Source organism: Choloepus didactylus, chromosome 20 (genome assembly GCF_015220235.1).
Source record: "Choloepus didactylus isolate mChoDid1 chromosome 20, mChoDid1.pri, whole genome shotgun sequence".
NCBI lineage: Eukaryota > Metazoa > Chordata > Mammalia > Pilosa > Megalonychidae > Choloepus > Choloepus didactylus.
This window is the reverse complement of record NC_051326.1, coordinates 31003482-31260586: the sequence shown is the minus strand read 5'-3', so window position 1 is coordinate 31260586 and position 257105 is coordinate 31003482. Positions and strand designations below refer to the sequence as shown.

At 38.1% G+C, this 257105-nt stretch overlaps 2 protein-coding genes, 1 long non-coding RNA gene and 1 pseudogene across 5 annotated transcripts; 2 read left to right on the top strand and 2 right to left on the bottom strand.

The window, feature by feature from the left end:
* Positions 1-494: 494 nt before the first annotated feature.
* Positions 495-29236, bottom strand: BNIP3L (BCL2 interacting protein 3 like). 2 transcript variants are annotated; one of them, XM_037812968.1, is made up of 6 exons: positions 29057-29236; positions 22237-22420; positions 9723-9795; positions 5116-5219; positions 4873-5022; positions 495-3272 (listed from the first exon to the last, which is right to left on the bottom strand). In XM_037812968.1, exons 1-6 carry the CDS (start codon positions 29154-29156, stop codon positions 3224-3226), a joined length of 660 nt encoding a protein of 219 aa, XP_037668896.1. In that variant the 5' UTR covers positions 29157-29236; the 3' UTR covers positions 495-3223. The 2 variants fall into 2 exon arrangements, with proteins under 2 accessions (XP_037668896.1, XP_037668897.1); XM_037812969.1 differs by lacking the exon at positions 29057-29236 and adding an exon at positions 23107-23500.
* A 5991-nt stretch (positions 29237-35227) lies between these two features.
* On the bottom strand, positions 35228-149121 carry PPP2R2A (protein phosphatase 2 regulatory subunit Balpha). 2 transcript variants are annotated; one of them, XM_037812600.1, is made up of 10 exons: positions 148817-149121; positions 146877-146951; positions 72809-72906; positions 51713-51878; positions 45089-45201; positions 44250-44427; positions 43019-43183; positions 41908-42077; positions 39734-39825; positions 35228-37812 (listed from the first exon to the last, which is right to left on the bottom strand). In XM_037812600.1, exons 1-10 carry the CDS (start codon positions 148821-148823, stop codon positions 37533-37535), a joined length of 1344 nt encoding a protein of 447 aa, XP_037668528.1. In that variant the 5' UTR covers positions 148824-149121; the 3' UTR covers positions 35228-37532. The 2 variants fall into 2 exon arrangements, with proteins under 2 accessions (XP_037668528.1, XP_037668529.1); XM_037812601.1 differs by having other exon boundaries at positions 72809-72903.
* Positions 149122-155676: 6555 nt separating this feature from the next.
* On the top strand, positions 155677-158266 carry LOC119516448 (annotated as a pseudogene).
* A 10977-nt stretch (positions 158267-169243) lies between these two features.
* Positions 169244-181458, top strand: LOC119516262. Its single transcript, XR_005213260.1, has 3 exons — positions 169244-169369; positions 179354-179468; positions 180941-181458. It is a non-coding gene; the product is annotated as an uncharacterized LOC119516262 (long non-coding RNA).
* The last annotated feature ends 75647 nt before the right edge of the window (positions 181459-257105 follow it).

Sequence of the window (257105 nt, the reverse complement as noted above, 5' to 3'; positions counted from 1 at the left end):
CAACCCCTAAAAGGGTACATATATTTCAATTTGGTTCAACACTAACTTACACACTTTCAGTTTCCCTTCTATCCATACTGTTACTGTTTTCCAGCCACAATGAACTGCACGTCACTTTTGGACATCTTTACATATGTCAGTTTATGCCCTTCCATTTACCAGGCATGACCTTGATTCCCTTTGCACTTGCTGAACATTAACGCATCTCCTGATGTTATCTGGCAGAACAAATCCTCTGAATCTTATGACCCCATAATACTTTATACACATCTCTACTGTAGCATTTATGAATTATATTCCTGCAGTGGTTGTCTCCTTTGAGAGTAGGACACTCATGAGGACAGGGATATCACTTACTCTTATAGAGCTTGGTGCATTTTTAGGCACAAGTGTTTGTGGAACTTACTGATGAACAATTTTGGCATACACAGGAGAGGCTTCATCTCCTCTAAACTCCCAGACAGCACACGTGACATAAAATGACATACTGACAGAAAAGGTTTTGTGAGAGCTTTAATGGCACAAAATGTTTATAGCTACAAGTTATACATGTATTGTAAACTGTGTATAATGATACAAAGTGCCAACTAAATAGATGAAGAATGCATAATCGCTTTGGCTCAGTTAATTCCAATAATTTCAACAACTGGTTCATCTAAAACATCACCTGACTGGCTGAGTCAATTTTCATTTTTTAGAATAGTAAGTATTTTTACTGCAATCAAGGTAACTTGTTGCATTTTCAGTGTGCAAGTCTGTGTATGTTTGCTCTTGATCTTGACACTTTTTACAAATATTTTAAGCCAGTTTTCTTCAAACATAAAAACAATGCCTGCCTTTTGTCTCCAAACTGTAAACAGGTGTAAAGCTTTTAAAACATTAATCTTAAAAAAACAAAACAAAACAAAAAAACCCCAAACAACTCATCTATTAATTGTTGAATTCTCCTTTCCAATCATACAATCTGTTTCTGTTCAACACAAATCTGGGTAGGAACTATAAACATTCAGCCCATTTGTTAGGGCTATCAATAAATACTGCATTTCACCTTTAAGTTTTACTGTGATCATGTGTTCATGTTTTAATTAATATTCCATAAGTTCCCAGATACTTTAGGAAAAAGGACAAAACTAAGTTTATTTTTAATATTGAAAATAAATCATAAATACACTCAAGTTCTGATCATACTATTGATAGAATCACTACTGAGTTTGGAAAGAAGGCAATGGGATGCCTGTAAAAAGCTGCTATTCCTCTAGGTATAATTTTACTTTTCCCTCCCATGACATGCCAATTGTAATACAAAGTAAGGTGTGCTATGTCGTTCTCTCAACTTTATCAGTTTTTTCAATTTTATTCAAGCTTTCAAAATCAGAGAGCATAGCTTTAATTTCTTTCCAAAGAAATTCAAATATGAGCACTTGAAATAAACAGGTTATAGAAGGCAAATCAAGTGTTATCAGGTTTAAGATTAAGATAGAAACAAGGTATAATAAGATATCTAAAATTATTTAGACATCAAATGCTAAAAAGAAAAAAAGAAAAGAAAACCAATTCAGAAAACAATTTTGGATATGCCATCTTTCTTAAAAGATACCCAGCTATATTCTTGAAAAAAGTCAAATTAATTTTTGTTTAATCGGTATGTTATTTTCTGCTATAGCACATCAATTCTATAAAATATGATGTGAGAGAGAAAAGAGTTTCTGCACTTGGCAAACCTGGCTGTCATAGTGTTTTTAATTCAAGTCAACTTGATACACTTTAATGAATACACCGCTAGTTTTAAAATTAATAATGGTTCCCTAAATATTCAATAGTAATGTCTATAATCAAACAGTAATTATATATATATAAAACATATAGTAGTATCCTTCAGAGTTAGCTATGCTATGTATTCTGAAATCCAACAAAATCTACTTGAAATAACTGGCAATCCTGATACTTTCTAACAATTTGGTCCTAATGCTTCACATTTTAGAAGGAAAAAAGCGTGTCAATGAAGGAAGAAGTTGTTGAGTGCTCTGGAACTTCAAGAGCATAACATAACTGAAAAGACGGTTACATGAGAAAATCAACAGCGCCTGTAGAAACATAGGAATTACCTCAGTAAGACAGTAGAGTAAACATTAATAAGCGAGAGACCAAAAGAAAACAAATGGCATCTTTTCAGAACTTTGTCAACTGTTCCCACAACCCAAATCTGTTTTTCTAAGTTGCACAAGTGCTTGGTGTAACTCTGAAACAATTATCTGCAGTTTAAAAAGCTTCAGATTATAAACGATGCTTCCTAAAACAAGAAGCCTGTATTTACACCACAAATTTGAACTCAGTCCAAAGCCTCCTCTTAGAGAAAATAAAATGAAGAAATAAATTTAAAGAAAATCATGACAAATTCACATGCAGCTAAAAAACATAAAAATCCCAAACACAAAAATTCCAAAAGCAATTTCATGTATTTCTAGGCCTGAGACATTCCTTACCAGAAATAAAGATTCTACACCATAGAAAAGACAGCATTACAACATACTAGTATTAAAATCTGCTGATGATTTTAGTTCTTATTCTATTTCATATCTATCATTTGTACAGCCTGCCTCCTACAAATGAAAAGGCGCTACTAGGAGGCACAGACAGAACGTGGCTCCACAGCTGGTTTAAAATAATATTTTATTGCCCAGGATATTTTTTTTCCTTGTATCTTGTTTTTTGTTTGTTTTTTTGTGTTCTTTTTAAATAACTTTTAAATCAAGCTTAGGGAAGCTTGCTTTTGACTTGACCAAAAACAAAAACAAAGCTTTTGTATCATCCACTAACCTCATCTCATTTTAACAGAGTGATAGTAGTTACCTTGCAAGAGTAAAATTTATACTACGAATGCTGCAGGTCTAGTCTGGTGGTACTAATTGGAGACAATAGCATTGTTGCCAAAATTATAATCTGCTGGTGGCATTTGCAGAAAAGAAGCCCTTGCAAATTTCTAAACAACATTAAACTCTGTTAGGAAATTCTAAAGTGTCTTACAGGCCAAAAAGGGAATGAATGAAGTTAGTAAAATGCCTCAACAGAGTCTGAATAAAATACTGAATTTCAAGAGTTACTGGAACTTGGATATGTAAAAATAGGGCAGTAGATGGGTCATGCTTACAATGGTCTCAAGTTCAAATAAACTAATTTGACAATAACACCACTTCATAGGTCACACGTTTCCAGGGGCTTTCTCTCAGTAGGTGCTGGCAGAAGATGTGCTCAGTCGTTTTCCAATATAGATGCTGAAAGGAAACAGAGTGTATCATTTCATCTGTTTCAACAGTTATATACCAGCTTGTTCACATGTTGAATTCTACTTGAAAATGAACTTTTTCAGTCCTTGTAGGAGGCTCTAAAGGTGTATATGCAAGTTCCCTATCACCCTAAAATTATTGCTGACTTACTTAAACCTATCACCAGCTAGCTAAAGCGGTTTTATGTGATTATGTTTACTCATTGGGGTGCCTGGAGAGCACAGGGGCAGTGATTAGATGAAGTGAAGACAGAGAACAGAGCACTCTCCAAAGATAAAGCCAAGCCGTCCTCCATTGAGATGATTCAGTTTTGGGGGACAAGATGTCCTACTGATATCTCAGGTGTGAAATATAGTAATATGTCAAATTATTTTGGTCTCTGTTTAGAAAAAAAATTTTAAAGCTGCTAGAGCTTTAAAGAGGGATCTTACTAAGAGGACTCTTAAGGATTAGGGACCTAAAATCACTTTTCCATGCTAAAAGACAAGTATTTTATCTCTTCAACAACATAAGCAAAAGGGAAGTTAAGGAAAACAGTGAACTATCCATATTCCCCTGTCCATTAAAAGCAACCAAGGTTTATTAACCTTCTTTTCTGTATTCGTTTATAGCAACAGTTACTTCAGCAAGAGAAAGTCTGAAGGTTCACCAAAGGAAGACGAACTGCAAGGTACAAAAACCAACAACTGTGCAGTCATCACTGTCAGGGAATTTAAACTCCTACCCCTATCCCCACATCAACCCCCAAACAACATTCACACATCCCCCTTCCTCCACAAACACCTTCCACTTCATTTTTTGGCATTATTATCCTTGCCCTCACAAAAGCAGATCAAGCACCTAAGAAAACAAAAGGGGTGTGTAGAAAAATTGCATGTATTTTTTTCACATTCATGACTGTAAGGTTCTCTGATATACTGAGTTCTGTAAAGGGAAGGCAAGGAATGATGCATCTTTTTCACATTATATACGGAAAACGATCCATTGGGCATGTTTAGAGTGTAACAGAGATGTCTCAAAAAAAAGTTCAAAAATGTATAATCAAATTAAAAAAAGAATGAATTTAAAAGACATGCCTGAAAAATTAATGAATTACAGGTAAATATGGGGTCAATTTTAGAAGCATAAATGAAAACACTACAAAGTTAAGAGAGTACAAAACACCCACAATCAACCTACCAATTTCACTCAAGGACTATTAGAAACAATGATATATTTTCCCATATAGGGAAAAAAAAAGTTCATATCAACCTTTAACTTTACACACTAATGACTAGTTTACTTTAAAATTTAGCTAATCTTGAGTAATTTACAAATTTCAAGAAGAGTCAACTGAAAAATCAACACGTAAGGGACTAAGATGAACATCTTATTTTCAAATAAGGAAAAAAAGCCCTATGATTATTAAAATGCTTATTGGTGGACCAATAGTGGATCAACTTTAATAATTCTTTTAAATTCTCCCTATCTGTATAAAACATTAAAAGCAAAGCAATATAAACTATTTTCATACATATCCTTTACATCTGGAAATAAAATATGAGGATCAGATGAATGGAATAAACTTTAGGAATGTACCAGTACTTACCCTAGCCCCAAAGCCAAAACATGAGAAATGAACAGAGATGGAATGAACACCTTAAGAAACTCTGCAGAGAAAATACCCCCTTTCTTCATGGCTCCACTTTTTCTCATGCTTAAAGAAGCAGAACGCTTAGGGTGCCTGAAGTGGAACTCCCTGGAGAAAGAAATCCAGAGGTAACTGTCAGAAATGCATTTGCTGAAAATATGGGAATTACCAGGCACTGAAGAGAAGTATGTGAGAACTTACTTAGGTGGAATGTTTTCAGGTCTACTGGACCAGTCAGAAACCCAGTCTACACTTTTCTTCAAACCCTCGGCTTCTTTCTCTCCTTCTCCAACTTCTTCTTCTGACTGTCAAGAAGAATTCAAACTTTAAAAAAGGATACAAGGAAAACCAATTCCTCCTAAAACAAAGACAAATCTGGATGGAAAATATACTAAAATCGTGAAGCTTGCATCAGTAAATTTTATGTAAGAAACAATACCATTTTTCAAAAGAAAGATTCAAACAAATCCAAGATAACAGTATTTAATATCTTTAATTCAAATGAGCCTCACTGTCATTACATCTAAACAGAGTAAATGAAAATTTTGTGTTTCACGAAGAAAAGGCTTAACGTGTAGCACACTCTTGGTAACTGTTGAATCTGGGTGATGCTTATATGGAGGTCCACTCTACTCTTCTCTTTACTTCCGTATGTATTTGAAATATTCATAATTAAAAAATAAAGGGAATATAACAAAAATAAAGTGGTAAGAAATAAAATAAAAATGGAAATGTGATGAGGAATTAAATATAAACAGCATTTAGTGAGCATTTATTAAGAGACAAGCATCATTTTAAGCATCATTTACCCATTTTAAACATATTAACTTCACCTTGCATCAATATTATAAAAACAGGAACTATTAATATCCTATTTTACAAATGAGGAAACTTATGCATAGGTTAAGTAACTTGCCTAAGGTTATATATAATCAGTAAGTAGCAGGACCAGTATTCAAACTCAAGTTGTCTTCAGCGCACCTACTCTTAAGCACTAGGCTTTACTCCGTGGAAGGAGAAAATCTGTTAGGATAAATTACTGTCCAAGCATTTCCCAAGGCTTATTCAAATGACTTAAACCAAAAAATTTGGGGAATAATTTATTTTAAAATGATTCAGAATTTGACAACTATTGTATTAAATAAATGAACAGGAAATCTCATTGCTTGCTAATGATAATTTAAAGTCAAAGATTCAGGCCAAGAGCAATCAAAATTTCCAGTAGCTTCTCAATCAACAGAACCCACAGGAATGAGAAATTCCTAAAAGTGACAGTAAAATTATTTATTCATTTTTAAGGAATGTGATGTTATGACCCCAAACCAAAGGGTCTCAAAGCCAAGAACTATTTTGATTTTTATTTTGTTTGAATAAAGATTCAATCTTTGACCAAAGTTTTATTTATTTCAGTAGGTGTAAAGAAATACAGAGCTTTATATTTCCAAATGTCTTTTCTGGATAGGTTTAGTTTTCTGTGAAGTAGCTGTTCCAGGAAGGAAGCTTCACAGTCCATAATAAAAATAGAAAGTTTTACTATCAAAAACAAAATAAAATCCCTGTGTATTTTTGCTACTCCAGTGATATCATTCTTATCTAGTTCTGCCGACCACAGCAAATTCTGTCCAATGACACAATGTAGTATTTAGGATTAAGCTTTTTCCATTGAGCATTGAGATTACTCAGAATCATGAGTTGGCTCTTTGGAGTAACACTGAAAATATCCTAAATCAAAGGTACCAATTTACGTACACAATTAAAATCTGACTACATCCAACACATTGCAAGTCACTGCTGCTTATAGCTTCTATCTTTGGTCTTACATGTCTCTCTTTAAAACTGCTCATAGATTTAGGTTTAAATTTTTGAACAAGTTAATATTTAACACTTTCCAACAGAATAAAAATGTAATAATTAAGATTTTATGCTCTATTTTTTCCCCAAGATGATATAATTTTCTCTCAGCTGAGTGAAGCAGTTATCTTTGGCATAATATTATATATAAAAAAAATTCCCCAGGTAAGTTTAGGATGTGTACCTTAAAGCATAAGGATAGTAAACTCTTCTGTTACTGCCCTGTAGTTCCTTCCATATTAATCCTAAATTTGCCACTTTCAGGTTTGAGGTTGCCTTCCAATTCTTGGAATTCCAGACTCTGGTAAAAGTGCACTTATTCTAAGCATATAAGATTCATGCTTTCAAATGAATCAATAACCCTCCATCTCTAAGTCTACATGGAAAAGGAAGGACATTTTCAGTTTGGATTTCAAAACTCCTTCTAATGATTCAACATCCCACTGGCCTCTTTGGTCCCAGAAAGATACTGCAAAAATGTCTTCAGAGACAAGCTAAAGACCTACAGTCTGTTTTCTGCTACAAAACTGAGATTCTAGAGGACTATCATCCTAAAAGTACAGTTTAATGATCTTTTTCCTAAATGCATAACCTTAGGCTTTCCCAAACCACACTCACCAGACACATTTTAATTCATTCTCATGACCTTGTGAGCTCTCCTAAAAATCAACCCCATTCACTTATTTTAATAGAAGCAAGGGTCATATACTCAGACTTCTTTTCAATCCTGGCTCTCTCACTTGCTTTGTTAATTTGTTTAACTTAATGAGGATAAACCCTTACTTTCTCCATTTGTAGGGATATTATCACCTCTTTCACTGGACTGAGATCATTAAGACTGTAAAATAAATAAATAAATACATACATACATACATAAATTTAGTACCTAAAACATATCTAATAAATTTAATGTCTTTCCCTTCCTCCTAGAAAAGCTTGAAAATGACATAGTCTTCTTATAGAGCACATACAAAATACTCAATAAGAGCAAGTACAGTAACAGTCCTTTGTTAAGTTCTGTTAACTGTTTCCTATAAGCTTTTTCTCATTCATGAAGAAAATCCATCCTCCTAAATCCCAGAGTGAATAATTTTTAAATTGTTTCTTCAATTTAAAAAACTAATGTAAAAGCTCTCTGAAACTCCAAATAAATTATATCTACTGATTTCTCCCTTATTAAAAGTCTTACTCTAACAGATGTAATGTTTTTCTTACAGGAGTTAGACTGCTTTTCCAAAAACTTAAACCTTGTTTAAATTGACTGATCTCACTGGTATTGGAGCTTAACCCATTTGATGATATTTAGGTACCATTCTATGAACAGGGATCACACTGGCAATCCTACCGTAGTCTGACACATAGATCAGAAGGCTTACATTTTCTCTCCTGAGTTTCTTTGGAATTCTAAGATGGTTAAGATTTCCATTTAAATTCAATTATAAATTAAGTCTAATTTTACACCTGCCATTCCATGAGCCAGGACAGCACTTAAAAAGTTTTCCATTAGGTTACTAGGTAGGTTATTAAGGGGAAAAAAGTGAGGGAATTCTAAAGTCAAACAAGCTTGGGAAATGCTTGGTTTAATTCCACAGATTCCTTTACTGCAAGAATTCTCAGAGCCTTTGATCTGCTACTATGTACTGTGAACACTGGGGTGGAAGGGTGAGGAAGGCCAGGGGCTGCATTATTTTTCACTCATTTGACTTCAGAACTCACTTATGGAGCTTCTCATTAAGCAACTGCTCCTGAGAACACATTTTAGAAAATGTTAATCTAGGCTTTCAACCTGTCTATACAATAGGCAATATGGATTAAGGACATCTTCCTCAGGAGAGACTATATATAGCAAAGAATTAACTTCACTTCTCTAAGATTCCTTAGTACATTTTTTGCCACGAAGACTTTACATACCTTCTTTTTCAGTAGTTATATCTTACTGCATGTGGCAAAAATGATATACATTAGCCATCAGTTCAACAAGTCTAGCCAGAACATCTTACTACTAGGAGCCCTGCTACTGTAAGCTTCTCTATAGCATAAAACTCCTAACACAATGAATTTGTATTCAATCCACAGATATTCTAGTTTTGGAAAACAGCACAGAGAATCGAGAAATTGTGCAGACTTTAGAAGTATAGAGAATACTGGGTGAATCCAAGATAACATGCAAAATATTTCTAATGCAATGGGATCCAGGACCGTACAAAGCAGGAACCCCATAAAACAAATTTTGTGTTATAATTCATTTAACAAATATTTTTCAAGCACCATAACACAGGTGATAAAGACATTGGTTCTTGTCTTCAAAAATTTGCACTCTAATGACACTTTTAGGGCTGGTTATGAATATTCTGAATGTTCACAATTATTTTCTTGTAAGTTTTTATAATATATATCTTTGTTGGATTTTATTACTATACTCATACATTCCCAACAATGTAAATGCCTAGTGAACTATAAGGAACCCTATATAATTTAGATGAATTTTATCTACAGCAGTTAAAAATTCATCTCAAAAATCACTGCTTTGCTTTCAGAAAAAGTTTTCACACTTGGGTCTAGAAATCACCAACAGATCCTAGTACTAACACAACCTGCACTGCTATTTATTTTGTGTCCTAGATAAGATGATGTCTCAGTTTTCTCATCTGTAAACTCAACAAAAACAACCTGGAATACTGGACTACATTATGTTCAAAAATTTTTCGATTCTTTTAGGGTGATAGGACCCAAAGTTTTTGTGGAGAACGAGTGCAAACAAGGACTATATCAACCTAAACAAATTCTAAAATCAGAAACTGAATAACCTAAAACAACTTCAAACTATTAAAAAATTTTATTTTTAAATATATTTAGGAAAAAAAACTTATGTTCGTTAATAGATTTTTCATTTTTCCTGCTTATTTACTGTAAATCAGAAAAATAAGCACACATGTACATACATATTACACACACACCTGAGAGCTATGGTCCCTGCTGGTGTGCATTTCCACATCAAACATAATCTGTCCATCTTCTTGTGGGGAAGGGCTAGAAAATAAAGACTTTAGCCATTAGTTTTAATTCTTATTTTGTTAAATAATTAGCTTCCTACTGGAAATTAGAAAATTAACATCTTCAAAAAGAAAGCAAATCAGAAAGAGCTATATACCATAACCCCATGTAAGAGAATTTTATGTGGTATTAAGTGGCTAAATGAAAATTACTTCCCAAAATGTTTTGAAATTACTCAGTGGTGATGAATTCCTTTGTAATGATAAATCTGCAAAGGGAATATTTAGCTAAAGGCAAAAGACTGTCATATTTTCTTAATTTTACTTTTTTCAATAAAGTTTTGTAAAAGGATCCTCAAATTCTGAAACTTAAGTTTTGGGTTCCTTTTCACAAAGTTCTTTCTCATTTACTCAACACTAGCAGTTCTCAAAGTGTGAAAAGCCATTCTCAAAGGAGTTCTAAAAGACTCTTTACTAGTGTCTTCAAGGTCAAAATTGTTTTCACAATAATACTATTAAGATGTTACTTGCCTTTCTCATTCTCATTCTCTCACGAGTGTATTTTTCCAGAGACTACATGATGTGTAATATCATAAGACAATGAACGCAAAAGCAGATGAAAATCCAGCTGTTTTCTATTAAGCCAGACATTAAAGAGATTTGAAAAAAAGCATCAACAATGTTTACAGCTTTTTTGCTGTTGTTTTGGGAAATAGTTTTCACTGAAAAAAAATCTATTAAAATGTAATGGGTTATTAATTTCAAATGAATAATGCATATTTAAAAATTTATCACTTTTAAATTTCTAACATAGTAAATATCAATATATATATATAACCTACATAAACAACAGCTCTTTGGCATGCTGAGACCAAAAAAGTTTTGAGAGCCACTATTCTACTTCATTCAGAAACATCTGTTTTGAGATATTTCAAAGTAAATTATGTAAGCTTATATATGAGCACACAATATTTAATGAAAAACACGATATGTATTTCTGAAACTATATTTGTTTACAGATAAATTTTTAGACAAAAACACAAGATCATGAACCTTATTTGGCACAATAAATGACTACAATGTGTCAACTTCTATTCTGAGCTTTATCAAAGATTTCTTATACAACCACAAGCAAGTCACTACAAACATTACCCCCTTCACCATTCCCAACCCCACCATCAAACAGGGATGAAAATTCATGGGGCTCAACTTGCTCAAAGGAACAGCACATTAACTATTAAAATTACTAAGAGCATGTGTACAATGTTAATGTGTAGCGATGTTGCTCAAAGACAACTGGCCCCAAAATAAGTTAAGATCATCAGAAATTTACCATGTTAATTAAGCCTTGGGCTCTTAGACTATTATAATCAATAAAAGAGATTCTTAAGTGCGGATAGGAAAGTAGAAACACTGGTTCTATATCAGACATATACGTATTTAGAAAATTTTTGTTTTAACTAGAAAGATCAGACTAAACCACAGAATCAACCAGACTGAGGCACTCTTGCCGTCCTCAGTTTACTGTCTTTATTGCTCAGAATACTAATGGATTCATAGCCAGGTATCAAATTAAAGTCCAGCCTTATATATCCATGACCAGGTCAAGGTAGTCTGAATGACAAAGTCCAAGAATCCTGCTGAAACACTGCTGTAGTTCAGCAGGATCCTTGGACTTTTTTTTTACTACTGGCACCAATCTCACAAAAATACTAAGTTTTTCTCTGATAAACTGTTAACTGTTCTTAGCTATTTAGAATATATACATTAGAGTCAACCCTGGCACATATTAGGATCACTTGGGGTGCTTTTTAAAACATTCTGATGTATATACCCCAAGCCTGACAAGTGAATGTAAACTCTAGGGAGGGATCTTGTACATCAGTATTTTAAAAGCTCCCTGGGTGAATCTAGTGTACAGCCAAGGATGAACATCCCTACAACAGGACGTACCACAGAAAAAAGCACACAGAGGTTATCTTCTAAAAGCTAGTGCACAGGCGGGGCAAGATGGCAGACTGGTGAGCTGTATGTTTTAGTTACTCCTCCAGGAAAGTAGGTAAAAAGCCAGGAACTGTGTGGACTGGACACCACAGAGCAATCTGTCTTTGGGCATACTTCATACAACACTCATGAAAACGTGGAACTGCTGAGATCAGCGAAATCTGTAAGTTTTTGCGGCCAGGGGACCCGCGCCCCTCCCTGCCAGGCTCAGTCCCGGGGGAGGAGGGGCTGTCAGCTCCAGGAAGGAGAAGGGAGAATTGCAGTGGCTGCTCTTATCGGAAACTCATTCTACTGATTCAAACTCCAACCATAGATAGACTGAGACCAGACACCAGAGACTCTGAGAGCAGCCAGCCCAGCAGAGAGGAGACAGGCATAGAAAAAAAACAACACGAAAAACTCCAAAATAAAAGCAGAGGATTTTTGGAGTTCTGGTGAACACAGAAAGGGGAAGGGCGGAGATCAGGCCTTGAGGCGCATATGCAAATCCCGAAGCAAGGCTGATCTCTCTGCCCTGTGCACCTTTCCTTAATGGCCCTGGTTGCTTTGTCTATTAGCATTTCAATAACCCATTAGATCTCTGAGGAGGGCGTTTTTTTTTTTTTTTTTTTTAAATCCTTTTTGCTTTTTCTAAAACAATTACTCTAAGAAGCTCAATACAGAAAGCTTCAAAGAATTGAAATTTGGGCACGTCAAGTCAAGAGCAGAACTAAGAGAGCTCTGAGACAAAAGGCAATAATCCAGTGGCTGAGAAAATTCACTAAACAACACAACTTCCCAAGAAAAGGGGGGTGTCCGCTCACAGCCACCATCCTGGTGGACAGGAAACACTCCTGCCCATCGCCAGCCCCATAGCCCAGAGCTGCCCCAGACAACCCAGTGTGACGGAAGTGCTTCAAATAACAGGCACACACCACAAAACTGGGCGTGGACATTAGCCTCCCCTGCAAACTCAGCTGAATGTCCCAGAGCTGGGAAGGGGGAGCAGTGTGAATTAACAGAGCCCCATTCAGCCATCATTTGAGCAGACTGGGAGCCTCCCAACACAGCCCAGCAGCCCAGAACTGCCCTGGGGGGAAGGCACTCACCTGTGACATAGCACAGTCATCCCTCAACAGAGGACCCGGGGTGCACAGCCTGGAAGAGGGGCCCACTTGCAAGTCTCAGGAGCCATACGCCAATACCAAAGACTTGTGGGTCAGTGGCAGAGACAAACTGTGGCAGGACTGAACTGAAGGATTAGACTATTGCAGTAGCTTTAAAACTCTAGGATCATCAGGGAGATTTGATTGTTAGGGCCACCCCCCCCTCCCCGACTGCCCAGAAACACGCCCCACGTACAGGGCAGGCAACACCAACTACACACGCAAGCTTGGTACACCAATTGGGCCCCACAAGACTCACTCCCCCACTCACCAAAAAGGCTAAGCAGGGGAGATCTGGCTTGTGGAGAACAGGTGGCTCGTGGACGCCACCTGCTGGTTAGTTAGAGAAAGTGTACTCCACGAAGCTGTAGATCTGATAAATTAGAGATAAGGACTTCAACTGGTCTACAAACCCTAAAAGAACCCTATCAAGTTCAGCAAATGCCACGAGGCCAAAAACAACAGAAAATTATAAAGCATATGAAAAAACCAGACAATATGGATAACCCAAGCCCAAGCACCCAAATCAAAAGACCAGAAGAGACACACCTAGAGCAGCTACTCAAAGAACTAAAGATGAACAATGAGACCATAGTACGGGATATGAAGGAAATCAAGAAGACCCTAGAAGAGCATAAAGAAGACATTGCAAGACTAAATAAAAAAATGGATGATCTTATGGAAATTAAAGAAACTGTTGACCAAATTAAAAAGATTCTGGACACTCATAGTACAAGACTAGAGGAAGTTGAACAACGAATCAGTGACCTGGAAGATGACAGAATGGAAAATGAAAGCATAAAAGAAAGAATGGGGAAAAAAATTGAAAAACTCGAAATGGACCTCAGGGATATGATAGATAATATGAAACGTCTGAATATAAGACTCATTGGTGTCCCAGAAGGGGAAGAAAAGGGTAAAGGTCTAGGAAGAGTATTCAAAGAAATTGTTGGGGAAAACTTCCCAAATCTTCTAAACAACATAAATACACAAATCATAAATGCTCAGCGAACTCCAAATAGAATAAATCCAAAAAAACCCACTCCGAGACATATACTGATCACACTGTCAAACATAGAAGAGAAGGAGCAAGTTCTGAAAGCAGCAAGAGAAAAGCAATTCACCACATACAAAGGAAACAGCATAAGACTAAGTAGTGACTACTCAGCAGCCACCATGGAGGCCAGAAGGCAGTGGCACGATACATTTAAAATTCTGAGTGAGAGGAATTTCCAGCCAAGAATACTTTATCCAGCAAAGCTCTCCTTCAAATTTGAGGGAGAGCTTAAATTTTTCACAGACAAAGAAATGCTGAGAGAATTTGCTAACAAGAGACCTGCCCTACTGGAGATACTAAAGGGAGCCCTACAGACAGAGAAACAAAGACAGGACAGAGAGACTTGGAGAAAGGTTCAGTACTAAAGAGATTCGGTATGGGTACAATAAAGGATATTAATAGAGAGAGGGAAAAATATGGCAAACATAATCCAAAGGATAAGATGGCCGATTCAAGAAATGCCTTCACGGTTTTAACGTTGAATGTAAATGGATTAAACTCCCCAATTAAAAGATATAGATTCGCAGAATGGATAAAAAAAAATGAACCATCAATATGTTGCATACAAGAGACTCATCTTAGACACAGGGACACAAAGAAACTGAAAGTGAAAGGATGGAAAAAAATATTTCATGCAAGCTACAGCCAAAAGAAAGCAGGTGTAGCAATATTAATCTCAGATAAAATAGACTTCAAATGCAGGGATGTTATGAGAGACAAAGAAGGCCACTACATACTAATAAAAGGGGCAATTCAGCAAGAAGAAATAACAATCGTAAATGTCTATGCACCCAATCAAGGTGCCACAAAATACATGAGAGAAACATTGGCAAAACTAAAGGAAGCAATTGATGTTTCCACAATAATTGTGGGAGACTTCAACACATCACTCTCTCCTATAGATAGATCAACCAGACAGAAGACCAATAAGGAAATTGAAAACCTAAACAATCTGATAAATGAATTAGATTTAACAGACATCTACAGGACATTACATCCCAAATCACCAGGATACACATACTTTTCTAGTGCTCACGGAACTTTCTCCAGAATAGATCATATGCTGGGACATAAAACAAGCCTCAATAAATTTAAAAAGATTGAAATTATTCAAAGCACATTCTCTGACCACAATGGAATACAATTAGAAGTCAATAACCATCAGAGACTTAGAAAATTCACAAATACCTGGAGTTTAAACAACACACTCCTAAACAATCAGTGGGTTAAAGAAGAAATAGCAAGAGAAATTGCTAAATATATAGAGACGAATGAAAATGAGAACACAACATACCAAAACCTATGGGATGCAGCAAAAGCAGTGCTAAGGGGGAAATTTATAGCACTAAACGCATATATTAAAAAGGAAGAAAGAGCCAAAATCAAAGAACTAATGGATCAACTGAAGAAGCTAGAAAATGAACAGCAAACCAATCCTAAACCAAGTACAAGAAAAGAAATAACAAGGATTAAAGCAGAAATAAATGACATAGAGAACAAAAAAACAATAGAAAGGATAAATATCACCAAAAGTTGGTTCTTTGAGAAGATCAACAAGATTGACAAGCCCCTAGCTAGACTGACAAAATCAAAAAGAGAGAAGACCCATATAAACAAAATAATGAATGAAAAAGGTGACATAACTGCAGATCCTGAAGAAATTAAAAAAATTATAAGAGGATATTATGAACAACTGTATGGCAACAAACTGGATAATGTAGAAGAAATGGACAATTTCCTGGAAACATATGAACAACCTAGACTGACCAGAGAAGAAATAGAAGACCTCAACCAACCCATCACAAGCAAAGAGATCCAATCAGTCATCAAAAATCTTCCCACAAATAAATGCCCAGGGCCAGATGGCTTCACAGGGGAATTCTACCAAACCTTCCAGAAAGAACTGACACCAATCTTACTCAAACTCTTTCAAAACATTGAAGAAAATGGAACACTACCTAACTCATTTTATGAAGCTAACATCAATCTAATACCAAAACCAGGCAAAGATGCTACAAAAAAGGAAAACTACCGGCCAATCTCCCTAATGAATATAGATGCAAAAATCCTCAACAAAATACTTGCAAATCGAATCCAAAGACACATTAAAAAAATCATACACCATGACCAAGTGGGGTTCATTCCAGGCATGCAAGGATGGTTCAACATAAGAAAAACAATCAATGTATTACAACACATTAAAAACTCGAAAGGGAAAAATCAATTGATCATCTCAATAGATGCTGAAAAAGCATTTGACAAAATCCAACATCCGTTTTTGATAAAAACACTTCAAAAGGTAGGAATTGAAGGAAACTTCCTCAACATGATAAAGAGCATATATGAAAAACCCACAGCCAGCATAGTACTCAACGGTGAGAGACTGAAAGCCTTCCCTCTAAGATCAGGAACAAGACAAGGATGCCCGCTGTCACCACTGTTATTCAACATTGTGCTGGAAGTGCTAGCCAGGGCAATCCGGCAAGACAAAGAAATAAAAGGCATCCAAATTGGAAAAGAAGAAGTAAAACTGTCATTGTTTGCAGATGATATGATCTTATATCTAGAAAACCCTGAGAAATCAACGATACACCTACTAGAGCTAATAAACAAATTTAGCAAAATAGCGGGATACAAGATTAATGCACATAAGTCAGTAATGTTTCTATATGCTAGAAATGAACAAACTGAAGAGACACTCAAGAAAAAGATACCATTTTCAATAGCAACTACAAAAATCAAGTACCTAGGAATCAACTTAACCAAAGATGTAAAAGACCTATACAAAGAAAACTACATAACTCTACTAAAAGAAATAGAAGGGGACCTTAAAAGATGGAAAAATATTCCATGTTCATGGATAGGAAGGCTAAATGTCATTAAGATGTCAATTCTACCCAAACTCATCTACAGATTCAATGCAATCCCAATCAAAATTCCAACAACCTACTTTGCAGACTTGGAAAAGCTAGTTATCAAATTTATTTGGAAAGGGAAGATGCCTCGAATTGCTAAAGACACTCTAAAAAAGAAAAACGAAGTGGGAGGACTTACACTCCCTGACTTTGAAGCTTATTATAAAGCCACAGTTGCCAAAACAGCATGGTACTGGCACAAAGATAGACATATAGATCAATGGAATCGAATTGAGAATTCAGAGATAGACCCTCAGATCTATGGCCGACTGATCTTTGATAAGGCCCCCAAAGTCACTGAACTGAGCCATAATGGTCTTTTCAACAAATGGGGCTGGGAGAGTTGGATATCCATATCCAAAAGAATGAAAGAGGACCCCTACCTCACCCCCTACACAAAAATTAACTCAAAATGGACCAAAGATCTCAATATAAAAGAAAGTACCATAAAACTCCTAGAAGATAATGTAGGAAAACATCTTCAAGACCTTGTATTAGGCGGCCACTTCCTAGACTTCACACCCAAAGCACAAGCAACAAAAGAGAAAATAGATAAATGGGAACTCCTCAAGCTTAGAAGTTTCTGCACCTCAAAGGAATTTCTCAAAAAGGTAAAGAGGCAGCCAACTCAATGGGAAAAAATTTTTGGAAACCATGTATCTGACAAAAGACTGATATCTTGCATATACAAAGAAATCCTACAACTCAATGACAATAGTACAGACAGCCCAATTATAAAATGGGCAAAAGATATGAAAAGACAGTTCTCTGAAGAGGAAATACAAATGGCCAAGAAACACATGAAAAAATGTTCAGCTTCACTAGCTATTAGAGAGATGCAAATTAAGACCACAATGAGATACCATCTAACACCGGTTAGAATGGCTGCCATTAAACAAACAGGAAACTACAAATGCTGGAGGGGATGTGGAGAAATTGGAACTCTTATTCATTGTTGGTGGGACTGTATAATGGTTCAGCCACTCTGGAAGTCAGTCTGGCAGTTCCTTAGAAAACTAGATATAGAGCTACCATTCGATCCAGCGATTGCACTTCTCGGTATATACCCGGAAGATCGGAAAGCAGTGACACGAACAGATATCTGCACGCCAATGTTCATAGCAGCACTATTCACAATTGCCAAGAGATGGAAACAACCCAAATGTCCTTCAACAGATGAGTGGATAAATAAAATGTGGTATATACACACGATGGAATACTACGCGGCAGTAAGAAGGAACGATCTGGTGAAACATATGACAACATGGATGAACCTTGAAGACATAATGCTGAGCGAAATAAGCCAGGCACAAAAAGAGAAATATTATATGCTACCACTAATGTGAACTTTGAAAAATGTAAAACAAATGGTTTATAATGTAGAATGTAGGGGAACTAGCAGTAGAGAGCAATTAAGGAAGGGGGAACAATAATCCAAGAAGAACAGATAAGCTATTTAACGTTCTGGGGATGCCCAGAAATGACTATGGTCTGTTAATTTCTGATGGATGTAGTAGGAACAAGTTCACTGAAATGTTGCTATATTATGTAACTTTCTTGGGGTAAAGTAGGAACATGTTGGAAGTTAAGCAGTTATCTTAGGTTAGTTGTCTTTTTCTTACTCCCTTGCTATGGTCTCTTTGAAATGTTCTTTTATTGTATGTTTGTTTTCTTTTTAACTTTTTTTTTCATACAGTTGATTTGAAAAAAGAAGGGAAAGTTAAAAAAAAAAAAAAGAAAGAAAAAAGACAAACAAGGAAAAAAAAAAAAAAAGATGTAGTGCCCCCTTGAGGAGCCTGTGGAGAATGCAGGGGTATTCGCCTACCCCACCTCCATGGTTGCTAACATGACCACAGACATAGGGAACTGGTGGTTTGATGGGTTGAGCCCTCTACCATAAGTTTTACCCTTGGGAAGACGGTTGCTGCAAAGGAGAGGCTAGGCCTCCCTGTATTTGTGCCTAAGAGTCTCCTCCTGAATGCCTCTTTGTTGCTCAGATGTGGCCCTCTCTCTCTGGCTAAGCCAACTTGAAAGGTGAAATCACTGCCCTCCCCCCTACGTGGGATCAGACACCCAGGGAAGTGAATCTCCCTGGCAACGTGGAATATGACTCCCGGGGAGGAATGTAGACCCGGCATCGTGGGATGGAGAACATCTTCTTGACCAAAAGGGGGATGTGAAAGGAAATGAAATAAGCTTCAGTGGCAGAGAGATTCCAAAACGAGCCGAGAGATCACTCTGGTGGGCACTCTTACGCACACTTTAGACAACCTTTTTTAGGTTCTAAAGAATTGGGGTAGCTGGTGGTGGATACCTGAAACTATTAAACTACAACCCAGAACCCATGAATCTCGAAGACAGTTGTATAAAAATGTAGCTTATGAGGGGTGACAGTGGGATTGGGAATGCCATAAGGACCAAACTCCACTTTGTCTAGTTTATGGATGGATGTGTAGAAAAGTAGGGGAAGCAAACAAACAGACAAAGGTACCTAGTGTTCTTTTTTACTTCAATTGCTCTTTTTCACTCTAATTATTATTCTTGTTATTTTTGTGTGTGTGCTAATGAAGGTGTCAGGGATTGATTTAGGTGATGAATGTACAACTATGTAATGGTACTGTAAACAATCGAAAGTACAATTTGTTTTGTATGCCTGCGTGGTATGTGAATATATCTCAATAAAATGATGATTAAAAAAAAAATAAATAAAAAAAAATAAAAGCTAGTGCAGTGTCAAAAATATATCTCTGGAATAATTTTTAAACTGAAAAACATATATAAATGAACACTGGGACTAACATCCAACAATTCTAAAACTACTCTTCCTATGAAAAACACTTACCAACTTCAAATATAGAGATGCATGGCAATTCAAGTAACATGAATTTTGAGGACACTTTTAAATGCTAATGTATATTAATCATATATCCCAGGACAGAATTGTTAAGCTAAAGTTCTATGGCTCTTTTTTATGGCGCCTAAGGTGGTTGGCTGCCTCGGCATAAAGCTGAATGTCTCCTTCCCGGCCAGAAGCTCACTGAAGTGGACGATGAACGCAAACTTCGTACATTTTATGAGAAGCGAATGGCCACAGAAGTTGCTGCTGACGCTCTGGGTGAAGAGTGGAAGGGTTACACTGTACAAATCAGTGGCGGAAATGACAAACAAGGTTTCCCCATGAAACAGGGTTATCTTGACCCATGGTCATGTCCGCCTCCTACTGAGTAAGGGGCATTCCTGTTATAGACCAAGGAGAACTGGAGAAAGAAAGAGAAAATCTGTTCGGGGTTGCATTGTGGATGCCAACCTGAGTGTTCTCAACCTGGTTATTGTAAAAAAAAAGGAGAGAAGGATATTCCTGGACTGACTGATACTACTGTGCCTCATCACCTGGGGCCCAAAAGAGCTAGCAGAATCCACAAACTTTTCAATCTCTCTAAAGATGATGTTTGCCAGTATGTTGTGAGAAAGCCCCTGAACAAAGAAGGTAAGAAACCTAGGACTACAGCGCCCAAGATTCAGCATCTTCTTACTCCACGTGTTCTGCAGCATAAGCATTGGCAATGAAGAAACAGCGTACTAAGAAAAATAAGGACGAGGCCGCAGAATATGCTAAACTCTTGGCCAAGAGAATGAAGGAGGCCAAAGAAAAATGCCAGGAACAGACTGCCAAGAGATGGAGGCTGTCCTCACTGAGAGGTTCTACCTCTAAGTCTGAGTCCAGTCAAAAATAAGATTTCTAAGAGTAATAAATAAATAAGATCAGACATTAAAAAAAAAAAAAAAAATAGTTCTATGCCTCTTCTGAAAGGTTACCAGTAATCCAGAACCTGAAGATGGGCAAGCTGGAGGATAAGTAAGTGTTTGAAAATATTTGTCATATCTCTCTTCACATGTTTAGAAACCTAAACATAAAGCATTATCATGGGAATGCAAACTCATATTTGATCACAAGTACAGCAGCAAGTCCCATAATATAAATATAATATAAATTTTCATTCTGAGAAACAGGAAAATACTGTAGCTACTGGAATCAATGGCAAGCTGCTTAGAAAAGACCCAGCTGCTTTGGTTCTGCTTATAATAATAGCTATCCCAGGCACTAAGAAGCACAGGGAAAAGTCAGAGATGAGACTGGGTGGAGGAGGAGTGCCGTCTACCACAGAGCCAACAAACCAGTCCCGTGGCTGCCTTGGTAACATTAGTGGATCATAAGCCAAGCAGGAACTTAGAGCATGACTTAACTCTTGTTTCTCCTTTATACTTTTTCTGAATTATAACTAATAATGCTATATACAAAATTTGTACAAAGTACAAAAATATTCAAAGCAGAAAAATATCCATAATTTCATCCATCAGAGATAATCACTGTTAACATTTAAAAATGTTTCCTTAATCTTCTTCCTGTGCATTCGTGTTTTCTAAGTGGTTAATATCAGTTAACTTTTAATTAACCAAAGGATCATTCAGTATCCCATATGCTATGAGTCTGCCAAACAGTATGTCTATTTACTGTATTAAGGCTATTTAAAACTATCACAATGCCATTTAAGACCCGTTCCCTCTGAAAAAAAGAAAAGCTTATACTGAAAAATAAATTAAAAACCTGAATTCTACTCATATTCACATATCTTAATATTCTTAGTCTTTGAACATAAGCAGTAGCTAATCATTGAAAATAGTTTACCGCAGTCAAATATAGGAAAATAGGGCCTGAAATAAAACTTCCTCTAAGGAAACTGAATGGCTTTCAAAATTAACCATCTTTACAGAGCCTGCTTGGCACTTCCACTGTGAAGTATTACGATAACTTGAATTAACTTGCAGTTTACATGATTCACACAATTTGCTGAGTATCTACTATAAGCAAGAACCATTCTTGGGCAGGATATAAAGAAGATGAAAACATGAACGCTGCCTTCTGAAGTCTCACAAGCCAGAAAGGAAGACAGGTATAGAGAAGAAATTACATTTCAGGGCAGAAACGGTGATCTGTGTAATAAATGGGGCAAGAACAAAGGAAAACTGGGGAAAGTTAGATTCACTCTGTAAGTAAACATTTATATTATGGAATTTTAAACTGACAAACATCTAAAAATAATTCAATCTGAATAAGGAAACTGATTTAATCTGTGGAAAAACTATGGATACTCAAAATACTTATCAATTAGCTGCCTGATTTAAATAAGCATGGTGCAATAAATCAGGACTTATTTTTGTTAAATTAAGATTAAAACAAATGAATTTTAGACAAATTAAAATTCATTTTGCTAACAGGAATTTACCTTGTAAATATCAAAATGCATTTGGCCACCCATCTGTTTCCCTAGTTACACTAAAACATGGATCTCACTTACCTGTCACAATGAGAACTGCCCCTTGAACTACTCTGTCCCGATTCATGCTGTGCATCCAAAAGAATCTTCTCCATGTCTCCATTGTGGATAGAGGATGAGGAAGGTACATGCTCAAGCCCCCCATTTTTCCCATTGCCATTGTCGTTGCCATTGCTGCTGTTCATTGGGAGCTCCACCCAGGAACCTGTTGGACAAGTCAGATAGCTAAGTTAACCCCTGAAACCTGTCATGTGCACAGATGCAAATATGGTGAATAAAGATAAGAATTCTAACTGGTCTCAAACCAAAGGCAAAAGCATTCTAAAAAAAATAAACAAGGAGCAGTTTTAGAAATCTAAAATCTATACATTTCTGTTACTGAAGTAGCTCAGGTAATCATTCAATTTAGAAGAAGCTGGAATTCTAAGAGTAAGCTTAGAAAATGCATATTTCAGCCATTTGGCTCTCTGGTTAGAGTTTAGTTTATATACAATCAACACTCTGCTGAAAACTCTGAGGCTGTCTTTAAAAAAAAAACAAAGGATTTTACTTGTTTTTATACAAGTAAAATCCATAGTCTACCTCAACTATTTAATTGTATCTTCCACAAATGAAATAAACATATGGCTTAGAAACTTCTCATAAAGTTCATCTAAAATTAACAACTATATCCTAATTAGCAAAACAACTGAGAAACAACAAGACAGGGAACTTAAATCCAATCACAAAAATTTCAATTTCTGTACAAATCTGAAGCATAAAAGAAATACTTCTGGCTCTTAACTAAATCAAGTGGTAATGCTAAAAATTCTGAAAAAAGCTTTAGTTCTATCCCACCAATTAAGTTTCATCATTTCCTTTACAACTCACTTTTCCATGCACCAAACATACCTTGTGAACTTGTCTTTTCTCTCTTCTCTCCCACGAGCTCCTACTTTCTGGGGTTTTCATTAAGCCTTGTTTGTTTGCGGGGAGAAACTAGTGTGCATCTGCTACTGCAGACACTAATGTTTTCTTAAGCAAATAGATGAAGGGGGTGGAGCCACAGGAAAAAGAGAAGTGGCACTGGTGATTTGGATGGGTCTTGAAAATATTTATTTGTCCAATGAGTTTGTTGAACACATTAAGGTGTTTAAATTTTAATAAGAATTGATAACAGCTAATAAACCAACTTCACAACAGGAGATAGTGGTGTATTTTTTTTCCATGATTTTCATTCCCTACAAAATTTTGTTTCAGAAAACACGTCACAACCAAGCTGGCTGGCTGAGCCATTTCTCTAAAGTCCTAGCAGAAGCACTGAGAGAGGATTCCCTGGCTGGACAGTCTTCCATCAGAAATTCGGAATAATCACCAAACAGGCTCAAATTCTAAAATGCACTGTAAATGAGGTAATGACTAGACCAGACCCAGAACTCAACCTAATGTCATCCTTATATGATGGAAAGCTTAAAGGCAGACTTGGTTGGAAATTGGACTCTACTGCTCACTATTTGTACGATCTTCCAAGCTTCAGTTTCCTGATTTATAAAACAAAGATAATAAAATACAGTACAGTACCTACCTCACAGGGCCTAGGTAAGGATTTAATATAGTAACATAGATATAATCTTTGGTAAATAGGAGATACTTAGTTATACACTAGTTAAAAGAGTTTATATTTGTAAAGTACTTAAAACAATGTTTGCTAAATGAAAAAGTTTATTTCTTCCTTTCCATCTAAGGCAGCCCCATCATCATCAATTTCTTCAGGCTGTACTATCAAACAACAGAACTGTATGACTTCTCCATGGTCTTGTTCTAGACATAAAAATGAACACTGACCAGACATCAAAAATGGATCAGCAAAATCAAATGGCAAATCTAAGATCCAACAATGAAGATAATGTAATCAAATATCTGGAATGCCTGAGTATATAAGAAACATGCCAAAAGCATCCCTAAATTTCGAGTTCTGCCAAATATTTTAACTGGAGAGATGGAGAGAAGGAAAAGAGAGGAGAAGGCAGAGAGGGGGAGAGGGGGAGAGGGGGAGAGGGGGAAAGGGAGTGAGAAAGAGAGAATGGGAGGGAGGAGAGAGGGAAAGAATGGTATATGATAAACTTTTTTTCTACTCCCACTGCTTTGAGGATTTCAAACTTATTTTTAAACCAATGGAACCAGTTCTTCTTATACAGAAGTACAATATATAAAAAACATAAAAACAAACAAAAACCAGAGCTGCTCTGACAGAAGCATAGCTAAGGAACCAGGTGTTCCAGATGGGTCATCGTGGAAATTAGTCTTCCCCAAAATACAATTAATGTTCAGTTGAAGTATCTGGTCAAAGAGAAAAAAGGCTGTAGCAACACCAGGTTTTCTGGACCTTCATTTTTTAAAACTTCCAAAGCAACATCTGAACTCTATTTTCTATATTAAAAATATGTAAATAATCACAATCTAATACATTTTAGGAACTTGACATAATCTAACACATATTTTAGGAACTTGAAGAGACATATCTAGAAAAGCTTAATATAAGTGATCTCCGTCATCAACTTAACACCCTGTAGCATCACTAAGATTTCTACTTGTGACAGACAATATTTATTCGGCATGTATTAGTATTATGGTTAAGAGCACCGATTCACTCTGAATCCCACTCTACCACATTTAACCAGCTGTTATATCACAGACAAGTTAGTTAACCCCTTTGTGTATCAATTTCCTCAACTTAAAATAGGAATAATAATTGTATCTACATCATAGGATTGTTACAAGGAGTAAATGAATAAAGCACATAGTAAAATAAGAAAGGTATACAGTATACGAGTGCTATGTGTTACCTACTATTATAATTATACTCTCCATCTTTTTTAAAAAATACGCTGTACTTTTAGAGCAGTTTTAGGTTTTTAGAAAAATTGCACAGGAAGTTCCCACACACTCCCCACCACACATAGTTCCCCTATTATTAACATCTTGTGTTAGTGTGGTTCAATCAATTGATGAACCAATATGGATAACTTATCAGTAACTAAAGTCCATAGTTTACATTAAGATTTACTCTTTGTGTATACAGTCCTATGGGTTTTCACAAATGCATAATGGCATGTTATCTACCATTACAATATCATACAGAATAGTTCACTGCCCTAAAAATGTCCTATGCTCCACCTAGTCATAGACATTCTGGAGGGTAATTTGACAATACATATTAAGAGCTTTAAAAAGGTACATTTCCTTTAGCTTAGTTAATTCTGTTTCAGAAATACTGTCTCTGTAAACAAACAATGCTACAGAGAAAGTTTTGTACACAGATTCTTTTTAAGAAGTTACATATTAGATTTATCTTTTTGAGTAAAATGAGAAGTCAAACTTGTCTTTCTCAATAGAACTACACATGCCTTTTTCCCATCACCTTATTCATTTCTGATTTATAGCCTCAGAATTTCTTCATGTTCTAACTAATTCTACCAATCTTCACAAGCATGGAAACCAGGCAAGATATGAGGACTGTGCTGTCTAATAAAAAGTAGGAAAAAACTCAGTGAATTCTTTTCCTAATAATAAAGCTTTATAATTAAAATCTGGAAGCTTGCTCTATTATAGTTAAGCCTACTTGCAAACTGTTCATGCTAGTTTGTACATATGCATAATGACATGAGAAATTTTCTAGTTTAAGCATTTCAGAAGAGTAAACAGATTCAAAGAAGCATGTATCTGCATTCTCTAATACAGTAGATCTCAAAGGTTGTGCAAATAATTGACTACATTCATGACTATATGCTACATATCCTTTATGGTTTTATAATCACCAGTTCAATACTTCTCTTAAGGAGGGAACCAATGTGGGGTATGTGGGCTGCTGCAGAGGGGAAAAGAAGGAAGAATAGTTCTCATTTTTTCCCAAACCTTTCAAAGTCTCATGTGCAACTCTTATTCTAACCAAGGGTGACATATTTCATTATATTTCATCCTCTTTTCTCAAAACCTTTACTTTGTTTCAAGTAGCTGATGGTGGAATCCAGACCAAGAACAATCACTGGCATTCTTCTAAAAAAAAAGAAGGGCTTTTTCACAGAAGTGACTTAATACACAGGTTAGTTATGTATTCAAAGTTGTATTACAATGCAGTGAAGTTTTATGTGGAGACTTAAAAGCTTTCATGCCATAGTGGGGGATACAAGTATATCTTGGTTGAATATGTTTAAAAAAAAAAGAAATTGGACTTGTTAATTCCCACATTAAACAATAAAAATAATTATACTGCAATCTCGATTTTCCTTATACTACCTACTAAATCTTATGACATGAAAATCCTATTCAAATATTCTTAACTGACTGGATATTTTTCTTAATAATAAAACTGAGTGGAAAATGCCCCTTGAACTTTGGAAACAGTTCATATATTTGCCCACTAATTTGTCATTAAAGTGACTGGTCCCCCCTACAGCAGTAAACTAAAATAAAAATTAGGGAACGGTTCATTATTTCAAATAGCTCAGTAATTTGCTATTAATACTCTGCTTTCTGAATCAAAGATAAAATCCTACACCAGAGTTAATGTGCAGAGATAATCAGCACAGTAACTTTCATCTCCTGTTCTTCATAGTGGTACAATTTACCCAACAAAAGTATTTCAACTTATCTGCAATTTGTATCATATGCCTGAATAAGCTGTTTTGCTCAGTGCCCAAAAATCACTTGAAGGATCAATAAGGCTTGTTTTGTTCGGTCTAGTGTTGTGTAACGAGCCAAAAAAGCAGAGTAAGAGGTAAGAGGGATAGTAATTAAACATGGCATTACCTAGAAAGCTTTTCAGTAACAAAGCTCACCCCCACCCCAAGCAAAATACTTCCTATCTAGCAGATTTCCCAAAGCAACATTCTGATATCACATACAGGTTGAGTATTCTTCCGCTTCAATAACAGCTAATATAAACATAGCAGCAATTGATAGGCTAAAGACATCAAACACCTCCTAGGTCTCAAAGACACAGTGATAATCACGTATATCTCAATCACATTTTTTGTTAAATGGTCAAAGGAAAATTAAAACCCCTTTGCTTCTGGTAAAATCATGTAACCACACTAACCAGCTAACTCATAAGTATTGGAGGAAAATACTGAATGCAATTAAGAAACAGAATACTAAAAAGAGAAAGATGGGCAGACCACCTCTGTACATGAGGTTGGAAAGCATATGGAGAGAATAAATTCACATAAAAGAGGATTCTGGGCCACTGAAACAGAAATGTACTGAAAGGAGCACCCAACTGGATGAAAGTCAGCACCTCAGCTCTAGATGCCAGTTTCCTGTGAACCTCAAAGTTATCTCTTCCCATTCTAAAATGCCATGCTTCTGAGAGAGTATGCTAAAAATGGGTAAATCACTTAAAATGTGTATTAATATATGATAAAAGTAACATTTAAAGATATGTAAACTATTCTAATATAAAAACCTTACACTCTAGGACATAAAATAAGACATTTTAAAGTTTTTTTAAAGTCAACATTTAAAGAATTGACCCATCAAAAGATGGAGAAGCAGCAATAAACAATGAATACATCTTAAAATATTCAAATCCTATTTCACACTTGTGAGGGCAAGAACTCTCCCGAAAAAAAATTTTAGGCCACGTTGGAAGCACCTCCCTCTTATGATGAAAGATCACTGCAACGTCTTTAAATGACCTTTAAGCATCCAAAGGATTTTTAAACGATTTCATTTGCCCATATGCTAACTGCACTATCTCTTGTATCTGAGATGAATTACAGAAAGGTTAAGCAAGAATCTTTCCATGGAGACTGACCTCTAAAACAACTGGAAATAACCTTAGGACAAGATGTCTGAGCATCAGAATGTTATGAGTCAACTGTATAGTTGGTCATAACTCAATATTATCCATTAACTTACAACTGTTCATGTGTTTGAAAGTGTTTTTAATTCCATTTATGAAAATTTATTTCCTCTTGCTTCGTGATCTGGGCAATCTTGGTTGGTTTTAGAAGCTCTATTATAAACAGGTTTACTGGCACACAATCCCATCGTTTAAAAAAAATCACTTCAGCAACTTTTAGAGAACTCAAACAAACAAAAAACAAAAAAAGAAAGAAAGAAATGAAAAAAAGTAACTTAGCCTCCTCACCCCCACACGTGATTCAAGTAACCACTAAATTACCAAATGGATTTTCCTGACCAGGCTGTGGTTAACAAAAGAACGCAACAAGCGATCTCACGTTCCAAACCCTGGGGGTAGCCCAATTCAGCGACGTTAGTGTAGCTGGTGCAAAGGCTTAAGCCCCACTGCACACTTGAGCTTCGACAGCCCCTCAGCTTTCCTCCCCCTCGGTCGCCCTCCCATCCCGCCTGCCCGCCCGTCCATCCCCCGGCGTCCCCGTCGCACGTCCCCAGCCCTCCCCACGTCCCCTCGGCGGCCCGCTCCGCCCACCGTCCCCGCCCTTCCCTTCCGCCCCGCGCCCTGAAGGCCCGCCCTCTCCAGGGCGCCACTGGCTCCGCTTCAGCGGCCACCTCAGCTGGAATCTGCCCGTCCAGCCGCCCGCTCGGCGCTCGACCCCCTTCTCTTCCCACCTACCGGCACTCCCCCACACCGAACACAAACACCCCCAACCCAAGATCCCAGAAGGTAGGGGAGAAAAGCAAAGAAGACAAGAACAAGTTTTCCTGACAGGAGACGGGAGCTGTCAGTCACCCCAACATCCACGGCCTTGACCAATAGGCTGCCTTCTCCTCCCGCACGCCTCCGCCTCCCCGCGCTAAGGCTGTGGTAGCGGCCGCACCAGCTCTTGCTCCCCCCCCACCCCATACCTTTTACCAATCCCGCCCGCCCAGCACTCACTGTTGAGGCCGGCTGGCGGTGGCAAAGGCTGTTCTCCTTCCTCGCAGTTGTTGTTGTTGTTGTGCAAGGGCGGCGGCTGCTCAACTAAATGAGACGACATTGTCGGGTGCCGGTAAGAGCTGCGGTCGCAGGAGGACTGTCTCTGGCTCTCCAGCAGCAACACAACAAGCTGAGTCCCCCGCCCCCTTTTCTGCGCGTGCGCAGACCCTCCCCTTCCCTGACGTTAGGGTCCGTCCAGGCCACGTGATAAAAACACAACAAGCGACGGGGTGGGACATGGGCGTTCCCATGCGAGCCACAGACGTGGAGACGCGAGAGTCACGATGATGCGTGCGCCAGGAGTGAATTCTTGCACGTAATTAGTATTGACGGGATGTAATGAGTTATGCAGATGGCACTAGGATAGAGGATAGGGAGAGGTGTGTAATGAGGCAGCATAAGGTGCTAATGTGTTAGCACCCAAATCTCCCGCACCTCCAAGATCAACATTGTTTTATTCAGTCCGTGAGCATTTATTTTTTAATACCTGTTACGGACTTTCAGTTCTGTAATAGGTTTCGTGGTGACACAAAGGAAGCAAAAAAACTCAGTGACTCCCATCATATCCTAAAATAAAGTTGGCGGAACAGTAACGCCGCAAACAGGAGACAATATAAGGCAGCCCAGACTTTTTTAGTTGTCGTTTTAATAACTTTTAAAACGATCACTGTAAGCAATGGGAAAAATTCAGGAAAACATGGAGAAGAAAATAATCACCCTATATCATCATCTAATTGATCTCTGCGATTTTATTTCATGGGAAGCTGTGTTACACTAAACTACTTATGTTCCTAAATATTCCACCTTCTTTATATTTCCATGTCTACATTCAGTTTCCTTGGTCTGATTTATGTGTAGCGTACGTCTTTCTCTCAGTCTGTCTCTTGTTTTTTAACTTTCACTCTGCAGAAATTTAAGATTTTCATATCAAATCCATCAGTCATTATTGTTTAGGAAGACTTTCACTCTGGGATGATGGATCTATTCCCCATAACGTTTTATAATTTTTGCATTTAGGTTGAATTTTTACATTTAGGCCCTTAATCCATTTGAAATTTAATTTTGATATTTTGAAAATTAACTTCATTCTTTCCCAATCGAGTATCAATACTGACCCAACAATATTGGTACATTTTTAAGTCATCCTTTCCACACTGATTTAAAATTGCACCTTTACCATGTTCTAAATTCCCACAATAACATGAGTCTTTCTCAGGACCCTTTACAATAACTCTATCAGATAACTATTAGAGAAAGTTTCTTCTCATTTGTCTTTTTAAAGAATTTCATAACTATTTTTACTTAATTACTCCTCAGATGAACTGAAACATTGATTTGTCCAAGAGTAGATGGTAGTTATTGAAGGTAGTTATTGAAGATAGATGATGGGTACATTAAACTATTCTTCCAACTTTTCAATATATTTGAAATATTTTTATGCTGAAATTTTTTTTAATCAATTTAAGTCCCATTGCAAATTCTCTTATGATTTTGATCAGAAATGTATTCAGTTAACGTAATAATTAGGGGGAATGTTTGATTGACACAATTATAATATTGTCTTCCCATTCGGGACCACCATAGCCCTCTTTATTCTGGTTTCTTTTAGGTATTTGACATTTCTTAATCTTTTTTGAGTTTTGGTATATTCTTATGCCCACTTTATAAAAAAAGTAATCTGATCTTTCCTCTTCTATGGTCTTGAGTAGCTTAAACAGAAAATTACTTTTCTTTAAATATAAGGTACAATTCTTCAATGAATACAGGTAGGGGGATGTTATTTCTCTTTTTCCAGGATCTTCTATTTATTTGTTATTTTGGGTTGTCCTTTATTTTGTCCTGATTATATTAGCAAATGGTTTATTTTATTAACTTAAAGAAATCTCCTGTAAATTTTGGTTCTGCCCCTCCTTTTTTCGTTGTTGTTTGATTTTGGAGTTTTTTAAAAAAATTTTTTGGTTGGTCTTTGCTTCCTGGTTGTATTCTTCTTTTTTTAAACAGCTTTATTGATAAATAATTCACATGCTGTACATTAATCCTTTTTAAGTTCACAGCTTAATGGTTTTTATTTTATTCAGAGCTGTGCAACAATTGGGAGATCTTATTTTGGGACATCTCATCACCCCAAAAAGAAACCCAGTACTGATTAGCAGTCATTCCTCATTTTTTCATAACTTCTTATATTTGATGCTTATATCATTCTTTTTGTTGTTGTTAATTTAGGTTTTTAAATCTAAGAACATTTGCCTGATCAGAATGTTTTTATATCATTTCTAGCTTGGTGAATTTTTTTAGGTTTTCTTGGAGGCAACGTATGTTTTCTTTTGGGGAATGTTCCTTGAGTACTTGAAAAGAATATGTAGTTTCTGGGTTCAGGGCATCAGGTTTGATGTGTCTATTGGAACTACCTTAATAGTAATGCCATTTAAGTTTTTCATAGTTGATTTATTTCCGTATGTATCGTAGATTTCAAGAGGTCAAATAATCCCTTGCTCTGTGAATTTATTCTTTTATCTTCTTTAGTGATACTTGATGCTTCATTATTTGATGCACAGATAATCATAACTATCTTTATAACTTATGAAGTGGTATTTTGTCCACAGTCTGATACTGTGATCATGATCCTAGTTTTTAAAATTATTATTGTTCTTTAGTTGCATTGACCTGATGTACCCATACTTTTAATTTTCAACCTTTCTGATTCATTGGATTACAGCAAAATGTAGCTGTTGCTTTAGGATCCAATATTAATTTTTTACTTTTAATAGGGTAGTTTAGCAAATTTAATTATGGATGATGTAAATATGTTTGGATTAGTACTGTTATTTTATATCAGGCTCTCCATTTTAATGTCCTTAAAATACTTTTCACTATGGGGTCTTTTTTTTTTTTTTAATGTTTCATCTTATGTTCACTTGGGTGAAAAGCAAAACTGTTTTCGAGCCATGCAAGAGGCAGTATCTTCTGATTTCATTTTAAAAAGCTGGTATATAAATAATAATAATAAAGCTGGTATAAGCCTGACAAAAAATAGCTACACACGAATATTAAAAACCAATCTGAATTAGTATACAGAAGTAAAAGTCCAATATTATTCATGACTTTAATAGTTGGAAGGGTAAAAATGAACTAAATAGCCAAAAGCATTTGATTAAGAAGAAATAAATTTAGTAAAATAGGGCTAGGTAGATATTTTCCAAACACCATAGAGAGTATCTTGCTGAAGGTATTCCTACTGCTAAAAACTACAAAACACTGATGACAGAAGTCAAAGAACTATATAAATGGACCAATATGTTGTATTCATGAATTGGAAGGGAAATATTGTTAAGATGTTGATTCTCCCTGAACTGGTCAATGGATACAAGTGATTTTATTTCGAAACCAACAAGCTTATTATAAAATGTATATGGAAAAGCAAAGAAACGAAAATAGCAAAACAGTTTTGAAGAAGAACAAAGTTGGATTACTCACAGTATCTGACTCTCAAGACTTTATATACAGACAGGACAGTCTTTTCAACAAATGATGCTAGAACAATTGGATGTCCATTTGCAAAAAACCCCACCCACATCAAAGGCAAAAACGGAAACTACTGAAGTCTAAAACAGAAAATCTTTGTGACCTTGGACTAGGCAAAGATTTCTTATGTATGATACCAAAAGCATAAATGTGTTTAAAAAAATGGACAAATTTTTTATGAAAATTAAGAACATTTACTCTTCAAAAGACAGTTAAAATAATGAAAAGACAAGCCTTAGAATGAGAGAAAACATTTAAAAAGCATGTCTAATAAAGTTCTTGTATCCAGATTACAGAGATTAATCACTATTTCACTAGAAATACAGAAATGCAAATTGGGTTACCATTTTTTACTTTTTCAAATCAACAGAGAAAACATGGGATTTCTGTCCAGTTTAGTGAGTGTGAAGATATGGGAAACTGCATATACTTCTGATGGAAACTTTCATTTTGGAAGGAGAAATTTGGCAGTATCAAATCATAAATATATCCATATCCTTTCATATAGTAATTATATTTCTAGGAATGTATTCTAATAATCTTCACAATATGACTGGCATGTCTGTATGTTCATTATTCCAATGCTTATTATTAGCAAAATTGAAAACAAAAATCAGCCTTGACAACAGGTACTGGCTAAATATAGTTCATCCATAAAATGTTAAACTATATATGTAGTCATGAAAATCTTGCTTAGCAAATATTTGATAAAGTGGGAAAATGCTCAGGTATGAATGGTAGTGAAGAAATAGGACATTAAACTGTATACAAGATCCCACTTTCTAAAAAAAAAAAAAAAATACACATCAAGAGAAAATATGTAAGTTTGCAAGTAATTTTCTCTGCCCAGTGAGACTGGTGTTTCTTTTCCTGTACTTTCTAAGGAATATGTTATCACTCTTATATGCAAGCTATTTATGAATGTATTTAGACATTCCAGTTAACTCAGCATCACTGTGCAACATGAAATTCCTGGTTTCCTTATGAAGGAGGGTGTAGAAGTGCTAATTTAAAAAGATGGATCTGCCTTTGCAAAGGGGTGGGCAGATTGAGTAGCCTATGACTGAAAGAAATGGCAGCTCAGAACCCTCTGTCAATTTCATTTTTTGTTGCTTTCCCAATTAGGTATGAAGGACCATGAAAGATATCACCGTTGATATCTGGGTTGCACTTCTGTCACTGAGCCCCTCAAGCACAAGGGTCACAATGAATAGTGGTTTTATCTGGACTTCCCTTAATTTGGTCCCTGATTTGATTTTTAATAATGAAGCTCTTCCAGTACAGAAAAACACAAACAAAAAAACGTCTGTTCATGCATTCTCAAAAATATCTGGTAAATGCTGTTAATCGAGACATTAACTGTTGCCCCCTAGTGGGAAAGTCCTGAAATAACTTGGTGCTATTCACATATTACTAAAGAGTATAACCGTAGAACGTTAAAAAGATGAATATTAAGCTTTTCCCCTACAGCGATTTAATTACCTGTTCGCCAAACTAGGCTTTTGGAGGAAACCAAACTTCGTAGTGCCTTCTGTTTGATAGGCACTGTGCTAGGGGAGGGCCTTTTTTTATGTTGTATTAAAACTATATGGTGGGTAGGCTATTACAATTTTTACATAGAAGAACTTACTCTTCCAGTTTTATTAGCATGTCAGAGACAAAACTATAAACTTACAAAAGGATACTCAGCATCTGAGAACATGCCAGGACTAATGGAATTTACTAAGCATTTGATTAAATAAAGTAAAAAGGAGTTGCAATTTGCTTTTGCCTCATTAAGAATTACTGCAAAATGAAGAATCAGTTTCCTATGGTTTTGGGGGGAGTGGAGAGTACGTAAAACAAAAACAAAAACAAAAAACTGTTTTTGACCATGGACAAACACACACAGCTTAAAATTGTCAACAATTACATAAGACACCTGTAACAGTGGTGCTATCAAATACAGAAGTAAACTGACTTGATTCTTGATTACCTATCATCCATCTATCTTTTCCATATATTTGGGGGGGAGGGGCTTGGTTTTGCTCTTCCAGGAGTGCACACACCATCTCCAATTCAACTTATGTGGGGTAGAGAAAAGATGCTAAAGCAAATTATTCTCTAAGAAGGTAATGGCTTGAATTTCAGTAAAAATGTTTTTACTTCTACTGCCTATCTTTCACACATGGACAGAATGTCTAAGAATAAACCCACACTTACCAGGGGAAAATACTGTTTGATGCTAAAAGTACCAGTTTTCATATTTCTAGTTTTCTTTAGTCTAGGAGTATCTGTAACCAGAACAACTCTCACATTTAAGGTTAGGAAAAATCCTCACTTTATTTGGAAAAAAGCACATGGATGCATTTTTATTCCAAGAGACTAAGGGCTTCACAGAAGAAAGCTTAATATCCAGTAGTTAGTAGATAAACATGTGTTTCTATAGACACAGATATTTATAAAATAACTATCCTTTTTGCCCAGCCACTAGGGAAAGATCAAAAGAGATGAACAGAATGAAAGTTCTTTTTTCCTGCCATAATCTTTTAAGACAAGACAGAGAGATAGAATATGCATATATATACTAGTGGTAAAAGAACAGGAAATATAAGCAACTTGACAAGACTGTTTATTCTAAGTATAATTTTTATTAATAAAAAGATTAACCATGACCACATAAAATGAGTGGCTGGGCTTAATAATTTGCTACACCAAAGAAAGTAAAAATTAATACTTGAGAATACTGTTACAATGATTTATAATAGCATTCCTTGATAGAGGCATTTGATTTTAGAAATGTTTCTCTTAAGTATAAAAATCCAACCCTTAGTGTCATGGATGAGAATCATCATACCTACTGATGAATCAAAAAAGAATTTCCACAAAATGTTAGGTGGTTTTATCTCAAGACATGCATCCAAAGGTTAGGGAAACAACCTCCCCAAAGTATCTTCTGGAAAGTGGCCCAATCAGAAAACAATGTCACCATTTGGTACGTATGGCAGGGGAACATCCCACTTCCCAGTCAAGTCTGTATAAATAACAATTGCAAATGCTACCCAAGACTCTCAAATAAATAAGTAAAAGTGCCATTATCTTAAGAATGATCAGACATATATTCAGTGTTTAAATACAAATTCAGACTTAAGTCCAAGATTTTATTACATAAAATTTCTCCTGTATGCTAAAAATGTTAATTTACAAGACAATGTTTGTATAAGTGTAGAGGGAATTATGGTTTAATTGTTTAACCATTTTTCATTATTGAAGATAAGAACAGAACAATAAGTAGTGGACATATAAGAAGCACTCAGTCCTCTAAAATTCAAGGTGGTTATACTACCACACAACCAAAATATACTAACATTCTTTAATAATATAAATGCCCACTCAATTTATCTTTTAAAAATAAACTCCATTTTTTCTCAAGTAAAGCTTCTGGAAGACTGACAAAGGTACATTTTACCTTTTAAAAATAGGGATACTCTTCATCTTTGGATAAAGTATCACTTATGGACAATGTAGTCATACACAGATTACTAAATTTTTATTTGAGGCAACTGTTGGAGTACATTAAGCACTTTTTGAACACTGTGCCTTTAATTGTCTTTAATAATAATAGCTTTGGAAAACCAAAAATAGAAGAAAAACATCTATGGTAAGTACATTTCATTCAGATTTTATAGCAGTAAAATACAAAAAAAAAAAAAAAATTTGTATCTATTGCAGTGTCAAATTTTATCTAGGCAAATCACCTGATACTAGTTTATTTTGTTATATGATTGAATAACAAAAAAGCTTTAACTTGTTAAAAATTATTTAATGTTGGACTTGGTATTTAGCAAGGCAAAAATGAAATTAATCACTGTAAAATGTTTTAAAAAATGAGGTTCTACAAATTTGGTTCCCATTTACAACAATTTCATTAACAGATAAAGTGTAAATACAATGTGCCCCATACCCTCCTAACTTCAGTAAAAAAGTCTTTAGTAGCATTTTATAAATTGTGCACTCCTTAATAATACCAATATATATTCAAAACATTTCACAGAACCAATACCTCTCCTTCTCCATGTAAAAAAAAAAAACTTCTTAAAATAACAAAAATACCAATAAAACAATGAAAACTTATTTCATTTCACTGCACCCAAGGGTTAAGACAAAATATTGGCTTGAAGAGGTAGATTAAAAGAAAAAGAAAACCAGATTCTCCATTCTTTGTCACTTTTATTCAGTAGTTTTTTTTTTCCTTATTTTCAAGTGCCAGACATGGCAAGGAGTGATTACAGCCAACTGTTATTAAAAACATTTGTTCGCAACATATACCCCCTTTACCACTGACCCCAAAATGACTACTAATTTTGTGTGCTTGCTTGCTTTCTTTTTTTTAATACACCACCACCAAGACTGGGTGGAGAGGCAAGGGGAAGAGAGATGAATGGAAGGAGTCCAGGAGGCCAGAGAGGAGGAATGCTACAAGCCACAGTAAGAATGAGCTGTATTTAATTTAAAAAGGGGGGAGGGGGGAGGGTGTACCCCACAAATGATACAGTAATGAGGATACACAATTAAATCCCATAGCATGACTGAAGGCTTTCACTGTGTTTGACGTCATCACAATGGAAGGCATAAAAAGTGGAGTAAATCAATGTTGATACAGTCCAATCTAGTCCATTAGGCAAGATGGTGCAAGAAGTCATTTAAATTAAAAGTGCCCTACCCTTACCTAAATGGCTAGCAGACATGGAGAACAGCAGAGTGATGAATCCACAGAGCTTTCTCCATGTAGCTATAAAAATGTGTTGTCAGATGGCACATTGTTAAACACTGGAAAGGGGTGCCACAATGGACCTCTCTCTTTTATAGGTACGAATACTAGATTCAACTATCTCAACTAAGCAGGAAGTGGGATCTTCTGCTGGGAACGCCAACCCTAATTCACTTTGTCTTGAAATATATACAGATTGTTTGTGGTTGCTACAGCAATGATATTTTCCTTAGGGTGCCAGGCTGTATGAAGTATTTTCTTGTTGAAGTCTAGGCTGTCAACACTTATTTCATCTTTCTTTCGCTTGCCACTTGCACAGACCTTGCGTGGCTTCAAAACCGTGCGAGGTTTATTATTTTCCCGTGATGCTTCTAGGGTTATGTCTCGCTTCGTGTTCCTGTCAAACATTCTGAAGAAATTATTATAAGATCCAGTCATAACAACACTGTAAAAGGAGACAGAACACTCAGTCAATCAAGTGAACAAGAGATTGTTTTTAGTAAAATTATTCCATGATCAAATCTAACCCAATACTCCATAGGAAAGAGCTCCTTCAAGCAGATTTGAATTAAGGGACAGGGCTGCTGTTACTAGGTAACTTGGTTTTCTACCAATGACTTCTTTTCATGACTACCAAAACAGTTACCAAAGTTGACAGCAAATTCCAGTAAAACTTATCAGTAGTACTGAATTATCTTTGTTGAATAGTTTTGCAACTACAAGCTGTGCTATCAGCCATCAAGAGACCAGTCAACTTCTTAAAGTAGCAACTATCATGGGAGCCACAGCTTCTAAAACCAAGAAAGAAAAAAAAATGCACGATACAGCTGTTCGTAAGAAACCAATGCTTAATATCTTTTAATTTAAATCATGAGCTATTTAATTTGTTTCCTGGAAGTTTTCCAGTTTGGATAATCACACATATTATGAATGCATATAACTAAATCTGTGCTTGAGGATATTAAGAAAGTAGCACATACCATTTGTATTGCACATACCATTTTTTATTGACAGAAAATCATCTTAACTATACCACTAAAAACATTTTAAGCATTTGAAGAGATGCCAAATTTTTAGCCTCCAGAAATAACTTCTTGTCTGTCCTGTTTGGTACATATGCCAAAAACGTGTATGTAACCAGAATCTAATCACAAAGAAACATTAGAAAACATTCAAATTAAGGAAAATTTTATAAAATAACTAGGCTGTATTCTTCTATTGCATCAACATTAATTTTCCTGCTTTAAATGCTGGTACTGTGATTAAGTAGGAGAGGGTCTTTGTCTTTTAGGGAATACTCATTAGAGAATTTAAGGGTAATGGGCATCGTCTGCAGTTTACTCCCAACTGGTGCAGAAAAAAAACATGTGCATGTAGGTGTTCGTGTGTGTGTGTGTGTGTGTGTGTGTGTGTGTGTGTGTGTGTGTGTGTGTGTGTGTGTGTGTGTGTTTACATAAACTGAAAGAGAGAGAGGAGAGAGAGAGGAAAGAGAATGATTAACAACTGGAGAACCTTGAAGTCTAAGTTTAAGTGTTCTCTGTGTTACTCTGGCAAATTTTCTTTAAGTTTGAAATTATTTAAATTTTTTTAAAGTGTTAAGTGAAAAAAATAACTTCCTTAGTATCTCTAATTAATTTGCAAGCATAAATAATTTCAAAATTACATTTTCTTTTACTTATTTTTGTTCTACTGGAACACAGTAAGTGCTCAATAAGTATCGACAGTTAAGACACTGAACGATTAAGGCTTATTTTTAATTGGAAATAATGGTATGCATTTCAGTGGTTTAGTAAAAAGAAATCACACAACACAAAACTGAGAATTATAAAAAAGCAGAGTTACTCATGGTTAGATGGTTAAAACAATCTATACTAATCATGGCTTCTATAAGGTATTAATGTATGAACTGGAAAAACTGTACACATAACAATCCAAACGAATATATCTACTGCAATACTTCTAAAACAATATAGGAGCAGAATAACAATCAAATTGAAATTTCAACATTTTAATTATTGGTACATTAGAAATATGATTTATCAGTTCAGAAAGAAGGAAAAATTTAAAGACCTCTAAATCATAATTTAGATATCTAGGATTTTTTGTGTATTTTCACATTTACTAGTAAAAACACAATGTTGAATGCTTTATCTGCCAGTATTGCAATGCTATATCTAAGATTACTAAATGTATTTTAAGGAACTCTGAAGGAAAATGAAATTAAGGGCTTCTAAGTTATGCCAATCTAAGAAAAGTTGGCAAGATTTTTAGTACATGTAGCAACCATATCAGGAAGAGTAAAAAGTAAGTTCTTCCCTCTAATAAAATTCCCATTTGAATGAGAAGTTCAAATTAAAATCAATTACCTGTCAGATCCATTCCAACAACATTCAAATTTGTCAAATATGCAGTCATTTTCATACAGTGAACAAAGTTTACTTCTGAGGTATTCATGAACCTGAGGAAAAACATAAATATATTATATACATATTTAGTTTACCTCAAGATTTACCTACTGGAATTAGGAAAATGCTTTAATAAGTCTATATCTTAAAAAAAAAAAAAAAAAAGCACACATATACAAATATACCCATATATGCACACTTTAAATCTTTCTCTTTAAAATCTCCTTAGTAACAACAAAGGCATTTTATTCTTTTAGAGAAATACCAGCCCTCTTTCAGGAATACATTTTCTGATTGCAGAACAGAGAACTTCCCTTCTGGGTATGGCACATAGGTACTCTTATAAACTTCACTAAAATATTTAGGACAGAAAACAGTAGACTCTGGCAGATAAAAGACTAAATAAAGTACATGACAGCAATATTTGAATTTACTACTTGTCTTTCACAGTCCGTTAACTGCTGATAAAAAACACGGAATACTATGTTTTCTTTCTTTAAAAATACTATTCTCTGGGCATAAATAACTGAAGACTATTGTTTTCAGTAAATGCATATACATGTATAGCATGAACATGTCCCAGTTTGGTGATAAATTAATTACCCTAAGTAGGCATTATTTCCAAATCTCATAGCATCAATTGATATTACTTATACAACATCAAAAACAAATAGAAGTGTACCTCTTCTGTGTTCTGAAGTAAATACTACACTTACTACTATTTCAAAGGGATAAACTAAAAAGTAAATAAATCTGGTATTTAAAGTGTTCTGAAAAGTATGATATATTTCAACATTAGTATTAAATTCCAAAGGAAAATTCAAAATATTAGTTGCAATCAAAGGAAAAAAAAGATTCTCTATCTCACTATCCACTATCCTTTTTTACTTAAAGGGAACCTTAAAAAGAAATACTAGAAAAGTGTAGGTACTTTCTAAATTCTCTATTCTTTCTGAAACAACATAAACTTATTTCAAGTATCTATTTTTAACTAAGTACAGGGAAATGATTCAGGACATGTCTAGGTCTATGTGACATTAATTGAAAATGTGTCAATGAATTACAGTTCATATGGGGTTAGGATTGAAAGTCAGTGTTCAAGGCAAAACATTAATAAGATAAAAAAAATCTTTAAATTCACACACAGATCAAGATGCTTGTTAAATTCAACAAAAACAATTTAAGAGAATGCAGCTAAAGTTCAAATCCATTCTTCTCAATGGGAATGGGATAGGAGATGTATCAGAATCTTGAGTTACACAAGTGTAATTTGAAAACAAACCAGAACACTTCATTCCTGTGCTTGTTTCAAGTATGGTAGTGTGACATTTCTAATAGCACTGAAGAGACTGCTGAGTGTTTTACATGTTAGTCAAGTTAAAAAGTATGAGAAACATTGCTCTAATTTTACTGAGAACATACAACATAAAAAGTGTTATCATTCATATATTTTGTATTCCTAAACCACTGTGAAATGTTTTCAATACTGTAATCGAGAACCCAACACATATTTATGATGGCCCCTTTCCCTTTTCTGGGCTGCACACTTCTTCATTCTGTTTCCTACTTCTGGTGTAGAACATATGGATCAATGGTAGTGGCTGAGTGATAAGAAAATCAAGAACTGACATCCTGTAACAGATTGGCAACTCCTAAAGCAGTCTGCTGGGCTTTCAAGCCCTTCTTCTTTGGCTTAAGATAAGCTACCAGCCAAAGGCAGAATGTCAGCCCAGTCAGCATGAAATGCCAAATTTAAGCTCTACTTCAACTACAATTGCACATATACCAACCAGTATACCTGTACACCAGTACACCAACCCCCTGCCCCTTCACACCTAAATGGAGAGTGCTCTTCTTACTTTAAATTCACATAGTTGCAGGAAAAAAAAATTTCAACATTCAAACTGGCAGCAAAGTCATACTTTAGCTGCCAAACTGAACAGACAACACAACCTATGTAAGTATATGTAAATTTAACAAGAAAAAAAGCAACAAACTCATGGAACTCTGAAGAGAGGAAAGCCTGAGTAAACAAACACTGCACTGGTATTAACACATAGTACAAAATCCTTCTTTATTAATAATCTTACAAGTAAATAGAATATATTCTCATTGAAAGAAAAAACTGCAAATACCTGATAGGTTTCCACAGGCCTGTTTTCCATATTTAAGTCCCAAATTTTGACTGACAAATAGTCTCTAGTCATCATATATCGACCACTATGGCTGAATTTTACATCAGAAATAGAGGAGATGATTTCAGAAAAAAATGACCTGTTACTGGGATCTTCAGGTTCTTCAAACACTTTAACAAAAAAGAAAAAAGACAAAAAAAGGGCAAGGTGAACAATATTCTGGGTTTGGACAAAGCATTTCCTGAAACAGTTATTAACAAACTTCCTAAGAGTGATACAAAATGACCGGCTAACAAAGGACTGAAAAATCTTTCTTTAGCTCTAAGAACCTAATTTCCCTGAAAGTTTCGTTAAGACAATGACTTAATATTGACGTTGAAGAGTCAAAAGTATACAGTACACACAATTCCAGAGTCATGCAGCCAAACAATAAATCCAGACTCACTTAGGAGACTTTTAATTTCAATGCACCAGGTTTGTGTATTCTGCATATATCTGACTTTGCCTATAATGTCACAGTGGAAAACATTCCATTCTAACCATGCAAATCCGTACCTTTAGTGGACAGGTAAATTATTTTGATAAGAGGCATGCACTAATTTTCATGAGTTTTAAAAATATTCAACCACATAAAGAGAAGATTACTGCTATCCCTTAATTTTTTAATCCAATTTCAAACTTTTTTTAAAAAAATTAAGCCATAGAAACCTCTTCTCAGAAGAAATCATCCCAGGAAGCTCAAGAGAAGGGATGGGAAAGAGAAAGAAGAGGGAGGGAAGAAAAGGAAAAAGAAGAGAAAAGAGAGAGGAACTGTTCTACTTGAATACAAGGTTGGGGAGTCCCAAAAGCCCTACCACAAGATCCTAAGGAACAGCAGTCCACTAAAAGCATATCCATGCCAACTGACATGCTGCCAGGAGAGCACCTTGCTAAGTTCTCCCTGTGCAATGACCTATAATGCCTCATATGGAGTTAGGCAGTTTACCAAATTGTACAACAGGTCTTGGGTAGACAGGTTTAAGACTTGGAAACCTATGTAAATGTAGTTAACATGTCGGAGGCTAGTTTCAGGCAAACAGAAAATAGTATCATTTTAAAGGAATCAACTTACATTTAGAATGTCTGTCACAGAGAGCAGATGCCCTCATGTCACATAACCGAATAGTTCCTTTACTGCTGCTGTATACAAATGTGTTACAGCTGTTTGGATGGAATTCTGCTGCTGTAATCACCTCTGTTAGTTCTTCCATATTGGCAGGCTTGATATCCACAATATCTGAACAGCATCTTATTAAGGAATTTAGGAAAGCAGGCAAATATAATTGTATATCTAAAACCTAAACATCATTCATAGACTGCACAAGTATTAATCCTGAATTGCATTTTAGTTTGTCAAAAAACTTGTCTTTTCCATTTTATCAAAAAATGTTTTAATTCTTGACAGATAGCCATCACTGAGCAATCAGTTCATAACTGATTTAGCAGATTTTTTTAATGAAAGGAATTTAGCCCTACCTGATATTAAAATGTATCCTAAATATCTATTAAGTAGAACAGAGTATAGGCAAATTAATCGATCAAAATACAGTACAAAAACACTCCCCCACACACTAAATATTAACATTATGATAAAAAAGGTGAGGTGGGAAATAATCTTTAAACAGCTGATTAAGGGACAACTGAACCTTTGGGCAAAAAATAAGCTGGATACCTACTTTACCCCTTACATAAGAATAAATCCCAAAGAGCTTAAAATATTTAGTGCTTAAAAAAAAAAGCGTAGGCATTTTAAAAAATATACTTATATATATATTTATATACAATTATATATTTATATGTATATTATACATACATACACATATCAAATGCTTATACAGGCACAAAAAACTTCAGAAAGATAATATAAACAATGAAATGGGGTTTGGAGAATTATCTCTATTGACTTTATACCATTATGACTTATCTGAATTTCTTTCAATCTTAAAGAGAACTTTTTTTACAATTAATAAAAAAAATTGATAAAGTACACAATACTCCCCAAATATGTTCCTTTACGAAAAACTTATTAAAAACCAAACTCCTATTTTCACAGATTCAACAGAAAAAATTCTTAAAGAATTTAAAGAATCCAATTTTTAAATCAATACATGATTTCCTTCTCTGTGTCAAATAACTTTTCTAGTGTGTAATCATTCTATACAAAGAAAAAACAGTATAAGTCACATACATTAAAAGGCACTATTATAAAAAGAAGGAAATAGAATACATTAGATGAGATGGAAATAAATCCAAAATGAGCACATGACTTTACAAAACAGCAATAAAAGAAAGCAAATGGATACTAAAACTTCTGTCTGTAATTTCCAGATGCCAAAGATTAATCCGCAAATCATCTGCAGATAAATATGTTTCATAATCACTATTTATAGAAATAGAATTGATGTGATATGTATGAGCATTGGCAAATATTCTTCTTGGACTGGCTTCAACCATTAGATCCATGGGCCTAAAGACTGGTACCTGTCAATAAGAAACATGAAAGGTCAGAACACTTGAGGGAACATAAAACTGCCGACTGTATCACACACATTTAGTTTTTAAAACGATTGATGTTATCCTTTAAAGTGTTAAGATGGAGAGAAGAAAAATGAACAATCTGAACAATTTACCTTATCACTAAAAGCTATTAGTATTTGCCATTCTTCCTAGCTCCAATCTTTTGCTTGAAAGTTTTAAGTTTTATAATGTTTATCAATGTCTATGGTTTAAAATGAAGAGGCTAAAAAAGAAATTAGCCCATAACATCTAACTCTTCATATTTGTTAGCTACAACAAGATTTGGTCCATTTCCATCTCTACGATCTCTAAAGAAAATTAATCCTGATACATAATCTTGTAATGGTTGACATTCAAACCATGACAGCAAAGACAGTATGGTACAGTATACAACACAGTCTTCTTTAAGACTGGGTTCTGCCCTTGCCACAATGAGACCCCTATGTAGCTCAGTTTCGATGTTTAAAATGGGAGTTATAAAATGTCCTACACTCAGTTACAGGATTGTTGGGAGGAGAGCAGACTGTAATTATTCCCATTCAAGTTCTGCTAAGGACCTAGAATACATAAGAGTAAACAGAATACCATTCATCAGAATTAGAATCATTTCTTCTTATGTACTTACCCGTAGTGTAGTAACTGTAGTAGGATCTCTATACCTTCCATCTTCCTCTTTCAAGTTATACCCTTCTGGTCTTTTGTCCCTTTCACTGATTTTCCATAATTTTATTGTTTTATCTGGAAAGAAAATGAAGGAAGTACTCAAAAAAGAAGCTAGTACTGATAGGAAAAGAGGAACATTTTAAGGCCTATTTAGATATGCCATTTCATATTTCACCTAAAAGGATTCCAAGAATAAAAATCCTTGTCTGACTTAATAAAAAATGCATTTCCTATTAACAGGTGGCTAAAAACACATATACATATAAATAATATAAATACAGAACAGAAAACCAAATTTATATATCACAGGCAATCATAAAATTCTATTTGTTTGTTTGTTTGTTTTTTAAGTCACAGCCAGGTCCTCTATGTTTTAAAAATAACTTAAAGCCAGATGGAAAAAAATCATACACACGTTTAATTTTAAAAATACTAAAGAAAAAAACGAAGTATGTTAAGATAGCCTATTATTTGGAAACAAAATGGTAAGGAATCTGGATCTCCCTTGGTCTCATTTCCCACCAGATAACAGTTTAAATTACATAAAGACTCCACAGATTCCTTCACTGGCTTGGATGCCTCAGTTTAAATCCATCTGCCCCCCCATCAATCTCCCCCCTTTCCAAGCATCAGGGAAAAGCAGGAAACAGGGCCTGAAAAATATTAAGCATACATCCCCCTAAAACTTTTCAAGAAGAGAAAATTTCTAGGTAGCGAGGATATGCAACATTTAATTTTAGTTTATTATTTTTTGGAATTAAGTTTAGATTTACAGAAAAGCAGCAGAGAAAGGTAGTACAGACCATTCCTATATACCCTTCACGCAGTTTTGCTCTAATGTTAATATCTTATGCTACCCCACAGTACATTTATTAAAATTAAGAAATTAGCATGGGTACATTATTATCAACTGAATTATAGACCTTATTCAAATTTCACCAGGCTTTCCATTAATGTCTTTTTTGTGTCCCAGGATCCAAACCACCCTGCATTTAGTTGTCATGTCCCCTTAGTTTCTTCTGGTTTTAACCGTTTTTCAGATTTTCCTTGTTTTTCACCATGTTTTTAAGGAATACTGGTAAAATATTTTGTATAATGTTCTTCAGTTGGGTTTGTCTGACATTTTCTGATGATCAGACCAGGGTTAAACAGATTTCTAGGAAATATACCTACAGGTGAACTACTTTGTCATTGCATCATATCAGGGGGGTACATGGTATCAAAATGACTTGTGGCTGGTGATGTTAACTTTGAACTTGTTTAGGTAGTGTCTGCTAGGTTTCTTCCCTGTACAGGTGCTATTTTTCCCTTGCTATACTCTATTCTCAGGAAGCAAGTCACTAGAGGAGAATTAAGTTCCAATTCTTAATTCTGGGGGAGGAGTATCTATCCATACATTATTTCAAATTCTTTTGCAAGGACGATGCACCCCTCCTTCCCCGTTTATTTATTTACTCATTTATACCAGTATGGTTTCATGTATGTTTATTTAATACTTTGCATTATAATCCTATCATAGCATTCTTATATACAAGTATATTGTTAATGATCTTTCATAAGCAAGTGAGTGCAATGAAATAAAACCATGTATACAGCTCCTATATAAAAGCAGTTCAAAAGAAGAAAAAAGAATCTGTCATATAGGAGAGAATGATAGTTGCCCTTGTGGATGCCCTTTACAAAAAAGAAATGTAGACAGAGAAAAACTCCTATTCAGTCATTTGTAATATATTATTTCATATAAACTATATATAATCTTGTTTATAGCTATTTTGTAGTTAAGTTTTATGTGTTTCTTATGTGTTTTCTATGTGATACTCAATAACATATACATTTTTGTATAATTTAGGTAAAGAATTATAAATTTTAGAATGAATATGCCTCTTGTCCCCAAATCTATAAATATATGAACATACACTAAATGATATATTTTGGGACAAGTAAATATTTGTTCCAAATCATCATCTAAAGATAATGAGGATGGCAATTCTCCCCCATACCCACAGTTGTCTTGTGGCCTGTTCAATTCCTTATCTTTATTAAAGATCCAGATAAAGAAATTACAATATGCTTCTCAAATTTCAGATGAGATGGAGTTAGTTTGTGTTTTCCAATGATGTTATAAAAAGAAAACTCTTAAAAACCATGAAAAATTGGGGAAATATATTTTAAATCAAATAAACATCAAAAGAAAAAATTTAAGCAGTAAAATGTGCGACTTAAGGGTTTGAAAAAATATTTAATAGTATAAACACACACAAGGATACAGAAATACTAGGTTATACAATTTATGTGCCTTGCTTGGGGACAAGACAGGTAGGAATTAAAATAGTATTTTAATAACTATGGCATAAAAACAAACAAAACCAAAACCCATATGCTCATAGAAAGAGGTATATGAGAAGAATTAAACTCCATAAAACTACATCAAGATTACATGGATATATACAATTTTCTGTGGAGAGGAGGATCAGATTCTTAGAGATCTGTTCCTACCAAAATGCTAAGAACTGCCACTCTGGTGTTTACCTATAAATTGTCAACACTTAGGTGTTCCAGAAGTCCTAAAGTCTCTGTGTTCCCTGCTTGCCACAAAATCAGAGAATTAGAGCAGGAAAACCAAGTTCTCTTTTTGGGAATGCAGCTTTATACTGTAAGATCCAAAAAACTTCTTATTTAACAAGTTGGTAATTAATTAGTGAACTTCACATTTTACTGATATATTTAAGACCCATGGTCAGTAGGTTAATTAGCATGAGTTTTTTGCAACATGGAGGAATCAAGGGGAATTCAGAGAAAGGTAAAATAAGATTAAAAGGAAAAATCACTGAACAGATATCTATTTGGTACAGGATCTAAATTTTCTAAACAGTACAACTCTACAGTCGATTTGTTCAGACACCACAATTGCATGGAACTTTGAATAGGAAGTGAGATATGGTAGGTTAGTATAGGCTGGAGTGAAATAGTGACACATCCTAGAGTAATTTGGGCAGATAATAAAAAATCTATTTACAGCCTCCCCCTCCCCAGCCCCGAGGATCTGGGGGAAGGTGCGGATGTGTTGGACATCCTCACCTGGACTGGTGTTGATGTTGTCACGAGCATCGGGACTGGCGGTTTGATGTGCTGAACCCTTGAGCATGGGACTTGCCCTTATGAGGCTCATTACCACAAAGGAGAGTCTAAAGTTGTATGTAATGGTGCCTAAGAGTCTCCCCCTGAGTACCTCTTTGTTGCTCAGATGTGGCCCTCTCTCTCTCTAACTGAGCCATCTCGACAGGTGAACTCACTGCCCTCCCCCCTACGTGGGACCCGACCCCCAGGGGTGTAAATCTCCCTGGCAACACAGAGTATGGCTCCCGGGGATGAATGTGGATCCGGCATCGTGGGACTGAGAGTATCTTCTTGACCAAAAGGGGGATGCAAAATGAGACGAAATAGTTTCAGTGGCTGAGAGATTCCAAATGGAGTCGAGAGGTCACTCTGGTGGACATTCTTATGCACTATATAGATAACACATCTTAGGCTTTAATGTATTGGAATAGCTAGAAGTAAATACCTGAAGCTACCAAACTCCAACCCAGCAGTCTGGACTCCTGAAGACAATTATATAATAATGTAGATTACAAGGGGTGACAGTGTGATTGTGAAGACCTTGTGGATCACACCCCCTTTAGCTAGTGTATGGATGAGTGGAGGAATGGGGATAAAAACTAAAGGACAAATGGGGTGGGATGGGGGGGTGATTTGGGTGTTCTTTTTTCACTTTTATTTTTTATTCTTGTTCTGGTTCTTTCTGATGTAAGGAAAATGTTCAGAGATAGATTGTGGTGATGAACACATAACTGTTATCATACTGTGGACAGTGGATTGTATATCATGGATGATTGTATGGTGTGTGAATGTATTTCAATAAAACTGAATTTAATAAAAAAAAATCACTTGAAGCAACATTTAATGAACTAAAGTTATTTAAGAAGGCAACTATGAAGTCATTTAAGTAAGAATGATCTGGGAAACATGAAACAATTTATGATGATCACAGAAAAGTTAATGTAAAAATTAAAGTAGGATTAATTTTAGTTAGGTAAAGCTAAAAAGTTTGGTCCTATTTTAATACTACTATCCCCTCCCACAGTAGTTACTTATCTTTTTATGTGTATAAAGACCCATTACATGGGGATGGGAGAGTGTTACTTTGCTAAATCTCACAGAGAAAACTATACAAAGTAACATAAAGACATTATTTAGATTTAACAGATGCTGATGTTTTACCATAATTACTTTCTCTGTTTTTTAAAGGGTAAAACTTTTCAGATTTAGCTCAAGTTCTACTCCTCCCATTCTTTTTCCTATCCCACCAGTCCCAGGCACAACCACTAACCTGAAGGTGTTAAGACTCCCATACTTGGTTTGAGCCTCTTATATTGTACTCTGGAGTTAATATGATCACTGTTTTTAACACAAAAAAACATTGTAGCTCCCCAAATAGTTGTATCTTACTTAGTGTTCATTAACAGCAGCAAAAAAATAAGATGAAAAACTACAATGCACTGTAGTGCCTCTAACCAATGATTTTTCAAATTTATTTAGTGAACATATTTAGGAGACACTGTTGATTCTGATTATAGGTTAAAAAACATAGATTAACATACCTCTTACCCAACCACTGGAATTACAGTGGGCTTTCCCTTCACTGAGCTTTTTTAATGTTCAGTGTCTAGAAAGGCTCATTCGGTGCTTATACACTGCCTTGTTTATTTCAAACTACAATGGAGCACATGGAAGTCTACATGGAAGACACATATGGATACACACTGAGAATTTAATGATATTTAAGATTTAATCTGCAAATAAACTGAAATGGGATTTGCTTCCAAATAATCCTGGGGAGGAGGAGAAGGAGAAGTAGTATAGGACAAACAGGACTCATCATGAATTAGTAATTGCTGAAGCCAGGTGATGGATATGCGGGGCTTCATTATACTAGTTTCCCTACTCCAGTGTAGGTTTTAGAAGTTTCCCCTCATAAAAAGTAAAAAGATTTAGCCTATAAGAAATAAACTCCCATAGCAATTAGGAATAAATATTCCAATACATAAAATATTTAACAAAACATACTTCCATGGGACAATTTACTCTCCAGAAGTGCAACTTGAAATAACTTAGTTTACCACATAAATTAAAATTGAACCAAGATTGAAAGCCTACAAATTGCTTGAGGAAACACTGTTCTACCTATGATACTGTGAGCTATAGGCACTGCATAGTTACTTCTATTCATTTTTCTTTTAAAAAGGAGAATAGAAGGGAATACAGTTTATTGAGAAAGACGGGGGGGGAGGATACAGATTTCAATGGGTTGGCTGGGGGGAACTCTGATGATCAGAGAAAACGGGCAAACATTTTTGGTATCAGTTTCATTTGTGGGGCATTATTTTGTGAACTGCATTTTCAAGAACTCAATACAATCAGTGATAAGGAATAAATTGTATGAAAGGGGTATTCAATATTTTCCACCATGTCCCCACAGAAGTCATCTGACAAAATAAAAAAAATGCGAAGGTCTAGGCACTAGAATTAGATTTATTAATAGTGAGAGGATGAGAAAATTTTAGTGGTTTATCCCATCCCTTGTGCCAGCCTCCAAAAAGCTTTAATCTCAATTTTTATGGACGTTGGTTTTATAGATTACAGACTATGGTTACCCAGAAACAGGAAGCTTCCCTGAATCATGCTAATGGCTTTCTTGAAACCCAAGTTCCCAAGGGTAAACCAAGTTAGCCGGAACTCACAAGAAAAAAAAATTTTTTTAGAAGAACTGAAAGAAATCACCCAACTCTTAACTCGCCCCAAAGGACTTTAAATTTTGGTAGACTCATTATACAATTCTATTCCTCACTGAATAACTTTTCCTGGACTAGAAAAACAGTCTAAGAAGAATCTTCTTCCAGCATGGGGCTTGTTGGGAAGAAGGTAATGTGCCAATTCCAGTTTGTGCCTTTATTTGATAGGGGTTAAAAAAGAGTCCTCTCCAAGAAAATATATTTGAATGGAAACCGTACTTTCAAAGAGTATTTTATATTTAGTTTCAAACACTTTTTGTAGAGTCTAGGTACACTTAAAAAGAAAGGAAATTAACATTTATTGAGCACTCATTATGCATGCTAGGCATTATAATATTTAATACAACAGTATTATAATATAGATATTACCTACCATCTCCAGTTTATAGATAAGGAAAATTCAACTCAGTGTTAGTTAAGTGCCCTAAGTTACGAAGTTAACAAGTGACAGAAACAGGATCTGACCTAAATGCAGTGGTAAAGTCCACATTCTTTTCATTGCATGATGTGTGTGCAGAAAGTAAGCATCTGAAAATCTCTTTAAGATAATTTAAAAACTGAAAGAGAATTTTAAAAAGGATGGTAAAACAGTTTACAATATATATAAAGAACTACTGTCAAACATCTATTCAGAGATCTAGTAACTAATCTGCTTTGAGAGGGGAGAATTTCTTTTACACATAATAAGCACTTATTTCTTATTTTGTTATAAATAAGAAAACATAACAAAAACTCACCATTGGTAGACAATAAAAACTGAGCAGCATTTTTCTGGGGCAACCACCTAATTTTGTTGATCTTCTCTTCTATTTCTAAACTTTTCAAGTAGTCAAACTCTGGTTCATGGCTCTGAAAGGTGCTGTAAACATTATATTCTCCTCTGCTATGAGCCTGGATTTTGTTCTAAAGTGGAAACAAAAATATTTGGACCACTGTTGAGAAATATTTTGAAATCTTTCAAACATGTAAATAATTGTAACAGATGTTGCAAATTGTGATAAATCCATTAGCTGTATCTTATATACAATCATACTATGTTTTAAAAAAAATATTTAAAAGCCTTCAAAGGAATAAATAAAAAAGCTTAAAAATAAGATGGGAAAAAAGGAAAGTTAAATAAACCCTAATAATTTAAGCCAATTCAATAGGAAAATACTGACATTTAACCATGGAACAATGATGACCTGGATCTTACTAATTTACCATTAATTATATATTAAACAGTACAGAAACATACTGGTAAAAATCTGAGCATCCAAAGGGAGCTTCTTTAAAAAGTAAAGATTAGATAACTAAAGCTTGTTCAGAAAAGGCTGGCTGAGGCACACCTTCCTTCTCAGTCTACTTTATGGGTCATTTCTCAATCTGTTATTTAACATGACGCATTTTCCTCCCACTTTTCCTTCCTAATGTCAGCTTTTTGATCTTATCACTGCTTAAAAACCTTGAGGAGGGCTCTGATAACTGCAACGATCCCATTTAATGCCTGAGTCCCACCCCAAGACCATAGCTTTGGAATAAGATTTTTAAAACATCCTACCCCATAAACCATTATTACAAAGCTCTTTTACTGGTTAAATCCATGTTCAGCATTATCCAGCACTTCCCCCATGTCACCACTACCTTATCCTTCTTAAATTAGCCTTTTTATACTATGGAGCCTAGCATGCACTGATGGTTTATTTCATTTAATATAAATGTGAGAGAATATTGTTTAACCACTAAAGAAACTACTTGTGAACTTCTTCAGTATCATTAATACTTCAGGAAAAGTGAATTATAACCATGTTCCTAATTTCAAAACCTTTCTATCAAAAACATTATTATATTAAAATAGTTAAAATGAAAGATATTATTGGACAGTATTGATAGGTCAACTATTTAAGTAAAAGTAAATTATCAAATGAAAATTTTGTTTAGGATTGCTTAATAACAAGAGTAACCATTAGCTATTATTATTCTCCATATAAAAGACCTTATTGAATCATCATCTTGAAAGTGTATGTTTTGGTTTGTGTAGCTCAGTATCTTGGTTATCCGTGTTGATCAATTCACTGATACAGTCAAATTTAGGACCTCTGATAGCAGTGTCAATTATTAATGAGTAGGTTTGCCATTGTTAAGAATACAGGGCATCTCACAGAATTTAATACACAATGGGGATATGGAGGTGATAAAACACAAACCCAGATAAAAATCAAACCCAGAACATTGGTCTCATCACCATACTTCTATCTCAAATGAGATAATCTAATTAATTAAATATACACAACTGATATCACTTTCGATGAAATTCCACACATATTCCAACTCACCCAGGCTCACAAAGTTTATCATTATGCTCTCCAAGATAAGAAAATATGCACTAAACAGCAATGAAATTTTGAATATGAATGCTCTGCTTTAAACTTTGTTTTTCATTTAATACTTTAACAAGACACCATGTACACCAGGTCCTAGAAGAACAGAAAGATTTAATTACACAGAACCTCCACCTTCAAGTAACTTGGGTATGTAAAATTTTAGTCAAAGGAGAAACTGATTAAGGTCTGCACAATTTGGGCATGCAATATAAAGAACCAAGAGCACATCACACATCTGCTACATGCAACAAGTAGGTCTGTATGAATCATATTGTATTTAATGATTAAAGAAAAACACAAACACAAATCTATGAAAATAGTCTGAAAAACAAAAGGAACATTATCTTGAAGATCTTGAAGACCCAAGAACAACATGGGTCTAAACATGATCTATTCACATGATCTGAAATGCTACTAAAATTACAGTAAAAGAATTTTTAAAGACAAAATGACAAGAACAAAGAATAATGGAGATTGACAGGAACAGTAACAAAAGAGAAGACGCTAGAAGACAGAGGCATGAGTGGTTACTGATAGCATACTGGAGAGAGATGACCCTAAACCAGCAATGGAGATTTTTTCAAAAACTGGGGGTGGGGTAGGTGTGTAAAAGGGGCAGCAGCAGTGTTTACAGAATTATTATCATGACAGTATTGTTCTCCAAAAAGGAACCATAATTCCATGTCCACAAAATGGTGCCGCTCAAACATGAATCACCCAAGTTTAATAATATGTTTTGGTTCTGTTTTAAAAACTCACCTAGAATCAGAAGACTTGTGACACTTTGTAGAATGCTTCATTCATATTTGTTTCCCTGCACAACCTTTTGCAACTTCCTCTCTTTTTTTCCTTAGCTCACCTTTATGATCACTAAGAGAATCTATTTCCCCACAAAATCTATTGGTGTGAAATCTTAAAATAGAAAATAAATTTAGTAGTATTTTATCCCCAATAGCTATAATAGTGCACAGCATACAACAGGCATTCAATAAATATTTTCTAAATGAGCAATAACAACAAAAAGAATGAATAAAAGATGGTGCTGGTGTGGTAAAGGGAGGTTGAAGTTAACGTAGTGGATGGAGTAGCTTGTGAAGAAATTAGAAAGAATGGGTTAAATGTGCAAGTGGCAACACAGAAGGATCTTGAAAATATAGCTCTTAGTGAAAAAAATAAGAGACAGAATGAGATGAGACACAGTACTGTTCACATACATTAATAACAGTACATAAAAACAAAATTAAACATTTTAAACATAGATGCAAACAGAATCCATAAATAAAGGATACTACATCACGAGCAAAAAGTAAAGTAATTAAGATAGTGTGTATACCTGAAATTATCAAATTACAACCCAGAACCCTTGAATCTTGAAAATGATTGCATAACAATGTAGCTTATGAGGGGTGACAATGTGATTGGGAAAGCCATGTGGATCGCACTCCCCTTTGTCCAGTGTATGGATGGATGAGTAGAAAAACGGGGGCAAAGGGGAAAAAAAAAAAAAAAAAGGGCACCCAGTGTTCTTTTTTACTTTAATTGTTCTTTTTCACTTTAATTTTTATTCTTATTACTTTTGTGTGTGTGGTAATGAAAATGTTCAAAAATTAATTTTGGTGATGAATGCACAACTATATGGTGGTACTGTGAACTGACTGTATGCTTTGTATGACTGTATGGTATGTGAATATATCTCAATAAAATTGAATTGTTAAAAAAAAAAAAAGACAATGTGTTAATGGCACAAATGTAGGCAAATATACCAGTGGAACCAAAGAGATGACCCAGAAATAGGCCTGAATTAGGACAAAGGTGGCCTTGATTAGCAATGGGGAAAGGATGATCTTTTTATCAAATGGTGTTAGGTCAAACTGGCTATTCATATGAAATAAAATGAACAATGAACCCTATACCTCAAACCATACAGGTAAATTGAGTGCAGGTGAATCAGAAATAAATTCTTTAATTCTATATAACTTTCTGATTTTCTCCCATGTCCACACATAAGAGAAGATCTAAAGGGCTCAGCATACCAAACCACCAGTCCTCAATGTCTGTGAGAACATCATCAACAACCCAGGTGAGGAAGTCCAACACTATCCTGGGGCTTGCCCTTATGAAGCTCATTACTGCAAAGGAGAGCCTAAACTTGCTTATAATTGCCCCTAAGAGTCTCCCCCTGAGTGCCTCTGTTGCTCAGATGTGGCCCTCTCTCTAGCTAAGCCAACTCTGCAGGTGAACTCACTGCCCTCCCCTCTATTTGGTACATGACTCCCAGGGATGTAAATCTCCCTGGCAACACAGGATATAACTCCTGAGGATGAATCAGGACCCGACATCAGGTGATTGAGAACATCTTCTTGACCAAAAGGAGGATGCGAAGTGAAACAAAATAAAGTTTCAGTGGCTTAGAGATTCCAAATGGAGTCAGAGGTTACTCTTGTGGGCACTCTTACGCATTATGCAGATAACCCTTTTTAGGTGTTAATGTATTGGAATAGCTAGAAGTAAATACCTGAAACTATCAAACTGCAACCCAGTAGCCTTGACTCTTGAAGACAATTGTATAACAATGTAGCTTACAAGGGGGACAGTGTGATTGTGAAAGCCTTGTAGATCACATTCCCTTTATCCAGTGTATGGATGGATGAGTAGAAAAATGGGGACAAAAACTAAATGAAAAATAGGGTGGGATGGGGGGGATGGTTTGGGTGTCCTTTTTTACTTTTATTTTTTATTCTTATTCTGATTCTTTCTGATGTAAGGAAAATGTTCAAAAATAGATTGGAGTAATGAATGCATAACTATATGATGGTACTGTGAACAGGTGATTCTACACCATGGATGAATGTATGAAATGTGAAATGTATCTCAATAAAACTGAATTTAAGGCGGAAAAAAAAAAGAGAGAAGATCTAACAATGAGACAGGAAAGGCAAGCTAGCTGCATGTAAGTCACCTTGTCTCTGCCAGCCAATACAGGCAGTTTACTGAGTGGTGGACATTACATGTCAGGCATTACTTTCAATGTGCAAAGAAGCACAGCTGAGCCACTTTGTAATATGAAACAAATGATTCACAGGTAAATAAGAAAAAAAAAAAGGAAATAATATATGAAATGTACAATAATTAGGTTCTAGGACAAGAATTTTCTGCAATATTGGCAATGATCTATATCTGTGCTGTCCAATATGGTAGTCACATGTCGTTATTTAGCATCTCAAATGGGGCTTCTGCAAATAAGGAAGTGGATTTTTAATTTTATTAATTTTAATGAATTTAAATTCGAATAGCCACACATAGCTAGTAGCTACCACAATGGACAGCAGAGTTCTAAAAGATAATGTAGACTATCCTTCTAGGCCTTGGTGTTGAGAAATATTTCTTACATAGGACAGAAAAAGCAGTAATCCTACAGAAAACACTGATAAATTGGACTGCAATATTAAGAACCTCTATTTATCAAAAACAAACAAACAAAAAAAACACCATTCAAAAAATGAAAAGGCATGTCACAGAAAGGAAATACTTTCCACAAACATAACCAAAGGGTTCATATTCACAAAGTATATTTAAAAAAAAGCCTACAAACCAATAAGAGAAACATGAGCCAACCTAGTAGAAAAACGTGCAAGAGACCTGAGTGCGCACTTCATGAGAGGATATCGAAATGGCCAATATAAACACATAAAAAGTCTCAATGTTAATTAAGAAAATACAAATAAAAATCATCATAAGATATAGTCATATACACCAAAATGACTTAGGTTTTAAAAGACTGACAATACAAAGCACTGGGAAAGTTATGGAACAATTAGAATTTTTATATACTGCAATTTGTATATAACATAATTTGTATATATTTTTATATACTGCAATTTCCAAAAGAATGTAAACTGGCAGAACCACTTTTTTGTGATATCTACTAAAACTGAATGCATACTATGCAACATAGTAATTCCACATGTATCTATGTGCACTAAAATACACATTCAAGAATGTTAACAGCAGCATTATTCTTAACAGCCCCAAACTGTAAAAAACCAAAATGTCTACCATCTACAATATAATGGTTAAATTGTGGTATAAGAACACAGTAAAATATACAGTAATGCAAACAAGCAAATTATATCTACACAAATACAATACTGAGCAAAACAGTCAAACACAAAAGAATGTTTACTGTATGACTGCATTTAGAAAAAACATTTGAAACTATAGGCCAAACTATGAGCATTAGAAAACAGGAAAGTAAGGGGAGGAAGGAGAAATTGATGATTTGGGAAGGGGCATGAGAATAATTTACGGAAGGGTGAGAAATTGTATTTCTTGACCTAGATATCTGCTGTGAGATAATCCACTAATTTGGTGTACTTTTCTGTATGTATTTCAATAAAAGGTTTTTAAAAAGATAGCAGACAAAATCAGTATGGTTTACAAGAACAAATTTAAATGGTTACCTATGTAGGAAGACAGGAATAGAAGTTATGCAAATAAAAAGGCTATCTATGTGCGCTTGCACACCTGTGTGCATATTTGTTTATTTTAAAGAGGGAGTAGCTTTGTCATGACCTGTAATGGTAATATATCATGAAAGCAAGTATGCCTCTGAGGTACAAATAAACCAAAATAAAATACAAAACAACAGTGAAAGCCATTGGTTAGAACAACCAGCCATTTGTAAAAAAAGAGTTAGAATTTTATTTCTTACACAAAAACAAATTCCAGAGGGAATAGGTTAAATGTTTTAAAAAATAAATAAAAGCAGGAAAAGAAATACAATGGTGAATTTTATAAAATTTTGAAGGGAAACAGAGATTAAAGAAAGATCGACCAATCTGATTTAGATAAGAAGTAAAATAGTTTGAAGGTCAAAAAAGGTGTGTAAGGGAAGAAATTGCATCTTAAGCCAACATATTAGTATCTTTCATGTATAAAAGGTCCTTAAATCATCATTAGGAAAAATATGAACACCCTCCTTGATAGATGAGAAAGGTTATGAATAGGTAACTCATATGAAAGATAGCCAGTAAATATATGAATAATTGTTCATCTTCATTAGTAATCAAAACTAAGCAATGACGTTTCTTCCTTAAACTGACAATAAATTTTTAAAAATGGGATAATGCCCACTGTACTAAGTGATGGAAATATGGGCAGTCATATAAACTTCTAGAAATATAAATCAGTATAGTTTTTCTGGAGTGAAAAATTTGTCAATACTTACTGAAAGCCTTTAAGACTGTAGCTACTCAACAATTCCACTTCAAAGCTATCCAAATGGGGGGAAAAAGTGTGCAAAGAGGTATAAACAACATCATGCATAAACAATTTAAATGCCCATCAGGTCAAATAAATTATGAAATACTACCGACCAAATTAAATTAAATTCACATGCCAGATTGTTTCTCAACCACTTTAATCTATATGCAATATTTCTTTCTACTATCTTCTACTTATCCCAGAAACTACAAGCTTATTAAACTCAAGCTATAAAAACTGTCAGACTGGACAAGTTCTTCCAAACTACACATGCACTCATTTCCACCCAACGGTTCCAACAGTCTTCTTCACCTCCCTTACTAAGGGACTGTGAAAAATACTTTAACCAAAGAAAACATTCACATTATATAAAACTAGAAGTTACCAAATGATATGGATAGTATGATTCTTAGTCTGTTAAAAAGCTGAAAACACAGAATCAATGGTCTTTATTTGCAATATGGTATGATTTTGGATTTTTATTCTATGCTTGGTGGAAAGTTTCATATTTTCTACAATAGACACAATATGAATAATCAAATTAATGGTTAAAGAAAACTTCAGAAAGAACTTCACAGCCACTTTTAAATATAAATAACAGCACTGTGCTTTTTACTAACTTCCTTTTTCCTTAAACTCTGTGAAAATGTAGGAAATATTTACTTTCCTCCTTCAGCACAATGTAAAAAATCACGATGTTTAATGTATTTTACTTTAATCATTTTATATAACAAAGAGAGTATATAGATATTTATAATCAACTACAAAAAAACCTACCAAAACTTAGTTACTGCTCTTAAGTGCTCCTTTACCTTTTTATTTGTCACAGGCAATCAATCATTTGTTTCATATTTCAAATAAATATAAAGGTATTTAAATAGAGGTTTAGAGTCTTGTGAAATAGTTTTTCAGGGACATTAGCAGAAATGGTACAAAACAGAATCAACTTACATCTGATAACCTACTACAATTATTGCCTTCAGCAACCAAGGGGAACTATCTAGAAATAAGCAACATGCAAGTCAATCAATGAGGCAAACAGAAAACAAAAAAGGAAATTTCAAACTTTTTAAAACCTGATGATAAGAATGATAGTTGTACAATACTTCAAGATTTTGCAGGACCTTATTAAAACATATTCAATAGGGTAATACTCTTTTTAAGGACCTATTAGGTACTGTGCTAAGCAATATGCAATATATAAAAATTATAAGTCACTAAGCAATAATACAGTGGGAGAGATAACAAGGTACTTGGTTGAAACAATTAGAAAATCAAATTAAGCAGCATCATTCCCTATCATATTCAAACAAAATTTTTTAAAAAAATGTGTGCTACAATTTTTTAGAATGCCTTAAAAATGTTACAAAATCTGAAACTATTCATGTACTATTTATTATCAAGATTATCAAACAAGCCAGAATATCTGTTCTAAACCATGCTAGAGAACAATAAAGGGATTCACTTACATAGGAGGAACTGGGTGCTTTATCACTCTAGGTTTTGCATGATCCTGAAGGGATCACATGCCTCCAAAAAACCTTTCTCAGACTAGCTTTCTTCCCCAGTCATATATCACTAAGGAGCTAAATCTTAAGGCTCTCTGACCTTGTTCCTCTCAAACTGGAATTTCAATCTGACTTAAATCTTTAAGGAGTTGGTTTCTCGCTGATAAGAGATTCAGTTGGACCCTACTCGATGCTAGATTTTTTAAAGTTCCTTTTTACTAATTTTGCTTATTCTTACATCTTTGAGGTTCATAAAATATAAAATAATCCTCTGAGCCTTTCTCATGTGTTAAACAGAATTTATCCTATCTACCTTTGGAGGGTCAGGGCAGTTGTGAGAATTAAATGAGGTAGGTAATACTCAGTATTTCAATCCTAGTTTCTCTTCTAGAAGCCCAGTAAATCCACATTATACCATTCAGAGGCAAATTGATATAACTAAATAAATAATGGTCTGGAAATCAGGAAACCTAATTTCAGTTTCTTTTCTACATCTCTGTTGGAAAAGTGGCAAAGAAGACAGATACTGGCAAGATGGTCTTTACTGTTCCTTCCACTGGTAACATTCTACCTAGATGGAACCACCACCCCAACACACACAGCATGAAACGGCTATAGGTGAAGTTCACTAAAAAATTCCCTTTGTAAGGGCACAAGTCAAATCCACCTGCACATCCAGTCTCTGAAATTAAGGAAACTGCAACAATTTATATTCTAATCAAGCATTTACCTTGAAGGAGTATTAAGGACCAGTTGAGAAAGAACCCAGTTTTGATAAATTATAAAATCTGCCCATATGACTCAATCATAATATGGAGCAAACAGGCAAAAGATAAGTAAAGTAGTTCAAGATACTTGAGAAAGGTATTGAAAAGGTAAAATACAGTGAAGCCTAAAAATAACTACAGAAGTGTTTGTGCCTGATAAAGGTGCATTTTAAATCAGTGTGGAAAGATTTCCAATAAATAATGTTGTAACAACTTGCCTGGCAATTTGGAAGTGGAATAGGGTGTGGGAGATCACCAAAAAACCTAATTCAGGGTAATAAATTCCAACTAACAATGAATTTAAGTGGGAAAAAATGAAATATGGGTGAATGTTTGAATAATCTGGGGTGTAGGGAATCAATAAAAATGAAAAAAAAAAAAAAAAAGTAAAGGCAGACAATCTACAAAACTAAAAAACAAAAACGTATTGCCACATAAGAAAAAAGGGGCTAATGCCCTTCACAATATACAGACTGTACAAACCAATCGCTAAATACACCATTAGAAAAACACTGGGCAAAAATGTTCATTATTTTAAATTTTAATTATTGTGAGTAATAAGAGGAAAAGTAAAACTGAAATACAATAATTTTTTTAAAAATAACTACTTTAGAGCGCTTTAGATTTACAAATAAACAGCACAGAAAGTATGGGTTTCCCACAGAATACCCCCCCTTCCATCTCCCAGTAATTAGCAATTTCATTAGTGTAGTACATTGTTACAACTGATGAACCAATGATGATAAATTTTTAGTAACTAACATAGAATTTGCTCTGTGTGTGTATGTGCAGTTCTATAGGATGGACAAATCTGTCATTCTATTTCTTTCTATATTCAGAAGAAGTTAAAAAAAAACAAAAAACAAAAAACACCAGGAACTCAAGGGGAAATGGGCAGTTTCAAAATTTTTGGTTGAAGTATAAACTGGTAAAATTTTCTGGAAAGTATTTGGCCATATGAATTGAAACACTTAAAATGTTCATATCCTTCGATCCAGCTATTTTACTTCTAGGAAGATTGTAAGGAAATAATAGATGCTTCAAAGATTCAACTACAAGAATGTTTTCAGAGTGTTATTTATAAACAGAGGTAAAATGACAAAAACAAACTAAAAGGAAATGGACAGAAATAACCCAAATATGGATACACAACAAAAGGATATAAAAATAATGGCACATGAACAAAGAGAAGAACTGGAAAGTTTAAAAAGGAATATAACAGAACTTATGGGAATGAAAAACAATAAGAGATTAAAAATACACTGAGGCACGCAACAACAGATTTCTACAGACAGAAAAAAAAAATAAATGAACTAGAAGATAGGGTGATCAAAATCCTACAGTTGGAAGAGTGGATAGAGAAGATCATGAAAAAAGTAGCAAAGCTTAAGGGACCTGTGGGACAACTTGAACTGTACCAACATATGCATTATGAGAGTCCCAGAAGGAGAGGAGAAGGAAAAAGGAGCAGAAAGAATATTTGAGGAAATAATGTCTGAAAGTTTTGCAAATCCTACAAAAGATATAAATGTCCAAGAAGCAAAACAAATTCCAAACAGGATAAACCGTAACAGACCTACTCCAAGACACATACTAATCAAAATGTTAACTGCCAAAAACAGAGAATTCTGAAAGCAGCAAAGCGAAATGGATTCGTCACAAAAAGGGATTCTCGATAAGACTAACCGTCAGAAACTGTGGAGGCAAGAAGATAATAGTATTGCATAGCTAAGGTATAAACAGAAAAACTGCTAGCCCCAAATCTTTTATCTGGTATAACCTTCCTTCAAAATTGAGGGAGAGGTTTAAGACATTCAAGGATAACTGTCCTACAAGAAATGGTAAAGGGAGTTCTGCTGGTTGAAAGGAAAAGTAAAGGAATTAGTAGCATGGAGCACTATGAAAAAGTAAAGCATTCCAGTAAAGATAATTACATGGGTAAAGCAAAACCCAATAAAATTTGTTCCTTAGTATGTAACTTTACTCTTTATTTCCTATAAGATTTAGAATACAACTGAATAAGACAATCATATTTCCATATAATGGACATGGAAAATATAGAGCATTAATCTGTGACAAAACAACATAAACAGAAGATAGGGGAAGACACTGTGTGTGCTACCAAAGTTAAGTTGGTATGTTTCCAAAATAATTAAGTTACAGACTTAGGTTGGTAAATACAAACCCCAGGATAACCACAAAGAAGTATTTAAAATATAAACAGAAACAGAAATGAGAAAGGGATCGGTTACATTACAAAGGATCAATTATACACAAAAGTAGGAAAGGAGGCACAAAAAAGATATAAGAAACAAAGGACTAAATGGCTGAAGTAAATCCTGCCTTATCAGTAATTACACTGACTATAAATGAGTTAAATTTCCCTACCAAAAGACACAGATCAGCAGAATGGATAAAAAAGCACAATACAACTCAACGTTGTCTACAAGAGACTCACCTTAGACACAAAACACAAAATTAAAGGATGGAAAAAATTATTCCATACAAATAATAACAAAAAGACAGCTGGGGTAGCTATATTAATACTGTAATTTTAAGCCAAAAACCATTACAAGAAACAAAGAAGGACACTATATATTAATAAAAGGGTCAACTCATCAAGAAGAAATAACAATCATAAACAAGTATGCACCTAACCGCAGTTCCCCAAAATACATGAGGCAAACACTGAGAGAACTGAAGGAAGAAATAGACAACTCTAAAGTAATAGTTGGATATGTCAATATACTACTCTCATCAATAGACAGAACATCTAGATGGAAGACTATTAAGGAAATGAAGAACTTGAGGTCTAACAGACATATACAGAACACTGCACCCCAAAACAGCATAGTACACATTCTTCTCAAGTGCACGTGGGTCAATCTCCAGAAGAGCCTACATGTTAGGTCACAAAACAAGACTGAAATTATACAAATCATCTTCACTGTCCACAGTGGAATGAAGCTCAAAAAGAACAGCAGAGGGAGAAATGGAAAATCCATAACATATGGAACTTAAACAACACACTCTTAAACAATGGATCAAAGAAAATTTGCAAAGGAAATCAGGAAATATCTTGAGACAAATGAAAACAAAAATACAACATATCAAAACTTATGAGACACAGCAAAGGTAGTACTCAGAGAGAAATTTATAGCTCTAAATGCTTCCATTAAAAAAGAGAAAAGATATTAAATCACAGGCCTAACCTCACAACTAGAGAAACCAGAAAGAGAAGAGCAAACTACACCCAAAATTATCAAAAAGAAAGAAAGAAAAAAAAAGATTAGAGAAAAATGAAATAATTAAAAAAATAAATAAACAAGGAAACCATAAGCCGGTCCTTTGAAAAAATTTAAAAAAAAAAATCAATAAGCCTTCAACTAAAATGACCAAAAAAAAAAACCAAAATGAGAGCGAGAGAGAGACAAGATGCAAATAACTAATCAGGAATGCAAGGGGGTGTGTGTGTGACATCACTACCAACCCCACAGATAAAAAGGATTTGATACCATGAGCAAGTGTGTAACAAAAATTAAAATAGATGAAATGGACAAACACCTAGAAGCACACAAAGAACAAATTAACTACACTGACTCAAGAAAAAATAGATCACAACAGACCAATAACAAGTAAAGAGATTGAGTAATCAAAAACTTCCCAACAAAGAAAAGCCCAGGACCAGATGGCTTATTGGTAAACTCTACCAACCATTCAAAAAAGAATTAAAAGCAATTATGTTCAAACTTTTCAGAAAAACTGAAGAGAACACTTCCCAACTCATATTATGAGGTTAGCAACACCTTAACACTAAAGCAAGCTGAAGATACCACAAGAAAAGAAAATGGCAGATGAACAGCCCTCATGGATATAAATGCAAAAATCCTCAACAAAATACTAGCAAGCTGAATCCAATGTAGAATATTAAAAGAATTATACACAATGATCAAGTGGGATTTATTCCAGGTATGCAAAGGTGGTTCAAAATAAGAAAATCAATTAATGTCGCATACCAATATGAATAGAACAAAGGGGAAAAAAAACACACGATCATCTCAATTGACACAATAAAGACATCTGACAAAATCCAGCACCCTTTCTTGATAAAAAAACACTCAAAACTACCAACAGAAGGATACTTCCTCAATATGATAAAGGGCATACATCAGCAGTTCACTCAACGGTGGAAGACTGAAATCTTTCCCCCTAGGATCAGGAACAAGACAAGTATGGCCACTGTAATCACTGTTACTCAACACTGTATTGGAAGTTCTAACCAGAGCAATTAGGCAAGAAAAAGAAATAGAAGGCATCCAAATTGGAAAGGAATAAGTAAAACTTTGACTATTTGCAGATGACATGATCTATTACATATTATAAAGTCCTGAAAAATCTGCAACAAAGTCACTAGAGCTAATAAATGAATTCAGCAAAGTAGTGGAGTAAGATCAACACGAAAAATTAAGCAGTGTTTCTCTATGTTAGCAATGAGCAATCTGAGGAGTAAATCAAGGAAAAAAATTCCATTTATAGCAATAACTAAAAGAATCAAATCCCTAGAATAAATTTAACCATGAATATAAATGACTTATGCAAAGAAAACTACAAAACTTTGCTAAAAGAAATCAAAGAAGATCCAAATACATGTAAGGACATTCTATGCTCATGGATTTGGAAGACTATAAATACTATTAAGATGTCAATTCTACCCAAAATGGTTTACAGATTTAATGCAATCTCAATCAAAATTCCAACAGCCTACTTTGCAGAAATGGAAAAGCCAATTTTCAAATTTATTTGGAAGGGTAAGAGGCCCTGAAAAGCCAAAACTATCTTGTAAAACAAGAATGAGGTCAGAGGACTCATACTTAACAAAGTTTCAAAACAGCATGGTACTTAACTACGTAGCTTACAGGATGTGACTGTGTCATCATGAAAATCTGGTGGCTCACACTCCCTTTATCTAGTTTATGGACAGATGAGTAGAAAAATGGGGACAAAAACTAAATGAAAAATAGGTTGGGAACTGGGGGGAGTGGAGGTGGGTAGAATGTTTTAGGTGTTCTTTTTACTTTTATTTCTTTGGGAATAAGGAAAACGTTCAAAAATTGATTCTGGTGATGAATGCACAACTATATGAATTAAAAAACAAAACAAAACAAAAAAACAGCATGGTACTGACACAAGGACAGTTACACAGGCCAATGGAATAGAACTGAGAGAAATAGACCCTCATAACCCTATTGTGACAGCCTGCCAAATCCACTAATTTGAGAAAGAATAGTTTCTTCATCAAATCATGTTGGGATACTAGATATCCAAATGCAAAAGGAATGAAGCAAAAACCCAGTCTCAGACCATAGAGACCGAAATGGGTCAAAGACCCAAATATAAGAACCAGGACTATAAAACACCTAGAAGAAAGCAAAGGAAGAATTTCAGGATCTTGTGTTAGGCAATGGTTTCGTAAAACTTTACACCCAAAGCATAAGCAACGAAATAAAGAATGGATAAATAAAACTTCATCAAAATTAAAAATTTTGTGCAAAGGACTTTATCATGAAAGTGAAAGGATAACCAACTCAGTGGGAGTCAACACCTGGAAACCACATATCTAATTACCCAGAATATATAAAGAAATCCTGTAATTCAAAAATAAAAAGACAAATAACCCATTTAAAAACTGGGCAGAAGACTTGAACAGGCATTTCTCTAAAGAGGATACACAAATGGCCAATAAATACATGAAAAGATGCTCAACATCATTAGCCATCAAGAAAATACAAATCAAAACCACAAGGAGATACCATCTCATACCCACTAGATTGGCTATAATTTAAAAAAAGGGGGGATGGAAATAAGTGTTGCGAGGAAGTGGAGATAAAGGAACTCTAGTACACTGTTGGTGGAAATGTAAAATGGTGCAGCTACTGTGGAAGGCAGGTTGGCAAGAAAGCTTAGTATAGAATTATTGTATTACACTAATCCCACTTCTATCTATATAACCAAAAGAACTGAAAGCAGGGAACTGGCACACTGATATTCACAGTGTTCAGAAGATGGAAGTAACCCAAATGTCCATCAACTGATGAATGGATAAACAAAATGTGGTATATATATACAATGGAATATCATTTGGCCATAAAAAGGAATGAAGTTCTGATGCCTACAACAACATGGATGAACATTAAAGGCATCAGTTTGAGTGAAATAAGTCAGACACAAAACGACAAATACTGCATGAAATAATGTATGAAACACTTATATGAAATAAGCAGAATATGTAAAGTCATAAAATCAGACACTAGGATACAGGCTACCAGTGGCCAGGTGGGTGAGGGGAATAGAAAGTTAGTGTTTAATTGGCATGGAGTTTCTACTTGTGATGACGGAAAAATTTTGGCAACAGACAATGGTGAGAGACACAACTCTGTGAATGTAATTTAACACCACACTGAACTGTACATTTGAAAGGGGATAAAAAGGAAAGTTTTAGCTCATATATGTTACCAAGCACAAACTGTATGAAACAGAGAGTGAACTTAATGTAAACAGTGGGCTAAAGTTAATAGTATAGTTATAATAACAGTGTTTAGTCAGTTATAATAAAAATACCACACTAATGCAAAACATTAATAGGGAAAACTGTGTCTGTGTGAGGGGGATATGTGGGAACTCCGTACTTTGCATGGTTTCTCTATAAACCTACAAATGCTCTAATTAAAAAAAGAAAACAAAACAAAAAAACATAAGTCTGAGGATCAAGGACTTTCCTTATTAGGTATAACTCTAAAGTTTTCAAACTGATTTTCCTATATGATTTATAATAATTAGGGTCATAACCTTAAAGGAGTAGGATCACCCCTCCCCCCATTTGTTAATTGACATGCAGCAACCCACAAAGATCAAACTGTCAAAAAATCAGTGTAGAAGAAAGGGTGAATTAAAGAACCCACTGCCACCATCATCACAGCAAAAACAAACACCGAGAGGTGTTAGTCTAGGATCCTGGAGTAAAAAAAAGGGAAGTCCACCTTTGTGACATTAATATAATGGGATCCACTGTCCACTTTAGGACAGAATGATTCTTTTTTCTTTTTTTCATTCAACAGTCATTTCCTTTTCTGAATTAACAGAAGAATCCAATAACTGAATCTCTGCTGACCTAAAATATTATGTTGGATAAAGAAGAAAACCAAGAATAAGTTCTTCAAATTGGAAAAGTCTAGGATCCTTGGAATCTCTGGTCCCCAGAGATCCTGATTTAGTAGTCTTGAGGAGCAGTCTAAAAATCTGCATTTTAAATGTCCCAGGTAATTCTAAAATTTTGCACTCTGAAAAGCACTAAAAGAAATTAAAGGGTAAACTAATAAAGGAATCTTACTTTGTAGAAAGTTTGGTTTGAAAGAAATCTTAATGATATTTTCTTGAACTTCTCATGTGTTTCTTTCTATAATATTCCTGACAGATGAGCATCTAGCTCTTTTGTTTACAAAATAAACTCATGTCTTCTTCCACGTGGGCCCTTAAATATCAGGATTATTCTTCTTCTCCTCTTCTGGTTATGCAGCCTCAATGTCTTCCACCACTCATTTCTAAATTTACTGAGTAGCACCCAGTAGGTACCCTGTTAAGTGAAGGCTGCAACATCACCCAAAAACAGAGGGTTCTGTTCTCTCACTTAAATAAACATCAAACTAAGTCAACCTCTTTGTATAAATGATATTGAATTATACTAGACTATGTCTGGTTGATCTTAATCCCCATCCTAGCCTTTCCAAATAACTGAGAAAGAGAATAAGATTATATGAACAATACTATTCATCTTTTGTGATAAGCATGCATCATACCAATCTAGAAAGAATATAGAAAGAAATGGGAAAAAAAAAGGAACAACCTCCCTTCTTATTCTCCTGTAGGGACCCTTAAAAAAAAATCACCCCTCTGATACTTTGATTGTGAAAACCTTGTGGATCACACTCCCTTTACCCAGTGTATGGATGGATGAGTAGAAACATGGGGACAAAAACTAAATGAAAAATAGGGTGGGATGGGGGGGATGATTTGGGTGTTCTTTTTTACTTTTATTTTTTATTCTTATTTTTATGCTTTCTGGTATAAGGAAAATGTTCAAAAAATAGAATGGGGTGATGAATGCACCCCATGGTACTGATGGTACTGTGAACAGCTGACTGTATACCATGGATGATTGTATGGTATGTGAATAAACCTCAGTAAAACTGAAATTAAAAAAAAAACAAAAAAGGGCACCCCTCCCAGTACACTTTACCTTAGCATGTGTATCAGAAAGTCTCAGAAGAAACTGACGATCTGACCAATCCAAAAGCAGTAGGAAAGCAGCTACTTTAACAACCATTACCAAATTTGAACACCCAAGAGAATAAAAAGTTTCTTTAAAAATGATAGTACATCAATATCCATTCTAATAGCTGCTTGGAATCGTCCAAGAAAAATTTTTTCAATAGTTTCATTAAAGAAAAAAATACCCACCAAACATTTTTTGCTATTAAAAACTATTATATGCTATGAAAATAAGTTAGAACGCTGGGTCACCTATTTCAGGACATGCTATTAAGAAGACTGGATTAGATAACAGAATTCTTGGTTCTTAACAACCATGTGATATCTGCGATTCCTCAGTGACGTCAATTTACCTCTTTGTGCCTCAATTTCCTTTCCTGCCCTGCTTCTGTCACAAAGACTGTATGTGACAGAAAACCTATACAAATATATCAATTAAAAAATACTATTAAATGATGCCTAAAAATGTAGGGTTATCAGGCTGAATTATAGTCAAGCTGAATAAAGAGCCTCTAAATGACTATCAGTTTCTTTAAAGTTTTGATTAGGGAATAGATGAACAGGAAGCAAGAGGACACCGATAACAGACAGGATGACAGGAAGAGAATCTCCTACTTCTGAAGGGTAAAAGTGAGAAAGAAAGGAGATATTAAAGATATCAAAGTTTGTTCTGTCAAGTTCACTGCTGCTATCCCTCTGGACTTTGCTCTTATCTAAGTAAGGACAACAAAAAGAATGGGCAAATACTGTAGTCTCCAGTAAAGGAAAATTTAGCAAGGAATTCTGCCACTGGATAATAGGATAAAACCCCAATAATACAAATTTTTACATTGTTTTGCAAACAAAGCGAGTATCAATACTAATGACTAAGAAATAGCCATTAGCCACCAGTATACATTAGGATATATGCATAATAGCTGTGGTTGTCAGGAGAAGCTGGACTGAAATTTAGAGACCCAAGTTCTAATCCCAGAGCTTTGCTACTAAACTAAAAACAATGTAATAACCTTGTTATACAAACTTATCCTTTCTGGGATTTATATAAAAACGAGGCAAAGATTATCTCTAAGGTCTCTTCCACTTTTAAATTCAATGCCATTTTACAGTGGTAGAGAGATGAGTTTGTAAGATCTAATGCAAGTATGTTAGTTACTGAAATAAAGGTGCTTCCACAGGCAAGGTACATACATTTATAATCAGTGACATAGATCCTGAAGACAGCACTACATTAGAAGTGCCAGTGTAAGGCATGGCTTAAAAATGTGGAAAATATATGGTAAAATGCACTGTATTTAGTATGAACACGTTGCAGGGGGAAAGTCAATCACCACCATTATTGTTAATTAATCTGTCACATAAAAAAATATTCTGATAATTACACTGATAAGTAATTCTCTATCTACTAATCTGAGGTTCTAAATGATACATTTCTTTCTTAAATTGTTAAAAACAATTACGAAGAATGAAGACACATGAAAAAGGGAGTCCTTTCGTTTCTACCAGTGGCCTTATTCAAAAAGTCACTCTGCTCATTTCTTCTTACAAGAGTATGTATTGGGAAATTGGCTCTTTAAAATCTTCAGTAGAATTTCGGAAAAGAATCACAAGAAATGATTACTCTTTAAAACAAAATTTTTGGTTTTATTTTCTAATGCTAGTAAAACATCAGCACAATTTCAATAACTACTTATAAGCTCTCCAATTTCACTTTAATATATTATAGACAGCCTTTAGGGAAATATTAAACTATTACTTTGACCTCATCTACTAAACCCACATTAAAGCAAACATTCCCTCTTTTCTTTAAATTTCAGCCATTTTTTCCAAATTTGAATTTGACTTTAATACTATATCACCACCTACAGAAGGTGAAAATTACCTCAATCTAGAGCAAAACATTTCCAAATTACCTTGTAGTTGACAACTTATATTTTAAAATAATACAAAGCCCTCATTAAAAATATACTCTGAAACCCTAACTATAAGCCTGCGTATTATGTGTCAAGATGAAACTGCCAAAGAAACAAAATTAAATTTTTAAAAAAGTTTTTGTCCAAACACCTTTCCATAAAACTAAAGCAGAGTGTAGAGTAGTCATTAACTTTTAATAAAAAAATATACTCAAGGGCAGGGAATGTCCATGGGAAAAGCCTGCTCTAAATACTGAATAATAAAAAAAAAAGCAACATTCACATTTTACATATATAACGTGAAAGACAGTGAAGAACACTGAAAAGATTACATGCATTGGTAGTTCTGCCACTAAGTAATCAAGTGATCTCTTTATGTTTTGACTTTCTCATTTGTAAATAAAGGGAAAAGGTAATGATTGGTAAGGTTTCATTTCAACTCTTAGTATTTCAAGATTCTTATGGTCAAGTTTTTAGCTGCTTAAAAACAGGAACAGAAAACTGAATTAGAACCAACCCCAACCCACAAGACCACTTTGTCAAGAAAAGCTTGAGCCTTATTTTCTTATTTTCTTCCAACCAAAAAAAATTTTAAAATAAAAAAGCAAAAGGAGACATATTTAGTGTTTGTGCATCTATTAATCATTTCTTTTAAAATTAAATTACCTACCTCACTGGGGTTTTGTGAGGATTAATTCATTAGTGTTTGTAAAGCACTTTGAGATCCTCAGGTCAAAGGCGCTATAGAAGTGCAAAGTAGTAGTATTATTACTAGATTCTCTGCTTATTTAAGGAATTTCACAATCCTTTAAAACCTAACTCTGTTTTATGATTTAGATATCTATTTGTAAAACCCTGCAATTTATCCACATTACTTTAAGCTCTTTGAACATATAGATAGACAGGGCCAAGGTGTTTCACAACAGGTAATTTTAAATAAGGTTTAACTTTGATCTATAAAAGGAGGGAGAGAGTAAGGGAAAACCCAGTGTGACAAATTTTGTTCAGCATACAATTTTACTGAGAAATATTGTCAATCAGATTTAGAAGTGTGCTTAAATCATACCAAAACCAAAACTAAACAAAACCTGCTTTTATTGCAGTTTCTGCAACAAGGAATTCCTTTCCTCAAGAAGATGAGGAAACAATTTTCAAATCAACTGAATTTAAAAGCTCGAGTTCAGCTTATAATCAAATCACATACATATACATGCAAGTGTTATTTAAACCTTTATTCGGAAATAGGAGGAACGGCATGAACTGTCATCAAAATAATTGAGTTGCTTTTTCTTTAAACTACCCTCTCACCCCCAATTACACAAAGCAAACTAAGCATTGAAAAGATAAAACCAACTATGCTTTATGGAGTTTTAAGAGAAAAATTACAACTGAGGGCCAAGGCTTCAAAACAAAGCTAAAGTCTTGGATTATTCCACTATTTTCCAACTCTACCCTAGCCAAATAGTTTTACAATTAAAGTCTTATACTTTTAAATCAAAACAAAACACACACACACACACACACACACACAACAAAAAGAGAAACAGAGCTATCTATATATTGGATATTCTGCTTGATAAACAGATACGTCTGTTTTTAAAATGCCACCATCCTCGGGTGTAACTGAGATTCTCCAGTGCAACACAAACTCCAGTCCCAAGATCCAAATGAAATTCAGATATTAAACTTTACACTTACCTCCTGCTCCTGTTGAAAGATGACAACTCTACCACCTTTATCTCCTGTTGCCAGCAATTCTCCAGAATGATTGAACTCTACTGTAGAAATTATATCTGCTGTATAATTGAAACAAAAACAAAAAAAGACATTAGGTTTTCTTTCCCAACTCATTATAGTTTCATAACTTAGTATGTTTTTCCTAATATATTCAAGTCAGTATATCAAACTGCCATCAGAACTAAAGTGAATCTAAAGTTATTTCAAGAATATTTTGGTCCACCAAAAAAATATTCTCCAGAGGAGGGAGGGGGGAGACCCAAGAAGAAACTATTTTAACAACAGGAACACAATGAATAATAATTACTAGAATATACCATAATAATAATTACTAAAATATACCATTATAGTGGTATATTTCATTAAACTTGTGAATGCCAAGAAATCAACAATTTGTGAAACAGTCTATGATGGCTTGAGGGCTACAGAGGAATCCCTTAAAATCTTTGGCTGAATTCAGATGTGAGCCATGTGTGGCGTGAACTCCACAAGGCCTGGGAAAGAGTCACCAGGAAGCTTATAAAGGATTCAGACTAGTTAGGGCTCCCCCCAGCCAAAACAGAGAAATCTCATCATTAATGACGTACCAGATAGAATCCTTAGAAGAGTATCACCACAGCAGTGAGGCTAAACTAACCTTAGATTACAGGCTGCTCTGAACTTGTCCTTGCAAAGCTTAAAAGCAAACTATGACACGCTCCTAACAACAGAGCCCCAATATATATGAGCAAAAATGGACAGAATGGATAGGAGAAACAGTTCTACAATAATACTTGGAGACTTCAGTTCCCACTTTCAGTAATGGTTAGAACCAGACAGAAGATCAGTAAGGAAACTGTCCACTGAAATCATGAATATGTGCCAGAGAAAACATGGAGAGAGGGATGTACCTATTCATGGTGTAGCCAATCTGGAGGACAGTGTGGTGGTTCCACAAGAAGCTAAGTACGTGGGTGCCATAAGGTCCTGCAACCTCATTATGGGGTACATACTTGGAAGATATAAGAGCGGAGACACAAATGGATATCTGCATGCTGGTATTTATGGTGTCAGTATTCATGATTTGCAATGGATGGAGGTGGCCTAAGGGTACATCGACTCATGAACAGAATGAACCATGGTGTATGCATACAATAGAATACTGAGCAGCTGCAAGAAGGAATGAAGCTGTGAGACACACGACTAGGTGAATGGATATTGAGAACAGCATTTTGAATAAAGTACTCCAGAAATGAAAAGACAACCCTTATAATGCCTCACTAATATGGACTATAATGTGTAAACTATGAAAATTGAATCTTAGAGCACAGCTTATCTCGAGAACACTTATTGTAATGGTTCCTAGATTGTAAGCTCTTAAAGCAGTCACATCTATTCCTGAGTTGTAATGGTTATCTCTAAATTCTGAGATGCTGAGCTTTTGTGTATAACCTGGTCGGTCTCTGGACCTTGGGTATCTGTAGGACACTTGAAACTCAGAGCTAGAGCTTGGCAGCTATAAATGTCAGTATTACTTCATACAGCAACTGTTAAGCTGAAAAAGAGTTCAGACTTCAATTAGAGATATGAATGAAGTGCATCTGGTTAGGACTAAGGCAACTTAGGCCAAAGGGTACAGGAAGATACTGACTGTATTTTAAAACTTCAACCTCTGTGTGAGTCCAAGGGAAGAGATGTTGATTTGGTGCAGGACCTATATTTTCTGCAGCACACTAAATAATTTAACTTGTTTATTGAAACGCCATAATTACATGGAACGATGAACAGGAAGCGACATCTGGCACGTTTGTACATGTTAGTGGGAAATCCTGATACATCCCAAAGTAATTTTGGCAGAGAATAAAATTATATTTGCAGGGCCCCTCTGAGGAACTAAGGAATAATGCAGAAATGTTGGACTTCCCCATCCGGGTTATTACTGATATTCTCACAAACTATGAGGATTAACAATTTAGGAGGATGAGTCCACAATCTTGGGGCTTGCCCTTATGAAGCTTGTTACTGCAAAGGAGAGTCTAAGCCTACTTATAAATTGTGCCTAAGAGTCTTCCCCAGAGAACCTCTTTGTTGCTCTGATGTGCCTCCCCACTACATGGGACATGACTCCCAGGGGATGAGCCTGGACCCAGCATTTTGGGACTGAGAAAATCTTCTTGACCAAAAAGAGGAAGAGAAATGGAGCAAAATAAAGTTTCAGAGGCTAAGAGATTTCAAATGGAGTCGAGAGGTCACTCTGGAGGGCATTCTTAAGCGCTATACAGACATCCCTCTTTAGTTTCTGGTGAACTGAAATAGCTAGCAATACCTGAAACTGCTGAACTGCCTTGATTCTTGGAGATGAATGTGTAACAATGGAGCTTACACGGTGTGATCATGTGACTGTGAAAACCTTGTGGCTCACACTCCCTTTATCCAGTGTATGGGCAGATGAGTGGAAAAATGGGGACAAAAACCAAATGAAGAATGGGGTGGGATGGGGGAGTAGAATGTTTTAGGTGTTCTTTTTTACTTTTACTTCTTTTGGAGTAATGAAAATATTCAAAAGTTGACTTCAGTGCTGAATGCACAACTCTATGATGGTACTGTGAATAACTGTACACTGTGGACGACTCTAGGGTATGTGAGCCTATCTCAATAAAACTGTATTTAAAAAAAAAACAGCATTAATTTTGTAAAAATGTACAATGCTCACTATAAACTAACCAACTTATAAAAACACAGAATTAAAAAACCCTGAGAGTTCTTCAGTCTGAAAGGGAAGGATACTAGACAGTGGTTCAAAGTGGCATAAATAAATAAAGGACTATAGCAAAGGTAATTATTTAGGGTAATTAAAAATGCCAGAAATATTGTATTGTATTGTTTAGTATGTATCTCCACTTCTTACTTTCTACAGGCACAAAAATGCAAATGCATAAAAAGTAATGATAAATCTATGGTTTGAGTCATACAATGTATAAAGATACAAGTGGTGTCAAATACAAAACAATGTGGGGGGACAGAGAGGTGTAGAAAAAGCATGTGTATGTTACTGAATTCAATTTAGTACCATAAAAAATTGTTTCATATTTAGGATGTCAAATTTTAACCATGATTAACAGATAAAAAACATATTCAGACAGAAAAGAGAAGGCACTCAATATGGTACAACACAAAAACCAAATAAATAGAACATTAGGAATTAACATAAGAATTAAGTTACCAAAAAAAGGCATCAGACTTACAAAAGCCAAACAGCAAAATAGCAGAAGAAAGTCCTGCATTAGTAGTGACTTTAAATGTGAATACAGTGGATAAAAAAGCATGACCTAACTATACGCTGTCTGCAAGAAACTCACCTTAAATACAAAGATACAAGTAGGGTGAAAGTGAAAGGATGGAAAAAATACACCATTAAAGTAGTAACCAAAAGAGAACTGAAGTAGTTACACTAATATCATATAAAATAGACTTTAAGTTAAGAACAGTTACAAGGGACAAAGATAGTCATTACATACTGATAAAGGGATCATTTAAACAAGAAGATGTAAGAATTATAAGTATATATGCACCTACCAGCAGAGCCCCAAAATACATGAAGTAACTACTGGCAGATTTGAAGAGAGAAACTGATGATTCTACATTAATAGTAGGGACTTTATTACACCACTTTCAATAATGGATAGAACATCTAGTCAGAAGATCAATAAGGAAATACAAGATTTGAATGATACTCTAAACCAAATAACATAACAGACACACATAGAATACTTCGCCCAACAACAGAATACACACTCTTCTTGGGTACATATGGAAATTCTCCAGGATAGACCATACATTAGGTCACAAAACTCTCAATAAATTAAAAAATACTGGAATTGTATAATGTGTTTTCTCCAACCACAATGGAATGAAGATAGAAATCAGAAACAGAGAACAGGATATTTCACAAATATGTGGAAATTAAATGTAACACTCTTAAATAACCAATGTGTCAAAGAAGAAAGCATATGGGAAATTAGGAAATAATCTTGAGGCAAATGAAAATGAAAACATAATATACCAAAACTTATGGGACGTAGCAAAGGCAGTACTGAGAGAGAAATTTGTAACTCCAAATAGTTACATAAAAATAAAGGAGGATCTCAAATCAGAGACCTAATCTTGAAACTGGGGAACCAGAAAAAGAGCAAACTAAACCCAAAGAGAGCAGAAGGATGGAAATAACAAAGATTATAGTAGAGATAAATGAAGTAGAGAGAATCAACAAAACCAAATATTGGCTCACTGAAAATTCACACCAATAAAACTGACAAACTTTTGGCTAGACTGACAAAGAAAAAAAGAGAGGATACAAATAATGAAAATCAGAAATGAAAAGAAGGACATTACTACCAACCCGAAATAAAAAAGGACTATAAGAGGATACTACGAACAACTTTATGCCAACAATTTAGATAACCTCTATAAAATGGACAGATTTTTAGAAACAAATAAACTACCTACACTGACTCAAGAAGAAATAGAACCCTTACGTGGGATCTGACACCCAGGGGTGGAAATACCCCTGGCAACGTGGACTATAACTCCCAGGGAGGAATCTGGACCTGGCATCGTGGGATGGAGGATATCTTCTTGACCAAAAGGAGGATGTGAAATGAAATGAAATAAGTTTCAGTGGCTGACAGATTCCAAAAGGAGCCAAGAGGTCACTCTGGTGGGCACTCTTACTCACAATATAGACAACCTTTTTTAGTTACAACCCAGAATCCTTGAATCTTGAAGACAATTGTATAAAAATGTAGCTTATGAAGGGTGATAATGTGATTGGGAAAGCCATGTGGATCACACTCCCCTTTGTCCAGTGCATGGATGGATGAGTAGAAAAACGGGGGCAAAAAAAAAAAAAAAAAAGGCACCCAGTGTTCTTTTTTACTTTAATTGTTCTTTTTCGCTTTAATTTTTATTCTTATTACTTTTGTGTGTGTGGTAATGAAAATGTTCAAAAATTAATTTCAGTGACGGACACACAACTATATGGTGGTACCATGAACAACTGATTGTATGCTTTGTATAGTCATGGTATGCGAACATATCTCAATAAAATTGAATTATTCAAATAAGTAAATAAAAGTTTTAAAAAAAAAGAAGAAGAAGGAATAGAAGATCTCAACAAACCAATTACTATTAAAGAGGTTGATTCAGTAAGCAAAACCTCCCAACAAAGAAAGTCCAAGACCAGATGGTTTCACAGGGAACTTTACCAAACATTCCCAGAAGACTTAACTCCAATTCTGCTCAAACTCTGCCAAAAAATTGAAGAGGAAGGAACACTTCCCAATTCATTCTATGAGGCCACCATCACCGTAATAAGAAAGCCAGATAAAGATACCACAAGAGAATTATACACCAATATTTCTTACGAATATAAATAAAAAACTCCTCAAAAAAAAATACTAGCAAACAAAATCCAACAGTACATTAAAAGAATTATACACCATGATCAAGTGGGATTTATCTCTGGTATGCACGGGTGGTTCAAAGTAAGAAAATCAATGTAATCCATCACAGCAACACCATGAAGGGGAAAAAAAACCCACATGATCATCTCTATTGATGCATAAAAAAAGGCATTTGACAAAATCACCCCTTCTTGATAAACAACTTTGAAAGATAGGAAAACAAAAGGAAACTTCCTCAACATGGTAAAGGGCATATATGAAAAACCCACAGCTAACATCCTACTTAATGGTGAAAGACTGAAAGCTTTCCCTCTAAGATGAGGAACAAGACCAGGATATCCACCGTCACCACTGTTCTTCAACTTTGTAAATTGAAAGTTCTTGCCAGAGCAATTAGGCAAGAAAAAGAAACAGAAGGCATCCATGTTGTACAGGAAGAAGTAAAACATTCCCTATTTGCAGATGACATGATCCTTATATACATAAAATCCTGAAAAATCCACAATAAAGCTCCTAGAACTAATAAATGAATTCAGCAAAATGGCAAAAAATCAATGTTTCTACACAAGTCATGTACAATTGGAAGAAGAAATTTTAAAAATTCCATTTACAATACCACCTAAAAGAATCAAATATCTCAGAATAAATCTAACCAAGGATGTACACAGAAAACTACAAAACTACAAAAGACTCCTACAAGAAATCAAAGAAGACCTAAATAAATGGAAGGATATTCACGTTCATGGATTCAAAGACTAAATATCATTAAGATGTCACTCCTACCCAAAATGATTTATAGATACAATGTAATCTCAATCAAAATTACAACAACCTTCTTTGCAGACATGGTAAACCAAATCATCAATTTATATGGAAGAATAAGGGGTCCCAAATAGCCAAAGCTATCTTGATAAAGAAGAATGAAATTGGAGGACTCACACTTCCCAATCTTTTAAAACTTAATACAACGCCAAAATAATCAAAACAGCATGGTTGAGGGACTGGAGAAAAAATGTGGAACGATTCAACTTCCCCACCTGGGGAACACCTGATATTTGCTCAAACAGTTAATTTAGGGACTTCCAATGTAAGAAGCCAAGCCCTCGACTTGAGCTTGCCCTTATGAAACTTATTTCTGCAATGGTGAAGCTAAGCCTACTTTTAATTATGCCTAAGAGTCCCCTCCAAAGAACCTCTTTTGTTGCTCAGGTATGGCCTCTCTCTTCTAAGCCAACTCTGCAAACTCACTACTCTCCTCCCCTCCTACGTGGGACACAACTCCCAGGGATGAGCCTGGCCCTGACATCATGGGATTGAGAATACCTTCTTGACCAAAAGGCGAAGCAGAAATCTCAGTGGCTAAGAGATTTCAAAGAAAGTCAAGAGGTCATTCTAGAGGTTACTCTTATGCAAGCTTCAGCCAGATCATGCAATCTGCCACAGCATGCTAAAGCCCCAACCAACAGTATTCCTGAAAACCTTAAGGAATAACCTGGGCTCTATCTAAGACTATATAAAAGTTTAACTTATTATTTTTTCAGAATTAAAGCCTCCAGGTTGTTCCTACACCAGATAAGTCCTGAAACCCAGAGGTTATCAGTCTCTCCAAGAACATTAACCAGCTTCTTTCCTCTACCCCATGACGTCAACACCCCTTTTCAGACAAAGAAGTTAGAATGTTCATTGTCTACATAGCCCTTAATATTGAGAGAATGATCAAAGGAGAGGCAGAAGCTGTAACTGAGAGGTTAGGATTTTACAAATAAGTAGGACTACTGATTCATGATACAGATACTTCTTTTTAGTGTCTAGTACATTAGAGTAGTCAAAAAGAAATAACTGAAGTTGTTGAACTGTACTCCAGTAGCCTTGATCTTTGATAATGACTGTAAAACTATATAGCTTTCATCTTGTGACTGTGTTAATTGTAAAAACCTTGTGACTGATGCCCTCTTTGTCCACTGAAGTGGGTCAGTAATAAATACATGCATGAAAAAAAGAGTAATAAATAATAGGTTGGGAATATGGGGAAAAAATACCCCTACGTAAACTATGGACAACAGTTACCAGTACTACTTTAATAATCTTTCATCACTTGTAACAAATGTAACCACTGTCAAAAAACAGAACTGCAAAAGTGCTATCATCAATTGTAACAAATTTTCCATACCAATGCAAGTGTTAGTGGTGGGATAATGTACAGGAATCCTGTATTTTATGTGTGATTGTTCTGTAAACCCACAACTTCTCTAATTAAAAAACACACACACACACAAAAACCATGGTATTTGCACAAGGACAGACATAGCACAATGGAATCTAAATGAGAGCTCAGAAATCAACAGCCACATTTATGGCCAACTGATTCTTGACAATGGGGCAAAGACCACTCAATTGGCAAAGAATAGTCTCTTCCACAAATGGTGCTGGGAAACTGGTTCTCCTTTCGCCAAAAAAAGAAAAAAATCCTACCTCACACCTTACACAAAAATCAACTTGAAATAGATCAAAGACCTAAATTTAAGAGCCAGAATTATTAAAATCTTAGAAGAAAACATAGGGAACATTCAGGATCTTGTGTTAGACAATGGTTTCTTAGACATTAGACCCGAAGTACAAGCAACAAAAGAAAAAAATAGATAAATGGGACCTCAACAAAATTAAAAACTTTTGTGCCTCCAAGGACTTTATCATGAAAGTAAAACAACCTACATACATTAATAGGAGAAATCTGAAAACCACATATTCAATAAAGGTTTACTATTCAGAATATATAGAGAAATCCTTGAACTTAACAAAAAAACAAATAACCCAATTGAAAAATGGTCAAAAGTCTTGAAAATATCTTTGGAATATCTTTCCAAAGAAAATAGCCAGAAAGCACATGAAAAGATGCTCAACATTACTAGCCATCAGGGAAATGCTAATCAAAACCATGAGATATCATTTTACACCAACCAGAATGGCTACTATTAAAAAAACAATTATAAGTGTTGGAGAGGATGTGGAGAAATAAGAACACTCATTCATTGCTGGTATGAATGTAAAATGGTGTAGCTGTTGTGGAAGACAATTTGGCAGTTCCTCAGAAAACTTAGTATAGAATTACCCTTATGACCCAGCAATCCAACTTCTAGCTATATAACCAAAAGAACTGAAAGCAGGGGCTCAAACAGATATTTTCATACCAATGCTCACAGAGATATTATTCACAATGTTCAAAAGATGGAAGCAACTCAAGTGCCCATCAACCAATGAATGGATAAACAAAATGTGGTATATAAATAGTATGAAATATTATTCAACAGCAAAAAGTAATGAAATTCTGATGTATACAGCAACATGGATGAACCCTGAGGACGTTATGTTGAGTGAAATAAGCCAGACAGAAAATGACCAATATTCTATGATCTCACTGATATGACTTAATTTGAGTAAGAAAACTCACAGGATCAGAATCTGGAACACATGTTACCAAGGGATGGGGGTGAGGATAAGGAATGGGAAGTTAAAGCTTAAAATGCACAGGGCTCCTATTTAGAATGATGGAAATGTTTTGGTAATGGATGGTGGTGATGTAGAACAATATTGCATAATTAACACTACTGTGTGGCAAAAAGGTTGTATATATGGTAATGGAATAAAAAAAAATTTCAAACCCATGGAACTGAAATACACAGTGAAACCTAAGTTAAACCAAGAAAAATAAGTAATACTACTGTTCTAGTTTGCTAAAGCTGCCGGAATGCAAAACACCAGAGATGGATTGGCTTTCATAAAGGGGGTTTATTTGGTTACACAGTTACAGTCTTAAGGCCATAAAGTGTCCAAGGTAACACATCAGCAATGGGGTACCTTCACTGGAGGATGGCCAGTGGTGTCCGGAAAACCTCTACTAGCTGGGAAGGCATGTGGCTGGTGTCTGCTACAAAGTTCTGGTTTCAAAATGGCTTTCTCCCAGGACATTCCTCTCTAGGCTGCAGTTCCTCAAAAATGTCACTTTTAGCTGCACTTGAGACACTTGTCCTCTCTCAGCTTCTCCAGACCAAGAGTCTGCTTTCAATGGCTATTTTCAAACTGTCTCTCATCTTTAGCTCCTGTGCTTTCTTCAAAGTGTCCCTCTTGGCTGTAGCTCCTCTGCAAAATGTCACTCACAGCTGCACGGAGTTACTTCTGTTTGCCAGCTCATTTATATGGCTCCAATGATCAAGGCCGACACTGAATGGGTGGCGCCACGCCTCCATGGAAATATCTCATCAGTTATCACCTACAGTTGGGTGGGGCACATCTTCATGGAAACACTCAAAGAATTCCAATCTAATCAGCACTAAAATATCTGCCCCACAAGACTGCATCAAAGAATATGGCTTCTTCTGGGGGACATAATACATTCAAACCGGCACAACTACAATTACAAAAATGTGCTTTCAACAATTGTAACAAATGTTCCACATCAATGAAAGGTATTAATAACAGGCATGTATATGGGAATGTCTGTATTTTACGCATGATTGTTCTGGAAACACACAACTTATCTAATAGAGAAAAAAAAAAGCCTGAAATCCCATCACTGAGAGATAATCACAAGTATTTTAACAAGTTCAGGCAAACTGTGATATATATATTACATGTATTTATCTATGATGATTTCTTCCAGATCACTTCCAAACATGGAATTATCACGTAGATATGAGTCTTTAAAATTCACTTTCTATGGACTATAGTTAAGGAATATTTTAATAGTATTTCATCAACAGTAACAGGTACTACACCAATGCTATGGGTTGATAATGGGGGGAGAAGGGGTATGAGAGGATTTGCGTTTTCTTTTTCTTTCTTTTCTGGAGTAGTAAAAATGTTCTAAAATCGGTCATGGGGTTGTATGCACAACTATGTAAGCCCATGATTTTATACTTCAAATGGTTTATACTTCGACTGTGAGCCAGTGATTCTATACTTCAGATGGTTTGTATGGTGTGTGAACAAATCTCAATAAAACTTCATTTTCTCCAAATTGACTTTATCTTTTTTTTAAACTTCATTTGTCAAAAATTAAAAAAAAAAAATTTCAAACAAAACAAAGGAGTAAGAAAAACAAATATCCTAAAATAACGACATTGCTTCCAATATGCTCCTACCATACCCCAGGAAAATTAATGAACCACAGTCATTCCTGAACATTCCCATATCATTAATGATTACCCTCAATATCTTATACGTTCTTATTAGATTACCGTTCCCCCTTCACTAGCTGCTATCTATCTCTAGGTCCTCTATATTCTACAATGTAAGACACTTGTTTTACGTCTTTCAGAGTTCACATTAGTGGACAATATCTCTCCTTTTCCATCTGACTTATTTCACTCAAAATTATGTCCTCAAAGCAGCTTATATTTTTATTTTTAAACTATACATGTAAACATGAAAATACACTTTAAAAAATCAAAGCAATACCATGTAAACGAAGCAAAAAGTGGCAGCCCCTCTTCATGCCCCTGCTTTCCACTCCCACCACCATTAAAGGTAGTGATTCTGAAGACTCTCAACAAGTTAGTGTTTTCCTTTCCAGTTTTTTTTTTAATTAAATGGTAAAGTATAGTATTGTTCTTTGACTTATTATTGCTAACAATATATCTTAGATGTCTTCACATGTCAATATATACAGTTCTACCCTATTAAACAATTGTCTAGTGTTCCAGTTTGCTAATGCTGCCAGAATGCAAAATACCAGAAATGGACTGGCTTTTATAAAGGGGGTTTATTTGATTACAAAGTTACAATCTTAAGGCCATAAAATGTCCAACATAAGGCATCAACAAAGGGTAGACGGGAGAAAGCCGTTGGCATCAGAAAACCTCTGTTAGTTGGGAAGGCATGTGGCTGGCGTCTGCCTGCTCCCCAATTGTATATCAAAATGGTGTTCTCCAAAGTGTTGCTCTTGGGGCGTTTTGTCCTCTCAGCTGCAGCTGCTCTTCAAAATATCACTCTCAGTTGCTCTGAGGTCCTCTGTCTGTGAACTCCTTTATAAGACTCCAGTGATCCAATTAACACCCACCCTGAATGGGAGGGGGGAAAACCTCCATGGAAATTATCCAATCAAACATTTCACTCACAGTTGACTGCGTCAAATCTCCATGGAAATACTCAAAGAATTCCAATCTAATCAACACTAATAGATCTCCCCCACAAGACTGCATCAAAGAATGTGGCTTTGGGTGGGACATAATATATCCAAACTAGCACATCTAGTATTCCAAGGAAAACTGTATCATAATGTATTTTGCTATTCTCTTATTATGGGTATTTAGGTTGTTTCCAATTTTTCATTACTGTGACAGTCATCAAATAAATTTCCCCACTTCCTCTCCAGCATTTGTGGTTTCGTGTTTGCCTAACGGCAGCCATTCTTACTGGTTTAAGATGATACCTCATTGAGGTCTCGATTTGCATGACTCTAATAATTAGCGAAGATGAACATTTTTTCCATGTGTTTTTTAGTCACTTGTATTTCCTCTTTGAAGAACTGTCTTTTCATATCTTTTGCCCATTTTATAATTGGGCTATTTGTACTAACATCATTGAGTTGTAAGTTCTCTTTATATATACAAGATATCAGGCTCTTATCAAATACATGGTTTCCAAATATTTTCTGCCACTGAGTTGGTTGTCTCTTTAACTTTTTAACAAATTCCTTTGAAGTACAGAAGCTTTTAATTCTAAGGAGTTCCCGTTTCTATTTTTTCTTTCATTGTTTGTGCTTTAGGTGTAAGGTCTAAGAAGTGACCTCCTAATACCAGGTCTTGAAGATGTTCCCCTATGTTATCCTCTAAGAATTTTATGATAGAGTATCTTATATTGAAACCTTTGACCCATGCTGAATTAATTTTTGCATAAGGTGTGAAGGTAGGGTCCTCTTTCATTCTTTTAGACATAGATATCCATTCTCCCAGCCCCCCTTATTGAAGAGGCCGTTATGCCCCAGTTCAGTGGATTTGGGGGCCTTATCAAAAATCAGTCAACCACAGATCTGGGGGGTCTACTTCCGAATTCTCAATTCAATTCCATTGATCATTATGTCAATCATTGTGCCAATACCACTGTTTTGACTACTGTGGCTTTATAGTAGGCTTCAAAGTCAGGCGGTTTAAGTCCTCCCACTTCGTTTTTCATTTTTAGAATATTTTTAGCAATTTGAGGGATCTTTCCCTTCCAAATAAATTTGATGACTAGCTTTTCCAGGTCTGCAAAGTAGAATGTTGGAATTTTGATGGGAATTGCATTAAATCTGTGGATCAGTTTGGGTAGGCTTGACGTCTTAACTACAGTTTAGGTCGCCTTCTATTTCTTTCAGTAGAGTTATAAAATTTTCTGCATAGAGGTCTTTTACATTCTTAGTTTATTCCCAGGCACTTAATTTTTCTAGTTGCAATTGAGAATGTAATCTTTTTCTTCAGCGTCTCTTCAGTTACATCATTTCTACTATATAGAAATATTACTGACTTACGTGCATTAATCTTTTATGGCGCCACTTTACTGAATTTGTTTATTAGCTCAAATAGGTGCTTCATCAATTTTTCAGGGCTTTCCAAGTATAAGATCATATCTTCTGCGAATAAAGAGAGTTTTGCTTCTTCCTTTCCAATTTGGATGCCATTTATTTCTTTTTCTTCCTCAATTGCTCTGGCTAGAACTTCCAGAACAATGCTGAATGATAATGGTGACAATGGGCATCATTATCCCATGCCTGATCTTAGAGGCAAAGCTTTCAGTCTCTCACCATTGAGAAATATACTGGCTATCGGTTTTTCATACATGCCCTTTATCGTATTGAGGAAGTTTCCTTCAATTCCTAACTTTGAAGTGTTTTTATCATAAAAGGATGCCGGATTTTGTCGAATGCATTTTCAGCATCCATTGAGATGACCATTTGTTTTTTCCCTTCTGATTTGTTAATGTGTTTTATTACTTTAATTGGTTTTCTTATGTTGAATCACCCTTGCATGCCTGGGATGAACCCCACTTGGTCAGGATGTGTAATTTTTTAAAATATGTCTTTGAATTCGATTTGCAAGTATTTTGCTTAAAATTTTTGCATCTATTATTCCTTAGGGAAATTGGCCTGTAGTTTTCCTTTCTCATAACATCTTTATCTGGTTTTGGTATTAGTGCGATGTTGGCTTCATAAAATGAGTTAGGTAGTGTTCCATTTTCTTCAATTTTTTCAAAGAGTTTAAGTAGGAATGGTGTCAGCTCATTTTGGAAAGTTTGGTAGAATTCCCCTGTGAAGCCATCTGGGCCTGGGGTTTTATTTGTAGAAAGCTTTTTGATAACTGATTGGGTTTCTTTACTTGTTATCAGTTTGTTGTCTTCTACTTCTTTATTCAATCTAAGTGATTTGTGTGTTTCCACGAAATTATCCATTTCCTCTAAATTATCTAGTTTGTCGGCAGAGAGTTGTTCATAGTATTCTCTTAATGATATTTTTTTTTTCTTCAGGATCCGCAGTAATTTCCCCCCTCTCATTTATTATTTTGTTTATTTGGGTCTTCTCTTTTTTGACTTTGTTGGTCTAGCTAAAGGACTGTCAATCTTGTTGATCTTCTCAAAGAACCAACTTTTGGTTTTATTTATTCTATTGTTTTTTTTGTTTTCCATATCATTTATTTCTGCTTTAATACTTGTTATTTCTTTTCTTTTACTTGATTTAGGATTAGTTTGATGGTCATTTTCTAGCTTCTTCAGTTGTTCCATTAGTTCTTTGATTTTAACTCTTTCTTCCTTTTTAATGTATGCATTAAGACCCATAAATTTCCCTCTGAAAACTGCCTTTGCTGCAACCCATAAATTTTGATGTGTTGTGTTCTCATTTCATTTGTCTCTAGATATTTAGCAATTTCTCTCATAATTTCTTCTTTGACCCAGTGATTGTTTAAGAGTGTGTTGTTTAACCTCCAGATACTTGTGAGTGTTCCAGTTCTTTGACAGTTATTAATTTCTAGTTGTATTCAATAATAAGAGAATGTGTTTTGAATAATTTTAATCTTTTTATATTTACTGAGGTTTGTTTTATGCCCTAACATATGATCTATCCTGGAGAAAGTTCCATGAGCACTAGAGAAGAATGTATATCCTGGTAATTTGGGACGTAATGTTCTTAAGCATCTGTTAAGTCTAATTTGTTTATCACATTGTTTAAATTCTCAATTTCCTTCTTGGTATTCTGTCTAAATGACCTATCTATAGGAGAGAGTGTAATACTGAAGTTTCCCACAATTATTGTGGAAACATCTATTGCTTCCTTCAGTTATGCCAATATTTGTCTCACATAGTTTGAAGGGGTCTTGATTGGATGCATATACATTTATGATTGCTATTTCTTCTTGGTGAATTGTCCCTTTTATTAGTATATAGTGTTCCTCTGTGTTGCTTATGACATCCTAAGATTTAAAGTCTATTATTATCTGAAATTAGTATTGCTACCCCTGCTTTCTTTTGGCTGTAGCTTGCATGGAGTATTTTTTTCCATCCTTTAACTTTCAATTCCTTTGTGTCACTAGGTCTAAGATGAGTCTCTTATAAACAACATATTGATGGTTCATAGTTTAAAATCCATTCTGGGAGAAACTAAGATGGCGGCTAGCTGAAACAGGGAGAAAAAAACGCCTCCGTGAAAAACACTAGCTAAAAACCAGAAAGTGACCTAGAATACCGGTTACAGCGATGCGCCAGCTGGACAAGGGCTCCTAGCTCCAGAGGGGCCGTATACTTGGTGAAACCGGGAGTCGGCATTCTGAAACGAGTGAGTAAGCTGGCTGGAAGACCCGCAGCCGTGTGGCGGGCTGGGGAAGCCAGGGTTCAGCGTTTGGAGACCAGCTGGCTCTTTAAAAAAAACAAAAAAAAAAGGAGCAGCTTCAGCAGCAATTGTGGGAACGACGCAGTAAAACACAGCAAGAGGGGGCTGGGCCGGCCTCTTGGTGTCTGGCCAGGAAGATAGCCCGCAGCAGATACCCTTGGGTTCGGGGGAACAGAGGGGAGAGCTGCAAGCAGAAAGAAACCCCGCAGCTTGCAGCTGGCCCCCTGGAGGGCTGGATAAACTCCTGCCTGGGGCCGTGCCCACAGCCCAGAGCCCCGCCAGTTCTCCCGGAGCTGGGAAGGAGGAACTGTGCGAGGAGGAGTGGGCTGAGACTCCCCGTTCGGCCGTTTTTGCTTCGGGTGGGGAGTGCGCCGCCGCACGGCCCGGCAGCCCGGGGCTTCCTTTGTGGGACGGCGCGCACTGGTGACATAGCACAGCATTCGCTCAGCTGAGCTCCTGGACGAGCACGGCTGGGAGGGGGGATCCGCCAAGTCCAGTGGTTTATGGATCAGCGAGAGAGAGGGTCTGGGGCTGAACTGAAATGAAGGCTTAGACTCTTGTGGCGGCCTTGAATCTCCGGGAACCTGGGGGATTTGAACATTAGAACTGCCCTTCCTCCCTGGCCACCCGTACACACGCCCCACATTCAGGGCAGACAGCTCCAGCAACACACCCAAACTGAGTTCTCCAACTGAACCCACAAGAATCATTTCCCCACACAACGCGGAAACAAGGTTGAGAACTGACTTGAGGGATATAGGTGACTCACAGACGCCATCTGCTGGTTAGAGAAAGTATACGTCACCAAACTGTTCCTGAAAAATTAAATCGATATCCCTTTTTCTTAACAACTTGAAAGAACCCTATCAAGCAAAACAAATGCCAAGAGGCCAAAAACAACAGAAAATCTTAACGCATATGATAAAACCAGAAGATATGGAAAATCCAACTCCAAACACACAAATCAAAATATCGGAAGATACACTATACCTTGCAAAATTAATCAAAGAACTACAATCAAGGAATGAAAACATGGCAAAGGATTTAAAGGACATCAAGAAGACCATGGCCCAGGATATAAGCGACATAAAGAAGACCCTCAAAGAGCATAAATAAGACATTGCAAGAGTAAATAAAAAAACAGAAGATCTTATGGAAATAAAAGAAACTGTCGGCCAAATTAAAAAGACACTGGATATTCACAATATAAGACTAGAGGAAGCTGAACAACATCTCAGTGTCCTAGAAGACCACAGAACAGAAAATGAAAGAACAGAAGAAAGAATGGAGAAAAAAATAAAAAAAATCGAAATGGATCTCAGGGATACAACAGATAAAATAAAATGTCCAAACTTAAGACTCAGTGGTGTCCCAGAAGGGGAAGAGAAGGATAAAGGTCTAGAAAGAGTATTCAAAGAAATTGTTGGGGAAAAGTTCCCCAACATTCTACACAATATAAATACACAAAGCATAAATGCCCAGTGAACTCCAAATAGAATAAATCCAAATAAACCCACTCCAAGACATATTCTGATCAGACTGTGAAATACTGAAGAGAAAGAGCAAGTTCTGAAAGCAGCAAGAGAAAAGCAATTCACCACATACAAAGGAAACAATATAAGACTAAGTAGTGACTACTCAGTGGCCACCATGGAGGCGAGAAGGCAGTGGCATGACATATTTAAAATTCTGAGAGAGAGAAAAATTTCCAGCCAAGAATACTTTATCCAGCAAAACTCTCCTTCAAATTTGAGGGAGAGCTTAAATTTTTCACAGACAAACAAATGCTGAGAGACTTTGCCGATGAAAGACCTGCCCTACTTCAGATTCTGAGGGGAGCTCTGCTGGTGAGAGACAGGGAAAGGAGAAAGAGATATAGAGAATTTTAACAGACATATATAGTACCTTACATCCCAAATCACCAGGACACTCACTTTTCTCTAGTGATCACAGGTCTTTCTCCAGAAGGGACCATAAGCTGGGACATAAAACAAGCCTCAAGAAATTTAAAAAAAAAAAAAATTGAATATACTCAAAGCACATTTTCCAACTACAATGGAATACAAATAGAAGTCAATAATATTTGAACTGTAATTCCACTGTACTTCCTACATGATATAAAACACACAAACTCTAAGGACAAATCAGTGGTTTTGAACTCAATGTAAAATAAGTAATTTTAGACAACTATATAAAACTATATAAAAAGTGGGGGAATGGAGTAGTATTGGAACATAGTTTATGTGTCCTATTGAAGTGAAGGTGGTATCAAAGAAAAATAAGATTGACATGGATTTAAGAGGTTAATTTTAAGCCCCACAGTAAACACAAAGAAATCATCAGAGAATATGACCATAGAGATGAAAAGTAGAGTTTGGGTTAAGAGAAATGGGGGAAGGGGCAACGGCGAATTAAGAAATGAGTGTAGGGTTGCTATTTGAGGTGAAGGGAAATTTCCAGTAATGGATGGTGGGAAAGAGCATTACAACATTCTAAACATGATTAATCCCACTAATGAAAGACTTGGGAGGGGTTGGAATGGGAAGACTTAGGATGTATATATGTTTCCACAACTGAAAAAAAAAAAGTCTTAACTAGATGATAATTGAATGCTAAGGATGAACTTGGATGGGACTGGAGGATACAGGACAGGTGGCTCAAAGCGACACAGTTGAGACATAAGGAAAAGGAAATATAGAATGTAAGCTGTGTATCACTGTTGAATCTATTGTACTTCTTAGCTGCACTTAATGGGATTGCATAAAAGAATGTTCTTGTTCACGGGAAATGTATACGTGAATTACAGTGTATGCTCAAGGATGTGTGCAGCTAACTCTCGTATGTTCAGAAGACAGAGCAATAGATGATGGATGATAGATAGAGAGGGAAAGAAATAGCAATGTGACAGTGTGTTAAAGTTGGTGGATTGACCTATCGGGGGAGGGGGGTCAGGGTATGATGGAATTCTGTGTATGGGGCTAGTATTGTTTTGCAACTGTTCATATAACTTAGAATTTATTTCAAAATAAAAATAAATAAATTAATTAATTAAAAAAATCCATTCTGCCAATCTATATCTTTTAATTGGGGAGTTTAATCCATTCATATTCAATGTGAAGGCTGTTCTGGAATCAGCTATCTTATCCTTTGGTTTTTATTTGTCAGATCTGATCTCTCTCTCTCTCTCTCTCTCTCTCTCTCTCTCTCTAAGGCACCATTACTAATACTCTTCAGTTCAATGCCCTTCTCCAGACCTCTCTCTCCTTCCTTTTATTCCTCAGCCAGTAGAGTTCCCCTTAGTAGTTCTTGTAGGGCAGGTCTCTTGTTAACAAGTTCTCTCAGCATTTGTTTGTCTGTGAAAATTTTAAGCTCTCCTTCAATTTTGAAGGGTAGCTTTGCTGGGTAGATCTTGGCTGGCAATTTTTCTCTTTTAGAATTTTAAATATATCATACCACTGCCTTCTTGCCTCCATGATGCCTGCTGAATAGTCAGTCCTTAATCTTGTACTGTTTCCCTTGTATGTGATGAATTGCTTCTTTTTTGTTGCTTTCAGAACTTTCTCCTTCTCTTCAGCATTCAACAATCTGATCAGGGTTATATCTTGGAGTGGGTTTATTTGGATTTATTCTATTTGGAGTTCATCAGGCATCTTTGATTTGCATACTTACGTCGTTTAGAAGGGTTGGGAAATTTTCCTCAACAATATCTTCGAATACTCTTCCTAGCCCTTTACTCTTCTCTTCCCCTTCTGGGACACCAATAATTCTCGTATTTGTGCACTTCATATTGTCCATCGTTTCCCTGAGATCCATTTCAAATTTTTCAAAGTTTTTCACCATTCATTCCATTGTGGTTTCACTTTCCATTGTATCTTCAAGTTCACTAATTTGGTCCTCTACCTCTTCAAATCTAATGTTTTTTGTCTCAAGAATATTTTTAATTTGATCAACAATATATTTTATCTCCGTAACACCTGCTATTTTTCTATTTACTCTTGCAAATTCTTCTTCAGGCTCTTCTAGGGTCTTCTTCACGTTCTTTATATACTGAGCCATAATATTAATGTTTGTGAGTACTTCTTTGATTAATTGCTCCGGGGTTTTTCATTTGTACGTTTAGATTATCCGTATATTCTAGTTTCTTCATATGCTTTGGATTTTTGTTATTTCTGGCCTGTTGACATTTGCTCATCTTGATAGGGCTCTTTTAGAGTATGCAGGATTATTTGAACATGTATCTGTAATTTGACAGCTACATCTTGGTGGAGTGCACTTTCCTGCCCACCATCAGATGGCACTCCTGAGTCACCTTTTACCCTTAAGGCCAGTTCTCCTCAACCTTTTTATGTACTAAGTGGGAGTCAAAACCATACGGAGGTCCAATCAGTGTATCAATTTTTTGTGTGCACTGGGGACTGCCAGTACTATGGGTGAGGGGCATGCCCTGTGCAGTTGCCCTGTGCAGTTTGGCAGGGAGTCCGCTCTAGGACCCAGTGGTCCCAGCCTTTCCTGGGTCTGCAGGTGGAGCACTCTGGGGCTGCAGAGCTCGCGTTTCACCTTGCAGCTCGCTGTCCCTCTCTGCCGTGTGCTCACGAGTCCCTAAGATTGGGGGAGGGCTCCTAGCACTTCCGTGTGCCACCCCTGCCTCTATGCTGTGGACACCACGGGCCTCTGTGGGGGAAGAGTGTGCACTGACACAAGCCCACCAAATCCCAAATTCCCTCAAGGAAACTCATAGCTGCTGGGCTGTAAAAAGTTATCTCCCAGACAACTACAAAGTCCCGGTCCTGGGGCCACAAAAGACCGTCTCACCGGCAACTGCAAAATCCTGGCCCTGGTGCTGCAAAAGGCCAACTCCCAAGCAACTGCGAAGATGGCTGGACTGGGCATGGAAAACCACCCCCTCCTGTGGTCGTGTGTCTGCTCGAACCACCAGTCCTTGGCATAGGAACTCTCAGTTGTGTATATGCGAGGGGTTATCCCCTGAGACTAGTACTATGGAGGGTACCCAGGGTGAGGAAGGCTACTTCCCTTCGTGCCGTCAGCCGGTTCAGCAGCGTTCTAGGTCGGACACTCATCCATCTTGAACACAGCCTGGAGCTGCTGTACTAGAGTTGCTGTTCTGGAGCAAGTTCTGTCCTTTATTTAGTGTTTCTGACAGAGGAGAATCCTGCTCTGTCTCTCCTAATCCGCCATCTTGGAAGCTCTTAAATAAACCTTCTCCTTTTTTTCTAATTGTACAAATTAACTACCCTATAGAGGAAAGATAATCATCACTCCTAATACCACATCTGAAAGATCCAAAGTTTGTCCATGTGTACTTAGAAGTGCCCAATACAAAAAAAAATCTGTTTGTAATGAGAAAGAATGTCTGCTATATACCATTGAGTTTTTTTTAAAAAAAAGTAATTTGTATAACATAAATGTGGAAAAGCTATCAGAGCTTTGACATGGAGACCAAGAAACAGACATCTGATTGCCATTAGAATAAAAGTCACAGGAAAACTTTGAAAATAGATAAATCTCTGTAAGGTGAAGAAAGTATCTAAGTGATTAAAATTAAAAAACAAAACAGAACAAAAAACCTGACAAAACTTCGTGCTGGTATTTAATAAGTGGAACTCTTAACATACTGTTGATTGGAAAGCAACATGGCCCTCACTTTAGGAAAGAAAGTTTGGCAATTTCCTATAAATTTAAACATTTACCATGAGAACCAGCAATCTCACTACTAATAAAATTATAAACCTCAATTCACACAAAAATTTGGATGCAAATATTTGGAGCAGCTTTATTTATAAACATCCCAAACTGGGAACAACCCATATGTCCCTCAACTGGGAGTAAATAAAATTTAGTATATAGCCATACAATGAAATAGCACTCACAATAAAAAGGAACAAACTCTGATAGGAACAACAATATGGATACATCTCAAAATGTGCTACGCTAAAAGAAAGAAGCTCGATTTAAAAGGCTAAGTCCTGACTGATTCCATCTATATGACATTCTAGAAAAGGCAAAACGACAGGGACAGAAAATAAATCAATGGTTACTGGGGGCTAGAGGTGGATAAGGTTGACTGCTGACTACAAAGGGGCACAGGGGAATGTTAGGGTGATGGAAGTATTGTGTATTTTGTGACAGTGGCTATACAATGTTTTTGTCAAAGATTCAAGAACTGCACACTAAAATGGATTAATTTTACTTCAAGTAAATTTTATTATAAGAAAATAATATCAAAATTCAGATTCTGGGAACTCATTTCAGACATTAACATTTTTAAAGTACCAACTGGCTGTCAATATCAATCTTCTCCATAATATAAACATTTCCCTTAACTACATCATCTTACTTTGTTACAATAATATTCACCAAATTCTTTAGCACATATACCTAGTCAATTCTTCTTACTCTTGATAGTTATGTTCTACAGCATATCTGCAAACACTGAATTAGTGAATACTTAACTACTGCTCTTCAGGGAAATACAGGGTTAGGTTCTTCCCAGCCTCTGGTTATGATATTTTTGTTAACCAATGAATATATAACCTTGTTTTATATGTGTTTCTGTTTAAAGGAACCTTATTTAATATACATTACTGATTCATCAACAATGAACACATAGCCAATAGCACTCTAACTCATGCCTGAACAAAATTTTCCTAACACATGCATTTTCTCCTTAAGGCACATCACAGCCTTCTTGTGCTTACGGACTGTAGATTTCAGCATTACATTTGGGGACCATATTTTTTTTTTTTTGAAAAAAAAATCAAAGTATAATTTCATGTTAGTTTCTAGGGCTACTATAACAAATTGCCACAAACTGGGTTGCTTAAAACAACAAACTTATTCTCTCACAGAAGTCCAAAATTCAGATGTCAGCAGGGTTGTTTCCCTCTGGAGATTCTAGAGGAGAATCAGTTCTGTGTTTGGGGGCCATTTTAAACAGCAAAATAGTCAATAAAATGCAAAAAATGCAAAAAATGTGGCACCAAATATACTGTGAAATGGACACTTGTTTACAGAATGAGTTGAAACAAAAAGGCAGGGTGACACCTTATTCCACCTCTGCTGGCTACATGAGTGTTAAGAGAATCAAATTTTTCACCTCTTTTTGTATGTCCAGAAAAATGCTCTGAGTATGGATTTGAGGGTTACAAATAAATTTTAGCAAGTGGATAAATCCCTAAATACAAAATCCGTTAATAATGATAATCAACTGTACTTATTATGTTTATCCTCACCTCGTCTTTAACTTGAACATACTGTTTACCTTGCCTGAAATACCTCTTTTCCCCTCCTCATCCCCTTAGAACGTCTATGTGGCTACGAGAAAAAAAAAAAAGAATTAAATTCATATAAGGTGTTTGGAGAGGTAGAAGTACACAAAAGGATAATATCCATAGATTTAATGAATAAAAATATAAATTATTCACAATAACTCAAGACAAGTAGACTTCTAGGAAAAATATCTGTGGCAATCATGGCAAAGAGAGTATTTCTAAATAGAGTTCCTGCACACAGGAAGACAATTTACAGAAGAGGAATACTCATAAAACTTAAGAAACACCCAGTCAAATCAAATTAAATAAATTTCTTTTAAAAAGACACTATTTTTATCTCTCAAATTAGAGAAAAATACAAATTGTTCTAAAGACTTCAATATTCACCTACACTGTAGATAGTAACATACTGTATTACAGTTCTTTGGAAAACTATTTCACAACTATCACAATTTCAAAAGCCAAAGCATTCACACTGGATTTGCCAGTTCCAGAAATTATCCACTGAAATAATCCAAACTTTAAAAAATAACATGCATATAAATACTAAGGTCTTATTATAAAATGTTAGAAAATATGAGAAAACATCAAATGTTCTTACTCTGCCAATATACTTTCACATTTTGCTCTAATTTTTCCTGAAATCCTCTCTCTTTTCACTTCCTTCCCTATAAGCCCTGGCTCTTCATTAACCACCAAGTAAAAGCAGCAAGGCACCTGTGTAGTTTCTGCTCTGCTATTAATAAAGAACAGAAAAGTTAAGTCAGTGATCTTTAAGAACTTCAAACTTCTCATTTGTAAAGAAACAAGGATCGTCTCTCTCTCTCCACATAAGGATTTATTTCTCACAGAGCATATACAACACACAGACACTTTAACTCAACATATCTAGAGGAGGAGCTAAAACAGAATAATGGTTGGAGTAAAATGCTTCTAATATGAGAAACCTGTTTTGAAAAGCCAAAGATAAGCAAAATCTGTTTAACTCTATCCACAGTCTTTTTTCCACTCGAGAATTCACTCTTGACAAAACTGGATTCTGGATTTAGTTCTTTTTAATCTAAAATTCATAAAAATAATGACTTAATGAAAGATACTTTCAGTAAGTTGCAAGCTAATCAATGGTACTATCAGAAAGAAATTGACACAGTGAAGGACGATACTGTCTGCTCTGCTCAACCAACACCATGCTTGGCAGGAAACCATGATGGTAGAGATTCTCATGTCATCTACCACTAATACACCTTTATTTACTTATTTTTATTGTGAACTTTAACATATATACATAACAGTGATTACTTTCAAAGTACAATTTCACAAGTAGAGAGCAAATTTCAAATTATGTCATGGGTCACAGTTCCACAATTTCAGCCATTTCCATTATTGTAAAATATTACATACATACAGAAAGGTGTCATCTCTTGATGTACAGCTCAACAAGCAGTCATACAGGTAATTTCAAAAACTGTTATGGGCTACAGTTCCACAGTTTCAGTTCTTTCCTTATCGTGCAATACAAGGTATATACAGAAAGGTGAAGACCTTCAAGGCACAATTCAATGAGCAGCTCTATACAGCAAATCCCCAAGGATGCTATACACTACAGTTCCACCATGTCATTTATTTCCTTCCAACCATTTCAACACCCGAGCAAACAAACAAACAAAACAAAACAAAACTATAATTACATCAAGTTTAAGTATTCATAGACCTTTATAAAATCTTATCTTCTTTGTTGCCACCCCTTCGTCTCACTTAATCTTTCTCCAACTTTAGTGGTGTCTAGACAGTGAGCACCCTAACTTGTTCATACTGAAAGGGAGTGTCACCAGTATGGGGAAGGGGACCACATCTGATAGTTGTTCTTAAAGAGGCCGTTGCCTCTGGCTTTTAGGACTTGTCTGGTATAGATAGGATCACTCTGGTGGATTTAAGTTTCTAAAAGATAAAACTTAGTGAGTCAGGTTTTACCCTTGGGAAGACGGTTGCTGCAAAGGAGAGGCTAGGCCTCCCTATGGTTGTGCCTAAGAGCCTCCTCCCGAATGCCTCTTTGTTGCTCAGATGTGGCCCTCTCTCTCTAGCTAAGCCAACTTGAAAGGTGAAATCACTGCCCTCCCCCCTACGTGGGATCAGACACCCAGGGGAGTGAATCTCCCTGGCAACGTGGAATATGACTCCTGGGGAGGAATGTAGACCTGGCATCGTGGGACGGAGAACATCTTCTTGACCAAAAGGGGGATGTGAAAGGAAATGAAATAAGCTTCAGTGGCAGAGAGAATCCAAAAGGAGCCGAGAGGTCACTCTGGTGGGCACTCTTACGCACACTTTAGACAACCCTTTTTAGGTTCTAAAGAATTGGGGTAGCTGGTGGTGGATACCTGAAACTATCAAACTACAACCCAGAACCCATGAATCTCGAAGACAGTTGTATAAAAATGTAGCTTATGAGGGGTGACAATGGGATTGGGAAAGCCATAAGGACCACACTCCACTTTGTCTAGTTTATGGATGGATGAGTAGAAAAATAGGGGAAGGAAACAAACAGACAAAGGTATCCAGTGTTCTTTTTTACTTCAATTGCTCTTTTTCACTCTAATTATTATTCTTGTTATTCTTCTGTGTGTGCTAATGAAGGTGTCAGGGATTGATTTGGGTGATGAATGTACAACTATGTAATGGTACTGTGAACAATCGAAAGTACGATTTGTTTTGTATGACTGCGTGGTATATGAATATATCTCAATAAAATGAAGATTTAAAAAAAAAAAAAAAAAAAAAAAAAGACATAATGCTGAGCAAAATAAGCCAGGCACAAAAAGAGAGATATTGTATGTTACCACTAATGTGAATTCTGTGAAAAATGTACAATGTTTTATACTGTAGAATGTAGGGGACCTAGAGATACCAATTAGTGGAGGGGGAATGATAATCTAATAAGAACAGATAAACTATGGAGGGTAATCTCAATGTTATGGGAATGCTCAGGAATGATTATGGTTTGTAAACTTTCTTGGATATAGTAAGATCATGTTGGAAGCAATAGAGTTATTTTAGGTTTTTTTTTTCTCTTATTCCTTTGTTTTCTTAGGGGTAGTTAATTTTCTTGGGGTATGGTAGGAACATGTTGGAAGCAATGTAGTTATTTTAGATTATTTGTTTTTCTTACTCCTCTGTTTGGACATGGTTTATTAATTTTCTTGGGGTATGGTAGGAACATATTGGAAGCAAAGTAGTTATTTTAGGTTATTTGTTTTCCTTAATCCATTGCTTTGTTTGAAATGTTGTGGGGTTTTTTTGGTTGTTGTTTGCCTGTTTGTTTTTAATTTTTTGATAAACAAAGTTAAAAAATTGAAAAAAAATCAATAGAAAAATGGGAGTAAAAACTAAATGACAAATAGGGTGGGATGGGGGGATGGTTTGGGTATTCTCTTTTCACTTTTATTTTTTATTCTTATTCTGATTCTTTCTGATGTAAGGAAAATGTTCAGAAATAGATTGTGGTGATGAACGCATAACTATATGATCATACTGTGAACAGTTGATTGTATACCATGGATGACTGTATGGTTTGTGAATATATTTCAATAAAACTGAATTAAAAAAAAAAAAAAAAACTTAGTGAGTGCATCTTTTATAGAATCTCATGTAGCGACACAGGTATTTGCGGACTACTTCTGGTAAGGGCATGGCTTACTGTGGCTATTTGGGATGCCTAGCTGGAGCCTGCATAAGAGAAACCTCCAGGATAGCCTCTCGACTCTACTTGGGATCTCTCAGCCACTGTGACCTCAGCTTGTTATCTTTCTTGTTTTTCCCCTCTTTTGGTCAAGTAGGCATTTTCAGTACCTCACTGCCAGGGACAGGCTCATTCCTGGGAGCCATGTCCCACGTCACCAGGGAGATTCATTCCCCTGGGAGTAATTCTTGTGGCGGGGGGAGGTTAATGAATTTATTTGCCAAGTCGTGATTAGGGAGAGAAAGTCCACATTTGAGCAACAAAAGAGGTTCCCTGGAGGTGCCTCTTAGGCATACTTATAGGAGGGCTCAACCTTCTATTCACAAGAGGAAGCCTCAAGTCAAGGGCTTGATTTTTTAAGTAGTGGGTTCCTAACTTCACTTAGTATATATTCCATCCCAAGATAAATGGTCACTTTTTTACATTATCTTCACTTAGTTGCACAATCATCACTCTCAACTTTAAACAATTATCATAACATAATACATCCCAGAGCTCTCATCAGCTGCTAATTATTCATCCCTAGTATTAATGTAGCATTGGTAAGATATTCCTATCAATATAGTCATTAATTCGTAATGGGTAGTTTTTCCATACCCTCTGATATTAACCCTCTGCACCAGTGTCACACCTTGTATCATGCCACCACTTTATTTAGGTTTGTGGTGCTACTCTGTGGGTTATATGCCTTTAAACAACCATTTATGAACATGTTTGCCTTCAGTGAGTCACTGATACTTATAATCCCATTAATTAGCCATAGTCACACCTGACCATTTGCAAACAGTTAAGAACACCCTCATTATCATATTTGTATATATTAGATTATTGTCCCGCCTTCACTAGCTTCTATCTCTATGTCCTCTATATTCAACATTATAAGACACTTTTACATTTTTCAGAGTTCACATTTTTATAATAAGGGTTTCCCTCATTTTTATACATAGGAGTCAGAACCTACTTAACTACAAGTAATAATGTACATATACACATTTTTAAAATTGCCCACTTTTCAAATATTACTTAATAAAAGCTCTATAGCAGAAGTCATTGAGCTGCAACTTTTTGCTTTCTATAAACTCTAAACTTTAGGACAGTTTTAGATTCACAGAAAAGTTACAAAGATACTAAGAGAGTTCCCATACGCCACTCACCTAGTTTCTTCTACTTATACCTTATATTACTAAGGTAACTTTACTGCAACTAAGGAAGCAACACTGGTACTTCATTATTAAGTAAACGCCACACTTTATTCAGATGTCACTAGTTTTCCCCCAATGTCCTTTTTGTATCACAGAATCCCATCCAGGATACCACATTATATTAGTCATCATGTCTCCTTAGTCTCCTCTGGTCTGTGACAGTTTCTCACGTCTTTCTTGTTTTTGATGGCCTTGACAGCTTTGAGTACTGGTCAGATAATCTGCAGTATGGCCCTTGTGCCAGTCTGAACGTATCATGTCCCCCCAAACGCCATTATCTTTGATGTAATCTTGTGCGGGCAGACCTATCAGTGTTAATTAGACCTTAATTCTCTGAGTGTTTCCATGGAGATGTGCCCCATCCAACTGTGGGTGATGACTCTGATTGGATAATTTCCATGGAGGTGTTGGCCCACCCATTCAGGGTGGGTCTGAATTAAATTACCGGAGCCATATAAATGAGCTGACAAACAAAAGGAACTCAGTGCAGCTGAGTGACATTTTGAAGAGGAGCTACAGCCAAGAGGGACACTTTGAAGAAAGCACAGGAGCTGCAGATGAGACAGTTTGAAGACGGCCTTGAAAGCAGACTCTTGTTCCGGAGAAGCTAAGAGAGGACAAATACCCCAAGTGTAACTAAGAGTGACAAGTTTGAGGAACTGCAGCCTAGAGAGGAACGTCCTGGGAGAAAGCCATTTTGAAACCAGAACTTTGGAGCAGATGCTGACCACCTGCCTTCCCAGCTAAGAGAGGTTTTCCAGACACCGCTGGCCATCTTCCAGCGAAGGTACCCGATTGTTGATGTGTTACCTTGGACACTTTATGGCCTTAAGACTGTAACTGTGTAACCAAACAAACCCCCTTTATAAAAGCCAATCCATTTCTGGTGTTTTGCATTCCGGCAGCATTAGCAAACTAGAACAGCCTTCAATTTGGAACTGCTGGAGGTTTTCCTGATGGCTACACTGTGGTTACAGTTTTGGGGCAGCAAGTTCACAGAAGTGAAGTGCCATCCACATAACATCTTATCAAAAGGTTTGTGCTATCAACATGACATCACCGATAAAATCGATCACCTGACCAAGGCAGTATTTGCCAGGTTTCCCACTATGAGGTCATTTTTGTCCCCCCTTTCCATTAGGTACTCTTTGGAAGCACAGTCCACATTCAAAGGTGAGCGTTAAGCTCTATCAGTTTGAGGGGGTAGTAGCTACGTAAATTATTTGGAATTCTGTAAGGAAAATGTCTCATCTTCCCCATTTCTTTATTTAATCATTCAATCAATCATTTATTTACCTATATCAGTGGATTAATGGTATTTACTTCTTAATTTGGGTTATAAGCTAATACTATTATTTTGTTGCTCAAATTGTTTCAAATTTGAACACTGAAAGCTCTTTCAGGTTGGCTTCTGTGTCCCCGTAACAGGCTCCCATCCTTTTGTTTTTTAAGTACCACTGGAACTTTTTTTTAACATATAATTTTCATATATTCTTAATATTACCACAGAATTAAATATTACTTCTTACTCTTTCATGCTATAGTTATATACTAATTTTTAAGAACTGAGTTCTCTTTGTGGATTCTGAAGAAGTATAAACATATTGAGAACAAAAGGAATAACCACAGTAAAGGTTGGAACCATAACAACTCTGGTCCCTGGAGAGCATCTGACTATGCCTAAGAATTCTGTCCTGGAATAAACTTCTTATTTGGTCAGCTGAGGTTCTAAAAAGTTAAGAAACTGTATGTGTTAGCTTTCTCAAAAGGTTTAACATATGCCTGCAACTTGAATTTCATAATATTAATCTTCTGGTACTTGTTCTTTTCTTTCCAGATGTAGGGGTAGAGAGTAGAGTGGGTGGAGATCACAGCAGATGTACTCATCACCTTTATCTGTTTAAATTCAAGGTTTTGCTGTCAAAACATTCTGGCATTTAACAGAACACAAATCAATTCTTATTTGTCTCAACACTTACAGCTCTCATTAAGAAACATGCTATTAAATGTAAAAACTTATGTTGTCTATATACTACCACAATAAAAAAAAAAAACAACAAACCCACAGAATTGTATAACATAAAGAGTGAACCCTAATGTAAATTATGGACTTCAATCATCTAATTCTAATAATATTAGTACATCAATAGTAGTAACAAACTTGCCACAATAATGCAAAATGCTGATAGGGAAATCGGGGAGGGGAGGAAGTATATGGGAACTCTACTGTCCGCATAATTTTTCTGTAAACCTACAACGCCTCTCAAAAAGTCTATTAAAACAAAAAGAAACATACTATTTTGTTTGGATATATGATCCATTTTCATGATCATTTTCATCTTTAATTTGTACTATATGCTCAATATGGCAAATACTGAACTTTAGGATTGGCCCACATAGCTAATTAGAGTATAATTAGTCCAACTTTCTTCTCACAGGGTAACTAATTACTCCTCAATATGAGAAAATACTTGACACTGCATCCACAAAAATGCTAATTTCTTTAAAGGGGTTTTCTTACAGATCACTATGATGGTCTTTTATCACTGTTGACCTCTAGAGGGAGCTCAAAGTTCTTGTTATTTTTCCCACAGGTCAGGCCACTCCTCCCACAAAAGCATAGGTACATTTAAGATTTAAGAACATTCTATTATGGCACCATGAAGAGCAAGTTAAGTCTTGCTGGTAAATGTGTACCATTTGTTTAGGAATCTCTTTCTCCCATGAACTTATTAAATAAGGCTTGGTCTGATCATCAAGCCCCAACTATTTCATTTCTTCCTTTCTCCCTTCCATGCCACCAGTGTTATGACTCCTGTGAATCTCGCCTCAAACATTCTGTTTCCCACTTGGCATTAACTAGGGCATATTACTCCAGCCTGAGAGGCTGAAGGAAGGATAGCTGCAGGCATTGAGGCAACTGTTCCTTCTTGCCAACTTGTTGCTTTTAGTGTAGCAGACCAGTGCCTTTTTCACGCCATGCCAAACACAGAACATAGAATATAATGTTTGTATGGACACCAGTATAAGGATATGATGAGGATGCTCATGTCTGCCAAGGAACTCTAGATAACTAGAGCTCCACTCAGTCACCTACCCCCAAGGGCTGAGGGATCATTAGATCTTAGCACACCAGTAACATACTCTCAGGACCATTCTGTAGGGAACTTCTGTAGGAAAGAGTCGGAAGTCAGATGGTCAAATTCCCACTTTTTCATTGTCTGTGTGACCTTGAGGAAGTAACTTAGCCTCTTTAAGGCTCAGTTTCCTCATCTTTAAATACCTACAGCTCATGCGATTCCTGTGAAGGTTAAATGAGCAATAAATGCAAAAGAGCAAGCCTTGTATCAGGTACGTAGTAAGCACACTGCTAAGCAACAGAAGATTTCTGCTGGAGTCTGGGCTTTGTTGCAGAAACTAGAAAAAATCTTTAACCTTGTCTGTTTCTAGGCTATTCAAGTTAAGCTAATTTAGGTAAAGAGAGTCTTCAAATAATCTAACTTAGCTCACTGAAGCCTGAGTGTAAAGCCCAAGCTAGAAACAAAATGTTACACTGCCTCCCTTTGCTTCTTCTTTACATGCTGACTCACAAAGGCCTTAGGTGGAAGCATGACTAGTCAGGGATAGGATTCTGTACTCCTGTGTCTCTTGGCCAAAATATTACCTCAGTCTCACCATGATTTCAAACAAATGGTTTACGGACAAATTTGCAAGTAAAGTAAGTGCTAACAGCCTTTATAATAACCTTTCCTCAGCCTCTGACTCAGAGAACAGGAATATGTTATGTGATAGGCTCAACAAAGACCACTGGCTACGGATGCTCATAAAGAACCTACATTGTAATGTTGCCATGAAAGTCAGGGTCCATAAGGTAATTTCCAGAGATGTGTTCTGGAACCAGCCTCCCTTCTTTTAAACTTGTTCCTGGATAATCTGATATGTTTGGATAAAATGGAATGGAACCATAACTTCCTGCAACAAAGAACAGAAAGATAAACAGTTGCTAATACATTTAGTTTACAGGTAAGATCTTAACAGACAGCAAGCCTCCGTTGTATAAATGTTTTACGCAGCGTTAGGAAAAAGAACTATAAAATTGACTCTTTTACACCTAAAGTTGTCATCTTCGTTGGATATTCAACCAACTTTTAACTGTTCGTAAGTAATGATCCCACAAAGCAAATCACCTCCTTCAGCTGCCTTATGAAATATAATAAAAATAGTTTCTCATGGAGATCATACAAACAAGTAGTACTGCACAAAGCTACAGCATTTATACAGGCCTTAAGATATTTTTATAATCAGAATAGGTACCTGGTCACTAATATCTGCCTAAAATCTTTTCAAACTATGATTATTATGGCCATCATATAAGAACCAGAAAGTACTTCACTGTCCATTTGTTTCGGTAGTCACATCCAACCCAAATTCATTTTCCGATAGGACTCCTCCAGCTCACCTCCAAACTGAGTACAAAGGGATCGAATATTTGGAGAAAGGCTAAACAGATCTCTAAATTATGTTTTCTTTTTTTTAAATTAATAGGCTCTATTCCAAAGGCAAAAGAAGGCCAGTGGAGAGTTTGAAGTAGCAATAATCCAATTAGATGTGCACCTTTGATTACTCAAGCTGGAGTAAAGACTGGGAACTGGGAGATGAGTAAACACAGGGAAGACTGGAGACCAACCAGGAGTTTACTCCAGAAATCTTGGTAAGCAATGACAGTGATCTGAACCAGCAGGACCTGACTCCCAGGGGTGTCAATCTCCCCGGCAATGCAGGATATGACTCCCAGGGATGAATCTGGACCCTGCATCGTGGGACTGAGAATGTCTTCTTGACCAAAAGGGGGATGCAAAATGAGACGAAATAGTTTCAGTGGCTGAGAGATTTCAAATGGAATCGAGAGGTCACTCTGGTGGACATTCTTATGCACTATATAGATAACACCTCTTAGGTTTTAATGTATTGGAATAGCTAGAAGTAAATATTTGAAACTACCAAACTCCAACCCAGTGGTCTGGACTCCTGGAGACGATTATATAATAACGTAGATTACAAGTGGTGACAGTGTGATTGTGAAAACCTTGTGGATCACACTCTCTTTATCTAGTGTATGGATGGATGAGTAGAAAAATGGGGATAAAAACTAAATGACAAATAGGGTGGGATGGGGGGGATGGTTTGGGTGTTCTTTTTTTACTTTTATTTTTTATTCTTATTCTGATTCTTCCTGATGTAAAGAAAATGTACAGAAATAGATTGTGGTGATGAATGCATAACTGTATGATCGTACTGTGAACAGCTGACTACATGCCATGGATGACTGAATGGTATGTGAATATATTTCAATAATACTGAATTAAAAAAAAAATGCACTTACACTATGTCAAGGTTTAAATAGGTTCCATTAATATAGATGAAGAAACTAAAGCATGGAAGCAAAAGAGAGGACAGAAGTGTACAGATCTGAAAAAACAGTTATGAAGTTCATAAAGCAAGGACTGAGCATTCATAAGATCTGGAGAGATAAAGATGAAAGCAATAATAATGCCTAGGTTCTCACACTGGCTGAATGTACTTAATATCATTAACAGACAGACATTAAGTTTACATAAGTATTAGTTAACAGCATCAAATGATGGGTACAACTGCAGGTTAAAGAAAAAAGGTAAGACCCAATTGATCCTAATGACTGTTTTAAGAATGATTTTGCTAAAACTCTTAAAAAAAAGAATGTATCACATAGTATTTCAAAACATAAATTTTAGGTCTGATTTTTTTTTTATCTTTTCCTTCTCAGTTGTGGTAGGTTAGTTAGCTCAAAGTGATAATTTCTTGATCTTTTTTCCAATTGTATTTAAACTGAAATTCATTGCCTCCACTATACTTTAACAATTCTGTAATCAAGTTTTCCATATGATATTAAGTATTTCACATGATTCTATTTTCAAAGATACAATGACTCTCACTGAGAAAGAGAATTAAACATTAAAGGTTTTCTCCACTTACCTGGACTATTTATTCCACTGATTCTTAAAACTGGTCTTACTTTTTATAAATTTCATGACTTTATGTTGTTCTGATCATTCTAGAGAGTCATGCCTCCAACAAATATTTTAATAAGCATCTACTATGTGCTGGACACTATTTCCAGATGCTAGGAATTCAAGATTACAGAAGACAGTTACAAAAATCCCTGTCCTCACGGATGGGATAAGGAATGGGAAGGAAGTTAAGGCTTAAAATGTACCGAGTTCCTATTTGGAACGATGGAAATGTTTGGTAATGGATGGTGGTGATGACAGGACAACATTGTGAACATAATTAACAGCATTGAAATACATATCTGAATGTGGTTAAAAGAGAAAATATTAGGTTGTATATATGGTAATAGAAAAAAAAAATTAAAGAACCAAACCAATGGAATTGTACTACACAATCAGTGAAGCCTAAGTTAGCCCATGGACTATAGTTAAGAGTACAATTATTAAAACGTCCTTTCATCAATTGTGACAAATGTAGCATAACAATGCATTCTGCACTTTATGCATTATTGTTTTGTAAACCTGCAACTTCTCTAATAGAAAAAAAAGTTGTTAAAAAAATGAATAATCAATATAAAATGTAACAGGCAAAGCTAAGTGCTGTAAAAATATAACACACAGTAAGAGAACAGACAGTAATTGGGGGGTGGGAGGGATACTATTTCAGGTAGAGTGGCCAGAGAAAGGCTCTCTGAGGTTGTGACTTTAGGGAGAAACCAAAATGAAGAAACAGGGGATGAGTCATGCAAATCTGTAAAGTATTCCAAGCAGAAGACCTGAGTGGGATGAGCTTGGAAAACTAGATATTAGCAAGAAAGTCAATAAGACTGGAGAACAATAAGTAAGAGAAGTGGTGCTAGAGGAGACAAGCATTTAGCTGAAGCCGGATCATATAAGGTCTTGTGTACCATGATAAAAGGACTATGGACTTGTTTGTGTGATAAGAAGCCACTACAGAGTTTCCAATTTATATTTAAAGTGATTACTCTGTAGTGAGAACAATGAAAAATCTTAAGAAAGAGGTTCATAGGTTATTGCAGTAGCTTAAACGAGAGATGAAAATGGTCTGAACGTGGGTGGTAGCCATAGAGAAAAAGATGAATTCAGAATATATTCTAAAGATAGTGCTGGCAGAACTTTCTGATGGATGGAAAGATCAAAGGATGGTTTTAGAACCAACCCAAAAGGAAAAGAAAGGCAGTCCCATTCACTGAAGAGAGAGACACTAAGGAAAGAGCAGGTTTGGGTAAGAAGGGAACCACAAATTCCATTTTGACATCTTTGGTGTAGATTTTGACTAGAAATCTAAGAAATGCCAAATAAGTGGTTGGATATATTTGACAGGAGTTTGGGGAAAAGGAGATATAAATTAAGGTACCATCAGCTAAAAGAAGATATTTAAAGTTATGTGTCTGAAGGAACTACCTGTGAGGCAGGAAGTGTTTTTCTGGAAGCCAAGCAAAGAAAGTGTTTCTAAAAGGAGGTAATGATCAACTGATGCCAAAAGGTGCTTAGAGATGGGGTAAGGTGAGGGCTGAGAATTAAGCCTGGAGATTTTTTAGGTGATTCTGACAAAGGTGATTTCAGTGGATTCGTCTTACTAAAATGAAAGTTGTCTTCTGTGGCTTGATTTTATAATTGTCAGAGGAGGAAGGGAGCTCTGAAGACAAAAGTGTCTAGGTTGAAATCATTGTTCCGAAAGTCTGAAATTTGACCTTAATATTTGCCACTGATGAAGATTTTCTCCCCTGGTTTTGTACTGCTTCAGTTATTCTGGGAAAGTGGATGGGACGGTTAAACAAACAGGACTCTGAAGTTGATTTATCATGCTTTTGAGTTGCTGACTTTTCAGTGAGGTGGTGTACTAACAGCAGCATTCTTTCAAGAAATGTTCTTGGGTAGTAGAATTAAATCACTGCAAGCCTGAAAAATGCCATTTTATTGCCCTGCCTATGTAAAGGATAGTTTCACCAATTTGGGATTCTTAGCTTCTAACAGTTTTGTCCTCGGAGTTCTCCAGATGACACTCTACATCTTCTGGCACTGCCCAACAAAACTTAGTGATAAGAGAAATGCTCTATTCTACTGTCCAATATGTAGCCACTAACCACATATAGACAGTGAGCACTTGAAACATGACTAGTGCAACCAAGGAACTGATTTATTTCATTTATTTTAATTAACAGATTAAATAACCACACGTAGCTTGTGGTTACTACATGGTAGACAGGACAGTTCTAGCATTTAATTGCATAAGACAAATGCAAGGGCAACCTGATACTCCTTCCTTTACAAGTTACTTTTTATCTGGATACTTGTACTATTTATTTATATACCCTAAAATTTAAAAATTCCACTAGTTTATTCCTATGTACAGGTCTCATGTGTCTTGTTTGGTATTCACTTTAGTTAAGCCTAAGAGAATATTATTAACAGAATTTACCACGAGGGTTTTAGAGAATTATTAAATGAACTTAAATGTGTGAAATATTTGGCACATAAAAAGTGCCAAATGTTAGCTCTCTGGGCTCTTTTGATATGCTCTCTCTGGCTCAGATAAATGTTTATATTCTCTGACTTTTTTTAATCTGTTTGTTCTGCCCTTTTATTCAACTTTTATTATATCCAGAATCTATTCTCCATGTTTCTCATATTCTTGTCATAATTTTCATCTTATTTCTTTCCTCTGAATTGTGGGAATAATTCTTAAACCCTTGCTACAATCTGCCTCCAAAAGTCAATAGTTAAGAATCACAATTTTCACTTAAGAACAATTTCTTGCTCTCTGATTCTTTTCTTTTCAAATACTCCTGAGCTCCCTTGAGATTACTAATTAGTTATTCTTTAAAGTTCAACACTATCGCCTTTCCTGCAGTAAGTCTGTTTCATAGGAAATCACTTGGTTGTATCAGTCCCCTTCTTGTACGAGTTTATCTTTTTGTTTATACAACTTTAAAGATAAAGGCCTATGTTTATGTAATATTGGGATTTATGCTGGGTTCAATCAGAAAACGTTCAGATACAAGTTTAAAATTTTTCAGATCCAGGGGGAATTTTTTTTACAATGGTACTTCCTGCATTAGTTCTCTATTGCTGCCTAACAAATTACCCCAAAACTTAATGGCTCAATAAATATTTATTATCTCAGTTTCTGCGAGTCAGGAAGTGGGTGCAGTGTAGCTGGGGCCTCTGGCTCAGGGTCTCTCAAAAGGCCGCAGTCAATATGTCAAGGCCGCCGTCATCTCAAAGCCTGAGTGGGGGATCTTCCACTTCCAAGCTCACACACTCGTGCCTGTTGGCAGGCATCATCAGGTCTTCACTAGCTGTTGGCTAGTGACACCAATTCTTTGCCACATGAACTCGATAGAAGAGTTCACAAAATGGCAACTGCTTTCTCTCAGAGCAAGTGAGTGCAAGCCGTCCAACGAGGAAGGCAAAACCTTTTGGTAATCTAATCCCGAAGTGACACCCCATCACTTTAGTCATACTTGTAGAAGCAAGTCACTACATCCAGCCACACTCAAGGGGAGGGGATTACATAAAGAAGTGGGGGGCCAACTCAGTGTACCATACTTCCCTGGTCAGCTTATAAACTCAGTAAGTAATATGCAGTCAGGTAGCAGGGTAACAGACCAAAGAAAGCAGTTTCAGAGCAGGGAGTTTCAACTTTGCGCTCCATGGATAATCCCTTTCCTGCCACCAAGGTAGGCCATTCCCTCTGCTGTTGGTCACAGTACTCTTGATAAGAGCCATTCTGAGTGTTACTATCCAGTTTTTGAATCCCTGCTTCACAATATCACACCAACTGACTGCCCCATGGCCTAGCCCTTCTATTCAGTTCTGGCTGCTCCCCTCAAGGGCTTCTCAACCACATAACTGAACTCCATGTTAGTAAGTACTTTCTCATTTGCACTGTTTCCTGTCAAAATTTTTTTTAGTTTAGTTATGGCACCCTTCCATGGTTTTCAAGGATACTGAACACTCCCCATTATGATTGCTGGTCATTTCAGTGTGTGTTTGTCTGTTTCTTTAACACATGGAATTAGATCACCATCCTCCACGGAAGTCAACACAGCTATTTGTTTAAGTAAAGTACTTTACACATTCTTTAAGACTGTTTTGATAAATACAACAGGAAATGCTTGTTGGTTTTCCTAGCCACATAATTCAATTCTATTGTTGGATAAAACAAAGACATTTTAATCTACATCATTAATTCCCAGGATATTTTCTACTATGGTAATTTAAGCCACTAAATTTTGATTTCTAAAAAATGCGATGTTACCAAACTTGCAGTTTAGTAAAATGTGACTAATGATAAAACTTAGACAGCATACCAACACTTCAACAATACAGCTATAATTTTAAAAGATCAGCGACAGGCTGCTCAGCTATTCAGCAGGAGGAACTAATAACACACACTTCAAATAAGTACCCACAACTATCTGCCCAGCAGTGGACACCCAGTATTGTGGAATGCTCATAATACTTAATCAAAGGCAAATCTACAATTAGAATATCAACAGTATTCTAACTCACAATCCAAAATATTCACTTTTGGTTTAACAATAAAATAACTGTCCGGTACCATATTACCCCACACACTGCCCCTCTTCACTCCCTGAAGATAATTTATTCAATCTATTTACTGAGACTACTAATTGGGGGGGTGTGGGAGTAGGAGGAATTAAAAAAAAAAAACTGAATCAGAAATCAACAAGTTTTCTGATGTGATACCCTGCTACAAAGTGGAGAATCTACTACATAAGCAGAATTTAGGTTCTTTGTCTTTGGGGAATATGAGAGAAACAGAACTAAGAAGGGACTCAACACAAATATTGTTAAACAGACACAAGGTACCACCTTTGGTTACACAGTACCTAATCTGCATCAGCAGCCGTCCTGTACACAGATAAATTAGGACTGCCTAAAAGTTCAATTCCTATTCAAGCCCTGTATCTGATCTCACCAAATTTATGTTTTTAGTCAAAGAAAAGGGATTTTCAAAATTTCAGTACTACAGCTAAAGAATAAAAATACGTGTATTCTCACACATGAAGTTCAAAGGTAGGATAAACAAATGCAGGGTTAGCTAACTCACTGGCTTAATGTCATCCAGGTTCCTTCCATCTTCACATTTGCCAAAAGATAGCTACAAGGTTGGGAACTAGGGTTCTCACTGTGGAAGAAAGATACAAATACAGAATGGAGAAGGAAGAACCCTGTGGTAGTCAATCTAAATTGGAGACATCATTATAAAACTGGTATTTTTAAAATGTTATTACTGATAATTTTAAGCATACACCCAAGTAGGTAGTTTAGTACAATGAACTCATATGCACCCACCAACTGTGTAATTGTACAACTGCATGTTTAGTTGTACAATTACAAACATATGGCCAATCTTGTTTATTCTATAAATCCATCCCATATTATCTCAAGTACATCCCAGACATCAATTATTTCAGCCATATCTCCAAAAGAAAAGACCTCCCATTTTTAATATAAATGAACTCCACTGTATATATGTAACTAGGATATAATTACAACTGGTTGATCTTTAAAGTTTCTGGTCTCTTTTTTAAAGGGCCGACAAACCTTTCACAGAACCATCCCTGGCTCCTATCCCCAACAGACAGCTTTTCATATTTTGCTGTATAGATTTAAGATCAATTTGCCTGACCTCTTTTCATATTCAGCCTAGTACTAAAATCATGAATCCACCTATAATGAAAAAATACCAGACTGAATAAACTTTATTCCCACCTAGCCAGTATGAAAACCGAGATCTATGCTGATATCTTCCTTCAAACCATCACTAAACCTGATAATCTCCCCTATTCTAGCCAGGCTAGTACAGGACACTCACAATTTGGGGAGGGAAGTGTTCCTACCTCTTTAAAACGAGAGGTACATCTAATTCCTTCTCCCCGTCAAACAAGGCCCAAACTAACACTGAAGATGTTACTACTCTAGAACCTATCCCATTCTGCATTAACATTTGTTCTCACAATGAAAGTTTCATTAACATTTTTACTTTTTAGTTTCCTGAAGAAAATATCTAATATTAGGGGCAGCTGAGGTATGCAGAAAAGAACACTGAATTTAGTTGTCAACAGGCCTGAGTCGAAGTTCTAAGAATTATTAGTTGTAGCAAAGACTCATTGTCCCTACAGTGGCCACTTCACCCTTCTTCCTTTTGGTAAGAGAAGACCCTAGCAGCCCACCCCCACCACACACAGTTTTAACAGGAAATTAGAGACAACATTTCTGGCCTCTCCTGAGGCCATGTGACCACATTCAGAATAAAGACCCGAGTGTAAAATTTCCATGTCACATCCTTAAAATGAAGCTTCTTGTCCTTCTCTCAGTCTCCTTCCTGTGGGCTAGAACACAGACGTAAGCCAGACTGGACCATGCAGAAAGGGCAATATTTTATGGAAGACTGAATGCCCCAAGACAGAATAACCTGGGATCCTGGATAATCTTGAGGAATAAAAGCAGCTTATCCACTTCAAACCCGATTAACTCTGGTGGATTACATCACAGAAAAATAAGCTTCTGATTTTTTGAGCCACTGTTAATAAATTTACTTGTCTGTGTGACCCTAAGCACTTCTCTGAACTTCATTTTACTGGGTCACAAAACTGGAAAAAAGTTATGTGAATGAATGCTATCAAGTTCTTTTGCTTCTGTGTTTCCTGTTTTTTTTAACAAGTATGCACAATTAATGAAATAAACAAAGTTTCAAATAGTTTTAAATGAAATGAGATGAAAACACCTTCCATAATTTAACCATTTAAAAAAAAAATTACAGGAGAAGATCTAAGATGGTGGCATAGAGAGGAGTTGAAGCTAAGTAGTTCCCCTGGAACAACTAAAAAAAACCAGAAACAACTAGTAAATAATCTGGAATAACTGCAGGGGGACAAACGTGACCATCCACTCATCATACACCAACCTGAATTGGGAGGAATGCCTGAGATCACAGCATAAAACCTGTAAGTAAGAACTGCGGATCCAAATCAGGAGACCCCTCCTCCACAGCCCAAGCTACAAAGCCTCGTGGTGCCAGGGAGACGCTCTCTCCCAGCAAGCAAATATAGCTCAGCTGAGCTCCAACTGGGGTTTTAATTAGTGAGTGTGAACTGCTCACTACGAGGTACGAATCCCCAACAAGTAGACAGAGGCTTTAGGTGACAACTGACCTTGGAGAGCAGGAGGGTCACCTCAGACTAGCTCTGTTCCTTTTTCGACTCAGTGGAGAAAGCCACGGCCATTTTCAGTTCCCAGTTCTGTGACCCAGGCAGGGGTGTGGCACAGGCAGAGAGAGACCATTGAAATGCTAATGACCTCCCCCTAGGGCGTCTATCTTCTCTAAGAGGAAAGGGGTGGGGCCCAGCTCTACTATCTGCCTTTCATTCAGAACTTACAACATTCAAGAATTATAGGCTCTCCCCCTCCCCAGCCCCGAGGATCTGAGGGAAGGTGCGGATGTGTTGGACATCCTCACCTGGACTGGTGTTGATGTTGTCACAAACATTGGGACTGGCGGTTTGATGTGCTGAGCCCTCGAGCATGGGACTTGCCCTTATGAATCTCATTACCACAAAGGAGAGTCTAAACTTGTATGTAATGGTGCCTAAGAGTCTCCCCCTGAGTACCTCTTTGTTGCTCAGATGTGGCCCCCTCTCTCTCTAACTGAGCCATCTCGACAGGTGAACTCGCTGCCCTCCCCCCTACATGGGACCCGACTCCCAGGGGTGTAAATCTCCCTGGCAATGAAGAGTATGACTCCCAGGGATGAATGTGGACCCGGCATCGTGGGACTGAGAGTATCTTCTTGACCAAAAGGGGGATGCAAAATGAGACGAAATAGTTTCAGTGGCTGAGAGATTCTAAATCGAGTCGAGAGGTCACTCTGGTAGACATTCTTATGCACTATATAGATAACACCTCTTAGGTTTTAATGTATTGGAATAGCTAGAAGTAAATACCTGAAACTACCAAACTCCAACCCAGCAGTCTGGACTCCTGAAGACAATTATATAATAATGTAGATTACAAGGGGTGACAGTGTGATTGCGAAGACCTTGTGGATCACACCCCCTTTATCTAGTGTATGGATGAGTGGAGGAATGGGGATAAAAACTAAAGGACAAATGGGGTGGGATGGGGGGATGATTTGGGTGTTCTTTTTACACTTTTATTTTTTATTCTTGTTCTGGTTCTTTCTGATGTAAGGAAAATGTTCAGAGATAGATTGTGGTGATGAACGCATAACTATGTTATCATACTGTGGACAGTGGATTGTATATCATGGATGACTGTATGGTGTGTAAATGTATTTCAATAAAACTGAATTCAATAAAAAAAAAAAAAAAAGAATTATAGGCTCATCTTTGAATCAGGCAGAGAGCGCCACTGCACAGCCTGGTGGCCCAGGGCTTCCCTTGAGGGATGACGCGCACTAGTGACATAGCACAGCCTTCCCACAGCAGAGGTCCTGGATGATCACAGCTGAGAAGGGGGGCCCGCTCGGAAAACCCAGGGACGCTACATCAATGCTGGTGGTTTGTGGGTCAACGACAGAGAAAAGCTGGAGCAAAACTGAAATGAAGGCTTAGACTTGTGCAACAGCCCTGAATCTCCGGGAACACCTGGGAGGTTTGAATATTAAAACAGCCCTGCCTCCCTGACCACTCAGACACACACACCACATTCAGGGTGGACAGCTCCAACAACAAACCCAAACTGAGTTCACCAACTGAACCCCACAAAAATCATTTCCCCACACACCACAGAGACAGAGTTGGGGAGAACTGACTTGAGGGGTATAGGTGACTCGCAGGCGCCATCTGCTGGTTAGCTGGAGAAAGTGTACATCACCAACTTGTATTTCTGAAAAATCAGATTGGTTTTTTTTACAACTTGAAAGAACCCTATGAAGCAAAGCAAATGCCAAGAGGCCAAAAACAACAGAAAATCTAAATGCATATGATAAAACGAGATGATAGGGAGAACCCAATCCCAATCACCCAAATCAAAATATCAGAAGAGACACAGTACTTGGCACAATTAATCAAACAATCAATCCTGTGCCAAACAATCAATCCTGTGCCAAATGAAAACATGGCACAGGATATAAAAGAAATGAAGACCATGGAACAGGATAAAAGAGACATAAAGAAGACCTTAGAAGAGCATAAAGAAGAAATTGCAAGAGTAAATAAAAAAACAGAAGATCTTATGGAAATAAAAGAAACTGTTGGCCAAATTAAAAAGACTCTGGATATTCACAGTACAAGATTAGAGGAAGCTGAACAATGACTCAGTGTCCTAAAGGTCCACAGAACAGAAAATTAAAGAACAAAAGAAAGAACGGAGAAAAAAATCGAAAAGTAAATCAGGGATACGACAGATAAAATAAAACATCCAAATTTAAGACTCACTGGTGTCCCAGAAGGGGAAGAGAAGGGTAAAGGTCTAGAAAGAATATTCTAAGAAATTGTTGGGGAAAACTTCCCCAACATTCTACACAATATAAATACACAAAGCATAAATGCTCAGCGAACTCCAAATAGAATAAATCCAAATAAACCCACTCTGAGACATAGCCTGATCTGACTCTCAAATACTGAAGAGAAGGAGAAAGTTCTGAAAGCAGCAGGAGAAAAGCTATTTACCACATACAAAGGAAACAACATAAGACTAAGTTGTGACTACTCAGCGTCCACATGGAGGCGAGAAGGCAGTGGCATGATATATTTAGAACTCTGAGAAAGAAAAATTTCCACCCAAGAATACTTTATCCAGCAAAACTCTCCTTCAAATTTGAGGGAGAGCTTAAACTTTTCACAGACAAATGCTGAGAGAGTTTGCTAATAAAAGACCTGCCCTCCTTTAGATACTAAAGGGACCCCTACCGACAGAAAAACAAAGAAAGGAGAAAGAGATATAGAGAATTTTAACAGACATATATAGAACCTTACATCCCAAATCACCAGGACACTCATTTTTCTCTAGTGATCACAGATCTTTCTCCAGAATGGACCATATGCTGGGACATAAAACAAGCCTCAATAAATTGAAAAAAAAAAAACAAAACAAAAAACTGAACATATTCAAAGCACAATCTCTGACCACAATGGAATACAAATAGAAGCCAATAATTTTTGAATTGTAACTCCGCTATTTACTTCCTACATGATATAAAATACACAAACTCTAATGACAAATCAGCGGTTTTGAACTCAATGTAAAATATGTAATTTTTGACAAGAACTATATAAACGTGGGGGAATAGAGGCATATAGGTATAGTTTATGTGTCCTATTGAAATTAAGTTGGTATCAAAGAAAAACAAGATTGTTATGGATTTCAGAGTTTAATTTTAAGCCCCATAGTAAACACAAAGAAATTACCAGAGAATATGACCACAGAGATAAAAAGTAGAGTATGGGTTAAGAGAAATGGGGGAAGGGGCAATGGGGAGTTAAGAAATGAGTGTAGGGTTGCTGTCTGAGGTGAAGGGAAGTTTCTAGTAATGGATGGTGGGAAGGTGCATTACAACATTCTAAATATGATTAACGCCACTACTGGAATGCTAGGGAGGGAGTGGAATGGGAAGATTTAAGCTGTATATATGTTTCCACAATTGAGGGAAAAAAAAAAAAAAGAGTCTAAATGGATGACAACTGAATGCCAAGGATGACCCTGAATGGGATCTGAGGATGGAGGACAGGAGGCTCAAAGGGACACAGTTGAGACATAAGGAAAAGGAAATATAGAATGTAAGCTTTGTATCATCGTTGAATCTCTCGCACTTCTTAGCTGTCCTTAATGGAACTGCGTAAAAGAATGTTCTTGTTCATGGGAATTGTATATGTGAATTACAGTGTTTGTTCAAAGATGTGTGCAGCTAGCTCTCATATGTTCAGAAGACAGAGCACTGGATGATGGATGATAGATAGGGAGAGAGGGAGGGAAGAAGGGAAAAAAATAGCAGTGTGACAACATGTTAAAGTTAGTGTATGGGGTTTGTATTGTTTTTGCAACTGTTCCTATAACTTTGAATTTATTTCAAAATAAAATGTAAAAATAAATATATATATATATATATATATAAATATAGAATGCCCATGAAGTGCCAGACACTATTATGTGCCTGAAACAATTCTAAATGCTATGAATAAAGTGGTAGAAATAAACAAATAGGGTTCAGTCCTTCAAGCATGAAGCTTACAAACTGAAGAGGAGGAAGCCTACAGCAATAAACAACAAGCAAACAGTGATCAAGATTTCAAACAGTAATATGGATATTTAAAAAGAAAAAAAGCAGATAGCAAGTGTACATCTCTTTATGGGGTTGAGGGGAAATCAATTTACACAAGGTGGCCTGGGCCATGCAAAAATCTCGGAAAAATATATCCTAGGTTTAAAAAAACAAAACTAGTTCAAAGCCCTAGCAAGAACAGTATATATTCATGGAACACCAAGAAAGCCCATGGTTGGAGCTACTAATGAGCAAGGGGGAGAACGACAGAAAAGACCTGAGAGGTAAGAAGAGGCAGTCTGGTCTTAAGCATTCAAATGTCGTATTACTAGTATCAGGGGATGAATGCTCCTGATGAAAAACAAAGAAAAGCTATTACTTCCTTAATTCTATTTCTTAGTTTCAGGAACAAATGACATTTCCAATAGAAAATTATCTCAGCTCCCCTTGTACCAGTAACTGACTATAATCTTACATTATACTTTGTAAATGTTTCCTCTCACAGACAAATATTTTAATTAATTAAAAATCATTTTGGAGTGGAAAAAAAAAACCTTAAGAAATGCATTCATATCTAATAAAACTAAAATTTCCTCTAACATTTTAAATACACAAATTTCACTAGGCATTCACTCAACAACTTCTTAATGACCACCTAGTATGTATAGCAAACACTGGTGCAGATGTTGAAGATACAGCAATAAATAAGGACCAAGCCCTTGTGGATTTTAATACATCAAAGTACATTTTAAAGTTTAAAAACAGTAATAATAAATTTTTAAAACCCCACTGCTTTTGCTGACTCCTGAAGGCCTGAATTTTAGGCTTCAAAATGAGGTCCAAGTGTCTTATACACAGGCTATAGTATTTTTTACTTTCCCTCATTTTTTCGCTATGACTGAGGAAAATAATTCCACAATTTTCCAAAGCTTAGTATATTAAAAACAATAGTACACAACTTTGGAATTTAGATCTAAGAAAATAATTAAAATAAATCTACTTTTTTTTTAATAATTCAATTTTATTGATATATATATATATCTACTTTTATATTTAAAAAATTCAAAATATAAATTCCATGAATTCTCCTTTTCTATGGCAGAGAAAGTGATTACCAAGTATTCTTGCACATAAAGGAAAAGGAACTATAAATATTTTATTGATACACTTGTGATTAAAATGTGGAGATTCAAAAACATGCATTTATCTCTCCTCTCTAAAACCTACTAAAGAGGCGGGGCAAGATGGCAGACTGGTGAGCTGTATGTTTTAGTTACTCCTCCAGGAAAGTAGGTAAAAAGCCAGGAACTGCGTGGACTGGACACCACAGAGCAATCTGTCTTTGGGCATACTTCATACAACACTCATGAAAACGTGGAACTGCTGAGATCAGCGAAATCTGTAAGTTTTTGCGGCCAGGGGACCCGCGCCCCTCCCTGCCAGGCTCAGTCCCGGGGGAGGAGGGGCTGTCAGCTCCAGGAAGGAGAAGGGAGAATTGCAGTGGCTGCTCTTACCGGAAACTCATTCTACTGATTCAAACTCCAACCATAGATAGACTGAGGCCAGACACCAGAGACTCTGAGAGCAGCCAGCCCAGCAGAGAGGAGACAGGCATAGAAAAAAAACAACACGAAAAACTCCAAAATAAAAGCAGAGGATTTTTGGAGTTCTGGTGAACACAGAAAGGGGAAGGGCGGAGATCAGGCCTTGAGGCGCATATGCAAATCCCGAAGCAAGGCTGATCTCTCTGCCCTGGGCACTTTTCCTTAATGGCCCTGGTTGCTTTGTCTATTAGCATTTCAATAACCCATTAGATCTCTGAGGAGGGCCGTTTTTTTGTTTTTTTGTTTTTTTTTTTTTTTTTTTTTTAAATCCTTTTTGCTTTTTCTAAAACAATTACTCTAAGAAGCTCAATACAGAAAGCTTCAAAGAATTGAAATTTGGGCACGTCAAGTCAAGAGCAGAACTAAGAGAGCTCTGAGACAAAAGGCAATAATCCAGTGGCTGAGAAAATTCACTAAACAACACAACTTCCCAAGAAAAGGGGGGTGTCCGCTCACAGCCACCATCCTGGTGGACAGGAAACACTCCTGCCCATCGCCAGCCCCATAGCCCAGAGCTGCCCCAGACAACCCAGTGTGACGGAAGTGCTTCAAATAACAGGCACACACCACAAAACTGGGCGTGGACATTAGCCTTCCCTGCAACCTCAGCTGAATGTCCCAGAGCTGGGAAGGGGGAGCAGTGTGAATTAACAGAGCCCCATTCAGCCATCATTTGAGCAGACTGGGAGCCTCCCAACACAGCCCAGCAGCCCAGAACTGCCCTGGGGGGACGGCACCCACCTGCGACATAGCACAGTCATCCCTCAACAGAGGACCCGGGGTGCACAGCCTGGAAGAGGGGCCCACTTGCAAGTCTCAGGAGCCATACGCCAATACCAAAGACTTGTGGGTCAGTGGCAGAGACAAACTGTGGCAGGACTGAACTGAAGGATTAGACTATTGCAGTAGCTTTAAAACTCTAGGATCATCAGGGAGATTTGATTGTTAGGGCCACCCCCCCTCCCCGACTGCCCAGAAACACGCCCCACATACAGGGCAGGCAACACCAACTACACACGCAAGCTTGGGACACCAATTGGGCCCCACAAGACTCACTCCCCCACTCACCAAAAAGGCTAAGCAGGGGAGAACTGGCTTGTGGAGAACAGGTGGCTCGTGGACGCCACCTGCTGGTTAGTTAGAGAAAGTGTACTCCACGAAGCTGTAGATCTGATAAATTAGAGATAAGGACTTCAACTGGTCTACAAACCCTAAAAGAACCCTATCAAGGTCAGCAAATGCCACGAGGCCAAAAACAACAGAAAATTATAAAGCATATGAAAAAACCAGACGATATGGATAACCCAAGCCCAAGCACCCAAATCAAAAGACCAGAAGAGACACACCTAGAGCAGCTACTCAAAGAACTAAAGATGAACAATGAGACCCTAGTACGGGATATGAAGGAAATCAAGAAGACCCTAGAAGAGCATAAAGAAGACACTGCAAGACTAAATAAAAAAATGGATGATCTTATGGAAATTAAAGAAACTGTTGACCAAATTAAAAAGATTCTGGACACTCATAGTACAAGACTACAGGAAGTTGAACAACGAATCAGTGACCTGGAAGATGACAGAATGGAAAATGAAAACATAAAAGAAAGAATGGGGAAAAAAATTGAAAAACTCGAAATGGACCTCAGGGATATGATAGATAATATGAAACGTCCGAATATAAGACTCATTGGTGTCCCAGAAGGGGAAGAAAAGGGTAAAGGTCTAGGAAGAGTATTCAAAGAAATTGTTGGGGAAAACTTCCCAAATCTTCTAAACAACATAAATACACAAATCATAAATGCTCAGCGAACTCCAAATAGAATAAATCCAAAAAAACCCACTCCGAGACATATACTGATCACACTGTCAAACATAGAAGAGAAGGAGCAAGTTCTGAAAGCAGCAAGAGAAAAGCAATTCACCACATACAAAGGAAACAGCATAAGACTAAGTAGTGACTACTCAGCAGCCACCATGGAGGCGAGAAGGCAGTGGCACGATATATTTAAAATTCTGAGTGAGAGGAATTTCCAGCCAAGAATACTTTACCCAGCAAAGCTCTCCTTCAAATTTGAGGGAGAGCTTAAATTTTTCACAGACAAAGAAATGCTGAGAGAATTTGCTAACAAGAGACCTGCCCTACTAGAGATACTAAAGGGAGCCCTACAGACAGAGAAACAAAGACAGGACAGAGAGACTTGGAGAAAGGTTCAGTACTAAAGAGATTCGGTATGGGTACAATAAAGGATATTAATAGAGAGAGGGAAAAATATGGCAAACATAATCCAAAGGATAAGATGGCCGATTCAAGAAATGCCTTCACGGTTTTAACGTTGAATGTAAATGGATTAAACTCCCCAATTAAAAGATATAGATTCGCAGAATGGATCAAAAAAAATGAACCATCAATATGTTGCATACAAGAAACTCATCTTAGACACAGGGACACAAAGAAACTGAAAGTGAAAGGATGGAAAAAAATATTTCATGCAAGCTACAGCCAAAAGAAAGCAGGTGTAGCAATATTAATCTCAGATAAAATAGACTTCAAATGCAGGGATGTTTTGAGAGACAAAGAAGGCCACTACATACTAATAAAAGGGGCAATTCAGCAAGAAGAAATAACAATCGTAAATGTCTATGCACCCAATCAAGGTGCCACAAAATACATGAGAGAAACATTGGCAAAACTAAAGGAAGCAATTGATGTTTCCACAATAATTGTGGGAGACTTCAACACATCACTCTCTCCTATAGATAGATCAACCAGACAGAAGACCAATAAGGAAATTGAAAACCTAAACAATCTGATAAATGAATTAGATTTAACAGACATCTACAGGACATTACATCCCAAATCACCAGGATACACATACTTTTCTAGTGCTCACGGAACTTTCTCCAGAATAGATCATATGCTGGGACATAAAACAAGCCTCAATAAATTTAAAAAGATTGAAATTATTCAAAGCACATTCTCTGACCACAATGGAATACAATTAGAAGTCAATAACCATCAGAGACTTAGAAAATTCACAAATACCTGGAGGTTAAACAACACACTCCTAAACAATCAGTGGGTTAAAGAAGAAATAGCAAGAGAAATTGCTAAATATATAGAGACGAATGAAAATGAGAACACAACATACCAAAACCTATGGGATGCAGCAAAAGCAGTGCTAAGGGGGAAATTTATAGCACTAAACGCATATATTAAAAAGGAAGAAAGAGCCAAAATCAAAGAACTAATGGATCAACTGAAGAAGCTAGAAAATGAACAGCAAACCAATCCTAAACCAAGTACAAGAAAAGAAATAACAAGGATTAAAGCAGAAATAAATGACATAGAGAACAAAAAAACAATAGAAAGGATAAATATCACCAAAAGTTGGTTCTTTGAGAAGATCAACAAGATTGACAAGCCCCTAGCTAGACTGACAAAATCAAAAAGAGAGAAGACCCATATAAACAAAATAATGAATGAAAAAGGTGACATAACTGCAGATCCTGAAGAAATTAAAAAAATTATAAGAGGATATTATGAACAACTGTATGGCAACAAACTGGATAATGTAGAAGAAATGGACAATTTCCTGGAAACATATGAACAACCTAGACTGACCAGAGAAGAAATAGAAGACCTCAACCAACCCATCACAAGCAAAGAGATCCAATCAGTCATCAAAAATCTTCCCACAAATAAATGCCCAGGGCCAGATGGCTTCACAGGGGAATTCTACCAAACTTTCCAGAAAGAACTGACACCAATCTTACTCAAACTCTTTCAAAACATTGAAAAAAATGGAACACTACCTAATTCATTTTATGAAGCTAACATCAATCTAATACCAAAACCAGGCAAAGATGCTACAAAAAAGGAAAACTACCGGCCAATCTCCCTAATGAATATAGATGCAAAAATCCTCAACAAAATACTTGCAAATCGAATCCAAAGACACATTAAAAAAATCATACACCATGACCAAGTGGGGTTCATTCCAGGCATGCAAGGATGGTTCAAGATAAGAAAAACAATCAATGTATTACAACACATTAAAAACTCGAAAGGGAAAAATCAATTGATCATCTCAATAGATGCTGAAAAAGCATTTGACAAAATCCAACATCCGTTTTTGATAAAAACACTTCAAAAGGTAGGAATTGAAGGAAACTTCCTCAACATGATAAAGAGCATATATGAAAAACCCACAGCCAGCATAGTACTCAATGGTGAGAGACTGAAAGCCTTCCCTCTAAGATCAGGAACAAGACAAGGATGCCCGCTGTCACCACTGTTATTCAACATTGTGCTGGAAGTGCTAGCCAGGGCAATCCGGCAAGACAAAGAAATAAAAGGCATCCAAATTGGAAAAGAAGAAGTAAAACTGTCATTGTTTGCAGATGATATGATCTTATATCTAGAAAACCCTGAGAAATCAACGATACACCTACTAGAGCTAATAAACAAATTTAGCAAAGTAGCGGGATACAAGATTAATGCACATAAGTCAGTAATGTTTCTATATGCTAGAAATGAACAAACTGAAGAGACACTCAAGAAAAAGATACCATTTTCAATAGCAACTAAAAAAATCAAGTACCTAGGAATAAACTTAACCAAAGATGTAAAAGACCTATACAAAGAAAACTACATAACTCTACTAAAAGAAATAGAAGGGGACCTTAAAAGATGGAAAAATATTCCATGTTCATGGATAGGAAGGCTAAATGTCATTAAGATGTCAATTCTACCCAAACTCATCTACAGATTCAATGCAATCCCAATCAAAATTCCAACAACCTACTTTGCAGACTTGGAAAAGCTAGTTATCAAATTTATTTGGAAAGGGAAGATGCCTCGAATTGCTAAAGACACTTTAAAAAAGAAAAACGAAGTGGGAGGACTTACACTCCCTGACTTTGAAGCTTATTATAAAGCCACAGTTGCCAAAACAGCATGGTACTGGCACAAAGATAGACATATAGATCAATGGAATCGAATTGAGAATTCAGAGATAGACCCTCAGATCTATGGCCGACTGATCTTTGATAAGGCCCCCAAAGTCACCGAACTGAGCCATAATGGTCTTTTCAACAAATGGGGCTGGGAGAGTTGGATATCCATATCCAAAAGAATGAAAGAGGACCCCTACCTCACCCCCTACACAAAAATTAACTCAAAATGGACCAAAGATCTCAATATAAAAGAAAGTACCATTAAACTCCTAGAAGATAATGTAGGAAAACATCTTCAAGACCTTGTATTAGGAGGCCACTTCCTAGACTTTACACCCAAAGCACAAGCAACAAAAGAGAAAATAGATAAATGGGAACTCCTCAAGCTTAGAAGTTTCTGCACCTCAAAGGAATTTCTCAAAAAGGTAAAGAGGCAGCCAACTCAATGGGAAAAAATTTTTGGAAACCATGTATCTGACAAAAGACTGATATCTTGCATATACAAAGAAATCCTACAACTCAATGACAATAGTACAGACAGCCCAATTATAAAATGGGCAAAAGATATGAAAAGACAGTTCTCTGAAGAGGAAATACAAATGGCCAAGAAACACATGAAAAAATGTTCAGCTTCACTAGCTATTAGAGAGATGCAAATTAAGACCACAATGAGATACCATCTAACACCGGTTAGAATGGCTGCCATTAAACAAACAGGAAACTACAAATGCTGGAGGGGATGTGGAGAAATTGGAACTCTTATTCATTGTTGGTGGGACTGTATAATGGTTCAGCCACTCTGGAAGTCAGTCTGGCAGTTCCTTAGAAAACTAGAGATAGAGCTACCATTCGATCCAGCGATTGCACTTCTCGGGATATACCCGGAAGATCGGAAAGCAGTGACACGAACAGATATCTGCACGCCAATGTTCATAGCAGCATTATTCACAATTGCCAAGAGATGGAAACAACCCAAATGTCCATCAACAGATGAGTGGACAAATAAAATGTGGTATATACACACGATGGAATACTACGCGGCAGTAAGAAGGAACGATCTGGTGAAACATATGACAACATGGATGAACCTTGAAGACATAATGCTGAGCGAAATAAGCCAGGCACAAAAAGAGAAATATTATATGCTACCACTAATGTGAACTTTGAAAAATGTAAAACAAATGGTTTATAATGTAGAATGTAGGGGAACTAGCAGTAGAGAGCAATTAAGGAAGGGGGAACAATAATCCAAGAAGAACAGATAAGCTATTTAACGTTCTGGGGATGCCCAGAAATGACTATGGTCTGTTAATTTCTGATGGATGTAGTAGGAACAAGTTCACTGAAATGTTGCTATAGTATGTAACTTTCTTGGGGTAAAGTAGGAACATGTTGGAAGTTAAGCAGTTATCTTAGGTTAGTTGTCTTTTTCTTACTCCCTTGCTATGGTCTCTTTGAAATGTTCTTTTATTGTATGTTTGTTTTCTTTTTAACTTTTTTTTTCATACAGTTGATTTGAAAAAAGAAGGGAAAGTTAAAAAAAAAAAAAAAAGAAAAAAGACAAACAAGGAAAAAAAAAAAAAAAAAAAACGATGTAGTGCCCCCTTGAGGAGCCTGTGGAGAATGCAGGGGTATTCGCCTACCCCACCTCCATGGTTGCTAACATGACCACAGACATAGGGGACTGGTTGTTTGATGGGTTGAGCCCTCTACCATAAGTTTTACCCTTGGGAAGACGGTTGCTGCAAAGGAGAGGCTAGGCCTCCCTGTATTTGTGCCTAAGAGTCTCCTCCTGAATGCCTCTTTGTTGCTCAGATGTGGCCCTCTCTCTCTGGCTAATCCAACTTGAAAGGTGAAATCACTGCCCTCCCCCCTACGTGGGATCAGACACCCAGGGAAGTGAATCTCCCTGGCAACGTGGAATATGACTCCCGGGGAGGAATGTAGACCCGGCATCGTGGGATGGAGAACATCTTCTTGACCAAAAGGGGGATGTGAAAGGAAATGAAATAAGCTTCAGTGGCAGAGAGATTCCAAAATGAGCCGAGAGATCACTCTGGTGGGCACTCTTACGCACACTTTAGACAACCTTTTTTAGGTTCTAAAGAATTGGGGTAGCTGGTGGTGGATACCTGAAACTATTAAACTACAACCCAGAACCCATGAATCTCGAAGACAGTTGTATAAAAATGTAGCTTATGAGGGGTGACAGTGGGATTGGGAATGCCATAAGGACCAAACTCCACTTTGTCTAGTTTATGGATCGATGTGTAGAAAAGTAGGGGAAGCAAACAAACAGACAAAGGTACCTAGTGTTCTTTTTTACTTCAATTGCTCTTTTTCACTCTAATTATTATTCTTGTTATTTTTGTGTGTGTGCTAATGAAGGTGTCAGGGATAGATTTAGGTGATGAATGTACAACTATGTAATGGTACTGTAAACAATCGAAAGTACAATTTGTTTTGTATGACTGCGTGGTATGTGAATGTATCTCAATAAAATGATGATTAAAAAAAATAAATAAATAAATAAAACCTACTAAAATGATAGTAAAGCAAGTAATGCAAACTAAGGACTATAACAGTAAATTGTAATATTCTCTCATCAATTGTAACAAAGGTACCACTATACCAAAGCTAAACATCAAAAAAAGGTGAGTATAAGGGGTATGGGATTTTTTTTTCTTTTCTTCTCAGAGCAATGAGAATGTTCCTAAATCGTTTGTGGTGATGAATGCATAACTATGTGATTATACCAAGAGCCATTGACTGCACACTTCAGAGGGACCATATGGTGTGTGAATAAAACTAATAAAAAAATGATAGTAAAGGAATAAAAACAGTTTAAAACCATTAAAAACAAAGAAGACATGCAAGGAAACAGTAGAAGGAAGAGGACAACAAATGTGCTGGAAAATGGAAAGCAGGTAACTTCACAGAATAAAGGAAAATGAAACATAAGAGAAGGTGGGAAGAGGATGCCAATGAGAGGCAAGCAGATTCACCTGCAAGATCCTGCAAAGGGTGAGGAAACAGAAGCACTTGGAGGACTGGAAGTGAGGCATGAGACTCAAAGTTACCGGTTGAAAAATCTATAAAAGATGTAAATAAGAAATCCAAGTAATACCCACACCCTAACACAAGTTTACTTTCTTGAGCAACTAAACCAGAGAAGATACATGTTAGAGCTGAGGCCGGTGGTGAGGTACCAGGCTGAAATCAAGATTAAGTAGAAGACTGCATTATAAACAATGAGATGCTCAGCTATCTTCCTAGCTCCAAGAAAAGCAGCAGCCAGGCTTGAGGCATGACCTATCCACCCACCCCCCTCTCACTCCCCTCTCTGACAGGACACTGGAAATTCCTTCTCACATAGAGATATTGGCTTTGTCCCTGGCTCATCACCCTACAGTGAAGCCCCACCAGCTGAATTAGCCCTGTCAGTGAACAAGGCCAAGTGCTTCCAATTTATTTTAGTGCCTCATTTCTAAATACTAATCAATAAACAACCAAGGATCATCAGATACTCAAGTCTAAAACATGAAAAAAAAATGCAAATAAGAAAAAAGGAACAGAATGTCAAGATTAGAAAACTTTAAAAAAAAGAAACTATTGATCCTCTGTAACAGAAGATACTCCATTTATACAACAGAGGTTGCTCAAAAAGAACATTCAAAAGGCAAAAAAAGCTCTTAAAAACGTTAACTAGACTTTTAAGAGTTAAGTTGGATGTAAAACAGGAACTCTCCCAGAAAGGAGAACAAACAGAAAAGGGGTTAGAAAATAAAGGGGTAAAAAAGAGAGAGTACAGAAAGTCCAAGATCCATATAAAAGGAGTTTCAGAAAGAGCAAACAAAACAGAAAAGGGAAAAACTGAAGGAAGTGAATTTATAAAATGGAAAGGATCCAATGAGTACCAGCCAATTAATGGGGGAAAAAAAAACACAGACACACATACCCAGAGGCACAACTTCAGACAGGAAAAAATAGCCAAAAGAAGGGCATCAAGCTTCTCAAATGCAACACTGGAAGCTAGCAGACCAAAGAGCTTCCAAATTCTGAGGAAAAATAAGTTCTGATAACCAGCTAAACTTGAAAGTGTGAAAGTAAAGACATCTTTTCCAGACATGTAAAATCGAAAAAATTTTATCTCCCATGAAATCTTTCTCGTGAAATATTAAATGATGTGCACCACCAACATGAGCCAGTAAACCAAGAAAGAAAAAGACATGAGACTCAAGGACAAGATCTGCCAGGAGAGACAAAAGGAATACCCATGATGGTGATAAGTATGATTATTTTAACAAAGGGAAATACCAAGACAACAGCTGTGCAACAGACTTGGGAAACACTTGGATCACACTGAAGCGGGAGCGTTGGAAGGACAACTCAAGACAAATGAGAAACTGATAAAAACACCTGACGTACTTCAATATACTGAGAGATTTAGTCTCCTGTCAGAGGATTTGGGGATGACAATAATAGACTCACAAAAGATGAAACTAATCAGTCCAGACTGAGAAATGATGATGGAAAGCTCCAGGAAAAAGGGCTCCTAATAAAAAAAAACAAGAATGACAAAAAGAAAAGAACTGATAAATTCTTTTGACCACGTAGAAAATTAAAGGCTCTTTGGAGGGTATAAAAAGAGTGATAGATTAAAAAAAAAAAAAGAAAAAAAAAAACCTAAACAAATGTAAAAACAATATAATTATCTACAGAAAACAATGTTAAAGTAGAAAGAAAACAATCATAATTCATTATGTACCCCATAAAAGACTATGTTCTTTTAATCTACTCTTGTGGAGGCAGACCTATTCTGCATGGGAAATTTGGATTAGGTTGTTTCCATGGAGATGTGACCCACCCAACTGCGGGTGGGGCCTTTACATTAGATTATTTCCATGGAGATGTGACCCCGCCAATTCAAGGTGGGTCTTGATTAGTTGATTGGAGTCCTTAAGAGAGCTCAGGGAGAGCAAGCAAGCTCAGAGCTGACACAGACTCAGACACTTGGAGATGCAGACTGAAAGACATTTGGAAATATTAAGCTAAAAGATGAAGCCCAGAGTTTGCCCCAGAGAAACTAAGTGAGAACCCACAGATGCTTAAGGAGAAGGCCACTGGGATCAGAAGCTGAAGGCAATGCAACCCAGGAGAAAAGGACCAGCAGACAACAGCGACGAGGCTTCTCTGACAGAGGTGTTCTGGAAGCCATCAGCCTTTCTTCACTGGAGGTATCTCCTTGTTGATGTCTTAGTTTGGAAACTTTTATGGCCGTAGAACTGTTAAATTTATAACCTAATAAATCCCCTTTAAAAAAGCCAATCCATTTCTGGTATATTGCATTCCAGCAACTTTAGCAAACTGGAACATGGTAGCAGAGAACAGTATTAACATATACATAGTAATGTCTACTCTTATTGGTTTCCTATGACTACTAAAGAAAACTACCACAAATTTGGTGGCTTAAAACAATGCAAATTTATTCTCTTGCAGTTCTGAAGGCCAGAAGTTCAAAATCAGTTCTACCAGGCTAAAGTCAAGGTGTCAGTAGACCTGGTCTCTTCTGGAGCTCTAGGGCAGAATCTGTTTCCTTGCCTTTTCTAGCTTCTGAAGAGCACCTGTATTCCTTGGCTTGTGTCCCTTTCCTTGCATTACTCCAACCTCTTTGCTTCCAATTTCACATCTCCTACTTCCTCCCCTTTGACCACCTTGCCTCCCTCTTATAGGACCCTTGTGATTATATTTAGGGCCCACAGAGATAATACAGGATGCAGTACTCTCTGCATCTCTAGATCCTTAATTTAATCACATCTGCAAATTCCTTCTGTCATATAAGGTAACATTCATGGGTTCTGGAGATTTAAATGTGGATATCTTTTGGGGGGGCCATTAGTGAGTCTACCACAACTCTAAGCATTGGTTTAAACAGTAATAATGGTAATTAATATTGAGAAAACAGGAGAAGGAGCAGTAAGTGGGCAAAACAGAGCTCAATTCTTACCTATCTTTTACATCTGTGGAGGTCTAAAATTTATAAAGTAAGAGCTGTATGAGCACACTGCTTAGAAATATGAAAATAAGTAACAAAAGGAACAGAAGAGTTTGGAGAAGGGGAAGCAGGGTGAGGATGGATGAAAGGTGCAGAAAACTTATTTTCCCTCATAAACATCTAGAAATTAGTTGCCTTTTTAAACTAGTGCATGAGCTACATGATTAAAGTTTAAAAATCTACCTAAAACAAAACTAAGATTAGATGGCCGAGAAGTGAGAGAAATCCTGATCAGAGATTGAAAAGGTACTTCAAGGCTACCTGAAGCAAAAAGAAAATCACATAGATTAAAATTAGAACATTATTCCTACTTATACTGATTAAACACCTGTGTCAGACACTTAAGAAATAACCCAATTAAGATATTAAGATTCATTTCTTAAATTAATCCTTTTCACAACATTGGAGGGACAATCTATTTAAAAAGGCTAATTACTAGCAAACACAAACTTTTACTAAGTATTCTAAGATCCTGACCTGAGCTAAACTTGAAATACAAATACAAATGTAATCTAACAATTAAAGATGGCTAATGCGTAGTAGTACAGTAAAGCTGCCCTTTATTAACAAGTACTACAAAGCTTCCAGGGAAGTTGTTTTATTCATTTCTTGAACAAATGTTAACTGATGTGAAAACAGAACAATGAATCTATTCAAACTGTCAAGAATGCCTAGTAGAATTAAGATACTACCCTACTTGCTTCTCCTTCCTTGCCAAAAGACCTTGTCACTCAAAGTGTAGCCAATGGACCACTACCAACATCAACAGCACTGGCATCACTAGGAGCTTGTAAGAAATGCAGAATCATAGGTTCCACCTCAGATCTAAGTGCAGAATCATAATTTGCATTTTAACAAGATTCCCAGAAGATTCATATGCACCTAAATATGAAAAGTACTGCTCTAAGGCCAATACAATTCCCTTGCCAAAACAAATACAACATACCTTTGAATTAGTTAACACAGAGAGAAATAACAGTGTTCCTTGGTACGTTAAAACTTGCTTTCTATTCTCCTCAGATGCTTATAGATTTAAGGGCTCTAAATAAATCTCTCAGCCTACTCAAGGTTCTGATAAAGAATTCATACAATAAACAGAACAGCTGAGTCATGAAGGAAAGAGTAGAGCAGAAAATATTTCCAATATAAAAAGAATATTCCATTTAGGGTTGCCTTAGATCGCAAGGGGAGTAAAAACAGGACTTTTAAAGTTGCAGCAGTTAAGGGTCAATACTTCCAACACGGATTTTTTTTTCCTGATACCATACCTTCAGATGCTCACAAAGTCCATCCTAACTCCTATGAAAAACTGAAACTAATAATATGAACGATGCTTTGGGTCCTAGTGCACATTCAACCCACCCCCACACTTCCACCCCAGAAATTATATTACTCTTGAGAGAAGATGTAGTATACATAATCATGAAACAGAACAAAACACTGGAGGAAACAGAAAAAAAGAAAAATGAGACAACAAATAGTAAAGAAACAAGTTTGAACTTTTATTGCAACACATTAATTTTAAATTTGAAGGCTGTCAAAACATCAGACCTCAGCCTAATCCCAATTTTTATGAAACTAACCTTCCTATTTCTTTCATGGTTTTTCCAAACTGCTAACCCAACCACACTAAAGTGATATTCATTAATGCAACACATTATTTAGAGGGCCTACAATGTGCTCAAAAACAGCTAGCTGATCTTGATTTGTGGACTTCTGAATAATTTTTATTCTGTTAACTGTTAATCTGTTCACTGTTAATCAAAAATTAAATAACAACCAATTCCATTTCCTGAGTGCTTAGAATGTATGGAGACACTCATGTACATTTAATCCTTTGAATAACAAGGCAAGTAAGTACCATTTATTATCCCAATTTACAGGTAAGAAAACACACAGTTGTCATGTTAGTTTCCTTACCCTCTGCCTTCCTTCGCCTATCAAAAAAAAAAAAAAACAAAAACAAAAACCCAGATCACTTCATTTAGAAAGCCCTTCCCATCTACTCTGAACCCAAATTATTTCTTCTTTGAGCCTCCATATAACTTTCCTCAGCTAAAATGTACAATTCAAGGGGGAAAAAAAGAGTACATTATTAACAAACGTATAAGAAAAAGACAAGTACAAAAAATAGACAAAGGACACAGGACATGCACAGAATCTACACACTTACACAAATAATTGGAAAAGATTTTTTCAGAAATGGTAATAGTGTGCCAGGATTTGCCAAAAGGTCAGGAAATGAGTATTTCCATTCACTGGAAGAAGTGAAAATCAGTATGAAATGTTTAGGGGGCAATTTGATAAAATATACCATAAGCCATAATAAAAAAGATCATACCTTCTGACCCAGTAATTCCATTTTTAGGAATATATCCTAAGGAGATAAGATTCTCAGAAGGATAATCATCATAATATATATAATAGAAAAACTGTACGTGAAAAAACTAAATTAAAAATACTAGACATCCAATTACATAACACACAGCCATCTAACGTCTCAATTATGTTAGCAGGAAAAAAAAAGCAAAATACAAAACTGTAAGAATGTGATGTAAATTTTCAAAATATACATTTTGAAAAAATGTTCAGAATGGAAAAAAAACTGCATACTGGAAAGAAATATGCACAAATGAATGAAAATTATCTGTAATGGTAGATTTTATGTGATTTCCTTCTATTCACTTGTAGTGTATGGCCTTTTAAGTCAAAAAAAAAAAACCAAGTTCAACCCCTGGCTCCCCCACTTACCAACTGTGTAACCTGGGGCAAGTTACTTTATCTAAGCCTTGGTTTTCTCATCTATGAAATGAAGATTAGCAATAATCTAAACCTTGGTTTCCTTATCTATAACATAAAGAGAACGGTTGAGAGCATTAAAATGAGAATGCATGTAAAGCACTTACACTGACACACAATTAGCTCAATTTCTTGAGTACTTATTTTTAAAATATTAGATGAGGCATGTTATATTTACATGCAGAAAGTTATTTTTTCTTAAATAATAAACCTTAAGATTAACAAATTACGACATAATTTAATGAGGTTTATTCTCATCAACTTGAGCAGGATACAAAACATGACATTTTGGTAATTTACAATATTAAGAAAATTCTCAAGAAATAAGGTCAAGAAAAAGAGATGATGGACATAAGAACTAAAGGACTTACATGCTTAATATATAGTCAAAAAGACATATTAAGGGAAAAAAGGACACATTAGGCCTAACCTACTCTATAATGTCTAGTATAGTTCTAATTAAATAATCACAAAAAGACTACGTAAGTCACTTCTGACCGATCAGGGACAATTAGCTTCAATTAGAAAAAGGACAAAAGCTTGACGTCTAATTTAATTCCAGATATGACACAGACTCCAAAAATCAATGAATCCATAATTTAAAGGCATTCCACCAAATTATTTTTTAAAGCCTTGGATATCTTAGACATTTTAATTATTTTAAGTTTTATCTAGATTTATTTACAGTCCACTAATTGTACACCTTCACATCTCAACACCTTTCTCAACAACTCCTCAGACAGAATCTACAGCAACCACAGACCAGTTAAAAGAAAATAGTAGCTACTCTGAAAGCTCATCAAATCCTACAAACCTTGCCTAATAATTCATGGTTTCTAGAATATATCTTTCCACTTTCAAATCTGAATTGATGACCATTTTGCTGTTAAATTAAAAACATACAAATATAAAATACATCTGTGATGGTAACGGAGGCACAACTTTGGGAATGTAATTAACACCACAGAATTGTATATGTGAAAAGGAATAAAACGGGAATTTTTTTAGGTTGTATATAAGTCACCACACACACAAAAACCTATAGAACTGTACAACACAAAGAATGAATCCTAATGGGAACAGTGGGCTAACGTTAATAACGTAACTATAATACTGTTTTCATCAATGGTAACAAAAGTACCAAACTAACGCAAAATGTTAATAGGGAAAACTGTGTGTGAGAGGAGAGTATAAGGGCACTCTGTACTTTCTGCATGATTTTTCTGTAAACCCACAACTGCTCTAATTTTTAAAAAAAGGAAAAAATATATAAAACTCTTCTGAAAGGACATATAAGTTTGTGACAGTATCTCTGGAGAGGGGACATGGAAACTGGGAGAATAGGGTAAGAGGGAGATACACTCTCACTGTCTGCAATATTCTGGGAGCATTATGTGTATATATTAGTTTTTTTTGTTTAAAAAAACCTAGTTAATAAAATAAGTAATTGCCTTACGCTCAGTGTTTTTAAAAGTTGTGCAAATTACATTTAATTACCATAGTAGTCAGATGTAGGTATGTTCTGTGTATAAGACCACAATATGAAGGTTTTTTCTTCAGTAAATGCAAGTTTTTTATTGGCTCTAGAAGCATATTTTTAAGAAAGAGGGAATCCTACCTCATCTCTATTTTTATTTTTTAATTTATTATTACTATTTTTTTAATGTACAGCTCAGTGGTTTTTAGTATATTCACAAAATTATGTAACCATTGCCACCATCTAATTCCAGAATATTTTCATCATCCCTAAAAGAAACTGTATCCTTCAAGGAGTCACTCCCTTTACCCAACATTACCCCCAGGCAACCACTAGTGTACTTCCTGACTCTATGGATTTGCTTATTCTGGGCATTTCATATAAATGCAATCATACAACATGTGGCCTTTTATGTCTGACTTCTTTCCATTAGGATAATGTTCTCTTCAAAGTTCATACAAGTTGTAGCATGTATCAGTACTTCGGTCCTTTTATTGGTTAAATAATATTTCATTTTATGGATATACCACATTTTCTTTATTCATTCATCACTTGATCAATATTTAGGTTGTTTCCAATTTCTGGTTGCTATGATTAATGCTGCTATGAACATGTGTGTACAAGTTTTTGGTGTAGACATATGTTTTCAATTCTCTTGGTTATATACCTAGGAGTAGACTGACTGGGTTATGTTTAACTTTTTAAGGAACTGCCAATGTTAAAATGAAAGTTTTGAGAGAACACAGAATAGAGAGGAAAAGGGAGAAAGACCTGTAGGCTACCACAAATATTTACCTGGAGAAACTTCCAGTAATGTTCACTAGTAAATTCCAACTAGTAAATTTCCCATTTGAAAGCACTGACAGACAGTCTAGGAAGACTTCAGAATGTGATTCTTTCATTTAAACCCCATGGATCCATTAAGTACTTCTACCATAGCATCACCTAAATCTCAAGCAGCATAATATATCAACTTGGAAAAGGGAAAATAATTTAGTATTCAATTCCAGTAGTACCTGCAAAATTCTTACATGGGATTAGGCAAGGTCTCATAGTACCATGAACACGTTAATACCCAGAGCCACAGAGTGTTGTGGAAAATGCTCATTTCAACAAAACTGATCTTCTTAGCTAGCTCATATACCCCAAATTAAGGAACTATCCCTTCTATTTCTTTCATTCTCCACAACACATATACTTGTTGACTTATGGATGAATAAACAAGGTCTCATCTTAGCTCTGTCTGCTCCCCACAAGAACTAGAGATTTAGATTTAAATAATTTTTTGGTTTTGTTTCATGTTTTTGTTTTGTTTTGTTTACTGAACCACAGGGAAGCAACATGGGAGACTGTAAAAAGCAGACAGACTAGTTTTTACTAACTCTAGGCTAACATTGCTCAACTTCTTTGAGTTTCAGTGTCCTCATCTATAAAATGTCAGTAATATTATCTACTTCAAAAGGCTACTGTAAAAAATGTAACATTGAAACATTAAATGCTAATTTCTCTTTAGTCACCTTGCATTCTTCACTTCCATTCCTTATCTATAATTTCATTACAAAAAAATGTAATGAAGCTATCAATTTTTCCCATTATGCTGAGGACTTTTATTAGAACATACACCAAACATACACTAGTGTCTTTATCAACATAAGAGGTTTTATAATAATGGAATGTGATTTGTTCAAATCCATGGAAATCACAATTCCGTAACTTCTTGTTTTTTAAACCAGAAACTGCCAAGCAAATGAGTCAAAACTTTAATCAAAAATTTGGATTTTATGATATGTGAATATATCTCAATAAACCTGCTCAAAAATTTCTGGATTTTCCCTAATTCTATCCTGAAATAGTCTACAAGACAAAGTAAAATTGGTTTTCAAACTGTTAATCTGGGATAATATTTTATCTCAGCAGTACCAATCTCTATTCTTTAATATCCCCTGCTCTGCTAGAGCTCTTTCCATCTACTCCGAAACATTAGACAAAGTACTAACTGTTCCTTTCCACAGAAGCCCAGACATACATTAAAAAAGAAACTAGGTGGAATACCTTCTCCACTGCCAATTCCTCTAATAACGATTTTTGTGTGCTGCATCCCTAGATACCCAGATGACGAATTTGACTAGAATTATTTATTGCCTATAATGACCCATTTCTCTTGAAAAAGAGCCATTCCATTCATAGATGGTAGAAAATATTAAAGATTGATTCCATACTAACTTAGAAACTCATCTACTCCAGGACCATAAGATGCTTACCTTGTACTAAGCTAGAAAAGATAAACAGATGCAGGGTAATATCATAAAGGTTCTATTTCTGCTTTCCAGCAGAGCAGCTGGCTTGAAACTGTCCAATGGCAGGCTCTAAAAGGTAGCACTGAGTGATATACTCTAACCGTGTTCTACATCTTTCAAAAAATTTTAAAATTTCCCCACCAGCCCCTTTTTCCTACTTTGCTTTCTTTCTTAATACAGGCTATTGAAGAATAATTTAGATTCCATCTGAATGAAGGTTAAAATGAACAACTGATTCAAAATATATCCCTCTAATATTTTTACCCATGGTTAAAGAGACAGCAGTCTTTAATTAAAAAAAAAAAAAAAAAGACAGGGTACATGCAAAAACTGTAAAGCCCAATATATTGAAGATTCACCCTTATAATATAGTATCAGGAACAGTAAGTAATAAGAGGATTCTTAAAAAAGAATATCTATTAATAGCTTAAAATCCATCATTACTTACAAATCCATCATTACATACAGAATATCCTAGATTCTTCTAAATTTAGAATCATGTAGAAGAGTTTTAGGAGGCACGTAACTACAGGGAAATTTTTAGATTACAGGAGTTCTTAAATGGGGCTGTTTGTCCACGAACCCCCTGAACTGGATAGAGAAGAGATATTTTGAAGACTTCAAAAGAGAAAATCCCAGCTATCAATATTTTAAACATTCACAGAGCAACTAATCTACCAGAAACTAAAATTACAAGAGTATAACCCTTGGTACAGTAGCATATATAGGCATCAATGATGATCTGCCAAGGATTCTACAAATGTCAAAGGTAAAGATCTACATGAAATTTTAATTAACTATTGCTACTACTAAATAAAAAATTCATATTAATTTAAAAATGAGCTGTTTCTTTTTTAATAAACTCACTATCTAAACCTGGATGCAAAATTGTCACAGCTAGTTTTAATAGTCCTATATACTTCAACAAATTAAAAAAAAGGTATATAGGAATTTTACTTAGCAAATCCTGATGGTGACTTGCACAAAAGATCTTAAATAGGATTGAAACTGTGTAGAGAGTAAAATATTATCAAAGTCTACAAAGATAATTTAATTTTACATGTTCCCTTTTATAACAGGGAACAATGCAGGTTCTGTTATTTTTAAAATCAATAAATGATTTTTTGATGTGTTTAATATTTCTGTCCTCCCGATCTTTGGACAGAAACCATTCTATATATTTGACGGAATGTTTCAAGAAAACCTTCTTGTCAACAAGCATACAATAGTTATTTAAACTCTTCATTTAGAATGGAGTAGTTTAAATTTGAGGTCTCTGAAGTTTGCAAAATAGCAAAGAAGACTGGATTTGGAAAGCATGGTCTAGAATTGCTTGTCAGATTCTGAAGAATAAATGTGTTTCAACTTTGGATTATAAAACCCCATTTATGATTTTAAAGATAAACTTGAAATAAAAATAATTAACCCCTCCCCCCCAAAAAAAGCAGAAAAATTACCACAAAAATACTGAAAATATTGAGGGGAAAAGTTAATAGCATTCTTAGAATAGGAAATTCAGTAATTATTTTAAAATAGTTGTTTTAAAGTTGAATTTGAAGAAAAACAATGTTCCTTCTCCCTTTCCTCACCTTACTAGTTTGAAAATACAGGGGAATAGAAAGTTATTATGCCAGTTTAACGCCTTTCTTCCAAGAAGATAACATACCAAACTGACACATGTAGGGCTCAAAATAAAACACAATGTCAAGATCACCAACCCATTTCTAATGACCCAGTAAATTTGCCAATTCATAAGAGGCTTAAAGCCAATCCAGGAAGGGCACTAGACTAGACTCTGAGGAGTTCTGTAATCCTACAGTTAGTGTTATTGAAAGCTGGACCCAAGCAAAGATACGGTGGGAAAAACCCTGCTGACCTAACATTTAGTGCTAAATGTATGCATTTTGGTAAATATGTTTACTGGTATTTACTCTCTGTAAGGGAGAGGTAGGTTTAAAAATAGATAAAAAGCCCTGAAGGTACCCTTCCTTTACAATGATCAACAGATGAAACAGCTTAATGCAGATATACTTTTGTATCTAAAAAACTGCAAAGGAGCAGAGTAAAACAACCTCAAGTTACAGCAACAGCGTTTACAGGACAACTTACAGACATTCGTGCGAGAAAGCAACACACTATTCTGATTACTTATCTCATGGCTCAGGAGACTCTTTTAAAGTATATTAATACAATTAAATCTATTAAGAGACTAGACCAATGTTTCTCAAAATTTTGGGGTGCTAGGATCCCTTTACATTCCTAAAAACTGAGGACTCCAAAGACCTTTGAAATTTTAAAATATTTATTTATTTGAAAATAGTAATAAGAAAACCTACACATTAACAAAAAATATTATGAAAAATACTGTAACTCCACACACAAAAAAAAAATTAGTGAGAAGAAGAGCATTGTTTTACATTGCCACAAACCCACTTAGTGTCAGGCTTAACAGAAGATGCCTATATTTTCTTAATTGCTTCTGCATTCAATATGCTGCAATATGTCGTATTGGCTATATATGAAGAAAATGAAGCCTCATGCAGATATGCAATTGGGAAAGGGAAAAGCATATTAATAGTCTTTTCAGGTAGCTGTGGATATTCTCTGACACAATACCAAAACTCAACAAGTGGTAGTTTCTTGTTTCTTACATGTTTGTAGAATCTGAAACCACACTGGTGATCATGCAAATTAAAATCTAATGCTCTATTTTGCACTTTTATTTTTGCTTGATTTTGTAACATTATGCACTAGACATGTGGAAAACACTGATATTCAATGAGTTATGCAGATCTTCCAAATGTACCAAACACTGCATTTCCTCATATTACTACTGATCTCATCAGAAAAATCTTTCAGGTACTGGGGCACTTGTCATGCTCCTGATGACGTACGAAGTTTTCCAAAATTCTAGTTTTTGCTTGAAAGCTGAAGTTTTATCATGGTTAATAAATACTGCCTATTGTTTTCCTTGAGGTGATAAGGTCATTGCTCATTTCAGAAAATGCTAAATGTCCACTTCATAACTTCAGACTCTTGGTATTTCTTTCAAGTAAAAATGATGTTCCATGAAAATAGAGCTAGTGAGCTTGAAACATAAAAAAATGCACAAATGATTTTCCTCAGGACACCATTGTACTTTGGTCTGTATAAGAAGTGCTTTAGGTGTTCTTCCCGTTTTGTCACAGAGAATGTTTAAACAGGTGTGTACCCAAGAGTGGAGAGTTAATAGAATTAATAATTTTTATTGCTTCGCCAAGGGTATTCTTAAGTAAAACTGGCATCTTTTTAACTGCCAGTAGGTGGCAATGAAGATTACCATGACTACTGGTATTGTTTGGTATTACTGTCTTGATTCAAGCTAAGGCACCAAGGCACCAACCAATTTACCCACATTGCTTTTGCATCATTGGGGCAAATGTCAACAAAGCAAAAAGGCAAATATCATCTTAGCATTATGAAAACAGTCTTGACTTCACAGACCTTTTGAAAGTATTCAGGGGTCACTGTATCACACGGTGAACTAAATGACAGATGTTTTGACAATGATTATAGACATTCTCTGACCAAAAATGCACATATGTATAAGCACACACAATACAATTTTACATACAGCTTTAGAAGGTTCACAAATCCTTTACAGCCCATCTATGTCCTAGCTTAAAAATGCCGTTAGCAGAAAATCCAGTAAATCTCCAAATTGGATTTAATTACTTCAAAACAGTAATACTCTACTAGGCATTACAAATAAATCCTATTATAAACAAGTCATAGTCCCACTTTCTAAAACACTTCCACTTGAACTAGGAGATCAAGTTTTGAAACAAAATTACATTAGGTAGCAGAAATTTTTATTAAAAGGTTTGAGGTAAGAATCCTAGCTCCACCATTTCTCCAAGGTTACATGGTTATTAAGTTACTTAATCTTCCTAGCCTAGTTTCCTCATTTGTAATACGGGGATAAGAACAGTGTCTACTTATTTTAGAGAGCCACTGTGAGGAAAATGAATTAATATACAAAGCACCTATAACACTGCCTGACACAACCTATCACCTTAAGGAAAACAACTGGTTAAAAGGCCATGCCATCTCTTTCTTATACTGACTGACTATATAGCTGTACTAATCAAACTCAATTATTTACAGAAAATCTAATTTGTAGGTTATCCATGCCTTTACTTCTCTTTCCTTCTACCAAGTAAGCAACGTTTGGTTTACTCACTATAATCTATCATCACCTAAGAGAAAAGAGATTACACACAAATCAATCAATTTTGCATATTCAAAGTCTCATTAAGCCTGCTAAGAAGTTGAGGATATGTTAAAGCATTTAGCGTCAACACTTCCATTTTCCTATTTAATATTTAACAACGTAAGAAATTTATGTAAAATGTATTTATTTTTCTTCCTGTAACTCAACTTTAAGATAAAATAAGCAAATATATAAGTGCCAATGCATAAATTAAGAATATATGGGGACCTCTTCAACTGATTTTTAACAAAATAAATTCTTTGCTTCCAGTAATCTCTATTCATTCTGCTTATTCCATAATTTTTAATTGATAGATTTTAACAAAATTTGGCTCACTAGTAGCAATGGTAGTGTTAAGAGAAAGGACTGTCACATGTTAAGAGTGTTAGATAAGACCATGGGTCATTACGTTTTGGAATATAGTTGATGTGCCAATACTTTGAAATCTGCCTTATAACTGGGTTCCACTAACTTATCCTAGTGCCTAAATTTAACATACAGACTACTTCAAGAAACACAGAACACAAATGATCTTAAGTTTATATTGTAGTATTAAACATATGAAATGCATAAAAAAAATTAAATGTATGGTGCCACAAGGATTACTTATTTCTCAAAATTTTATTTATGTCCTTATTTGGGGAATATTTGGACTGTACTATTTTAAAAAAATTTCCAAGAACCAGTCCACAGTTCTAGATCCTACCAAAATAAACAGGAAACAGTGTTGAAAAGACGCAATGCATTTGGATACAAGTTTCATAAAATCAGGCTTCATGTAATAAAATTACATCCTAAAATAATTTCTTATGAAAGAGAGTTAAACATTGTCAAATATGGAAATAGAAACATCCTGAAAGGTTGGTGAGTAGCTGTTCTATATTTCTGACCAGATATCATACATTTCAGATTATCCACATGTATTCTGAATTTTTAATAATATATTTCCACAAGTAAAATTTAAACAAATTAGCAGATTATCAGAATTGCTACTGCATACTCCTTGCTGTTTCACTTTAAAATAATGGAACTTGGTTTTCATTTGTGTCTAATTCAGATTTTAAAAACAAAATTAATAGTTATTATTAAATAATAACTGGTTGGGAAGGGGTAAAATGATGAAAGCATAAAGAGGACCAAATTGCTACAGGTTGATGATGATGGGAGATGGGAGTTCATTATACTTCTATAATGTCAGAAATAGCCATAATGAAAAAGTTTTTAAAATACAAAAAGAACTAGGCAAATTTTTTTAAAAAAAGAAAACAGGCCATTATTAGCGTCAGTAAAAATGAAGGGATGCACAAGAAATGAGCAACACTGCAGAGCACAATTGGTTCAGTGGTGATTTGTACACTCGTAATAATGTAAGCACTGACTTCTAATTTAACTGTAATATTGGGGCAGGATGGGGAAAGTAGTGAGGATGACACATGGGACAGTTAAGTCTTAATCTACTGTGGAAGACAGTCCATTGGAAATGCCTAAAATTGACAAGCAATAGAAGTACCATCACTTTATTCACCAAAAAAAAAAAGGGAATACAGATAGACGAGTTGAAGGCAAATGTCTTTAGGGAAAGGGAATAGGGACTAGGGAGTTGGAAAAAGAAGGAAGTAGAATTTTTCATTCTAAATCCTATGTTACAGGACTGGATTTTTTAAAATTCTTTTTATTGTTAAATGTAACAGATACAGAAAATCTCATAGAACAAAAATGCCCAGGTTATCAGCCATTATAAACATCTATACAACACTATCCAAGTCAGGTCAAGACAGCAAACCCCTCCTATCCCCCATTCCCCTTTACCTCCAGACCCCTTCCCAATCACAACTCCCTCCCACTCGCCTAAAGGAAACCACCATACTGGCTTTTACAGTAATTACTTCGTAGCTTTTCTTTATAGTTTTACCGACTTAGTATGTCTGTAAACCTAAAGTTTAATTTTGAATGTTTTCTGAACTTTATATTAATGGAATCAAAGAATATGTATAAAACACAAAACAATTTTCTTCACTGACTCACGAGAAATTTTTAGTAGCCTTTAAAGACAATTCTCCAGTTTCCTCTTTCTCCAACAATGTCTCTCCTCTACTTGCCACAAACTTTCTAATAATAATAATAACTAAACCTTTATATGGCTCTTACTAAGTGCCAGGTACTATTTTAAGCATTTTATGTATATTGATTCATTTAATCATCAAAACAACACTCTAAGGCAGGTTTTGTTATTATTCCCATTTTAGAAAGGAGGAAAGAGGCAACAAGAGGTGAATTAATGTGCTCAAGATCACACAGCTAGTAAATGACTGAGTAGGATTCAAACCAGAGAGCCTTACCTACTGTCTCATGACTCAAAGCTGCCAATAAAGGGGAAAATTAAAAGTGCAGAACTTGGTAAAATTTTATTACTGCTACCATGAAAAAATTAAAATGAAAACCGCATGGTAAGAGACTATCCAAGTGAAAGAGGTTTTAGTGCCCCATTCTCCTCCCAGACAAGTAGCTATATCAAAGGTAAATCATTCAAAAGTTCCTGAAGACCTATGTATAGAATAAGTATTCCAGTTTATAGTGTAAATGCTTCCGAAGCACCTACATGGGCCAGAGGTGAATATATGGTCAAATGTCAAATTCTGTCTTAGCTCTATAATATATTTAATATAAAATTCTGAAACTTGAATAACTAAGTCCAATAATGACTTATTTTTAAATTAAGGCACCTAAAGAGTCAAACATCTCATTATTTGCTAATACAAATAATGCTGGGCTGTTTCTTTCTGAGACTTCTTTCAGAGTTAACAAGATAAGAAAGTATAAATCACCTAATTTAATCCTGTTACTTATGGCTAAGTTACCTTTATATTCATTTACTCAACAAATATTTATGGGACACCTACTCTGTGCCAGGCATTGTTCTAGGCATGGTAGTTTATATAGGATGCCTTGCATAGAGCACAAAGATAAATTAGTTCTGCAATAAACTTACAGTGTAATAGTAGAGGTTTGGGGCACTAAATATGATAGATAACAAAATTCCCTAAAAGAAGGTTACAAAAATAAATATTTCCAAAAAAGGGAAATAAATAAAAAGGTTACAGTATGACTTGAAGAATGAGCAGGATTTTGAGATAAGAGAACTGTGGAAGTCCTGTCAGGCATTCCAAGGTGGGAACAGCAAAAACAAAGCTCCAGAAGTGACAGTGTATAGGAACTGTGTGAAGAACAGGTTTGAAGTCCACTTAGTTGGACTGTAAACCCGACTAGCAAATAAACTTAAAACAGTAGGGGCCATGTTGGCGAAAGGTCCACATTCTAGTCCGAAATGTTCCAACTTAATTCAACATCTGGTGGATAACTGAAAATTTCTGGGAATGACCAAACTGGGACTTCACTTAACCCAGAAGCAAAACATAATACAAGAAGCAGCGCATCATCTAGGAAATTATTACAATCCAAATGAGATACTGAGACCCTGAACTAAGATGAAAGTAGATACAAAACAAGGATGAAAGCATTACAGGTGTAAAAACTGTATGACGTGGCAGGACTGCACATGGGAGGGGAGAAAGAGACAATTTGGAGCCTCTGACAGCAAAAAAATTGATATATATCATTAACAACATGGGCAAGCTAAGCTAAAGGCTGAGGTAGATGTTACCTGCTAAAAGATTACAGTCTAAACCAAGGGGGAAATATATAGTAATAATCATATTTTATTTCAGAAGAGCAAGTATTCCCTTAGTAAAATAAACACAACCTATAATAAACAAACCACAGTATGCAAAAACACCCCAAATAAAGCAGCATAATTTGAAAATTGGATGTTTTTATCCTTAACACACTTTATAAACATACGTACTAGAACAATTCATGTTTTTATTAAAACTGACCTACCAAGCCTTAGTATTTTAGGATGCCGAGAACGCAGTGAACATTAAAATAATATTCAACAAGCTCCAAAGAAATTAATCCTTTAATGAATTTTACTCAGCAGCAAAATGCACCAAGTATAAGAGAACTATGACTGATCCATCATCTGTATCACACACCATCATTTGGTTCAATTTGGTCAATTTAGAGCGTCAGTTTCTTCTTATTAAAAAAAAAATCCATGTGGTCTTTCTGCCTAATGTTTAAGTAAAATTATAAGCCCCAAAAGGGCAGGATTTTTGTTCAAGATACCTCAATCTCCCAGGGCTCAGCACTTAGGAGGCCCCAACCAGAATCTGATAATGGATTGGAACCAAGGGATGTTTTTAAGTATACAGCACTTTCTTAACTTGGTAGATATTACACAACAGCTTAGAACTAATGATCCAGTATCTGAGAGCCTACTATTCAACAGGTAATGGAGTTACAAAATGAGTTAACACATGACTCCTCCCTTGAACTGAGGATTTATTTCTCTGAACAAGTCAAACACCACAGGCTTCGCCAGAAAACCTAAATTCACAGTACATATTTGTGTGCCCATCAGTGAGTCTCTCAACTTCTGTAAGCTTCTGGTTTCTCATCTGAAATACAGATGAGGATCCAATAAAAAAGAAATATGAAGGTGCTCTGTAAAGTATAACTAGTATAATGTATGCCAGTTGGCTTCCCACAGGATTCACAAAACTTTGATCAGAAACTTCATTAAGAATGATGTTGACACAAGCAAATACAAGCATTCACCTGACTCAACACAAAAGCACCTACCCACTACCACCTGGAAAAATCCTCAAAACAAAACAAACAGTATGCTAGACAGTGGGTCAGAAACATGATCTTAATATGAGGACAATACAATCTAGAAAGTGAAAATATATAAATTTTCACTAGAAAAAATTTTTTTAATTTAGTACATTTCAATTTAACTAAGTTTTGCTGGAAAACTCATACTGTAATTCAAGATACTATTTCTGAATACTACTAAAATTCAGGCTTCATATAATGCTTCTTGATGATGAAGTAATGCAACTATTTCATGGGAAATAATGCCCCCACTGCCACTGCCTAAGACCATCTCTTTTGAGTGCAAAACCTTAAAACTTTTGAAATACATTAATGCACAATTCTGGGGGGATAACGAGACTTAAGTACTTCAAGTGATCAAACCTAATTTCTACCTGCACAGGAATATAAGCTCCTCAGAAGACAAGATACATATTCACAATAATGTTATTTTTCTTATCCACCTAAATCAATCTCTGCAAGACAATAAAATGTGTAACTTGAGCCAGCATTTCACATAAAATATGCCAATCAACATTAATATCCCAAAGCACCAAATTCAAAAAAAGCTAAATATCTTTCCACAAAAATAAATTAAAAGCTGCTGTCAACAAAGTTTCTGAGCTAAATGGTGACAGCACCTATTTCAACTTAATAATTATTTAAAAACAAAGTACAAACATGAAAACACACCACCACTTATTTGTATGTGGAATGTATACAGCAAGGAAACCTTTATCCTGTGGACCTTAGATCTTCTTGTGATGGTTTTATATACATCATCATCCACTGCTCCTTTCATTTGATTCAGGTAAATAATAACAAAACATGACATAAATAACAAAAAAGTAATCAAGTTAAGACTATTTTCCAGAAAGATGACTTTCAAAATTGTTCCTCTATTTCTTGGACGATAAACACGAAATGTTCTTAAACTACTACATAGATTTCAGCTTCAAGGAAAGCTGTCAATAAACAAGGTTTTGAAAAAAATCTATACTCAACATATACATTACTAGACACTTTCTTACCTTCTGCTACATCATCATCTACTGCTCCTTTCACCTGAGAAAAACACCACTGAATATCATTCCCTCCTCCAGCTCCTGTAAAAAACAAACAAACAAACAAAAACAAAAACATACCAATTAAAACTGAGTTCTGTTCATGTTTACTCTCATAAACACAGAGATGGTATCCATGGTTGGCATGATTCTAACAGCCTAGCACTGCCCACACACATAACCACCACCCCACAGCACTCATATGGAAAAAGATTAGTCCCCAATAGTTGGTATAGCTTTCAAAAAAAGGAAGAAGAAAAAAGATCTTTCAGGTATGAAATATTTAAAGGCATGTACAACCACTAACATCATACATGTGTTCAAAACTTCCCTTCCATTTTCCCTTTCCCTAAAAAATAGTAAGAGCCTTACATTTAAACAAGACCTACCAGAAAAAAGTAAATACCAAAAATTAGATAGTTTTCCTTTAAGTGTATCAAAAGCCTGCAGGAGAGTAAATAAGGTTAAACTACCATGAAACATAGAACGAAGAGAAAACTTCAGGAACATTACCGCCTGGGTTAGAAGTAAATGATTCATATGAACCCTATCACCAAAGCGCTCACACAGCAAACACAACACTCACCACCCATTTCTCTGCATTTCATTACCAGCAAATCACTGGCTCCAGACAGAGAGGAAAAGAAACCGAAATGAATGCTGTTGAAGAAGTTGTCAAAGGAAGCTTGTTTTGCCTCCCTTCAGCTTATCCTTCAAAATCTAAAGGAACTTGCGAAGGATTTATTTTGCTAATTTGTCATCATCTCGTGCAAAACGATTTTAATTTCATTTTACTATTCAATAAAGTCAAAGAGCAACCTGTCTATGGCAAACCGTAAGTTGATCCAACAATTTTTTAAACTTTTTAAAAGGTTTCGTTATCTAACTAAATATTGAAAAAAAAAAAACGTGAAGAAAAACTGGTTTAGTCCCTGGATGCTTCCATTTCACTTCCAAGCACTGAAGAGGAAATCATGAAAATGTCTTGCACGTATGGAGAAAGAAAATCTAGATCTAAGACTGATTCTACTAGATGAAGATATTCAGCAGCACAAAAATATGTACAAAAATAATCCTCCAAGCAATAACCTCGCTTTTCCTTCACTCTTATTCCTAGCTAAATATTCCAACCTGTTTTTTCCCATACATCCTTTTTTCCCGAAGCTTTAACCCAAATATCTCTCCCTTTTGCTATTTATATCACTGAACTCCACAACTATTTTAACTAACTCTATGAAACCCTGTTGGGGAAAGGACATCCGCAAAACGGAAAGTTTAAATTACATTTTTCATGCAACTTGCTTTATCAAAGGCCTTAAAGGGTTAAGAATCAAAAGGGAGATGGTTCAAAGCAAAAAATTCAGCTTTGGTCTCAAAAATATACGTACCCACAGTAGAAAAAAGCACGTATGTCCCCATTGTATTTTAACTTGTAAAGCGCTCTACCTTCTCTGTGCAAAATATAATCGCATATACACACAAGAAGACTTGCAGCGAGGGGAATTAGAATTAAACGAAGGAAGAACCACACAAAAAAAGCCTGGGTAGTGTGGGGTGGAGGATACACCGGACACCAAAGCAGTAAGGACAAATCTGCACTCGCCCCCACCCCGCCCCACCCCACCCCACCCACGCCTTACCCCATTGCTTGCCGACACGCACCCCACCCCCACCCATGCAAGGGTTCCAGCCCTTATTTTAAAAGCCAATTTGCTATCACAGCCACCACTCGCCTCACCAGAACCTTCCCCACCCCCACCCCACCCCAACTTGACCAATTCCCTGAAAACCGAGGGGCGCCCCGTGGCTCTACAAAACACAGGCGGTCGCTAGGGGGTGATGGAGGGAGGAAGGAAGGAGCAGGAAGCGGTTGCCTTGTCAGTGGACGAGGGTGATTTCTCCTTTACCTGCCATGTTGCGCTGCAAATGGTGACCCTGATGGGTTCCTCGGGGTCTCTGCTTCCTGAACTCACCCCCCTCACCTGGGGATGGGGGGGCAGAGAGGGCGGATGGCGGCGGATGGCACCTGTGGGGGAGGGGTGGGGGTTGGGGGAGAAGGAAGGAGGGGCGAGCAGACCAGCCAGCAGGATGGTGGATTTCACTCTGAGGCTTCCCGGCTCTTGCTCTTTCTCCAGCGGCGGCGGCGGCGGCGGCGGCGGCGGCGGCGGCGGCGGCGGCGGCGGAAGCAGCAGCAGGGGCAGGCGACTCGACTTTCAAAATGGCGCCGGCTGGCCTGGCCAGTGACGTCACTCGATGGGCGGGGCCCCGGGCAAGGCCGGAGGGGCGGGATAGGGCGGGGCGAGGACTGGAGCTGCGGGGGGAGGGGCGGGGGAGCGATCGGGCTGGCTCCTGGCCACGCCCTCTTGATCCCTCAGGTCTCACCGGTCGACCGCGCCACAAGCGCCTGGGTCCTTCCCTGCGCGCAGCGTTCCCGCCTACCCCGCGACCTGGCCAGCCCATTGCACGCCACCGTTTGCCAAGCACTCGCGACTTTCAGTAATGAATCAGTGAAATGAGCCTCGGTGCTGGGGCTCTGAGGCCGGCTCAGCTGTCCGGTTCAAGTGCTCGCTTGCAAGGTTTCGAGAGGTTCGAGTGTATTATGTCTTTTTACAGAATACCCGTATTGCTACTTAAAATGAGACTGTGGCCTTAACCCTGAGGTTAATGAAATAAGGGGACGTTAGTACAGAAGGGCTGCTCAACCAAGGTGAAAATTCACGGATCTGAGAAAGAGAGAACTGGCCTGGCTCCGTCTGGGTGAAATAAATTACCTCTGTATGTGCCCCAGGAACCAAGGCTGGAGTCCTTTTTGGCGACTGAAAGCTAGAAGAGTGGTTTCTGAGTTTGCTATTAGAGTATGGCCGCAAAAGTGTTCCAGGTCTGCAGGGTCAAAGTAGTAGTATCAGTGGTTAAGAGCTGGGCCCTAAAGTCAGCCTGCCTGGGTACAAACGCTGACTGCGCGAGAGGTGAGGATAATAATTATATCTACTGCGCGAGAGGTGAGGATAATAATTATATCTTGCAATAATGTTTTGAAGACTAAATAGATTAATTGAGTAAACAATAAATTGAATAAACAGTAAACAATAATGATAGTTGCCATTATAATTAGGTTTGTATTGAAAGTGTCTTCAGTTGAGTTAAGAGGTAGAAGAAGGGGGAAAGAACACACTGGAAAAGTAGCGGGTCATCAGCCAAAAGGGGATGTGCAGTAACATGCACTTTTCATGTCTCACTTAATCTCTGCAGTAATCCTTCAGATAGATTTCTGTATTTTGCATATGAAAAACACCTACAAAAACATCAAGAATCTGACCTTAAGGCTGAATGGAATAATAAGGCATTCCTAGACCAAGAAAGGGAGGAAGATTAAGATCTTTACACCTTCTTCCCATCTTCTCCATATCCTACCTTACTCTTGATTGCGAAAACTGTTCAATTGTAAAACAAGTTTACAAAATTTCTTCAGATGGAACATGGTATTATCCCTCCATTTCTATATTATTTCTCACTTTATCAACAAACAAATCCAAACTGGAAAACCACTCTGTATTTGTCACCTTTCAACTACCTGTACAAACAAGCGAAAAACTTTTAAGTGTATGTTGAGTCTGCTTCTATTGTGGTTGATTTCATAATGTTTTTCCCTGGGTAGGCCTGCATCCTTAGTTTTCCTTTTCGTTTTCTCTGCCCTGATTTGATAGTTAAACCCCAGACTCCTCCAATGAGGTTCTCAATCTTGACCAGAACTCTGAGAGCAAGGAAGGGGATTAAACCATTCAACTGGGGAACTGACACTCCTGAAGGCAAGTCACTTTTCTTTGTTATGCTTCAGTTTTTGCTACCTTAAGATCGTGAAAATGATTTGGTCAATATAAATAATTTCTTCTTAGAAGCCAATAAATAGAGCTTGCCTGGAAAGAGGGCTAATTATGACAAAAATTTATATAGCACTAACTATATGCTGGGCACTGTTTTAAGAACATTATATAGAGTTCTGAGGTTACTATGTGTCTATGGGATGAGTTGTGGGTCTAATTATCAAGTGTCAGTGCACCCTGGCACTCTGGTATAAGTGACCTGGCACTTTTGGGTCCTGAGCAATCCCACGGAGGACCACAAGCTGCTTCCATTTCTTCTTAGGAAAAGAGGCCAGAATAGCCACTAGCCCAAGGTTAAGGGTTGCTCTTCTAGGTCTCCCCTTCCTTATTTGCATTCTCTCTTCCATCCTTTGCACTAGGGGCTTATATCCCCACCACTTCACTGTCAAGTTCAACCAAAGCCAATAGTCTCTTTCCTGTTTTTATCTTTCTCTACTTCCCAACAGCATTCAAAAGAATGGATCACCCCTTCCTTTTTAAGACTCTTTTTCCCTTGATACATTACTAGTTTTCCCACAATCTTTCTAACCACCCCTTTCAGTTTCCTTTGCTGGCCCCTCCTCCCAGCCCACCTTCTCAATATTAGGGTGATCTGTCTCCCTGGCCTCTGTCGTGGGTTCCCTCCTTTAATTAAGCACTCTCAGGGGGCAACTTCATTTAGACTTACAATTTTAAATACCACATACACCAGTGACTGCTAAATCTAGATATCCAGACCCATCTTCATTCCAGAACTCCAGACACGTACCTCTAACTGCCTACTTGACATTTCCACACAGATATCCAAAAGCATTTCAAATATATCCCTTAACCTTGGTCTAGTAAGTATACCTTGGCTGATGCTGTCCCTTTCCCTGGAATACCACAGTCCACTCACCCCAATCTCACCCCAACACACCCATCCCTCTTTCTCAGCTAGTAAAACTCCTAATTCTTTAAAACCAAATCAAATGTAACTTCTTCTGGGAAAGCTTCTCTGATATTTTTCCCCATTGCCTACCCACCTTAAACTGGGTTGGGCGCTCTTCCTAAATATTCTTTTAAAGTCTAATGTGTTGCTCTCTTACTAGATCACATTTTAATTACCTAATTATGTGTCTATTACTAGACCGAGTTCTTTGAGGGAAGGAAGTGTGTCTTACACGTCTCCACATCACTCGCCACATAATTTGATACACTAGTAGATGAATAATTAATCTTTCTGGCTTGGGAAGAAAACCACCGAGACGTTGGATCACTAAAGCTTACCATAGCATAAATGTTTCACTCACCTCTTCTTTACTTTGGAAGAAAGAGGAGTTTTATAAATTATCTTGGTCATTCTGCTGGACATTTTCTAGGCAACAGTTGATTAACTATGTGAGTTTATTGATAAATTTGTCCCAACTACTTCCAGCTGATCCTCCGTCACTGAATACACATTATGTGAGGGGTGATCCCCTAGGACACCATTCCCCCATCCACATGCTATATCAGGCATGCATTTTCTAGCTAGAACTTCAACTTCTCACCACATGTAAGATGTGCAAAGTAATAGTTTCCTGCAGAACTGAGCTCAGCTTTGGTATATGAAGAGGAGAACTCCCTCTGGTTTTTTTTCCTAGTGAGGTCCTGTAGAATCTATAAGCATAGGAAATATCCTGCTCTAGGTCTGAGCTGAGATGCACCAAGGGTTCTCATAATCTCACAAGCATAATTGAGCTAACAGAACTCTTCCATGGGTTATTGCAAGACAGCTTTTTAAAGTATGTTGCACTATGAGAGGAGAAACACTTGGAAGTTATTCTTTTCCTTGATGAACCTTGCTTGAAGTTAAGATGAACACAAACCCTCCTCCACATTAAATGCGAAATGGCACGGCTAGAAGCCTCCCTCCTCTAGGCAGTTAGAACTAGGGATATCTAGAAAACAGTATGATCTCAAGGGTATGAGGGGAGGTTCTGATTAGAAAATGATGCAGTTTAGAATTTTGGCAAACCCACCAGAGCCATGCTTTCTGGCCTTGAGCAGAATTATGGGCCTTCCAGGGAAAATTATGAGGTTGTCAGCTTTTTTTCTTTCTTAATATCTACAAATTTGGCCTGGAAGACAATTTCTCCAAAATCTACAGAGTCAAGAATGTAATGAAAATTCACACCACAATGTTCAGGGTGTAGAACTCACTATAACTGCATCAAAACATTCTACAATAGAAGATGTTTAAGAAAAACTATGCTGTATCCACCAGATGTATTATTATGTAGTCAAACATGTAAAAACAGAGGAAATTGCTTGTGCTTTAAAAGCAGGATACAAAATGCAGATGCAATATGATCACAAGTACATACAACAAACAAACACAAAATATGTAGTGCCAAAAAGGACAGGAAGGAAAGGCACCAAGGGGTTCACAGCAATGTCTCTGGACAGTGGCACATGGGTAAATTTTTTCCCTTTGGCACTTGAGTTTCTCCATATATTCTATAATTAAAATTTAATATTAAGGGGAAAGAATAAACTTACTTTTAAAAATCTACTCTAAATCTGGTTTTAGAGCATGATAACATCTAAGTTATAAATTTTCCACATTAAAGTAAAAGTACTCCGTTATGACCATATGCATAGATGTGATTTAATCCACGGTTTTGCTATAAAATAGAGAAGCATTTTGTTTTGGTCTTTTAACACTGTACATATTTAAAGATGAAAGAAAGATCAGTAAATTCATGCATTTACCATCTACTTGTAAATTCCAACCAAAAATCTTGTTTTATACTTTTATGGGAGGCACATGCCTATAAAATAATATAATCTGAATATCTTTTTGGTATAGAATGCAAACTTCGTGAAATTAAACATTATCTTTGAAATGCATTTTCAGTGTTGCTTATTAAATGATCACAAATACCCTGCAATGTAGACAAACTATTATTCAAATAGCTTATTTGCTTGAAGTTCAAGTCTACTTCCATGTTGTAAATTTGGGGGGACATTTGACTTTACCTATGACACAAGTGTGTGTTTTATGTCTGTACAACAGAAACATATATGCTGAAAGTTGGAAGGCATTTTAATTATTCACTATGCTAGTTCTCACAAAGGATGCTTGAATTCCCCAACAACATGCCTTCTAGTGTACACTCACTCAGCCTTTGCTTAAAAACTTCCAAGTAACTGATGTCTAATTCTGTTTTTAGACATCCATAATCATTAAGTAATTCTTCCTTATACTGTACACAAGTGTACTTTATTGCAATTTTATTCTGCAGAATTTGGTTCTCCCACCTGGGACCTCTTCAACATGAATACGAAGGTCGTTTAGATATTGGAATAAAACTACATCTTCCAAATTTTCTCTATTTCACAATATTCAACCCAACTTCTTCAAGGATTCCTTACTTTACTCAGCTTTGATTCCTGCATCTCTACATTGTCTTGGTCAATATCCTCTGCATATAGTCTGGTTGTTCCAGATGCCTCATACAGTGAAGCCCAGAAGTAAATACAATGTTTCAGGCCCAACAATTAATCACCTGTGTAAAACTGTTACCTGCTGTCTTCTACAAACCATACTTCTGTTAATGTAGCCTAAGAGTCCAATAGATTTGCCAGTCACACATACTGCAGCAACTCATATTGCAATCTGGGCCCTTTTCCATGCATGACTGTTAATACATATCTTCCTAATCTTTTTCCCACATGGCTCATTTTATGGATTGATACATGGTCCCTGGAAAAGAGGAACTTAATAAATATTTCTGTAAACAAATGCAAGGTTTTATCTTATTCTGTATTAACTGTGTCCTTCCTAATTGAGATTTTATTGGTTATTGTTTGATCAGTACCTAGTACATTATGAACAATTTGTACAGAAAATCTAAAATGTTATTGTGGTGGCTTGGAGCTTTGAACCCCAGGAAAACATGTTCCTCATCTTAATCCATTCCTGTGGATGTGAACCCATTGTAAATAGGACATTTTGAAGAGGTTACTTCAGTAAAGGTGAAGCCCATCTGAATCAGGATGGGTCTTAATCCTATTCCTGAAGGTCTTATAGGGAAGGCCACAAAAAAAAGAGAAAGACAGAGAGCAGCCAGAAGCTGGAAGTCAAGGGAACCTGGAAGAGAAAGGAGAAGCCAGGAGAGGCCCCCACGTGCATTGCCATGTGACACAGAAGCCAAGGACTAAGGATCATTGGCAGCCGGCTCCAGAACACTACATTCTTCTAAAAGAAAGCACTGCCTTAATGACAACTTGATTTTGGACATCTCCTAGCCTCAAACCTCTGAGCCAATAAATCCCTGTTATTTAAGCCAACCCTTGCATGGTATTTGTTTTATCAGACAGGAAACTGAAACAGTTATGTAGTTGTAATCCTTTCTAAACAATTAATCCAGTGACTTTTCAGCTTGAAATTTGGTGATGAAATGTCTTTAAAAGAGGGTTTCAAACATATTATCTTAAAATATTGATAAGGTCTTAGGTCTAAAGTCTCCTGAATTCACAATTTAATATCATTCATACTACATGCTTAAAAATTTACAATCTGTCACAGCACATTAACCAAATTATCAGGGAGAGCCACAATCTGGCTTCAGTTTTCTTTAGGAAGAATTTCACTAACAGACAACAGGTATAGAAGATAAGTAATTAAAAATCCTTAAGACATGCTAAATGCATATAACTGTAAGCCAAAATTGCCATTTAATTACACATATTATAGGATATAAAAGCTTCCTCCATGTCCCCAAGCCTATGGGATATTAGGCTGATACATAAGTCAAAGCCTCACTTAATAATCCACTAGTTTCTTGTGGTACAGAAAAATTAAGAGCCAGTACATCATTACCTCTCTATAAAAGGCATTTACACTTATCCAAATATGTAAAAATAAACAGGGCAAGGAGATGAGGTAGGACTCCCTCTTTCTTAAAAATATACTTCTAGAGCCAATATAAAAAATGCATTTGCAAAACAGTTGATAAAAACCTGCCTCTGTACAAGAAGGGAGATACAGAGACTACCAGTAAGACTTGCTATTAATTAGATATTAATTAGTCTTGGCTTCTTTCTGTCCTGCTTCACCAGAAGCTGGATTTTCTTTCTTTTCAATTTCTCTATTTTCTGCTGGGTGAGTCTTTTCAGTTTGTTGATTGACCATTTTGGTCTATGATTCTTTTGCTCCTCTTGTCTCTTTGGTTTGCATTTTTTCTTTTTGTCAAGGTAAAATCATTTCCTGCTGCCTCTATTGGCTTAGTTTCAACTGTTTAGGGACAGGTTGGCTAATAATATTGCCTTCTTCTCTTGGACTCTTCCTTACTGCTTTTTTAGCTTCACTGACTTTCCCCTGGAGCATGTTGGCTAGTTGTGGTGGGGAGGGTAGGAGCCTGAATGTCTCACTCCCTATTAATTTGTACTGTCACCTTGATATGACCACAGCTCAAATGATTGGTCATTTTAATTGCTTGAGTTATTTTTTTTTTTTTTTAGATCCCCTTATGTAACTCTGTGATTCCCAAACACTGGTTTGAGGCTGGTTATCTCGGAATCATCTTGGAAGATTTTTAAAAGGTAGCTTTTTGAGCTCCACCTTCAAATAATCTAATTTAGTAGGTCCTTTAAGAAGTCTCTAGGTGACTCTCATATGCGGTCAAGCTTGAGAATACCTGATTTAACATATCTACTATAACATCTACAAATTTGACCAACATGCTATAAAGTATCTGATTAAAATCATTAAAAACAAATGTTTGATGGTAGCACAACATTGTGAACATAATTAACAGCACTGAAATATATATCTTAATGTGATTAAAAGGGGAAATGTTAGACTGTAAATATGGTAAAAAAAATTTTTAAATCCATGGAACTACATTATACAAACAGTGAATCCTAAGTTAAACCATGGACTATAATTAATAGTACAGTTATAAAAATGTGCTATTGTCAATTATAACAAATGTTCCACACCAATGCAAGGTGTTAGTAACAGGCTGGTATATGAGAATCCTGTATTTTATGCATGATTGTTTTGTAAAACCACAACTTCTCTAATAAAGAAAAAATAAAGTAAAGATAAAGTTTAAAAAAAAAAGTATTGAGGGACTGGATGCTTAAAGCATACCTACAGAGTAGTGTTTCTCAATCGCTTTTCCGTGGAATACTATTATCCCTCGAGTTATTAAGTATTCTCGGATGGGGTGGGGCAAGAGTTCTACAGTCAAAAATGTTGGGGAACCCTAGGTTTAAAATGATTCTTTACCGTATGGTTTTCTAACGTATATTGTGAATCTGCCACAGGTAAAATCTAACATGAAACATCTCCCAAACTTGTGGGACAAAAGCCATTGATCCATTAAACAGCATTATTTTGGTATAATCATTCTGTAGTTGCGTATTAACGTAAATGAAGAAAGCTCCAACCCACGTTTCTCCATCTTTTCTTCATAAATAGCAATATATTTTGCTGCTATTCCTTTCTTTTTTATCTTTAGCTAAAGATGCCCTGGTGTTCTTTCACGCATAGTCAGTGTTGGAGCCAGATCATGCCGACTCGTGAAAGTTGACTGCTTAATTTTTAGGAAATTTGTGAGCTGGTTAAAATTGACACTATAAAAATTAAATTATATAAACTTACAATTAAATAATTTATATCACAAACAAAAGTAATCAATTCTCGAAACATCACTTCCGCCTTTGCGCCGGGAGGGGCGGGGGTGGCGGACCCTTCGCAACCAGACGGCGCTCAGGACAGCTGGGCGCGCAGGGTCCTGGAACCCGCGGGCCAGGAGCAGATTCCCCCGTACCCGCAGGGGGTTCGACCCTCCCTGTGGCGGATTCCGAGCGCCTCTTGCTCCCGGCTGCTGGGCCGCCTGCCCCAACCTCTCACGCACGTGAGAAGGAAGTCTCCTGTTTGCTGAGATTATACTGCGCCTGGAGATTCTGATCTGTACAGTGCCTCATACAGCTACCAAGGGGGCCCCTCCCTTGCTGCTTATCTTGTTTGTCTTCCATATGTGTGACCTGCCCACCAAGATACAGTTCATCAACTGGCCCTGGAGTGATTCCTTCCGATCTCTCATAGCCGCCATCCTCTACCTGATCACCTCTATTGTGGTCCTTGTTGAAAAAGAAAACCACTCCAAAACCATCTCTGGGTTACTGGGGCTAATCGCTAAGGCCCCTTTGGCTATGATCACCTTCCCTGGCGGCAGCAGACACACAGCAGCCCCTACTGACCCCGCAGATGGCTGGGTGTTGGAGAATTCCCCTCATTTCTCTCTGCAACGCGCAAGTAACTCCTCCATCGCAATAACTCCTCCCTGTCCAAAAATACTCCCAGCCAACTCCCAGCCCCCTAATGAAGTAAAAGTGCCTTTATCCAGAGAGTTTGTCTTCTGGCCGGCCAACCAACCCTCCTGCGTGTGCTTAGGTCGCCCTTCCTTCTGCCGTATCCAAAAGAAGGAACCAGTTCTGCCTGGACCATGTCCCACCTAAGCCACAAAATGCGTGGGGAGGGTTCCTCAGGTTTCAGACTCCAGGCCCCAGGTTGTGACAGCTCCAAATAACCTCCTCGGTGTGGGGGTGGTTCTATGGAGGGGAAAATAATAAACAGATAGCTAGAAAATAAAAAATAACTCATCAGCTCCTACTAATTTTACTACAGTTTACTATAATCTATGCTCTTGGGGTTACTTACAACTATTATATCAGTTTGGTGAAAATACTACATAATGGTGGGCTCCTGCCCATCTCTTCTCATCTCGGAGTTCTGTGATGTCAAGTTGAAATTGTTCATGTTGGGATTATTTACACCTTAAAAATCAGCAAATGCTATAATTTAGGGCTCCCCCACCCCCACCCTAGAAAGCTCGTTGAAAACATTTACCAACACATCACTGCCCATAGAGTCATTGACTTCCACTTAAGTAAATCTCTGACCTGTGGTTATTCTCTGCCTTTCTACCAATCAGTGTATTTCGCCCCTAAAGTACTTCCTCCCATTGCCATGCTACAGTGATGACCCTCATCTCTATAAGGGATCTGAACTTCTTGTCTACTTAAAATTTCAATGTCAGGCTGTTTATTAAATATGCCTGTATGTTGGTTTTAACGTTTTTTTCATTGAGAGGATAGGATAATGATATTAGAATATGTGGAGGCATGAATGAAGACCGATCAACAAACATCAAATAAATCTATGCTTACAAATAAGTTGCAATGGCGATCAATTTGGACTTGCTAGAAGCTATTGCTTATTCATTTCTAACTATACTGCCAAATAGTATTTGTTCCCATATTTTCCCCCAGAAGTTAGTCCACAGCTATGCCCCAGTTTTTGATAATGTACTTTAGGACTTGTTTAAACTGTTATTTCTATGCTGTGACCTCATTTTGGATATTCATTATATTAGGTTTATCATATTTTGCCATCATCCATTCCCCATTCACATCTAGCTCAGAGGATTCTATAGCAAGTCACGAGAAATTCTTCAGTACTAAAAGCTCTTCCAAGGCCTCATGGCTAAAGATTCTGCTTTGTCCTCCATTATCCAATTCGATTCATTAACAACATTTTTGAAGCAATGCTTACACACATTTTTAGCCATGGAACATTCAACCCTAATACTTGATCCTTTCACGGGTCTCAGTCAGACCTTTTTTGATAAGTTTTGCCATAGCTATTGGGATAGCTATTGGGTCTGACACTTGGGAACCTAAGAGTCCTGTAATTTTGATTACTATATCATGTTCTACCATATCTAAGTCCAGCGCATGTTGCTTCTAGGCACCTCAGAGCAACAAACAGTTGAACTGTAATGTCACCATCTGGAAAATAGCCTTTGATATTGGAACACACTTCTCAAAGTACTACTCCAACAACAGCACTTCTGATTGCGAAGCATCGTCCAGCATTGGGTCTGTCTTGAGCACTGAAAGCCTCTGAAGTGTACGGGGGAAAGGGAATGCCAGTGCAGGTCAACTTCCAAATTTTTGAGCAAACCACAGCCCTGTTCACATCAGTTTTTACCATAATTCTGGTTTCAGGTATGTTATTATTCATGACAACAAAATCAATATATTCTGCATTTGGATGATACATTAGCATTCTCATGTATATTATCTCAAAGACCTTCAGAAGGTAAATGAGGAAACTGGGGCTCTAAGAAAATAAGGCATTTGTTATTAAATGCTGATGGCTTTCTTGAGGTCACCCAGCTTTTAATGGAGAGGCTGGGAACAGAGACCCAGGCTTTAGCTCTTAATCCACTCTGTCCAATGCTCCTTCCATTACCCCTCCAAGCTGCTTGTTTTTATAATGTTTATCTTTGTACTGTGCTCTGATCGAGGGCACTTTCAGAAGATATGTCAGCACATTCATTTTAAAATAATCAAAACTATAACTAGCCCAGTGAAAATTCCTTGGAGATAAAATATGTCAACTCATTTATGAAGTCCCAAAATGTGGTCTGGTATGACTGTACCCCTCATTTTTATAATAGACTCCCCTGCCCTCCAAAATGGGTTACAATTGCCTCCACAAACACTGGAACATGGCAATGTGGCTTTACAGAAAATTGAAAGCTTAATGAATCAAATCCGGCTTACACTTATTGGCACTGCAAAAACCTCTCTGACATGGTATGTTGGTAGATTTGCAATAAAAATTGAAATTTAATAACTTCTTAATTTGGAAGGCAATAAGGCTATAACTAAAGTTAAACTTCAAAATTGCTTTTGGCAGAGGAAGTTAGATGAGGCATCCCTCTGCAAATGCTATTTGAAGCACCCACCTCCGCAATCTAACCTCCTCCACCACAGCAAAGTTCACAGTCCCAGTCAAGTCACAGAAGGAAAACTGTGATTCTTTTGAAGGTCACATGAGAATGCTATTGAGGTTCTACCTATGTTCCTTGCAAGAGTCCTTTCCAAATCTAAGATTTCCCTACTGCAGAGGCACCCACTCCCACAATCTAACCTTATTTATTACTACAGACTTCAAGTCCCAAGCAGATCATCCAGAGAAAAATATTGCTGGTGTTTGGGGACAGAGACAATATGATAGAAACCAAGACAATATGATAAGGTAGTAACAGTTCCGACGAAGTTGGAAGCCTGTGCTGTAGCTAGAATCTCAATATATACAAAAATAAATTGGCTTAAGCTACATCTATGTAGCAAAAGTCAACAGTAACAACAAACTAACTGAGGAGTACTAGCAGCATATGGTTGGTGAACCAGTAAGGATTAAGATAATTGAATTAACCAGCTGCTATGTTAGGAAATCTGAAGATGAGGCAGCAACAGTTGGGTGGAGGTTGGAGTATTGATAGTGGAAATATATTTTTTATGGGGATTATGTAAACTTGACTGAGTCCTATTCTAGATTGGTCCTAATCTTGATTAGAAATGAATTTCCAAAAACCAATCTTGAGAGTTTTATAATAGGAATTCACTCCATATCAGTGTAGAGAGTATCATAAAGCAGCTTACTAAGTATTCTAAAGCCCAGTAACTGCTTTGAATCTCTTGGGGGAAAAAAAATAACAAACAGGTGATGCAAGAAAGATATATAATTAGCCCATTTGAAACAGCACTGGTCTCACTTAAGGAAATGGCATTCTGTTTTTCACATGTCCCCCAAAAGTTTCTTAACACAGGAACACCAAAAGCAGCACCTACAGAAAATGGACTAGAGGTCTCATTGTTATCTTTGAACAACATTTGACAGATATTTAAATCCAGCTCTAACTGAACTGGGCCTAGTCTGGAAAGAGTGCAGATCTGTTTTTAACAAGCAAGAAAGTCACAGAAATCAAAGCACTGTATTCTCAAAAAAGAAATCTATTTAGGGAAGGAGAAATATTGCACTCACCTGAGAAGCAATTCTACATGTCTGGGAAAAAGGAAAGTTAATTCAGGGGCTCCCCTACAGAGCAGAAGTTTCATGCGTGGAAACTCTCCCTAAAGAAGGAAGTGGAGAGGGAGGGATAGGGATCCGTATCTAAGGCCTTTCTGTAACTACGGTGGATGTGTTGGAAGCCCTTATGGCAGAGTGCATGGTGTTACCCTGCTGGAACACTAGGATCCAGAGGAAAGGAAGGAAAAAGAGAAGTCACAGGAGTTAGAACCAGGAAACTTTTCGTTTGACAACTCAAGAGTTCTCAGTTGGAAGAGCAAGCAGATGAGTTGAAAGCCACAGAAGGCCATTCTCCACACAGAAGTCTTTTGGTGGCAGAATTATCAATAATATGACAGATAGTATGAAAAAACAACCAACCAACCAACAGCAAAACACGGCCAACAGATTTTAGAGAGAGAAGTCCAGTTGTGCCTGTTGTCCCCAAATAATTATAATAGCACCCCTTTTACTCTCAAAAGTGTCTAGTGTTCAGAGGACAAATTGTATGGTCAACTTACTAATCAGCTATTTGAGCTTTCTCTCTGCTCGTCTGGTTTTTCTCGGCCACGGGAGCCTCACTCAATTCCTCACTCCAATTCCTCACTGGGGTCATGGGACTGCGACAGAGCACTACGAATTCAGGAGACCCAGGCCTCATTCAGCCTGACCTTGCCATGTCCAGCTGAGACCTCAGACAGGGACATCACCAGCCTGGGCTACTTTTTCATTTATAAAATTAAATAGGACAAGAGTATCTTAGTGGTGCCTTCTAGCTCTAAAATTATGACTCTGCAAGAAAAACTTTTTTTTTTTGCCTGCTCAATCCCACCCACTCAGTTTTCATCTTACTCTTTACTGCCTACAATTAAATATCCTTAGATATTTCTGACTTATCTCTCTGGACTTCTTCACTCATGCAGAATTAACTGAGTCATCTACCTCTTCAAGATGAGCTTTTTTTTTGGGTGGGGGGCACCACCTCTTCTCTGTCTTCTGCTCTTTCAGTTAAAACATACTCATAGGATTAGATGGGATTTTATAATCCAGAGCAGTTTTTGTTTTCTTTCTTCTTTTTTCTCTCCATCATAACCTCTGAATTAAATGGAGTTTTTCTTAAGTACTAGTTGAATAATAAACTTCATGTTGACATACTAAATAACATGAGGTGAGTCAAGTATTAGCTTAAAGAGAAAAATGGTATACACCACACAGAAAAGATATTGAAAGAAAGATACAGGGATTTATAAGGGGCTGGAATGCCCAGATCCACTAAATTATTATCTTAATTACAGAAAGGCAGTAGAGCAGTGTTTCTCAGCCTTGGTGTTACCTTCAAATTATCTGGAGAGCTTTAAAGAATACTGATGCCTTGGTCCTACTCTCCAGAAATTCTGATCTAATTGATCTGGGGTGTGGCTTGGGCACTGGGATTTTTAAAAGTTTCCTGTGATTCTAACATGCAGCCAAGGCTGAGAACCATTACAAGAGAAGTTAAAAAAAATGACAAATACAATTGGATCATCTTATGAAGGTGTGGCTCTAGAATTTGGCATTTGAAACAGTCACCATGGAGACGAGCCTCAAAGGATTTTGGAAAGAAGTTCCATTCCAGACATGAAATTTCTAATTCTCCCATGTTTAAAGCAGGGGAATTCTAACTTGAGGTCAGTGAACATCACTGCATTGTATACAAAACATTCCATACGTATGTGAATATGCACTGTTCCAAGCAGAGGGAACATAGCTTTCATCAGATGTTTAAAGGGGTCCGTGACCTAAAATATTAAGAACCAGTGGTTCATTGGAAAGAAAAAGATCATATGAGTTGATTTCTATTGGACAGCAAATTTACTTATGCCGGTAGAATACTGACAATTTAAGGCTAGTTTTGTGAAAAAGTATCACTGGCAATAAAATGATTTATTTTTACTAGATTCCAAGCCCTGAATAAATGGGGTGAATATGTCCACTCTGTCCCACAGGTGTGTCATGTGAGACATCAGCATGGTCAAGTGAATTGTGTTCCTTCCTGAAAAGTATCCCAACAGCAACAGAAGCAGCAAATATTCCCCTTGCACTTACACACTCATCTAAGTCCTTTATATATATGAACTCATTCGTGCCTCACAATAGCCCTGTGAGGTGGGTACTATCACCCTCATCTCTCAGGTAAGAAAACTGAAGCAGAGAGAGTGCAAGTCACTCGAGAAGTCACTCAGCTAGTAAGGGACAGAGTTGAGAGTCACCCCCAGGCAGCTGACTCCTGGGTCTACCCTTAACTGAACCTCACAGAAATGAGATGTTAGACCCGCCAACCAGTAACAAATGTTTTGAAAGAAATTTTCACTGCTGCATACAAATGCTGCTTTTCATCCTCATTACCATTATTTCTGGGCTGTAAGTTTAGGATAACAATAATAAAATAAGATGTATTTCAATGACATAATACAGTTGAGGGAACTGGAATATGAAGCAATGAAATGTATTACAATTCTATTTATTTTCAGAGTTTCAACTCACCAAAAAGTGGCTGCTGAAAATTTCAATTCTCTCCTGAATGCATAAAAGGGACATATGTTTGAGGAAAGGCAAACCTTGAAGGTGACAAGCAGGCAGCTTGTTGGGTTTTACCTGAATGACTCATTCCCAGTCTTCTTGGAGCTGGGACTGAAAATTCCTCTGAAGAAAGTCTGAAAGTATAGGCCTGAAAAATATGACCATTGCATTACACCCCATCAACAGCCACTTGATAAATGATTCCATGCCACCATGAATCCTACGTGTGGAGGGAGCGTCTCCTCCAATTCGTGCTTGGAAATGTGCTTTGCAGCTTTGTCTCTCAAAGGGAAAGAACTTGGATGTCCTGCAGGATGAGCTTCTGGTCCTTTCTTCTGCTTCCTGAGAAACGGACTCTGCGGCCAAGTCCCAAATGTCTGCTAATCATGTCCTTGAATTACTCCAGTTCCTAAAAATTTATGGAAAATGCTATAGGCTATAGTGTTGTATGTCTTTTTTTTTTTTTTTTTTCCCAATCAGCCAAAGCTCTGCAATTTAGTATTTCACTGTTAAATGCTGAACTTTCCTCGGTAACTTCATGGCATGCACTCACTTTGCCAGTTCTCTTCTGGGCAGCAGCAGTTCAAAAGGACATGCCTTTCTCTGCCACCAAACACAACATCCTTGGGGACCATGCAGCCATATTACTGATCTTGTCTGACTGTGTTGGCACCAGAAGTTGCAGAGTGACATAAACAGAGCATCGGGGGAATGGAAAGGCAGGCAAGCAACACCTCCACTGTCCCAGAGGATCTAAAAATGTTTCTGTAAGGTTCAGAAATGTGGTACAACTGTCAAAAATTTCCTAAATTGCCTGTATGTTGGTTTGTTTGTTTGTTTTCTGTTTTTGTTGTTCATTGACAATGTGAAACTAAAAATTTTCCTCAAAATAGAAAAGGAAAACAAAGAAAAACTCTGGACACACTAGCATAATTCAGCTGAGGATCACAACCCCTTCATTGTCCCGTCAGCACTTGGTGGACATTGTGCTTGGCTTTCAACTTGTTTATTTATATATCTGCTCACAGGTTTTGCATTTTGTTGTGCACACATTTCTGACTCTTCCTCAGCCCCCCGCTAAGGGATGCCGAATCTCTAGAAATCTCTAGAAATATCCTCCCTTGGACTCTTTTCCCAGTTACTTGTCTTCTTATCCTATGCCCTGACTACTATTGGGAGGAAATTTGATCCAGTTCAAAATAGACCAGCTTCCCTCCACAGCCTCTGACTTCCTCATCCCCCATCTGCGCAGTTATATAATAGATGAAATCCAAAACACTGACCTGGGAGAGAGAGAAAAAAATATTTCTGGGAATGTAGAAATGACCTTTGTCATATAATTAGTTTGTCTCACAGGCAAAGAGGATTTATGGACCAGGCAGCCAGGTGGCCTCTTGGGACATCAATCTAAAAGGTGTGTTAAAATATCACTAGAATAAAGTTGAACGATCTCAGCCAGCTAATGCAGGTTTCTCAACTAGTTTGTGAAATATAAGTTGGTTCTGCTCCCACCAAAGTAGAGAGTACCTCTCAAATGAAAACAAAATCCTTTCCATGGTACCTTTAGCAATTTGTGACATGTTAACATGTAAGAGTCCAGGTGCAACTTCATTTGGGTCCTGCCTGGACCTCTAAGGGAGCCAGCTGACAGTGCCTGAATAATGGATGACATAGTGTCGTTTACCTGGAACAATTTATTCTTATTTAAATTTCAAACTATGCTTTATGCCTCCTAAGAAGTTGTTTGGTTCAGAAATTCAGATAAAAAGTACATGTAATAAATCACTTATTTTGAACATAAAGAGGTATACATATGTATATATTTAAAAAGTCTGATTCCCCTATTCCCATTAACTAGGTATAAATGTACATCAGTTTAAAGGGGTGCATGTTGCTAGTCTGCCTGTATATTCACATTATATCAGCCTAGTAAACAATTCTGATGATCTGGAGTCATTTGAAAAGAGGCAAACTGATATATAGAATTGTAATACTTCAATGGATGAATGTATAAACAAAGTGTGGTAAACACATACAGCAGAATATTATTTGAACAAAAAAAGAATGAAGTTCTGATATATGCTGCAACATACATGAACCTTAAGACATCATGTCGAGTGAAATAAGCCAGACACAGAAGGACAAATAGTGTATGATCTCATTTATATGAAATAACTAGAATATGGAAATTCATAGGGATAGAAACTAGAATACAGGTTAACATGGGCAGGGGTTGGGGCTGGGAGTAGAGGGAGTTATTGCTTAAATTGTATAGAGTTTCTGTTTGGGGTGATGGAAAAGTTTGGTAATGGATGGTGGTGATGATGGTAGGATAACACTGTTAAAACTTATAATAAATACCATGAGCTGTATATTTGAAAGTAGTGAAAATGGTAAATTTTGTTGCATATATGTTACCACAATAAAATTTTTTTTAGAAAGAATCATATACTTGAGAACTGTTAGAAATACCTGGTATAGTGAGTCCTAAGTGTTACCCTGTACCAGCATCATCTGGAAAGTTTTTTTGTTTTTTTTTAACTACAGATTCATAGGCCCTACCCCAGATCTACTAAATCATTCAGGAATGGAAACAGAAATCTGTATCTTTTATAGTCCCTACCTGATTCCGCTGTGGTCCATTGGAGAAGCAATCCACTGATCCCAAATGAACCATTTTCTTATAGATGAGGAAGCCCAAGGAGGCCCAAAAGCATTCATTCGACACATGCCTACCGAGTGCCTACAATTTCCAGGTTCTATTCTACACGCAGAGGCTACATCAGTGAACAGAAAAGGCCAAAATCTCTAGTTTAATAGTTTGTTCAAAGTAATTCATTAAACAATTATTAAGTGCCTACTTACTATGTATTTTGTTAGGCTAAGCTCTGGAGTTACAAAGATAAAAGAGGCCTCCAGACTACAAAACTTCAAGGATCTTATAGACTAGTGAGAGACAATTATGGAAGCAGATTACTACAACATAGTAAGATAAATCCTGAGTAGAGATACACACTGCCCATGATGCTTTTAACTTTACTTTCCATTTTTAGGTAGTTTTATTGTCCTGTTAGTATAGAATTTGGTTAGTCATTTCGGGGATCTACTAATGAGGTATTAGGCTGAAATGCTGATTGAAGTTTTCAGTGTTATGAGGCAACAAGACCTATATGATTAAATTACCATAGAACCGCATAAAATTAAGTGCCAAGCCAGTAAGGAACTGATAATGGCTGTGATAAGCAAATAGTGTGAATGGAGTAGGAGAGAGGAGGAACCACCAAGAAGGGAGGGAAAAGGGAGCCAACTTCTGTACATACGTAATACCCCAGTCACTTCAGGTATACAACCTTATTAAATCCTTGCTAGGAGCTGCGGGGTAGTTATTATTACCCATCCTCCTCCTTTTGCAAACGAAGATACAGAGGGTCAGAGAGGCTCGGTAACTTGCCCCAGGTCACACAGCTAGTGAGTGAGTGAGCTGGCATTCAAGTTCAGGTCTCAATGGCTACCAACCTTGGGACTGTCCTCCACCTTCCAAGGATCACACACACTTTATGAGATGCAGGGGCAGGACTCAGACCAATTCATTGGTTTAACAAAGCCCTGAGGACTACCCGGCGCTGGTTTATCGACAGGAAGTTGTACCTAAGAGGAATTTGAACCAGGCAGCACATGTACGCCAAACCTCTAGCGTGGCTCTTTCCTAGGCGTTCTAGTCATTACCCAGAGTTCAGCCAGAAAAAAGCATTGTATGAGGAACCAGGCGCCTGAGATGGCCGGGGAAAGATAAGACTGCTGATGAATGCAGAGGCGCTGCTGCAGGGGCCTGCTCCATTCAGGCAGGAAAGTGTGTCACTTCCTTCTCGGCTCCTATATAATTTCTCCGCGGGGGAGTAGCGGGGAGGGATCCGAGCCTTGAAAGAATTTAGAATGGGTCCGGGTGGGGTGAGGGGAAGGACAGACATGTAAAAAACCAGTCAGGGTGGGAAGAGTAGGGTTTAACTGGCTCTGGCTACACCCTATTTAAAAGCCCCAGCATATTTTTACTTCTTGGCTCATTCTCAGCCTACCGTTCTCGCTGCGTTATCATCCTTTTTTTAATTCAGTGCCGGAATCTCAGCGCATTTACTCCTCCCCCACCTCCTTCTCATGCAAAATCTCACTCCTCTCTACTGCTTTATTTTTCTGCAAAGCTGAAACATTTAAAGCTGGCTGACTTCTTCCCTTCTTTACACAGCACACTACTTCCTTGCCCCATCGAATAGAAATGTGCGCGCGCGCACACACACACACACACACACACACGCACACGCACACAGAGTCTCACAGAATAGATATTTTAGAGCCTGGGTGTTATCTAATACCACACTTAGCAAAGAGGAATGGAAGCAAAGGAAAGAGTGGTGTTAATGCTAAACCAATTTGAGTTTGTAATGGAGCTACCTTATTTAGACAAGGGAGAGTTCATTGTATTAAACACTTAATTTTTGCAGGTGAGAAAACTGGGGTCTGTGGGGATTAAATGACATATCCCAAGTCTCAGAGCTAATTAGGAGCAGAACCAAGACTTGAACTTGTGTCTCCTCTGTGGACTTTCCGCTGCTGTTAGGAGATTAGGCCAGAAGTGGCTCCACCATCCAGACGTTTCCAATCCACAAGGCTCTTTTTTGGTCTGTAATTCCTTAAAGGTGCATAATTGCATTATTGGGCTTTGGTGGAGTTTAAGGACCTTCCTTGAAACCCACCTTAAGTCACTTCTTTCCTCAAACATCCCTGAAAGCTGGGCTTGCCTCTTAAGTGTATCTTGAGTTATACCGTCAGTAACTCCTCTAACCACTTGCATTCTGTGGCTACCTACCTAAACATTGGCAACAACCAATTTCCTTATTTGCCCTGTTCCATATTTGGAAGCAACTGAGCTTTCCCCAAAACGTGTTGGGACAATTTTAATTGGCAAGTTGTGTGTCAACAATTCTATACTCACCGGCCAACTTGCATTGTTCACCTTTCAGAGTGATTCCATTAGAGAAGCTGGTTCCCAGCCCTCACTCGATACCACAAGCGCCCAACCCACGGGATCAGAAGGGCTTGTGCAAGGAGAATTTCCTGTTCTGCTGACTCATCTCCTGCAACAAGATGTAAGACAAGTTTACATTTTCTTGTTCAGCTTTTAAAGGGAAATGGGATTTTTAAAAGTTCAGATCTGTGGGTTTTTTTTGGTGTGGTGTGTGTGTGTGTGTATGTGTGTTTCCTTAGTTTTTTTTTTAAAGCAGGGTTTTTTTTGGTGTGGTGTGTGTGTATGTGTATGTGTGTTTCCTTAGTTTTTTTTTTTTAAGCAATTTTATTGAGATATATTCACAAACTATACACTGCATCCAAAATGTATGATCAATGGCTTTCAGTATAATCATAGACTTGTGCATTCAATACAATCAACTTTAGAACCTTTTCATTACTCCAAAAAGAAAAACCCCATACTCTTTAGCAGTCACCGCTTAATCCCTGTATCCTTCCCCAGCCCTACATAACCACTAATCTAATTCTGTCTCTGCAAATTTATTTGCATTTTATATAAATGGAATCATACAATATGTAGTACTTTGTGACTGGTTTCTTTCACTTAGCATAATTTTTTTAAAGTTATTGTTATTTATGTATTTACTTATTTTAATTAGAGAGGTTGTAAGTTTACAGAAAAGTCATGTAAAAAGTACAACGTTCCCACATATCCCCCTATTATTGACACTTTGCAATAGTGTGATAGCTGTGTTACAATTGATGAGGGAATATTAAAATACTGTTAATTAAAGCCCCTAGCTTACATTAAATGTATTTTTCCTCATCTACCATCCTAAATATTAATACCTTCATGACCCAAAACTTCCCCTTTCAACAACATTCACCAACATAATTCAGTGGTGTTAGTTACACTCATAATAATATGCTACTGTCACCACTATCCATATCCAAGCATTTATAACCAACCTAAATAGACAATCTGCACAAATTAAGCATCAGCTTCCCTTTCTCTACCCCCATTCTATCCCCTGGTACCCTATATTCTAGATTCTATCTCAATGAGTTTGCCTATTGCAATTATTTCATATCAGTGAGAGCATACAGTATTTGTCCTTTTGTATCTAGTTTAACATAATGTCCTCAAGGTTCATCCACTTTGTTGCATTCACCAGGGCTTCATTCCTTCTTACAGCTGAATACTATTCTATCATTTGTGTACACCACATTTTGTTTATCCATTCATCGGTTGATGGACACCTGGGTTGCTTCTATATTTTCGCCATTATGAATAATGCCTCTGTGAACGTCGATGTACAAATGTCTGTTCAAATCTCTGCTTTCATTCTGGATATATACCCAGCAGTGGGATTGTCAGACCATATGGTAATTGTATACTTAGCTTCCTGAGGACCCGCCACACTGTCTTCCACAGCGGCTTCACTGTTTTACATTCCCACCAGCAGTGAATAAGTGTTCCTATTTCTCCATATCCTCTCCAACATTTGTAGTTTTCTGTTGGTTTAATAGCAGCCATTCTAGTTGGTGTGTGAGATAATATCTCACTGTGGGTTTTTTTGTTTTTGTGTTATTTTATTTTTTATTTTTTCTCATTGTGGTTTCGATTTGCATTTCACTAATAGCTAGTGAAGCTGAGCATCTTTTCATGTGCTTTTTAGCCATTTGTATTTCTTCTTTGGAAAAATGTCTATTCAAGTTCTTTTGCCCATTTTTTGTCTGTGTAGTTTGTCTTTTTATTGTTGAATTGTAGGATTTCTTTATATTTTCTGGATATTAAACCCTTGGTAGATATGTGATTTTTCAGATACTTTCTCCTGTTGAGTAGGCTGCCTTTTCACTTTCTTGACAAAGTCCTTTGAAGCACAAAAGTATTTAATTTTGAGGAGGTCCCATTTATCTGTTTCTTCTTTCATTGCTTGTGCTTTGGGTGTAAAGTCTAAGAAACTATTGCCTAACCCCAAGATCTTGAAGCTGCTTCCTCAAATTTTCTTCCAGGAGTTTTATGGTCCTTGTTTTTATATTTAGACCTTTGATCCATTTTGAGTTAATTTTTGTATAAGGTGTGAGGTAGGGGTCCTCTCAATCTTTTGCAGATGGATATCCAGTTCTCCAGCACCATTTGTTGAAGAGACTATTCTGTCCCAGTTGAGCTAACCCAGCAACCTTATTGAATATCAATTGTCCATAGATGGGAGGCTCTGTTTCTGAACTCTCAATTCGATTCCATTGATTAATCTTTATGCCAGTACCATGCTGTTTTGACCACTGCAGCTTTGTAATATGCTTTAAAATCAGAAACTGTGAGTCCTTCAACTTCGTTCTTCTATTTCAAGATACATTTGTCTATTCGGCACCCCTTACCCTTCCAAATAAATTTGATAATTGGCTTTTCCATTTTTACAAAGCAGGCTGTTAGAATTTTGATTGGGATTTCAAATCAAAATTTGGGTAGAATTGACATCTTAAAGATAGTTAGCCTTCCCATTCATGAATACAAATGTCCTTCCATTTATTTAGTCTTCTTTGATTTCTTTAAGCACTGTTTTATAGTTTCCTATGTACAAGTCCTTTACATGCTTGGTTAAATTTATTCCTAGATTTTTGATAATTTTAGTTGCTATTGTAAATGGAAATTTTTTCTTGATTTCCTACTCAGATTGCTCATTACTAATGTATAGAAACGCTACTGATTTTCGTGAATTGATCTTGTACCCCACCACTTTGCTGAACTTGTTTCTTAGCTCTAGTAGTTTTGTTGTAGATTTTTCGAGACTTTCTATATTTATGATCATGTCATCTGTAAATAATGAAAGTTTTACTTCTTCCTTTCCAATTTCGACATACTTTATTTCTTTTTCTTGCCTAACTGCTCTAGATAGAACTTCTAGCACAATGTTGAATAGCCTTTGTGACAGTGGGCATCCTTGTCTTGTTCTAGATCTTAGAGGGAAAGCTTTCAGTCTTTTACCATTGGGTATGATGTTATCTGTGGATTTTTCATATATACCCTTTATCATGTTGAGGAAGTTTCCTTCTATTCCTGCCTTTCAAAGTGTTCTTATTGAGAAAAGATACTGGGTTTTGCGAAATGCCTTTTCTGCGTCAATCAGGATGATCGTGTGTTTTTTTTCCCCTTCAATTTGTTAATGTAGTGTATTACATTAATTGATTTTCTCGTGTTGAATCACCCTTGCACACCTGGATAAATCCCACCTTGTTTGCCAATTTGTATCATAGTATCCTTTTATGATCAGATCTCTTTGAGATGAGATCAAATACTGGCAACTGTCTGGCATGTAGTAGGACTAAATAAATGAGCATTAAATTTACTTAAGATGGCCCAAATATCTGATTCAGAGTGGTAAACATTCAGGTGGAGGGTGCAAAGCTGGCTGAGGGGTGGAACGCGCCTAAGGAGATCTGAGCTTCTGTTTCTGAGGGAGGCACTCAACTATAGGCCAAGAGGACAGTTTGAAGGAGGCAAGTCTAGATTTCACTTGTGTGTGGGTAACAATGCAGCGACCAGACTGGATAGCCTATAGGCTTTCCGACTGAAAACAAAGACATTCCTCTCCCCCAAGCCAAACCTAAATTAAGGGAAGGATGATTCAACTCAGGGTAGGAAACAGCAGGAAATCCGTCAATAGTATTTACATTTGGGAGGCATAAGGTCAGATTTTTGCCAAACAAGATTGTTTTTAATATACATACTGTAAAACATAAATTTTACCTAAATATATATATGTGTATCTATATGTACATATAGATACACATATATATAATTGAATGGAGGGTGGTGAAGGTAAAAACAAATAGCAAAACACTGATAATTATTGAAGTTGGCTGCTAATGGATACCTGAGAGTCCTTTATAATATTGTTTACTTTGTAAATGTTTGAAATTTTTCATAAGTTAAAAAAAAACACTTGGTTCCTATTTTGAATCTGTCTAATTTTCAGTGTTTTCTATGACTTACATTTTTGTGCTTCAGCATTTTAATCTACAACACAGGGATACCTGAATGCATCACTTTTTGTTCGAGGATGCTTCGAGTGTTTGTGAGGTCACGTTTATGAAAACACTTTGTAAATTATGATGTCCTTTTGAAATGTAGTAGTCAGAAAAGGGTCATGATTATTTTATCATTGAGAAGGTAATATGTGCACATAACAAAAATAAATTCAAGCACTACAAAAGGGTATAACATGAAAGTTTCCCTCCCCCAGAAGCAATCACTGCTATCATAATAATTCCATGCATCTGAAATTTCATATTTTTCATATGACATTTTTTAGGTAACTCGAAACTTCTAGGCCAGAAGATCTCAAACTTTAGGAAAAGTCATTCCAGGGGCATAGGAATCTCCCAGGGATATTGTTAGAATGCAGATTACGATTTAGTAGGTCTGGGGCGGGGCCTGAGATTCTGACAAGTTCGCACGTGAGGCCGCTGCTGCTGATCCAGGGCTACAATTTGAGCAGCAAGGCTTTAGAGGATTCTGCCTGGAAAACTCATTATAAAAATAAGGCTTATTCCAAATACTTGCAGTGAAGAAGTAAAGCGCGTAGAATTCTAAGACTCCAGGGCAATACTGAAATACGCTCTGAAATAGTCAAACTCCCCTCCACCCCCCAAAAGCAATTCAGACCTGCATCTATCTGTTACTGAGAACCCATGAGCATCAAGGGAAGACATATTTTTATAATTTCTTCTGGAATCTAGAACAAAAATAAAATCCTCTGTGCCATCTAGTTGGTGCCTCCCAGAAGTAAAGTCACATTTTAGTACCAACATACAGCCCCGAATTTCTTCATGTTCCTGCTCCTCTCCAATAACAGCTGGTCTCAAAAGATCTTTTGAGCATTCAGCTTCAGCCTTTTGTGGTCTAAGATTGAACTAACAGGCAAGGTTCTCATAAATTGATATTTTTATATATAGAATTTTTGGCTCCTTGCAGGAGGGAAGAGTTTCATTTGGCATATAGAATAAAGTTTTGGAAAGTATCACAAAAAGCACCTCCTTTAATATTTGGAAGAACATCGAGGACAGTAGCTCCTGTGTGACAGGAAACTCTTGCTTGGGGGCACTTACTCCTTCCTCTGTATTTGAATTTTTAAATAAAATGAGTACTAATTCATAGAGATGTTCCATAGTAAGTATTCTGTGAAGTTTCCTACAGTCAGTCCATGGTATGGATTTTATTTTAATAGAGAAGATTTTCGTAGGAAAGGGTTTCAGCTTCAGTGTGTGTGTATGTGCATGCCATGTGCCTGTCTATGTGGATTAATTTTCTGTCCAGGGTAGAACCTCGCCATGGGAAAGGCTTAAGTGAGCCGTGTCATTTTACTTCACATTATTCCTGTTAAGGCCTGAAGCTAAAATAAATGCAGACACTTCAGGAACTACTTAGTAGTTGGTCTCAAGTCTATTCCAGGGTTGCTCCAGATTGTTGCTCAACTGGTGCCGGCACACTTCTAGAGGAGAGAAAGTCTTGGCTGTAACCCCAAGTGGGTCAGTCAGCTGTCTCGTGGTTCGTGTTCTGCAGCCACGGCGTCCATGTCCAGCCCCCACCACCCTCTTGATTCACGTGAGAGTGCGTGACCATGGGCGGGCTGGCTGTAAAATCGTTCAAGGCCCATGTACTCTGGGCGCTGGGATGGCAGCACTGTCTCTATGCATAAGGACACGTTCATGTTCCTGGCTTCCTCCCAAATGTCCTTCGACGGCTGCCAGAAGGAACTGAGAACAAATGAGGCTCCATCTTCCTGGAAATTGTCTTATTTTTATCACTCTGAATGCTAATCCTCGGAGGAGGCCAGGCCAGTGTCCCATGGAGAGGACTGTGATAAGGGTGGTGAGAGAGAGCACAGCCTTCGTCCTGGCCCCGGCTCTCCTCCTCCTTGTCCCGAGTGGAACCCACTGATTGCTGTATCCCAGTGGTTAGGAAAGACTGGACACCTTGTGGATCCCAAATAAATATTTGTTAAGAACAATGAATGAATTTTCCCACGTGACCTTGGACAAAGCAGCTAACCTCCCTAGACTTCCTTTCCCTTCTCTATAAAATGAAATAACAGCTAGAGTGAACTGTTTTTCCTCTCATCTTGAGTATTCTTTGATTTGATAAATACCTTTCTAAATTTAACTGTTACCACTTCTATGTCAGCATGTTCTGGGTAGGGATAAATTCCAAGAGAACAGTTTTAAAAACTTCTCTTTCCAGAGAAATAAAATTGCTTTTTTTCCCTTTGGGTAACACTTGGGAGCTGGGGGTTGGATGCGGAAGAGGAGCAGAATCTTGGAGATTAGTCATCAACTTAGAATAAGAATCTATATATGATTGCTTGTCACTGACTCAGGTAACTTTTGTCACATCAAAAATATCTTGTTGAGAAAGAGAGGAAAATGCTCTATTAGAAAATCTCATTGCAAAAGAGAAGAATCAATAATCAAAGAAAGGGTTGTCTTTTCCACCGAGGATAACATATGCTTATGTATATTTAAAAGACCACCATGCCTTTACCATTAAGTTTACTAAATAAATCAGCTATACAGATTTTGATCAATTTGTGCTTAAATCCACCCCACCCCCCGAAAAAAAGGAAATCTGGGATAGGCCATGCTTTCCTTCTCTGATAAGTCAATTGTTCTCTGAAGTGCTGGGTAACTCACAGCTACTGCTGCCTTGTAACAGGACAATGAGACAGCCTGTTTTGGTCCTTTTTTACAGCTGGGCCATTTCCGGTATAGGCAGGTTTGGTATAAAATGAAAGCGTATTTGTAGTGTTATTTAAATGATGTTATTTTCACTCCTAGAGAAGGGTGTATACTTATCACCAAACACTAAGAATGATACAGTGGCGCTAGAAGTAAAAACACCTGGCAAACCTGATTTGAGCATTATCTTTTTCTGCTTTATTATCAGCAGTTTCATTACTTAAAACCTATAGAATGAGGTATAAAGTTTTGTTGGACTAATACTTAAGATTCTTGTTACAGAGCCTGTATCTGGGGAAATAGATTGGGCACCAGTATACCAGATTCTGGGTTGGGAGATAGAGACTGGGTTTTCATAATATACCTTTCTGTGTTTTACTTTTTTAAAGCCATGTGCATATATTACATTTTCAACTTTTTTAAAAAGCTATAAATCATTTCTCAAGCTGTCAGGATACAATTAGGTCTAAAAATATGGACCAAATTGTCAACAAGTTAATGAAAAATGAGACATACATGATAAAACCATGTAAAACAAAAGTTGAAAAAAGATGTCATGGCACAATGAAAACAGCATTGAAATAGGAGTCAAGAGAACTCTGTCACTGTCTAGTTTTGTGATCTTGACAGTTTATTACTCTTTTTCTATCCTTGACTGCCCCATGGAAAAATTGGGCTTGGCCTAGCTCAGTGGTTCTCAATCCTGGCTGCATAGTAGAAAAATAGCAAATAATATTAATAATAACAAATAAAAATTGTGTTCCTTGGGCCCCACACCTCATAGATATTAATTTAATTGATCTGCAGACAATGATCTAGATCAGTATTACTCATCAATTTTTCATTATTGTCACCCCATGAAATTTTAATACCATAGAAATACTGTATCTGTTTATGTATTGTATGTATATCTATGCTTTAAACATAAAAAGAGTAAGATATTTTGCACTTGATGATTTTTCATGGTCTAGATGAACTTGGAAGTCTCTTAAAAATTTAGCATTTATATAACTTTGAGTTTAATCTATCTGAAATAAAGGAAGAAAGATATGTGTGCTGGTTTGGTTGTATTATGTCTCCCAAAATGCCATGTTCTTTAATGGAAACTTGTGGGGGCAGATGTATTAGTGTTGATTAGATTGGAACCTTTTGATTGAGTGTTCCATGAAGATGTGACTCAGTTAACTGCAGGCAAGACTTTTGATTGAATAATTTCCATGGAGGTATTACCCCACCCATTCAGGGTGGGTCTTAATTAAATTACTGGAGCCATATAAAAGAGATGACAAACAGAAGGAACTCAGTGCTGCAGCTGAGACAGACATTTTGAAGATGGCCATTGAAAGCTGACACTGACATTTTGGAGAGCGCCATTTTGAAACACAACCTGGGAGCAAGCAGACACCAGCCATGTGCCTTCCCAGCTAACAGAGGTTTTCCGGATGCGAATGGCCTTTCTCCAGTGAAGGTACCCTATTGTTGATGCCTTACCTTGGACACTTAATCGCCTTAAGACTGTAACTTTGTAACCAAATAAACCCCCTTTATAAAAGCCAATCCATTTCTGGTGTTCTGCAAAACGGCAGCATTAGCAAACCAGAACAATAATATGAAAAAGACAATTTAATACCAATTCCAACATGGTCTCCACTGGGCTTTGATATTCAGTCTACACCATCCGCTTGTGCATACTGTATCCTGCTGCAGTTCAAGCCATTACAGTCAATAAGTAGAAGCAGGCAGGAAGGAAAGTTTCAGAAAAATATGGAGTGAGTGCCACCTCACTCACGGGAACATCCTTTCTACATATCATGGCTGGGCAGCAGTGACTAGGGCTCCCTCACACAGCAGTGCTCTCCCCAACACCGGGAATGATCGAGCAGAGGCCAGATGTAAAAGGGAATCCCGGAATTTGGTGTGAGTTTGAAATAAATAACCTCTAAGGAACCTTTTAAATATGACAATATGACCACACCAAACCAAAAGTGAGTAATTTGAATAAACCTCAAGCAGTCTTCCCTCTCTAGGATTCCATAGCAGGGGGATGTGTATTGGGTGGTAAGAACCAAGCTCTACTTGTATTGGGGCTTTTAATAAATATGTCTATGGTCCTCCTACCAACAAAGGGGACATAATAAAAGTTTGGCTGCTGCCCATTTAGTGAGCAAGACAAATAACAACTATGGTAATTAAATACTGGGATCCACTTACTGGAATGACTTCCAGTAAAATGCTTTAAGTTAAGTCTTTTCATCCTGAGGGGAGCTTTTATATGTGTTTTGACCCATCATAATGGCATTTATTTGTTTTAACAACAAAAGAAAAAAAAGCTCAGAATAGCTTAAAAGTTCTACATAAGCATATGTAGATACGGAGTCCTAATTTTAAAAAGCAGATTTTATCTGAGATACTTATACAATCATTTGTGGACAATGATCACATGTGCTGGGGCTTCTTTCCCTTCTGGCTGAGCAGTAACTCTGTCTTTCTTACCTCATTTTCATCTTAGTAGTCAATGAATGGTATGTGAATATGTCTCAGTAAAATGAAGATAAAAATAAATAAATAAATAAGTAAATAAATAAAGTAGGCAGTAAATACCAATTGCTCCTAAAAAAAAAAAATAGTGAATGAAACCTTTATTTTTCTAAAGTTGAGATTTCAGGGCTAAGGGATAAAGTGAGAGGTGAAAGGGAGATGCCAGCCTATAAAATAAAAAATAGTAAATAATCATAAATCTGAAAGCAGGTTGACCTGTGTGCCTTCAAGGGCCTTACAATACAGTTGATAAATCAGATCATTTTTATTAAAGGTTAACTAATGTTTTAAGCCATCATTAAATAGGAGGTACAGATAATAAGGAATTTAGAAGTGGGAGTGATCCCTGAGATCTGGTGTCAGAGACACTCAGGAATACTGGGGGTGGAAATATCTGCATGTATATAAGGCAGGAATAAAAGCCAGCTGGAGACTGAAAAGGAACAGAGCAAATTGGGTTAAACTATTCAAGAGAAGTTTGGAATGAAGTTTCTTCTATTAATTCCGGTCTTGCAAGCTGCTGTTTTTGGAGCCGTTTATTTGATGGGCTCTACAAGCCCAGAGATAATGATGTGGCATTTGCACAAAACTACTTGAGCGTTTTATAGCCTCCAGATGGAAAGCATTCCAATGCTCAGAATGAAAGTCAATAGTGACTTCATAGCGGGCAAGATCTAGGCAATGTAGCAGTTCCTGGGGCTAAATGTGACTGGGTACCTGGAGATCTACTTGGGTGATGATGCACGCACCTTGATATGGGGTGCTCTGTGTTCATTAATTCAGAACACGACTGGGAAGCTCATATGGAAGAAACATTATATCTCCTACAGAACCAAGAATTACTCTCCTGACATGATGTAGATGGGTGTTCATTATGCCATCCAGAAAATTTCTCAAGTATGGAGTGAAGAGACGCCCTCCGGAAATTCAGACAGATTAATCCAGGTGAGGCTGACACTATGATTTATTTTGCACAAGTTGCTCATGGGGACTTCAGTCCTCTTGATAGCAGAGGTGGAACCATAGCCTGTGCTTATGGACCTGGAGCTGGTATTGGAGGAGACTTGCATTTTGATATGGCTGAAATCTGGATTGAATTCTCCAAAGGCATAAAGTTGTTTCTTGTTGCTATTCATGTTTTTGGCCACTCCTTGGGTCTTGGCCTTTCCAGAGATCCAAAGGCTGGAATGTTCTCTGCAGTGATGACAGTCATGGCATTGAGTCCCTCTATAGCACCCCATAAAAGCACCAACTCATGTCACATCCTTACACTATGGAGCCTACCACTTATGTCCCAAATATGAATTTTGATGCTATCACTACAATGGGAGAAAAAAGTCTTTTTCTTTAAAGGTAGTTTCTATTCATGGAAGCTTCTTGAGATAGCAAAGAAAAACTTCTTTCATCCTTATGGCCAATCCTATCATTTGGTATTGTAGCTGGAGCCAGGAATCAAGTTTTTCTTTTTAAATATGGTAAGTTCTGGTAATCAGTGATTTAAAACCACAGTTAAACTTATCCCAAGAACACACATTCTTTGAGCTTTCCTCACTCTGTGAAAAAAAAAATGCTGCTACTGTTTTTAACCCACTTATCTACCAGACCTATTTCTTTGTGTATAAGTAGTATTGGAGGAGAGATAAGAGAATACAATTCATGAACCCCGGTTATCCCAATTGATTACCAAGAAATTTCCAAGAATTAGACCTAAAACCAATGCATTCTTCTCCTCCAAAGGATGCCATTATTTCTTCCAAGGCCATAGTCAACTTGAATACAACATGCTATCCAATTGTGTCACCAAAAGGCTGGAAAGTAATAGTGGGTTTGGTTGTTAGGAATACTGTACCTAATGGTGTTCATCAGTTCACTTCAGTGTAAAGAGTATTTATTGCATACTTCTATGTGCCCAACAAACCATTATACAGTGATAGGTATCTTAAAATAAGAAGGTAAAATTTATATACAGACCATAGATCAATAACTGTGAAAATATAAACTGAATTTTTATAAGACTTTTCAATTTTGAAAACCTCCAGGATATGGTCTCTTCACCTTCAATTTTTATTTGACTCTACTGTTTGAAAATACAAGCCCTCGAAGACTAAGAGGATGTCTTTTGGAGAACGCTCGATAAGTTGGTTCCTAAAATTCTTGGACTGAGGAATTATGATTACCTCTGTCTGGATTGCCTAAAACAAAGAAATGAATAGTTTCTGTGACCATTAAAATTTTCATCAAGGGCACCATTTTAATTGAGAGTAAAAACCGAACTTAAACTGAACTTAAACTTGACAATGACAATTACCTAAGTAAACTATGTAAATGTGATAATATAAACTGAACTTAAACTTAAAAATGACAATTATCTAAGTAAACTATGTAAATGGTGATAATATAATTGTATTCTGTTTCAGGGTTGGATTTCATAAATAAATATATAAATATCAAAAACTTTGCAAGAAAATAAAAAAAGCCAACTGGAGCAGCAGCCAGGCATCCGACAGTATTCGTTTGGATTCTTAATCCTGTGCCAGAGGAAAGCATGCCCTTGGCTTTGACCTGTTTTGTATTTCCAGTCTTCACTTCTGTGTTCAGCCTGGACCTGCTGTACCCTCAATTACCAGCTTTGGCTTTTGCTTGTGGACAACACCCAAAGGAGGCACTCCCGGGTCACACCTCCATAACCGGTTGCACCTGTGGAGGGGTGCGAGGAAGTGGAGCTGGAGCTGGGCCTTAAGGCTAGTGTGGGACATAGACAAGGGTAGGAAGCAGAAGAGGGCATTGCACATAGGAGGAATGCTCTGAGGAAGGAAGCAGAATGAAAAATGTGAAGGGTGTTTGGGAAAACATGCAGTGGTCGATTTGCTGGGAACAGATGGTTTGTGGTGGGGAATGTTGAAGTAAGGCTGGAAAGGGAGCTTGGTGTTCTTCACAGGAGAGAGTCTGAATGTCAGGCAACGGATTGAATTCAGTTCCCTTAAGAACAAAGGTACAAAGAACTGACTCTCAACCTCTAGGTACTGTACAGAAACACTCCAAAGTAACATTAGCAGCTGACATCCATTTCCCCCTCTTAGCTCCTGGTTCCTTTGTGCAATTTTGTAGTGGGGCTTTTTGGAAAATAAAGGGTCAAAAGTCTGGTATGTTAACTCAGTTTTCCTAATGCCTGGAGCAGACCCACATTAACCAAGTTTATTTATCATAAAATTTCAGAGGGAGAAAGAACTTGAAAGTCCTTATATATCCATGCCCTCACCCAACATCTTAAAAACCATGGACAATCTTCAGTAGGGGGGCATCCAGCTTAGGCTTGAATACTTCCAGTGTTGGGTGACTCCCTACTTCACCAAACAAGCCAACCTTTGTCCATTTTAACCAGTTCAGCCTCCTTGGGGTTACATGGAGTAATTCCTTCTTGCGATACCACCGCAGTTCCCACCAGGTTTTCTCTCCTCTTTTTGCTCTCCTCTCCTTTCCAGGTTGAATATGTCTAGGTCCTTGAACATTTCTCATGTGACATGATTTTGAGTCTTGTCCCCATTCTCATTTCTGTCCTCATAATATCTTTCTTTATAAAGAATAATATTTTATGGATGAGGACCAGATAAATCATTTACATCATTTTTAAAAACAGCTTCATAAAATATAATATACATACCATAAAATCCACCCATTGTAAGTGTGTAGCTTGATGACTTTTAGTAATTTTACACAATTGTACAACCATCATCACAAACTAGTGTTAGAACACTTTCACCACAACCCCCCCCCCCCCCCAAAAGTTTCCTTCTGCCTGTTTGCAGTCAGTCTCCACTCCCATCTGCAGCTCTTGACAGCCACAAATCTGCTTTCTGTCTCTATAGTTTTTTTAGGGATGCTTTTTGTATAAAATTTTTTTTCTATCAGCCATATGAAAACCCATGGAAACAGCTCTGTATTATAGAACGTTCCTTTAAGCTGGTCTTTTTTGGAATTTTTGTCTATAGATGCAGACAGGGTTAATAAAATTTCATGTTTGCTCCATAATGGATTATTATAATTTACTTTCCTAATCTCTAAAGAATCATCCAAATATTACAACCAGAGGCTCTCCCAAAATATTCCCTGGGGCCACTGTCCAAATATAGAATACTGAATGGACTATTGATTCAACCCAGCATGGTACTTCTTAAGATTTTTATGCCTTGCCTGGGGACATGACGGAACACACAGGAGCCCTCTGCTCTGCTCTGCTCTGCTCTCCTCATTTGTCTCCCAAACCATCCAAACTCAGTCCTGCCTTTGTGTACAACCACCTTCTGGAAGGGGAATGCCTTTCCTCTTCTCCCCTTACTTGAATCCCACCCCCTCTGAGATCCACCCTGGGTCTTCCAGTGTCTTCTCTGACCACACATGGGAAAAGCGCTCCATGCTCAAGCACCACATATTTCAGTCATGCATGACATTGCCTATGACCATAAAGGGCTCGAGAGGAGAGACCTTGCCATTAACTCTCCGCAGCACTCCCTCGGGGTCCCAGACGAATGCGCAGGCCTGATCTCTCCCTCTTTGAGCCCTTATAGGTTTTTGAACTTCTTTTATTATTTTCTACCTTGTTTTCATGGCCCTTTGAATACTTCTTTATATTGTAGGTGCCTTGTGGGCAGAAGCTTACTCATCTTTAAATTCTCCTTCAGGACCTGACATAGCTAGCGCATTATGCATAGTAAAATCAAAGTCAACACCACCAACATCTGCATAACACTTAACAGTTTCCTAAATCCTTTCATATCCATTATTCCATTTGATCTTACAGCAATCCTGTGATAACGGTATGATTATTATATTCCTTTTACAGGCAAGAAATCTGGGCCCCGGGTCCTTTGGGCAAAAGCCAGCACTGTTGTACCACCCTGCAGCTCAATATATCTTTGTTGAATTGACTTAATGCTAGTTGGTTGGTTGCACTGATATGGATGAGGGTAAAAGAAGTAAGCAGCAAGGTTGGGTTGCTATTTGTTTTAAATTTGTTGTGGTGCATGTATTTGTTTCATATTAATCCACTTATTTACTCAACAAACAAATACTGAGGACTAATTATGTTTCTGCGCCAAGCACTGATTAAGTACTAGGGATGCTCAATCAAAAAGTTTCAGACCCTGCCCTTAAGTGCTTATCTCATTGTGAAGAAGACACACAAGTAAATCAACAATTGAATTATATGAATATATAGTATTTGGACTGTGGGAACCTAGAAGGGTTCTCGAAGTCAGCCTGGGGATGTCAACGAGGGTTTTCAGCAAAGGCATCTCCTGAACTGAGTCCTGGAGAGCTGGCAGAAGTTAGACAGGGTTTTCTTGAGGAAGAAAAAGAAGTCTCACGCTTGGTGAAAAGCAGCCTTGCATACTGTGGGAAGGGGGAGTGGGACATGCAGGGGTCAGTTTTCCTCCAGGTCAAATAAACGGTTTGGTAGGATAGCAGGCAGTATAGCCCAGTGGTTAACAGGCTTTGAAGTCAGACGTAACTGGGTTTGAATCCCAGTTCTGTCATGAATTAGCTGAGTGACCTTTCATAAGTCATTTAACCCTTGGACTTGCAGTTTCCTTCTCTGTAAAACAGATAAAAGTCCTCTCTCATAGGGAATTGAGAGGATTGCAAGCAATACAAAATGTAAAGTGCTTACATGGTGTCTGGCACAGAGGAAGCACTTGATAATTGATAGAAGTCAAAATTTCTTACAAAATTGGGTTTTAATTCTTCCTTTGTGATAACATCAACAGATGGAGTTAGGAAGAGAGTCTGGATGTGCCGACCACTACCTTTTCCCCTGCTTTGTCTGAGAAATACAACTCTCCCACCTCATAGGGCAGAAGCAAAATGCTCACCTGCTGTCTATGCTGCCTAGAAGTGTCCATGGTAGGGTGGTGTCGTAGGAAAGAGAAGAGGAGGGAAAGTGAGAGGATGAACAAAGCACAGAAACGCTGGCTGAAGCACTACACCAAAATTGAAGGTGTAACATGTAGAGTAGGGTCAAAGGGTGGGAGATTAAAAAAAAAAAAATCACCCATAAAATTGAAAAGCAAAATATTCCTTTTCATCTGTTTTTTGGGAAAGTTTAAATTAAGGTTCTCCTTAGGCAGTCAATTGGATCCTACAGTTGCATTGCTAGGAAATCCACTCCCTTTGTGTATTTTTTTCCCATTGGTTTGTGGCTCCCAGCTTGCCACATATAACATCTTATTTAAATCTCACAACGACCCCATGATGCAATGCTATGATGACTGTGCTGCTGTCTTTATTTCACAGGTGAGAAGCAGACTCAGAAAGGCTTTTAGCCATGGTGGGGTGAGGCGTCACCAGCTGCTTTGATTAGAAGTGGATGGAAGAAGCCATCTCAATCCAGAGCTTCTACGGAAATATTGGTCAACGTGGTACACTAAGAAGATTCCTTATACAAGGCATTCCTTATACAGGCCGGATTCCTTAAAAAAGGCATGTTCGTTTCATGAGACAAGGAAGGCTGGAAGAAGGCAAGCATGTTCCCATCTATTGTTTCAAGTTTATGGCTCTTTAAACAAGTCCTCTACCAAAACGCTGCAGTAACATAAACACAGTAAATCGGGAGAGCGCCAAGGCCGGCATTGGTGAGCACGTGCCCACCAGTATGTGGGCTTGAGAAGATCTAAAGGTGGTTCCATTTTGGCTGATTTTCAATGTGCTTTCTAGGCTCTAATTTATTCCTATTGAAATATTTTTAAAAGAATAATTTATAACAAACAGTTTAGGCGATCCCTGTAATGTGGTCCTTTCGACACCTGGAGCAATCTAACTGCAAGAAAGCAGGTGACATAGGAGCTTGGTAGGTGTACACAGTGTCTGTTTTTATTTCTGTGCCCACATTATATGTATTATTCAGTACCTACTAAAGCACAGTAAATGGTTGTCTTACTTAATCCTCACGGCAAATCTACAAGGTGAGAATTATTATCTCTACTTACAGATAAGGAAACCCAGATGGGCTAAGCGACTTCTCCAACGTCATAGAGCCAGTATGTGGCAGTGAAAGGATTTAAAGCCAGGTCTGTGGACTCCTGAGATTGTGCTCTTTCCACTCCACCCATCCCCTCCAAAGGAATTTAGCTCTTGAGTAGAAACTTTGTGTTATTCTTTTATTGTTTCTCGACTTCCAGGCTTATATTCCTGTATTTTCCCCCCACAGAATATAATGATTAATTTTGAAATATAAAACTAATTTTTATTGAAAGAGTTGTATTTGCCAATTGCTGTTCTGGGTACTTTTTATATGGTAATTTATGAGGCTCTTATTGTTATTGTTTACCCTGGTCATTATAAACATTCCAAGCAAAAGAGAAGTATATTGAGTACAAGTAGAAGCTGCCAATTCCCCTCTCCTCTTCCAAAGTAATCATTTTTAATTGTTTTGTTGCTATTCTCCCAGAAAATTTTCCTAGCATTTAAAAACCTGTGTAATGGACAGATATAACTATATATAATGTTATGTCCATTTTACAGATGAAGAGACTGAGGTTCAGAGAGGTTGAGTGATTGCCCAAGATTGCACAGTAGTGCAACCTAGCACCTCTCTAATTGGTCTTCGTTCCTAAATGATTCCTCCATTATTCTTTGAAAAACAAGAGCTTGGGTCAATTGTTTGCTTGGAGCTAACACATATTACTGGCTATCAGATGAACTGAGTAGGATATCCTGTGGATGTCACCCTACTTAAACCACACTGGTACTGTGAGGATGAATTAAATAATGTCTGCAGTGCATGCTGAGCTCCTGGGTAAAAGGTGACCGTGTGGATGCAGAGGGTATCGCGTGGGAACACACTGTCCCCTCCCGCGGATATGCCCATCAGCCTCCTTTGGAGAGGTGCAGCCGTCGTTCTAGGGTTTCTTTCCAGCTGACTCATCTTGTGACCTTGAGAAAGTTCCCAGTCTCTCTGCACTTTTGTTTCACACTCCCCTGTAAAACAGGGCTAATAATACTTTCTATCTTGTTCATAAAGGTGAAGAAATTAAAAGTAAAATCCTTATAATATTTCTATGTATCTGTGACCTGAGTTCCAGCATCTGCAAGAGTCAGGTGAGATGACTGAACCTCTATCTATATCACGTTAGACAAAGAGACTGGAAAACGTGACTGTGAAAACAGATAACACATTTTGGCAGAAACGTGCTTTTCTAAGGAAACCGAGTGTTTCTTAGTTCCTCACTTTTGCAAAATTTTACACCTTGTGTCTTTGCTAAAATGCTTTGCTTTTCCCTGAAATGTCCTCTTCCATCTCCTCTTGTGAAATTGTGCCCATCATTCAAGGCCCTGCTGAAATACTGCATTTCCATGATTTCCTCTGTGCTTTCAAATAAACATTGTTTCTCTGTGCTCTGAACTCTGAACACTTTGCTTAAACTTCTCAGTCTCATATTCTGCCAATCCTCAGTCTCCTGGTAGATTGTAAGTATACTGAGGGTAGGAATAATATCTCATTTCCCCAACTCCTTAAGCTACTAAGACAGCTTCTTATGTATAGCAGTTACCTAATATTTAATTGTTGAGTGAGCAAATGAATGGATGGAATACTTGTAGAGAAAAAAATTAAAGTAACAATGATAGTCTAGTAAAGACAGATACCACAGGGTATACCAAAGAATTTTTGCTTATCACTGGTAAACTTTTAAATTCCCATCCCTGATTGATCCATTGATCCATAGATCCATCGATCCATTGATCCAGACAGCCAGACAGCCATCTGTCTGTCCTTTGACAAATGTTGCCTGAGTATTTCCCAGTGTAGGATGCTGTGCAAGGTATATCAACAAAGAACTTCACAAATCCTGAATGCTTTCAGTGCGTCCTTCCTGTTCTCATCCTGGTTCAGGTTTCTGGTTCAGGTTTCTGGACAGAGTTAAGGAGTCCATTTTTGTCTTGAGACACTGGGTTCTGATCCTTGCCAAGTATGTAACCTTGAGCAAGACATCTAATAAGTCTGTTTCAGTTTTGTGTAAAAGATAGCACCATAGTTCCTGCCACAGAGACAAAGTGCAATAACAAAGTGAAAGCATTTTGCCATCTCTAAAATCATGTTGAAATATGTACATACATGCAAACATATATGCATGGACATTTACATTTATATTTTTAAATTAAGGGACACAATCAGTCATCTATGTCCAACAAATTATAAACAGCACCCTTATGTACCTGAGAAAGAAAAGCTTGGCATATTCAGTTTATGTACACATTTTGGAAACAATATATGGAAATTATTTGTTATAGATTTTTTTACAGCAAAAGCTAAAAACATTGAAAAAACAAAATTCTAAGCACTATAACACCCCCTTATTAATATGGCTTTATGGTATGACCTCCTCTGTTCAGTATCATTGTGCATACGCAATATTGCATATTTGTGACCAATGTGTATATTCTAGTTTGGGTTCTACTTTTATTTTTAGTATTATTTTGAATAGGCCTTTCCTCATTTACAATTTTAATGGCAAAATAATATATCTATATCTATCTGTCTATCTATTTATCTATCATCTATCTATCTATCTATCTATCTATCTATCTATCCATCTATCTAATCTATCTTTCTATCTAATACCAGAATTTATTTAACTATTTCCCATTTGTTGGTCATTTGAGTAATTTTCAATTCTTCATGAGTACATGTAGCCTATTTTTGATCCCATACAGATTCCTACTCACTACCTAACACATTCTTGGCTTGGCTTCCTCTACTGTCAGTTGATATATACCCAAGGAATGCCAACTCACTTTATTATTAGCCTGAGCAAAACAGAATTAGGAAGGAACTACAAATGTTTTATTTTTAAAATCAGATTGTGCATTTCCAAGATGGTTTGGGGATGATTTCCTTTGGGGAGAATGGAGTTTTGGTCTTTTGCCTCACAGCTTTAATCTAGGAGGGAAGAGGGGTCACTACCTCCCATATGTCCCATATCAAATATTGAGACTCCAAAATACCAGGAACTGTTTTAGGTGCTAGGGACACAGCAGAGTAAAAATCTATAATCCTTACCCTCATGGAGCTTACAGTTTAGTAAAGAGTCAAGACTAGCAAATAGGCAATTATAATGTAGCATGGTAAAGTGCTATTACAGCAGCAAACAATGGTCCAGAGAAAGCCAGGAGCGGTGCTAGTCTTTTGGAAAGAAGTTGTTCTCTGGAAACTGAGACCCAGGACCAGTGGGTGTTAGCCTAGAAATTATGGTAGGGGGAAGAGCAAACCAGGTACATGCAATAGAATATACAAAAACCCAAATGAGGAGTCTAACTTTTTTTAGGGATGGCTAGGTTTGGCATAATTGAAGTACATATTTGTAGTATAGATAGAGATGAAGTTGATAAGGTGGACTGTGTCTAGATTAGGAAAGGCCTTGTAAACCAGATTAAAGAGCTTGAACTTACCATATCTGGGGGCGATGGGGAGGTCACTAGGTTTTAAGCAGGGAAGTGCCATCACTGTACCTGCCCTTTGGAACATTTTCTCTGGAAGCAGTGAGGAGAATGGTTTGGACAGGGCAAGGCTGAAAAGAAAGCCAGTTAGGAGGCTGTTATGATAGTGGGGGACAGACAAAGTGGTACCCTGAACTAAGGCTGCAGTGATACTGACAGAGAGAATGGACACATTTGAGAGACTGTAAGGAGTAAAATTGACATGTCTGGGTGATGGTTGGATATGAGGGGTGGAGCAGTTGCCTTGGATCCTGGGCAAGGTGGAAGGCTATCTGCTCAGGTGGAAAACCAGGAAGGGTTAGTTTTGGGGCAAATGCTGAGATCAGTTCTGGATTTGATGAGTTGGAAGTTCCCGTGGAGCATCCAAATGACATTAGATATGTGATTCTGGAGCCTAGAGAAGAGAGCTAATCTAGAGATGGCACATCATATGCTATTATATTATCTTACTACCCCATGAGGTACCTATTACTCCATTCAATAAGGAGACAGCTGTAGCTCCCATAGCATACCATACATGCAACAGTCAGCTCTCAGCCACCTCCACACTTCTGTCAAATTCTAATTCCAAATATAACAATATAAATCATCTTGAGCCCCCTTCACTCAGGGGTGCAAGGTCAACATCTGCTCTTGGCATATTATAGCTGGTATTTGTATAGCTGCAAATAACAGATTTTTATTTTTATTTTTTTGATTAAATTTTTTTTTTTTTGCATTTGACACTGATGTTTCTTTGCTGATATCACATTGTAAAGATCATATTTTAAATCCAAATTAAGACCCATGTTCTGTCAAGAGTTGAATAGGGAACAATGAAAAGAAATATTTGAATTCAATAGTAGCTTAAATATCTGGCCTGTCTGATCATTTGCTGTATTCCTCTTGATAGTGCAAACTGTAAGAAACATGTTCCAGTAGACAGATCATAGGCTGTGACAGGCAGACTGACTGGGTGGTACTTGCCACTTGTAGTGCTCCTTAGCAAGTTCCCTGATTCTCAGATTTCTCATCTGAAAAATGGGAATAACTATATTTATTATGTGGTAGGATTGCAGATAAAATTTTGTAAAGGATCTGATCTAGCACCCAGTAGGATCTCAAAAAATAGTATCTTTTAGTATTAATGCAGTTATCTTACGATATTTCAAAACGAGATTATTTAGTGCCATACAGTAAATGTCCTGATTCTCTGTCTTTCCTATTCTCTTCTAGTTCCTAGATCTGTTCTAGCTACATAAATCAATCCTCTTAGAAAATGCTATTTTAGACTAAGAATATTTTAAGTTTCTTCTCTATTGCATGATTTTAAAAACTGACAGCCCTTTCATCTAATTTGCTGGCAGATTATGCAAGAAGTAAATATTTTATTGAAATCTGAAGCTAGTCAGCTTTTGCCTTTCTGTCCCTCTCGGCCCTCTCCCTCTCTCCCTGCATGGGTAGTGGGGAGTAAGGAGAGGTAGTGGTCACAGAAGTGGGTAAGGTAGAACAACAGTTTTTGTCTTTGACTCAGACCCAGATGACATGGAGCTCAAGGACCTCTGTGTACCTGCTGATCTTGTCCTCTGTGTTCTTCACCTGCTTCTGCACTGTCAGCGACTTCTTTTCCCCTGCAGGGTGTCCACCACTATCTGGGCTTTCCAGCAGAACTCATAGGCCAAATGGGAAGGTGGACTCCAGCTGGGTGAACTTAAGGGCAGAAGAGAGTGCCCAGGGCTTCCTCCAGCCTGGGGCAGATAGGGAGGCAGGTGGGGGAGTGTCTGACAATCCCACTGAGAGCTCCAGTGGGACCTGGCTGGCTTGGAGGCATTTCTTTTCTCCATAATATGCTCTTGGGAGCCAACTAGAAAGCTTTCTGTGTTCATTTTTATCCTGGGAGCAAACACACAGCTTTGGCAAGAGAACATTAGATCTGTAATAATAATACAGTTCTCTGACATTAAAGTGCAAAAACATTTTCCATGACAGCTTAAAATTAATCACCACCACTTGCTGCTATCGATACCTCTCCTTTATGCAGTGCCAGCTTTGGAGCAACTGTTAAGGCAGCCACATGGCTTCCAGCGAAAGAGCATGAAGTCTGCAGAGACGAATCAGCAAATCTGATTTTTCCCAGACTCCCTTTTGTCCTGGTATGTGCTTTCTGCTAACAGAGTGTAAGATGGGTCTGGTAATTGATCATGGAGAACAAGCCACAGTCAACTCTTATGGGTGAGATTATAAATGCATCTGGACCTCTTAGTGACATTGATAAACCACCAGAGACTCCTGCTGTGCAACCGAGTGTTCTGTAAATTGTTCCTTATGGTCTTTGAACTCACATCAAGGAAACAGAAAGGAGCCAATGCATCGCACTTTCTTCATCCTGCTGACGGAAATTAATAATCGAACAAACAAATTCTATCCAGACAAGCTCAAAGCAGAATTGTGCAACAGACATTTATTTTATTATTTAAACTAAAACAATTAATTCATACTTATGGTAAAAAGTTCAAGTTGTACTGGAGAATAAACAGTGAACAAGAAAATTCTTCCTCCTTCCCCTGGTCCCTCAGTCCCACTCTATAGAGGTAACAAGTATAAACAATTTCCTGTATATCCTTCTAGAAATTGTCCTTGCTCATACAAGGGGTGGGTAGGGGTGAGATTTTGCACTCTACAGCTAGATTTTTGCATTTAACAAATACATATTAAACACCTTTGCATAATAGTACCTAGAGATCTACTTCATTCTTTTTAACATTGCATGGTAGTCCTTGGTGTGCATTTATTTATTTACTTACTTTCTTAACTTGACCTCTAATTCTGGACATTTAAGGTGTTTTTTTTGTTTATCATTTTTGTTTGCTTGTTTTTGCTACTATAAACAATACCACAAGCCACATCTTTGTACTTATCTTTGTGCACATTTGTGTAAGCCTATCTGTAAGATAAATCCCTAGAAGTGGAATATTTAGGTCAAAGGGTAAGTGCAATTATATTTATGAAAGATCTTGTGAAATTGCTTTGCAAATAGACAATAAGCATATACTGAGAGCTTTCTCCATGCCAGGATCTGTGCTGGGTGCTATGGCTAAGGGATGAAAAGGTCACACTCCTTACCCTTGAGAAGCTCATAGGAGAAACATCCAGCCCAATATATTATTATAATACAATGTGATATGTGATAAGTACTCTATAAAGGTTTTTAAAAAGCTTATCGCCTTACTATTTCTGTATTAGCTACTCGTTTTATCTCTAATTGGCATTACTAATTATTTGGATTTTTGAAATGCTTTTCATTCCAAAGTAATTTTTTGTATTGTGATATTTTTCCCAAGTTACAAAAACCAAAAACAAAAAAGCTGGGGTACACTTGGTGGGACAGCTTGATGAGATTCAGTCAGTTTTTGAAAGCATCTCAGGTCCAAACCCTCTTTTGCACATTATAACAATTAATCTTTGTAATGTGGTGATTATTCCAATTTTACTAATAAGAAAACTGAGGTTAGGAGAGGGTAGGGGAATTGCTCCAAGTCACACCATTAGTAATTGATGCAATCAGGTTCTGAGCTTCGGTCTCTTTGATGGAAAATCCAGAGTCCTTTCTCCTGGCACTTCCTCTCACCACCCTGAGTCACACTGTCCCCTGGGATCCTAACCCACAGCCTTAACTCAACAATAACAACCATGTACCTTCCGAGCATAGGCACAGAGCATAGGAACAGGGCCAAGTAGTGAAAAAAAACAAGTGTGAGGATGATCCACTACTTGCTCTTGGAAAATTCTTGGTTTAATGGGGAAGAAATATCTGTGAGAATAACTAAATTAAAATATATATGAACTATACCATATTTATCAAAATTTACATCATTCTAGACTAATGCTGTAAGGAGAGGCTGATTCATTCACATTAAGAAGATTGGAAATGATTGGTTTGAAGGATGTGAGGGTGTTGTGGTAGGAGAAGGGGAGAATGAAAGCCAAACTGATGGAAAAGCATGGGCCAGGAGAGAAGGGACCAGGTGGTTTAAGTGATTCTGTATCTTGATGCGCATGGCGGTACACGTGGGAGATAAGGTAGGGAATTTAAGTTGGGGGTATATTGTGGAGATGAACAGAGCCTCATCAAGGAGTCTGAACACTATTTGTTTAAGTATTTAAGTTTTTTTGAATCAGAGAGTGACATGAATGAATCTGTTACAGAAAAATCATTCAACAAAATGTAAAAAAAAAAAAAAAAAAAAATTACTGAGGAGGAGGAGAACCTGGAGGCAAGACAATCAATTAGGGGACAATTGTGGAAGTCTCGATCGAAGGAACTCATGGCCTAGACTGGGGAGATGGATTTGAGAGATGTTATAGAGTTAGCTTGACATGATTTGATCTAACTGGTTTGTTTGAAGGAAGGAGGGAGAAGATGAGCACAGGGTGAGTGATTAGGCCCTGAATGGAGACAGAGACACAAGAAGAAAAATATTGGATGGATGAAGATTGTTGAGTTCAGCTTTGGTTATATGGAGTTTGAAACCAGGCAGGATATGCATGCTGGAAGGTCTAGTAAGCAGCTGGAATATAGGCCTGTTGATTGAGAGAAATGCCAAAAGTAGGGAGGTAGATTTAAGAGTCATCTCTAGAGGATATAGTTGAAGTTAAGGTAGGTGCAGAGACCAAGAATCAGAACTTTGTGTGTGATAGCTTGAATTATGTACCCCACATTTAGACATATTCTTAATCTTGATCTGTGTCCCTGTGGATATGAGCCCATTGCAAATAGGACCTTTTGAATGTGTTAGTTCTGGATAAGGTGTGGCCCAACTGAATGAGAGTGAGTATTAATTTGGATTACTGGAGTCCTTTATAAACAGAAGAAATTCAGACATGGTAGAGAGAAAGCCGCAGGGAGGAACCAGAGGCGGGAAGTCAACAGAACCCAGAAGAGAAAGGAGAGGGCATCACCATGTGATGTGAAGTGGGGATTCAAGCCAAGGAACCCCAAGGATTGTAGCAAGCCAGCACTGGAAGCCTTCTAGCCTCAAAACTGTGGGCCAATAAATTCCTGTTGTTTAAGCCAACTATTGTGTGGTATGTCACAGCAACTGGGAAACTAAGACAGGGAGAAGAATTTAAAGAATAGATTAGGAAAAGAAACTACGGAAGGAAACTGAGAAACAGAGATTTAAGCGAGGTTGCAGGTAGGATGGAAACCAAGGGAAAAGAGTTTTAAAAGGAAGGGGTAATCAATGTATATTGCAGGAAATTTGACAGCATAAGGATCAAAGAAGCTCTCATAATTGGGAAACCTTGGAGCTAATTGTTTTACTATAGTGGAGCAGTGAACTATGTTGAGAACCAGGATGCAAGTGTGTTGAACAGGGAATGGGAGATGATGCAATTTAACACCCTGTTTTTCCTCAAAGGGAGAATGGGAGTTGGGTAGTGTTAAGGTTATTTAAACAGCTCTAGCCTCATCAGTTGTTGTGACTGGCTCAGAATTGGGCTGGGGCATCTGAGGACCTAGCTATAAGAAACTCGTTCCAAAGTATAGAGCCCAAAGAGTATGGCCTGTTCCACTGTGATTCAAACAATAGTTCGCAGCATTTCTAAGAGAGGTAGCTGGGTCATTCTCTAGCAAGCCAAGTACTTGTGAGGTGAGAGTCTGGGGTAGTTGGTATTCAGATTCAAGCTGATTCCTGGACCAAGAGGGCTTTCCATAAGCAAGTGGACCCTCCACCAGGCTAGGGTTAATGGTTCAGAACTCCTGGCTCTGGAAGAACTGTCAAGGGTAAGATAGTGCAGAGGGGCCAAAGCAGGACCCCCATCCCAGCAACTGAGCTCAGATATTTGGAAAAGAAGTCAGTGGGGAAATCAACTGTGAGTCTGGTTGGCAACAAAAGGCTCTCCAAGAGCATGAGAGCACAGAAGAGCACCTAGACCTGGGGCAACTTAGGTGGGGAAGGGGTGATGAGGGAAAAGGGTAAGAGGCTGAAGATGCATAACCATAGAGATTCATAGTCAAGCTAAAGAAGCTTAAGCCTCAGCATCCCTCACCGCACTGACTCCTTCCAAGACTCTCTGGGGGCCCCTAACAATGTGCTTATATGGTCATATGGCAAAATTTTCAAAATGAGGACACTTTAAGCGTAATTGGTTAAGATTACTGTCTCATTCCATTTGTCTTCCACTCTGTCATGCTTTCCCTTGTGTTGATGGTATTGGAATGACCCTGGGCCTTTTTAGGATCGAGTGACAAGGAAGTTTAGTTGCAGTTACATTTAATTTGGATTTTGTAGGATGTATTTATGTGGTTCACAATCACTTCCAGGTCTGTTTAAGTTATTGGTAGCCATGCAGGAGTAGTGACATGAAGGTGTCAGGCTAAAAGGCTTATTGTGAAATGAATGTGTCCTGCAACACATAGCATCAGAAGCATGGAGGAGTGGAGGAGAAGCAAGGCTTGAAATGTACAGAGTCAAAATCAAGTCTGTGGGAAATTCTTCCAAATACTATGGCTTACAGATGAAAGAAATTTGAGAAAGATTTTTCAAAATTTAACAACAGCTTTAGAAATTTATATATTGTCAGTAAAGAATTATGATGCTGAATTATCAGTAATAAAAAACAAATTTCAAAGAACCATGTTAGAGAAAAGAGTGATTCATCTTACTATTCTCACTATAAATTATATTATAAACTCATGATCATATAAAGAGGCAATCAAAGACCTTGTACAAAATGTAGGGAAAATGTATTGTAGAGCTAGGTTAAGCAGTGAGTTGATAAAAATATGTTACTTTTTCTGGATTTTTGTTGGGGTTTCTGGATTTGTTTGAGTAACTGCTTTAAAAATTGCTATCTGTTGTGATTTATTTTCTCATTTTGATTAAATATTCATTTTCATATCTAATTTTAATTTTAGTTTTATATTTTTGCTCTTAAAGTGAATCCCCCAAATTGTAAAGTTTCAGACCCTATGAAACCTGCATCTGTCCCTCATGGATAATTATATATTTATTGGATGATTGAAAGACAACTTTATGACCAGGAAGATTATTGCCTGTGAAAGAACCTTTGCATGCCTAGACAAGGAAGAGAATACAGATATTCAAATACGTGGGCTCTATTCTACTGTAACATCTTTTCTTGATCCCACAGAGAAAGACAGGTCTATGATTCATCCTGCATGGTAATGAAGCACTACTGAGAATGAATTCTAAACACTTTAATAGGCAAATTTTTCAGAACAAAGGTACATCTGCACAAGTGCACAATAAATATTTGCTGATTTGAGGAAAGTTGATATGTAAATACATAGGTCTCTACACTAAAAGATAGGAACTGTTTATGTAAGGTAAGTTGGTAGCTGGTGGATATAATTATCACAGTTCCATGTCACCTTCTGTTCCCTTATCACTAATATAGTCCCTTCTTCTCTAATTAACTGGCACTCTCTAGGGTAAAAGGTGGTTCCAGACAATGGGAGTAAGAGATTACTTTACCCATACATGCATCAAACTTACTGAATATCTACTGAAGTTGGTATGATGTGTGTCAGCAGCTTGGGTGTACAGATGTGATCATCTCTCTTTTATTTTCTCCAGTTAATCATTCAAGATCCCATATGCCCAACTTTGCGGGAAGTACATCTTCTCCCTCTTGAGCCTCTTGGATTTGTCTAAGAGCACCAGAAATCTGCTCAGTCCAAAATGCTAGGGGCCAGTCCTGGTATGACCAGGTAGAAAGAACAGTAGTTGGATCAGTCTACCACTGGTGATACTTCTTTCATAGCCTCACTACTGCTTTTGAAAACTGGTCCCACTCACGCTTTTGGATGCTCATTCATTATGTTGATGATGTTGCTTGTCCAGATCCCTCACCAGTGGTAGTGGTGCCTCAACCTTAAACTTTAAGTTCAGAGCTTTCTTCTGTTTTTAAATTTTAAACTTTTTATTTTGAAATGCTTTAAAACTCATACGACAGTGACAAAAATAACACAAACCCCGTACAGTGAACTCCAACATACCCTTTTCCACCAATTTTAACATTTTGCCACATTTACCATATCATTCTACCTATCTCTATCTATCTATCTATCTGTCCATCTGTCTGTCTGTCTACCTACCTACCTACCTACCTACCTACCTACCTATCCATCTATCCATCAATCTGTCAGTCTATCCACCTATCTATCCATCTATCTGTCTGAGTTTAGAACTCTTAATTCACACTTACATGCTTGGGCATCATTCCATTAGCATGACCCTAATGCCAAGAAGGTTGGTACTGGAAGTGCTTCATTTCATAGCATTAAAGAAACACTCGGGAACCATCTCTCCTTCAAGAACTTAGGTTCTGGTTTTGAGTCCAGGCCACTAGCTCAAACTTCTTCTCCATGTGGTAGTTCTTTTCTGGGGCCTTTCTTGCCAGCAGACTTTAGTTGGTCTATCTCACCTTATCAGAGAGTTTCTTATAATGCTGAGCTCTCAAATGAAAAGAATTAGGGTCTCAATCCTTTTGCTTACTTCCAGAAGGATCTTTGAATCTCACTCCACTATCCAATCCCCAAAAACAAGAACAAAAACAAAAACAGAAAAACCCCAAGCATCTCTGTAGACTGAGAGATATTCAGTGGGGTTAAGTCCATTAAGTCCACCTGTTGGCAGCTTATCTCACTTATAAAAATGTTAGGTTCTGAATCCCCAGACAGGCCACAACATCTATTATAGCTCCAGCTCTAGACTTAAGGATGAAAGATTCAATCAAGAAGCTACAGCTTATAAACAGACAATTTTGATGAAGTATAATTCATGAATATGCAGCTTGCAAAGTATACATAGGGTGGGAGGGAACCACAAAGAGGGGTGCTTAAAACAACCAGGTGAGTGACAGATACATATGGGGCTCAGAAATATTTCTCTTCTCCAAATCTACCCCTTTGTCTTTGAAAAAATGTACATTTCATTCATTTTCTGTAGGTTCCTTGCACCCTCATGATAGTGGTAAAGGAGTCCACTAAGGGCTGTGATGAGGGTGAGGAAAATTTTGAGGAGGTGCCAAAAGCCTCAGTAATCAAGATGTATGACATTTTAATACATATTTTTTAAAAAACGACAAATTATAGCTCATGGGCTGGCCACCTGGTTTTGTAAATAAAGTTTTACTGGAACCAGAGTCAGGATTAGGGTGAGGTGAGTGAGACAGTGTCATGAAAGTATAGGGTTGGGGCTTGTCCTTATTTAAACTTTCGATATTTTGTTCATAATGGGTTTTTTTCCTTTTTTGAAATTTAAAAAACTTTTATTGGAAAAGTTGTAGGTTTATAGAAAAATCATGCAAAAAATACAGTCCCCACAGACCCCCCCACACACACATACAGTTTTACCTATTATTAACAATTTACGTTAGTGTGGTACATTTGGTATAAATGATGAAAGAATATTAGTAGAATTGCACTGTTAATTATAGGGCACACTGTGTTGGATAATCTAATGGCTTTTTAAAAATTTTTATTCTAGTAGCATATATACAACCACATTTAAATATATAATTCAGTGCTGTTAATTACATTCATAATGTTGCACTACCATCACCACCTTCTATTACTGAAACTTTCCCATCATCCCAAATATAAATTCTGTACAATTTAAGCATTAACTCTCCATTCCCTACACACACCCTGTCCCCTGGTAACCTATATTCTGGTTTCTGACAGTGTGGCACTTATAACTTTCTAACATAGTATGTAATTTACTTACACATTAGATTTACTGTTTATTATCAGTCTCCCCCAAATACAATGTTCAAAAGAGAATAGTTTTTTTTCCTCATTGTTTTGTTTAATGACATATCCAAAACTCTTTGAACAAAACTCTCTGAATCCCCCTCAATAAATATTTGCTGAATGAATTAATGAATGAATGAGAGACCATGGATTCTACTCTCACCACTCTGCCCCCTGCCCCAGGAACCAAGATGACTCTGATACCTCAGACAAAATAAATCCTTGCTGATTGATTGGTTAACTTCTGAAAAATTGGACAGTGAGTCGTTGACAACTAAAGTGGAAGCAGACAGATTCACATTGGACCTGAAACTGCTCTCACTGAAACAGTGCTCAATTCTTCAGCAGGGGAAATCCAGTGCCTTCTCGGTGTCAGAGAGCTTGGCAAACAGTTCTTATTCTCAGTGTGATTAAAGCATTATCTGAACTCTCCCTCCCCTCAGGAATGGGAGAAAGAATTCATTAAGGACTCATCAATTTAAATTTGTTTTCAGGAAGCAAAAATCAATTTGTCATCCTTGAAACTCACTTGGGCTTGCACTGTGAACAGTTCAATCCTGCAGAATCTGCCTGCTGCTGAACTGATTAGATCTAGTAATTGAGGATGCAGAATTTAGTTCACACACAGCCCCAGCAGAACATCAGAGGACATGCCTGGCTTGAAAACAGGAGGAATAAAGCAATGCATTTCCTTTTGAAGAGAAGCGTAGAGGGTCTCAGAAAGTATGAATGGTTTTTGCTTTTAGAGTTTTATACTTATTCTGATGCAACATTTATTGAGTGTCTCCTATTGGTTTCATGGCACTACATACCTGTGGGATTATGCCTTTTAACAGATGGGGAAAACTGAGACTCATTTGAAGCTCTAAAGTGCTTATATCAGTTAGCTATTGCTACATAATAACCACACCAAAAGTCAGAGGCTTATAACAAAAGCCACTCATTTACCTCACAGTCAGCTTACCCGCCATTTACACTGGGTTCAGATGAACAGCTCTGTTCTCAGCTGCCCGCCCTCATGCCCCTTGTCAGCTGCAGGGTTTTGGCTGCCGGCTGGGGTCAAGGGGCAATTGGGTCTACGTGTTTGTCCTCACCCAACAGGCCAGCCCAGGCTTATCACACGGCAGCAACTGGGTCCAAGAGAATGGGTCTCTCGAAGCCCGGGCTTTGTCCTGGCACAAGTCACTCCTACCCCATTCGATTTGCACAAGCAGGTCACAAGACCAATCCAGATTCAAGGAATGGGGAAACTGATCCATCTCTTGATGGGAAGTGCTACACAGGGGCCCATAACAAGGCAGTCATCCTGGGGTGGGGGGTGGGGGGTGCAGATTGAAGAATCTGTCATAGAGCTGGATCAGCTGAAGGTTTTCATGGCGATACTGTCTTGTACTAAACCCTTTTCCTAAATTTCTAATGTATTATTTATGGTCTTTGACATCCCATTTGGTTCTGCATTGTGAGTTACGCAGGAACAGATGAATGAGTTGCTGATTACCATCTCAGCCTGGACCACACTGAAAAATCCTTCCTCTTCTTCCCTCTTCCTGTCAACCCCATCATCTGCCTACAGGCCACCAGCTTGTTTCTTAGCCCTACAAGGCTATTTCTAAGGGTAGTGGGGTTTTAGGGGCATCTGTGGCTAGAGAGAACTAGTAATCTGCTTATATTATTCTCAAGCTTCCAACTTCTTGACATGAGCCTCTATGGACCCTCAGTCAATGTACGGTTTAAGTAGAATATTTCCATAATATATCCAGATTATATAGGTCTAGGAGGGGGTTAGGACGTGCAATGGAAGGAGGAAAAAGCAATTTCTGAAGAGCTGGTAAAGAGAAGCTTGAGAGAAAATGAACTAAATGCTTTGTCTAAAGGATACAGCTTAGAATATAGAGTCTGAACGGAATTTGCAGATTTGAATTCTGCAACTTATAAGCAGGGTATTCTTGGGCAAGTTACTTAACTTCTCCAAAACTTAGTTGCCTCATCTATAAAAAGAGGAAAATAATATGATCCCTCTATTTGTAAAAAGTAAATGAAATTAATATTTGTGGCACTCTTGGTACATATTAAATGTTGAAAAGCATTTCATTTCATATCTCTTAAGCTGTTGCATTTGCTTTATTAGGATTCCCAGAATCCCAAACTTTTTCTTCTCACATGCTTCATTCGTTGACAGAAAAAAATTTAACTCAGAATAGCAACGATTCTTGTAGGAGGTCTCTGAGTGATAATGACTTAATGTGCTTATAATTGGGAAGCAACATGCCACTCTAAGAATTCTGTGTGTAAGTCCCACAGCCCCTAAATGTTGGGTGAAATTGAGGCATGCAATGAAGAAGGAGTGAGGCGACATTACCTAAGGAGCCAGTGTCAGCCCCAGTTACGTGCTCGTCCTCCGACAGTCAGTAACCCCCTGACTTTGGGTGCTCTGAGAACACTCGAGACAGGCTGTCAGCCAAGCCTTTGGTGCCCCCAGCAGGACTGAGAGGAGGAGGAGGAGGAGGAGAGAATAGGGAGAAAGACAGACAGAGATGCAGGGAGAGAGTGGGAGGAGAGGCGAAGGGAAAAGCAGAAAAGAGGGTGAACCAAGAACCCCAAAAGACAGTTATCGTTGCAAGTGGGACCTTTGACACTTTACAGTTTACCAAGCACATTCATATATATTATTTGAGCTTCCCAGCAATCCTAGGAAAAGGTATTATTGTTTAATGATTTGTTTTTCTCATGAGAAAACAGATACACAACATGTTTAAGTGGTTTACCAAGATCGCGTAATTAGCAAATGGCAAGACAGAACTTAAACACAGATCTCCCAGTTTCCCACCTGAGCTCCCTGATGCATTGCACGTGCAGGGAGAAGCTGGAAAAGGGGCACCCACTTTGCTGTGGAGCTCACTAATGATGTCACAGGACACTCAGGATAATGGACAGGTTTTATTTGTTGCCCATATATTCATTCAACCATTATTTGGTGACATTTATGATCTAAAGGTGGGGAGAAAATAGACAATTATAACAGGGTGATGGCTGTAACTATGAAGAAAATAAAGTGTTCCAGGAAAATGAACTGGGGCAACACCTAATTCATTTTGGGGGACAGTGAGAAACACTTCCTGGTGAAAGTGTCATCCAAGCTGAGAGCTAAAGAGCAAGCAGGAAATGGCTAGCTAGGTGAAGAGGTTTGGGGAGGATGCCCTATAACACAGAGCTAGAGAAAGCACAGCAGTTTCTAGAAACTGAAAATAATGTGAGGTGGGGAGTTGACTCTGGAGAGGAAAACAAAGTTCATATGCTAAACGGTTTTGTAATCCAATTAAGATCATTGGACTTTAGCCTGAGGACGGTGCAGAGCCCTTGGGGAAATTACTGCTATTAGATGTGCATCATGGAAGACCATTCTGGCTGCAGTGTGAAGAATGGATTGGCCAGGGGGCAGGGCCAGAAGCAGAGAGATCAGGTCAGCAATCCAAGGAAGAGACACTGATTGGATTGGACCGGGGATGGAAACAAGTGGACCGATTAGGGAGGGATTAATGTGGTAGAACAGCTAGGACTTAGTGATTACTTGGCTATGATGGTTAGGGAAATGAAGGATAAAGTCCCTGTTGGCTGAAGGAGGGGCTGCTGGAAGAGGAGCTACATTTCTGGGCATGAAAGAGGTCTGGGGAAATGATGAGTCCAGGCTGGGGTGTAATAACACTAGAGTATTTACTCAGCACTCACTATGGGCCATGTGCTGCACATATATTCCATGTGCTGCACATATATTATCTCATTTAATCCTCACAGCAATTAATTTACTGAACCCTAATAATAAAGGTCGGGCACTGTGTCAAGAACTTTACATGAATTGACTTATTCACACAATTACCTTATTGATTGCGTACTCTTATTGTACCTTTTTATAGATGAGGAGACTGAGGTTTGAAGAGATTAAGTAGTTTATCCAAGCCCCACAGCTGATAAGTGGCAGAACCAAGTCTAGGCTCTAGTTTGTACTACAGTCCCTGCTTTTAGCATTTGCTGTATTGCCTCCATGGTGAGTGTTTAGGAATTGTAAATGAGAGAGCCTGGGAATATAACTAGTGGGTAGTTGGAGGTATAAGAATGATGTTCAGGAGAGAGATTTGCAATTTATCAGTTTATAGATGGTATCTAAAGCCATGAAAGAGAATGAGCTGTGCAGGTTAAGAAGAAGAAAAGAGTACTACAGATAAAACCCTGCAGAACCCCAACATTAATGGAGGGTGGTAGAAAAGGAATTGCCTGCAGAGGTGGTAGGGAGATATGATGATACATAAATGCTACAAGATCTTGAAAAATATGAGGAGGTGAGAAGAAGATGGCTTTAGTACTGTGATGGTTTGAATTATGTACCCCAATTTAGACATGTTCTTAATCAGTATCCGTGTGGGTGTGAACCCCTTGCAAATAGGACCTTTTGAAGATGTTATTTTTAGTTAATTTGTAGCTAATTGGAGCAGGATGGGTTTTAACCCCATTACTGGAGGCCTTTTGAAGAGAAGAAACCAGAAGCCGGGGTCAGAGAAGGTCACAGAGAGAATCCAGAAGTCAACAGGAACCTGGAAAAAAACGGAGAGGCCCTCACCCTAAGGATTTCCTACAGCAAGCACCAGAATGCTGCAGGTTCGGGGAGAAAGCAAGCCTTGCCAACGTCTAGATTTTGGACCGCTCCTAGACTCAAAACCGTAAGCCAATAAATTCCTGTTGTTCAAGCCAAAATCAATTTGTGATTTTTACGATTGCAGCTCAGGCAAACTAAGAGAAGCACCATGGAGGTGACCTTGACAAATGCCATTTTAATAAATGCTGATGAATTTCAGAAGTGAAAGAAGATGATGAATAGAGCCAGTGAACAGAGACCACTCTGTCACTCTTTCAGGTATATTAAGTACAGAAAAAAGAGAACTAGTATGTTAGCCTAAGGGGGGCAGGGTATGGGCCTGAAGGGGAGGCTTTTTAAATTTTTTTTTTAATTTTTATTTTTAATTAAGTTGGAAAAATAAACATGTTCTAAATGCTGCTGGGAAGAAGTCAGTGTAGAGAATCTGAAGATACAGGAAAGAGATTAGAGATGTAGTGAGGTCTGAAGCAGTGGGTGGAAGGAAGGGACAGGCTGCAGAGTTCAGGTTCATTTTTCATTTCAAAAAGTATTCCTGGGTGTCAACTCCATTGAGGGTTGGGCCTTAGATAAGACACTTCTTCTACCATGACTAAAGGGGAAGAGCAAGAAACAGGGGCCATGTGTTTAAGGTTTAGATGAAGAGGTGGGAAGATCAGGGGCACTGTCTGAGGTCTGAGAAGGGAGGCGCTGAGCTTGTGTCATCGTGGCGCTGAAGGAGGAGAATGGGGAATGATGGAAACGGCCACTGTGGTGAAAGCAGAAGGAGTGCTGGGCTGTTTAGAGGGTCTATGGTACCCTGGAGACTGTGTGGTAACACTGATCTGCTCATGTCTGTGATAATCTCTAGCAGGGCCCAATAGTCTGGGTGATAGGGGGGAGGTAAAGAGTGGTTTGAGCCAAAGCTTTCTTTTTCCCTAGATGGGGGCACTAAAAAGATGTTAGGCCAAAGGAGTGAGGAGATTAGCAAGAAAGTAGTTGAACTGATGGAATCAGATAGGGTCTAGATTGTATGAGGAAGTGAAATGAAAAGGGGTTGACAGAAAAGAATTAGAATTTGTGAGGGATTACAAGTCTCAGTGACTCAAAGAACAGGTGTAATGGAAATAACAAAGAAAGGCTGGTCTTAACTTAAAATATGTCCTCAAATTGTTTGATGCTCCCTCCAAAAGCTGGAGCCTTGTTCCTTTCTGTTGAGTGTGGGCTGGACTTAGTGCTTCACTTCTGACCTACAGAAAAAATAAATGAAAGTAACCAGCTCATAAAAGACGCTGTGGCTTCCTGTTTGCTCTCCCTCTATGGAGAGGTCACACGGGGAGAAACTAGATCTCCTGCCAACAACCAACACTGATGGCCTGCAGATGAACTACCTCAGAAGTGAATCCCCTCAGCCCTGGTGAACATTTTGAGCCAAAACACCCATCTAAGCTACTCCTGGATTCCTGACTCTCAAGAATTGTGTGAATTAGTTTTTTTGTTATCTTGAGCTGCTGAGTTTTGGGGTGTGTCAGTTTGGATGTATCTGTCCCCCCAAATGCCATGTTCTTTAATGCAATCTTGTGGATCAGAGGTGTTAGTGTTGATTAGGTTGGAATCCTTTGATTGAGTGTTTCCATGGAGATGTGACTCAATTAACTGAGTGAAATGTTTAATTGGATTATTTCCATGGAGATATGGACCCCACCCATTTGGGGTGGGTCTTGATTTAATCACTGGAGATCTATAAAAGAGCTCACAAACAGAAGGACCTGAGAACAGCTGCAGCCAAAAGAGACATTTTGAAGATGGCCATTGAAAGTAGACTTTTGCTACTCCAGAGTTTGCCTGGGAGAAACTAAGAGAATACCCCCAGACGCCTAGAGAGAAATGTCCTGGGAGAAAGCCATTTTGCAACACAACCTGGGAGCAAAGGAAGAAGATGCCAGTCATGTGCCTTCCCAGCTTACAGAGGTGTTCCAGATGCCACTGGCCATTCTTCAGTGAAGGTACCCTATTGTTGATGCCTTAGCTTGGACACTTTTATGGCTTTAGGACTGTAACTTTGTAACCAAATAAACCCTCTTTATAAAAGCCAATCCATTTCTGGTATTTTGCATAATGGCAGCATTAGCAAACCGGAACATAGGATAATTGGTTTTGCAGCAATGGAAACAATACAGGTGCTGAAAATACAGAAGAATTAGATTGGACAGTGGAACATTTGAATTCCAGATTTCAGACCTTGAATAGTTGCAGGTTTATGGCAATGAAGTGGACTGGAAGTGGCAGACAGGAAGTTGAAAATGTCAAGAAACCAAGGTGCTAAGATGCTGGTCAGGTTATCTCAATATATAGTGAAATTACCCAAATAAAGCCAGAGCCCATTTCAAAGAATAAGACTATGAGCCACGGGCTACGACTTCAACGAGGAGGAGTAACTGCGTTGGGGTAGGTGACCTCAGTGAGCTGCGACAGATGGCATAAACAGGAGTATTTACACAAAAGTGAGGAAGTTATGATTTGAAAGCAACACAGGTGAGTGAGGATGTGGTAGACTGAATTATGTACCCTAGGTTAATCTTAATCCACATTCCTGTGGGTGTGAAAGCATTTGTAAATAGTATTTTTGAACATGTTAACGTGAGTCAGGGTGTGGACTCATTGGTGAATAGGTTCTTCAAAGGTCCTATTTACATGTGGCCAACTGAATGAGGGTGAGCCTTAAAACTGGTTACTGGAAGCTTTATAGAAAGAAAGCCATAGGGAGAGGAGCCAAAGCCAGAAGAGCTGGAAGCCAGAAGTCGGTGGAAACCTGGAAGCAGACACAACGAGAAAGATCATCACGTGATGGGAGGTAGAGATACAAGCCAAGGAACTCCAAGGATTGTGGCAAGTCAGCACCAGAACACTCCAGCCTTTGGGGAGAAAGCATGGTCTCACTGATGCCTTGATTTTGGCCTTCTAGCCTTCCAAACCGTAAGCCAAACCATTGCATTGCATTTGTCATGGTTCCCTGGCAAACCAAGACAGAGGGACCCTAATTCCTCCCTGGATTCCAGGTCCTCATGGAGTGGCAGGGGGAGCACCCCACTTGAGGGAGATTCTGGGGAGACCTGGCTTTTAGTTAAAGCCAAAAGCTGGGACTCTACCCAAGCAAAAGGCTGAGAATGAACATGTAGGAAAATATGTTAACCGTGTAAAGGGGATTCCAGAAGGTACAGTAAAAAGTTTGGGAAGAAACCGAGTAAAAGTGTGTGTGTGTGTGTGTGTGTGTGTGTGTGTGTGTGCATGAAGAGGTGGGGGAGGAAGCATGGGGCAGTCTGGTGGTAAATTAAACCTGAAGCACGTTGAAGAGGATTTAGAAAGGTTAATTGACTGGCTTGTGAGGTTTCCAGGATATCCTTCCAGTCCCCATCACAAGCACTAATTCAATTTATCAGTAGTTCATGCCTATAAAATGCACATTACTGAGTCTCACAAATACAGAGGCCCTGCATGGTAAACACGGCCTTTGAGTCACACTCATTCAAGACACTGAGATGATTTTTCTCAGCTAAGATTAAACCCAAAATTTATTTTTCCCATAAAAATATTATTCCTGCAAAAGTACAATTTATTCTTCACATTGTTTTAAAGGATAAAAAACTAGCAAACAAACCTCTAAAGGCAATTTTACAATTCTCAACAAGTAGATAATAACTATTTCTTGCTTACATGGTTGATGTCTTGGGGGGGGGTGGCAGTTTTATTATTTTTATTTCTCTTTGTTAAAAATAAAACCTCACATTTTGTATTACTCAGGGGTATCCCATAGAAAATAGTTTGGTGCTAGGGAATTTACTTAGAACAAGTTAACATTGCTTATAAATACAAGTATATGTTTTTGTAACAGGAATATTACTCTGAATTGGAGTTGTAAAAATAGCAACATGGAGTCCTTTAAAAGATGAATATGTTGTGATAGCTACATACATTATATGAAGCCATAGATCATTTAAAGGATATTAACAAATATAAACTTACAGAAGTCTCTCTAGGTGTCAAGTGACAGTTTTGAAAACAAGAAGATAGGAGATTTGGCCATGGAGGAGGTCACTTAGCGTTCACTTAACATGTAGACACAACTAAAGAACCCATTGAGTGTTTTCTGAAACCAGAACAATGTAGCATTCTAGGCTTTATGACATCATTTTTTTTAAAATGGCTGCTTTCACCAACAGCTCTCAGTTTATAATGAAATGTTTTTTTCATTTCTTTTGGGAAGAGCAAAAGGAAAGTTGGGGGAAGGAGTGACTAGTGACGAAGTGAAATAAATGTTCTAATTGTCCACAGTCTCCATGTAAATAGAAATGTAACTGGCACCAAGCTGCAGGGTCATGTGGGCATTCTCTCATGAGCCTGTTAAGCAAATAGTCCCTTCAATTGTTTGGCTTTATGATGAGTAAATCATTAACGTAATGAATTTTATTATTGGTCTACCTTTAAAAGACACAGATCTCCATGGATGCTTCCATGATGGCTGAGGAGAAGGAAGACATAGGTGTGGCTCTGAGAGCCATGACGGGGGCCAGGTTGAGAGGCTACAGATGTGCAGAAGGCTGGCATTCCCCCAGGGCCAGCCTCAGCCGAGGGTAGAGGGCCAGGTCTGCTTTCAGAGTCCCTTTATGCCCACACAGCCTTCTATAACAGAGTACGTACAATTTTATTGCTTTCAGAGCCACAGAGAAGCTTTGTTGCCAGTGGTATGCTGAGAAAGGTTTAACAACAGGCTCTCAGGGAAATTTCCATGGCTGATTTCAAGCAACCAACTTGATGTCTCTGCATGTGGAGCTCGTAACAGATGTGCGTGCTGGACTCTTGGGAGTCTGCATGGGGAGCTCCAGTGCACACCACTGCTGCTTCTCCCCGTCGCGTCCCTAAACATTCTCTTTCTGCCAGATGAAGCCTACAAGTCCACTCCCAGTGCTTTGCTTATAAGATTTGATTCCCTTCAAAATATACATTTCCTTGGAAAGGCTGGGGGAATGGGAGTTCCTCTCTTGCTCTCTCCTTCTTTCTCTCTCTCCCTGTCTCTGCTTCTCCTTCCTTCTCTCTCTTTTTTATTCACTTTCATAATTTACTGAGGACAAGCATATCCTGGATACAGTGCCAGGCACTGGGGTACAAAGACAGATCAGAATTCATCTCTGGCAGTAGCAACCTCTGGTCTAGATGGTGGAGAACAACATACTTATGCAACCAGTCCTCTGACAGAAGACTGCAGAGGGCATGAAGGGATGTAAAGGAGAGAGTGGTTAATTCTATGGATTACAGGGGTGAGTACGTAAGGAAAGGCTTCAGGAAGGTGGTGATGCTTCAACTGAATCACTGGAAGTGTCTGTGAAAATAGCAGCAGCAGCAGCAAACTTTTATTGAGTTCTTACTGTTTGTTAGGTACTCTTCCAAGCCCCGTCTGTGATCTCATTTAATCCTGACAGCAACTTTATGACATTGATAATGTTATTACCCCTATTTAAAATGAGAAATTTGAAGCATAAGGGGGTTAAGTAACTTGCTGGGAACTACAAGAGCTGGTAAAAGGTGGAGCCAAGATTTGAACCCAGTTGTTCTGACTCTGGGGTCACAATCTCAACCATTTGCAATATGCTGCCTCAAATAATGTAATGATATACCATAAAAGTTGTCAGACCCCAGAAAAAAAAGAGTCTAACATATAGAAGGAATGTCTGATCCAGGGGCCCTGCAGCTTAGCTCACTGATACCAGGTGTGCCATAAACTAAGGGTTGAAGGCTGTTTTAGAAATCCCAGTCATGGTGGCGCCTCGACCCCAAAAGGTGGATAAGACAAGATTTAATAGGCCCATAAGATGAATGACCACAAGCAAGCCAAAAGATAGATAATACAGCTGCACATTAAAGAAGAGTAGTGTGTTAGAACCCTAGCAGCAATCAGCTCAGAAGTTGATAAACCCACACCAATCGGGGCACAGGACACACTCAGCAGGCACCCTTCCCCCCACAACACTCTTCCATCCCAACGTGGTTTTTTCCTTTAAAAAAATGCTGCTCTCAGATAGAGAGCTGGAGCCATTTTCTTTCTTTCTTTTCTCTGGCTCCCACCTGCTTTCTTCCTCTAATAAACCTTAAACTCTCTATTAAACTATGACTCACTGCGTTGTGTGGATTCCTGAACGACTCTGACCTAACAAAAGTGAATTCAGATAGGGAAAGTGGGGGACAGTGGCTTAAGCCATCACATGTCCTAAGATAGCATGGACGTGTGCCTTCAAAAAACCCTGGGCCAGGCGTCAGTCTTGAACACACAGACCCATCAGCTGTTCTCTGTGGAGCCCATCATCAAGCTCGCCAACCTGGCAACCATTCATAACCTGTCAGTATAGTAATAAATGTGCCATGAAGAAATTTTCTGTAACCAATTCCAGTAATAATTGAATTAAATACTTATTTAGTGTAGATTTCAATAAAGCTGCAATGTTAACTTAATGTTCAAATGAACAAAATCGCTTTGCAGAGATCAAATGACTCTTCATTAAAATTGCCATTGGAGAGTGCCTGCTTGCAGAGTTGGATTGATTATCTTGAACTAGCAAACAAAGACTTGAAATTATTAATCCCATTTTGTACAACACTTACGCAAATAGAAGTTCTCTGCCTTGTTTTTATGGACATTAAAGCATGGAACAGTTTAAATAAAGAGCTGCACTTGAGGCTGCAGGGTCCTCTCTTTAAACACAACATGTTTGTGTTAATTTAGCGGAACATGCTCAACCATATTAAATTGATAATGTTAATTTAAACATTACTTGTTTTGGATTTTTGTTTGTCTTGGTTTTATAGTTGTGTAAGAGCTGTAAGCATAAGGAATTTATGTTTTGTAAGTTAATGTTTCATATTCCAACTTCAGTGTTCAGAGCATTTCCAATCCTTGAAAACTGGGATTTTGACACTTGGTTAAGATGATTTGTGGACATCCACAGCATTGTTCATGTGTTCTTTCTGAATAGCTTCTCAGTTCCTAGTGCTGTTACACCAAAGGCAGTGGTTTGCAGTTTCATATTGTGTGTAGGTAAATCACTTAGGAAGGCATTTAGGCTGCAAACAACAAAGAATCTAATTCCCAGCTCCTGGGGAGTTTGGGAAAGCAAGTATTTTTAGCTGAGGGCAATTCTATCCTAATGAAAGTCAGAATATTACTGCTAAGAAAGAAGTGGGGAGACCCCTCCCAGCTTAACCATTCTCTACCCTGAGGTGGTGGTCCATGATGGCTGCAAATGCTCCAGTCATCACACCCATGCTTGAGGCAGTAAGATGGAGGAAGCGGGAGAAGAAAACCGCATCCTCTCTCTTTAAAAAGACTTTACTAAGTCCCACACAGTGCTTCTCCTTATACTAGTTTCACAAGTATCGGGCACATGGCCCACCTCTGCAAGGTGCTGGGAAATGAAGTCTTTCAGCTTGGCAGTAATGTGCTCAGCTAAAAACCAAGGTTTCATTACAAAGGAGCAAAGGGAGGATGGATGTATCAGGTAGGAAATAGCTGTGTCTCTTACACCTTCCATCCTGGAGAAGGCTCATAGCTGTTTTCCCTCTCTATGTTTCTCCCACTCTACACAGAAACTGTCACTGATGTCTTCACATCTTAAACCCAAGGAAACAGAAGTGATGATGTTAATGTTTTTCATCCCAGGCCAAAATGAAAGATTAAATGATATCATGCTTCCACCTACACCCTCATGCTCTTTTCCTCACATGTTCTGTTTCCTTCTTTCTCTCCCTCTTGTGCGCAGCACATATGCCTGCAGAGGTCATGCTAACACTGCCCTCTGAATTGCAAACAAAAGATTTTTGCACTGAAACCGATCACTGAGCATGGCATACTTGGTCCCTTGCTATTTGCTGCCAGCGGCAGAAACAGAGCATTTCGTACTGTTCAAGGGGAGCATCTCCAAGGAAAGGGCTCTAAACTCCACACCGCGGGGTCTGCTGGCTGAAGAGCAGGGCTCTTGTTGGGATTTGGGCCTGTATTGATTCACTGAGTGACTACAGAGAGTCATCTTACCTCAAGATACTTCTCTCATTTAGTGCATCGGGAATTAATGTCCACCTCTTGCCTTTCATACAAAACAGATAAACATTAAGGTAATAATCCTTTAGGTGTGGCAAATTCAAGGTCACACATTTTGCACAATGCTTGTTATCTATTGATGTAAGTATTGGCTGGTGGAAGAATTGAATTCAGAATTTAAGATGGTATTTAGGGTGGAGTTTGGGGGGGTATTGGCGTCAGAACTGGCTAGACCTGGTGCAGCCATTAGATTCTGTGTGAACCGGGGCCGTGTTTTCGTCCTTAAATTGACAGAATGTCTACTTCACAGCCCATTTCAGCATTACATTAGATAGCAGATGGGAAACCCCTAACAGAGGGCAACGATTCAGTCACTTGTTCCTTTTTCCAGACAGAAGGAATAGAGAGTAAAGAGACAAGAAAGAGGAAGAGAAAGTATGTGGCAGGATTAATGTGGTAACTATTTTAAATACATCCTTACCAACCCAGTAGTCAAATTTAATCAAAACCCTCAGAAGCAAGCAGGCACACCATCCGCACCAGTTTATTTCATTTTACTTTAAGACCAATTCTTCTCAGCAGACATATCTTATTTAAAAGATGTTACATATAGAGGAGGTTATGTTTTTAACCATGGAACTCTAAATACTTTTTTCAAGGTTAGAAACAATATTGGACTCATTTTTTTTAACCATCAAACGGTCAATAATCATATTCCAGTGAATACATCTAGAATTACAGTGAATGCATTACACTGCTCTTTTGATTTTCCCCTTCTCTCTCATCCAACTCTCTCTTCCTACTCCACAAAGAGGTTGAGCAAGCTTTGGAAATATCTAGATCACTATCTAGTGTCTAGCAGACCCCTGCAATGATCTCCTGTGAAAGCTACCCCTGGAGCACCAGGGTCCTTGCCCGGGTACTTGCCCGGGCGCTTGCCTGGGTGCTTGCCCGGGAACATGCCCGTCGCCCCCACAGCAGGCACTGCCAAGCCTGCCTGCTGCCTCACAAGTGGGTGTGTGGAAAAGGGGGCAACAGGAGGGAGAATTCGAATGACTCAGTGCAGAAGCATCGTGGCCACCGGGCCTGCAACTGGAGGCTGTGGAGACGCAGGAGCATCACGTCCCTACAAACTGCTAGGTAGACTTGGATTTTCATCTGAAGCTGGCGAAACGATTACTTAGCTCCAAGTTGTTGTGGGTATTAAACAAGACTTGTGTAAAGGGCACCACACAGTGTTCAGAGAGCCTGTTCCAGTGGCCCTCCACCCCCAACCTAGGTCCCCAATTCCGAATGTACTCCTTTGGCAAATATGAGGGAAATTCGACAGTGTCCTTGGTGTGCTCATACACATTCCTTGGTCTAATCTTCAGAGCTGGGTCCAGGGTGAGGTGATGGAGGTACTCATCTGCGGGACACTGTTATCGAGTTCCGACTTGGCGGGCCTGGGCCAGGGGAACTGATCAGCCCCTAGGAAAGGTAGTGGGGCACGGGTGGTAGCGCCCTCCACGGCCCCCCGGGCCTGAGAAAGTGGAGCCGAATGCAGGCCCCATTTCCTCACCCCAAAGTACAACCGTTGGGGAGGGCTTGCCGGAGAAAACCCCCCCCCCACTCCGTGCCTTACCCGCACCCTCCACCCTCTTCGTTACCGGAGCAACTCCCGCCCCTTTTCAATCAACCTCCGCGCCCTCTCAGAACCAATCCAAGCCTTTAACCCCTACAGCCACCCCGCCCTCTAAACCGCCCGATATAAGCTTGTACTCTCCCCTAATAAACTCTCTTGGCTTCCTCACCCTAAAAGAAACATGTCCCGCCTGTTCCTTCTCGCCGCCCTCCACACCTTGCACACCACCGCCGGGGACCGGGCCCAGTCCCCCGCCTCGCCCTCGCCTCCGGGAAAGAGCCCCCGCCGCCGGTACCCTCCGAGCAATCCCGAGAGCATAGGATTTAGCAACCGGCCGCCACCCCCCCCCCAGAAGAGTCAACAGTGACCGCAACTGGCGCCCAACGTGGGGCCGGTCCTCTCCACGCAGCGGTCCAGTAAAACCACCCGCTCGCCCGGACGCCTCTCCAACTCCCCTTCTCCTCGCCTGCAAGGTAAGGGCCGCCTCTCCCTCGCCGCCCCGCGGAGCCGCCTCTCCCTCGCCGCTCCACGTCCGGAGCCGCCTCTCCCACGCCGCTCCGCGCCCGGGCCGCTCTTCCTTTCCCGCATTAACCTGGCTTTTGCCCCCGACTACCTTTCGTCTTCTCTTCCTATGTCCCCCCATTCCTCCTAACACTCTTCCTCCAGTAGCTTTCCCTCTTCCCCTCCATTACTTTGCTGTGGTCCTTTTTGTCTTTGTTTCTTTGTTTGGCGCCGTGTGCCTCTTTGCAACCGCCCCCCCCCCCCCAGACTGCTCTCGCTACCAGAGGGTCCTGCTTTCTATTCTCGCCGTCTCCTTCGGCCTCGCAGCCACGGTTTACCTCATTTTCTTTACTCAATAATCAACCCCCCCCTTTTTTTTTCTTTCTTCCCCCTCCGCTATGGGTAATCGTCTATCTGCACGCCAAGCACCTCAAGTTCGCGCTCTAGCGGGTCTCCTAAACACACATCGCTGTAAGGTGTCTGTCCGGCAGCTGCAAGTATACTGGGACCTCCTGCTGCCCTTTAACCCATGGCTCACCACTTGCCATCTTTGGGACCCTGTTACTTATAATCGCCTTATTGATCGGGTCACCAACGCCATGGAACATGAGAGCAAGCGCTTCCCTCCTGGCTTACTCCTCACCTTAATAACCGTCCACTCCTGCCTTCAAGGCTCCCTCCCCCCTGATCGAGGCCCCATTAAATCCAAGGAGGCCCTATCAACCCAGTCAACAGATTCAGACAGCGAGACCAATGCAGACCACGATTCGGACGCGGAATCCTTAGTCGAGCAGATTAACAACACTCTCGAAGTCGCCCCCCAAAAACAAAGCAATACTAAGCCTCTCCAAAATGGCGAACTTCCTCCTTCTTCTTCCACTGAGGGGAGGAAGTGCTCTAGTGATGACGTCAGCCCTAAGCCGAGCCGAAAACCACATGCGCTTTACCCCGCCCTTTCACAGGGCGGAGTTAGTCCGCCATCTTATGCCTTAGGCCCCGCCCTTTCACAGGACGGGGCTAGTCCGCCATCTTGTGTCTTAGCCACGCCTACCGCGCCGCCATCTTGCGACGCTTGGGGCCTCCCACTTCCGCCTCCCCCTTCGGCGAGCTCCCCCTCAGAGCCGCTGCCGGCAGCTGCCGCCGCCCCTCCCACCCTGCCGGCAAACAACCCCTGGCTGCCTTCTACACCTCAAGGCAACCCTTGGGGCAACGCTGCCCCTACCCCCACTCCTGTGCCAGGCCCTCTGCAAGCGCGTCCTCCTTTCTCTCATGCTTTTCGCTGCTTTCCTCTTAACCTTACTCCCACACCGCAGAAACCGTACGACTGGTATTCCATTGACTCAGATACTATCAAGCAGCTTCGCAGGGCCGTCAAGGAAGACGGGTTAGGTAGCCCATACGCTTCCCAATTACTACAGGATATCGCCATGGACTTTTGCCTCCCCCAAGACTGGGCCTCGCTTGCCTGTACCATTCTTAACCCCGGCCAGTTTGTTGATTGGCGTGCCCACTTCCAGGCAGAAGCAGCTAGGCAGAGCGAGCAAGACACAGCCACTGGGGCCAATCATAACCCCGAAGCCTACTTGGGCACGGGAGCGTTTATACACGCATCCGCCTATACCTATGCACCCGCCACCTTTTGGCCTATCCTTCGGGGAATCGCCTTACGAGCGTTTGTCAACTGCTCCGCCTGTCAGCCTAATAAATTCACCAAGCTCTTCCAGGAGCCAAGTGAGCCTTTCGCCACCTTTGTCTCCAGAGTCGAAGAAACCTGCGCTCGAAAGGTAAGTGATCCCCAGGCCCAATATTACATGTGCCCATCCTCAAATCCTGGAAAATCGTACTGCAATTCCCCCAACGAGTACTACTGTGCATACTGGGGGTGTGAAACATTAGCCACTAATTGGAAGCCTCCTGTTCCTAATCAATACCTTACCTTAAGGTGGGCCCCTCCAGGGTGCAAACTCCCTACTGTTGACTGGCTTGGCCAAGAAAGTGAGGGATCCTGCACACATCTTAATCTTACAGTGCAGCTCCCCACTAATCCCTCCTGGTTACTCGGTCGAACTTGGGGCTTCAGAATCTGTGAGAAAGGAGCCGACCGAGAATCACTTATTCTAATAAAAAAGGAGGCTGTACTAAAAAACCCCTCTGCCATTGGTCCCAATAAAGTCATTAACCCCCTTTTTCCACAGCCCTCCAGCCGCACCTCAGCTCCAACCAGCCGCACCTCAGCTGCAAACAACGCATCGCCAACCCCACCACCCCAACCTTTCCTACCCCCTTCTCGTTACTCCTCTCCCCTCCTTGGCCTTATCCAAGCGGCCTTCACCTCAGTGAATTCCTCCAACCCCAATCTTACCTCCTCTTGTTGGCTTTGCCTCTCCACCTCCTTCCCCCTGTATGAGCCAGTTGCCTCCAACCTCTCCTTTTCAGAAAACACAGAGGACAGCCCCTCGGAATGCAATTGGAATACCTCTGCCGTCCCCCTAACCTTTCATTCAGTCTCCTTTACAGGACAGTGCATCCGCCCTCGCTCAAGTAACTCTCCCAACCTCACAGCTTGTGCCAACTACTCATCTCCCAGCAGCTCTGCCAAGTTTCTTATTCCCCACAACTCCTCCCAATGGCTCTGCTCCTCTACAGGACTTACCCCCTGCCTTAACGTGCAAACCCTCAATACAACTAATGAAACTTGCCTCCTAATTGTCCTTATCCCTAGGGTCCTATATCACAGCGAGGAAGACTTCTTCCTCCGCCTGGAAAGAACTGCAGCTCCTGCCCCTCTGCAAAAGCGAGAGCCCATCACCGCCCTCACGATTGCCTCCCTCCTAGGTCTTGCAGGCGCTGGCACCGAAATCGCTGCGCTAGCCAGTCAAGGCTCCGCCCTAACTCACCTCCGGGCGGCTGTTGACGAGGACATTCGTCACCTACAAGACACTATTTCCCATCTTAAAAATTCTGTCAATTCCCTCTCTGAAGTCGTGCTCCAAAACCACCGAGGTCTCGACCTTCTCCTCCTCAAAGAAGGAGGCCTTTGCGCCGCCCTAGGAGAAGAATGCTGTGTTTATGCCAATTCCACAGGTCTCGCCGAAGACAGCCTAAAGAAAGTCCGAGAGGGACTAGAACAGCGCAAAAGGGACCGTGAAGCCACCAACTATTGGTCCCACATCTTTACCCCCCTCCTCCTATACCTCCTCCCTCTCATCGGCCCCCTACTAATGATTATTCTAGCTCTCACCCTAGGGCCCTGCATTATCCGCAGAATTGTCCAGCTTGCTAAGAACCAAGCCAATGCTGTCTTTTCATCATTTGTGCAAGTCCAGTATCAACAACTTGCCTCCACTGAAGAAGCTGACTCTCCGCAGCATCGCCACCCTCATCCATCCCGCAAGCAGCGAGGCCCCTCTCGAACGCCCGGGCGCCACACCAACGTCGAGCTCCAGCCTCTCTAACTATCATCTACCCCTATCCCTTCCCCCACCTCCCCTTTCCCTCATCCCTTGGCGGATCTCTCCGGTAAGCTTCTTCCTCTAATTAGAAAAGAAGGGGGAAATGCGGGACACTGTTATCGAGTTCCGACTTGGCGGGCCTGGGCCAGGGGAACTGATCAGCCCCTAGGAAAGGTAGTGGGGCACGGGTGGTAGCGCCCTCCACGGCCCCCCGGGCCTGAGAAAGTGGAGCCGAATGCAGGCCCCATTTCCTCACCCCAAAGTACACTGTTGGGGAGGGCTTGCCGGAGAAAACCCCCCCCCCCGTGCCTTACCCGCACCCTCCACCCTCTTCGTTACCGGAGCAACTCCTGCCCCTTTTCAATCAACCTCCGCGCCCTCTCAGAACCAATCCAAGCCTTTAACCCCTACAGCCACCCCGCCCTCTAAACCGCCTGATATAAGCTTGTACTCTCCCCTAATAAACTCTCTTGGCTTCCTCACCCTAAAAGAAACGTGTCCCGCCTGTTCCTTCTCGCCGCCCTCCACACCTTGCACGCCACCGCCGGGGACCGGGCCCAGTCCCCCGCCTCGCCCTCGCCTCCGGGAAAGAGCCCCCGCCGCCGGTACCCTCCGAGCAATCCCGAGAGCATAGGATTTAGCAACCGGCCGCCACCCCCCCCCCAGAAGAGTCAACAGTGACCGCACTCATCTCTTGTGCAAAATTTAAGGAGGCACTAAAAAACCCTCAATAATCAAGATAAATGATATTTCCCTGCAATATTTAAAAAAAATCGAATTTAAGGCCAAAAAATCCATGATGAGAAAAATTAAAATTTTAAAGAGAGGCAGGATCAGGTTTTGTGTGATGTTACCTTTTTTTTTTTTAATAATTCAATTTTCTTGAGATATATTCACATACCATGCAGTCATACAAAACATACATTCAATTGTTCACAGTACCATTATATAGTTGTGCATTCATCACCAAAATTAATTTTTGAACATTTTCATTACCACACACAAAAGTAATAAGAAGAAAAATTAAAGTGAAAAAGAACAATTAAAGCAAAAAAGAACACTGGGTGCTTTTTTTTGCCCCTGTTTTTCTCCTCATCCATCCATACACTGGACAAAGGAGAGTATGATCCACATGGCTTTCCCAATCACATTGTCACCCCTCATAAGCTACATTATTATATAATTGTCTTCAAAATTCAAGGGTTCTGGGTTGTAGTTTGATAGTTTCAGGTTTTTACTGCTAGCTATTCCAATTCATTAGAACCTAAAAAGGGTTATCTATGTTGTACGTAAGAGTGCCTGCCAGAGTGACCTCTCGGCCCCTTTTGGAATCTCTCAGACACTGAAACTTATTTCATTTCCTTTCACATCCCCCTTTTGGTCAAGAAGATATTCTCCATCCCACAATGCCAGGTCTAGATTCCTCCCCGGGAGTCATATTCCATGTTGCCAAGGGGATTTACACCCCTGGGTGTCAGATACCACATGGGGGGAGGGCAGTGATTTCACCTGCCAAGTTGGCTTAGCTAGAGAGAGAGGGCCACATCTGAGCAACAAAGAGGCATTCAGGAGGAGACACGACACTTAGGCACAATTATAAGCAGGCCTAGCCTCTCCTTTGCAGCAACAGTCTTCCCAAGGGCAAGTCCCGTGATTGAGGGCTCAGCCCATCAAACCATCAGTCCCCAATGTCTGTGAGCACATCAGTAACCATCGAGGTGGGGAAGGACAATACCTTTGCCTTCTCCCCCAGCAATGTTCACATTAGTGGTAGCAGATAATATTTCTCATTTTGTGCCTGGCTTATTTCACTCAGCATTATGTATTCAAGGTTCATCCAAGTTATCATATGTTTCACGACATCGCTCCTTCTTACTGCTGCATAGTATTCCATTGTGTGTATACAACACATTTTATTTATCCACTCATCTGTTGAAGGACATTTGGGTTGTTTCCATCTCTTAGTGTGATGTTACCTTTTGCCTCAGTTCTGATACTGTTGGGAATGGCACTGCCACTGCTCTTATCGAGCTCATTAGATGGGGTTGAATGTCATTCTGCAGACTGTAGACAATTGCAACCCGAAAGAGGTGACTAACCCACCGGATGTCATACTGTTAGTGAATGGTAGAGAGGGGATTTGAACCCAGGACTTTGTACTCTACTGTCTGTGCTCTTTTCATAAAACTCTAGCCACCTCCCTGGTTTTGGGGGACCCAATGTTTTTAGGACCAGCTCTCTGCCTTCTTCACGTGATTTGTTAATTTGTGTACCAGACAGCTGGTACCCTTTGCCTCTGAGATAACTGCTTTTCAGAGGTGCCAGAAGGAAATACCCTGAGGATGTAAATCACCACATAAACCTAAAATTGTCTTGTTCTGGGTGAGCAAAACATTCATTTCAGTGTGAATAACAAACATGCTGAGAAAGAATTAGCCAGACTTTGAATCCTTGCAGCCATTTAACTCTTTCTTAGGCTTCTCGCTGGTAGAATGCTTTGCTCAGGACCAAAGGCTGACTATGGAATCAGTAGACATGAACACAAATTTAAGAATCAGTTCTGAGCACGAGGAGTAGGTAACGATGTTTACAGCTGGGGCTTTTTCACACAGTATTTTTATTTCATTTCCAAATGAATCTTTTGAAATCTGTGCTTTGATTACAGAATAGCAGATTGACAGAAAGGAGAAGCGTGGGCTAGCAGAAGGGCAGCTGGATTGCATCCTGGTTTGTGTCAAGGACCAGTTTTCCCAGGTGCCTGGTGGTGCTGTTGGTGTACATGGGGCTGGGACCTGGTCTGGACGCCAGTTCCGGCATGCCCGCATCTCGCCCTGATCGCTGCACTCACACTGCCACCTACGGAGCTTGGGAGGCAAGTCAGCCACCCAGTCCTGCCTTTGACATCCATGGAGACAGGCCTCGCCTCCGGATTTGAGCCAATTCAGCTCATTACTTGGACAAGATTCCTGCAGAGGCGTCCCAGATGCATTAGTATAACAAAGGCTTAACCTTTCCTTGGGCGAGTGAAGAATTACTAAAAGCCTGGTCTTACTTTACCAACCTAACCTAGCCAACTTTGTCTCCCACCGTACCAGAGGCCCCTCACTTTGGTAAGCTACTAAGACTTCCTCCCCAAGTATAGTTTTAAGATCAAGTATGTTCAACTTACTTCACGAAGTGATGTCTACTCTGCTCTTCTGCAAAGAGGAAGCTATTCTGCTTAAAGTCAATAAAAATACTACTACTTATTGAGCACTCCCCAGGAACCTGTGTTTTACAGGAATCACTTTGATCTTCTCCCAAACTCTTTAAGTTAGGTGATATTATCTTCATGCTGTAGATGAGGAGACAGGCTAGCAAAATTATGTGAATTTGTATACAAGGTCACTCAGCTAATAAGTGGTGGTGCCAGATTAAAAAAATTATTAGATCAGTTGTACGTTTATAGAAAATTTGAACAGAAGTGGTGCCAGATTTTAAATCCTGGTAGAAGAACTTCAGGGCCTGACTACATTCTTAATCACTTAAATTGATAACCCCTATGAGGCTCTGGTCAGATCTTATTCAACCTTCCTGTATTGAGCAGCTACCAAAGTTCACAGTCTCTGCTTAGGACTTGCATGTATGTGTGTGTGTGTGTGTATCTATATATATATATATATATTTAAGATAAAACTGTAAACACATTCTTTTTAATTTTTATTAAGCAAGCATGCAAAAAACAACATATATTTTATCTTGTTTAATTCTTATAATAGCTCTTTTAAGTATATATAGATGACTGGACTATTTTACAGATAAATAAAAGTAGGTTCAAATAAGTGAATAGTCTATTCTGTTAGATATTGCAGAATAGTCTATTCTGTTAGATATTGCATCTGGACACTATGCCTGGAGTCAGGCAGGGCAGAAAGATGGAAAGAACTTGGAATGTTGATAATATTCTTGAGCCATTGAATTAATCAACCTCCTGGAACCACCTGATCTCTGGATTCCTTGTCATGAGAAATGACAAATATACTTATTTTTTAAGGATTTGAGTTAGGGTTTCTGTTAGTTGTGGATGAAAGCATCCCACTAATGGAACTGAGATTCAAACATTAGTCTATCAGCCCCTGGGAGCCACTGGGCATGTTTTCCAGGCCATCATCCTTCCTTGTATTATAAAATTATTAAATATTGCAAGTTTTTAAGGGCAAAAGAGACTATTATATGGGGAATAGTGTGGTAGAAAGAATCAGGAGGCCTTGATTTTAGTCCCAGTTGTTCCTTAACTGACTCAGCAGGGAGATAAGACACAAACAAATGGAATCACAGGAAGACCTCAGCGCTAAAATTGAATAGTCAAGGCAGAGATTGTCTGAGAGAGTCAGTGTAGAAATTAAACAAGTGCTGCTAATAGATATTCTGCAAGGGTAAAAAATCCAGATAAAACAAAGGAATGGCCCATCCATGTTAACAGGACACTTCATGTTCATTACACCTGTATGCAGCCTGGTCTAGAGCGAATGTCACACAGCAGCTAAGAGGGGTCCGAGGTACCACCACCTGCCACGACTGGGGAAAGTCATCCTCAGTGTCATAAAATAAACGTGCTATTTAATAGCCCATCGCAATTATATATGTTACCAGTTTCAAAGATACAAGGTTCAGCAAAGTTTACTGCATGGTATAGCTACACAGAGCAGGGCAGAGACTAGTCTGTCTTTGACGACAAGCAGGGGCTCCCCTAGAATCCTGCAGAGTCACAGTGACTCCCTTGTCACCACAGGGTAAGAATTGAAAACAGTGATTTCAGGGTGATGGAGTGCTAAGCTTTGACCTAATAATAATTGCTGGGAACACATTTTAATAGCTTGGGCTTGTTAGTGGGTAAATAGTACCTATTTATGGCCTTAAAAAGTGCCTTTGGCAGCATCTTTTCTAGGAAATTAGGCCCCACTGAACTGGTGGGACATTTCTGGCTCATAGAAGGGTGGGTCAAAGGCCATAATTCATGTCAGTCTCCTATTTTCTAGATAACTCGCATTACTGCCTTGTGCCTGCCTTCATTTATCTATTTATAGAATGAGACATTAAACTATGTTTCCTTGCTCCCCAGAAAATTGTAAAGGATAATTTTGTCTGTAAAGTAGTTTGAGTTATAGGCATTGATTAAATATATGACTTTATGACTTTACCTGTACTATTTATTTTCTTCTGATGGTGAGGCCGTTCTGAAATAAATTGCCTCAGTTACTCACCCTAGAATAGAAGGGCAAATTAATAATAATGATAATAATGATGATGATGGTCTAAGCCCGAAGTCTTAGTTTAGTGGATCCAGGTTAGTATTTCACAGAAGTGTGGTCTACAGGGGTCTGCTTTCAAATAAATTGGCAGGGGTACACTGTTTAAAAAATATAGACATCTGGGTCTCATGTCAGACCTACTGAATCATGATTTCTGGGGTTAGGGCCTGGGAATCTTCCTGTAACAAGCTCCTCCCATGAATCTCCTGCACACTGAAACTTTGGAACCCCTGGTATAGACCTTGGAAAACAACATAGGATGAAACCAGAAGGGTAATCCGTGTGTCATAGGACATAAACCACAGGAGTTGTAGTGAAAGTTTCTTTAGCTCCTTTCTTGCACATTTCTAAGCCTGAATGAAGTGGACTATTGAATGGGCTCCATCTGTGGGAGGAACATGTGCCCTACAGAGTACTGGGCCGGGTCCCATGTCTCAGGTTTGGTTCCCAGCCTGGAGCTCCATGCAGGTTGGTAACTTCTGAGGTGCAGACGGACAGGCGCTCCCACTCACCTTGTTGGTCATCACCCATCCTTCAGAACTCTCAGCCATCACTGCCTCCAGGCAGTCTTCCCTGACATGCTCTCAAAGCAGCCTTCTCCCTTGTTGCTTTTATCCCTGGTGTGCTTTTACATTGATTTGTGTGATGATTTTATTGCCTGTCTTCCCACCATGAGAGCAGGGAGCCTGCTTGTTTTTGTCACCTCGTGTATCTCAGGCTTGTGATCAATGTCTGGACAAAGTAAGTCACTCAAATATCAGACGAATCAATGAATGGGCAAGCCTAATATAAACACGGCATTGTATGAAGACACAGTCCCTGCAATTAATGAGTTTACAAATTAGTTGGTGAGACGTGAGGCACACAAGGAAGTGAGTAAATAAAGGAAGGATATAATTATGTACTAAACTGTGGTTCTGTTTTTAAGCATAAGAGGAGTCAAGGGAAGGAGAGATCTTTGTGGGTGGGAACAGTCAAGAAAAGAACAGTAGGTTTGGAGTAGAAGGGAGGAAGCCAATTTAGGGGGAAGGAACGATCTTAACTTGTGACTCTTTCTTGAGGGGTCCAGGTTGGAGGGCTGGCTGCAGAGTTAGCTAAGGGGGCTGAACACATAAGCCTGGCGACAGTGGTTAGCAGGTGGATTAGGAGTAGGTACGGGAGATCTAAAGTGAGGTGCTAGGGAGTGTACCATTTTACAGGGCACTGCAATGGGGAATCCAGGAAGCAACCTCCATTTGAGAACGAGGCAGTGAAGGGTTATCTTGCATATCTCCCCACAGGAGGCGGGGCAGGAGGCCACATCCTGCCTGAGGGACTGGCAAAAGCAACGCATGGCCCAGTCCAACAGGGCTGGGGCACAGGTAGAAACTGGGAATGGGCATGGGCAGGACAGCTTCATCATAAGAACTCAGAGGCAGGAGTCCTGGAAAATGAAAATTAGCATTGAATGGCGTGAGATGCGCATTGCTTCACCCTGAAACACGACAAACCCATGCATTGGGATGAATTCTCCATGCTAAGGGGCTGGGGCCACTAAAGTGTTCTTTGTCCTTTTTGGCTCAGTCAGGATGGGCTCTGGAACTGGGACAGGGCCGAGCCTGCAAGGAGGGAGTGCAATCAGCCCAGCTTTGGGAAGGTGAGGGAGAGAGGCCAAGAGAGAAGTGCTGGGGACAGGATCAGTATGAATAAAGGTGTGTGGGGAGTAAAGGGAGGAGAATGCCCAACTGGTCTAGAAGGCAGGGACAGGTGCATTGGGAACCAAGACCAAGTATAAGTTAATGTCGGGACAGGGTGGGGGAGGCCTGGAAAGTCAAGCGAAGAAATTTTCCTGTTGCACATTCCACCTCCTAACTCCTTTAACATTTGAGCTTAGAATCTTATAGGAGAGAATTGTCTTTTTAACAAAGACCTTGATGGACCAAGTTAGCTGTGGGTCCATTTCTCTGCAAAGAAAAGTAGTAGATATTTTTGGATTGGGGAGTGAGATAACTGGAAGAACTCTAGGGTAAAGGGAGTTTTGGGTTTTCTGGAAAGCAGATTCTGAGGCAGAGTTTAGTCCTCAAGATGTTTATTAAGGAGGACCCTTGGAATAAGATTATTGGAGGAAGGAGCATTAGTAGAGGGAAAAGATAAGCTCAGGGATCCCATGGGCAGTCCGAGCTGAAAAGGCCTGTCAGAGTTGTCCCGAGTTGGGCTGAAATGGCTTGACTCTCATATACCCTCCTCCATCAGTCGTTGGATGCGGTGACCTTGGGCGACGGGGCTCTGCAGCCGAGGCAGATCCTGAGGGGCTGTCAGCTGGGAGTTGTCTGCTCCCAGCATTCCTAGCAGCTGTGACAGGCCTTTCCTTGAGGGGGAACTGGGTTGTGCATCTCCATGTCCAACACTGGGGCTTGGGGAACTTAGTGCTAGATCCCAAAGAGGAGGGTTTTACTATGGCTCTTTCTTCAGTAGTAGGAATGACTAAGTGATCACCAAGAAGGGAGGAGATTAATATTTGATTTTAGGCTACAGTCCCTAAATTATTAAGCCACCATCCTTCTAATTCACAAAGCCACAAGTCAGTGACTTTTTGAGGACTGACAGCATTGAGGCAGTGCCTCAAACGTGCAGAAAATGACAGCACGTAGGAGGCAAAATGCAGAGGGGAGTTCCTGCTTCTCACTAAATCCTCCAAGCTGCAGGTAAATAAGAGAAACTTAAGCCCACCAGAACACTCCTCATCCCTACCTTAAGAATCTCTGCAGATGATGGGATGGTCACTGAGTTTAACACTATATATGGGATGGGTGTTTGAGCTGATTTTTATTTATATTGTAGAGGGCAAGGAGACTCTAGAAAAGTAGAGGACTTGGAAATATTGAGAGGCTGATATCTACTTGGGTCATCGTAGTTAGCCAATCTCTAAGATTGCACCTAAGGATTCTTGTCCCCTGTTATTCAAACCCTGTGCAGTCCCTTTTCACACTGAATAGAGCTGACCTGTGTAATCAATAGGCTATTACAGAAATAACATGACTTCTGAGGCTGGGTCATAAGATACATTGTGGCTTCCATCATAAGCTCTCTTGGATCACTCCCTCTGGGATACCAGCTGCCATTTTGTGGAGAGGCGTAAGCAGTCCTCTGGAGAAGTCCATGTGACAAAGAACTGTGCCTTCCCAGCCAACAGAGGTTTTCGAGACACCATCGGCTGTTCTTCAGTGAAGATATCCTCTTGTTGATGCCTTAATTTGGACACTTTTATGGCCTTAGAACTTTAAATTTGTACTTGTATAAAGCCCCTTTATAAAAGCCAGTCCATTTCTGGTATTTTGCTTAACAGCAGCATTAGCAAACTGGAACAGATACTATTAGACACAGTGTAAGATGTAAAGTTTGTAGACCACAGCTTTAACTTAAGAGTGATTAGCTCATCAGACCTGATTGTGAATGCATCACTGATTGACATTTAGACCAATTGGACCAGAAGTGGATTCACAGTGGAACTGTCCATGATATCACATACAAAATGATGTTTACCTATATCCCAGAAATCGGTAACTAAGCTATAGTGGTAGTAAATGACAAGTTGTCAATGATGGAACAATAGGAAAAAATGAATTATCCATTTATTAGTATTTACTAATAAAGTAATAAGGTCACATACATTTCCAGGTATTTTCAAGTATGCCAAAGGACCTATGCAGATTACTTTGGAGAAACAAAAATTGCCACTTAAATGGCTTTGACCCAAAATTGTGCCATCTCTCTCTAAAGCAGCTTCAAAATGTTAAGGCTGAGCAGCGGGGATGAATCCAAAGGCAGAACACTCCGTTGGAGAAAGAATGGGCAAGACAAGGTAATGTTATCAGAAGATGAAAAAGTGTCCCTAGTCCAAAAGGCTCTGAGTTGGCATTAATGTGGTCCAAACCTCAGTCCAGCACCAGCCTCAGGGTCGTTCAAGAGGACATCTGTTGGAGACTGAGACTCAGAAGCAGAAAATCCAGTTCTTGGGGTGGCATTGCCAACTGAGTTTGCTGGGACTTCACCAGTTCCCTGTCCATCATCTGGCCCTTAGAAGCTGCTTCTTTACCAGTGGTAATACACCAGACGTCTTCCTCCAAAGACTAGGCAGACTTACAAAAGGCCCAGCAAAAAAGGCTGGTTGGCCCTAGGCTGCACAATATTGAGTCACTGGCATACCCCAAACCCTATCACTGCTGCTTTCTGGCCCCTGAAAGCCCATTCTCCCTGAGGGTCAGAGCTCTCCCCATCCAAGTGAAGGAGCTCCCCACTCTCCAACCAAGATAGCACTTTGTGCCAGTTTGGACAGCCTAGTCCTTGAGCTTCCTTAGGGTTTATGGCTCTTTTCAAACTCAACAGTAGTCTTGATCTTTAGGAAGTACAGCTCACTTCATCAGGGACTTAGACCCAGTTCCATGAAATGAAAAGAAATCTTTCTTGGGGAAATACTTCTCTGTGCTGCACCCAAAGCCTGCCTCCTCGCACCCAACTCCCATCATGAGGACCCAGGTCCTTCTATTCCTAAGATTAGCTCCTTTTACCTTCTTTTCCAGGGACTTGGGGCCTACATTTTCCTCCTCTCTTTTGTACAGGAGTCTTAATACCTATGTCCAGGGACATGACCTCTGACATCTGCATCTCTTTTCAGTTTCCCTCAAGGGATGCGTGAAGATGGACATCCCAGAGTTCTGAAGTGGGAATGAAGGTTATACTTATTTTAATGGACATCCTTTTTTCTTTTCTCCTTCTCCAGGCTCCTTTCCAAAGCATTGTTTGTAGTTCTTATGTCTAAAAAATGGAAATCACTAACTTTAAGTCTGACTCTTGCAAAAGGTTTAAATCTGTTCTGGGAACTGCGGTTACAAGATAGAACAAGGCTCTGCAAAAAGGTTGTAGTCTTATGAGGGCCACAGACAAGCAAGCATACAATTGTAACACACATCTGAATAAGGCACTCATCTCCTTAAGAAGCATACAGTGGTCCCCAGGTGTAAATTCAAGCTCTTAAGCATAATATTCAAGGTTCTTTGAAATTTAACTCAACCTATCTTTCCAAACTCATTTTTTTCCCATCCACAAGTAAGTTGTCTCTTTCTTATGACTTTGGTTATGTTACTTTCCTTGCCTTAAATACCTTTCTCCTCTGACTCCGCCAGTGAGCTCCTATTCATCCTTCAAGGGACAGTTTAAATATCACTGCCCTTAAGACAATTTCCCAGATTCTCCTACAGTTCTGCTCCTACTGTACTTTGTTCATACCTCATGTGGTGGCATTGTAATTATTTAATTAGATGTTTGGCTGTCCTGGGAGCCTTCGAACACCTCCAGGATGAGTTTTATTCATATCTGCATTCACAGCACAGAGTAGATATTCAAATATTTGTTGAATGAAATGAATGAAGGCTTAAGTGGAGGGGTAATTTTCAGGTCTAGCATGGGTTTTTCAGGAGCCTATTGGAAGGAATTGGGGAGGAAGAAGTATGTTGAATAAGCAGATGGGAGACACCAAGGTGAATGCTTTCTTAGTTACTTTGCCTTCAACTTGCTCTAAGAGGGAGTCTCATCTGGGAAAGAATGCCGGTTGAATCGGCCTTTGAACGTTGGTCCTTTGTGGGCATTTCTCAGGATGCTCATTCTCCACGTGAACCCGTCTTGAGTTAGGTGGTGATCAGATTGGGATTTCCAAATTTACTGGGTAATTTATTTAACTCGAATATAGTAATAACACCTTATAATTATATAGTCTTTCATCTTCAAACCTCAAAGCATTTTCTAAATATTAATGGGCAAGAACAACCCCAGGGTTTTAATGTTACTGGATTCATTTCTCTGCTGCATAAGAATGATAAAGTAAGCTAATTTGCCAAGAGCTTGTACATATTATTATTTTTAAAAAATACTTTAAATTATGGGAAATTTAAACATTTACAGATGTAGAGAGAATAGTACAATGAATCTCAATATAGCTATCACCCAACTTCGATAACTGTCAACTCATGGCCAATCTTGTTTTCCCTACTTCTACAATCCCATGTTATTTTGAAGCAAAACTCAGGTATCATACATTTTCATCCATAAATATTTCAGTGTGTATTGCCAAAAGATCAGGACTCTTTTAAAAAGACACAACCTCAGTAACAATATCACACCATAAACAATAAATATTTTCCTAATATCAAATATCCAATCTGTATTCAAATTTCCAATTGTTCTACCAATATCATACTTTTTAAAAGTTTTTTTTTTTGAATCAGTACTGAACGTGGCTCATATATTTGTGAGTGGTTGATATATCTTTTAAGTTTCTTTTAAACTTAAATGTTCTTTCTCTCCTGCAGTTTATTTGGTGAAGAAATCAGATTTTTGTCGTATAAATTTCCCACTGTCTAGATTTTTCTGACTGCATCCTCACATATCATTTAACATGTTTCTCTCACCTCTGTATTTCATGTAAATTGGCAGTTGGGCATAGATGCCTGCTCAAAATGAGGTTTGATTTTTTAGGGTTATCTTTCTTCTTGGGATTTTAGTAGTGATCTACACTTAGGGCAATTTATTTATTACAGTTTCCTTCATTATTAACAGGAATACATTTATAAAGAGGAACTTTTATTCATCTACTGTTTGGTTATTCTGAAGTACAGTTTGGAGTGGAAAGAAAAATGCTCGATATCCTTTATTTACTAATTTTCAAAATAATGAGTTGGCTTTTTAGCATTGTCCAACTGTAACCAATTAGATTTTTAAATATACCTTTATTGAGGAATAGTTGACACAAGCCGTACATATTTAAGGTGTAGAATTTGATGAGTTTTGACAAATGTATACACCCGTGAACCACCACCATAATCACGACAGTGAACATATTAATCACAAGTTAGACTTTTAAAGTATCATTGTAAATTCATAAATTCAAACATGTTTATTTGTTTCAACCATTTTAGCTGTTATTCTTTTTGAAGCTCAAGTGGTCCCATCTTTGACCCATGAGAGCCTATTCAGATTTTTCCCTAATCCTTTTGCAATGACCCTAGTACTCTTTGATAACTTCCTTGCCCAGTTGTTATGACAGAATGCTCCAGACCTGAAACCAGCCATTTCTCCAAAGAGCCCTGGCTCTTCCTAGTGGGAAGCAGGAAGTTGCATATGATATATGGTGGCACACATAGGAGTAAAATTCATAAAATCTTATGTCTGTGCTCACTGTAGTCAGATTGCAATAGCTGCTTTACCATGCAGATCTATCATCTCATCTTTTACTTGTACAGTTTCTTTAACCAAAGTATTCCAGGTGACTTGATGAGATCAGATTTATTGCTAGGAAAGTTTAAGGAAGGAAGAAGAGGTTAGAGAAATTATTATCCCATTTTACAGTTGGGAAAACAGACAAAATTGTGACTTGTCCATTATTTCATAAAAAAAAAAAACAGTGGCAAGTTTGAATCAAATCTAGACTCTTAACTATTAAAACAGGGATTCTCATCTTGCTGCTAGGGGCTCCCTGGCTTTAAAATGTCAGAAAAACTTTTTTTTTTTTTTAATAAAGAGGAGATAGAAAGCTTCATGCAGGGGAAGAGGAGGCGAAACAGGCTTTTTTTTTTTTTAAATTATTTTCTATGGCTTTTTGAAGGAACTGGGCAGATGAGAGGCATGGGATGAAATATTAGGGAATCACAGAATTCTGGGCTTAGAAGACACCTCCTAAACCATCCAGCCCAACCCCTCCATTCAGACAGCACTGCACTCACACTATTCCAGATAGATGAGTTGCTATTCTTTTTAAAAGATTTGTCCTAAATCAATTTAGAGTTACAAAAATAAATCCCCAAAATAGCAGCTTTAAGTTTATGAAAGTGAATCCAAGTCTACGTGCTTAGGGAGAAATAATTGAGCACGTGTAAACAGCGATGCTAACCAAATGACAGCAGCCTGGGAAAAGGAAAGGGCATGTGCAAACAGTGCATTGAAGCTCTGGCTTCTCTTCTGCTCCAGTCATCATTAAGAAAATTGAAACTTTCCTACATTTGTGCCACCTAAATAATTAATAATTGCATTAATTATCTTAACAAATTATTTCTTTGTCTTAAGGCCGTGAAGAAATCTTATGGACTCATCATTAAAATCACTAAGAAACGCTGATGGATTATCTTCCCTAGAGGTACTCCAATCTGTGTAGAGTGAGAAGGAGAAGCTCTGGGTCCAGGCACTGAAGGTAGGAACTGGAAGAATCTTACATATCATCCAGTACAGTTGGTTCAGTTTCTTAGGCTGCTTAAAGCAGATACCGAGAAATGGTTTGGCTTGAACAATAGGAATTAATTAGGTTACAGTTCAAGGCCAAGAAAATATCCAAATCAAGGCATCATCAAGGTGATGCTTTCTTCCTGAAAACCGGCTGCTGGTGACGCGTGGCTCCTCTGCCACATGGCAAGACATATGGCAGTGTCTCCTGGTCTCTCTCTTCTTTTCCAGGTTTCATTAATTTCAGTTTCTGGCTTCCATGGTTTTCCTTCTCTCTCTGTATTCATCCTGTTTATAAAGAACTCCAGTAAGAGGATTAAGACTCATTCTGAATGAGGTGGGTCACATCTTAATCGAAGTAACCTCATCAAAAGGTCTTACTTTAATCCACTCACAGGATGGATTACGTTTAAGAACATGTGTTTCTGGGGTACATACAGCTTCAAATCACCACAACAGTGATGCCCAAGCTAGTTCCAAAGAACACTGGTTTCCCAGGGAAAATGGTGTTTCATAGTTAAATAAGGGAAATGCTGTAAACTATATCCATTTCTCAAAGATCCCCAAAGCATATCATTATGTTAAAGATTCTGGGAAGTCCTAAAGGAAATCATTAAGCTGATCTTTGTTTAAACCTGTTTTCTCAAATGTGTTTGACCATGGAATCCTCCCTCCACTTTTTTTTTGCCCCACTCTTGTGGTTATGGACATAATGATGAACAAAAATTTCAGGACCCAGCCAGATAAAGTAATTTACTCAAGAGCCACAGAGTGAGTTACAGCAGACGAGATGAAATATAGGAGAAAGCAGGGCATTTGGAATTAAATAGACCTGGACACCAATCCTTACTGATAGTTTCCTAATTATGGGATCTTGGACAATATTTTAATTTTTCTGAAGGTCAGTTTTCTTACTTACAAAATGGACAATATAATACCTATAAAATGAAGCTGCTTTATGTTAAATGTGTTATGAGTTGGTCTAGAGAATAAATCAGAAGTCCAAGTACTGGAAAAAAGACAAGATGAACATCAGACTGTGGAATTACTGAAATCTCATATATTTGGGCCAGGATTGCTTATAGGATTGACTCCAGATTAGAATCTGGGACAGGGAGTGGTCCTTTAGTAGGAGAAGAAGGTGAGCAGAGACTGAAAACCAGGCAGGGCTAAATTGGAAGTATGACTAGAAGGTAGGAACAATGCCTCACATTCAGATGTCACAACTCCCCTTTCTCTCCCATTACAAATTGAAGCAACTGGAAAAGAGGAGGTGGGGCAGAGAATGGTCTTACCCAGCAGTGGCAGATCTCAGTGAGAGGCGATTGTTGTTTATCTTAGTACTTTCCATCTTGGTGAAAACCTGGGAGGTTTTTCAGTGTCACGGACTAGATAAAATGGTGGCATGCTTTGTCAATTGTGTAGCTAGTTTGCATATATTACCATGTTTTATGTCTTATCTGCCTTTGGAAAAATTATTTATAGATTTCCTGGGGTGTTGGGATATTTCAGCCAGGGATGAGGATGTTGGAGTGTGATCTGCCTTGAAGAAAAACGGTGTCTGTATTTACATAGTGGGTTTTCCCTATTCCAGAAAGTCCATCATGCTCTCCCCTCTTCTCTCCCACAGGTCCCATCCAGGGTCAGCTCCCCTCCCTTTTGTTCCTACAGCTGCTCTGTGCATGCTTCCTTGAAAGCACTTAAATAGTGTCAGAATGATCTAAGTGCCTGTCTCTCCAACAGACTAGGAGTACTTTGAGAAACTAAGAACTGAGTCTCGTGTGCACCCTTAGTGCATCCTCAGCCCCTGGAGCAGCAATGGCTTAGAGTCAGGGCTCAACAAATGTGAGCTGAGTGAATGAATGAAGAAAAAACGATGCTCTGCTTTTCGATTACAAAGCCTTTCTTATTCTTCCTCTTATTTAATCTCTATAGATCATAATTCTTCTTTTACAGATGGGATCATCATTCTTATTTTACAGATGAAGGGGAGGGCCCTGACTTTTTTTTTTTAAATTCAGTTTTATTGAAATATATTCACATACCATACAATCATCCATGGTATACAATCAACTGTTCACAGTATGATCATATAATTATGCATTCATCACCACAATCTATTTCTGAACATTTTCCTCACATAAGAAAGAATCAGAATAAGAATAAAAAATAAAAGTAAAAAAAGAACACCCAAACCATCCCCCCCATCCCACCCTATTTGTCATTTAGTTTTTATCCCCATTTTTCTACTCATCCATCCATACACTAGATAAAGGGAGTGTGATCCACAAGGTTTTCACAATCACACTGTTACTCCTGGTAATCTACGTTATTATACAATCTTCTTCAGGAGTCCAGACTGCTGGGTTGGAGTTTGCTAGTTTCAGGTATTTACTTCTAGCTATTCCAATACATTAAAACCTAAGAGGTGTTATCTATATAGTGCATAAGAATGTCCACCAGAGTGACCTCTCAACTCCATTCGAAATCTCTCAGCCACTGAAAGTATTTCATCTCATTTTGCATCCCCCTTTTGATCAAGAAGATATTCTCAATCCCACCTTGCTGGGACTCTGACTTTTAAATTAACATTCCAGAATTTGACATCCAAATAAGTATCATCCCTCTTACAACATCAGTTTGGGGTCTGCATGCTTGTTCCAAAGGCAACTCTTGCTGTATGCATCAGTGTCAGAGCCATATTCTCCAACATGTTCTCAGTCATCATATTGTCATTTTAGAGCAGCTTTAATTTTGAAATCAGCTCCAAGTCATTTGGAGTGATGACTAGTAAAAGTAGGTGAGTAACCCATTTGGAGAATACATTTCAGGTTCAAAAGAAAGTCTTGGATGATTGAAAATCAGAGGCCAACCCATAGGAGAGATTCTCTATATGTTGTGAGCAATGTCAATGTAAATGGAATAAGAGTATGGATTTTAGGGAGGAGAGCACACGGTTAGATTTGCAAATTCTGGTGTATTGATTTGAAAAATGTCTTTAATACAGAATCAAATCTTTCAAAGGCCAGTTCAAATAATAAATAAGAGTGATAAATTCAATCCTTTGAAATATAATTTCTTTTCTGGCCAGGCCCCAGTTCAGGCTCCCAGGTTCTGCTGATAACATCACCGGTACCCCCAGAGGCCCTTTCCTGGCATTGTTCTGGGTGTCATTATTGTTAAGCAAATGGGGAAGGAAACATAATTCACAGCTCCCAAAGCTAAGGGGAACTGATTTTCAAGTTCATGGCTTTCAAATCCAGGGCACAAAAGCATATGTGTTTTAAACTAGCTAGGTAGGTGAGGTTGGAGTTCCTGCCTTTGGATCTGTTCTTTCATTTTAATGGGAAGACATGCTTTTTAATGAATTTTTAGAAATTTATGGCAAAAGGAGGCTCATTCCCATGCATTTTTGATTCATTGCTTTCCTACACTGGAGAGTGAAATCAGGTCCTTGAAAACCAAAATTCTCATTAACTTGGAATCTATTTAATTCAGCAAGCATTTATTAAGCACTTACTATGTTCCAGGCACTGTAGTAGGTACTGGGGACACAAAGAGGCACAAGGCATTGTCCATTCCCTAAATTAGTTTACAATCTAGTAGCAAAATTGAGACATCCCCAAACAAATACCAGAGTAAGGTGCTCAAAGAGCAGTGTCAGAAGATATTTGGAAGTAGGTGGGAGCATAGAAGACTTCCAAGAATGAATGTTATTTTAGTTGCATCTTAAAGGACAGATAAATCATAACTGAATTGGGACTTGGGGTTGGGATGGGTAGTCCAGATGGAAAAAAGAGAGCAAGTTAAGACCTGGAAAATTCAGAGGATCCCGGAAAATGTCTGATTCAGTTTCCCTCACTATTAGTGTATAAGTGGGTGTAGAGGCATAGTCACTGAGAGATGGAGGATGGAAAAGAATGGATGCCCAAACCAGCCTTGGCTCTTACTAAAGGAGAGTTCCCTTCTTTTAGCTTTCTCCCAGACCTGATCTGCGGTTGTTCGCACAAACTGATTCATACTAAGGTGACCAGACAAAGGAGGTCTTAAACCATTACCTTTCCTGTACAAATTTATATCGTAAAAGGAAAAACTTTAAAAACACAATGTTATACTTAACAGACTTTCTTTTTTACAGTGAAATTCTATACCTAGAGCAAAGGGGCCTATGAGGGTTTTGACCAGGAGCATTCCTGGAGCACATAGAATCCCAGTGGTAAGTGGGAGCACTGAGGAGGTTCCTTGTCTAGGTGTGTAGATTTTGGGGAGCAGAGAAGAGACGCTGTCACTGAAGAACTGAGGAAGGATTGATGGCTCAGCATTTTGCTTTGGTACTCCCAGTGAGTTTCATTTTTCCCTGGTCCTGTTAGTCCTGTGCCACTCTCCAATTTTTCCCCTCTCCTGTCTTCCTTTTCCTTTAACTCCACCTGCCTTTTCCAGATCCAGTTCCATCATATGTACACCATATGGTATGATGTTATGATTTGGTGAAAACCAGTAACACTAAATTAAGCTCTCCTTTCTCCCTTTCCCTTCCCTTGCCTTCTGCTGCTAGTTAATTCACTTTGTGGCTATGTGGGAGGTGCACACAGCTGGTAGCCTATTGAAGGAGCCGTAGAATGATGTAAGATGCCACTTTAGAAATACACATTGATCCTGGAAAAGGCCTGAGCTTGACTGTGTAAGGAAACTCCAGCAGAGACCTGAAATATATGAATCCATCGTGATTGTGTTATTTGGCATTGAAAATGCCTATTATGCAATATGTCATATATTGAGTATCTCAAGGTGTGAAATATTCCACTTAAGTGCATTTTCAGAATAACTGAAATTTATCATGTCAGGGATAAAATTGTTAACAATTTTCCATGTGAGTCTTTATGAAGCATGATTACTCTCTTGCCTTCATTTTACTTTAAGGGTATTTTGGAAAGAATATAAGAACAACCTGCAAGTACTTTGTTTTGTTTCTTTTCTTAAACAAAAGCAAGCTTAAAGAAAAGTTAGAATTACTGTACAAAGAACTTGTTTTTCCTGAAACATTTGAGAGTAAATTGCTGACTTACTGCCCCATCATCCCCACTCCCCAATAACTTAGAATGTATTTCCTATAAACAAGGTCACTTTTCCTACATAACTGACAGTACTACCATAAAAACCAGGGAATTAATACTGGTACACTACTTTCATTTAATCCTAAGATCCCACTCAAGTTTCACCAGTTGTCCAATAATATCCTTCATGTAAAAGGATCTAATTCAGAATTATGTTTTGTGTTCGGTTTTTTGTGTCTTTAACCCAGAATGGTTCCTTAGTCTTCCCTTGACTTTCATGACCCTACTCTTTGAAAGGTTACCGGCCAGTTATTTTACTCTGAATTTGATTTGTCTGATGTTTTCTTATGGTAAGACTAAGATTAGGCCTTTTTTGCAGGCAAGATGGCACATGATTTCCATTTGTCACTTCCAGATGATGTTTACTTTGTTCACTTCATTAAGGTGGTATCTGCCAGGCTTTTCCTCTGTAAAGTTACACTTTTCCCCTTTATAAATATTCAGTATTTTGTGAAGAGTTATTTTGAAACTATGAAATCCTGTTCCTTATCAAACTTGAAATTTATTCAGTTTATCAATGTGGACTCATGTTTTTATTTTATTTAATGGGTTATTGTCTTGTTCTGCTAGGCTGCCAAAATGAAGATACCGTAAAGTGGGTTGGCTTTTACAGTAAGGATTTATTATCTTACATGCTTACAGTTTCGAGTTGACAAAAACGTCCAAGCCAAGGCATCATCATCCCCGAAGTCTGGCTGCCAGTGATCCTGGACTCCTCCGACACATGGCAGGGCAATGGCTGCGCCTGCTGGTCTCTCCTTTCTTCTCCAAGTTTTGTTGCTTTCAGCTTCTTTCTTTTTTGGCTTTCTCTCTATCTGAATTTCATCCTCTTATGAAGGACTTCAGTAAGAACATTAAGACCCATTCTGAAGAAGGCGGATCACAACTTGACTTAAGATCTTACTCACCAAAAGATCCTACTTACAATAGGTCCACACCCACAGGAATGGATTAACTTTCACAACATACTTTTCTGGGGTCCAGAAAGCCTCCAAACCATCAGAGTTATAATTTATTACTATCATTTATTTTGATACTTAAATTGCCCCCAATTTAGAAATGGGAGCTTCTTCGAGATGACTTCTGCTTCTTTTGACATGTCCCAATAATCTTTGAAAATGTCATGGCTTTCTAACACAAAAAGGTATTCCAGCTGCATTATATAATTTCCCTTCCTTAGCCCTGAAACCAGCCATTTCTCCAATGAGCCCTGGTTGCTTTTAGTGGCCAATAGTATTTAGAAGCCAAAATCTGGGAACTAGGAATTCTCATTGCTATAACGGTTCTGCTGCTTCCATGCCCTCTCAGAGGATAAAGCTAAAGAACATATATGTACATATGTGTATTCACACATACTCTATCTATCTATCTATCTATCTATCTGTCAACTATCTGTCTAGCGTATCTTGAAAATCTTCAAGAATAAGAATATTGCTTTCCAAAAGGAGTTTCTAATTACCATGCTGACAACAGTGTTTGAGGTATTTGGTTACCTCTTTTCTTTTTATTTTAAACTTTTTATTGTAGTAACAAATATACAACTCAATATTTCCCCTTTTAACCACATTCGAATATTCAATTCATCAGTATTAATTATATTTACAATATTGGCTACCGTCACTGACATCCATTACCCCTCCTTTCTCATCACTTCAAACAGAAACTCCTCTCCCACGAAGCTATAACTCCCTCTTCCCATCCCCCTCACCCTCTGGCCCCTGGTGACCAATAAATCACTTGTTTTCTTCTGAAACAAAGCGATTTGGGCAAGTTGCTTAAATAGACTAATATACAGTCTAATTGTATCATTAACTTCCAATCTCTTCTCACTGGAGATTCAGTGAAATCCTTTAGCCAAGTGTAGCTGAGGGAAGTAAATGTCTGCCTGATCTCACTCGGACCCTTTCCGGTGCCCGTGGCTCTGTATCACCCCTGCGGCTTCCTCTCAGTCCTTCACGATCACTTCCTGGTTGTCAAGTTCCCAGGACCTGTCACTGCTCCCCCTGTCGTCTCCGTGTTCCACTGCAGCCCTGGTTGTGGTGAGCTCGCCTCCATCCCACTGTGGTGGACGAGGAGTGACAGACACTGTTCTGGGTGATTTGAGTGGAAAGGAAGCATGGTCCACACCAAGTGGAATCTAAAGAGGATTTCTTCACTATATAGAAACCAGCACTTAATGATATTTGCTGTGTTGCATCATAATTCATCTTCCTCTTCATCTAGCAACCTGAGGATTTGGTTGATGATGATTTTCCAATGGTTCCCTTAACCCTTTTTTACTTTATTGGAAAAAAAAAATCAAAGCAATACATAAGGTAATTTGAAAACTATCTAGCACCACCAAATTTTTAATTAAAATTGGCAGCTCTGCCTGATCTCTTGTTATTCCTTATTGCTGCTTCTCTGCAGCAACCAACTTTAACTCTTTTATTTATTTCCCCCTAGTATTTACCTCCATATTTCTAAGTAAAATTTAAAAATATAGCTTGCATTGGTTCTGCTTTTTTAGTAAACAAGCCAGAGTGAATCCTGTTGTTTCTTGGAAAGAAAGTAAACTTATTAAAATATTTTAAGTAGCTTACAGAATTCTGGGGCATTATGGAGAAAAATAGATTTGAGGCTGAACTTCCAGAAATAATGCTCCAAATGACACCACAGATCTAGCCTGGTGAGGAAGTTGTGGCTACTGACCCCAAAACCACATCACTCAGGCCACTCCCAGAAGAATGCCCCCTTGGGGCATCTCGACTAATCTTTGTGTGGGGGCCCTATCATGGCTATATATCTCCATAGATACGTATGCAAAATTAAATCATATGGGGCCATGCCCCGCAGCTCCTGTCCAAATCACTTCTGCTAGCCCCTCACTCAGTGTATTTCCCTTGCTTGTTTACCTCCTCCAAGTGTGTGTGTGTGTGTGTGTGTGTGTGTGTGTGTGTGTGTGTGTGATTGGCGGAACCTAGCTGCAAACCAAAATGTGAGAACTGAAGTGTGTCACTTTTTCACAGAGAGCTTTAAGAGCCCGAGTGTGGTTTGCTCTACTCTTCTTTCCTTTTGCTATGGATAAGATAGAGACTGCTCCATTACTCCAGGTCTTGGAGTGAAGATGAGTTGGAGGAGGATCACAGCCAACCCACATTAGAAACGAAGTGTGAATGAGAGAGGAAAGAAACCTTTCCTGTTGTAAACCACTGAGATTTTGGAGTATCATTTGTTTATGCAGCAAAACCTAACCTATCTTGGCTGATACAGATATGAAGGCATAAAACAAAGATTCCCAGTGCTGAACCATAAAGAAGGGGTGTCAGTGTCAGCCCTGGAATTAGGGATCAGATCACCAAACTAGACAGGGATGCAAAAGTCACTTTGCAACTGTATGCAGACACCAGTGTGGTGGTGACCTGTATGATCTCATCCCCTTCCCTGGATAAGGCCTTTCCTTGGGTCCACTTGTCCCAGAGTTTCACCATCCCTGGTCATAACCTGCCCCAGCGATTATTCCTGAAATGCTTGTATACCCCAGCCTCAAGAGCAGGAGGTGGGGGTGGGCTGGTGATGGTAAGCAGAACTACTTTTAACCCAAGGTTCTAGCCCAGCAGGTGTCAACCCAAAACAAGGAGTCTCTGTAAGGAAGTTAGGGTGGGGAAGGGAAGTGCAAAAAAATAATTTCTTAGAAAGAAACTGCGAGCACAGCTCCTGTCTTACCTTCTTCCGTATAAATGAAAACTGCCCTATAAGTCCACAACCCACTAGCAGAAAGAGACAGGTACCTTCCAAGGGAACATACTTCACTATTCACACCCATCATTCTGGGTGATGATGAAGGATGATGAAGGTGAGAGTCAGCTTGCTGTAAGCAGTAGCTTTTCCCCATGCCTGGTGACACCGACAATGGTTTTTGAAATGCCTAGCTTTTCTGAAGGAGAATTTGGCTTTATCTAACAAAATTAAAGAGGCAAATGCTTTTTGACTCAGCAATTCCACTTCTAGGGGTATGTTCTCTAGATATTCTGACACTCATTTGCAAAAACCTGTACAAAGCTATTATTGCAGCCGAGTTGGCAGTATTAAAGATTGGAAACAAAGTGATTGTTCATCACTAGGGGATTGGTTTAATAAATTTTGAATCATCCATACAATGGAATACTAAGTAGCCAAGAAAAAAATAAGAAAAAATAAAAAGAGAAGTTATTTTTAAGATGTTAGGTTTAAAAAAGTAAGGTCTAGAATAGCATCTGGAGTAAGCCCCTATTTGTGATTTAAAACAAAATAAAAGAATTGGAAAGGAAGGCCATATCCATTATATATCATATATGCTCAGGATATTTTTGGATGGAAACAGAAGACTGTTACCACTGTTTTTTTTTCTGAGGTTGGGGTCTGTGGTCTGAGATGGAAAGGAGTCTTTTTTTTTTTTTTCCTTTTGAAAATGACTTTACATTAAGGAAATGCAAATCTAAAGCATAGTGAGATATCATTTCACACCCACTAGAATAACTACTATTAAAAAAAAAAAATAGAACATTACCATGTTGGAAAGAATGTAGAAATAAGAACACTCATTCATTGCTGGTGGGAATGTAAAATGGTCCAGTTACCGTGGAAGACAGTTCGGCTGTTCCTTGTAAAGTTAAATGTATATATGCCAAAGAATTGAAAGCAGGGGCTTGAACAGATATTTGCACACCAATGTTCACAGTGGCATTTTTCACTATTGCCAAAAGATGGAAGCAACCCAAGTGTCCATCAACCAATGCATGGATAAACAAAATGTGGTATACACATACATTGGATTATTTTCAGCCATAAAAAGGAATGAAGATCTGATACATGTGAAAACATTGATGAACTTTGAGGACATTGAGTGCAATAAGCCAGACACAAAAGGTCAAATATTGTGTGATCTCACTGATATGAAATAATTAGCTTAAGCAGGTTCCATAGTGTCAGAAACTAGAATATAGTTAACCAGGGGCAGGGTGAGGGTAGGGAATGGGAAGTTAATGCTTAAATTGTCCAGAGTTTCTATTTGGGGTAATGGAAAATTTTGGTAATGGATGGTGGTGATGGTAGCACAACATTGTGAATTAATGAACAGCACTGAATTATATATTTGAATGTGGAAAAGGGGGAAATTTTAGGTTGTATCTATGTTACTAGAATAAAAATTTAAAAACAAAACAAAACAATGGGACTGTACAACACAAACAGGGTACCCTAATGTAAACCATGGACTACAGTTAAAAGTACAATTATAATAGTATTCTTTCATCAATTGTAAAAAATGTACCACACTAATGCAATGTGTTAATAGTGGAGGGTATATGGAAACTGTATTTTCTGCATGATCTTTCTGTAAACTTACAACTTCTCTATTTAAAATTTTTAACTATAAAATTCTTCATTTTAAAACTTAAAGAAGAACAAAATAAATTAAAATGACCTATAATTTCCCTCTCTAGATAGAATCACTATCTTAATTAGGATATATACTTCTGGGTAGTTCTTTTTTGTTTGCTTTAAAGTTATTCTTAAAATGGACTCTTTTTAAAATCAAATAATCCCCAATTCAGTTATGATTTTTCTGTCCTTTAAGATGCAACTAAAATGTCACTTATTCTATGAAGGTTCCTTTGCTCCCACCTTCTTCCAAATATCCTCTTACACTGCCGTTTGAGCACCTTATTCTGGCATTTGTTTGGGTACTTTTCAAGTCTGCTGCCAGACTGTAAACTATTTAAGAGCATGAACAATGTCTTGTATCTCTTCATGTCCCCAGCACCGACTACAAATGTTTGCTGAATTAAATAGACTCCGAGTTAATGAGACTTTTGATTTTCAAGGGTCTTATTTATGTTTTAAAATTTTATTGCATTAATATATACATAACATAAAATTTGCTGTTTTTATGTGTACAATTCAGTGACATTAATTACATTTGCAATGGTATGCAGCCATCATCACCAACCATTACCAAAACTCTTCCATTACCCTAATGTACCCATTGAGCAATGACTCCTCATTCCCTCTCCCCCTGTCTCCCTGCCCCGCGTAACATCGAATCCACTTTTTGTCTCTATGAATCTGCTTATTCTAGATATTTCATAAAAGTGGAATCTAATAACATTTGTCCTTTTGTGTCTGGCTTATTTCACTCAGCATAATGGTTTCAAGGTCATCCATATTGTAGCATTTATCAGAACTTCATTTTTTTTATGGACTAATAGATTCTGTTGTATGGGTATACAACTGTGGTTTATCCGTTCATCGGTTGATGGACACTTGGATTGTTTCCGCCCGCTTTCAAGTCTTTGGGGTATATACCTAAAAGTGGAACTGCCAGGTTATATGGTAATTCTATATTTAAGGTTTTGAGGAACCCCAAACCTAACTGTATTTTTTTCTTGCCTAGAGCTTTCATATTTATTTATTCACTTTTATTAGAGAAGCTGTGGGTTTACATAACAATTTTGCCTAAAATACAGGATTCCCATATACCATGCTATTATTAAGCTATTCCCATATACCATCCCATTATTAACTGTACTTTTAAAGACTTTCTTCCTAAACAATTCAATGTCAACCAATGAGTATTTAGTGTTTCCTAGGTGTTTGGCACTATGGAAAGTGATGTTCATGGAGACATCTGAATTCATTTCTGTGATAGGGTTTATTTCTTCTATTTTGTTTGTTGTTATCAAAACATATTTATTTTTCTGAATGCATTCCTATTTTTATTCGCTGTTCTGTGTTCATCGGTCTGCAGCTTAATTCTCTACATATTCTACAGAAATTTTCCTTGGCTGCTCTAAGGTAATACTCAAACCTATTCAATAGATAAAATTATTTATTATACAAACTCCTCCATGGGGAACCGATGAATAAAAGCTCAAGTAGTTTTATCTTTAAAACTATTGTTTCCCGTATTTAACCTTTGGACCCTTGTGAGTGGCTGGATTTACAAAATTCATGTGGGAGTGAGAAAAATTGAATTTGCTTTCTCTTCTTCTTGCCCACTCCTTACTTAATATTTCCTGAAAAATGTCCCAGGAGCTTGTAACAATTTTTAAGTATTCAGTGGCTTTCCATTTCAACAAGAGATTTTTGCTTCAATTTTTAAAAAGCTGATGATGTTGGGAAGGTGGTGAGATAAGAGAAATTCACATGTTCACCCCAATAGTCATGCACTTAACCAATGGTCAGTTCATTTCAGAGCAGGCTAATGCTACTAAGCCAGGGTCTTCCCTTCTCTTTCAGCAGTGCGAATGTATCTAGTTACTGTGTTCATAGCTGGAATCTCATAATTAGCACGCTTTATTTTTGTAGATGACTGGCAGCAATTAGGGTTGTCTCATGTGATAATATCTTTGTCGCTCTGAGTGATATCTGCCTTTTTCCTTGCCATGCTGATAGCACCTGTCTTTTGAGACTCAGCTCTAGCCTACATTCAGTTCCCAAAGTACTTATTTCATTAGAAAACATAGTGGTATGATCGAAACTTTATTATTGGGTGAATATTTTAAAAGTATGTCCATTGGAGAGCCATTTTAGACAAATTTACTGACAAGCCTAATTGCTCTTTTCTTTGATGCTGCCACCTAATATCTCAGGATCCTGGAGTGCCCAGAGGTTTCACTTTGTGCTATGGATTCATTCATTCTTTCATTAATTCATTCAACAAATGTTTACTGAATACCACCCATGAAACCTGGAAAACCCAATGGCTTTTCCTAAAGTCCCTGACTTGTCTGAAAGAATGGTAGTGATTGTGAATCCATAGAATGTTAAAATTGAAAGTGACTTTAGGGGTAATCCAGTTAACCCCCTCACTTTACAGAAGATAGGGCTGAAGTCCAAAAAGGTCAAATAAATTAGCTGAATCAGATGATCAAGGTGTTGCAGAACTAGAAATAGAATTCAGATCTCATAATTCAGTTCAGTGCTCCTTTCAGTAAAATATTCTGCTATGGGTTGGAGAAGATTTTGAAGACTGGCAAAGAAGCACGCGAGGATGGAATGGGTTTTGTGGAGGGAGAACTTTGACCTGATATCTTTACTGACAAATTGGAAATGCAGGACCTGACCAAGATGAAATTGGGGCTGTTAAGAGTTAGATTAGGAACAGACTGGTGAGGGACTATTCCTGAGAGTGGGAAACATTTATTAGCTATAATATAGTAAGGCCATACCAATGTTTCATACTTACGCTATTTCTTGATCTGGTGCTCAAAATTTAAGGATTTATATATCTCAACTGGCCCTCCCTAATTAGCAAAAAAAGGTGCTAAATACCAGGGGAGTGAACTTCCCTGGCAACGTGGAATATGACTCCCGGGGAGGAATGTAGACCCGGCATTGTGGGATTGAGAACATCTTCTTAACCAAAAAGGGGAAATGAAATGAAATAAGCTTCAGTGGCAGAGGGATTCCAAAACGAGCCAAGAGGTCACTCTGGTGGGCACTCTTATGCACAATATAGACAACCCTTTTAGGTTCTAATGATTTGAGGTAGCTGGTGATAGATACCTGAAACTATCAAACTACAACCCAGAACCCATGAATCTTGAAGACGATTGTATAAAATTGTAGCTTATGAGGGGTGACAATGGGATTGGGAAAGCCATAAGGATCACACTCCCCTTTGTCTAGTTTAGGGATGGATGAGTAGAAAAATGGGGGAAGGAAACAAACAAACAAACAAACAGACAAAGGCACCCAGTGTTCTTTTTTACTTTAATTGCTCTTTTTCACTTCAATTATTATTCTTGTTATTTTTGTGTGTGTGCTAATGAAGGTGTCAGGGATTGATTTAGGTGATGAATGTAAAACTATGTAATGGTACTGTGAACAATCGAATGTACGATTTGTTTTGTATGACTGCGTGGTATGTGAATATATCTCAATAAAATGAATATTAAAAAAAAGGTGCTAACTACATATACATGAGATATTTGGTGTCTTAGGTCGGGCCCTTAGGCAATGGCTGAGACACAGATTTGCATGCAGGAGGTCTGCATGGGGAGAGCTCTTGGAACCACACCTGGAAGAGACTGAAAGAAGTAGGGAGAAGCTGAAGTGAAGTCTAGATGCAACAGAAACCTCAGCGCATTCTCTGGGGTGCTCTGGAGCTGGGGTGACCCTTCAGACTTCTCCCAAATTGGGGCAAGGCAGCTGGGTCTTGGTAAATGTACGTTGAAGAAGAGAAGGCACAGTATTTCAAAACAGTGGTCCTAGCAATAAAGGATTATCCTAGTATATCAGGCACAAGCAAAGAAAATAAAGAAATGTAAATAACAAACATTCACAACAGTCAGGAGTGAAACCTGGGGAGCCAGATTAATAGTACCTAATGCAGGTAATTTCCCTTCTAGTAGATTTCTGAGCAGGGACACTGGCCTCACACCCATCTGGATAATCCCCCTGTCCCCTTCCTCCCACCCTCCCCTCCTCAATGCCCTCCACAATTCAACACCAGCTGGTGTTTGGGTTGGATCTTGGACTGGGGGGAGAGGGGTGGAGATAGCTACTAAGGACATTGTTAGGACATTGGATAAAATTTTTGTATGGACTTCGAATAAATAATAGTATTGCATCAACGTTAAATTGATAATTGTGGTTATGTAAAAGAAGGTCCTTATTGTTAGGAAATATACTCTAAAATATTTAGGAATAAAAGGGCACAATGTCTCCAAGTTAGTTTCAAAGGATTCAGAAAAATTTCTGTGTTATATATAAATATATATATTCAGAGAATGATACATACAGGAGTTCCCTGTATTACTCTTGCAACTGTTCTGTAAATTTGAAATAATATAAAAATAAGAAGTTACAAAACAAACATAAAACTGACATTAAGATTATGGAAGATGGTTCTCACCAAAGCACATCCCGAATTGTATTTGACTTAGTAACCCATCAGACTTGAAGAGAGTCAGGTTTTCTGTATTTTACTGTGACGACTTGGAAAAGCAGAGAGAAAAGAAGCAAAGCAAATCTGACCTGTATAGGAATGTGTTTGTTATGCCTAGTTTAAATCATACCTAGTAGTCCTAATGACTCTGAATGTTCTAAAATATTTCTCTGCCAGATGACAATCAATTAACCTAGATAAACCCCATTCAGCTTAGTGGAGTAATTTCATATGTGTTTAGTATGCTTCATTTGAGCCAATTTGATAGGTGCTTTGGAGTTGGACAAACCTGGTTCAGATAATTGATGTCTACCTGTGTGACTCTGGACCTGTTACTTTAATCTCTCTGAGCCTCAGTTTTCTAATATGTAAAATGAGAATTAGATTGCACTCCTTATAGAATTGTTATGATTACTGTTATTTTTTTAAATTCCTAATTTAGAAAACTGGAGGGAGCTAGGTAGGATGATGCTATGGATTAAATCATCCCCCACAAAGACATGTTCAAGTCCTAACCCCTCGTCCTCTGGATGTGAACTCATTTGTAATTAGGATCTTGGAAAATCCTAGTAAGGTGAGGCCAAACTGAATCCTAGTGAGCCTTAATCCAGTGTGACTGGAGTCCTGATAAGCAAGGGGAATTTGGTCACCATGGTAGGAGTGAGTAGGAGACAGAAGGAGACAGATGACCATGTGAGGGAGGCAGAGATTGAGTTTTGGATTGCCGGCAAGGAACCATCGAAATGCTACAGACTTCAGAGAAAGCATGATTCTGCCGACAACTTGATTTCTAGACTTCTAGTCTCCAAAACTGTGAGACAACAAATTCCTGTTGTTTAAGCCAACCAGTTGGTCATACTTTGTTACAGCATTTCGGGCACACTAAGACAGATAGTGAAGAGGTCTCTTAGACCCTTCTGTTTCCTTAATTTTCTTTTGTACCCTACTATACTAATTCACTTCTAACACTGTCTTTACTATGTCTTCTTTCTTCCATGTTAAAACTTCAGTGTCATTTTTGTCTCTATGTAAGGAGAAAATCTACATGGCTGTGCTGTAAAGTCATGCTCTGTCATGGATATAAAGACCACGGCCTAGGCTTAGCTCTGGCTGAAATTTATAAATTGGTGACTTCTTCATTTCCAGGCTACATTCTTTTCCTGGATCATCACAATGATTTGAAACTCCCTATATGATCCATTGGTACAAATTAAATGATATTAAACAGCATCTGGATTTCTGTGTCCATGTCAGTGTTGAGTGCATTATTGGGAATGGGGTTGGGTTTGGCTATTGTAATTCCACAGTTTCTTTCCCCCAAGGCATGCTCAGTGAAGTGGTTAGACTCTCAGTGGTTCCTTATTAGGAAGATTCTAGACACACCCAGATGAGTACATTCAGTTTGTTTCTAGCAACCTTTTCTTGTCAGATGAGCTAAAAGGTCAATTATTTTTTAAGGTGGAGAAATGATGACATGAGCACTGGTTGAGTCATGGGTTGGGAATAGGAGCACTTCAAAGCTGGTGATGGTTGGGTCCAAGGAAGTTGGTTTTATTTCATCTGGTTTCTGTTTCCAAAGGCATGAGGAAAACAGCGAGAGAGAAGAACTAAGGGGAGAAAAAGCAAGGGATGGGAGGGGAAAGGGCAAAAGAAAAGGAGGAAAGAGAACCAAGAAGAAAACCAAACTTTAATGAGTACTCACCATACATTAGGAACCGCCTTATACATTTCACATGATGTCATTTGATCCTTGGAGCCATCCTGTAGAGTAGCTCTCACTGTATCTATTTTTCAGGTGCAAGTAAATATCTGTCAGAAAGGTTAAGAAAGGTTAATAAAATTGCCCAAAGTCACTTAGCTACTAAGTAATGGAGCCGGGAATGGGATACAGTGTGGATCCAAGCTCAAATGATTTTTCATTTGCATTCTTCCACTCATTTCACCAAGCTTCATTTATTGAGCATCTGCTTTGTGCCACTTAGTGTATGATTGGCATGTGATATTAATGATGAATAAGAACAGTCCCTGAATGCGAGGAGTTAACTCTGACATGATTTCTGTGCTACGAATGGTTTGCAACAGCTTCACAGTGAAGATCTTGTAGGTTTCCTGCTTTGATGATTCAGCCAGCTGAGATCTTTAGTGGCAGCTTCTTGCAGTTTTGCATATCATTTCCGGAAAGCCAGCAACAGTTTTCCTCGACCTCTGCTTCCCTGGATCTTCTAACGATTTTGTAAGCACCTAATTCCCTGTATTGCAGTCCATATTTGAAATACTAGACTGGTTTCTGTTTTCCTGACAGAACCCTGAATAATACAATATATATATATTTTTTAATCTTCATTTTATTGAGATATATTCACATACCACGCAGTCATACAAAACAAATCGTACATTCGATTGTTCACAGTACCATCACATAGTTGTACAATCATCACCTAAATCAATCCCTGACACCTTCATTAGCACACACACAAAAATAATAAGAATAATAATTAAAGTGAAAAAGAGCAATTGAAGTAAAAAAGAACACTGGGTACCTTTGTCTGTTTGTTTGTTTGTTTCCTTCCCCTATTTTTCTACTCATCCATCCATAAACTAGACAAAGTGGAGTGTGGTCCTTATGGTTTTCCCAATCCCATCATCACCCCTCATAAGCTACATTTTTATACAATTGTCTTGGAGATTCATGGGTTCTGGGTTGCAGTTTGATAGTTTCAGGTATCCACCACCAGCTACCCCAATTCTTTAGAACCTAAAAAGGGTTGTCTAAATTGTGCGTAAGAGTGCCCACCAGAGTGACCTCTCGGCTCCTTTTGGAATCTCTCTGCCACTGAAGCTTATTTCATTTCCTTTCACATCCCCCTTTTCGTCACGAAGATGTTCTCCATCCCACGATGCCGGATCTACATTCCTCCCCGGGAGTCATATTCCACGTTGCCAGGGAGATTCACTCCCCTGGGTGTCTGATCCCATGTAGGGGGGAGAGCAGTGATTTCACCTTTCAAGTTGGCTTAGCCAGAGAGAGAGGGCCACATCTGAGCAACAAAGAGGCATTCGGGAGGAGGCTCTTAGGCACAATTATAGGGAGGCCTAGCCTCTCCTTTGCAGCAACCATCTTCCCAAGGGTAAACCTACGGTAGAGGGCTCAACCCATCAAACCACCAGTTCCCTATGTCTGTGGTCATGTTAGCAACCATTGAGGTGGGGTAGGCCAATACCCCTGCATTCTCCACAGGCTCCTCAAGGGGCACTACATATTTTTTTCCTGGTTTTTTTTTTTTTTTTTTTTTTTTAACCTGTTCTTCCTTTTTAAATCAACTGTATGGAAAAAAAAAATTAAAAACAACAAAAAAAAAAAACAAAAAAGAAAAACATACAATAAAAGAACATTTCAAAGAGACCATAACAAGGGAGTAAGAAAAAGACAACTAACCTAAGATAACTGCTTTACTTCCAACCTGTTCCTACTTTACCCCAAGGAAGTTACATAATATAGCAACATTTCTGTGAACTTGCTCCTACTATATCCATCAGAAATTAACAGACCATAGTCATTCCTGGGCATCCCCAGAACATTAAATAGCATATCTGTTCTTCTTGGATTACTGTTCCCCCTTCCTTAATTGCTCTCTATTGCTAGTTCCCCTACATTCTACATTATAAACCATTCGTTTTACATTTTTCAAAGTTCACATTAGTGGTAGCATATAATATTTCTCTTTTTGTGTCTGGCTTATTTCGCTCTGCATTATGTCTTCAAGGTTCATCCATGTTGTCATATGTTTCACAAGGTCGTTCCTTCTTACTGCCGTGTAGTATTCCGAATAATACAATATTGATGCTGGAAAAGGTGTGTCTTCTCTGTGTGGGAGGAACCAAGCATCAGCATTGGTTGACCAGACTACTGGTGCACATCAAAATCCATGCCCTCTTCTTCTTGGGCATACAGCTCAGTGACATTTCTTGCTTTCCTTGCAACTAAGTGGGGCTTTGTAACTGAAAGCCTTCCCCTCTCCCTCTCCACAGACCATGGTGGACTCTGACGTGCAATTGTGGGACTCTCCGTTTTAGCAATTAGCCTACCCCAACTCATGCAAAAGGCATTTTAAAATTGGGCTAGTGCCCACATTTTACATTAAAAAAATACTTGGCCCATAATTCTGTTATTATCAACGACAAGAATGATTGTTGATTTCCTCCCAAGCAAAATGGAAACTTATCATGCTTTTACTTCCCACCCATCTTTCACTCCTATCTTTGTTGGTATAATCTGAAACTTATTCCCAGTTTATAATTAATTATTTTTTTGACATTTGCATTCTATTTTGTAATCATATTTACAATAATTATTTATGCTTCGTTCCACACATAATAGGTTTAATGTTCACCATCCACCCTTTTATAGCACAAATTAGCCTTCGTAGAGTTCTTCATTTGCTGTGTACTTTGATTTCTGTAAAATGCCTTTAGGTACTCATTTTAAGAAATAGATAAAGAAGATATGCTTTCTGATTCCTTAAATAGCTGAGATCGTTTCTTTATTGCTTTTACTGGTATAAAAGAGACTTGACTGAGTCCATTATCTTAGCTACCCTATTCCTTCAAACATATATTAGATGACACATGTTCTCTTAGCATTGATATGGTTTTATGGGGGAAGTTTGAACTTAGATGTTTTTTTCTTCCTTTTTAGATTACCTTCCCTCTTCCCTCAAATACTTATAAGATGTTTTTCTGAAACCTTGATATTTATGAATTCTATCAGCTATGTCAGTTGGTTGGTTTCTGTTCAGTAACTTTGCTTGGTAATAAGTGAGCCCCTTAGGGATATTAATATTGTTGCCAGATACAGTACCAAGTGCTCCATCTGCATTATCTTCTGAAATCCTCTGGGGTGATAGCTGCTCTCAAACCTAATTTGCAGATGAGGAAGTTTGAGACTCCAGGTCAACAACAGGGCAGAGATTTGAACTTAGGTCTGTTTCACTGTTGAGTTTGGGCTTTTAGGCACAAAAAAGCTCTTTTTTGTATAATATCTAGCATTTTGGTCTTTTTTCCTGCAGTTCCTGATTCTCCTTCAGAGATAAAACAATTGCCTATACAGTGGATTTCTCCTGTCTTGTCTTTTATCTGCTAGTTTCCATTTTGTTATGCTTTTCCTTTGCATTATTATACAACTTGGCAAACTTATTACACAAGTTGTATTATTATACAACTTTATATCTGGATTATTTTTTTCTGCAGTTTTGTGAGTTTTGTGCCTGCTCTTTGCTGATTCTAATGCAGATTTTTAAAATTCAGTTTTATTGAGATATATTCACATACCATACAATCATCCATGGGTACAATTAATTGTTCACAGTACCATCATATAGTTGTGCATTCATCACCCCAATCTATTTTTGAACATTTCCCTTACACCAGAAAGAATAAAAAAAATAAAAAAAGTAAAAAAGAACACCCAAATCATGCCCCCATGCCACCCTATTTTTCATTTAGTTTTTGTCCCCATTTTTCTACTCGTCCATCCATACACTGGATAAAGGGAATGTGATCCACAAGGTTTTCACAATCACAGTCACCTCTTGTAAGCTACGTTGTTACACAATCATCTTCAAGAGTCAAGGCTCCTGGGTTGGAGTTTGATAGTTTTAGGTATTTACTTCTAGCTATTCCAGTGCATTAAAACCTAAGAGGTGTTATCTATATAGTGCATAAGAATATCCACCAGAGTGACCTCTTGACTCCATTTGAAATCTCTTAGCCATTGAAACTTTATTTTCTTTCATTTTGCGTCCCCCTTTTGGTCAAAAAGATGTTCTCAATCCCACAATGCCAGATCCAGGCTCATCCCTGGGAGTCATATCCTGCATTGCCAGGGAGATTTACACCCCTGGGAGTTGGGTCCCACATAGTGGGGAGGGCAGTGAGTTCACCTGCTGAGTTGGCTTAGCTAGAGAGAGAGGGCCACATCTGAGCAACAAAGAGACTGGAAATGGAGGCAGTTGATATGAGGGTGGGGGGTTGAGTGTATGAAGTAGTTAAGGAAGAAAAGATTTCACTTTTGTGACATTTCTTTGGTGCCAGGGGCCATCTTTCGGACCTGGCTTTGGGTTTGGGCCAGCCTCTATACCTGCAGTTTTACCTGGCAATTCATGATGCCACTGCCTGGCACATGGAGCCCAAGGCCCTGAGGCCCTGTCAACATACTACTGGTCAGAATTGCCACATGAACTGTGGGGGTGGGAATCGGGAGGAGAGGTTTTATCTGGGGAACAAAACAATGTCTCTCTCTTGGATTGCTGTATTACCCATATCCAGAGACTTGTGCTTTGACCTTGGGTGAGGTGGGTGCAATAAAATAAAAAAAAGATCTTAAAAAGCAGCTTCTCTATGGTCTCAGAAGGATTCTGAGAACTTAAGACATTGGCGTGGATGGTGCTGACAGCAAGGACAGACCCTTTGTAGTAGGTCTGGTGGGCAGGTGGTGCCTGCTGAACTTCTATTTGTTTGCCCTCCATGTACAGAGCAGCATGAGGACCCAGGGAGCTGGTTCTAAGCATCACAGAATTCCATTCCCTGCAGCAGTGGCTTAGTCAGGATGAGCCCAGACAAGTTCCTGAACATTCAGTGAGTTTAATGGCTATGTGGTTGCTTCCATGCCTGGCGATGACAGGTGGGTACCATGACCCCTAAGACCTGGAGCTTAATGGTCTATTGTATCCTGGCCCCACCCCCTGTGAGGCCCATTTCTAGAAAATCACCCCTCTTCCTTTCACAGGGCCCATTCCTAGCTGGCCGATGAGCCTGCTGAGCTGACATATGAAGTTCACCGACATTAGAGAAGCACAGGTTCCCTGCCTGCCATCCCCACCCCGGTGCTAACCCTGGTCTTAATTGGCAACAGGGTATTTGTGAGGAATATAGACATTTCCCAGCCTTACATTTACATCTGTTTCTCTCTCTGTGTGTATCTCATTCCGTCTCTCACCTACATTCCTGATATGCTGAATCCTTATTCTACTTCACCAGTTTGCAACAGCCTTGGCAGTTATGTTGATGGTGAAGGTAGACACATGGGTACCCTTGGATGGGAGTCAGAGCCCTTGGCCTGATACTGGCAGCTGAAGCATAGATGGCAACATCAGCCATGGGGTTTTTTGTTTGCCCTTCCGGATCCGTTCTCCATCCTTCTCCATCTTTCTCCATCCTGTTCTGTTCTCCATCTTTCTCCATCCTGTTCTGAGATTCAGTGGTACGCTAGAGCTGGTGTGTGCTGACATGCAAGAGATGACTGCATCTCCTTGTAACTCCATGTTTGGTAACCATGGTAAGATTATTTACACAACGGGAATCAGCAAACACTACACATAGCACCCCCACCCCTGCCTCAGAGCTAGTCCCTAAACATTTATTTACCAGCGCACCGCATCGCAACAGGCTCCCTTGCCCTCCGGCTTCTGGTTGGGTTTCGCAATGAGAGGCACCCTCAGGGGACTGAAGGGTGGGAAGAGAGTGGGGTCAGAGCATCCATTCTCTCGGCTCCCGCCCTGACAGGCTTCTAGAGATCGGCTGCACCCCTCTGCCAGAGCTCCAGCTGCTGCCAGGCACCCTCTCCGGACACGGTCTGCTCCGGGTTCCAGCCACGCCCTCCTGTTCCCTCTTCGGATCCGTGGGTGGAAACGGCTCAGGGCACCGTGCTACCCCTCCCTGCGTTCCCTAAACCCTGCCTACGCCCCTGTCAGTAGCCCCTCCATCACACTCTTCTCTAATAACCACTTCCGCGGGTGCCACTTGTTTCCTTCTGTGACCCCGACTAGCACAATACATTCACATTCAGTTGGGTCCGACTGTTTACTTGTTTCATGGGTTCATTTCCTGGGTTTCTCTTTAGACAATAAGTTCCAAGACCCATGGTTTGCAAACCCTTTAAAGCCTTGCTTGTGATATTTTCTTCAAATGCAATCTTATCTGGAAACTCTCTCTATAAATTAGAGAAAAGTAAAGATTCCTGCCTTTAGTGGGGTAGGTGCTAAAGAAGTGTCCACTCACCAACCTCCACTCCTCGCCCCAGGCAACCCTGGGTATACTTCAGGCTTGTATTTCCCAGGGCACCTTGAGAGATGTGGGTGAGCTAAGGGCACTGTTTCTGTTGCCATTTATAGAGCATTTCCTGGGTGCCAGGCCCTGTTTTCAGTGCTTCGCGTCATGTCAGTCGATGTCCTTACCCTGTCAGGTAAGTGCTCTCACTATGAACACTGTACAGAGGAGGAAACTAAAGCACAGTGTGTTTAAATGACTTGCCCAAGGTCACATGGTATGTCGCGGGGGTTGAGTTCCAGAGCTGGTGTCTCATACACTATGCTCCCTGAAATAGGCTTCTGCATGATTGAATGAGAAGCATGCGAGCGCAGGAGCTGGAAAAGCCTCAGAGCATTGGAATCTGGCCTGGGGAGGACTCACTGTCCCCATTCTTTGATGACTTCTCCCATCTCCGCCTCTGACAACTCATTCCTACGCAGAGAAGCTCCCCGAGGTTGAAGGAGGAAAGTACTTTTTGTCTGAAGTACTTGCCCGAGGTATTCTAACGCTCAGCTGGCAACACATGTGCATGCTGAAGTAACCAATGAAACAGTACAGCTGCTGTGTTTCTTTAAGCTCCTCCCCCCCCAATGGGTGGAGTTAATGGCTGCTGTCTGGGCTGAGGATATCTCACTTCTGTTCTTTTGTCCAACCCAGATGCAAAGGACTCAAGCTTGCCAGGCTGCCACAGGCTGAGGAAAAGATCTCCTGGGCAACAGTACAGGTTTGAGGCTTTTGAACCATAGAGTTTGGGGGTTCAACCATCAATATTTACAAAGTTTTCTTTCTGGGTCTTTGATGGCTCCTTCAATCAGAAATGTTAAAAAAAAAAAAAAAAAAAGCCAATCAAACCCCACACAACTTGAGGACTGTAGAGCAGTCTCAAATTTCTGATCTGCCATAAATCCTGGAGGAATGCCAAACTTTGTTTTTAAAAGCATTTTATATATTTCTCAATCAGGAGTTTTCAAAGATGTCAAGAAACCAAGAATAGCTGAGTGGTGCAAAACCCCACTGCCTTCCTCTATTTCTCCTTTCTTTCAGTAGAAAAACAAGCCTCATTAAAATGATTGTGAGAAGTCAATGAGATGAGGCTTGGCTTTTATTAAATACCAGAAGGGAATTACTAATTCAAGTGAGAAATGCATGTACAATCTCTGTTAGACCATAAATGTTTGGAACTCCAGAGCCCAGACTTCACATCTCTGTGGAGCAGGACTGGCTACACAATTTCTGGGGCCCAGTGCAAAATGAAAATGTGGAACCTCTGTTCAAAATTGTTAAGTTTCAAGGTGGCAATGGCAGAGCATCAGACTGAGCCCAGGGCGTGTCTAAGCACGGAGCCTTTTGTGAATGTTCACGAGGCTGGCCCTGCCTGGGAGAACCGGGGTGGCCCACTGAGGAGTGGTGACCACATTTTAAGTTCTGGGAAGCTGGGAAAGATAAGCCTCCTACTCTAACCCCAGATGCCCCAAGGGACCAACAGTCTCTCCAAATCACACCAAAGGCAGCTGGGGTCAAACCACTCAACTCACTCCTAATCGCCACCTTCCTTCACGCTTGTGTTTGGAACAAGAATTCCATCTCCTACCCATGAAACCACTCTTTGTGTGTCCTGTTGGATGAGAACCATTTTTTGGAATAAAGTGGAAAGGCTCAGCCTACGTCAGAGGTTCTCAATCTTTTTATCCGTTTCCTGTGGACCTTTTTGTCAGTCTGGTGAAGTCTTTGGTTGTCTTCCCCAAATCAGGTTTTTAAATGCATAAAGCACAATAGTAGAAGTACAAAAAGAAATCACATACTGAAATAAAATTATGAAAACATTGAAATACAAATTTGTTAGCAATGTATTGGCTTCTTTATTAGCACATTAAATTACTAGATCTGGCAGCAAGCCTAACACCTACTATAATTTTAAAGTAGTGACAAGGCATATAAATGATAACTTGTAATATCTGCAACAACTCTAATGTGATATGAAAACATCTGTGATTTCTGTTAGTGACAGGGTCACAGTTACTGCCGATAACATGGTGGTTTTGTTATCGTTGGCTCGTATTCATAATTGAAGGAATGCTGAACAAAGATGTTAATAAAATGAAATTAATAGAAATTAAGATGTAACTTTGCCCCTATTCAAGTTCACACACCCTAATCCACCCTGCTGTCCTCAGCATTGTGATGCTGGGACTGGTTCTCTGCAAACTGCTCCTCTCCTCTGCCAGCTGCTTCCTGATAAGTGGGCGTTGGCCAAGAGAGCAATCAAGAGGAAGCCTGGAAGTCTGGAAGAGAGAGAAGGTCTTCTATTTTGCTCTGTCCTTGTCAGGATCATCTCAACAATGGTGTTTCACTCCAGCTGTGGCCTGTGATTTCAGGAGCCGTTGGTTCCAGCTTCTATTCCCCCCACGACTCTCAGAACTAGCTTCATTGTGTCCTCTTGGTGATACCAGCACCAATTGGGTAGCATCCCCTCCTCAGAGGTCTGGGCCCAGCTCTGTGGAAAACTTCTCCAAGCTTCTCTGTTCCCCAGCCCCAGGATAGGAGAAGCTTACTATAGTTATTCTTTCTGCGTTGTCTCAGTGTCCTCTTTTTGCCTTTCAGTCCTCCAATGCCTGTCTAATCAGTTCCTTAGATTCTCTCTGGTAAAATAACTGGTATGATTTTGTTTTCTGGACTAGTCCTATTGACCTTCAACTAGTTGGTGAATCTTCAACATGGACCCCAGGTTAGTATCCTCTGATGTCATCAATGAATATTAATAATTATCTCAATAAAGAGTTGGGAATTAGAAGTGAAGGTTTATGAATATCAAAACTTAGTAAGACTTCTAAAATTGTTGTACCTTTTCCCCTTGTTTTAAATATTTCAGTTATTCCGTTATTGTGTCATTAGGGATGCTAAAAATGAAATGGATCCGCTTTCGGCTTGGAGGAGGCCATGGTGCAACTTTTTTTGGTCGTCTCACATCCCGGTTCATCTGGCACCAGCCGCCTCCGCCATGCCGCCCAAATTTGACCCCAATGAAATCAAAGTCGTGTACCTGAGGTGCACCAGTGGGGAAGTCAGTTCCACGTTTGCATTGGCCCCGAAGATCGCCCCCTCGATCCGTCTCCAAAAAGGTTGGTGATGACATTGCCAAGGCAACCGGTGACTGCAAACATTGAAATACAAAGGTCCAAGAATTACGGTGACACTGACCGTTCAGAACAGAAGAACAGATAGGCCCAGACTGAAGTGGTACTTCTGCCTCTGCCCTGATCATCAAAGCCCTTAAGGAACCACCTGGAGACAGAATAAGCAGAAAAACACCAAGCATAGTGGAACTATCTCTTTTGATGAGATTGTCAACACTGCCGAACAGAAGCGGCACCAATCTTTGGCTAGAGAACTCTCTGGAACC

Bases quoted from the DNA above. Each gene is read 5' to 3' on its own strand.
- BNIP3L (XM_037812968.1), bottom strand. From the start codon at position 29,156: ATGTCGTCTCATTTAGTTGAGCAGCCGCCGCCCTTGCACAACAACAAC. The intron at 9,796-22,236 runs GTAAGTGAGATC...TTTATTTTCTAG, and splicing joins GGCAGTTCTCATTGTGACAG to CCCTTCCCCACAAGAAGATG. The intron at 5,220-9,722 runs GTGTGTGTGTAA...TCTTCTTGACAG, and splicing joins GCAGGGACCATAGCTCTCAG to TCAGAAGAAGAAGTTGGAGA.
- PPP2R2A (XM_037812600.1), bottom strand. The intron at 45,202-51,712 runs GTGAGTTTTTGT...TTTTCTTTCCAG, and splicing joins GTTTTTATTGTCTACCAATG to ATAAAACAATAAAATTATGG. The intron at 43,184-44,249 runs GTATCCATTTGC...GATGCTGTTCAG, and splicing joins AATTACAGACAGAAGTTTTA to ATATTGTGGATATCAAGCCT.